This window comes from Chamaea fasciata, unplaced genomic scaffold (genome assembly GCF_029207755.1).
Source record: "Chamaea fasciata isolate MVZ Bird 193981 ecotype frontalis unplaced genomic scaffold, bChaFas1.0.hap1 SCAF_1, whole genome shotgun sequence".
Classification (NCBI taxonomy): domain Eukaryota; kingdom Metazoa; phylum Chordata; class Aves; order Passeriformes; family Sylviidae; genus Chamaea; species Chamaea fasciata.
The window spans coordinates 66,031,442-66,262,511 of NW_027094086.1; the positions used below are offsets into that span (position 1 = coordinate 66,031,442).

At 40.6% G+C, this 231,070-nt stretch overlaps 2 protein-coding genes across 3 annotated transcripts; both read left to right on the forward strand.

The window, feature by feature from the left end:
* Positions 1-21,660: 21,660 nt before the first annotated feature.
* Positions 21,661-187,609, forward strand: EPB41L4B (erythrocyte membrane protein band 4.1 like 4B). Of its 2 annotated transcripts, XM_066185305.1 has the most exons (25): positions 21,661-21,967; positions 72,957-73,061; positions 83,755-83,797; positions 86,017-86,095; positions 89,444-89,488; positions 90,178-90,230; positions 94,525-94,645; positions 95,252-95,339; positions 95,792-95,880; positions 96,109-96,178; positions 96,351-96,520; positions 96,624-96,733; positions 98,750-98,780; positions 99,263-99,296; positions 100,293-100,360; positions 118,091-118,272; positions 123,941-124,056; positions 133,395-133,520; positions 144,505-144,572; positions 157,440-157,544; positions 160,393-160,531; positions 160,956-161,033; positions 180,396-180,464; positions 184,362-184,525; positions 186,141-187,609. In XM_066185305.1, exons 1-25 carry the CDS (start codon positions 21,680-21,682, stop codon positions 186,208-186,210), a joined length of 2,511 nt encoding a protein of 836 aa, XP_066041402.1. In that variant the 5' UTR covers positions 21,661-21,679; the 3' UTR covers positions 186,211-187,609. The 2 variants fall into 2 exon arrangements, with proteins under 2 accessions (XP_066041402.1, XP_066041412.1); XM_066185315.1 differs by lacking the exons at positions 118,091-118,272; positions 123,941-124,056; positions 133,395-133,520; ... (5 more) ...; positions 184,362-184,525; positions 186,141-187,609 and adding an exon at positions 103,335-104,784.
* Positions 187,610-212,427: 24,818 nt separating this feature from the next.
* Positions 212,428-226,661, forward strand: FRRS1L (ferric chelate reductase 1 like). Its single transcript, XM_066185341.1, has 5 exons — positions 212,428-212,635; positions 214,342-214,426; positions 214,903-215,041; positions 218,139-218,385; positions 218,839-226,661. Exons 1-5 carry the CDS (start codon positions 212,428-212,430, stop codon positions 219,009-219,011), a joined length of 852 nt encoding a protein of 283 aa, XP_066041438.1. The 3' UTR covers positions 219,012-226,661.
* Positions 226,662-231,070: the final 4,409 nt, after the last annotated feature.

Genomic DNA, 231,070 nt, shown 5'->3' on the forward strand with positions numbered 1-231,070 from the left:
AACTCTGCATCCTAAAAGTTCAAGAGACATGTTACCAGGTACTCCAGGTTGAACTGTAAGGGCTCCAAGCAGCTCAGGAAGAGGGATCAGAAATGCAATTGATTCTCACCCACTGCTGTAAATTCATTGTTTCTCTCCTGTCAGTCACTGTCAGAGGTAGTGTAGGAGAATGACTGAGAAGCAGATGGCTCCATCTAATAAATTTTGCAGGCTCATTTTTAAACAAGTGAGGCAGTCAGCACTGACAGTGCTTCACAAAAACCCTTCTGCCTGTCCCAATGTCAGCAGCAGCACTGAAAATGGGCTGCATGTCCCTGCTGGTTAGTAGGCTGGTCCTGCTGGGACTGGCAATAGCCTGTTTCTCAGTTCCCTCAGCGGTGGCACAAGTTTCTGTCTCACTAGCAGACGTCTCCTGGGGGTGGGGAGCTGAGTAGAAACCTGGTGGATGGAAAGAAGTAAGAATATATTCTTATATAAGGAGGATGCTTTTTTACAACGATGCTGGTGAAACACTGGAACAGGTTGCCCAGAGAGGTTGTAGATAGCCCATCCCTGGAAACATTTAAGGCCAAGTTGTACCAGGCTCTGAGCAACTTGATTTGAAAGACCTTGCTCATTGAAGGGCGGTTGGACTAGGGACTTTTAAAGGTCTCTTCCAACCCAAACTATTGTATAATTCTGATGCTATGATTCTATGGCTCTTCAAAGTATCAGCTTGCACCTATTTTGATGCTCACTGATACAATGGTGTGTAGGATTGTCAAGTCCTCTTAAGTATGCATGAGCAAGGAGGACTAATTGGTAGATGGTGCTGCTGGTGGTTTTGCTATTCTCAGTGGGACTCCTTTTCACTCCTTTTCACTTCCTCACACCTCCAGCAGCTATTCACAGCATTAGGTCAGCTTGGCCCAAGCTAAATGCTTAGCTCCAGTAGCTCTTCCAAGCAATGGTACTTTAGCATGTGTATACACTCACATATGCATTATCTGTATAGGTAAAATTATTAGGCAGACTCTCTTTGCAGCTGTGCCAAGCACCTTTTCTCTGAGGAGAATGCAGCAAATCAATTCCTGTTGCCAGTAGAATCCGGGGTGGGGGGGGAAATCGGTCTTTATGGATTCCTGTAAGTGAAATATTTAACATATTCTGAAACCATAAGTTAGTTTTCTCACATTTCTCCCATTTTGCAGAGAAAGTAGTAGTGCATGCATATTCATGAGTATATGAAATTGATGGGGAATAATTATGCTATTCCGGGTAGTAGTAAAAATGGTTACATTTTAGTCACTTTTAGCCTGAGAACCTCTGTGGAAATAGTTGCTCAAATATTTAGAAAATAGATTCCTAAAGAATAGAGGATTCCCGAAGTTTCTGTGTGTCAAAACAGTCTCCCCTTTAAGAAGGTCAGCAGAAAGTGGATTCAGTTGTCTATATATGTTTGATTTTAAAGAGAATCTAGAATTTACACTCAATAATATAGACAGCACGTTTAATTATATAATAGATCTTACATACATATAATAGTTCACATTTTTCTGACAATACTTGCACTGAAGCAGATAAATTATTATTACACTTGTTTTGCCTCAGGTCAGAAAGTCCTAAGCAGTTCTGTGTTTTGGGCTACTAAAGATGTGTTGCAGTACACTTGCCAGAATAACAAGGCAGCTGTCTTGCAGGACTTCACAGTTATTCATGGGGAAAAGGAAACATTTCAAAGAACTGCTAACCAAGAAAACTGCTGCAGAGAGAAATCAGTTCAAGATTTCTTCTTCAGTTCACATTGCAATTACATGAAAATTTTGACTGATATTTAAGCAATAGCTTTCTGACTAAATCTAAAATGTTCTTGGTTTGGTCTCTGTGTATATTCTTGTAAAAAAGCAAACCATTTGGCTGAGCATTCTTAAAAAGCTATTTTTGGTATGTATAACTAACCATAACTTGCAAATCTTACATATAAAAAAGCACCTCAGCATTTCAAACATCATTTGAATACAATCCAACATATAATCACTTCCAGGTTGCAGAATTCTTTCATCAATGATAAAGGCTTTAAACAGAGAAACTTTACTGTAAAAAACATGGCTATTGGACACCTCTTTGAAAAGCTCCCTGCTCAAAGACAGAATTCAATTGGCAATTCACAGGCAGACAAAGCAACACCCTTTGTACAAATGTGGCATTTCTCATTTGCTTAGAGAAGCCTAGACTGGTGTCAGATGTAATTGCTATAGACATAATTAATGCAAATTATGCATTGCTGTCAGAAGACAGAGTTTCTAGACCATGTGTTCATTGTTGACCTCTGCTTCTTCATGCCGCATTTATTTGGGGAAATATTAAGAATCTACTAAAAATGTCCTTTATACCATGTCATTTGTTTCTGAGCTTTCCTGTTAAAGATCAAAGGCAGATGATACCTCTCACTATCCAATAGGGATGAAATAGATGGCAATTTCAGGACATGGAAAGGGAAGAGACAAAAAACACCTTTCTCACTCTTCATGTTTTGGAACCTATTATAGTGGACTGGACACTATTATGGTGTCACAGAGGTTGTTTTGTGATAGATATCTCGACTGATAACTGACTCCCCATGCACTCTTTTCCTCACACTGAGGAAGAGATTCTATTACTTCAATGATCAAAACTGCCTAATACATCCTACATGCCCCGGAACTCTGGAGTTACAGGTATAAGCACTTTCTTATGTACATCTTCTTTCCTAACTAAAAATATTTCACCACAGATATGAAAATAATGTATAATCAAAATAATAATTTAAATAAAATAGCAGTGGGGTTCAAACCATTCCGTGTTCTTTTATAAGAAGTGCAAAATGCCTCAGTTTTTGTGGAGACACAATTAAGATATGCTACTGTTTATTCTGCTTTCTCTCAATATACATCTTATGGACTAAGAGTTCACTTCATTACTGGTTATGGAACAAACCTCTGGGAACTGGAACATTTCTAGCCTTACCCCAAGCAGAGGGTGCAGGGGTCTTCCTGTTTCTTTTGGGTATTTTTCCTACAGCAGGTATTTGGTCATGTGAAAATAGAGCAGGCATGAAAGCAGGCATGTAGGCCTTCTTGCAGATTCAAAAAATTGGGTCTATTATTGTGATTTCAGCACATGGAGAATATTTGGTTATGCTCACAAAAATTCAGATACTCAATCCTGGCTCCAGGAGAAATATGCTTCAAGGTCCTGATTCAATTTATGGATGTGGGAAATTTTATCCTTGCAGATAATTCTATTGAAATAAGGGAAAGTTCTCTGCTGATGCATTTTCTAGCAGATGGAGATGTGCTTCTTGGATTTGAGCCCTTGAATATTATTTGAAACATGTTGTGATGCATTGACTTGTGGTCATTATAAATTATTCTGTAATTATACATTACTCTGCAATTATACATTGCTCTGCATGGACTCCCACTGACTTCAAGGAGTCTGCTCACAGTGCCAGGACACACTAGAAAGTCAAAACCTGGTCTTAGGCAAAACATGTATCAAGTCATCAAAAATTCATTTTGAGCTCTGTTTGGGGAAAGCCCTGTGCACCTCAGTGGGTGACAGCCACCAGTGTGCTTGGTGCTGCTTTCTAGGTATCCTTGATGCAGGAGAGAGAAAACTCATCAACTTTTCCTCTGAGGCTACATGAATCACCAAGAGCTCTGGCACAGCATTTCTCACAAGTCACTACATTTACCTCTTAGGGTTGCAGACTTTGGGGTTCCTGCCAGCATGTCACCCTGCCCTTTTATGAGCTTTAATGACCTTATTTCTGTACTTTCAGTTCATTTTGGGCTCTGGAACGAGATGCCAGGGACAGCAGGATGAACCTTCTAGCACAAATAAGATCCTCACAGCTAAATTTAGGGGAAACAAAATGATAGGATTGCATGTCCCATTTACCAGGATGTCATTCCTAAACATCAAAGGCCTGCTTTTAAAAGGACACAGGTTCCCCTTGACCATTTTGTCCAAAGAGGGTATGTGCAGAAAACCAGGTAAGAACTTCTGTACCAAATTTCAGTGAAATACTAGTGATTATATGGGTGGTTCACTGCAGAACTCTGAACACTAAACAATGATTCTGTGTTTACAAATGCAGGAACTTCATCCAGAAGTTATTTCTCAACTTCTGTCAAAGTATAGACAGGTATTTTTCACATCAGACACTTTCACAATGAAATCAGGTGAGTGTTCAAAACAAAGATAGCAGAAACTGACCCTGTTTTACACCGCAAAGACACAGATTCCAAGATTCGGAAGGCTGAAAATGATTCCTTTATTCTTGGGAATGTGTCTCCCTTTTATACTATTCCACACAGACCAATTTGATTGGTGAAACAAGGGCAAACCTCTTCAATCACATTGGTCAGACCAGAGGGACATCAAGAAGAAGTCCCTCCTAGGAAAAGGTATGAATAACAAAGTCACAGTTACAAAAACATCTCTCCTGTTTACAGAAAATTCCCTGGGAAAAGAATTTCAGAAAACCAAAACACCTCAGGCATGGAACCAGGGCTACAAGAAACCAATCAAAATCTTTCTGTTGGTGAGGGGGGAGACAAAAAAGAGCATAAGAATAAGACCCTCTTATTGCATCTTACTCATCTTGGTGAGAAATGAAAGAGTGCAGCCTAAGACTGAGTTATAAATAATTGTGGCTTTCGGCCTTGAGTGAAACAGACCATATGTCTACACTGCAGCCACCGCAGGTCGCATGAGTAAACCTGAGTTAGGCTCGAGCTCTCTCCCAGGCCTTCCTTGGCAGCAGGGACATCAGTGCAAATCCACCTCTCCCATCAGCCAGCTCCTTTGGCAGCATCACCGTGGCACCTATGGTCTAAGCCGTGCCTAAGCCAGCTCATGGCTTTGTATCTCTGATCCCCAACTAGGTGTAGAAACAGTGAAAACAGGGATAAAAAAGAGGGGGTGGGGGAAAGGAACAGTGAGAGTTACAAAAGTCAATATTCTCCAGAACAATTCATGACAGCTGCTCTGCATTAACCATTGAGCCACAGTTCAGGAGTGACTCCCTCTGCTTCTCAGGGATCTCAGTCCTTTGGTACAATCAGCCTTCCCTGCTTCATTTCTCCCTTCAAGCATGGCAGAGCTGGCTGCCCTGTCTGCTGTCCTCCTGCTGATGCAGTGCAGATCAGCTGAAACCTGAGAGGGAGAGGAAAGATAGCAACAGCAACAAGGAACTCACGAGGGAGGAGTAAGCAGAGCAAGGTCCTGGATGACTCAGGCTGGCGTATCAGTGCTCACCAGGAAAAGTGGCCGCAGGTTACTACGCTTTCATTTGCAGTCTGAGGTGTAGGAGGCATGGACCTCAATATGCATGAGCAAATGGCAGAGTCTGAAGGCTGAACCACTACAGCTTTAGCATCGTATCCCTCTGTATTTCATCCCATGGGAAGGATCCTTCATTTACTTCCTGTCAGAAGATACCAGTTGCAGAATATGCTGGCATCAATTTTGGCACACCCCCTTATCAGTTACATCCAGCTCCTCACTCTGTTGTCCATGGATCTCTGGGACACTCCATTTCGGAGCTCTGTCAACACTACATTTCTGTTGGTTGCCAGACAAAGGAATACTCCATATCCATGGAGTAAGTCTGTCTGGGAGGTGGGTGAAGTAACTCCTGCCCACTGAACAAAGTAAACACAGCAGAATATTTCACAGCTATGCCATGCACAGTTACAGGCACAACCAGATAAATGTTAGGCTTACTCCAACACAGGATTATGGTGTGGTTTGTCACAACAAAGCCAAATGAGAGCCATGTTACCTCGCTCATTTGCATGGCACACATGGTTCCTGGCTTTTGTGTATGTATAATTACTGAGAAGTGATTCAGGTGAAGTTTAGATCCTGCACTACGCATTTTTCTTCCCCCTTCCCCCAAGTCAGGGAAGTAAATATAGAAATAATTTCACAGGAAAATTTGAGTATTATGTTTCTATAAAAGAATTTCAAGAAAGTAACAGGTGACTAATATTACTGATGTAACAAGAACATAATAGGTGAATTTCAGCAGTAAATCTCAATCATGTTACCTATGCCTTAGGGTATTAAGATGTAATGCAGACTTAAGAACTTTAGAGACCTCTGACCTGTGTTCCATTACAGGGACATAAAGACGCTGTCTCACAAAAACAAGGGGGGGGAAATGAAATAACACTGGCGTTTTTTAAAAAGTTGGTGCATTCCGTCACATTAAAAAAAAGATATATTTTTATTATATTTCTGATGTAATTATGAGCCTTCAACTTGAGATCTTGACAGAGTTCTACTGCACTAAAATTCATACTGAAAAATTTCCATGGTCTCTTCTTTTAAATTTTAATTTAATTTAATTTAATTTTTTTTTCAGCAGAACTTTAAACAAAGGAAAAAAATTCTGGAAGTAGCCACAGGTGAAACAACACACTTCTTTCTAGGACACCAGTCCAACTGGTTCAAACTGGATATAAGGAAAAACAAATCATCAGGAGGAAAATTAGGCATTAGAGCAGGTTGCCCAGGGTCATTGTGCAATCTCCATCCTTGGAGATTTTCAAGACACAACTGGATAAAACACTGAGTATCCTGGTCTGATTTCAGTGCTAACCCTGCTTTGAGCAAGAAGTGGGACTAGAGACATCCTGAGGTGCCTTTTGATCCAAATGTTTTATGCTTAGCTAGTGATTCTGCTTTGTGGTGAAGCATTTTTTTTAATATGTAGAATGGGGGTTTTCCTTTCTTATTAGGAAAAATAAAGCCTTCTGAATATTTACATGAAAATAGAAGGTGTAGGAGTGCCAGCTGCACGCATCTGAGCCTTCTGGCTAGGGTGGTGGCTCAAAAGGTGGAAGACCCAGCTTCACATCTCTGCTGCATGACTCAGAGTAGAAGTTTGCCCCCTGCACCACTCCGGATGGGTTGCCAATGTCACACCATTTGGATCTGTGTTTGCCTCAACTTGCTCGTAGACGTCCTTGATATGTTTGTGGTCACCACTATGTTTTTGGCTCAACAAGGCAGCATGATTTGGGGATTAAGTCCTGAGCCCTCTGGAATCCAGCAGCGGTCAAAGGTGGTACAGTGCCTGCTGTGGCTTGGCCCAGCCTCAGACTTCTCTAAGTTGTTTGTGGCCCCTCTTTGTTCACAGAGCAGCTCTCTGAGACTCCACAATAGCCCAAGAAAGGTCATGGTGCTGATTTTCTCCTTCTTAGCTCATGCCTGTCACGGCCCAGTTCTGCAAGGTGAGTTTGGGATACCAAATGCCAGCACCCAGATCCCAGACCAGTCTCCTTTGTCACCTTACAGACACTACACAGAGATTGCAAAGGAGCCCTAGGGGGAGCCTGGTATTTTCAGCATCTCTGAGAGCCCATTCAGTGCCCTCGGACGCTGGCTGTGCCGCACAGAGCGTAAAGTTCCCAATCCTGCCCCTAAAACTGTCTCCTCCTGTGCCCTCAAGCACAGCATCTCACCTCTCTGTTGCAATTTTTTCATCTGTAAAACTGGGATAATGACATTTTACTAACCCGCAGGACTGCTGTGAACTTTAATTAAGGTATGTTTTGTAAAGTGCTGTAATGAGGGAAAGCACTAAGAACAAGTAAATTTTTTTAGTTCAGCTGGCTGATGTTGTGCTGCCAGACTTGCCTGAATAACTCAGGATCTGTATGTACACACTGGAGATTGCTAATCTGTACACCTTCAAAGACAACCATTGCAGGGCTTGATACTTGGGCAGGCAGGATTCATTTTGGGAGTGCCTCTTCCTAAGAATGGTGGGCAGCACTTGCCGAGAGTGACAGAATGGGTCAGGTTGCAAGGGCCAGAGTGGGTCATCTGGCCCAACCTCCCTGCTCAAGCAGGGTCATCCTAGAGCACATGGCATAGGACTGTCCAGATGGGTTTTCAATATCTTCAGTGAGAGAGACTCCGCAGCCTCTCTGAAGAATCTGTTCCAATGCTTGGTCACCCACACACGAAAGAGGTTCCTCATGTTCAGGTGGAACTCCCTCTGTTCCAGTGTCTTCCTGTTACCTCTTCTCCTATTGCTCAGCACCATTGAGAAGAGCCTGGATCCATCCCCATTACACCCTCCCTTCAGATAATCAGAGACATTGATGAAATCCCCTTACATTCACTTCCCACCTTCTTTTTCTTTATTCTGCAGATGGCGAACAACTTTGTTTTACCAAGATCCACCTTAAAATGGAGTACAAACCCAGATGGTAGGATAGTCTGTGATACCAAGAATTGAATGCACAATATCCTTTCTAATGCCCTCTTTCTGTGTTTAGGGATAGCCACAGGTATGTACAGATTAAAGGTAGGAAGCCGAAGAATTCCTGTACTGCAGTGGCAGTATTATAAGGTGACAGCATTGCATCCAAATGCCTTTTCCTTAGCGTGTGAACTGGAGTTTTGTGATGGAGTTGCTCTGTTTTGCTGACACCAGGGTCTGCTACCACAGACCCTCCTCTGCCATGGGCTATAGCTTGCATAAGGTGGCTGAGGCAGAGTTTCTTGGAGGGAAGCAAGCGGTGTGTCCACAGTGTGCTGCAGGGAGATAGAAGGGATTGTCCTGCCTGCTCACACACTCACACTTCGTGTTACTATTTTCTCTACACTGGATATCCAGACAGCAAGGCCTGGGGCATCTGGCAGCACTCAGCAGAGGGGTTACTATCACATAAACCCATGCAATCACAGTGTCTCACAGGTATGTGTCCATCTGGACAATCTCCTTCATTTTGCACCTTACAGCATGCAGCAGGTGATGACCGTCATCTTCACATCATTCTTCCTTTGCTACTTCCTGGGCCAGGAAAGAATTAACTGCTGTGAGCTACACTGAACAACCGAGCAAGTGAATGGAGAAAGGCAGCACCGAGACAGGGAGCACTGTGACCCAAGCTGTACCTCTGGTCTGTCAGAGAGCAGGAGTCAGGCAGTCAAAGGGACAATGTGGGGACATTGTGCCTCTCTGTGGGGATCTTTCACTGTCCTCCTTCTACACCTGTAGAGGTAGGTGTCACCACAGCCCTGCCCAAGGAACATGGCCCTGCTCACATGCTGCCTGGATGCATCCCTTGCATGAGAAACGACCAGTCCCTCCAGTCAATTTATTTGGAGCAGAGGTGAGCTCTGGGACTCCATATTCTTCTCTGAGGAAGATTTAATCTGTCTGGCTCTTAATACCACCCTGTTGCTCTTTGATTAAAGATTATTTAAGCTATTATTGAAATATTGTGCTTAGACTTCAGTTATGGCTGGTATTCACAGAAACAATGCTCCTCACTAGCTGAGCAAATAAGGTCGAGCTGTTTGTTTTAGACAGAATTCCACATATTCACTTTATGTTACTTTCACACTGCTGGTCATGAACAATGACACTTGTCCGGGGCTACAAATAATTACTGGGAATCATATTTCAGCAACACTTCCAGCAAGCTTCTACAGTGAAAATTCATTTGCAGCAGTTCCAATCCCTAGGCATCTCTTTAAGTAACAGACATCTCATTGGCTTTGGGGTTTTTTATTCTGATTAGTGCCAGACTTCCTCACTGTGTTTCCAGTCTTTACATTTTAACCATGTTGGCAAAATGTCAAACATCCAAATCACTTTGTCTTTTGTCAGACATGGAAGATTATTGTCTGTAATGACAATAGCAGCCACTAACCTGGCTGAATCCATGCTGTTTGTTTGCTACTTCTATTATGGACACCTGGGCTCCCAGGTATTCTCAAACTTGAGCATTAGCACGGTATCTTTTTTACTGCAAGATTTTTTAGAGTAGCAAATACAGAGTCGGAGCAATGACCACAGACCAACACTAAATGTTTGATGTTGCTGCTCAGTTTAGATACCTGACATGGCATAAACGGATATGTATTTTCAAGGCAGAGTTACTTAGTCCAACCTCAAAAGTCAAGCTACTGATGTGAGCTACAGATCAGGCTGAGGAGATTAGTAGTTGCTATTGACAATCCTGGAACTTTGCCAAAAAAGTTCCTGTCAAGGTTTTTTTTGGTTGTTGTTGCTTCAATTTGTTTTTTGTTTTTTGTTTTTTTTTTTTTCAAGTGCTCCTGAGAATCATAGAACCATCATAGAATCATAGGATGGTTTGGGTGTGAAGGGACCTTAAAGATCATCTAGAACAATCCCCCTGCCATGGCAGGGACACCTTTCACTACAACAGGTGGTGGCTCAAAGCCCCATCCAAGCTGGCCTTGAACATTTTCAGAGAGGGGACACCCTGCTCCTCATTTTGGTTTGTTTGTTTTTAATAACAATTTCATAAAGTTGTTTCCATGCTATATTTTGGAACAATTAGTGCACTTCAACTGCTGCCCCACTTAACTGAGAGAATTTGCATTGTTGAGATTCATCATGCATTTGAAAACTGTTGTATGGCAAGTCTAATAATCCAAATTATTGTTTGCTAATCCAATTAGGCATTTTAATTAAACTGTGCAAAGTTCAGTGCTTCTGTGAGGTTTTATATCTGCCTCTTGGTTCATTTTATTTTTTAATTTTTAGGTGTTATCAGATGACAGAGCTCTAGCTCAGAAAAACAAAGGTGAGGTGTCTGCATATTGGCATACTGAGTGGGTAGCTCTCAAACACTCTCGTCGCTCTTTCCTGAACAGTAAAGTCAGATAAAATTGCAGATCCCATCATTAGCAAAGCCATCCAGCCCATTCCTCTGCCACTGGCTCACTCCTGGCTGTATATTTCCCTCTGTTTCCTTGTGACCATCACCTGGACTTCAAATCTGCTCAGAATACTCTTATGAGATCTAGGCCCAAACCGATGTGAAAGATTTGTTACATAAACTAGCAAAGCCTAGAAATAGACTGAGGGAGTGCACACGAACTCTGTTAATTCCACCTAAAAAAGGCAAACTGAAGTATACCTAAGCTGGAGTTGCTGTGTACTCGACAAAAGAACTCTACTGTTTAAGCACACCCTTCACTCCACAACAGGTCTTGTTACATCTATTCTCATTCTTCTGGAACAGAAGGAAGAGGAGAATGCTAACTCCTCTGTGGCCAGATATGGGGATCGTTTCCCTTCATATGAGAAAGAGTGACCCACACAATGTTCTTTTCTTCCTAAGCAAAGCTGGAGGGAGGCAGAAAACCAACCTTCCCAAGTGGAGAGGTCTGATGAGCTGTTACATCCCCGTGTGCTGCTTTCAGGGTCAGCATGAGCTTTGAGCTAGCAACCAACTCTGTAATCTTTCCTTTTCCCTATGCACAAATAGTGCTGATTCTGAACCAAAAAAAAGTACTGACCATCCTCTTAGGCAAGCAATATGACCATGACTGCTCCTCTGCCTGTAGATGGGAGATCAGATCTTTCCTCCACTGGGTGGATGGAAACAAAAGCAGTGCAACTCACTACAAGCACAGGAGTAGGACAGGCACTAATCTTTCCTGACACTTCTCAGGAGGAAGACTAGCAGAGCTTTAACTCTGCTCCATGCTTCTACAACAACACCAGTTGGACAAGAAAAAGAATAGAAAAGCAGCTCTGTATTTCTTTAATTTTATTACATGAAGCTTTATTCTTTTCTTTGCCAAGATCATATTGTCAGAATATTTTATTTTATTTTTAATTATTTTAAACATAAATTCTTTTATTCTGATTTTTTTTTTCAGCTTGAATGATCTTATACCTCCAAAAGTCCCCTACAAATCTGTTTCAGGAAGACTAGAAAGGGCCATTTTTCTGCTGTGATGTGCGATGTTAGACAACCCTGCTGCTTGATGGGTGAAGAGCTAGGTTCCATGATGGAAATGGGCTTCTCATCAACTGCTGATTGAGATTTGTAAAATTATACATTAGCTGACAGCCGAGATCTGTAATTGTGCTATTAAAATTGTGACTGCCAAAGGAGGCAGTAGGAAGATTCCAGGCACAAGATTCCAGCAGGCCACCACTCTTGTTAGGATGATCATTAGCTTTGTCCTGCATCAGCATTTAGGATGTGCTTTACCTGGGGCTGGACTTCAAGGCCACTAACAGCCACCAGCAGCCCAGCTGCCCGTCTGTCACCATGTATTCCTGCTGTGGAAAGGCTGGTGTTCGTGCAGCACAGGTTGCAGTGTCTACTTAGTCAGTAGCTTCACTTCTGGAGACTGGCTGTCTCCCTGCTCACCCTTTCCCCCCACCTCCAGCAGAAGCAGCCAGGAAGCTCTTCTCACCCTTTCTGATGCATCCTCTGAATCTCAGAATTGGAGGCACTATCCCTGTACAGCTCCCAGCTCTCCCAGTTGGCTAGGCAAAACTCCAGTTTGGGATTCAGTTTGGGATTGCAGCCAGGCTTATCTTATCTGCAGGGGTTTTTGCCTGAAACCAGGCCTGAAGGGTTTTCAGTCCACATAAGCGAGGGGGATTTTTTTGTCTGACTTTTACCAGAGAAGGCTGCACTGTTCTGGGTTTCATTCTTTTTAGGTAAACAACTTTCTAGTCTGTGTAGATGTGCCTCCAGGGCAGTACAGATACATTTTAGGAACTGAATAAATACCTCAGCTACACATTTGATCTTGGCAAGCAGGAAGCGAGTTATTTCACCATGCAGGATGAAGTTGGCCCTCGTAACATAGGTAGTTAAGAGGTAACTTTCCAGAGATACACCTCTGTTCTAACTTGTACATGGAAGTGTTCCTTTCTGGGCTATCTGAAGCCTCTAAAGTAATTTCTTTCTATCCAATGTGCTTTAAAAATTCATAGTTTTCACCCTTAAAAAAACCCCCAAATTTTCATGATTGGGTCAGAGAAAGCATAAAATGCATGCTTCGTTTCTGAGTTTGGGGAAAGGGTGGTAAGCATGACAGTTAGAGAAAGCACAGGGTGACACTAGGCGTGGCTGGGTACAGTTCCATTTCTTCTGTTGCTCTTGGAAAATAAAACGGGATTACCCTTCTCCCTACGACTAAGTGGGTGTTTCACAGAAACTGTCTGACTGGCTGAGGGGGGCGGCCACATGCATCCAAAACACAATTTTCTGAGAAGTTGGTCTTTGAAAGAACGTGTGCATCAAGTAAACACTTTCTCCATCCTACCTTTTTTTTTTTTTTTTTTTTTTTTTTTTTTTTTTTTAACCTGGGAGGTGAGTCCTTTTCCCACAGGGAAAGAACCCTTGGTAAATTCCAGCTTGGGAGCGCAGCCGCTCCTAATATTAGCTTGCACCATTATGCAAATGCAGCCCTGGTGTTCCCACAGTCTGGGGAGCGACCCAATCCCAGCTTCCCACAGCATCCAGCAGCTGCCTACAGCCTGGGCTCTGCCCCCATTGAAGACTGCAGCATTTGTCTGCACTTCCCTTCCGACTTGGGTTTTGCCAGCTTCTGTCACTGGATGTACCTGTTGCAGCTCTGTGCTCGAGAGTCTCCCTCTGCTCTAGTTTTCAAATGCAATAAAACATTAACTGCTGAAAATACACAACTGCAGCTGCTAACATTTAAGAAAGATGGTGAAAGCAAGATTTCAAGCATAATGCTTTATCTCAATGCTTACATGTAAACCTAATCCAGTAACTTTCTGTTCATCTTTGCTGGATAACTGTATAAACCTGCTCAGCACTTTCAAAAGACGTTGAAAAACCACAAAACCCTGGGGTTTTTTCTCATTTTTAAATTTAATCTCCTAGCAAAGCCTGAGAAAACATTAGCCTTCCTGACAAAAAGTAAGCAGTCCGTTTCTTCGCACTGAAGAGCTATTCCAGTAGTGCACTGAGATGCTTTTTCACTCAGGTCAAACAAACTATATTGACTCCATTTCTCCACTAAATAGTATTCTAGCCTGGACACAATGGACCTTGAATGTTACGGGGCTCCAAGCTGATAGCTGCAAGTGTTTGGCTCAATTGTTCTATGATAAGTTTCAGGCCCTGGCTGAGATGGCAGCACGTTGGTATGCCCCTGTGAAGAACCAGGTCCAGAAGAGTTGAAATCTCTTTTCTTCCAACCCTCTTCAAAAGGCCCCCTCACCTCCCCGGAGCACAGGATGGGAGCAGTCAGTACCCCTCACCCTACCACTGATCCTCTTGCATCATGCAAAGCAACCTCAATGAACAAATGTTTACAGCCCAGTCTATTCTCCCATTTAATTTTGCTCATCTATGATGGTGAGAATACTTAAATATCCAAACAGAGAATACTTATGGTTGCCTGCCTGTTAGCACAATTTTTTTTACGCCTGCCTCTAAAACTGTAAACATGGGAATCAAACATCTGTTGTGCTTTCAGCAGGAAAAGAGATTACAGTGAGGTACAACTACTAACATTCTTTATTTCTGGCTCAGATTTTTTTTTAATTGCTACAAGTTTTAACACAATGATCTTATACACAGCATAAAGGAACTTCCATTTAAATAGGCTTACAATTATTTTCACTACATCTTAATAATTTGAATGACACATGCCTTACTCTTTTATGAGTTGCCAGGGTAAAAAAATCCCATCTAGCCCAGCAAAATTCTCTCTGCATGGCTTCACACCAGTGAACAGGAAAGGAACACTCCACGAATCTCCAGCCTTCACCTAAAGTTGCCCAGTGACTTTCAAGTCTGGAAGCAGTCCTATTGTCAGGGTGCAAGACAAATATTTTCTGTGCTACAAATGTTGGAAGAGTTCATACATTCAAACTTGTAAAGGAGTCAGAATCATGCCATTGCTTTTGAAAGAAATCTGCATCCAGTCAACTGAGTTCAGGTGTGGCTGAAGGCACAGCAAGCATTTTGGAGAAAATAACTATGGGAATTTTTGTTCACATAAATATGATGCTATGTAAATTTATTTGTTCATTTCAGGCAGAACTCTCTGTATTAGTCTTTTTTTTTTTTTTTTTTTTTTTTTAGAACTACTTGATTTTTAGACAGATTTCTTCTGCGCTGTAACTTGGACTACACTTATGGGAAAAAGACCTAAACAAACAAATAGTTGTTTCCATCTCCTCGGCAATGTGTTGTAATATTGCCAAAGTTACCAAACTTTCTTATGAAAATATAAAACCATTTCTTTATAATTAAGCCTTAGGATACTGAAAAGGAAACTTACTATTTTAATAATTTCTATTTTTTTTAACTTCTCTGGCTCAAGATGCAGTAGCCAGCACTTTGCTGCGTGTTACTATGCAGCCCTGTCTTCTGAGCAGAATAGTCCTTCATGTTTGTATTTTAGAGGAAACGTATCATTCTGTATCCCTGACTTTAGAAAGATAAGCAAAATAAATTTATGTCTCTGCTTGCTTGGGATTCATTGTGTTTCCTCGTGATAAATCTGAAGGATACAAATTTCCTCCCAGTGATATAAGGAGGATCTTATTTTTCTGCATACTACAGCCAGTCTACATGACTTGACTTTTGTTTCTGGGAAAGGGCTTCTGAAAACCTGCCAGAGGTCCTTCCCAGTGTTTCCAGCTGGTAAATTGCCATAGGCATGGGAATATCTCACAACAAGGATGAAATGAACCCCCTTTTCTACCCTTCAGCAGCATCACAACCCTTTCTGTGGTCTAAGCGTCTCTCCACCTTACACTGCCATCATCTGACAGAGGATGCAGAGAGACTAAAAATACTGATAAATAAAAGTGTGTTTATGTGACAAGAGAGAGAAAACAGACTCAGAAGAACGTTGGAGTGTTCTGATGCCATCACTGCAAGATGGCATAGGACAGTGTGTGCACAGCACAGTGCCTGGCAATAAAAAGAGGAAAATGCTGGGCAAGAAGGAGCCTCAGATGACAGTACACGTACATCATTAATATTTGATGGAGGAATGAAAGGAGAGGAGAAAGATTCAGAATAGATTTCCTTCAGCTGGTGCTGTAGTTCTTGTGAAATGAAAACCCCATAAACTCAGTAGGAAAGTAGCAGGTAAGGAAACTCAAGCAATCGAGTAGATATTAAGTAACAAAATCTCTTAAAGATTTTCCCCTCCAGGTCACATATTATGAAGAGATATTGCTTTCCTATCCTATCATATGCTTTAGTTTCTTTTTACTGGGATAAATTCGCATTTGTGCCTGACAATCTATCTAGGAAGCTAAAGTCCATATACACAAAAGAGAGTTCATGAGGAAGTAGATGGTGTTATTTCATTCAATACCCATGTTATCAGTCACATATAGATAACATTATAATTAGTATTTATTTTACATCTTAGAATGAGCTGTTTGCTGTTCAGGAAAATGCAGTTTCTAAAAAACAATAGTTACAGAACATTACTACTTTATGAAACAACTTCATAGTATGTCAACAAATTGGGTGCTCATCCATCAGGTTTCAGTAAAACCTGTGCTAGATAATTAAGATTAGAAATAAAAATAGAATTTTTTTTCCAAAAATTATTTTTATTTAAACAATTGGCACTGATGGCTCAGTCTTTCAGTTTGGATTTTTCCTTCCTATTTTCTTGCTACTGGTAGGCACAGGACAAATAAACTGATTCAGCAGCTTTAACAGTGGCTTCATCTTTTTCTTTTTTGTTGCTTTTCCATTTTTGCTCCCTCAGAAATACTTACTTTTATTGACTCATCTCTTCATTCACTGACTAGTTTGCCTCCAACAAGTTCCTCCTCCTGAAGTACAGTGCCCTGACTGCATCCTGTCCCTCGTTCTCTCAAAGAGTTGAAGAGGTGAAGAGCTGAAGTCTCCAAACAAGGAGGGGATCTCCTTTCTGCCACCAGTGTAACATCCAGGCAGTGGAGTACCCAGAGTATCCGACTTGACTTCTTTTAATTAATCAAGTCTAACGCGATGCTTGTTCATAATAACCCTCACCTTTATTTTATTATTCAGTTGATTTTTTAATACATATTGAAGGTTTCCAGCAGTTCTCATAAGTGGTTCGTTGCCCATGAGACCTATATGAGGTATCATTCAGTGCTGCAGTGCCAGTCAAAGGGATTTTTGTTGCCAATTTTTTGCCTTACTAATACATGCACAGCAAAAGATGCTATGGATAACTATTTACAGTGAAGATATAATTAAAAGATGCATAATGATGGTTAGAAAATATTTCTAGAAAACTTTTTCAGCATGTGATGTCTGCTTTTAGGTAACGTTCTAAGGAGTCTTCTAGGCTCACCAAAGATTAATATCAAAACAGTCCACCAGTGGAAAGATTGCTCAATTTTTCAGCTGAGCATCTGTTATCTTTGCAATTTAACAAAGCATAACAACTTTTTCATTAATGCTGTAAACCTAATCATAATTTTGAATATAAATAATATTCAATATTATTTCTATGCATTGAAGTCAGTACAAACCTGATAAAATTCTCACTAAAGATAAGAACATACGATCAAGTCATATTAAACGTGGTTACTAGATGGATGGGAGTCATTGTAAAGTGTTCACTCACCAAGAAACATTTTCTTTCTGTAGGTTTTCTAATGGAAAGGTTTTTGTTCTTACATGTTTATGAACAAACCTCTCTGGCTATACAAGAACAGCTCTTTGAGTGGACAAATTTATTCTTCAGTGAGGTACTATTTTCTTTATTCTGATAAAAAAGGGATTTTTTTTTTCTGTATATATGGATTAACATGAACAGCAATAGCTGCCAAAATTCATGCCTACTAAAACACTGATATTCTAAGTGGAGAAGTATTAATTTTTTTTCTTAATGGAGGACTTTTGAAACACTTGGAGCAGAACATGACAAAGGAAAATCCTGACTACCTATGATCATGTGGTACCTTTTGCAGGAATTCATCCACCAGCTCCAGCATCATGGCCCTATGGTTTGAGTAACTTTCGGCCTATTCAAACACATACTTCCATTGCAACTGTATGAGAGAGGTTCTTAGTATTTTTAGTATTAGTATTTTTCTTAGTATTTTTCTCTGCTGTTAAACAGCTGCTGCCTTTCAGTGTTGGTTAAATAGTTCTACATATAGTTTTCCTTTTTTTAAATGGAAGTGCTTTGGGATCTCTCTAGCTGAGAGATGGACTAGAAATGCAAATTATCCTTAGCCACATAACTCAGAATTACCTTTGTATTTTATTCTAAATCGGTATCTGGGTATATAAAAATCCTGAAAACCGGTAACATTAGACCTGCTCATATAAGCAACATGCTTTTGTGGAAAATAAACAAATAGAACTGCCAGCTGCTGCACGAATGCTGTAATGGAATGAGTGCTAATGTTGAAAAGTATCTCCTTTAATAAAAATTTTAATATAAAAATTTAATTTCATTTATGTGCTTAGGAAAAAAAAAAGCCCCAGAAAATTAATATCCAAATGCTTGAGTGAATTTATGTCACAACTTCTCAAGTTTCTTTTTCTGCCCAGTTTCATTAACATAGACATTTGGTTTGCACTGATACTTGCTCTTTGAATCTGTTTATGTGAGTTTCCTCCAAGTAATGACTGTAACAAAACATACCCTGGCAGAATCTTGCAAAATATAAGCCTGTTTAAGTTACTCAGTAAAGACAACATTTCTTCAAAAATGCAGAAAAAGAAACTCTAGCTGCATGTAAATTAAATTTAGAACACTCCTTTGCATAGAGTGAAAGTCTGGCAGGCCAGGAAAAATCCATAAATGTAATTGCAGTGACAGAAAGCAAAACAAGAAAGAGGTCTCTGATGTCCAGGCAGCACATGCATGCCCTGTGCAAGAGAAGTCTCTTCACAGAACTGTCAATGGCTTTGCTCCCCCATCCCTATGACGTGGTTGCCTCCATTTCCAAGCTTTCCAAAAGCTTCCAGAAAAGATTTGAACAAAACCAAAATGCTGAAGGAAAGAGCGAGAATAAAGTGCCTATCAAACTTTTATGTAATTATTCAGCGACAAGCAGCAACAGGGGCTCCAATGTTTAGAGATTCCCCATCTTGCTGCTGCTTTACCAGTGTCAGGAAGGATTTTGGTAAATGCCCATTCACATACTGCTCAGCACCATGGCAAAGTCATGGGTAAGACTGGTTACTTGCACGGATTGCCACCAGAACTTCAATATGGGTTAGGAAAACTGGTTTGCCTAGGTCACCACCTTTCCTAATCAAATCATGGCAGTAATCAAATCATGGCTTCCAGCGGAGACTGGAGTACTCCTTGGGAGGTCAATGTTGCAGTGGAAGGCTATTTTGATAAAGATTTAAAGAAAATGCCCTTAACTACAGCACAGATGAGGACCATGGCAGTTTCAGCTTGTGTCTCTCATTGGAAAGCAAGCAAGTAGCAGGCACTCTGAGGAGGGACTGCAGGACAGGTACCAGCAAATCAACCCCCCCCAGGGCCTGTCCATCTGAAAATGGAGAGAGGACGTAGATGGGTGAAACATATATCAAAAATCTGAACATAAATGCTAGTTTAAATACTTCTCAAGGCATCCTCAGTACCACTGTTGCTCAAGGTTTTTGTTTCACAGCTAAAGATAGCTCTGCTGGTAACATGAGACAAAATAACGGTGGAATTGTTTTACTCCAAGAGAGGCTGGGTACTAAGGAACCAGCTTTATTTCCTCCCACCAGCAGCTCCTTCTAAAAGATCCTTTACTGTGAGCATTGCCTTGTATTTCTTAACATGAGCCTTAATGGGACCTCAGCATCTCTGTGGCAGTTCTGTACATGCAGGACTGCCTCTGGTGTATGGCCACTGGCCTGTATCAGGTGTGCTACTAATGTAAGTCAAACAAGCCCACATTTATGCATTTTAAAATACCAGGCTTCTGTTTCCATGACAGAAGTTGAAAGAAACAAAGGGCTGAAGTCTCACAGCTTCAGAGTAAAAAAGATTTTTAGCATGGCAAAAGATTTGCTCAGTTTTTTCCCAGTCCAGTCCCAAGTGATGCAAGACCTCTCTTCCATCCCACTCTCCTTTGCCCCAGAATTGCTGTAGCTCCCTCAAGAGAAAGGAGTATTTCTGGTGAATTTCCAACACTTAAGATAATTTGTGCTGCTTGTGGTATGCAAATGAGCTTGATAGGACTGAGATATCATCACACTGTTCAAAGCAGCGAAAGAACCCCAAGGTATACTGCACCGTTCAGGATCTGAAAGAAAATTGAAAATCTGCTCCTAATTCAAGGGAAACCCCCCCCCCCCCCCAAAAAAAAAAAACAAACCCAAAAAACCTGGAAGAAACCCCCATAATCTGTAATAAGTGTCTACTTTTGATTGTGAACATTAGCAGGCAGAGATTAGCACCTTTCCACTCTGTTTCTATAAAAGCTCTTTCATGCAGCCACAAAGTGCAGAAGGGCTGCGGGTAGATCTCTGCCAAAGATCATGCAGATTTAGTGACGGTCTTGGCTGATGAGACACTTCAAGACCTGATCCAGGGCATTGAAGGAACATGGAAAAGGATGCAGAAGCAGCAGGCGGTTACCTAATACTATCAAGTCTCAATAAAAAAATGACAAGCTGAGACATTTTGGCAGGCTTTCTGAATACCAAATAGGACAATGCTTGTGTAAACGGGCCTGGAAGTGAGGTTAAGAGAAATAAATTCGCAGCAGAAAAAAAATTCCCAAACCCACACTTTAGAAGCAGCAAATTATTACAGTTCAAAGCTCTTCAGATCACATCTGACCATAGGGGGACAGAATTAGCCTCACTGATTGTTTCTGCAAGACATGATTCTTAAGTCCAATATTTTATACGTAGCAATCCAGCAAAAACGCTCCCACCCGAGCCAGAATACATAAATATTTAACTTTTTGGCAGAGCGACCCTGACAGCATTTGTACCTATGCATTTGCCGTGACAGATAAACAAACCCGTAGCCCTTCCTCACAGCTATAGAAGCTAAAGAGATTAAAACACCAGGACGGTGGGGAGGGTCTGGTTTTTCCACGTGGCCAAGTTCTCACAGCGGTTTCCTTAAACCACCAGACCGCGCTGATCGCAAAGGCAAATGCGGGGGCATTCCCACGCACCGGGCAGACGTGTCTGTGCACGGGGATGTAGGCGGCGGCGGGAGAGGCGGTGCGGTGCCCTCCTCCTCCTCCTCCTCCTCCTCCTCCTCCCGGCGGGATCCGCCGCTTCGGCCACCTCCACCACAGGCGAGACCCGTCCGTCTGCCTGCGCCCAGTTCTCCATTCCCCCCCCCTTGTCTTTTTTTTATTTCCAAATAACGTCCCCCGTCCCTCTCCCGCCCGTCCGAAGGGGCGGAAGCGGCAGACGGACGCGGGAGGGACACGGGGCGGGGGCAGCGCGGAGAGCTCGGCGCGAAGCAGGGGCCGCCCGGCCGGGGAAAGAGGCTCCGCGCCCCCGCCGCTTCTCTCCCCTCCCCGGCACGCGGGCGGTGGCGAGGGGCTGCCGTCGCGCAGACACCGTCCCAGCGCCCGCCGAGCCGGGGCAGTTTCTGCAGGAGAGGAGCAGGGGGGCTCGGCACGCTCGCCCCGACCTCCCCCGCAGGTGGCGACGCGCCGCCCGCCTCAGCAGCTCCCCCTGCCCGCCGCGCCGCTCGCACAGCCCGGTGCGCGGCGGCGGGAGGGGCCGCGTCCCGCCCCGCCCCGCCGTGCCGCTGCCGGGCGGCGCTGCAGAGGGCGGAGCGGGCGGCGGGGCGGCGCGGCCGGCGCCCGGCGCGGGCTGGCTCCCGGCGGGCGGCGCTGCTGCGTTGCTCTGGGAGGCGCCGCGGGGCCGGGCGCGGAGCTGCGGGCTCGGGGGTGTGAGCGGCCGGGCAGGGCGCCCCCAGGATGCTGCGGTTCCTGCGCAGGACCTTTGGCCGGCGGTCGATGCAGCGCTACGGGCGAGGAGCCGGGCGAGGTGGGCTCGGCGGCGAGGGGGACGAGCGGGACGGGGGGCTGCGAGGAGCGACCGCCGCCGCCGTCGGCTCGGGAGGCTTCCCCTCCTCGCCGCTCCCCGGAGGGGTCGTGCACAGCGCCGGAGCGCCCGTCCACATCCCGGCGGCCGGCGGCAGCAAGCCGGTGCTGCAGTGCCGCGTCCTTCTCCTGGACGGGACCGAAGTCAACGTGGAGCTGCCGGTGAGTAGCGTGCGCTTATCTCCGCCGCCTGCAAAACGGCGCCTGCAGCTACCCTCTCCCCTCCTCCGCATCGTCCCCCACTCCCTGGCGACGGGCACCTGCGAGTGCCCCCCCCCGGCTGCACAACAGGCGCCGTTCGCCGGGAGAGCCTCGCTAGTTTCGTCCTTCCCTCCGCGGGCGCCCTCGCCGCCGTCCCCGCCTGCATGCACCTGCTGCCAGGTGCGCGGCGCGCCTCCCCGCCATGACCGCCGCCCGCCCCCGTCCTGCCGGCTGGAGCCGTCTGCGCCCTTCTTCCCTCTCCCCGGAGCCTGCGGGGAGGTGGGCACCCGCTCTCCTCCTCCCCTGCGCAGCAGAAAACAGCCCCTTGCAGTGCTGCCTTCCGCGGCGCCTCTCCCGCCGGGAGGGGCCGACCCGCGGTGCGGGCGCTACCTGTGCCTTTCCCCGGCTGGTGCGGGGGGACTGCCCGCTGAGCCCGCCCGACGGCACCGCCGGCTATGGGGGGCATCGCGGTGTGCCAGGCGGGGGAGAATGGAGCCTCTGCGAAGCAGCGGTGCCTTTGGCCTCGCTGCCCCGCGGCTGGCAGCCCCCGGCCCCGCAGCACCTGTGGCGCCGCGGGGAGAGCGAGGCGCGGCCGCGCTGCCCCCGCCGCTCGGGGTCTCCGGGGGTCGCCGCCTCCTTCTTCTTAGTTCTTGTTTCCCACCGCCCCCGCTGCCGGGGCGGGCGGAAGGGCCCTCCGGGATGCCCGAGGCACTCTCCCCGTCCCGTGGCGGCCGGGTGCGGGGCCGGGGTCGGGGTGAGCCCGGGCGGCTCCGGGGGTGCAGCCCGACCCGGGCCGCGGGTGCGGTGCCGGCGCTGAACTTTCTCCCCTCCCGCCGCTGTGCAGGAGGAATGAGGAAGGGACGGTGCTGGCCTGCGGGGCTGTGCGTGTGTTGTTTGTGCCTGCTCACTGAGGTTGGGCCGCATTTGTAGGTGTTTCAGCGTCCCCGAAGCCCGTTGTGTGTCCTTTTATCTCTCGCAAAGGCAGCTGCATGGTGTGTATCCGTAATTTGCAGTTTTGTTTTTTTTTTTTCATTCCTCACAGCTGCGAAATACTCACTGCCCATCCTTTTTTGCTGACCTTTTACTTCCCTCTTGAAACTCAAGTTTCCCATGAAATAGTATGGAAGCTTATCATGTTTGAAGAACACTTAATCTTCTTTACATTTCAACCTAAACAGTCACCAGCCATTAAGCTTGGTCTCCAAAAACAGGTGGGAGAACTTAGTAACAGGAAATGTAACAACCTGAGAAATTGTGTACTGCTTTAATCTCCAGCAGTATAAAAGAGAGGTTTTTTTCAGAGTAGACTCTTGTTAGGTGCCTTTCATATTAACTTTCATTTGTATGTATTGGCATCATTTCACTAAAACAGGGAATTTGGCAACCCTATTGTTTCTGCTTAAAAGAAACAGAAGAGATTGAGTAAGACTCTTACAAGTGAATACAGAAGTATGTGAACGGAGCCACCTAGAGATACTTGCTGCAGCATTTTCAGGCCTCCCTTGCCTACAGACTACATCGCACATTTCCAGATATTTGAAATGCTAATAGATTTCCTCTCCTCACGTCTCCCTCACAACTTGCTGCGCTCCTCCTAGCATCTCAGCACAAATCTTTTATAAAGTAGACTTGATGATTGTTATCAGTGTGCTAAGGGTTTACTTACAGAGGTCTATGTCAATAAGCTTGGTGAATATTTTGTTTAAAGTTATACTCTGATTTATCAAAGGTCAGATTTTGCTGTAGAGCCTGTTTAAGATGGTCTGAGGATTTGTAGGATCGGAAAGTGAGGTAATGACACTCTTAGTCCTTGAGTGCTGAAAACATGGACATATCTGCTTGGCCCAGTAGAGAAGCTGTGGAGCATTCTTGCTTGAACTGACCTCCAGATTAAGCTTAGACTTGCCAGGGCTCTCTGAACATGAGCTGCACATGTGGTGGTTGTAGCTCAGCTGTCCAAAGACTGAGTAAGAAGTTGAATTTGTTTTTTTTTCTTTTCATGTAAATCCCTAGACTGATGGAGGACTTTGGAGCATGTAATTCCTGTCAGTGTTTTGAGGATTAAAAACTGTTCTGTTGAATTACATATCTGTTCCTCATGGTTTTTTTTTTTTTTTTCCTTTCTTTCAGAGAAAGTAACGCCCACACTGAGAGTTAGAAAAATTGAGAGGCATTGCACCATTTATAGAAGTTGATCAGTAAAGTTTCTCTGAGCTTTGCAGGTCTAGATTTTATGGGAATAGGGCGTGAAACAGAATATGCTTTAATACTCAGATGTTGAGGTACGGGACTGGTTAAGCTGAATGAATTGAGTAGCATTTCTTAAAAAAGTGTATGGTGCTTTCTTTCATTTCAGCTCAAATTTTATCAAAAGGAGGGAGTGTGGGCTTCATCACCAATGAGCAGCTTACTCATGAAGTCAAGTACAGAGATGATTGCAGAGGATTTCACTGTGCTGCTGATTGTGTTTGCAAGCACTTATTTCAGGAGATACTGGCATCTCTAAAATGTGTTCTTCATGCTGACATTGCACCCCTCTTGCCTTTGTAGCTGAAAAAGAAACGTGTTGATATTAGAAGACAATACTCTTGCAACTACAACTTTTTAGGCTATCTCTAAGACTTTGTTTGGAAGTAATTGAAAGGTTTATTGGATTTCAAAGACTACGGGGTCTCTTTGCTTGTGTGGAGGAATCACAGAAAAGACATGACTGGAGGAAAACTAGCAATATACACAGAAAAAAAGGTTCAGGGTTTGTTTTTTTTTGTAAGTTATTGTTTCATTTTTTAATATTCCAATAAAACTGAAACCCTGAAACTTTTGCCCAAGTTAAGCGTATCATGTTCTGCCACAGTGCTTTCTTATAGGTGAGGGCTGTTGGAAAAATAAATCCTACATTAGTAAGTTGATAACTGTCTTTGTGGTTAGTGTTACAATTTGTGTGATTGTGTCTGTATCAGAAAGTACATGTCTTGTAAACTCTTGTCAGTTTATGGTGGTAACAGAAGCAGAGAACTACCCTGATCTCCAAGTTCTTCCTTAGCTCCTTCTTCTCAAGGCTGTATAGCAGTAGGGAACTAGAATTCTCTTTCTTCTTTATCTGTGCTTCCACACCCTCTTTCTACTGGGGCATTTGCACTTTATTCTTTTTACTGTATGTGCTCTGCCCTTGGACTACCCCATCTGCTAGCCTGCCCTTCTGCATGCTGTGTACTCTTTCATTTGTAGGTGTTCTCTGGCTTTCACAAACTTGTTTCATACCCAGCTGCCCCCACACAAATGTCAACATAAGATTATTCTGAGCACTGCAGATACCCCTGGATAATGGTTTCTATACTCAGCTTCTCGCATGAAATTTCAAGGATTGTTTAATGATGCTGGCTTTTTTTTCTTCATTCTTAAGGCAAGAATCACGTACTTTAAAAGTATTCTTTCTAAACAGAATAATGCACTGGATGGCTTTTTAAACCCACGAGTTCCTCAGGGCCCTGTATTGAATGTGAAATGCTATTAAGGTTGGATCTGTTATACAGGAGTGAGTGGCAGTTGACCAGTTCTGTTGCTGTGGGGTGATTTCCCATGGGAAGGGGAACATAAATGGTGTCATTACTTCTTCTTGACCTGACACCACGTGTCTGCACATCTGAAATCCAGTGATGAAAATTGATGCAAGGAGAAAAACACTTCCATTAGAAACAATCCCTCCTCCCTCACACATAGCTCTATGTGTATTTCTTTTAACCACTGGGAACCTGTGTAGTATCTTTTGTGTTGCACTCTCACGTACACAGGAGGCTATGACCTGGTCAGAGTTTGCAGCTTGGTTGTAGGTAGATGGAAGGCCACTTGCTCACTGTTGCCAAAACAATCCTGCCTCTGTTTTTCTGGAGGACTCCTGACTTTAATGAAAGAAAAACTGGTTGCAGGTGATGCTGTGTTCTTACAGAAGGAGTGCAAGGAGAGCGCATTGACATTTAGGCAGCAGTGATTGTGCCTGCTAGTTAATACATAGATGGCTCTCAGCTAAAGCCAAAAAGGCAAATTTTTCTTAACTCTAAGGTATGAATGCTGACATTTCTAAAAACTGAGCCTTTGATTTTTAATTAGGTGCATCTTATGAAAGCTTAAAGGGCAGGTATGAAAGATGGCTATTCAGTGGGACTGTCCAGAGTAGCAGAAATTAATATCACTTACTGCTGTTGGAAACGGTATTTTCTGATAAATTGTGGGAGGGCAGGAGGAGAATGAACATTTGTAGAGTGTTCTTGGCTTTCTGTAGTCTTAAGTGGGATAAAAAGAGAAGCAAACGATAAGCTTCCTCCACTATGAAAATCCTCATCCTGCAAAGCAGATCTAAGATACCTTACATTTTCTGTGATGTGAATCCACAGCAGTCAACATGTTGTCTGTTATAAATACTTCTTTCTAAAAATCTTCTTGCTCTGATAAATTCCTCTGCTGCTGCGAACACCATTATAAAGACTTGTGTGATGTATTAGAAAGTATGTAATGTTTAAGGATTAAATTAATCAAGAACTCAAATATAATGCTTCAAATCTGTGAATTATTTTCACAGATGAATGGCTTTTGCTTTATTTCTTTGCCTTCTTTTTTGGTGTATCTGTTTTAATAATTGTTTTGGCTGCTATGGAAACACTTCAGGATAGGAATAGTAAATGTTCTTCAATACTGTTTTCTAATCTCTGATCTTCTATGTGTTGTGTTCTTTTCTTATTGGGGTAACATGAACAGAGCAAAAATTGCTGCATGGCCTCTATGCTTACATCAAATGTAAGTGTAACATTAACTCTTGAGCAGCCATCTCAGTTTTATTGATTAGTGTGTTTGACTTGATATAGTTATAAATATCAGGAGGGAAGTGCAACTCATTTTTTCTTTCTTTCTTTCATATCACACATGACTTCCAAATAATGTTTCATGAATATTAACTCTAGAGAAATGCACTAATATGCATGTAGACACTTGGATTCAGGTCATGCTCTGGAGTTTCCTAACTAAGGAGTTACACACACACATTCACCCCCCTCCAACAGATATATTACATCACACAGGTAATGGGATTTTTAATAAATTCTTTAAAGCTTTTATCACTTATAAAATTGGTAATATGCCTTCTTTATGCAGAAGTTACATTTGAACAATATAAAATTAGAGTACTTGCTGAAAAATGCTAAAAGCATCTTCACAACACTGGCAAGGGAAAGGCCTCTCATGTTCATGAGCTCCTGTGAGCACCAGCACTAGTGATTTCCTTCATAAACTGATCAGACTCTGTTGGTGGAAAAGGCTGGATATTATTGCTTCTCCAGTTCACGTTGAAATGCCTTTTGAGTACCTTACAGCTCTGATTAAGCAGCTGCAGCTAGAACTCAATGTGTTGTCTGCAGGTAATAACCTTTAATTATGTTATCCCTGCTCCAGATGCCTTGATGCATTGCTGCAGCGTGTACTGAAGGTGTGTGAAAGGCATTCACAGTACAGTCACATACAGAATCAGGAACATGCACAGCCCCAGAGAGAGAGAAATGAGATGGGGTGTGCATACGTGGCTGCAGCCATGCTTCAGAAATGCACGATGTCAGGCTCTTGAGAGAGAAGAGGAAATTTTGGCCCTTGATGTGCTTGCCCCAGTAAATCTACAGCAGATAAAAGAAACATTGTAGAAAAGGGAGTACCTAGTAGAAAAAGGAGACAAAAGCAGCGTTTTGTTTTCGCATAGGTAAGAGAAATTCTGCTTGTGAGTTCCATTAGTTATTAATGAAAACCAGTACAATTTTTCAGTGTAATACAGATAGACAGGATGACAGGAGTGCTGCTGCAAAGAGTTGACAACCAGGGAGGGGGAGAAAGCTGATAATGAGAGCAGTGTAATGCAAAAGCAAGAGCAGAGCACCTGGTACTGATTCTCTGATGGAGAGCTTATGTGTTTGGAGAGATGGGGTGAAGATAAGGTTGTTGTATGCATTCCTTCAGAAGCCTTTCTGCAGCGGACTGGAAGACAGCTATGCTTAGGAGAGTGACCGTGTGAAATGTCAGTGCGGCTCTCGTTTATTAGCACCAAAATGCATTTCATAGCAGGTGTTTGCACTGGGCTTACCTGTCCAATAGCAAACCTTGGGGAAACTTTGAAGACCACCGTGAATTTGAGGGGACAGGGTCTATAAGAAGGAAGCTTATGGAACAGTTTGACAGTAAAGGAACTTTTTTGTTAGCAGTGTACATATAATATGTTCTGTGGTTTTATTCCAGTGGTTCTGTTCTAGCCTGTAGTGCTGAGTGGCAAGCCTGTAGCTTCAGGCTCTTAGTAGGAGTCCTGAAGAGGAAAAAGAACATCTGGCCGTGTAAAAAGTTCCTGTGAGGCGAGAAATAGGAGCAGAGAGACTTTGGAAGTGCCGTACATGTGTAAGAGCAAGCAGAGGACTAGTTTTGTTTGGATTGCAGAAGATGGTACAGGAAGGAAAAAGGCGAAGAGACTATATATATAAAACTATATAGAAAGTAAGGGATGTATTGTTCATCTGTTTCTTTTCTGAAACAGAAAGGGGACAGCTATCTCTACTCCTGCTTCTCTGCACATGCTTGGTCTTCATGCACTTCCTTGTGCTCCTATTTGTATTTCCTCTGCAAATACCTTTTTTATGTAACTTTCTCTGAGAGGCTGGCTTTGTTTAGTGTCTCACCTTCTTCAAGTATAAGTCCATTTTGCAATTCAGGGCTTCTGTTGTTAAATTCCCAACCATTTCAACTCTCCTTTTTCATTTGCAGTCTCCTCCTTGTGCAGTTATCTGTACTTTTTCTGTATGGATATTGTCTGTATTAATAGCACGATACCTATTAAATTTTCTTTTTAATAAGAGCAGGTTTCTTTTAGTTTTGTGGGTTTTCCTTTACTTGACTTTGTTTTCCCAGTCTGTAAAAGTAGTTTTATTTTCCTCCTAGGAGCAGCTAGCTACACAAGCTGTGAGGGATCACTTCTGGGAGGCACTTTAAAGAGCTTTAGAGGTCTGCTTCCTTCTAGTTTGGGGCTTGAGCATAGTTCTCTGTCCTATTCCCTTCTGTTAGTTTAGAAAATTTCTGTCGTTTTCCACAGTTGTCAGAAATTTGAAATGCTCCTCAGTCCTGCTCCTCCCCCAGGAAAATTAAATTTTCCAGCTGTGGCCATGAGTCTGTGACTGGCTGGGCAGCTCATTCAGCCAGCTTGACCCGCCTAGGTGCCCTGTCTACCAGGGCACAAATGGTGCAGGTGGAGGAGAGCTTGTTGTGAATATCTGTAGAGCCGACATGAGGGAAACACTGGGAGCTGTCGGTGAAATAATTAATTCCAAGGTTAAACCTCTGTACTTTAAAAACGTATGGTTTCACATGAGACAATAAAAATGGACCGGAAAACTCAAATGATGTGGACAGGAGGTGGAGTGAAGAAGGGAGAGCAAACACATCATTGAATTTGTAGGCTCTTTGCAAAGTAAATAGAAGGATAAGGATAAGTACAAATAATTTCTTTTTTTGCTAGAAGGATGAACTCAACAGCTGCTAGCAGTATGTACGGTGTTTCTGGGTTAGTATTTTAAATACTTGAGAAAGAGAGGGAGTTTATTACTTGTTTAGTACAATGTAGACTATGGTAAATGTTCTTTTATTTTTTCTACATTAGAAATAAAAGGGTTGGAGGGTAATGAAGTGTTTGGAGTGACCATCTGCTCTTCATTTGACTTACTATTTCCATTTATTTCTGTGCATCAATTTAAATGTGTCCTGGACCATTAGCTATATTGTGATGAGATTATTTTGAAATATTTATTGAAGCTACAGACTCAGACTCTGGCTATGAAGCATGAAAAATATTAAGAGTTAATTTATGTTGACTGTTTGGTTTTGATCTGTACTGATTCAGATTGTTTCCCTTCCTTGTTGTTATGGAACCGCAGATAGTTTATCCAAACAAATACCAAATGCTGTCTTTTTTTTCCCCTTCCCTTTTTTCTTTAGGTATGCTAACAAACACATTGGATTTTTTCTGTATTTCATGGTCTTAATACATGCGGTACAGTTTGTATGATAAGAGACTGGAAATGCTAATAGAAGAACCAGTTTAATGTTTGTGAAATATTACAAATAACTACAGAAATACGTGGAGAATGTTGGTTCTTTCTTTTGAAGAACTTCACTTTATGTGAATTTAGTGGTATCAAATATACAGTTAGAAAAGCAGTTCTTTTCTACGATCATTTATGAGGATTCATTCTTTTGTGACTGTTTGAAAATAATGCTTTTCTCAGTAGTTCTTCGTAGCACTAGTAATTGATTGTATTATTTGTATTGGTGTGTTATGTATGTGTATATATATATATATATATATATATATGTATCTAGAATAAATGTAGGCTTGAGAGGATTTTTGTAATGTAGCAGTCTTGACAGGGAAAGCACCTGTTTCTTTTTTGTCCTCAACTGAGACTAAACAAGGATATTGCTTCCCATTTTTAAGTTTAAAGTTTCCTGTTGTGTGTATTTCACTATGTGAGGTCTTGTAGGTTATGTATTGGATGATAAACAATTTCAGGTTTCTTTGCTAAGCTTTAAAATTATCCCAGGTTCTGAACAAATTCTCACTTTAATTTTGATAAATAATTAACAGGCTAACTGCATCACATCTCACTTGTTGGTATGAGGTCCAAATGTTACCTGCTTTAACTGTTCAAGTGAATATTTTCCAAATTTTCTGAGAAAAGAAGCAGTCCTATGAAACTTTTTCCTCCTTCTCCCTTGTTTCCATCCAGAACTGGTCAAGGCTGCTTTGTGTCATTTAAACAAATCTTTTTCATACCTCGTTAGTGGTTCCTGGATCTATGATAATGGTATGATTTTAAATTAAGAGCTTACATTTATGTAAAAAAGACCAAACTCAAGAACTTGTGAGCAGGTCTGAGCACACCAGTGTTCAGTGCAATCATTGTATTGCAATAAAGATCACTATTCAGCAGAGATGCTTATTCTCAGTGTGGAGGTTTTATATTCAAGCTACTTACTGAGTAGAAATTCTTCCCGAATAATGAAGCTTCCATGAGTGCTTTGCTTTGAGAGATGATGAATGATGAGTCTGTTATCTCTTTGAATTAAGCAAAAAAGTGAAGAGCAGTGGTATTCTTCAAAGTAGGTTGTATTGCTAGGAAGGGCAGCACCCTGCAAGTGTAAAGTCCAGTGGGCAGCATCCACTTTTCTCTCATTTTTCTGTCTTCGGATGCCGATAGAAATTGATCTGAATTCAGACATCTGCTGTAGCTCTGTGGAGGAAGGAGCCGGTTTAATAGTGTAACAATATAACTTTGTTGTGCAAAAGACTTAATTTCTTTTCCTCCCTCTTCCTGCCTTTTCACGTTCCTGGGTTTGATTTAGTTTCTTTCCCTGCTGTTCAGCAGTGGAGAGAGGGCGGCAGGAAATGCTTCTCTTTGTGGCTGCCATGGTCTTTCCCTGAGGAGGAGCATTTGCAGCCCTGCTCTAAGTGTCTCAAATGCCAAGGGCACGCAGTCAGCTGGGGCCGGGAACACCCAGCTGCAGGGCGGCTCCACGTGTGCCCAGCATCCCTCTGGCACTATTCATTCTGCATGCAGCTCTCAGCAGCGCGCTGGAGTTTTGTTCTTGACTTCCAGTTAATTAGAAGATATTAATTTTGATGGGTTTCTTTTTAATGGGGAAACTTGCTTACTAAGACAGCAGAGACCACTGATTCCTTTTACAGAGGCCAGTGAAGACATTAAATGTTGACTGTAGCACTTTTCCCTTTCTCCTTTAAGCTGATTGCTTTAGCTGTTATCAGCCTGTATGTGTGCTCTGTCTCCCTTCATTCTCTTTTCATACAACAATATTTCACGTTTGGCTTTTCTCTGTTCAATGAACTGTTTCAAAACTTAAAAAATCAAACCCCTTGTTTTCAGGTGTGAAAATCTGTGTGCCTTTGGGGCATCAAAACTCAAATTGTGGTAAACTGTTGGCACTTGGAGAGGAATTTTTCTTTTAATTAAAGGGGTTTAGTTTGTGAAAGGTGTATAGTATATTTCGGGAGGTCAATCTATGAGGAAATAATGTCACCCACAAATATTTTATACAGTATTCTTAAACTTAGAATGGAAAACAAGATGCAGTTATTTACCCACTGCCTTCATCTTTTCCCTTGAATTCTCTGAGCCATCCCCTCTTTTGTTGATATTACTTACAATTGGGTATTTTTTTTTTCCTGTGTAGCATGTTGATGCATTATATGCATTAATATTTATCCTTTAGTAAAGCTTTTCTGATGTGTCATTTCTGGCTTTAGAAAATAAAGGTGTTTACTTTAAAGATGGAAAAAAATGAGGAAGGAGTTGGAGCATTTGTCTGTATATTAGCAAAAAAATAGGCCTAAGTTGATGACTGCATTTCTCAGAAGGGAGTGGGAATAGAAAAATTCAGTGCTGTGAAACAAAAACAAGTGGGTTTTGTTTGCTGCTATTGAAATTTGCCAGCAGATATTCTCATTTTACAGTTCATGTGCTTGGATTTTGATGTACATTCACATTAAATACCCAGCATATTTTGATCTGTGGTTTGATCATAAAATGTATTTTCTTAAAAAGAAAGTTCATCTGTCTCAGCAAACATTTTGCTTTAACAACATTGTTATGGTCAGGAAAGTGTACCATGAATTCAATCCCCCTACATGTTATTATATTAGCTACTGATAGAATGGTTTGTTCTTGAAGAATTTCATCTCACTTTGAAAAAGCAAAACAGATCATCTGCTAGCATTTCCAGTATGATCAGACTCTTGAAAAAATGTCAAACAAAGCAGAAAGATATGCTCTTCATAAATAGAAAATACTGTTCATCCAAATTCTGTTTCAGAAAGCAGATTTTTCTCTGTAAAAGCTGCCAGTTTCTCAGCATTTGTGTAATGCCAGGAGGGGAGAACTTTCCCAGCTGTTTCAGTAAGCTGCATGCTGGAAGCTTTCTAGGAAGAGAAAATAGTTTGAAGAACCTCTGTGTGACACCTCTGTGTGAGCTTGCTGTGACTTTGAAAAGCTGTTGAGAGTGGGAAAGCTGCAGTGCAAGTGCTGGCTTGAAGGATAGCCCGCAAAATGAACTTTGTTTCTTTTGCATTCTGTAAGGCACCTTATTGTTTACTGAAATCAAAAGTTACTTCTTAATTTAGGGCAGATAGAGCTTTTACATAATACCAAAATCTTCAGTGTTTGGAAAAGTTGTTTCTTGCAAGCTACAGGGCAAACAACTGGTTAGGTTGTGAGAGAGATAGGGAAACATTTAAAGAATATGAATTCCTCCTTATTGCATGTGCACTAACCTCATTAACAACATAAGGCTGTCAAGACTGGTGCAGCATTAAATGACTTGTAGTAGCCAGCAAATATAGATCTTGTGAAAAGCCTCAGGCCTGTGGAGCTCTCCCTTCAGACAGCAGCTCACTGAGCTGTGCTGCCTGCTTTCCTTGCACAAGTTTTGGATTAGACTCCAAGACCCTGTATATGGGAAGGAAGCTTTTCTCCCAGTTTTCCTTTTGAGTCTTAGAAACTATTTTTTTTTTTTTTTGTACTGGTTTCTTAAATGGTGCAGTCATCTGTCTGCATTGCAGAGCTGATACAGGTGAGGTGGAGGACGAAGTTCTCTTGTTTCTTGTTTTGTGCATGATGTGAAAGTGCTCACTGGAAACAGCAGATAGTTGACTGACCCTGTGCGTTCCAACTCCAGTTTGTGGTGCTGAAAAAGTGACTCTGAAAGCAAAACATGAATTCAGTGCAGTTCCAGAGGGACAAAATGTGACCACTTCCTCTGCTTCTGAGATTGTTGTCTGCTTTGCTTGGAAAGTATCTTCCGTGAAATGCCAAGCTTGGGTAACATCTGCCTCTGCACAGATGGCAGTGGAAGCTCCCTGAGGGGTGGACCAGGGCGCTGTGGGCTGGGTGTAGGTAGGGATGATGTTCTAGGAGATTCAGGGAGACCTTACTGCTCTATAGCTGCCTGAAAGGAGGGTGTGGACAGGTGGGGGTCAGTCTCTTCTTCCAGGTAACAAGTGATAGGACAAGAGGAAATGGCCTCAGGTTGTGCCAGGAGATGTTTAGGTTTGATGTTAGGAAACCTTTATTCGCAGAAAGGGCTGTCAGCATTGTAATGGGCTGCCTGGGGAGGTGTTGGAATCACCATCCCAGGAAGTGTTCAAAAAATATGTAGATGTGATGCCTAGATATGTGTGCTAGTGGTGGACCTGGCAATGCTAGATTAGTGTTGGGACTTGATCTTAGTGGTCTTTTCCAACCTTTATGATGCTGTGGTTCTACAATGAAAAGAAATGCTTTGGAGTATACTTCTGTTTCTGTCTTGTACATGAACATAACCCGCAGTACTAATAAACTTGGGGTGTTTTTACTGCTAAAGGTTGGGTTATAAAAGCAGAAATGGAACCATAGACAAGCCTGCAGCTTTGGTTTCAGATCTAAATGAATTTAGAGTGTTACTTACAGCACCTTTTGTATCTCAAAAGCCATTGTGAGGCTGCTGGTTCCTGGTGGCAGTAAGAAATGGAATTTATGTTTGAGGTAGCTAGGATTTATGATGCACATTTTCCTTTTGTGCTGGAATAGGGAGGGAGACTGTTCTAAAGGCCTGACTAAAAGATAACAAACTTACGCCTACTAACAGAACTCCTTGTTTTTACAAATAATCATTTTTCAAAGGGATTTATTAGAAGCAAATATGTACAGAAAATCACAGATTATTGTTGCCTGCTTTTATTTTCACCCCATTCACCCCGAAAAACCTGTTTACTTCACCACCACTTCTGGCCAAGCTGCTGCATTTGCTAAGAAAACTTACTTTGCATTAGTGGTTAGCAGATGTTCCAACTGACTCTGTTCCCATTTTTTCCTCCTCTTAACATCTTTTGTTAAGGCTGTTAGGATGATATTAAATGGAAGTCAACTGTCAATTCTCCTAGACATCATTTCTTCTATCACTCTTTATATTGGAGAGAGTCATGTGAATGGTTGTAAATAAATAGGATCTGAACTGTAGACTTGTTTCAGGTCAGAAAGGGCCATTGTGAACACTGAATCTGTTCCCCTTCCCTAACAGTCTCTAGAACTTCTTCCAAGACTGTGTTTTAAGCCTGTCACTTTTTTACCATGAGTACTCTCCTTGGATCTCATTAGCTTATCTGTCTTTGAGTCTTTAATGAGAAGCAGTTAATTATTTATGTTGCGTGTGGACTTGTCAGTATAATAATTGGTCTTTTATTGTATCTGATATTTTTATGGTCCCTGTTATCTCCTGTCTTGGTACTTGAGCAGGCAGGCAACAAAAAGTCATGGAACTATGGAGAAAAATATTCTCCACATGCAGGTATGTGAAATTCATACACATGCCACCTCTTAGTCTTGTCTGTGTCTAAGTAGATAAAAACAAAATTTATTTACAGATGCTTTTTAGGCTCAGAAATACTGTTTATAGCTTTTTTCTGACTTTGTGAATACTGTGCAGATGTTTGAGCTGAGCACAGCAATGTTGTATTGTGAAGTAGTATTGCTTCTTACCTAATGTTCCCTGGTTTGTTTTCTTGGCTGTAACTTTACACTGAGAGGTTACAGTCCATTGTTTTTCTGTTGTTATACCAAGGTTCTTGCAGTGCTGCTGAAAGTCAGGGCACTGTCTTTGACCTAGCGAGTGTGAGTGTAACTCACGTTCCTCTCTATGTGACCTGTGATTTCACTGAATTCAGCTACAGTGTGTTGATGCAGTTCTGCATCCCCAGGATTTGCAAATCAGTATGTACAACCAGCAAGACCCATCATCTCCTGCTACTGTGCCAGTTTTGTTCAGTAAGAGTAATTTTATTAGTTCCCTCCCAGGGAAAACTGGTGACTGTGAGCAGAACACTTCAGGGTTGCACTGACAGTGCTTCTTGCTGGCTGCCTTCCTCCTTTCCATTCGTGATTAATTTTTTTAAAACAATCTGCCTCTTTTGAACTACACACATCTATTTTAGGAGTGCTTATGCTTGCTTCTGTCAGACTCATCAGCTGTGTTTTGAGAGTGTGGGTGCTTTGTGGTCAGTTTAATTTGAAACAGTTCTTGGCTTCTCATCCCATCATGGTGCGTAGACAGACATCTGCCCTTTCAGCTGTTTGTGGGGCTGTGCTGAAAGCCAGGTCAGGGATCAGACCCAGGGATGTTTCATCGTGGGGAAAAAAAAAAAAGGCATTTGCAGCATTGAATGTCAGAAATTTGTTAAAAGTATGGCATAAGTAAAGGGCCAAGCGGTAGACAGGAGGGCACAGGAGCTCTTTAAAGTGAAAGTTCTGCAACAGCCTGTGTTGCTGAGTTGGGCCATGAGGCTCTACATAATCACTTTAGGAATGGATTGATTCATGTACTTGGTGCTATCATAGCTTGGTCATGTGAGTGCTTCTGGTTTGCCCCACCAAAGTAAGACAGGTTAGTGTGAAGGGGAGAAAAAATAAGTGCTCGGTTGCTTCTGCTGCAGTCATGTTATTTTGTGGCAAAGAGCTCAAGCTAGATCTGCAAGAGCTCATCTGCTCCGAAGTCAGATCTTGCAGAAAATTATCTGAGGTTTCTTATTGCTGTAATCAAATAACAGTGTAGTTTTATGGAGGAAGAAGTTAAACTTTTTTTATGAGACAATTTTCTTGAGATCATGATGAGTGGTATAATTTATGCTGCTGTTATCTAATCCATTGCTGACTGGACCCAGCTGTCTCTAGTTTTTATTTTCAGGGAGCTAGAGTTGATAAGAATAACAAAGCTGATACTGAATTTAGAAAGACACTAGGAATTTCAGAGAAAGTCACCTTTGTCTAGGCTTCACCAGTGGAGTTTCAAATGGAAACAGGACTGAAAAGATGGTCTTAGGGTCGTTACTCGATCTGGATATCCTGTGATGCATCCCTTATCCCTTTAAGGCTAGCTGCAGGTGAGGTGGAAGGAAATTACGCTGTTTAGGAAGAACGACTGCTGCATTGAGCAGAGCCTGGATTCATAATCTATCAGGGATCCATAAAATTCAAGTGGTCTGAGTTTAATTGTAGATCTCTATTTGTAGATATTCCAGAAATGGGTCTTGCTACTACAAATTCAGTAGTTCTTAATTGTGAATAAATGTCAATTAAATTTTATCTTTCCATTTCTAATACCTCAATTATTTTTAATTTAGTCTCTCACTTGGAAAATAAGACTATGGATGAATTTGACTTCCTGTTACATTTTCTAAATTAACCTTTTAAGCTTTACTATTAAATTACTGCATTTATGGAAGGAAGCTTTGTTTAAGAGCATGATCTAAATCAATGCTTTTTAAGAAGCAAGTGGAAGATTATTTGTCTTGAAAGAACAAATTGATGGCTCTGAATCATGCTGAAAGTGCTCCAATGGAAAATATGCTTTTACTTCCAAGTACACAAGTTACATTAGAACAGGTTTGTACTAGAATGACAACTATTTTAAATGTTTGAATAAACATTCTTTTTTTTTTTAATTGGGGAAAAAAACAGAAAAAAAAGTTTTGCTTCAGGATTTTCTTTCTTATGACTAAGTAGATGTGTTCTTTTGATGGCTTGTGGGATAAATCCTGTTTTCAAAATGCTAAAGAAAACAGAGTTCCCAGGCCATCTGGTGCTTCTTTGTGTACATGCATGCCTGCATCCATTTGCAGTCAGGGCTGTTGTGCTGCAGCTTTGGGGTGGGAGATCAGCTTGGATCTGGGAAACTTAAAAGTTCATGCTGACCAGAGCTGGGAAGTGTTGGTTTTAGTGTCCATGGGGGAAGGTTTCCAATTTAATATCTGATTTTTAAAAACTATTATTTGTTTACTTTAAGGTGCAGGCACTTGCTACTCCTCTTGTGATACTCCCAAAGCATCTTTGGAGGTGTTATGCTGTCTGGCTACTAAGGTGACAATGTCTGTTATCCCCATCTGGACAGGAGACTTGAGGCTCTGATAAACTGCTGCAGAAAAGATTACCAGAGATTGCCTTTAGCTGTCTCGCTGTGTGACTAAACTGACAGAAGGGTCTGCTGAATAACCAGATATGAGTTTAAACCATGAGAGACACTGAGCTGCAGTGACTGAGGTAAAGGTGTATGTGTGGTGTTGTGCAGGAAGTGGTGACCTCTAGCAGAGTCATGGGAGTATGTGGGTTTGATAGAGTACCAATGTATTAAACAGCTTCTGTAAGGCTGCCCTGTCAGGCTTCTTGGTACAGTTCTGGATTGTTCCTTCTGCACCCACAGTATTCCTCTGTGCAGATTTTTGTCTGGAAAGCCCCTGCAAACTATTGCCACTGTATTTTGGGAGTAAATGTTTGAGTTCTATACTGGCCAAAAGAGGATCTGAAACACTGCTGGAGAGAGAAATTAGATTGTTAAAGTCTGGATACTTAAGACATATTCTGTGGATGCAAAGCCCCTTGACTGTGTGAGACTGAGGAAACAAGTTTAGCTGTAGTGCCTCTTTATCTGGACTTTGTTCTAGAAGCAGAATTTCACCTTACACAAATACTGGGAGCTGACTAAAGGTATTGCAGTGTTACAGTACAAAGTTCTTTTTGCTTTGACATTCTTTATTGAATTGAGGTGACTGTCTTGTGATAACCTTGAAGGGTAGAAGATAGGAGCTTTACTTGTGGAACAACCAGTAAGTCTAAATTAAAAGCACCTCTTTTTGCATGAAACTGACAGCACAGAATTTGGTTAAGAACAGTGATAAAGCATAGACAAAGGTGATAATTTGCTAAAATACAAATCTGTCTGTGCTGCAGCAAATCTAGACATGTTCAGGTATTATAGTTACTTATTAGTGACTTGTTACGCACTTGAAATCACAGAAAAACAAATATTTTTCATGAACTTTTCAAATTGCTGGATAAAATCTGTTTTGAAGTTCCTCCATCCCAAGTACTTTAGATTAACAGGGTGGAAGAGGGAGGTTGGGGAGGCAGTTTCAAATTTATGGAGTTAAGACCTCTGATTTTTTTAAGACTTTTGTTAAACATGTCTGCTGATTCAGAGAGGGAGAGAGAACAAATTTGCCTGGTAAAAATGTATCAGAATAGAACTTGAGACTTTGAACCTGTTGCCTGTTAGACTTCTATTCTTTTCTTATATTAGTTTATGACTTGTCTAAGCACACAGGTTACTAGTTCACTGTCAGTGTAAAACAAATCAAGACCAGCTAAGTTTAAATATGATATTCTTACGTTGTGCATCATCTCAAATGCTCTAATATACTTTCTTCATAGTTTTGCCAGTCACAATGAAATAGGTGTGTGCTTGTAAATTGGCAGACTTCTGTTAAATTGTTTTCACTCTGAACTGCTAGATTTATGGTTGTCTTACTGTTGTCTCTAGTTTGGTGTTTTTTTTTTTTTTTTTTTTCCCTTGTGTGTTCCTGATCAGTACTTAAAAGATGTGGATGTTCTACTCTTTCGATATGTAAATACCTAAGAATCTGCCTGGTGATCTTTCTCCCAAGAAAAGGTGATCTTTCTCCTGCAGCTTTCTCCCAACTTCATGCTGCTGGTAGCAAAGTCATCTATTTTACCATGATAATCCTTTCCCATCTCATTCAACTGCCTTGGCCAATGTATCAAAGATTCTACATGAATGTGGCTGGTGCTATAGCTGAATTTTGGTATTACTGTGCCTTTAACTGAAATCACCTGTCTCCCCCAAGGATCGTCCTTCTCAGGCCATTTCTGTGCACTTTGTTTCATCCTCTGACTCTGAAATACTCTGTTCTGGTGTGCCAGGCTTATAGCATATTGTTTTCCATCCTGGTGGACAGCATGTATACTTCATAAATGCTGTGGGTCATGAGTTAGTCAAGAGGTAATTATCTTCCCACATCTGCAGGAGCCTTCTCTTTTCTCTTGATGTTTTGTTTTGAACTTCATCTTTTGTTAGAAATGTTTCAAGGCTAGAACTTGTTTATTATGATGTGGAGTGTGGTTTTGGTGCTTGATGAGAGTGTGTTGAAGTCTTTACCACCTGTGTCTTAACTTTATCTAGATTTTGAGCAGTCTGCCTCCTTCAAAAAGTAAACCAGTGGTGGAAATCTCATTTCTTTGGAAGGCATACCTGGTGGCTGTCATCTGTAAAAGTGTCTCTAAAGAATAAGGCAGGAAAGTGATGCTTGCCAACCTCAGACTGCTAATGTCATTTTAGACAATAAGTGAAGTAGGACTGTTGTATTTGTTTTGATTAGGTGAGGAGGAATATTGTAAACTGGCTTTTGGAGACTTTGTAAAGGAAATATTCCTCAGACAGTCAGAGACCTTTATGAAGCTCTGGAGTTTGCTGCTTCAGTGGGCAGAATTTCTTTAACCTGTGGGAGAAGATTTGACAAGTTGTTCTGCTTAGGCCTTCTAGTGAATAAGACCATGTCTTGTAGCTCAGTAAAAAAAAATCACAGTCAAAAGATGGGTTAAACTGGTTATTATAACCTTAGTGATATTTGGATTTAGTTAAATGGAATGTTAAGCATTAACACATGAAAAGATTATTGGCAAAATACTGAAGTTAGAAACTGAAGAGCTTATAGCAGTCCATTCAATTTGCATTTTTCTAAACAGTGATGAACTCTTATATTTTTGTGTTAAAGGAGAAATTGCATTAACTGTTGCAAGTCTGTGTAATTTATCATGATTTGTTTATAATAGGAAGAAAGAATGTAACAAGCCATGCAACTCAGCATAATCATTATTCTTTTTGATGTGCTGAATTTGCATGCTCACGTAACAGTTTTGACAAAAATAATGGATCTTCAGTTTGCTGCACATTTTTAAGGAAAAAAATCAACCAGAGCTAGTCAATATGGGGTTTTCCTCACCTTTATTAATTTGAAAGTGTTTGCTAATTTGCATAGAAATAGGTGCAAATATGAGATGATATGAGTTGAGATAGGACTGGGGGTTTTTATACCAGTACACTTGATATATTTGAACAAAATCTACTGCATTGCTCAGTGATCTTAAGCTCATAGAATGAAGTAACTTCGTGGTTTTGCTTTAATAATGCTAAAGTGCACCTGGTTGTTCAAGAAAACTTCATTATGTATGCTTTGTGACTCTAATGATCTTTGTTTTGAGTAACTGTGACTCATCCGGGGATGGGCTATGGTGACAAACCAAACTCATGACACTCAACAATTTTTGGGTTTTGCTTCCTGAAGCTGTTATGCTCTTCACATGAATTTTTGATGATTGTTGCCTGAATTCCCATCTTGATTGTATGTTGGTTCACTCTGCACTTGCTTTGGGCAAAGGAAACTCAAAGTACAGCTCTGGGACCCAAAGATTTAGCGAGTGATAAAACCTTATAAATCAGTAGATAAATTAACTGGCAACAGTACTTGGCACAGTGCTGGGAAAAGTTGATGTAAAAGCAAACCTGAACTTGGGAAGATAAATAATGAGTTTATCAAAAAAAACCCCAAAAAAACCTGTTGCCTTTGTTCTTCCAGCATTGAGGATGTACTTGTTTAGTTTAAGGAGAGAAGTGGAGGAAGAAAGAAGAGGTTTGTTGCCTTTGTTCTTCCAGCGTTGAGGATGTACTTGTTTAGTTTAAGGAGAGAAGTGGAGGAAGAAAGAAGAGGTTTGTGGGTAAAGTCAGACTTGTATTCCAAAAGAAAATGGTTCTTTGATAAAATAGGGGGAAACCTGTATGTTGTCATTAGGATAATAATCTTCTATGGTCAAGTAGTAGTCAAATGATTTCTGGTTATTACAGCATTTCTGTTGTAGAGAATCAAACGATCTGTACTTTGTATAAATTAGGTTGAACTGTCATGCTTGCATTTTCTAGTGTTGGATTTTTTTTCCTTAAAATTTTTATGCTGACATAGTTTTTAAAATCAGGGTTAACATAAGGTTTCTGGAAACTAATGAGACTAAAGCTGCTGCTGGGGAAGGTGTGGTGTAAAGGTTGAGAACCTTGTGTTAATGTGAAAAGTCACATGAATAAAAGAGCAGTAGAATTGAGGGGAAGGGCAAAGGCAGTAAGAATGTGACTTTGTTGCTGGCTGCGTCATGTGCACACCTTGAACTGCTCCAGATCACAAGCTCTTTTTGTTGATAGTCATCACCTCTCCATGTCAGCCAGTGTCACAGAATGGAGTAGGACTCCTGCTTCCTGCCTAAACACACTGAATGTGCATGCACTTTGCTAATAACAAATGTAGGCAAGGTACACATCTGTAACATACTCCAATCCTACTTCTTGCTTCCTCCCTCCTGCCCTTAATGTTATTTAGTAATAAATGCTTTGCAAGCCCTTTGTGCAATTTAAAGTTCTAGCAAAGATAAAGTAAAGATTATGATGTTATTTTGTTGAGAAACTGAGATGACTGTGCCATCTTTCTTCTCAAATTAAGAATTCTGGCAGCCTGAAATGAGCAAGAATTATTCAGTAGGGTGCAATATCTGAAAAAAGATCATTACTTTAAAAATACGGTTCTCCTAGAGTAATTTGGAAAAGTAGAGGAGCTTATCCAGCAAATAGCAATCACTAAATGCTGTTATTTATGTTGGATGCCAATTTTCAGATAAAGGAAGTTGATGGGAATAGATTCAGGTCAACAGAGTTGGTATTATTCCTGATGTTTAAGGGATTATGTTCTTTTAGTTCATGTTATTAAAAGCTTTTTGCCAGAAAAATACATGAAAGATGAAATGAATCAACAGTATGAACTCTATTCAGTAGCTAAAACACCCTTGGCCACAATATTTATGTGTTAAAGTTGAATGCTTGTCTACTTTGCACAGGTCTTCCAAGGTAATTAACATGTATATATTGCTACATAGTAATTTAAACAACAGTCATGTAAAGGGGCTCATTAAACCTAAAAACTGCCAGGCTTGAGGAAGCCATGTGTATGTGTGGTTGCTGGAGCAATTTGTCATTTGAATTGAGAATGAAGCCCCTATTGAAAGCAAATGAACTAGGAAAGAACTGATCCAGCTGTATTGTAAATGAGCCTTAGAAATGAATATAAGGCCAGTGTTCATTCATACTGAAAATTGTAAGATAGCTGCCTGTGACACTGGAAGGATATTTAACTGTTTCAGAATGATTTTATTTTCCCTATGGGTGTGATATAAGGCGGTGGGAGGCAGGGGGAGAGAAAAAAGCACTGAAGGAAAAGTTGTAGTGTATCCCCTTAATTAAGGGCTCTAAGCAAGATGATACGGTGACATACTATCAGTCTTGGTACTAAATGTGAACTGTCTTGGTACTTACTTAAATAGAGGCTTGTGCTAAAAGTATGTCGCTGCTAATGTCAGTGAAATGTAGTAATTTGTAACTGGGTGTTTTACCTGCCTGGATCCATTTTTTTATGATGTACACTTCAGGCATACTGAGATTGTATTCTTTTTGTTCAGTAGCATCACAGATATAGCCTATATACCCTTGCATTTCCCTCCTTGAAGCCGTGTTTCAGGTCATATTTCATTCCAGATCTTTGTCCCAGGGAGCCATTTGACTCCACAACAGTACTCGAAACTCAGGAAGGCACAACTGCAGCTTTTTGGAAAGAACCAGAGTAAGATGAGTATTTTTCAGTTTATTATAGTGCTAACAAGCTGGGACCTGCTTATTCCAGTGCTCCACCCTTGTCAGGAGACAAGGAAGCAGTGCAAACAGTGATATCTCAATAGGCCTTTCACCTGCCCAGAACAAACATTGATCTGGTAGACCCTCTTGGCAGATGATATGTAGCCAGCTATGATGAATTCATCCTTCATAGTTCAGATTTGGTGCAGATCCGTTTTTCTATACAGAAAATATCATCCTTTGAAGCAGGTGTCAAGCTTCAGACTGCCTTTTTTTTCCTCTGTATTCTCTATGCTTGCTTCTTTTTAAGTATGGTTTGTGGGGTGGGGATTTCAGAAAGCAGAGGGCCAGTGCAAATCTAGCAGTCAACAGCGTTTAGATACCCTTCAGATTCGCTGTCTTCCATTTAAGAAACTGGTTTTTATTTAAGAAAATAGGACTGGTCCATCATGTACCAGAAACCTTTTGCAAGACTGCATTATTGATAAAAGTAGGTGGTTTTCAGCTGAGCTAATGTCTTACATTTCATTATTAAAAAATTCTAGTGGTGTATTTTATGTTAGCCCTAGTTCCTGTGTCTTCAGCAATTTTGCTTTTCCAGTGTTACAGCCTATATCATAAGCCATTTTTGAGCCCTGCTGATGTACTGTCTTCAGATGCTCATTCTTGAAGCTTACTCCCTGGAACACATCAGTCTGAATACCGAGACCAGCCCAGCTCTGTCTGCTTTAGTTAACTTGAGCTGAGGTGCTGCTGTGGTCCTCCTACATACTTTTCCTATTCCAGTTTCTTAGCACATTGGGTTTTTTTCACTTAAACCGGAGTATTAATTCTACTCACTTTTACACCTGGAAGATCTTTAGGTCCATTAGTTTTGCTTGTGGGGAAAAAATGAGGACTTCGTTCCTGGTTTGCCCAAGGAGACCTCTAGCTAATAGAAATGCTCTTTTCCACTTCAAAAAGAAGTCCTGGCAGCTTCTGTCTGTGTGAAGTATTTGTGTATTGGATGTCTGTAGGGCTGCTGCGTCATCCTGGGTGTTCCTTTCCCCAAAATAATTCAGCAGGAGCCCAGTTCTTTTGTTCTTATTTAGGTGGCTAAAGGTAGCTAGGACTCAGATTCTTATCTTGCAGATTTTGAGGATTTACTTTTTTGTTGCCACAAGTGGGATGGGAGCAGGCAGAATGTGAGGGGATGAGGGAGCAGATCTTACACAACCTGTGGTTGTTCAGATTCTGCAAACCCGTGGTTAGGAGTCTTACTTGACTTGCATTCCTCCTCAGCCCCCATCGTTGATGATGATGATGAGACATTAGGCAGGAAAGTGGGACAGCAGAGCCTAAGCTGACTTTCTATAGAAACTGCACACATCTGGGGTTATTGGGAAGTTCTGGAGTCTACGCTCTGCGCAGGTGAGCAGTCTCCATGCACTGTGCCAGCTGATACACTCTGAACTCTGAGCTGCTTGCCTGGGAGATCTGGAATCCACAGGGATATGTTTTCTTTATAGAGACCCAGTTACTGAATCACAGAACCATTTAGGTTCGAAAAGAGCTTTAAAGAGAAGTAATGCCGGAGACTCTTTCCTTGTGCAAACTAGAACCATATTCTAGCCTTCCCAAGAGTGAGAGAGGGCTGAGCAGAAGCTCAGAACAGAGGAATGTTTCTGGGCACTGAAATGAAAATGAGGGTTTCATTCCCTTGTCTCCTGCCTGCCTTCTGATACACATAGAAATTGCAGCTAAATTTCACAGTTCTAACCTTTGGTATAAGGCTTTTCTTGTTGTATTGTAATCTGCTATTGTATGATAATTAGCCATCCAGAAGATAAGAGAAGCACATAATGATTTTTATGCTAATTCTCCTGTAGGCTTAATTTTATTTTCAGGTTAACTGTATAGTTACAGTACCTGTATAACATGCCGTGAACAATATCTCCTAGGAAGAGGAAAAGAAAAAAATCAACAGCACTGTCCACACAAATTGCTATGTTGATTGTAGATATCTTTACAACCCTCCCTGGTCATCACAAAAGACCTTTGGCAAGAACTTTTATATTTGCCCAGTTACCATGCTTGCCTGTGATACCAGGATAGGGTTTCAGAACCTGCATGTGTACTTCAGGGAAGATTTTGCTCTTTTTCAAACTAAGGCACAGATTTCTAGTAGTGTTCTACTTCTCTTATACTCTGACAAAGCTCCTGTATGTTTGCAGTGCACTTGTACTGTGATCTACTTAAAGAAGCTAAACATTTCTGTGCCTTTTTAATCTATTGCCATGTAAAGAAAATTTTGCTGAAAGCACTCAAAAATGTTTTTGTTTCCTTTTGTGAGTGCATGCCTCAATCTTGTTGTGTATAGCAGGTATGTATACCTTGTTCAGTTGCTGAATGAAAAGGTAGCAGAATTAAATTCCCTTGGAGAGATAATCAGTTTTCTTGGAGTAGCTGCTTAAATAACAGTGTCTTACCCCTTTTCCCCTCAAAAAAGGGCTGAATTAACAGATGTTTTCGAAGCAGCCTTTAGGTATTCTGAATCTTAATTTGAACATGAATGAGGCTGGAATGTTGTTTGTTCTTGTATGTGTTTGAAACTTGGAAAAGACATTTATGCTACAGCTTTTACTAGTGACATCTGTTTTGATGGTTCTCTTTTTCTAGTCTTAAATGACATACATGTCAAGAGGAATTGCTTATTTTTTTTACATAACTGCAAAGAAAACCCAAATTTGGTTAATTTCTTGTTGTACTTCTCCTCCTAGTTGTTAAGGAGATACACCCGTAGAATAAGGGACCCTTAATCCTATCTGCAGAAACCTTTACATGTTGTCAGTTGATTTTCTGAAGATAGTAAATATTTCCCTGAAAGCTGATAACATTTAAAAAAATAAATAAAACCTAAGGTCTTTTGGCTGGGTTTTTTAATTTGCTTTTTTTGCTGGGTTTTTTTTTTTTTGTTGGTTGGTTGGTTGGTTGGTTTTTTGTTTGTTTTTTTTGTGGATTTTTTATTTGTTTTGTTGTGTTTTGGTTTTTGGGGTTTTTTGGGGTTGGTTTGGTTTTTTTTTTTTTTGCTTTCATATAGGAAAATGGATTAATGAGACAATTAGAGCTGTAGGAACAATGGCATTAAATATGTTTTCCCAAAAACACACTGTGAGGGCATGGAACACTTTTCTGCCAGTAAAATGTGAAAATCCCAGATAGAAGAGAATTTCAAAGTTTCAGTAAATTAAAACATTTTGAGTATGTAGAAACCAGCCTAATTGCTTGCAGTAAAGCAGCAGTTCTTCAGGTAAAAGCTGAACCTGCGTTTTTGGATTATCTGATGTGTGTTATCAAGAAGTGTTCCTCATATGTTGGAGGATATATGAACTCAGTGCTATTAAATCGCCTGGAATAAAGCAAGCTTCTACCAGTCATAGCTTGCTTGTTGCAGAGTGTAATACAGAGGAGAAACTTGTGTAGAAAGAATCATTACAAACCATCTCTCCATCTGAGTTTTGGGTGTCGAAACAGCTGACTGGTAACTGAGAGTTTGCTTCTCTACTTGGAAGCAGAGAGAAATGGACAATGACCCTCGGTAAAGAACACTCTTGCTAGCAATATTATTGGAAACAAAATCAGCTTTTTATAAACTATGTTTCCAATGAAATTACTTGGACTTTGTGCAGGCTTAATTAAAAGTAATATCATCCTCTGCACATTGTTTACATCTCAAAACTTCATAGACATCTGTTTAACAAATTGGAAAAACAAGAGACTCAAGCAATAACAAAATCTAGGGAAGTCTGCCTCCCAGCGCTGAGTTATTTCTGTTGGTTACTGCCTTGATTGTTGGGGTTTTTTGTTGTTTTTTTTAATTTACTTGTTCTTTATTTGAAGCTGAAGTATAGCTGAAGGTTATGTGCCTTGGAGGGTGGTGCTGTGTGCCTGAATTTCACTTCATTTTACTTGGGTGCACACTCCTTTGGGCTGCTTTGTAAATACAAACCTCTGTGTATGTGTGTTTCTCCTTAATCTTGATGGCATTTGTTTTGTTCTGTTTGATCTTGGCATGCATATATATTAGCCCCTGGTAGAGATGAGTCACATCTGAGACACGGTACATGTGCAGTGCTGTTTATCAAGCAGTAATTTCAGATTTCATTTAAATGTGTTTCCTTTAGCTTGAAGGTGTGTGTGCCTTGAAGAACAGGCTTGACAAGGTCTTAAAGTGTAAGTAGTAGCAAGGCAAATGTGATCTGTGTGGAGTTTATAGCTCTGAATAGATGCTGAAATGTTGCAGGAAGATTTGGTAGAAGATGGAGAAATATGGAAGAATATAGGGTATAGAGAGAGTATAAAATAAGACAGTTGGGAAGCAGGTTGCTTGTATCAGTCTTGAAGGGAAGAATATAAAGTCTTACTTTTCCATTCCTGTCCCTTAGCAAAGGTAAGTGCCAAGTGCTGCACCAAGGGAGGAGTAAACCCAGGCACCAGCAGACACTGGTTGGAGGAAAGCTGCTGGAAAGCAGCTTTGCACAGAAAGGCCCTGGGGGTCCTGGTGGACAGCAAGTGGAGCCTGAGCCAGCAGTGTGCCCTTGCCATAAAGGAGGCAAGTGGCATCCCGGACCAGGCTAGATGGAGTGTAGCCAGCAGGCCAAGGGTGCTGATCCTTCCCTTCTGCTCTGCTCTAGTGATGCCACACTTGGAGTGCTGGGCCCAGTTCTGAGCTCCCCAGTACAAAAGAGTCATGGAGAGAGCTGAATGAAGGGCTGCTAAAGTGATTAAGAGACTGGAGCTTTTCATAGGAAGAAAGGCTGAGAGAGCTGTGACTGTTTAGCCTGTACAAGAGAAATCTCATGGTGGGTGAGGGGACACATAGATGATACACGTAACTTACCAGTGTGTTTAAATACCTGAAGGGTGAGTGCAAAGATGGAGACGAGCTCTCTTCAGTGGCACCCAGTGGCAGGACCAGGTGTAATGGGCACAAACTGAAACACAGGAGGCTCCATCTGAACATCAGGAGAAGTTTTTTTTACTGTAAAAATGACCAAGCGTTGGAATAAGTTGTTCAGAAAGGTCATGGAGTCTCCATCCATGGAGGGAGAAGCAGTTTGGACACAGTCCAGGACAGAGTTCTATAGCTCGCCCTGTTTGAGCAGGATAGCTGAACTAGACCTTCAGAGGTCACTTCCCACCTCAACTGTTCCAATTTCCATTTCTAACATTGGCAGTTGTTAAATTAAAGAACAGATTTACTCTGAAGATACCGTGGACCTAGTACAGCAATATTTTGTACCACAGAAATGCAAGTGATATTGTTCCTTTGCCCAGGATACTGGGGCGAAATCAAGTCTCTGGAGTATTTGTCAGTCTAGTTCTTGCAAATCATCAAAGGCAAGAGATCCCACAACATCCTTGGGTATCTTGCTCCTTTTAGTGTTTTAATGTTCTAACTATTAAAACTTTTTTCTAATCCAAATAAGCTCAGCTGCAATTTGAAATTTTCTTGTTCCATATAGAACATCACTGATTGCTGTCCTCTTCATAAACCACTTGGGTGTATTGAAGGAATGAATATGGAGACTCTTGTGGTTGGGGTGTGTTCTTAGATGGTAGCATTTTTGAAACAAACATCCAAGCAACCTTGTTTTGTTCTATATAAGCCACATTTGCTAAAACTATTGTCCTTGCAGTTCTCTCTTGGATGCTTTCTTCTCCTTCTGTCAGCAGTTTTAAATATGGTGCTGCAAACTGAGTATGGGATTCCAGTTATGTTTTTTTATTAGCACCAAGGAACTGTGACTGCTTTCCAGAGACCTCACTGTTAACACTTCTAGGAGGAAAACACTCCTGCTAGAAATTGGACCTGCTTCTTTGGGCAACAGTCTAGTACTGACTGCATGAAGCTTTTAATCCACTGTGACCACCCCATTCTCTCTGCTCTAGTGCTTTCTTGATTTTATCTTCTTTGTATGGTAACTTATGTCTAATGGATTTTATTTTTTTAATGTTGAAACCTCTTTTGGTTGATGCTTTCTTTACTAGTGCTGCTTTGATTTTCTTGATTTAATCTTTAAAAAAAAATCTTGGTACAGTATTGTTTATTTTGGACACTTTGACCTAAGTTATTTGACCTGTGTCTTGATAACGTCTATAAATTTTAAAAGCATACCTGTTCTGTCATCCAAGCCAAGAATTAAAACTGTTGGAAAGAATCACATCCAGGAAATAATTTAAAATGTCCATCTCCTGGTTATTTAGCTGCTGTCTTGTGAGTGCAGTTGATCAAGGATATGAGTCCCCACATCGTTGTACTTTAGATTACATTTCTCTAACTTGTTTAAGAGTATACTTAGGAAAATTAATGTTTTGAGAGCACATTTAAATAGGCTAATACTTCGCCTGTGGTTTTCCTTTCAATCTTTGGGTTAATTGCTCTGCTGGAATAGAATGGGGGAAGTTTGCCATTACATAACATCTGTCTTAGTCCTCCTCTCAGATACGTCTTCTGTACTTCGATTTTTAAGTGGGAGACCTGGGTCCCTGTGGAAACCTTGAAAGTAAAATGTCCTGTGAAAATACTTGAAATGCCCTTGTCTGAGGGAAAGAAAAAAACGACAAAGTATCACAGCATCTCATACAAACTTCTCCCATGAAGAGAAGCCAAGTATTTTACATTGAAACCTGAAATACTGAGAATTTGCAAAACCAGCACGTTCTAACTGGAGAAAGAGGGCAGTCCTCTCCTATTCTGATAGAGGCCACAAGCTGGGGAAAGTAGCACAAGAGTATTTGGCTTTTTATTTAAGTAAGTAGCATTGAAGAAATAGTATATAAATAGGGTCCTAACTTGTAAATGCATTTGACTTTATACTATTTGCTATACCATTTTCTGGAGAATTCAGCCACCCTCTAAGGTATACTGAGAAAAAACCCATAAATTTTAAAAAATATTTCTCTGGGACCTTTGTTCTAAGTGAATGTGGTACCTGAATTGTGTATCAGAAGGATTTTTTTCTTGTGGTTTTTTAATGTGAATTTGCTTGCTAGTAATTAGTAGAGATAGAATCTAATTGTGTGGAAGAGCTTACTTAAACTGCTTTCTTGGAGTGGACTGTTTTATATTTTGGGAGTTTTTTACTTTGTATTTATCTCACGGAGGTGCCTCTGTGTTGTTATGAGGATTTATTTTGGATATTGCTCTTTTCCACTTCAGTGGTAACTTTTCTCATATAATGATTGGTTATGAAAGCAGCTTTGCTCTTCTGGTATCATATATTGACAAAAGAAAATAAATAGTTGACTTTTTCCTTTTAAAAGTAGAATATTGGGGGAAAAAAAGGGCACATGGAAAATTGGTTGGGATCAGCAGTGCAAAGCTTCTTTCTGACTGCAGCCTGCTTGGTAGTGGGGCTGTGCAGGTTCAGGGTCCCAGACCAATCTGCACCCCTGTGAGGAGAAAGACAGCTGGCATTTTTTGAGGCTTGTGTTCCTGAGGTATAGTTATACCTCAGCATGTAGATCCCTCCATTTGTAATAGAGCAGAAAGATTCCTACCTTGGCCCCTTCAGGACAGAAGTACAGACACAGTAAAACTAATGCTTCATGGCCTGTCTGCAAATCAAGACACCTCGTGAGTTGTTCGGTGTTATTTTGAAATCAGTTATTCCAGCCTTCTGCAGAAAAGGCTGTTTCTTCTTTCCACTAGAAAATGCCATCTACCACAGAGATCTCTGACCATCGTTCTATTGACTGCTGGTCAGTGCAGTATTTTTATTAGCCTTTCTACTCTTGTAAGAAAGGATCAGGAACTGAAAGAGCGCTCCCCCCTCTCTTACGGGTGGAGAGATACTGTGGTCTGTGTTCTTCTGTGTATTGTGTTGCAACATATTGACTGTTGCTTCTGTACTTTTCAATACAGAAGAACTTTCAAAATGTTGGAAATACCTTCAAATGCTTTCTTCTATCAGTAAATATAGATATTAATTCTGATTTTTTCATAGAAAAGCCTTGGAGTATCTTAATGTTGAGGGGTGTTTTCTTCCTTCTTTGAATTCAGTTTCTTTTCTTTGGTGACATGTTGCGTTTAGAGGCCATAATGAATTGTCAGAAGGTGATACTTGGTAAAGTACTGAACTGTAAAAGCCTGAAGTTATAAAACCAATTGGAATACTCCAGTGGAAGAAAAAATGATGTGGTATATAAAGAGGGAAAGTTGCTGTCCAAACCTTGTGTTTTTATAGGAACTTGAACAGAAAAATTCTTAAAACTAGAGGATATTCTTGTTGTTAGAGACCCTTCTAGATGCTTTTAGTTCACAGTCATGTGGGTTGTTCCAAGCACTTACTCAAAGCAGAGTCAAAACTGAATTTAGACTTTTTTTTAAATTCAGACTGAGGGTATCATCTCATCTTGAAAACAGTGATGAACCTGCTACAACTCCTCTGGGAAACCCTAAGGAAAAAGGTTTTTAGGACATCTAATTGGAACCTTTTCTGTTTCGATTTGTGTCTTGTTCTCTCACCATGCATCGCAGTGGAGACTCTGGCTCTGTCTTTGCAGTTACTTCTGCTTAGCTATCAGACTGCTCTTCTGTTCTCCGAACCTTCTTTCCTCTGGGCTAAACAATCCCAGCTACTTCAGCTGTTCTTCATGGGGAAGGTGCTGCCCTTTGCAGAACCTGCTCCAGTTACCAATATCATTCTCGTACTTGTCCTAAAACTGGCTGCCTTCTCCTGGATGTGATATAAGAAGCATGGAGTAAAAAGGATTAGTGAGTTCACTCAGTCTACTTGTAATGCTCCTGTTGCTACAGTCCAGTGTGTTTGTTGCCTTCCTCATTACCAGGGCATACTCCTGGTTTGCCTCGGAGTGTCAGGTCCTCTCCAGCAGAGCTGCTCCCGGCTAATTAGAGGCCAGCCTGTACCACTGCAGCGGCTTAGTCTGTCCCAAGCACAGAACTTAGTATTTGCCCATGTTTGAATTTCATGAGAAATGTTCCTCTTGGCTGTTCTGCCAGCCAAGAGGTTACTCCAAGTGGCTGCCCTGCACTTGAGTGTGACTAGACCCCTCAGCTCCCTGTGTTCCAAATCTCAGTGAGGATGCATTTTGGTTGAGGAGCTCTACTTGTAACAGCTCTCCAGGTATAGTTTGGACTGATAACCACTGCCTTTTGAGCCAAATGATCCAGCTAGTGTTTCATCCACCCAGAGTCTTGATGTGCTAATTATCAATACACCAACCTGTATTCAAGGGTGCTGTCAGACATGATGTTGAAAGTTCTTTAGTCAAAGTGAGCAACTTTGCTGCCTTTTCATTCACAGATTTAGTCACTCCATCATAGTGGTCAATTGCGTTGATCAAGCAGATTTATCCTTGGTAAATACATTCTAGTGTTTTCCTCCATCATCTGCTTTGTATGCCCTGTAATACTGTGATTAATGCTTTCTGAAAACAACTAGAAGTCTCCTGCCCATTGCCATCACAGAGGCTTTCAGCCATCCAGTCGTCTGCTAAGAAGGCCTCAAAACTGTGGGCAGATGTTGTTGGAGGTTCCTAGAAGTTGTAACTCATGAATTCCTAGCAGATGGGGCTAATGCTCTGTTTGCCCTACAGCAAAGATGAAAGAGTCTGGTGGATCTTGAGTGATCATGAGTTCAGGATTTGGAGGAAGCTGGGCAGTAAAATTCACCTGTGGACTGAGCTATTGAGTATCTGAGAATTTGTTAAAGTAGAATCCCTGGGAGAGGTGTTTAGTAAAGGACTTAGAAAAGGAAATTTAAAAATCTGAGCTGTTGGACAGCTCAAGAAAACACCATCTCAGTTTCCAGGAATATCAGGACTTTGAACAGAAAAGCTCACTTGACTGAACAAGAGACTTCTTTATGAACAAAAAATCACAGAAAAAGGACGTTTAAGAAGTGGAAACATGGACAAGCAGCAAGAGTATGAAAGCACTACTCAGATATTTAAGAATGAAAAATGGAAGGCCAAAGCCCAGCAGAGTTAGGGCTAATGAAGATTAACAGGAAGGGTTTCTACATGTATAGCACTAGATAAGGGGAAAATTACGGGAAAAGGCTAATCATATGCTCATCTGCAAAAAAACTACAGCAAAACTCTGAAAGTAATAGGCTAGTCAGCCTTATTTCCATGCCCGGGAGGATCATGGCTTGTTTCCACACCAGTTAAGTTTGTGAATACATGGTCAAGAATTTACTACTTAGTAGTGTGCATTTAATGGGAGTGTGCTTACTCAATTGTCTTCTGTGGCAAAAGGTCTGTCTGTATGAAGGACAGAAGTGTCACCTTCTGAAGTTATTAAGATTTTGAATAATGCCACCAACTGCATTCACATTTAGAAGTCTAAAGAAGTATGGGCTGGATGAACAAGCTGCTTAATGGGTTGAAAATCAGCTGGACTATTATCAATAGCTCAGCATCCAGCTGGCAGCTGACTGAGTGAAGTACACCAAGGATTGGTTCTGGGGTCTATATTTTTCAATATGTAGTGATTTGGATGATGACATATATTTGCAAATTGCACTAAATCAGTGGGAGTGGCTGACATGACATATGGCAAAACATAAATTCCAGAGGATCCTCAGAGACTTAAGGCTTGGGCCCTCAAAAGCTTCATGAAGTAGAAGAACACAAAGTGCAAAGTTGTGTACCTGATGCATAACAGTACCGTGAATCAGTACAGCTGGGAACTGATGGTCCAAGTGGCAGCTCTGCTCAAGAGAACCGGGGATCATTGTTGAAAGCAAGTTAAATATGAACCAGTAGTGTGCCATCATTGTCAGTAAATCTGGTGCTATGCTGCATTAGGAGTGTAGCCAGCAGATTATGGGAAATCATTGTTTCTCGGTCCTTGGCACTGAGGATCCTCTACTAAGAATGTTCCTTTTGGGCCACTAGAAAAGTAAATATCAGGAAACTGCAGATGTTACAGTGGATGGTTGTCAGGATGGTCTGCAATGACCCGCAAGGGGAGGCTGAGGGGAGGGGGTCTTGTCTGGTGTAGAGCAAGTTAATAACAGTCGGCAGCTATTTGAAGGGCATTTATGCTGGAGCCAAGCTTGTCTTGGTAGTGACAGATGATGTAACAAGACCAAAGACCTATTTTCAGCTTGAGAGGCTTACACTGAACATTATGAAAAATCATGCCACTGGGAAGGTAGCATAGCACTAGCGCAGGTTATCCAGAGAAGCCATGAGGTCTCTCCCCATAAAGGTTTTCAAGAGCTGGGTGGATGGATATCCATCTGTCTGCCTTATTTTGTTTAAATATGCAAGGCAAAGGATATGCTGAAGCCTCATGCCCTTTGATAGTTTTACATTATCTCACTTTGTTTTATTTTTCTTGGGAGTGTGTAGGTATAGATGTGAAATCTCTCTGAATTCAGTGGAGATGCTTTAACATGCCCTAGCAGCAAGTTTTGCAGTTAAGGAATGTACCTCCAGTGTGTAGGGAAAGAGATGGGAAAAGAAAGAACCACAGTTGTGTCCCTTTAAACAAGAATGCTTTGTTCAGCTTTGGCACCAACAGTCTCTTGGGCTTTGTCCTAGGGAAATGTGGTAACATTTCAGACTTCAAGATTGCCGTCTGGCTTTTTTTCTATCAAGGGAGGGGAAGTCTAGGCGGAGTTCTACTAGGCAAGTTTTGTTGGTTTTTATTTTTATCTTTGCCATAATGATGAGACATTCCCTCCTAGTAATGGAATTCTAATTCTTTTGGAGAACCATTAGTGTCCTTGTAGGCTTCGTTGATTCCATTCAGCCTCTTGAAGTGGGGCTAAGAAAGTGGGATCTTAAGTGTGCCTGGGTGTCTTCCCATGTGTGCCCATGCACACATTTGACTGCTCTAGGGAGTTGGGAGTTTCTCAGAAGCAGTTTGCTCTTGAGCTCCTTGTACTTCACTAAATCAACATCTCTTCCACGAGGGCTTTCTCTGTCACTGGTAGATGGCAATTCAAGTTCAGCATAGTAGGAAGCAAGAAACGAAAGCAGTAGAGAGAGCTTGAGAATTTAGATATGTTTATTAATCCCTATGTGTGTCTTCAAGAGTTAGTAAAGACTAGGTGTATTCACATCAAAAGACTGAGTTTACTCTGTGAGAATAAACATTGACTTGCTGCAGCAACATAGTCTTAAGTCTGTGCCTGATATGTTTAGTGTGAAATAGTCCTCTGTTCTCACTAGGACAACACTGATTATCCACCTACCTTCATCATAGTTGCTGCTTAATTGTTACCTTTCAGAAGTAGGATGCCATTCCACTTCACTTGATATTGTTTTCTGGAACTGAAAGTAATTTTGTAATAATCTTTAAGTCTAGCTCCTCTGTAGTGGGCAGGTGTGGTCAACTGGAGGCATAATATCTGAGTGAGTTGCTCAGGAGTTTGTGTTTGAAAGCTGTAGCATGGCAGTGGGTTGTGTGAAGCTGTGTTTCCTTTCTCCTAATTTGAGGCACTGGCACTTCGGAGTTTGTTGCACAATTTTCTGGAGCTGTTTGGCTTGAGCAATCCTAGGCTGTTGATGCAGAGCCTTCTATCAACTGATTACCCAATTCTTGCATTGCAGTCAGTTCTCCAGTACAATTATTTACGCATGCAGTAATTTTGTTGGTTTTAGAAAAATTGTTTGTAAATATCTTTTCTGCTTAATTTTTCTAATGACATTGACTTCCCCCTCTGGGCCCTCCAGTTTCAATTTTTACATTTGTTTTTGCAGTTGAAGAAGTTTATAAATTCTCTAAGTTCTTAGTTTGAACTTAAAATAGCTGTGTTGGGTAAAAAGTAAACCAAAGGTCTCCTTACAAGTCTTGTAGCTGTGCAAGTCCTAAAGATGAACATCCAGATCTTGTTAATGGTGTCCAACCAGGCATAATTAAGGCTGGGTTGTGCTGGCCATTGCAGGATCACGCAGCAAGATAAATTTATGACCTTAAACTGGTCTTGTAAGGCTCAGTATGTATATCATCTAAAAGAGAATGGTGTTTGTTGTTGTATTAATGCTGGTAATCTCTAGAGGTTCCAGGCTAGTAGACGACCACTGGCTGGTCTCCTGCCCTTTTGCACATTGTCTCTTTTCGAGGTTGAATTTTTTACCTCATATATTTCAAAATCTGCTTCTGTGGTTCTTGTTCCCTTCTTTTTCATTTTATTGCTGTCTTCTCTTGACTCCTCAATGCTGCACATAGTTGCAGCCTTCCCTTTTTTCAGTCCAACTTTTTCTCCTCTGCTTCACTGCAATGACTGTGATCCTTTGGTTTCTGGATCAGTAGCGTACGAGGTGTTAGATGTGCACTCCTGGTATTGGATGCTTTCTTTGTCAGCTAGCTGATCTGCCTACCATCTTTAATACAGAAAAAAGCACTCCTTTTGTGTTAATACTGTGATATTATATGAACAAAATATTACTTGACTCCACTAACTCCTACCCTGTCTGAAAAAAATCAAAATAAGATTTCATCTGTTTATAAAGATGCTGCAAGAAGAATACAGGATCTATAGCTAGGCTGCTGTGAAGTACAACAATACAGATGCCATCTAAAGCTGTTGAGAAAAATTAAGATGTGATTTTAGTGCGTGATAAAAAGTATAGTATGTCTGTTCCATTACGTAGTGTTACATGTGCACCAGCTTGTTCTGACATGTAAATAAGGCCGTTCTGGTTTCCTTGTGAAGTTCTGTAAATAGTGCAGCATACCTGCTGATATCTTCCAAAGGGAGGAAGATGTTTGCAATTTTTGTAAATCCTCGTGTCAAAGTATGATGCAAATGAGTGAAAAACACTGCTGAGTACATACTGCACTGAGTTCTTATTCATCTTGCTGGATTAAGTTCAGAACTACTTGTAGTTGTTTGGGGGGTTTTTAAGGGGCTTTTGTTGTCGTTGTTATTTTTTGTTTGTTTGTTGTTTTTTTTTCCCAAGCAATGTCTTTGGTTTGTCCTTTAAGCCCTTTTTAGTCTTTGCTGACTCAGTCTCACTATGCAGTGGAAAATGATATGTGTTTAACCTAGTTTTTAGTATTAAGACTTAACACCATAAGCAACTTAGCCATAGTAGTTCTAGCAGAGTTGTTCTCCTGTGGTTACCATGCAGACTTCCTTTTCTGAAATGGGTGCTGAGCTTACTGAAGTGCAGAAGTTGCGCCAGAACAAATTGCTTGTGGCACAACCTCTCCATGAGGGAAGTGGAGTGTTAAGTTACCTTACTGACCATGAAAGCATCCACCTGTATCTGGAGGGTAAACAAGCTGTAACTCATTCCTTCATCTGTGTATCCCTTCCAGGGTCTTGAAGACAACTGGTGACCCTCTGGAAGATGATGTTTTAATAAGTATTGACTGTGTTGGTTTAAAGCAAATTGGTTAGACATGTATATTTCTTAAAATTGTTGTTTGATCTTGTGTCCTGGGAACCAGATGTATTATGCCAATGGATTTTTTTTTTTTTAATGCTTGTTTTGAGTAGTTAGGCTTCCATTTTTCATGCAGTTACACTTGACTAAGGCTTCAGAGGAGAATAACAAAGATAATTGTTTGAGTTAGACGTCTACCCTTGTGCATCAGCAAATCTTACAATTTAGTACTGACCCTAGATCATGGTTTATCCTGAAAATTCAAAACAACCAGCAGCTTTAACTGTGATAAAACTGGAAGACAAATGGAACATAACTTGAGAAAATGCTTTGCTTCTTAATGCTTCATGTAAACAAAATGGCATTAATTCAGTATGTGTTACACACAACTTCAGGAAAGGCTTCTTACCAACAAACTGTCAATCTTATGTCTGTTCATTTGCAGGAAACTTAAATTAGGGGGTGAGGGAAAGTGGGAACATTTATGACTCACATGAATTGGGAGATAATAAATCTAAACCTATGTTTATATTTAAAATAACATAAAGCTTTAAAAGAGTTTCAAACTGTTGAATATTTGTAATATTGTAGTTTGTAAATTTTGCGTCTTCATGATTCACTGGGGAAAATGAATTCACTGAGAGTGAGAGAGTAGCACAGGCTGAAGAAGTGTTTCCAACACATGAGATTTCACAGCCCCTGGATGTTGTGAAAATGAAGCTGGAAAGGATTTGGTATTGCTTGCAGGCAGGTGTATGCTCCCTGCTGATTCCCTGTGGCCCATGGAGTCTTGGCACTTCTCTTTGCATGGAATGTCTGAGCAGAAAGGAGAGAGTGCTCTCACACTGAAATAAGCTGTATTTTGTTGGTCGTTTGTGTTTGTGTCAGTAAATATATTACATCTGTTAAAAGGTTGGCTTTTAATTCAGTGCCCAGAGTTATTGAATTACAAGTGTGGAATCATTTCCTCCTCTGAAAGTTGGGAGTGAGGAGGGAACATGAGAGACAGACAAAAGAGACAGCCTAGTTCTCAGAGACTGAAAGAGTTTTTATCCCTTGTTGAAGATGTTAATTCAGTGATTTTTGTCAGCAGAGAGAGTATTTCAGTAATGATGAGTATGGCAGATCAAAGATAACCTTGTCCTGAGCTAGTACAGCAAGACTCTTCCCTCCCCCTGAACCCTGGCTATTTTGAATTTCATACTGATGGCCCAGTAATCTGTATGTGATGTATGAGAAGCCTGTATACCAAGGTCAAGACAGTGGAGCAAAAGAGGGTAAACATATGTATTGGATTTGTATGGCAGGGTTTGGTATCAGGGAGGCTGCAGGGATGGCTTCTGTGAAAAGAGGCAGAAGCTGGCCTCATGTCAGATGGAGTCAGTTCCAGCAAGATTCAAGGTGAAGTTGCCACTGGCCAAATCTGAGTCCGTCAGCAGTGTTGGAGCACCTCTGTGATAACATATTTGAGAAGGTGAGAAAAGCTCTACACGGCAGCTGTGAGAGGAGTGAGAAAACTGTGAAAGGAACACCCCTGCAGACACCAAGGTCACTGGAGGAGGAGGTGCTTCAGCCACTGGAGCACAAATTCCCCTGCAGCCTGTAGTGAAGAGCAGGTTGAGGTAGGCCCATGGCCCTCTTTCAGCCCATGGAGGCCCACGGGGGAGCAGAGATCCACCTTCAGTCTATGGAGGACACAAAGCAGGAGCAGATGGATATCCAAAGGAGACTGTGCCCCTATGGAGAGAGAAGCCCATGCTGGAGCAGTCTGTTCCTGAAAGACTCTGCTCTATGGAATGATCCCGTGCTGGAGCCAGTCCTGAAGAACTGTAGACCATGAGAAGAAAGACTCTGCTCTATGGAATGATCCCGTGCTGGAGCCAGTCCTGAAGAACTGTAGACCATGAGAAGACACTACTCATTTTCTACCCATTTTCCCCAATGCTACTCAGTGAGAGAGGAGGACTGTGAGAAGAGTCTGGGGTAAAGTTTAGCCTAGGAAGAAAGTGTAGGGGAAAGTGTGTTTAGTTCTGATTTTGTGTCTCACTATCCTGCTCTTATTAAGTGGCAGTGAGCTAAATTAGTCTTCTCCAAGTTGAGTTTGTTTTGTCCATTACAGTAGTGATCTTTCTGTACTTTTGTCAGCCTGATAGGATTTATGATCCAGCCTCGTAACACTGTTGTAGCTCTTTCCTGACCTCTGGCCTGTCAGTGTCCTTGTGTACTGACTTCACGCAGTTCACCTGTACACTCCAACTTGGTGTCTTCTGTAAAGTGATGTGTTCCATCTCTTCCTCCATGTGGTAGATGCAGGTGTTGAACAAGTTAGGTTCTAGGATAGATGCCTAAGGGAATTCTCATTACAGCATGTCTCCAGGTAGTGTTCAAACCACTACTCACTCCCCTTTGAGGCCAGTGGTCTAGACATCAGTAATCGACCTATCTAGAGTGTAGTGCCCCAGTCCGGATGTGGGGATGCTGTGGGAGACCATGTTGACATCCTAACAATCAAGATAAACAACTTTGGTTGGTCTTTTCGTCCTAGATGATAAAAAGGCATAATTAACAATCATCACTGTGTGTGATTGGTGAGTGAGTATTCAGCTTATCACTCTCTTCATGTAAATTGCTTGTTTTCCCCCAACATATGGTATTTTCTACCATATGTTGATGGTAGAAAATGGGAGATGAAAGACGAGTCTCTCTTAGTCTACAGACTCTCTGGCTGTATCAACAGTCATATGTGCTTTGTTGCTCAGCCTGAATAAACTTCTCAACATGCTGTCTCTTTTAGAATTGGCACAGCTGAGCAAGTGAGTTGACACTTGTTCTTCCTGCATCATCGGTGTGGTGGTGTATTTGGTTGCACTTAAAAGCTCTGCTGGCTACATGCATACATATGACTTTGAAGTTACCTGAGTTGCTGGTGTCATCTAAAAGCTGTCAGGCAGCAAAATTGCCCCTACAGCCAGAGTTTGGCTTGCAGAACTTTGCTCGAACAGAAGAGCTTGCTCTTGACTCTGTCCAAGTCTGTAAGTCTGGCAATGAGAAACGTTGTTCATATTAATAATGTCTCCAGGATAGCGAAGGATTCCCCAGCATTGGACACTTTAAAGATTGACCTGGATGGGTGCTGGGCCATCTTGTCTAGACTGTGCTTTTGCCAAGTGGGGTTGGACTAGATGACCCTTGAGATCCCTTCCAAGCTGGTATGCTATGATTTTGTGATTAGTGGTAGAAAACAGAATTAGGGCAGCAAAGTATGATCCTCCAATGAATTAGTAACTTTTTAGACTGTCAGAGTGCTTGATATTAATGCTGGTAGTTTAAGTTCTGTTGGATATTTAATTGAAGTATTGCAAGTTTGTAGGAGTTCTCTGCTCTTGCTTTCACTTTCATTGTGAAATAAAATACTTCTGAGATAAAGGGACTTACCCATTTTGTTTGCTTTATAAATGAAGATTTTTGTTAATGTCTGCAAAGAACTGATGGTACAGTCTTTGCTGGAGCCATCAAAGAGTGGTTTCATTTTTAAGTAGTTCATTATCCCTCCAACTAAAACCTATTCTGTGAAGTGGCTTTGTGTTGCAGGGACTTTTGGATAAGTATTCATACTATGAGTAAGGCCTTAGTGACCATTTTTTCCCCTGAAATAAAAAAAAATATTAAAAGTTTCACTTTAAAAAAATCAAGTTGTTATTTTAAAAAACTGAGGTGGTAGCTGTTCAGCCATGTGTGACTGGCCAATTTGGAGTGTTAGGTCTGATCTGTCTTGAGATTCAGACTCTAAGAAATAAAATTTTTGCAAAACTTCTGTTGAGGTAAAATGCCCAGGTGACAAGAACAGCCACAAGGAATGCCCCATTAGCCTGGCACAGTAAACTGGGAGTGTCACTTGTTTAATGAGTTCTACTGAATCTCTGGCAGTCAGTACGGCAATGGCAAAGTTTCTGTGTTTGTGTGGTGGTCTGAATTAAACATGCAAGCTCCTATTGAGATGTTGTTAATACACATTTATCATAAGCCAGCTGAAAAGCTGATACTATATTTTTTTACTCCTTTATGGTGCTTGGGTTTAATTTCCATTAGAGTTTTTTGATTCTATTTCCCCTTGACGTGCAAATGTCCAGAATCCATTTCATAGCATGGCGCAGGCGGGGTAGCCAACCCTCAACGTGAAGACAAAACTCAAATCTTCTAAATGACTAAAAGCTGGAGCTTGCTGCAAATGGATTTTCAAATCAAACCGTATGTGGGGCAGCTTTCTAGCTATTGCAAGTCTGTTTATACTCTCTGGAATGTATGTACTTGTACCTTTGACCACATGTTTTCATCTGTGTTTTTGCCTTAAAATTTCTGAAGGCTGTCTTTAAAGTACATCCAGAGGAAGTGCTGGTACACGACACTCCCTCCAAGTAGGCAGCAAAAACTGCAGCATGCAGGGAACCTGACAGGGAAGGAGCCTGACATTTGTGCAGATTAGTGGTTCTTCTTTTCTCTCTTCTTTGATAACATCACTTTTCCAGATTCTGATGAATACTGTCCTTTTCTTCATACTGACTCTGGGGTCAGAGGTTTTGTTAATAATGAGAGCTTTTATCTTCTCAGCCTCTTTACCTAACAGGATTGGATGATCTGTTGGTAGGCATGAATTATTAACAAATCATTTTTGGCTAAAACCCAGTGTTTCTTCTCCTCATATTAACACTCAGAACTCCTAAGTTTATTCAGTAAAAATACCCAGACATGAGTCCTTGTTCATCTTTTAGAAAGAAGATAAACAGGACATTGTGCTGCCATGCCTATTTCAGTACAATAAGGTGGTCACTTGTCCTTCAGATCTGAATATTTATAAGAGAGCAAGAAGTTAAATACTTCTCTGCATGATGAGAATTTATCTTCTCTTGTAATTCCTTTGCAGCAATGAGAAGATTAGAGTGCTAAACTTCGTTAAAATAAACCTAGGTCTGCCATTGGTTTTAACTGAGCAGTAGCATCATCTGAGAGGTGCTTTCTATTAGCTTGAACTGCTGTTTATTCTTTTTTATAATTGTTCTAATGAAGTTTTTTTTTAATAAAAACCACATGGCTTTTCTTCTTGGATATTCTGTCTTCCTTGAGAGAAATGTAGTTTGTACTGATTGTCTTTAATTGCATATACTTGTCTAATTTTGCTTGTGTTTAAAAATAATCACATCTTCCTGGCTGTCCACTAAATTAAGTACTTTTACTGACAAACTTCCCTGCTCTTCCTTTGTTTTTAAATCTGCTGATTATAAACTTGCAGTTTAAGAGGGTTTACTGATTTTTCTGAGTCTCTGGATTTCTGGTTTTCTTCAGAGAAAAGCAGATAATTGGGGTTGATTCTTTGGAGAGGTCCTATCCTATGACTTAGTGCATGAAAGAACAGAGTGAAGAGTACTGAAGTCAGTTGGCTGTCTGAATAAATAACTTCAAAAATAGTTTCTTTGCATTTTTAAATCCACAGAACTTCTGAGGAAAAGACCGCATTAGAGCTTCATCCTCTAGTTCCAAACTCCTTTTTGGTCACTGCTTCTGTTTCACATCTTTGAACTTCTATTAGTGGCTGTAACTGTCAGAGTGATTAATAATAAATATAATCTATATGGAAGGTTTAGCACATTATAAGGTAGTTATTATAGGTAATTAATGCTAATGCTGGCATGCATGTAGAATTAATTTTGTGCAATGAAAAGTGCTACAAATAGTATATGTTATTTAAGTTTAAAAAAAAAACCAACATAGAAATAATTGTCTGTGAACTATGTGGCATTAACAGCGTGCAATTTTATGCTGGAGGAGAAGAGTGGTTCTAAGGAACTTTTGGTTTTATCCAGGCATAAATAAAAGTAAATTAATGCAGCATACACGGTGCAATACTGCTAAAGGGATCTGCACTTTTTTGCTTTAATGGGTCTGAAGATGGTGGTGGGGATTCTATTCTATGCCCCCAAAAGCGACGCTCTCTAAGGCGTTGTGTATAATACCAGTTCCTAGAGCAGCTCTTCTAGCTTTTGCCTTCCAGCCACAGCACAGCTTCGTGGCCTCCTCCTTGCCTGGATACCAGTGTTAGGAAGCAACTTTTGGCCTACCAGGCCCATGCCAGGCTGTGCTGTGTGGTCAGTTTGTGTGGGGAGGGGGTTTGAAAGCCCTGTTAGCTTGAATTAGTAGTGATGTTTAAGTGATGTAACTTCCCCCTGTAGCCAGTTCTTTGCAAGGCCTTCAGCTGCCCTGACAAACCTCTTGGGTAGGAGTCAGGAAGGGAAGCTGTGACTTCTCTGGCTGGGAGAGCGGGAACCCTGCAGCCTTAATTTATGTCAAGTACAACTACGTGTGTTGCTTGTGTGTCTGACTGCTGGTCTGAGCTACATTTATGCTGAAGCAAGGTTGCCACGAAAGCCTTATTGATGAACTGCTTTTTTGTAGACAGGCATAAAGGTGTCCTATTTAAAAACAAGTTAAAAAAAATTGGAAATAGTTGAGTCAGGCACCCATACACGTGAATTGTATATGAAGGATGTGTCTATATGGAAAATTCTGTTTGTACAATTGCACCTGTTTAAAACTGTTTCTACTCCTGAAGCATTCAAATGCAGGTGTATAAGAAAGCAAAGATGTCATTTAAAACTTTGGTGCTGCATTAGCATAAGAAAGAGCTAAGTCTTTGCTAAACTCTCCCGGGATTCTCTTCTGATAGCACTTGCCTATTTCTCCTTGCTCTGTTTAATGTCATCCTTTGCCGGTGTTCCATGTTACTTCTCAAATGCAGTTTAAATTCATGACCTAGAATTTTCTCTAGCTCTCCAGTAAATTGGCACCTCTATCCCATCATGATTTGTGCAGGAGGGCAATGGGCAAAGGAAGCCTAGAGCATCATGTTGTATTTGATGGTATCATCTCAAAGAGGTGGCTTCCACTTCAATGCTCATACCTTAGCTTTGCCAAACAATACCTCTTCCTCTGGGAATACAGAACTGTAAATTATATTTTGAGTGAAATCATGTAGGTTAAGGAATCTCAGCATAGGTTTTCGTTCTCCTCATCCTAGCTACTTTGTGTTTCCTCCACTTTGTGTTTGAGGGACATGCAATATTTCAAGTGGGTCAGGAGAGGGAGCTGGCATTCTAGGGGTGAAAAAGAATCTTCTTTACATACAAGTAACCCTTTTTTTTAATTGTGCCTCTGAGTGTGTAATTGTGATGGGGTAACCTGTCCCTAAAATAACAGGAGTCCAGACCGACTTCCAGAATATAAAGTTGCAAGGAAGGGTTTTTTTGGTGTTTTTTTTTTTTTTTACTGCTTTGTTCTGTGGCTGATGGTTGCTTTTATCTGTTGCCTGAGGATCTCATTTAGAAGTGCTGACAGTGCTTTTCTCTTGGGAAGAGGTCTGTGTTGCCAGTAGTATGTGTAGGTGATAGGGACAATGAGCAGAACCTCACCTTCATCTGAGTCCAATAACATAAAAATGTCGCTGCTGGTAATAATGTTGACAATAATAATTGCACGTACAGGGCACCCACGATGGTAGTACTTGCCTGCCCTTCATGTGACTTTTGGAGAGATTAGAGGCTTTTCAAAGACAGCATGCCCTTTAGACGACTGATGGAAATACGAAATTGCCCTCCATAAGGGTTTCCCCACTGCAGTGGGTTAGCCTTAGCCATCAGCCAGACTCCTACCCAGCCCCCTCATTCAGTCTGCAGGATGGGCATAGAAAATATGGAGAAAAAATAGGAATTAAAAAGTTCATGGGTCAAGACAAAGGTGACTCTTTCCCTAACTCAAATCCACTCCTTCACTTGTGACTTCTGTACCCATGTCCTGCTCCCCACTGCCAGTGGTCAGTGGGTCTGCTGTGGAGATTACTGAAACCAGCTGTGTCCAGCCTGGGACAATCCCATCTTCTCAAAGAAAAAAAAAAAAAACAAACTCAAGCAAATGGTGAAATTATCCCTTCCAGATAATGCAGCTCTTGAGACATAGTATTTTCTTGCTCATTTTTTAAGCAACAAAACAGGCTTCTGAGCCTCTGGATATGATACTATAATCTGTTTTTGAATGGCTGTACTGTAAAACTCAGCTAGTGAAAGTGCCTATTTCAAAAACAACTGCGCAAAACCAACTTTCAGAAAAAGTTAGCATTGTTCAGATCATTTTATAAGTTTGGTTCACTTGTCCAGTTGAGAAAGAGACAGAATGTGATTGAGAGGTGGGGGAGAAAGTGACTGGAAGCAGGGGTGCGTGGAGTGGCAAAGGAAACCTTATACTCTCCCTTCAAATCTCACCTGACTTTCCTGGAGCTGCTTTATGTTTGTGTTACTGTACATAGGAATCTCTCCAATGGGTTACTTGGCATGGCTTTGGACTCTTTGGAGATTGTTTCCATCTAAGGTAATTTCCTCTCTGCTCTATTGTCTGTGTATTCTCTATAATGCTGTGCTGCCAATTCATTCTTTGATTCATCTTAATGAGTTTGTACTTTGTGAATAATGAAAAATCTTTTCTTCACTCCTATTGCAGAGCTTGAAAATAGTGTATTATCCTTCCCCACCCTTAGTTCTTAGTAGTTTAGGTTTCTTGGTTTTGTTTGCTTTATTTGTTTTAATTGTTACTTTTTTATTGTTGAGCCATTTTTTAATTTGTTTGTTTTTAATTGACAAGTGACTGCCCTTATATAACAGGCAGAAAGCATAAGCCAGTGCAAGAGACTTTTTCAATGTCACACTAGCATGGTAAATGTACTATGACCTGACTAGAAGCCCAGTGCCATTTGGGTTTATGTAGAGACTTGGTACATAAAAAATATGGTGATCTATTTATTTGTCCTTGTTCAGGCTTCTCCTCCAGCGAACACTGAATCTTCTTGCCAGTAGCTGGTAGAGAGATGAAAGTCTGGATGCTGGTAAAAAATGCTGCTGTGCAGCAATACTATACCCACTGTTAGGGGATTCCCTTTTTCTTCTTAATGACTGTCTGCAAATTCTCGCTGGCATCTTGGATGCAGGAACCCAGCTTGCTTGCACTGTCAAGCCAGTCTGCCCACAGAGAGAATATTCTTAAGTGGTTATGTGCTTATCTGAGGTTCCCTCTGTCCCCCTGTTGGATATGACTTGTGAGAGTTCTATTTTTTGAGACTTTTATCATAGGCTTAGAGACTAATTTGAAGGAAGCAGCTTGGTTTGTTGGTTTGGTTTATTATTTGTGGGAGTTTTGGGTTCTTTTTCTTTGGTGTTTTGTCATTTTTTGAGGGGTTCTTTAACTTTGCTTCTAAGCCACTTCTGCTCAGGAAATAGCAATTTTTGTTTGGTGTCTTGACAGAAATGACTGTGAGCAAAATGTGTGCTCTTTCAAGGTTATAAGTAAATACCATTCACGGGATGCTTTTGTCTGCTGATGAAGGGCTGAGGGCTTGGTGGTGTGTGTATGCATTTGGGATTTTTTTTTGGTTTGAGTTTTTTATGCCAGGGGAAGTTAAGGGGATTTTGATTCTTATTTTCAGCTAATTTCTCAAAGGAACTAAAATGAATTTTGTTCTTCTTCAGATAAAAGTTCACATGCATCATCACTTGCGTTTTCTGCTGGGCACATTCAGCAAAGCTGCTTGTTTCTATGGTCTGTACTACATTTAAACATCGTTTGCATGCAGTAGCAGGCACTGGTGCTATTGCCATGACAGGGTGAGAGGCTTAATGGTTATTTGAACAGTGTCACGTTTGCAAGTGAGCTTGTAGCCAGAATTGAAAATTTAAGGCAATGGTTGGCTGGTAAGAAAATAACCTGACATCTTCACTGCAGCTTGAGCAAGTTAGCCAGCCTCATGGAAGTATGATGTGCTAGTAAATAACTTGCTTTTCTTCACTTAGCACTGATTTTATGAAAATAAAGTAACATTTGCATGATTTCAAGCACAAAAAATGCAACTCTTTCCCCACTCTTACGAATCTACTCGTTAGGCCCCCAGAGGAGGGTGGGGCAGGAACCAAGGCCATGGCTGGTTTGCAGTTTGTCCTCTTCCAGGGTGTCCTCTCTGGATGGCAGGGTGCAAATGGGAATTTGAAAATGAGCTGCCAGCTTTGACAATACTCTCTACTGCTGGAATGGATAAACATAGTTTTCAGTGCAGCTTCTGCAAGCCCAGCCATGGCCTCCAACGTGCACTTGGCTGAAGCTGTTAGATACCCTTGATTTATAAGAATGTAGAAGAGTTCCATTTTTTGTGCTTAAAATTATGGAAATACTGCTTGCTTTCAGTACAGCTGAGTGTGCTTGAGCAACTGAGGGCTTGAGTATCCAGAAGAAAGCAAGTTAAAGGACAGATGATAACTGAGCACCAGGAGTCAGAGCTAATTAAAGCACAGATGGCTTTAATGCATGTTTAGCCTGTCTGAAACACTTGGAGACTGCACTGCCATTGACTGCTAAAAGGCAAAGTGAATTCTCACTGCTAAGCAGTATGGCCAACAGATAAAGCCTTAGGTTTGAAAATGAGCTTTAAGTTTGAAAATTGAGTTAATAACAGCTCAGATGTAAGAGCACTGAGAGGAGCATACTGAGCTTCTCTGTTTTCAGGAGATGCCAAGGAGAGGAAATGCTGGTGCCACCAGAGCAGGGCAGTATCAGGCCTGTAGAGGTGAGACTTGCTAGCTACAAAGGCTCCTTTAAGAATTTACTAGAAGCTCAGACCTGAAGTCAGTGACCATGAGACCACAGCAGCCCACTCTACAAGAACATTCAACATATTGCAGAATATATCATCTCGCGTTTTCTTTCAAAACAGGAACCAAGTCTGCCCTACCTACCCATTGCTGTTGTTACTCACTGTTCAGTTTGGGATGCATTGCCTTTGACTGGAAATTTAATTGGCTTTGAATTTTCTCTTGGCAATAACTTATTTTCCTTAATTTTGTTTGTCATTTTGTCAGCTGGCAGACTATTTCATGTACCTCTTGGCCTATTTGACAGGTTGTTTTCCCAAGCAGTGCTTCAACTATTTCTGAAATCTGTTAATTGTTTGTAGCCCTGTAGTCTGAGCTCTCTAATATGACTCAAGAATTTCAGCCTCTCCACTTAGGTTCAAGTAACTGCACTTGAGTTTGGGGAAGGTGTCGGCAGAAGCTCTCCAGCTTTGCTTGTATGTGCTCTGAGAGTGGTCAATGACATCCTTGCAGTGTATCTGCACTAAAATGGGACTTTTCCGGCTTGTATGCCCACTTTTCATGCCCTTTGGCAAAAACCTTTTAAAGAGCTCTGGAATAGGTAAAACCAACACTAAACAGCTTGTTCAGACAGGGCCAGTTGGTGTAAAATGTCCCTGGCTGATCAATTTTCTCTTTCCTTCATGTCTACCAGAAGCACATTAAAACCTCTTGCCTATTTCTCTGTCAAGTCTGGAAGAGTTTCTAATTAGAGAGTTTAATCTTTGTTTTGTCATGTTTCAGTTGACAAGAATTTCCATAGGTTCCCTGAAACTGGGAACTCTCTGGCAGCCAAAAATGTAGCCTACTTGAAATGTGGGCTGTGCAGCTGTCACTGTGGCTGTGCAAGGTGCTTTATACCCATCCCAATCGGAGTCCTTGTAGGATTTGCAGTGAGTCCTCGTTTAACATGAGAATTCTCTCTGAATGTGATTCATGATCCCAAGGAAGATGATATGGGGGTTTATTTGAGAATGGTTTTAATGAAACAGAGTGGACAAAACTGGTAACTGTTAGGTGGAACAGGGATGACTGACGGGAGAAACTTCTTTTTTTTTTCCTTCCTCTCAGTGATTGGTCATTATCAGGGAGGTTCCCAGTCTGCAAGTGTAATTCAGTCTTTGTGTTTCATCAAGTGCCTGCCTCATGCTAACATTCAGTTTTGCCTTAGGTTGAAGCTGTAGTTTTGTTTGTAAGCTGAACATTTCATGCCCACCCTCTCAGTGCTTGCCCGTGAGGTTTCACGGTGCTCACACAAGTTCTCCTGAGTTCAAAGGAACACTCCACCAGAAACTGGCTGAGCTTTACTGGATGTTTCCAAACAAAACAAAAAACCCCAAAAAAACCTCACAAACAAAAAAAAAAAAAAAAAAAAAAAACAAAAAAAAACAAAACAACCCCTACCAAAACAAAGCAAAGACAAAAAAAAAAAAAAAAAAAAAAAAAAAAAGAACAAAACCAAACAAAAAACCCAAGCCAACACAAGATTTTGCAACTTCTCTTACATCACTGCTCCCAGTTAGAGCAGGTTCCATACCAACAAAATAGTAACTCTATGTAATAGTATATATAGAGATATAAGTTATGCAGGCCATTCACATCTAATACTTCTAAACCATCTGTCTAGCAAGATATGACAGTAAAATATTTTTAGTTTATGGTTGAGATTTTTAGTTGTATCTTCAGAAAATAAGCACCAGTAGAATATCTCTAGAGAGAGTTTGATTTATTAAATTCCAGATGATTAGATCTACTATGAAAATGTTACTGTACAAAATCATTTTCTTGTCTTTATGTGGTACCAGATTTTGAAAGGGGAAGCATGTTTATTAGCTACTGTTTTGTCTAGAAGGAGGGGAGAAGAAAAGGACGTTGAAAATCGAAAGTTTATTGTAATACAGACATTTTTTGCTCTACAGACCACAATCATGCGTATGCAATGCCTAAGGAAAAAGCCTTCTATTTTGCCTATTCCACCTAGTTCATTCAGTGCACATTAATTTATCAGTCCACAATCTGACCCCTGGGCTGTCAGTCAGTGATGAGGCAGAATAAAGAAGAACAGGTCATCCTTTACTGTTAGTAGAGGAAAGGAATTAGTTGCTTCTATCCTCCCCTGTAGTGCAACATCTCAAAGAAAAGTTTTTTGTCAGCAATTTGCTGGCTGCAGCAGCTTTATGGTTTGAGTGATACAAGTTGCTGGGAAAGCTCATTTAGTGACAAGTTAAATGTTACAATCTCCTGTAAGCTATGTATGTAATACTGCGTTTTATGGTCTAGCCGTGCAGAGCTATTCTGCGTGTAACACATGTTAAACATTAACTGCTGCTTGGGTACAGAAGGTGGAGTGTGCTCTCTCTGGTTTCTATTGGGTGTGTGGCAGTGGAAGATAAACATAGACTCGTAGTTAATGCCATAAAGCAAGCAACCCTGAGCAGAGTAGGGTATCAAGTGCATTTTTCCTACGTTTTGAATTTTTCATGTTCTGATCTTTCTCTTTTTATTGCTTTTGAGGGTTTTCTCCTCCCTCACTTAAGCAAATTCTGTTTAAATTTTGTTGTGCTTTGGTTTGGCTTCTTGTAACAAGTGCTGATTTTACTCCAAATGAGAAAATATGTTCTTTTACTTTTTGTTCAATTTATAACAATTATTGTACAAGTAAAGATGATTTCTTAGCAATGTACTGTGTTAAGAAGTCATTGTATTCTTATCTGCCTTTAATAGAATGTGTAACTTTGGTTAAGAATGTCTATTATCCACCTCTAGCCCCCCTCAAAATAATGAAACAGTGTTTTATAATGACAATTTAATGCTGGTATTAAGCTTTTATGTGGCTTGTTTTAGTAGAGCTTCTAATTCCACTCTTGAAATTTGATATGATTCGCTTTCTGTTCTTTTGTTTTGTTAGTTAAAAAAACCCGAAAAGTACAACTTAAATAAAATTTAAACTTAAATAAATAAAATTCCAACTTAAATAAATTTACCTGAGCTTGCTTGACCTTCTTGGAAAAACAGAGGTGTAACTTGTCATTTTGTTTATTGCTGAAAAAAACTGATTTTAGACAGATTAGAACCCTGAACAGGAGTTGTGCATGTTATGATTGAGGCTGCCTTTGTGCAGAAGATCAGACTAGAGGAACTGAATGCTTAACTCTGTGAATTCTGCTACATTTTGGGGTAAAGTGGAAATGCCTAGTATGTTAGTTTTAAAAAATAAAAAATTAAAAAAAAAAAAAAATCCTTAAAGTTGTAAGAGAGACAGCAGTCACAAAGTGGATCCTGATTAGTACTTCCCTGTATAAAGTACAGCTGTAGCTTCAGTATCTTACTCAGATTTATGATCGTCTCATGTATTCTTGGCCAAGGGATGTTTTTGCTCAAGAACTTGAAAACTTTCTTCCCCAAGTAACTCAACATGTTTTGCATGAAAAATTGGTTTGTTTTTGCCTCTTCCTCCGACCCACCTGTAATCTTCAAACTTTGATTTTCTAGTGTTGAAGATTATCTAAATTCCTGCCTTAACCTCAAAACAAGTACCCAGGCCAATGCAGCCTACATTTAATATCTGCTAAGTTTTCTACCCTTACCTGTATTCCATAGTTGGGGTTTTAGTTGTAAAGTTTTGTTTCCATGCTGGCACGTTTCAGATGGCATCTGAAGTAAGATTTACAGCTTTTTTGGCCCTTTTTTGTTTCTTCACTTGAAGGCTGTAAATATGATGGCAATTTGCAACATAAATTAAAGATTCTTATCAAATACCATTAATTTTCTTCACAGTGGTCTTTGAGTATTCAGGCTGTCCACAATTTATTTTGCAGCTTCACTGGTGGTGTGGCACTGCATGGCTGTTGATAGCCAGCAGATTTCAGGCAGTGTGTTAAGCAGTCTTTTCCTGGAGAACCTGATTTCCTAGGGTACAAAATGATGGCTTTGTGACTCAGGACACTTGCAGGGCATAAGCCTTCCCTTTCCTTTGTACATTTTTAGTTTTGATGAACTTCGAATGTTTTCTTTGAGAGTGAAATGTTACGCTGTTGGAATAGCTGCAGACAAGAACAGCATGTCACTCTCTATTTCCTGAGGAAAATAAAAATATATGTCAATGCAATTCTTCAGAATAAATAGAATTGCTATTTTGGTATTTTCCTTTGTATATCTCTTCTCACACATTTTAACTTCAAAAGAAACACACCCAAACAAACCCACACTGACCAGTTTAAAAAAAAAAGGTGTTTTCTTTTCTGTTACAGAAAAATGCAAAGGGACAGGAGTTGTTTGACCAGATTGTGTATCATTTGGACCTTGTAGAAACGGATTACTTTGGCCTGCAATTCATGGATGCTTCCCAGATTACAGTGAGTATAACTGAAGTTGATTTTTATGCTTTGCAGTAGTTTGTGTTGCCTATCATAAATGTATTGCTGGTGCGGTTCCATGGAGAGATGCTGGCACCGCGGGATGCACTGCTGTAGCAAGTGATGTCAAGTCTGGTTCTTGCACATGAAGCTACACTCTCTGAATGAATCCTGTGTCATTTTATATGACATGCATGTGACTTGATTGCACACAAGTTAGAAAAAAATGAATGTGGGTAAAGAAAAATTTACTTTATGGTTAGCAGACTCATGGTATTCAAAATGTTTTGCAGGCAAGGATTTCTTGTAAATTCTCTCTCTTTGCTGTTTCACGCACTCATTGTGTTGCTTTGTAGGTTTAGGTTCATTTGCAAGAGCGAAAGGTCTTAGCTAAAAGTTCTTCTTTTCTTCCTTATATAAGGACTTCCAGTATCTACAGGTAAAATAATTCTAAAAAGAAAAAAATTACAGATCTACTGTATTAATAGGATAGGGTTAAAAGACTACAGCATCGTGGTTACACTGTATTGACATATATTTAATCTTTTCCTTTGTCTGTTCACTCTCTGTGAACAGGAAGTTTGAGAGAAGCCTGCACACAGAAAATATGCATATTTGGAAAATAAGTGTTTCCTTTAGTGCTCTCTGATCAGTTTGTAACTGTTTTTGCATGAAGCAATAGAAGATGTCTTCTCTGGGATTAGATTAAAATAATGGGATAATGTAGCTGCAATATTGTGTAGGTTCAAAGTTTATCATCCCAGAATTCTCAGCTTTATTCTCTTACAAGCTTGGGTCAAAGAATGGGTCAGTGTTTTAAGCTGCTGCATTATCTTCTGTGTTTTACCAGTCACTTTAAATAACAAACAAGAAACCTATCCTGGTACTGTAATGATTTGATACTGGAAGAAGGGCTTTTGTGTGTTTGAGAGGTGGTATTAATCTTTTTAAACATTATCCTGATGTCTAAATTAATTTAATATCACTGAAAACTGATGTTTTGAATGAAGTATGTCCATAATGGGTTTGGGATTTTTAGGTGGTTTAATGTGTGTGTGCTCTTGATAAAATTTCTAATATGTAAATTGTGTTTACTTTTATGATGGATCTGATTAAAAGGACACAGCTAATAGTGCAGAGCCTGCTTATAATGGGAAAAAAACATTATATTGTCACCGATTGTCAAATCATCTGGGATCAGCTGCGAATTTGATAGCTAGGAATAGTTACCTAGCAAGGAGTTCCATAATGTTTTGAAAGAAGGGAAGCAAAAAGGGAGAGTGAAATATCCTTTCTCAGCAAGAAGCCAGGCTGAGGATGCTGGGAAGACTCATTTTCTTGTATGTTTGCAAAACTGAAGGGCTCTTTTGACTGGTAAGAAGGATGCAGATATGAGTAGCTATGTCTTCTGTATGTACCTCTCTCACTGGTGTTGAGGGCAAAATGTGCCTATACATGCAGGTGTTATAGATTTGTTTGCGTGCTATTTCTTTTTTCTATTAAGGAAGGAAGTACATGATGCATCTAAAGTTACAAGAGGGATGAGAGCTGTGAACTGCTGCTAGGGGGGCTCTGAAAAAAGCCAACTCTGGTTGCAAGGCTTTGGTGCTAGAGTTGGAATGTCCTGAATTAAGAGGAGTGTTGATGACAAAGTTCTTTACCTTCACTGAAGTGCAAGACCAAAAGCTCTTACTTGGCTCTTGGGTTTTTTTTTGGTCTGGCTCGAGATGGGCAGAGAGTAGAGCTTAGAGTACTTCAAGGCACAAGCTTTTATCTTGCCCAGCACCCTGTGCCAAAAGGTTCCATGCTTTAACAACCTTCCTTAGTCTATTTTGAACTTGTGACCTGCTCTTTTCCTTTGCACAGCAATTAATGCATAGCCATCTTGGGGCTTCTGCTTAGTGCCAGCCCAGACACACAATGGCAAGTGGGGAACTAGAGATTAAAGTTGTGTAAACCCCTTTGAGGTTCTAAGCCTTTGTCTTTAGTATATATTGTTAAGGGCTAAACATCTTTAAGCCACCATTACAAGTAAGAGAGCACAAAATAGTCTTTGAATAGCAGAGATTGCTTCTGTGTGCTCCAAGGCCAGCTGCTTTTGAGTGCACTGTGTTTCCTGAAGTCATGAAACTTTGCCAGAGTTGGGACAAGCAGTGTTGATAGCTGCGATTTAGAAAACAAAATCGTGATTAGGGTTTATCTGCTTTGAAAGAGAAAAAAACTTTAATTGTTTCAACAGCTTATTTTTAATACAAATCCCCCCCCATAAAGCTGTAAAAAGCAAGATGTCAGCAGTAATGCAGAAAATACTGAAATGCCTGTTCAGTAAACTCTGCATTAGTTTGTATCTTGTGCTCTTTGAAGATATCCATCAGAAGAATGTAGAAGGATGCAGAATGATAAAAGGATGTAGATAATCATCTAATAATTTATTCAAAAACAAATCTTAGTGCACTGTTGTATTTTGACTTACTTGCTATTAACTCTAGTAGAAATATTGTAATACAATAAAACAATTTCTTATTCAAGCTGTTACAGAACTTCAACAGTGTAGTTGTGCTTGGGGTGATTGAAGGGTGTCACTTTGATGTAGGAGATCTCTGCAGTGGTTTAGAGAACACGCAAAGCTCACTGGGTTCTTAGTTTCTTTTACTACAGTCTGTGTTTTCTAGAAAAGCAGGAGGCCTTGAAAGTTTTAGCTGATGTTGGGAATAGCAATAATAAAATCTTGGGAGACCATACTACTGAAGTTCAGTTGCCATGAGGAAGTATTTCATTGATCTTTGTAGAAACTGGTTGCATGCAACGTATTCTATGGTTGATTTGGATGTTTGACACTTATTTTTGGCTGTTGGTAGCTAATGTTTATTCATTTTCTATCCAGGAGTGTCATTTTTTTTGTCTCTTATTTTAAATTATTTTAATTTTAAAAAGGCTTTCTGTGGTTAATACCTCCTTGTGAGCTCTGTATTTTTTAGGGTTTCTCAAGATTTAGGTATCTCCATTTTTACAATTGCATTCTTTGTTTCAATTTTCTGTCCTATGATGCCAAAACATGGATATCCTCCCAGCCCCTCCTGTGTTTCATAAGAATTCGTAACTGAAGGATTGGCCCAGATTATTAGCTTGGAATTTGCTTGCTTCCATCGTGATTTTGTTTCTGTTCGCACAAACAATTACAGAGTAATTGAAAGGGAAGAATTTTTAAGATAAATCTTTGTGGTTTTGGTGGGGTTTTTTTGGAGTTTTTTATTGCAGATAAATTGCTGTCATCCCTGGGAATAGATGGAAGCAAAAGAATGAAAATGTCCCTTTTCTCATACGTGTCTCTTTCTGTGATCCTCTAAGTAATTTAAGTCCTTTATGTCTGATCTCTAATGTCACAAAGACCCCTTAGCTTAAAGAAGGTCCGTATGGATCACCCATTCCCAGCTGTGCTCTGCAGCCAGTTGAACCATTCTGAGGATGCGTGGTTGCACCCAGTGTATCTGGCATGTTGGGAAGCACTGGATTTACAGTGTGTATACAGCAAGACTGATGTGTGAGGACTCCCTGTGCCTCCTGCAGGCTATGTGGGGACCAGGGTTCCATGGAAAGATGAGTGCCAGGACTAACCTGCAGTGAATTGTCCTGGTTAATCATGTTTTTCATCTGGACTTCTCAGTATTGACCAATTTCTTATATTGGGTTTTGATGCAAGAGGTGAGAAGACAGTGGAGGGAGGACAAGGAGAAGATTGTGCAGAAGTGAAATAGGCTTTCATGGAAACAATTGCTCCAAGTACAAAGACAGGAGGGGAAAAAACATGGCCAGAACTGTGTTGCCCAGAGTGGGCCTGACCAGCAGTGTGTCAGGATGCACTGATTCTGACACTGAGATCCTCACCTCTACAAAAGGCAGCCATCTGGCCAGGTTGTTCTGGGAGAGTCAGGATTATGTATGACTCACGACAAAGGATTTCAGTAGTGCTGGGGGGCGGGTAGGAAGCAAGCTGAACAATTTCCTCTACACATCAAGAACTAGATTCCTGGATGTTTCAGCAGGTATTGGGTCAGGGACTTGTAGTGCCTTGGTTCATTATGACTGCCTCTGCTGTATCTATCTGAATTTTCTTTTAAGGGCTCATTGATCAGTTTTTTTTTCAGCTGCTGCTTTTGATATTACTGCCATGACTTCTTAAGATGCGAGGGATGTGGAAAAATGAGCAGTTCAAACCAGTCAATTAGCCTCATAGTGTGATGTCTGAGAGTCTTTTTTCCGTTTGTACTTCTTAATACTTTAACAAGTGTTCATGAAAAAGAAAATAGGACCTTATTTTCAATACACTGGATGTGGAAAAGAAGGGAGACTGGTAAATATTTTGATAATGCTAAGTGTTTCCTTTTCTGCTACTGTTAGAAACATACTATTATCCCCATGAATAGCTATGACATTTCCTCTGTGACTCAGTTTCCCCTCCCTGAATCTTTCTTATTCCTCTGGATGATGAGCACTTTGAACAATGAACAACATTGAAGATGTTTGACGTTGTTGTTTGATGAACAACAACACTGTGGTTGTTGCAGGATGGGTGTCTGTTGAGTGTAGCCAAGAGCAAAAAATACCAGTCACAGCTGGAGGATCCCAAAAGCTATAGAACATCCTTGGAACACTTGATGCTTCAGTTTCTAATAGTGGAAGTGATAGGAATGCCAGTGCAGTAACTGGACAAAGGCAGTGTGGCTGACTCACCAGTGATGCAGAACACCTGATGAATGTGGAACACTTCCAGCTGTAGCTGTCCAAGTCTGTATTGTGGTTTGTGAACACCTGGTGGAAGACTCCAAAACACTAGCAAATTCCAGTCTTTAGTCTTCCAGTAGCACCTGCTGTTTTGGGAGGACATTTTTCTGACACAGATTTGAGAAGCAGGCATACAGGGCAGGTGGTTGTGATGCTGTCTGTCAGTGATGTTTCTGCACCTCTCTTCTGAGTGTTAAGAATTCTCTCCAGGACAGCAAACAGTTTGTGCTGGTTTCTTTTGTCTTTGTGTGTGGCTGGAGCATAAGCTGAAGTGGTTTTCTCAGTTTTCTTCCACAGATTTAGTCAGGTTTGTTGCCTACTTGTTACAAATCCCTTCAGTTTGTTTTTAAACATTTGCATATAGGCATCAAAATTAAAGGTAAATTGCTAGAATTGATCTGGAGTGGTATCAGCTTTCATTGTGAAGTAAATCGAATGAGAAATATTCTAGACCAGGCAAATTTTTAAATAATTTTTGTGTGATTCTGTGTTTCTGTCGCATCAAATCTGCAAACCAAAATGTTCTTTTGGTATTACTGCCATGACTTCTTAAGATGTGAGGGATGTGGATATGAATTAGGGTAGGCTAATGGTCTTGAAGGATGTCCCTATATCTCTCTATTATTCTTGGTTAGTTTATCTGGTCTGCAGTTAAGCCACACCGTTTATCAGGATGCTTCTGAGATGGCTCTGTGCTGACTGGCTGGGACAGGCCAGACTTCCATGAATGCCACACGGTATGTGAAGGTCTCAGGGCTGGTAAAGACCCATTAAGGCCTACCAGTGCCCTCATGGCTCTGGAGTGGCCTTGTACTGCTGGACAGCATTACTTGCTGCAGTGCACCCTGCAGTGCCTGCACTGTCACAGTGTGTGTCTGACTTGGGGAAGATGGCAGCCCTGCTTCACAGGGCGGGAGGGAACTTGGCATAGGAACTGCGGAATGGTGTCAGTTCAAGAGGGCAGCTAGTCTGACTTGTTCAGGCCAGTGAGAAGATAGAAATCAGGCTGGTCCTTGCACCTCCAGCAGTGTTGATGTGGTACTGTACCACTGTGCCAGGGCCCTGTTCAACAGGATACTGACAGCAGTATCCAAAGAGAGTCTAAATCAAAACTGGCCAGCTGAGACTGAAACTCCTGTAAGATCCTGCCGTATTCTGTGAAAAGCTGGTCTCATCTGAGCCCAGACACAAGCTGTTCACCTCATTAATCCCAGCTTGGTTTTATAATGCTATTTGAGTGGAAGTGCATTCCTTTTTTATTTTCTTTCAAATTGGGTAGGTGAGATTGTAGCACGGCGTCCTGAAAGATGATTGCAGGTCTTGTCTGTTGAAAGGGGTATCTCTATCCAAGCTCCTCACAGCAGCTTCAGTTGTTTCTGGTTTCTTGGGGCTTTGTTCAGTCATGTTTGATACTCAAGGATGGTGGCTCCACAATCCTGGGCATCTGTGCTTTATCTGAACAGCCTCATGGTGACAGTGTTTGTCTAGCTGGGGTTTCTCCTGAGTCTGGTGCCACTCATCCTTCTGCCATGGAATATCTCTGAGAAGTGTTGATCGTCTTCTCTGCAGCCCTTTAGTAGGCAGCTGAAGTCATCAGTCAGGTGAGCCTTCATTTTTGAGAGGAACATAACTTTCTAGGAGGGATTAGAGAAACATGAGAACAATAGCTCATTGTTTTAAGTTGTGAAATCTTGGGAGATTATCCTGTTTCTAAGTATATGTTTGTGTACTTCCTGAGTTTCTACATGACTCCAGTTCTCATTTGGTTTTCTGTAATAGTGTTGAAAGGTGACCTGCAAAAGAAAAGAAAACTTTTGCGCCTTTGCTTTCTTTTAAATCAGTAACTGTAGAGAAATCCCCAAACTATAGTTTGGTGGGTAGAATTTTTATTGGCTTGATTTTTTTGGCGATTCCTTCCTCCGTGTGATACATACATTTTTAACCTCTCTGCTTTAGAAGGCTGTGTGAGTAATGGCAGGCAGCTTGGTAGAATTCAGGTGCCTAGGAAACCAGAAAGCAAGAAGACAGTTGAAGGGATAATTGACTTTTGGTTTTAAAGGTGCTGGCTTTTGTTTAGCCCACCTTCTTTTCTGGACTTAATCATTGAGCATGATTCTTTCTTGTACCTCCAGGCATGACTTGAGAAAGCATTAAACTGATACCTTTCAGAGGGCAAATAAAACTTTCAGTAAAAATGGTCTTTTTTGTACTGATAGTTAAATATATAAATAAGCATAAGGGAGAACAGTCTATTCAAGATGTTCTTCATGCATTTTAAACTAGCAAAGAAAGCCAACCAAAAAGGGTCAAATGCAAATTTTTTTCTTTTCAGGTCACCTTTGAGGGCTGTATAAATCAAGACAAGGAATTTTCATTCTTTTAGAAAGCAAGTAGAGTGGCGGTGGAATTTGCAAAGCTCAGGTGTGTGATGGGATTGTGTCAGCCTGTGGAAATTCTCCTTTCAGTCTTCATTTGGCACTCACATGGTCTTTATAAGTTGACTGCTTTAGCAGCTATAGTTTATCTGCTGTATCTTGACACAAATGTATCTTTGCTGTGTATCTGTTTTGAGAAAATATTGGCTGCTACCATTAGGAAATGTTGAGGTACTTATTTTTTCCTCTTCACTTCAATAAAGCAAGTGATCAACAGACCATGCTGAGATAAATACATGCTTCCGGTATTTTAAGAAATTATTTTTTTAAGTTGTGCTTCTTTCGTATGGAATTGATTGGTGTTTGTTTTCAACACATGAATCCCAGTCAATAGCTACTGTGTTATGTCAGTTAATACCATAGGAAGCATTATTCATTTGATAGAGCAAATAAATTTTGTTGAGATTAAAGAGGAATTAATGTAGCATTTGACCTTCCTGTTTACCTGACAAAATTAAGGAAGGAACCACAGTGGTCTCTGCAGCTGATGATGGGAAAAGGAGGTGCTGAGCTCTCCTCCTTGGTATTCAGTGAAAGAATGCATGGGAGTGGTTCAAAGCTGCATCAGGGGAGGTTCAGACTGGACATTGGGAAGAAGAAATGCTTCCTTCTAGAGGGCTGTCAAACACTGGAACAGACTTCCTGGAGGGGTAATCGATGTCCCCAGACTCAATCTTAAGAGATGTTCAGGCAATGCCCTTAACATGAAGTGGTCAGGCAGTAGGACTAGATGGTCGTTGTAGGTCCCTTCCAGCTGAACTACTTGTTCTGTTCTAGCATAATCATTAAATTCTGATTACCTGCAGTTTGCTCAGGTTTGGGGTTTTCTTCCCTTACTACGGGTAAAGGAGCTTAGACACTGTCTAAGCTATCATAACACAGTCGTAAAGCAATTAATCCCTTTCCTTGTTCTCCTCCTCCTTGTTCTCCACTGGTATTTCCAAGTCAAAACAGGATACAGGGTTGAAATACGGTGATTGAAATGAATCTGGTCAGTTTTGGTTGTACACTGTGAGATCCATAGTTAAGTTTCTTTGCCGAGTCTGGATCCTGAAATGGTGTATGGTTGCTTAGCCAGAACATAAGAAAGGCAGAGCTACAGATTTAGGTGCTGAGAGAGCAAGTCTCTTCTGGTTTTATTCAGCTTCCTAGTGAGACTTCAGAATTCATTGCTTTCACTTCCCTCTAACTGAGTCAGCAAGCAGTGTCTAGCCAAGCCCAAACCTATTTTAGGCTTTTGCTAGAGTGCTTTGATGTTTTTTTCTGCTCAGAGGGACATTTGGAAAGCTGGTGTAGTACACAGTGTGAAGAAGCCCTCTGACATTATCTGAGGCAAAGGAGTGTTTAAATTCAGCCTGATTTTCACAGAAATTGCACGAAATATCTGACTTTGAAATTGGAGTTGGTTCATAAATCTGCATGAAACCTTCCAGGCCTGGGAGCTCTGGGCCAGTAATACTGTCAGTCCATGCCCTACCTCTGTCTTCGTGTTTATAATCCGTGTGGTGGCACATCACACACTTGATGTGTAGTGTAGCATGGGGGTAAAGCAGCAGCTCACTGCTGCTTCTGAAGAGAGGTGACCTTAATGCTTGCTGTGCTTTATCTCCTGGAGCTGTCTGCCTCCGGCTGCTTAGGTACAGAGAGTGATGATAGTTTCCTGTCTAAAATATAGTCTCTGTTAATGGTCTGCACAAGCAGTTCCTGGAGTCTTGTTAGGTATTTTTTAGCCATTATCTGAAGTATTTGCAGTTGCAAATAATCAGTTTGAAACTTACCCTTATTTGAGCTTTAATGTACCTTAAAGACCACATGCCAAGAAAGGGACGATCAGCTGTTTTTTCATTGGGAATAATTATAGTTCAGGTTGTGCAGTGCTTGTTCCAGAACATGTACTAACAGGAGATTTTGGCATGTATTATGGATGTTTTTTACATGAAGCTAAACTTTTCTTTTAATGCATTCATTATATTTGTCTTTGAGGGGCTTTTCTTTAGCCAAAATAAATATAGAATAGAAAGACATTTTCATAGCTAGGTATTTGAAGAATAAAAAATTAATGTGCCCTGGAGCTGTGAAAGTAACAGACTTACATAATTTCAGTTAAAAAAAAAAAAAAGACAAAGTTTCAGTGTTGATATTTTTTTCCTTATCAAAAAATTTGAGATTTCACAAAGCTGTTATTTTTCATAACAGAGCAAAGTAGATACAAAGTAAATTACTTACAACTCTAAGGAATATAGTCATATGAGCTGCTGTAATGTTTTATTTCCATTCTGGTAGACATTTCTACCAGATTAGGGAGTGTAAGAATGGGTTTCTTGGCAGCCTCACCTAAGGGAGTCTTGCAGATCTCCTGCAAGTAAAATCACCTTCAGAATCATTGTTCCATTTGTCTTTCTACCTCTTGTGAGATTTATTTACTGTAAGGGTCATAAGCTGTCAGACTTTGGATCTGTACACCTCTATACCTGTGATAAATTTTTGCCTTTGTTTAGAACATACTTACTAAATAAATGCCAGTATTACTAGACAACAAATAATTTCACACATTTATTAAGCCATAGTATCATGGTGTTGGTGTAACGATGAGTAGTCATTGAGAGATCATCCTTTTTCTGAAAACATTGATGCTTTAGGAAAGAAGGAAGAGGGTTTTTTCTTCCCCTAAGGTTTTTTGTTTCATAGTACCTAGTTAAATAATTTTAAATAATTTTAAAATGTATATAAAGATAGAAAAACATTTATTTCAAGGAAATCCTTAACTCTTATCACTTTTTATGACAGAAACATTTACATGGAGTTGCTTCCAATAAGATTGCAGCCTTCTGTAGGACATGGAGCAGAGACTGTGAAAGATTTAAGCTAAATTTATACCAGATTGTGTTTATTGCTGCCTTTCTGTAGAGGCAACTTACACTGACAAGAGTGTGTAAACTTTGCTAGGAATCATATGTTTTTGTCATCATTGTTGCACTATTCCAGATCTTCTGCCTTAGTTTAAACAGAAAGGGGTGGGGTATACATCAGATGTTTCCCAAATGCTTTTAGTGGGGTTAAGTCTCCATCCTTACCTTGAAAAAACTTGGCTATGATGCAGTGGAAGACAGGATAATACAGGATCTGGAGGGTCTCCATCAAACAGAGGTTTAAAGGAGGCTGAAACTCAGGGGTTTGGGGCAAAAGGGTGCCTTTCCTTACACACCACTGCTTTGTGGCCTTGGATTTTGAAGAGTGGCTTCCCTGCCAGTACTGATGAACTTAAAAATCAAGCTTTCCCATGGGGAAGATGGGAAGGTATGTGAAGAATGTGCCAATAAACACTTCAATCAATGCGCAGAAGTTTAGAAAAGAAATATGACAATATTTCCTTATAAGAGATTTTTATCTGTTAAATTTTACTGTAATGAGTTTGTTATGGAGTCAACAAAATCTTGAAATGGAACTTCTTTTAAGTGTGGATTTTCTTTTTTTAGCACTGGTTGGACCATTCAAAATTCATTAAGAAGCAAATAAAAAGTAAGTACTATGTCTCTGCCTGTTTATTTCGTTACTTTGTAAAGAATTTGAATTTAGTCTATTAGAACATTTTAGAGAATGTTTAAATATGGCCTTCAATGAAATAAATATTTCTTAGGAAATAGTTTTAATTTACTGGGTAATTGGCTAACTGTATTATGTCTAAATGCAAGACCACTTGAGCAGAAGCCCAGCCTGCAGAAGCCCTTGTTAAACCTGTGCTGTTTGTCTGAGGCAGAGTAGGTTGCCAGGTAATTTCAGTCTGATCTGTGAAATTAGGTTGCCTGGACACAGATCGCAGTTCCTGTCACTGCTGCTGATCCAGAACAGATATCCTGCAATTTCTTTCAGAGAGTGAATGGAAAATACTTCACTGTGTAATGATTAATTCTTAATTTTTTTTTCCAGATTATTATCTTAGTTTATCTTAGAAGTAAAACTAACAGAAATTCCTGCTCTTTTGTCAAACATAGTTTTGAAATAGCTGCTGTTTTATCAAAGGTAGTTTTGGATGGAGGGGTTGGGTTGGGCCACTGAGTTTTCTGTGAAAATTGTCTAAGCCATGGAAGCAATTCCAGGATTTTTGATAATCAGAATGCAGGCTAGGGTACAGTGCAGCACTGGCATTAACATGTTTTATTACAATACTGCAGTTGGCAACAGTCATGGACCATGAAGACATGGCTTCTGTGAGATTAAAAGTGTTTTTCAAGGAAATATTTGACCCCCTTGCAGGGCCTCACAAAGATAGGTTCTGATTGCTTCAGTGGTGCTTTGCCTTTCTTTTTGATAAGTACCCAAATATCTAGATGATTTTTGTAAATGATGGGGTCCTTCAAAGGCCTTTAGGGTAGTTTGCTGTCACCTCATGGTATGTGGGTGTCAGCCTGCTAAAATCCATGGTGAAGATAGCTGCAATGGAAAAGGTTTTTTGCTGTTTGGTTTTCTCTCCCCTTTTCATCATGTCACAGACTGCTTTACCTTAAGTGACTAACTGATTTGCTGCTGCACTTTCTCTAATAGCTTTGTCCTTTTCTCCTGGAAAATCAGTGATTCTGTTAACACCTTCACCCAGTTTAGTTGCATGTTTTTGTCTTTTTAATCTGTGAAAGGCCTGTTTTGAACAGAATTTGGTCGATCATGGCTCTGAGGAATGCTGAAGAGTGAAGCAATTTGGTGGGTGTTGTAAAGGTCTCTCTCACAACAGGTTACTTTCCTTTACCTTGCATTCAGCAGCTGCCTTGTGAAGCGTTTCTCTTTCATGATGGATGTTGCTCACTGCTGTCTTTTCCAATTCATTAGCTCACCTATGCAGACCTCACCAGTTGTGCCACACTGTGAGCTCAGGATGCTATAACCTGACTTATAGGAGCTGTACATGGAGACAGAATCAAAGCTTTAATTATTTGACTTTTAGCTGCTTATCATTAAGTGATAAGCATGATAATGATATTATTTAATGATTAGAAGAATCATTAATAGGCACATGTTTACATGTTGATGTGGTGTTACAGCAGACATTAGAAAAGTGAAGAAAAGTAATTTTTTTGTCAATGAAAACATCAGCAGGCAGTTGGTCGGAAGATAAGGGTTAGGCAGATAAGGATGCACTGGTCACAGTTTCATGGTAGCTGGATAACTTCCTATTATCTGGGTCACATGGAAAGTCCGATGTACCATTCACCTTCTGACATTAGAAAATACAGTTCTTGCAATCCCATGGAATTTTTTGGCTTCTCCAGCACTTTTCAGCCTATTTATCTTACCTTTTCTTATTCATGTGTTTCAATTGAAAGCTGATCTCTTGGGCAGGGGTTTTGTTTTGGAGTACTGTTTGTGCCTGGTAAGAAGGAGCATCACCATCGCCTTCCCTCTTCCTTCCATTTTCCCCTGGGCCCAGCAACAGGCAGTATACCTGGAACTTGCTGTCATTCACAGCATGCTGTGAGGCACCCCTCTTTGGACAAAAATGTGTTTGCCGAATGGACTATAGCCTTGATAAACTTGAATAAATGAGTATCATAAAGTATGGCAATAGTCTAGCTTTTTGGTTTATTGCATGTATTTTTAAATTAAAAAAACCCTGAAATATTGTCTTTGAGGAATTTGAAAAATGTAATTAATTTTGGGTTGTGGGGTGGTGTGGTGACTGTTCTGCCTTAGCAAGATTGCAACAAGTATAAACCTTTTTCCCCCATTTCAAATCTCTGCCTGTGCAGTTGGACCCCCGTACACGTTGCATTTTCGGATTAAGTACTACTCGTCAGAGCCAAACAACCTTCATGAAGAGTTTACAAGGTAAAGTTTACGTGCATGGCTGATAGGGGAATTAAAACATACTGTAAGCAGGTGATTCGAGCTTTCTTGTTAAGAGTGGTAATTTTGTCTGCCTTCTTAGGTGTTTTCCTACATCAGGGAAACATCATGTTTTTTGTGTGCTGCCAGAAAGCATTCCCTCTTGGGCCTCTCCAAGAGTGTTAGTGTGTAGGAGATGCTGTGATTTGGTGCTTTGAAGTTGGCAGTGTTGGGTGGGGAGAGCTGCAACTGGGAGATACCTGCTATTGATTCCTGCCATCCTCTGAGAGGGCTTTCCATTATGTCCTGCCAGTGGCCTGCTTTGTTCCTTAAAAGGGTGATTTAGTAATGGTACCAAGGGTAGAGAATTGTAGGAATAGCCATCTTGAGCTGTGGGTTAACAGTTGATTGAATTGTTTCTGCTTCCCCGTGGTTCTCTGTGAAGCAAAAGGCTGCATTGTATAAAGTCATTCTACAAATATTTTTGTATTCTGCAAAGTCTTTAGTTTCAGTCTGCTGGGCTGTTTTCTATGGATCTGTACCTTGCTGGGTACATAGCACCTTGGTTCAGAGGATATTCTGAAAGCTGGGAAAGGGGCAGCTGTAGGAAAGGGTTTACTTATCTTTTGTATCTGCTTACTTTGTGTCTTCTCTGTATAGTAGTCATCTATCTAAACGTTATTTTATCTTTTCTTTTGTTCTGCCTCTCACCGTAGGGCACTTTCTGTGTCTTCTAATTTGCTTGGCAATAATCAGTGTACTCCTAATCAGCCTAAGGTGTTTAAAGATGGTTGATTGTTGTAGTTCATGTGCATGTGATGTTTACATTAAACTTATGCCTGCAGGCAAATGATTACTGTCTCCTTTGCTGTCTGCTGTGCCAGCCATGGATGTTTTCTCTGCCTGAGACAAGATTAAAGGGCTAATTGTCACCACCTCATGATATAGACATAGGGTCTTTAATATCCGTTATCAATTTAGTCCAGCAGTGATAATTCAATAAAAGGGCATATTACTATAGAATGTATAATTAACTTATAAAAATCCCTGCCACTTATGTAGCTGAGTATCAGATCTTAAGAGAATCCAAAAATCTGGATGATTCATGGACATCTTTAATGAGAAAATGCAGTTAAATTAGTAGGAATAATATGTTTTCTGGAAATTGATGTAAGTCTTCATGCATCAGGGTACATGTCTGACAAGTATTACATTTCCCCTGTGGTCAAATTATTGCATTACTGTCTACCATAAGATTTCTTGCTTAATGCTCTGAAGCATGTGGTCCTAGTCACTGTGAGATTGGGTTTCTGAGCTATGTGATCATTGCTGTGATCGAGTAAGACATTTTGTCTGAAAGTGTTAACCTCTGATGCCTTGTGATCTAATTATTGCTGAAAGGTGACATTTCAGAAGACTGTTTTAATTAGAAAAACACTTTAGTCAGCTAAATATTCAGTGTTGTGAACAATTCCTTTTGATTATAAGCTTGACAGAAGAGCGTTTGACAGAAGACCACTGTGAAACTGTATAAGAAAAATTTGGATGCCATCATGCCATTATTTTTCTTTTAATTTTTTTGAATTTAAAAATTTTATAGTTCTTAAAATTTTAATTCTTTTAATTTATGGATTTTTTTTTAAGAATCTTTATGCTAGTTGGATCGTATTTTCCATGTAGCACATTGAGTGAAAAGTGAAGAATAATAACTGTATGTTCAAAGTCATTTCAAGTAGAAGAAAAATCATCATTAACAATAACTATGTATTTTTCAGGTAGGGGTTGTTCGAAATTCCTTCTGGAGATCTGCTTCCTAGTTGACTCCAATTTCTAGTGAAGCTACAAGCATCATATTCTCATAATTAACACAGTATTGGGAAGCATTAAAACCCTTCACGTGCTCTGTCATTTTTTTCAGTTTAAAAACACAGTTGAAATACAGTGCATTTTGGAAGACATTTTCTGTCACTTGTGTGTGACCTGATTAGTTAATTTAGTTAGACACAGCAGAGGAACATGTCTGTGTTGTGGAGAATTTTTTAAGGTATTTTGCTGAAGTAGCAACAATTGTGATGCCGGTGTTTGTCAGCCTGTGCGCAGAAAAGGAGCAAGGGTAAGCCATACCCACAAGAGTGGGGCTGCAGCGCTGCACGAGCCACCTGACACTGATAGGAGCACTGCCCAGAGTCGTCTTGCGAATTCAGAACAGTTCATGGGATTGTGAATCATCTGGGCTATCAATGAGAACAGGAATTATACTTGTCTGCCCTTAATCTACACATGCTAATACCCAGATTTGATTGGCAAGTCAGGTATTAGCCAAGTATGTGAATCAGAGATGGAATGGAACTAACCTGGACAAATCTGATTCTGCTCTAGTGTTATCATGAGAAATATTAGTCTTCCTTTTCATTTCTGTTTCCCTGTCTAATTCCAACTATTTGTCCTTCACCACGTTCACTGCACATCCTCTGTGATGAAAAAAACCCACTTTGTCTTTCTAGCATCCTTTGTAAAGACAGGAGAGGTTTATATTTGCATTTACTGGGCTCTCAGAAGTGCTTCATGCTTTCTTCTCTTGAGTCACTCATCTTTGCAAGCCTCACTTGTGGTGTCCAGAGCAGTGCAGAGCCTGCTGTGCCTTCCTGTCCTCTGCTCACCCCTTGCATGACCCAGGGCACTTGTGCATGCCTCAGATCCCGGCTCTGAGTGATGTCAGTGAAGCATGCCTAGAACTGAAGACTAGCAAAGCAACAGCTTAAAATACTACGGCAGTTTGAAGGCTGTAAATTCCTACTTGGCTTATTAAATAAATGTGTGAGCTCTATGGAATTTTTTTATTCAGAACTTCTCTACTATTTTTAAGTGACATTTTGGCATGAACCTTTCCTTTTCCCCAATTTAGACTTTTTCCACATTCTGAATTTGTGTTTGAGAAGGCAGCCCTGAAGCCTACGTGCCTTTATCTGTGTTTTGTTTCTAGATACTGTAGTTCAATTCCTGCCTGAATTAGGTAAGACCGAAGTTTAGGAGAACACTGGAGTGTTAGTATCATTTAGGTTGCTGTAGTGTATGCTCAGATAGAGCACTTCCTAAACAGCAAGACTTTGGACGATGTCCTGAACACAACCAGTGGACAAAAAATGTTCTTCTCTTTGATTTTAGTGAAAGCTGTGGGAGCTTTGAAGCTGTCAGGGTGTATCTGTGTGATCCCAAAGGCCCTTTTTTTTGTAAAGAGCAAGGTATTCAAATTGCTGTTACTACTCAATGAATTGGGGTATTCTTCCAGCCAGTTGAACTTGAAGGATGCCACTGTAATTACTTTTGACTTTCTGAATTTTTATTTGTCAGGTACCTGTTTGTATTACAGCTCCGGCAAGACATTCTTTCAGGGAAGTAAGTACCTTTTTACACTTGCAGCTGTAATTTCATCTCCTAGGGCATTTTGTTTTTCTTTAGAAATCAGACATATAGGACTTTGTGTGCATCATAACTATATTATTGACAAATAGAATGGGTTAAGATTTTGATGGACTGTTCAGGTGATGGAAATGTTTAAAGAGAGCAAAAACTGTCCTGGGTTTTATGACTTGAAAATGTAGCATGGGCTTGCCATGTTCATTATGGTGGGTGAAATAGACGATGAGAAAGTTGAAGTGCAACACGTTTTGTTCAGGTCAACTCTGCAAAAATATTTTGTGTCTTTATAATCTTACTTAGTCAATATTCATTGACACCTGCACTATTTTTTTTTTTTTTATTACAGAAGCAGAAATCCTCAAACCCATATATTCTAAAATACAGTGTTAAAGTGAAAATGGTTCCTTAGTTGATTCAGTGTTTTCTGTGTTTGTTCAAACTTGGTTTATGGTGAAGTGTATCATGTTTAATGCTAATCAGAATGTGCCAATGTAGGAAATAATCATATAAAGGTAAAAATTAATTGTAGATGTTTCATAACAATAGTAGTTTGTGGAAGTTAATGTTTCTTGTTTTTATATCAGGCTTCTTTTTAGCTTTATTGCAAAAGGAATTCACTGACAAAACATGATTTTTATAGTTTCGTGTTTTGTTTTGTTTTTAAGACTGAAATGCCCATACGAAACCGCTGTTGAACTCGCAGCTCTGTGTCTTCAAGGTATGCAATCTTTTAAAAGTGGTTTGTCCTAATTTATTGAAAACCTACTGGTTTCTTTTCCTTTGTTACTAGTGCATTCTCACTGGTCATATATAAACGCCATTCTTTTACCCAAGGAGAATTTTGGGGAGATCCTTTTCTTGACTTGCCTCCATTCATAACTTCTGAACTGCATTAGCCAATATCAGCACACTTGCTGTGGGGAGGGAGAGACTAAAGTGTGGCTAGACAAAAGTTTCATGGAAACGCAGAGCTGATCAGGGAAGAAGGACCCAAAATAGCTCCCTACTGAGGAAGAAGCTGTGGTGCATGTACAAGTGTTACCACTTGAGCCTAAAGAGCCAGCTGGCCCTTCACACAGTTTGTGGGAGGTGAAATTTGGGCTTCCTGCTGCCTGACAGTGCCTGGGAGAGGAAGCCTCCACAGTGGGTGACTCAGGAGATGGTTATAGGGCGGGAGGGAGGGAGTGGCAGGTACCAGAGAAGAGAGAATTGCATGGGAGAGTGAGAACTAAGATCACTTCTGTGGCAGGAGCAAGGATTTTGCTACGTAAAAGCAATTCCAGTACCCTGGGTTTCATTACATTAGTGTAGGACAATGTGCTTTTTTTGTTGCCACAAGCATGTTAATACAAATGTTTGTTCTATTTTGAGCAATTTGTTTTGCAGGTGGGGAGGAAATTTTTGTGATGAAGCTCATATCAAGTTCATTTTCTTCTAAAAGAAAGTGCAGTGAGCTGGACCATTCTAAGCATATGAGAAGCAAAATTAGTTGAAATGAAAAATTCTCTTCCTGTTTCACTGGTGATTGGGCCATGGCATGCAGAGAGCTTTGGCAGAGTCACTTAGTTAAATACGGCAGTGGAAGTAACTCAGTGGTTCTAGATGGACTTGACAGGCAAAACTGGGAATTCAGTTCCAAGCAGCAGCAGGTGTAAATCTAAAGGCAGTGGATTGTTTCAGGGCACTGGCTGGCACAATTGTGATTATCAGGTGTACAAAGAACTGCTGCAGGCAGACTCCATTTGTGTTTTTGAGGGGGAGGAAATGCGGAGCCCACATTTGATTTGTTGCTTACGTTTCCACAGATAAAAACTCCTGTAACCTCACATCTGGTCCAAGCAAGGAGGACCAAGCAAAGAATAATAGTTGATGCCTCAACATTTTGGGTAGTAACTGACACCTGTGATTACTGTGTAAATGCAAAACAAGAACTGTCCATCATGTTTATGATGTGTCCAGCTATCTACCAAAACTAATACTCTTTGATGCTATCTGTGGGAACACACTTTTATACTTTCTTGCTGTCTTTTTTTTTTTTTTTTTGAATTTCAGTTTTCCGCTATTTTGACATCATTACAATAAGCTTGTCCAAAATTACTTCATTATTGCAACTAATTCATCCTCTTTGCTGACATACGTAATAATAAGCATTTTTGGTGTAAAGTTTGCTACATTTTATTGACATTGGAAACATAATTAAGCAGAGAAGTGTAAAGAAATGTCAGTTATTCCCTCCTCAGTGGGTTACATTTTCTCTGTAAAATGCAGTCTTGCTCCTTAGTGTGCTTTTCCTAAGAGTGAGGGAAAAGGTATGAATTGCTATTTAGGCATCTGTAGTCTGAGCCTGCTGAAGGAAAAATCTTTTCAGACATAAGCTTTAAATTTCATACTTGTATTTTTTTTTTTTTTAATCAAGGGAGTTTTCTGTAACAGTAATTCTTGGTTTCCAATAGCAGTTTCCAAGGTTGGTTTTTTTCTGTGAATTAACTTTCAAACATAAAGTGTTGATTTATTGCCAGTCCCGTGAAGGAAATTCTGTAGCCAGGAAAATTGATTTGTAGTATGGGGTAACTTATGAAGCTGAGACATAATATTATGCTTCATTTAGGGATTTTCTGTGGAAACTTGGTCATCAAATGTGAGTTCTTACTGTTGCAGTTAGTTTTTAAAGTGCCTCATTAGTGTTGTATGGTCTTAGCATTTAACTTTGGATATAACTGGATATAACTTTGAAGCTGCTAATTAAATTGAAAAGGAAAACGTTTTCTCTCATCTCCAGTTTTCAGTTCTAATCATAAGACATCTTGATGGGATACTGCAAACTATTTTTTCCCCTCAGTATAAAAGAATCAGCCATATATTTAAAAATAAATACATTTTTTGAGTTTTCAAAAACTTTCTAGAAAATGTCTTTTTGAAAATGTTCCCCCCAGTTATTTTTTAAAGAACACAAATACTGTATATACATGTATTATATAGCACCTGCCCCCCCTTCCACCCCCCCACCCCCCCCCCCAAAAAAAAAAAAAAAAAAGAGCAGAAAAGAGGCATGCTAAAGCACATCATGAAGACACAAGTGAAGAGATGGGTCCTCTGCTGGACCTTGTGTTGCAAAATATTAGTGCTGCATTCAGGGAGTGCAGTTCCACCCCAGCAGCGACAGCGTCCTCATGGAGAGTCTGTGACAGCCCCTTCTTCCTCTGCCCTCCAACCATGTGCAGGGAGCTGGCAGGTCTCTTACTGACTCCTATAGTTTGAAGTCCTATTTCTCAGGGATCGAAAAGATAACATCGTTTGTTCACCTGAAAGTGAATAAACAGTGAGTGCAGCTATGGAGAAACAAGGATATTTTTTTCCTACCTAATACTACTGCCATAGCTTCTCTGTGTATCTTCTGTCCTACATGCTCGTGATTTTTCTCATCCCTACACAACCACTTTATAGCACTTCTCTCTCTCCCACCTTCTCTCTCAGTTAAGTAATAGAGAAGTCTCCTATGTTTCTTCTAGATGGCTGGCAACACATCAAACTTCATATCCTTACCTTTTTCTCTCCCCTTGAAGTTCTCCTTGCTAATGTGTTTGCTGTGGCTCCCTCTTGTATAGCAGAGACTGGACTGCCAGGATTCTTAATATTATGTGTTAAATAGGCTTTCAGCTTGGGTGAAACAGCCACAGAGCTGAGATATCTGTATGTCTTTCTTTAACAAAGATAAGAATACTATAACTCACTATGGAAGATTACTGTTGGGAGAAAAAAATGACAGTAATTAAAAATGAAGACAAATCAACTCAATCTGTTTAATATCCTCAGGACTGCTAAATATTTCAGCAAAGCTCAAGTTCTCAAAACCACCTAGTAGGTGTTATCAGCCAACAGATTGGATTTTGGATATAACTTCCTATCTACTGATGGATCCTGCTAAGTATTTTTGAAGTCTGGCTATGAATAAATTTTTTGCAGCTGTTAAGTGTAAAAGCGCCCTGAAGGAATAAAACTGTTTTCTTCAAGGGATTTAGTTTCCCTCTGTGCTATTTTTATTTTTATTTTGGTAGTAGTAGTAAGAGTAGTAAACAGTTAAGAAATGCTGACTGACGGAGGCCCGGTTGGGAATCACATCATATGTCAGGTGACACAGGGTATTGCTGAAGAGTGTATTTTCCACTGATGTTTGCCACACAGTCCTGAGGCAGTGACGCTGCAGCCTCTTAGTACAGCTGAGAGGCTCCAGGAGCAAAGCTGTCACAGACACAAGGCAGCTAGGAGTGTCAGTCACTGAAATGCTTGGCACTAGCATCTCCTGCTGAGCTCAGTGGAGTTGGAAAGTGTTCTGCTCCTAGGAAAGAAAACAACAGAGCCTAAGTATATAAGTGGAAGGTGACACCTTAATTATGTTAATGTTTCAGCGTTTTTTTTCCTTAAAAATTACTTAATCTGAACATTGCACCACCGCTGTGATTTAAAAAACTTCACAGCTTTATCAGTGGTTTCATGAGACTAGGTCTTCCCTTCGTGTTTTGACATGAACAGAAACATAACTCCTAAATTTGTCCTAAACCAGGACAAATAACAAAGCATGCAATACAATGGGAGTGTTAGGGAATGAAAAGTATGCAATGAGAGGAAGTTTCAATGTAGCCTCTTCTAAAACAGAAGATGCATTGATGATTGTTTTAATAGAAACTTTCTTTTCTATAAGTTCTTTAAAATCCAGACCAGCAGCTTTAGTTGAGCTGGTTCAGTCAAAACATTCCTGAATGTCAGAATTCTGTACCACAACCTTACACTGCTCCTGCAAATGCATTTATCGGACTTCTGCTGTAAAATCTGGTTTGAATTTACTGGGGCTAGGAGTGAGGAAATGGGGTGTTAATGCAAAACATTGACACAAGTGCATTCTGCAACATGCTTAGGAACTTGGAAACTATCCTTGTCTTTGCAGGCATAATGGAATTAAATGCTTCTGGTCATCCCACGATCTTTATATATTTTAATTTCTCGATTTATTTCAGCTGAGTTGGGAGAGTGTGAGCACCCTGAGCACACACCAGAGCTCGTGTCTGAATTCAGGTTTGCACCAAACCAGACCGAAGCAATGGAATTTGACATTTTTCAGAAATGGAAAGAGTGCAGGTAGAGTACCTGTGTGGCAGCGGGGTCACTAGCAACAGGTTTTCTTCTCTTCCAAAGTCAAAACCTTTCAACAGGCATGAAATGGGGATTATGTTTGTGAGTGGAGAAGTATTGTAGAAAGGCTTTGAGTCCTCCCCCTTCCCTAGAAATGCGGTAATTTAGGGAAGGTTGGTGGGGGTGAGTTTTAATTTTTATTGTTTTTTCTTTAGATTATTTTGTAATAATTTAAGGTGGTGAGTCTTTTTCCTGTTTATGTTGGAAATTACTCCCTCTCTTTCTCTCTTTCTTTCATTCAGATATCAGCTATGTGTTCAGGGGGGTAGCAAACTCATTTTCCTGTCTTTTGTTAATAAATATGGTGCATTTCAGTGATGCTTTGTTACCTGAGCTTTCATCCTTGTTGGCAATTTTAAACCTTTTTGCATTTTCAGTCCTCTGTTTTATTTTCATTTGGAGGGAAGAGGGTAGAAACATAAACTAATCTTGAAATACCATTTAGTGTCATTAAGATTGAGGACACAAAGAAAAGGGTTAGGGGAATAAATTCGAAAGCATTTGGAGCGGACAAAAATTTTTTACCATGAAGTTTGAATTTTATGTTCATAGGGGAAAGAGCCCAGCGCAGGCTGAATTGTGCTACTTGAACAAAGCTAAATGGCTAGAAATGTATGGTGTAGACATGCATGTAGTTAAGGTAAGATCTGTGTGATGTTTTATTTAATCAGTGTGAGGTCCCTGCCCTGGTGTGGGTCAGTCTCTGAGGAGTGTCCTGATTAGGGTCTGGGTTGTCCTGTGGGCCATGGTCCCTCAGAAGTAATTCCCACCTGCAGCACTCCTCCCAAGGGTGCTTCTCTGTGCTCCTACAGTATCCCTTTCCACGTCCCTTTTCCTGTGTCCCTTAGTTTCTTCCTGTTGTGTCTTTTTCCCCTGGCAGGAGCTGCCTGCTCTTAAACAGGTGAGGTGAGGTGTGGGCAATATGCCACTTTGCACCCAATACAGAGGCATGTTCTTCTGCTCTGTAATGTTAAAAAAATATGGCAACCTAAAATATGGTTTAGTTTAAGACCTATGGATTTTGCAATACTACTGTTCTAAGATTCACACTGCTCATGGCAGATTGATTATTTATTCTGTACTTGCTCGTAGGGAAGAGATGGCTGTGAATATGCTCTTGGACTGACACCAACAGGCATATTGATCTTTGAAGGAGCCAACAAAATAGGCTTATTCTTTTGGTAATATGCTTTTGTGTTACATTCCTTTTTGTTAAAATGCTGAAATGTTTCTCCTTTGCATAATGGGATCTTGACTGTATTTTGTAATTTTTAATTGTATCTACAGAGTTTAAAATCTGAAGGCAGATTGGCCTGGTTAGAAGTAGCACTCTCAAATGTGAACTAGTTGTTGAAATTAAATTCTTTTAATATTCTTCTAATTCTGTTCTTTTTGATTCTTGTGTTTAGGCCTAAAATCACAAAAATGGACTTTAAAAAGAGCAAACTAACGCTCGTGGTTGTAGAAGATGATGAACAGGTAACTTCTTTCCCTTACTTGGGCCTGATCCAACAAAGTGTGGTGTGTGCTCCGGCTGGTAAGAACACAAAGGAGGCTCAGCACACTGTTGGCCCAGGCTGTGTTCCTCCTACCAAGGACAATAACTAATATCATGCATGCCAACTTCCAAAGCTTTTGTTTCTGCATTTAGGGCAGAGAGCAAGAGCACACATTTGTTTTCCGGTTAGACAGTGCCAAAACGTGCAAACATTTGTGGAAGTGTGCGGTGGAGCACCACGCTTTCTTCAGATTGCGAGCCCCAGCAAATAGTAAATCTAGTAGATCCGACTTCATAAGGCTGGGATCACGCTTCAGATTCAGGTATTTAGTGAAGTAACAGCAATATATTTATCTTTATCCAAAGAAGCAGGTACAGCTTCCTGCAGAAGGCAGTAGTTTACTTTGTTCATTTCTGTATTTTAAGTGGGAGGACAGAATATCAAGCAACACACGGGACAAGATTACGCAGAACTAGTACATTTGAAAGAAGGCCCAGCAAGAGATACCCTTCTCGGAGGCATTCCACTTATAAGGGTGAGTGTTCCTTACACATTTGTTCACTGAATCGGTCATGCAGGTGCCCTGTTAAATCCTATAACTGTTGAATTACAATCATGACATCTGTACCACATTATAAAAGGAAAAATACATCAGATCACATAAAAAAATCAAAATGTGCATGGGGCTTTTTTTCGCTAGAGTTCGTTGTTTCCATCTTCTGTTTTTATTCTCTATCTACAATTAATTCTTCCACCCCCATCTCTGGAGGAGGTACCTATGATTTCTTTTGTTGCTCTGCTGAGGAGGAAAGAAAAGTTGCAAAAGAAAACCCACTAAGGGAAAGCATGTTTTTTTAAGAGTTGCTTATATCATGTGGGGTTGAGCAGTGTCCAAAAGCCTCACTGACTTGCTTACCTAGCCAGACAATTTTAGGGTTATTGAGCAGTCTCATTATGCAGTTGTTGTGGTTTTCCAGACTGTAATGACGTGTTATTCACCAATCCAGACTCTGACCTTAACTAGCTTGCCTTGGGAATCGGGATATGCTGAATCTAAATGGAATGACAAGGAATTGATTTCCCTTACGGTTTTGTAATTTGTCCGTAAAAACTTGAGCTTTTTGTTCCATGTAGAAAAGCCTAGGAAGGAGCACTGCAAGATAACCCTTTCCAAATTCTGTATTACTTGTGCCTGCAGGTATAGTTGCTGTACAGAGCAGGGTGAGATGACATTCCCTTAGAATGTCTTTGCACTCATTTGCATTCCCAGAATATAAACCACAGTTCCATGAACAGCCCTCATGGTATTATGGGGACATTTTTAGGTCTCATTTACAGTGGGGGTAGAAAGGGTAACAAGCATATAGGCTGTCTAGAGGCTGTAACTCTTTTTCCTGCTTCCTTCCTTAGTACCTGGAAGGAGTTTGTTTAACTGAAATGCAAATATAATAAATCTGTGACATGCTGTTATGTGAGACATGAGAGTCAACTATATAGTGCAGGTTATTTTATTAGTGGAAGAATGAATTCTTTAAATTTTATCCTTGCCGTAACAGGACCTGACAGATCTGCAGGTTGTGCCTTGAGTCTCAGTGCTTCTGTACTTCTGTCTGTGAGACAGGCGGAAGAGAGAAAGTGTGGCTTATGCTTAATTATGTTCTCTGTCCACTGCAGCCAGTCAGAACTTCTTTCAAACCCAAGTGATCCCCTTCTAGAGAGCTCAACAGCATGTTTGTTACGTTAATGCTAAAACTCTCTGTAGGTTATCTTTCATGAGTCTTTTGGCCATGAAGACCTGCGCCTAAATGCTGCCCACAAGGGTTGGGTTCTCTCCTAGCTCTCTCACTTTTGAGACTTCTGCAGTATGCCATTAACCTCCCGCATTCGGCAGTCAGTTGGATTTTCACTTCATCACTGAGCAGTTTTTCAGTTCTCTTGAAACACACACAGTAATGAAACAGGGATGATACCCCTCAGTTACTTGGCTGCCACCTTCACCATTCTTTCCAGCCTGTCCAAAGCACAGGCCAAGACCTTGTTGATCAAGATTACTCACTGCCTCCCAGTATTCCCATCTCGTGGGCTGTTTTGGCTACCATTGTTCCCTGTAATAAGACACAGGCCATTACCAGCTTTGTGAATACTCTGGTTTCTATAAGATTGTGAAAATTTCTGCAAGGGGTAGTTTCTGATTTCCAAGGGACATGATGGCGTTGACATGGTACACAGTAAGGTGAGATAAATAAAAGCGTTCTGCTTGTGCAGGACATACTCTGCCAAAAGTCCTTTTGTGGCATTTGGGAAGAATATGCATGTCTGCTGTCATCTCTAAAGGGCTTTCACTCTTGCAAGACCAGAGGAAGGTTTATGTCTGCCTCATACTTTATGAGTATACAGGATTGCTAGAAAGCACAGGGCTGCACTTGAAATTCAGACGCTTCTGTGCAAATATGTCTGTATAAGGATTCACGTTAGCCTTAGTGTAACAGCCCAACAACAGCATGGCTGATATTTCACTTGTCTTAAGGTTTTGTGTTTGTTTCTTTTTAAGCAAACAATCCTGTGAAAGCAGCACAACTGTGGTAAGTGACTGCCTAAGTTCTCTCTACCTCTCAGTCGCTGTTCTTGGGCTAAAAGGATTCTGAAGACAATCGCTGCATTAGGATTAGTAGAAACGATTCTGTGGTGTGGGATGAATTGCTTTGGCATGTCTCATTACGCATCCCCAGATTCTTCTTGGGGACTGCCTGCTTTCATTGTTTATTCTATTTTTTTAAATTGTTTTTATATATGAAATCAGACTAAAGTAAAACATACTTCTTGTTTTCTCACTGCTCTTATGCTAGTTTATCAAGCCTAATTTGTTCATGTTTTTTAAATGTAAGGCAAAGAAGACAGTTTTACACCCCTCTTCCACATGTTAACTGCTCTTGTGTGTATCTTGAATAAAATAATTATGTCCTTAGGAATATGAATTTTACTTTTCTGTCTTACTTCCCTGAATTAAAAGACATTATGATGTAGATGTATTAATTACATAAAAGCAATTTCTTTTCTCTCTTAGTGCTAAAAATACTCCTGAAGTCCATAACTACCAGGTAAGAGCATACCAGTTACAGAGGAAAAAGTTGTCATTTTCGTATTTTGTGGTAAATATTTTTGCTCTTTATAATTTGTACAGCTGTTTTGCTCCCCTTTCCTTACTCTGGGATGAAATTTTCTGATGTGTCAGAAATAAGTAGCACTGCATTGGGAGAAGGTGGAGGGACTCTTTTCTCCTCTGTGTTCTTGAAAGCTCTGCAAGCTGAGTATACTCAATTTGCCATCTTTTTTCCCTTCCCTTTCCTTTCTGTGAAAGTTAAAGCCTTTGGGACTGTGAATGTGATGGGCCCCAGGAGAGTGCTCTATGAGCAAGCTTTTGTCTAGAGCAGCCTCTCACAGTGGATGATTGTGACAATTTCAAAGTTGCAATTACCTCCCTCATCACAACACTTACAGAGTTGCCGGTCAAATGCTTGTTGGGGTTTTTTTAATATATGCTCCAGGGAAAACATTACCTGGTTTTCATCTGTGCTACTGACAGTCAGTGGGTACTTAGAAAAAGCAAGCTTCCAAACTCTGTATGTGCATGAGAACTTAATCTTAACACTTTTTATTAAAACTCTCACCGGTGATTTTCTTTTACTGTTTCTCTTCAAGATCTTGTGGATATGAGAGGGAAGTGCTGTCATCAAAGATAGGTGACCTTCTGCAGCCTGCTCTTATAATAGTAACCTTTATTATTCTTCCACCTTTGATCAAGTTGACACTTTTTTGATGTCCTTTCTACAAGAAGCACTAGATGTGCCAGGTTGTCTGTCAAACAGGAGAGCAATTTTCTTTGCCTTTTCCCATGAGTGTGTGTCCTAATGAGCAGACTCATCAGCGAGAGGCTTCATGTATGTGCTCAATGACGTGGGAGAAGGTCTGAAGCATTAGGGTTTGCAGGGTTCACCAGGAACGTATTCCTCATGACCCCAGGAGAATTGAAGTTGAAAGTTAATAGGGAGCTTTTATATGATTTCGTTAACTAGGTTCAACCTTTCCATTTGCAGCCACAGTATCATCCTAATATACATCCTGCTCAGCCACACTGGCATCCACACACACCTGTGAATGTAAGGTAAGCAATCTTCCCTTTGGGAAAAAAATATTACTTCTTTCTTTATGTTAGTCGGTATGAAGCTTTGGTGGCTGTGTTGGGCAGTTCTCTGCACATGTAAAGCAAACAGAAGTTAGAAGTATGGGCTGTAGAGACAGTATTAAATAACTTCTAAGTTTTGCTTTGGAATATGATTTTTTTTTCTAATTGATTTCTACTTCAAAATAGAATGTTGGTGATTTCCTGTAGAGAATATGCTGGATAGGGAGCTGCTTTGTAGCTTAATTGCAAATTGATCAGTATTTGTTTGCATTTAATTTCCTAAGACAGAGAAGAAACTCAATTTAGTGTAAACTTAAGTTATTAGGAATTATATTCTTGCAGTGGAGCATTGTTTTCATCTTTTGCAGAAATGTATATGGAAAAATGACAAGTACATGCAACAATTTATCAAGAACTTTACAGATAATGAGTAAAATTTTAGCACTGAGTTTTTGAGAACTGTTTCACAAAATACTCCTGCATGTGCTGTTATGCTATCTTCTCGCATACTTTTTTGTTTGTAACTAGTGATGAGAGACATTGAGTGAAAAGAAATTTTTGTAGAAATTCAGTCCAATTAAAACCCGCTTGGTGGAATTCACGATGAGGCATGCACCTGCTGGTGGATAGATGTCTCTATGTGTACACATCGTAAAACCCAGCCACTTTTCTTTTCCTAATAAAAAGTAACCTTTTTAGATTACTCAGTTTTTTTGACAAATAATTAATGTCTTCAGTGAAAAATACCAATACCCTAATCTTTGTTTCTCCTTATCTAACATTTATATTCTTATATCACAATAGGTAGACTTTGGTTTTAATGTGGGCAGGCTCTGGGGATGAGGCTGAGCTTAAAATGAATGAAAAGACAATTTGGTGTGAGTTTGAGTCTGAGAATGCAGGAAAAAGGCAAGTACATTAGAAATACTAAGCAGAGAGGCAGACAGGCATTGTCATCTCAAAATTCCTAGCACACAGCAGTAAAGAAGATAGACAATTTGTTAGAAGCAGGAGACTTCAACTTGTGTAATGAACTTTGCCTGTATTTCAGGCTCGGGAGTCTTCCTGGTTTTAAGGTTTCTTTATCCAGTTTATTATGAGCACTTTAAAGTGTACAGTTTCACATTATGAAAGAGTGGTTGCCAAGAGAGCCTAATGATTTTATAAATCATTTGAGGTTTGCTGAAATTTTTCTAAAGATTTCATCACTTACAATACCAGTCTGTGACATTTTAAAACCAAATAGTTCACCCTGGAGCAGAGTGATATTGAAATGAGCACAATAATGTATTGTAGTGTGTGTAGACAACCTCCCCCTTCAGCGCCTCCACTGCCTGGGCAAAGACTAAGGTCAATGAAAAATGAACAATGGCTTTTTTATAGCAAGGGTTGTAAGGCTAAAAAAGAAACCAACCCAAACTTAAAAGCTCAGTCATAGAAGCTTGGTAGAAAAGGTGCTCAGAATTTTTGTCCCATTAAGATAGAAGCTTTTAAATGTGCAGTTAAAGTGGAAGTTTCAAGTTATTCTAACTTGGAGTCAAAGTGAAAGAATTGAACATTTAAGATCTTGGATAGCTTGATTTGAAAAAGCTTATTCCATTCGACTGTGGACTTGAGATCACAGCTACAGATGCATACAATTCTTTCTGCTGGGCATGAAAGTCTGGAACGGGCCTAAGCTGAAATGAAATGACCTGTGTAGTACGTGTTATATATGGAGCTTTTGTTGAATAATTTGTGAAATAGTATGTGGAATTGTGTTTCAGTTTTCTTAGTAAGATTCTTTCACTGAAATTGTTTGCAGATTCTTTCAGTGGAATTGTTTGCAGTTAGTTTAATATTTAACCTTCTGAAAAAAAGATTCCAATTAACAGCTGTCATTATATAACTTTAGAATATATATTTTTTTAAAAAAAAGGTAAAATCTAAACCTTGCATGTGTTTCTGCTACTGAAAAAAGTTACCAGAATCATAGAATGTCTTGGGTTGGAAGAGACCTTAAAGATCATCTGGTTCCAACCCCCTGCCATGGCCAGGGACACCTTCCACTAGAGCAGGTGGCCCAAAGCCCCATCCAACCTGGCTTTGAACACTTCCAGGGATGGAGCATCCACAGCTTCTCTGTGCAACCTGTTTCAGTGCCTCACCACCCTCACAGAAAAGAATTTCTTCCGTATATATAATAATTGCAGCTTCAATTTGGTAATCAGGTAATGTTAAATGTTGTGGTTTCCTACATAGTGTTCAAAATTGTTGTTTTATTTATTCCCCACTCCGCTGCAATGATTCAGGGGACGCTAGGAATGATTGAAGTTAGTATCTCTAAGCAGCAATAATTATTGAAAAAGTAAGGAAAAAGATTTTTCCTTGTAGTACTTTTGCAAGTCTTAGAGAATTACCTGTACTAACTGGAGACTGGGGGTGTTCTTAAGAAAATGTAACTCTGTAAATTGCAGGCTGCTTTAGTTTTAATTAACTGCACCCATGCCAAAAGAATGGCAACAACTACAGAAGAGCATTTTCATTCATAATAGGATTGCCTTTCTTAACCCTTTGCACTTTAAGGATGTACTTTCATGAGCTCAGCATTTTGCATGATATGTTTTATTTTACTTGTTTGTTACACAAATTTAGTTTTCCTGTAGCCTCCTCCTCCTTCCCCACCACCCCTTTGGAATTCTGGAGCGTTGATGCCCTATGCTTGTCTATAACATTGCAGACAGAGGGTGTTTTTAATGTTTGAGCTCTGATTGAAAGCCTTTTGAAATCAGCTAAAAGATTCCCAGTTGCTTTAGCAGCTTCAGCATCAGACCTATAGGTCTGTCCCCATTTCCTTCCCATGCTGTAGCTCCATGTGCATGCTTAACACTTGCGGGATGAGCTCATGTTACTGTGTAGCACTCTTAAGTTGACTTCCATTCTTCACTAACCAATAACTGTGCAAATGGTACAGGCCACCCTATCATGATGACAGGCCCTATTGGAAAACCCCCACAAGTGGAGAGGACAGCAATTTACGGTATATCCAGGAACAGAACCAGAAGAATTTAGGAGGAGTCCAAAGCATGGTGTACCAAGATAAACTCATGACGACTCTCTGAAAAAGAGCCATCTTCATTTCATCTGCCATCTTAGACATCATTGCATTCCATGGTCCTTGTCTGTCTGCAGTATGTTCAAAGTGTATTGTGCATAAAGTGTGTGTCTTTGTATGTGCATCCATCCTTGTGTAGTGTTCGTGGACATTCTTGGGAAAAGTGTTTTCCATATCTTCGTTAAAAAAAAAAAAAAATCTTGAAAAACCTTTTTTGAATTCTGGTAAGAATTTTCAGTGCCCCGAGACCAGAAATATTGCTAGGGGTTTTCATTCTACCCTAGTTTCAAATCTGTGACCCTCTGCCTGCTGTTGAAGATCAGACACTTGTGCCTTAGTTATTTTTATTACCTTGTTTCTTTTGAGTCAAATTAATAGATGAAGTTTGAGAACCTTATTTTTTAGTTGGCATGCAAATAGGAGGATGGAGGGAGGAAAAACCAGAATTCATACTGGCAATCAAATTGCTTTCTGGGTCACCAACAAAGGAAGCCTACTGATGCTGTCCTAGGTTTGGATGTCATTTGTTTCTAATTTTTGTGTTCTGCAGAAGAAAATAGAGGTGCTTACCTAACTTTGAAAACAAGTATAGGGAAAAAACACTGTAATAAATTTCACAGAGTACATATATATATATATATATTTTTTTTTTTTTTTTTTACTTACTGATTATATTGATAGCATTCCCCAAAACCATACCTGCTGCTATAAAGGCAAGAATGTTAAAAATTAATCCTTGCTAAAAGGGTGCTGCTGTTGTCTTATTTTTAATGTGATTATGGAATTGAATTTTATTATTACATGAAGCTACCTACTGATAACTTTTCTCTGACTGGGTTCAAAAACACAACATGTAATCAGTACCTTAAAAAATAAGGACATTCCAGTGGAATAGCTGTATTCTTTTAAAGTTAGACATTTGTGAAGTTGAATGTATATTTTACAGACCTAGGACTTTGAATTGGACTGGCTGGTATTTTGATCGCTTGCAGACTTTTTTGTTATCTTTAAACCAAAAATCACAGTGCCATCTTCACTTGTGCATTTGTTTTAGTTAGACCTTACATCTGTGGTCCTTCTGAGGTTGTTGCAATGAATGAATCTTCGTTTGGGATGTTTTCAAAATGAAGTAGTTTTTAACTTGATTTTGATAAATACACATTTATAAATGGCTATAAAGATTTTTTCAGAGCAAATTTGATCGTTTATAACTTTTTGTGAAATACATTTGTTTACAAATGCTATCTTTTATTATTTGTTTTGATCTTTCTTGTATGTGCTAAGTACAAATAAAAAAAATGACAATCTTGTTGATCTGGTCATGATGCATTATTTATTTTTGAAAGCTTTTTGGGGAGGGTGGGTAGATATTCTTGTACCTGATTTCCCCTGTAGTTACTAATGTTGTGGTGGATCAATATTTCCAGTACAGTCTGTAGAGAGGGGAAAACAATAAAACAGTTGTGCACTGAGATGTGAAAATGCCAGGGTAAGCCTAAGGTGTGTAATCACAGAGGCTGACTTTGGTTTCCCCAGACTAGTCTTCCTCTATTTCAGCAGCATTTTATTTAAGAAAGGAAGAAAGAGAAACTTCGCTGGAGCCACTGGAACAAATGTTTAGTTTAGCTGCTGCTCTGAAAGCACTCTGGAGGAGGGTTTTTTGAATACTCACAATAGAGTGTGGGGCAATGATGCTTTATTATTTACACACCTACATTCATAATACAGTATCATTCTTGTCATATAACTTTGTCAGCTTCCATGTGGTTTGTTGCCAGTGTTCCACCTCATCCTGTGTTGTTATGTGTGGTTTCGTTTGTTGCTGAAGGTGCACTGAAGGAGGGATCCATTCCCTGACAGACTGCAAGAAAAGACAGTACAAGGCCCAGCTGGTCCTGTAAGTGTTAAAAAGCCTCAGGCACATTGGTGAAGAACCTGTGGGTCTTGTGTGTTCTGCAGTTTGTGTGTGTTGCCTCGAGGGAAGCACTTGTCATTCTGCTTCTCTGGAGAAGGAGCCCACACACTCTGCACTCCCTTTTCACTTGTTCAGCCCTCATCCTTCCTGCTGTCTGCAGAAATCTGAACCAGCCAAGTCACGGAGTGAGCAGCTAGGTAAGAAGAGATCTGTCCTTCCTCTAGACATAGCTGGCTTCCTGTAGCAAATGGGCTAGGATGTAGTTGGGAAAAGGGAGCATATCTGCCTCTTTCCTCTCTGGCCCCAGTACTGCTCTCACCTGTGCAGCTTACACCACCTGAACAAAGGTGGATATGGGTGGTATCTGTCTGAACAGGATAGTATAAAAGAGTTGTTTTAAATATTAAAAAGCATATTGGTGTTTGGTTTTGTTTGGTTTTTTTTACCTAAAATTAGCACAGTCGTAACTCAGAGCAGTTTGTTTTTAACAAGTAATAGAAGTCTTGTGATGTTGGGATTACAGTTTTTGGTTTGAAGCAACACAAAACACTGCAGCTGAAACCAGATCACGTGTAGAGGGGAGAGAGAAGTGGAAAATGGTCAAGTCTGTTGTTAAACGCAGCAGAAATTTTTATTTAAAATATTGGGAAAGGTCTGTCAAAGAAAATCAATGATACATCTTAAATTTGTGCTGCTACAGGAATCTTCTGGTAGTTTATAGGCACAAACTCAATACAGGAACTTGATGGCCCTGGTATATGAATGTTTATACGCTGAATGACTGAATTACTTTACCTAAGAGTTCCTCATGAGGAAATGCTGCACAGTTTTTACCTAAGAGCATGTTATTCAGTCATTCTGAGTCAACACATTTTAAATGTGTTCTAAATATACACAGAGAAGTTCATTTTAGAAAAAGCCTTGAAAATTTCTTAAAGGAGGTAACACCTTAATCCAAATGAAACGTGTTCTCAGGGGTACTCATTGAACTGCATGTGCAAACTTTTTTCACCTTGTTCTGAAGTGTGTTTGTTGTCTGAAACCTTCTTTTTACAAGTCCAGCATACACTTAGAAACTTCTGTAATCTGATTACAGGTGCTAAACACTATCATTGCATCAATTTGGTGGGGGGGATGAAGGGGAAGTCTGAGTACAGTGATAGACGTTGGAGAAATACACTGCTCTGAAGTCCAACATGGAATCGCTTCTTCCATGTGCTGAGGAATTAATTGCTACAATCTGGCTGAGGGTATCTTTCGATCATCTCTCTGCACACCTTCCTCCAGTGCTTAATAAAGCTGGAAATCAGGTGTTCCCTAGAAGGGCTCAGGCCTGGCTCTACACTCTGTGTATTTGGATTTGCAGGGGGATTACTTTTGCCTTGCAACGAGTGTAATCCTGTGTCCTGTCGCCCAGGAACTGGTGGGGTAATTGAAAAGCTGATGACACTGTGACACCACATCTCTAACACCATCTGAAATACATCGCTTTTCAGCCCCAGCCAGGACCTGGCATGCAAACTAATGACTAACATTGAATACTGAAATATGATACCTGAAATACAATACTGAAAGTGTTGTCACTTTGAATATGTTGTTTTAGTGTGGGCTTTTTCTTCAAACTTTCATTTTCTGCTATTTTTTCTCTAGTTGATGTGAGTCACAGGCAAAGTGAACAAAGGGATCAGGTTTTGTAATGCATTTCTAAAGCTGGCAGTCAGGGGTTTGCATACTTAAAGGAAAGAATTAAGTCTTTCTGGACCCTCTTATCATTGAACCCAGGTGCAAACTGACCAAGAGGAGGATGTTTTCTCACATTGTGGATGGCAACAAAGCATATATTATGGCCTGGTAAAATGTGATTTTCTGTTGCTCTGGATGAGTGCTGCAGAAGGCGTTTCTTCAGCCTGCAAGAGTGTTGGAGTTTTCAAGTAATTTTGAAAATGGAACTTAAAGTGCTGGGGAACATCAAAGATGGCAGGGGAAAAATGAAACCGAGTATATCACCTGCTTCTCAGGCATCAAAGTTGGCGAGATGAGGCTCTCTGAGAGAGAAGACAGTTCAGCACTGCAATCATCTCTTTGCAGAGGAGGAATCTTTTCAGTTTGTGTATCAAGCAGGCAGGCTTCTTCTACCTACCTCAGAGGAGAGAAGTTTTGATGCACATCCATCTAACCTGACACTGCATATCTCTGGAAAGACTGTTGGCAATGAGAGGTTTTTCTATTACTCTACGACAGAGAACCAAGGAAAACAGACTTCTAGGGGTAATGCTGTCATTGCAGCATTGCTAATGGCAGCTAAAGAGACTGCTGCTGCCAGGGCTGCTGCAGACCAGCATTAATGGACATAAATTAGGAAATTTTTTTTAAATTGACCTCAGACTCTCTGTATTGTGCTTTGAAGGGGCACTGGTCCACCAGGACCCTGGCTGCTTCTGTTAAGACAGAAATTTCATGTGCTAGCCATGAAACCTTGGGATCCAGCTTGAAATAACACTCTGCACCCTAACCAAGCTTTTGCTACATTGTGAGGATGGAGATTTTGAACTGTTTCAGAATAAATAGAGATTTTTTTCCTACATTACAGTCAAACTGCAAATGCTTGGAAAAAAATCACAGTGTTCTTATGCTGCTCCCAAGTTTTAGTGTCAAAGAGCCTGCAGGAAAATCAGCCCTCCTTCCTCAGCAGGCATGTAGAAGGATGCAGCTTTTGGAAAAAAAACAATCCTAGTCAAATCAGATCAGAAAAAAACATATGGAGAGGTGTGCCACACTTTTCTGTCTACTTCCTGCAGTACATGGTCTACAGTGTGTGGTGATCATGAAGACATTGTTTCCCTTTCCTTGTTTTCTACCTACTGTTGTACCTTGAAGTGACTGGCCAAAGAGTTTTCCTTCCTCAGTCTATGTGCTGTTGCCCTTGTTGCCACTGGATCACCAAAAGAAACCACAACAAAGAAAGAACCCCCCCCCCCCAAAAAAAAACCCCAACAGATAATTCAGTTGGAGTTCTTCCATTGATATGAATCATTTCCAGTAATAAAGCTGCAGAGTATATGCTGTTCTCAAGCACTTACTAATGACTGTTTCATGACTGTACTTTAAAGCAAAACAACTTACTTTCACAGAGCTGATTTCATGAGTGTTAATCTGAATTTAATTGTAAAGTTCACGTGTCAGGCCTCTCTGCACTGTCCCCTGCAGATATGAATATCTTGCTACAGAAAGTACAAGCATGTCTGTAATAGCTTGCATATTGCTTTAAATTTGTGCATGTAATATACTTCCAGTTTTGAACAGGAAGAAGAGATTAAAAAAAAAAAAAAAACAACTTCATCTTCCTTCCAGCTTTTTTTAAGATGATTTTTTTCCCCTTCAGTTACAATCTTGGCAGACTTGGCACACAGATTGGAGGGGATAAGAAGTTCCACCACCCTACCCCAATGTTACTTCGCTGGTTTTTTTGTATAACAGCTTTCTAATGACTCTGGGATACTCCTTAGGGTTTGGTGGCACCTTATCTTCTATGATCTGTTGCCTGTATCTCTTCAAAAGAAATCTAGTTTCTCACTAGAAGAAGAAGAATTCATGATGACTGCCTTAATCATCACACCCTCTCAGAACTGAGGAATCTGCCAATTTAAAATTAAGATAAATGTTGAGCTGTGGCTATGGGAACCAGTGGAAGTGCCCCTAGGGTTCTGTTTTCAAATTGCCACCACAATATTTCCACTATGAATCTACTATCTTTGTAATGTGCTTGGGCTTTTTTCTTTTCCATTTTCATCTTTCTTTTCCTCTTTCCTTTCCTCTTCCTTTTCCTTTCATAGCACTGATAGTATGACCTTTATCAAACAGTGAAATCTGCAGCTCGTTGTACAAAAGATGTTGTTTTGGATTACACAAGAACAGATGTTTCATACAGGAACAGTTTGGAAAACCTCTAGTTCCTGGCTTACCAATGTCTTATGTTGATGGATTAGAAAAAACACTTTCTTTTTTTTTTAACTGAGGCAATGAAAAACATCTTCTGCTTTCTGAGCCACAATGAAAATGAAAGAATTAGCCACACCTAATTAGAAGTAGGAAGTACTGATCTAATGCAATTAAACTCCGGATAAGAAGCTAATCATTTATAAGTTACTTTTTCCTCGCTAAACCTGTAACACTCTGTGCTGGAGTTATAATCACAGTAGCTTACCTGCCATTCCCAATTTCTGCAATTCTGTCTTCCTTAGAGGAGTATAAATACAAATCATTAATGAATCTCCAGTGCTCTCTGAATTGTGTAATTGCATGGTAATGATCTCAGTACCTAAACAGATGACAGAGTGGCTGTTTCTTTTCATCTCCGGGGGCCAAGGCCCTGAATATTAAGGCCTTGCTGGCAAGCAGCAGAGCAACATCACGGTGCCTCCGAGGCCAGACTTTCTCATCAGTAGGAATATAGGAGTCAAACAGGAAGGAAGAGCTCAGGAAAAAAATAGGTCAGGCAAACAAAAAGCTCGAGTGGAGGGTTTAAGAGAAGCAGAGTTTTACAGTGTTATGTGCAAAAGAAAGGAACTAGAAAATGAAAAGCAGTGGATTCTGCTGGAAACTCTTGAGAATGTGAAAGAAGAATGAAAGCGGCAAGGGACCTTTGTGATTTCAGCATCTGTGTCTTCAGTACCTGGGGCTCTCTGAATCAGTAGCAAGGCCGATTTGAAGTAAAATTTAAGGAACATGAATGTAAAATTGGATGCTGCTTCTGTATCCAAATTTTGAACCCAGGAGGCCTTTGTTTGTTATTACTCATTTTCAGTTTCAATGGTTGCATTTAAAGTGTCTCATTCTCAATTTCTGATTTAAAAAAAAAACAACCGTGAAAATGTCTTTAAAGGTAAAATGAACAGTTTCCTGCTGTAAGTTAGGTGAGTTGCCCAAGTATTGAAATGAGAACCTGCTCAGAGATAAGGCAGAGGTTGCAAGTATATAATTAAGAAAGGCCTTGCTGTGCTGAGTGATTGACTTTGTACTACTTTTACCTGTTAATACTGTCTTTTAAAAAAGGGGAAAAATCTATAACCTAAAAAGAAGTCACTTGTGTGGCAATGGAGTAGGTTGTGTTCATGCTGGACTTCAAAGTTATGGCAAATTACTGAAAATTCACAAGATAGCGTATTTTTTGTAAAGCATTAGCAGAATTCAGAATAATTTAGAAGCATGAAAATTACACAGTTTGGTTAATTTCTTTTAAAACAAGTTTTTTTTTCCCAAGGAATTTCAGCTTAGTAAGGACAGAGACAGAGAGGAGATTTTGTAAGATGGGAGCACATTGTTAAGGAAAGCCAAATCCAGCGGATTGGCTTCAAGGCTAAAGGGGTTACACTTTTCTAATCTGCTAGATGCAAGGCTGCTGTAGTTCCTGGCTTCACAGCCTGGGATGAGATGCTGAGCATTCATTCCAGAAATGTAAATGCTCACCGAGCACCCACTCATCCAGCCTTTCTGAGGAGCAGAGGAGGTGAAGGGCAGCACCTTGAGCAGCATCTGCATATTTAAACAGCACTCACAAATGTGGGGCAGCACAGAGAACTCCATCCTCGATGCATACACCTCCACAGAAAATAGGACTACAGTTGAGAAGATGTCCTGGACTGTGGTGACCGGAGCTTGACCAGCCAAGGTGACTGACCAGCAGCTTGCTTGCATGGGGCTGGTCACTTTTTTCACCTTTCTCTTGTGCGTCCTAAATGAAATTCATCCTGCACACGAATTCACCTCTTTCCTTTCTCTTGTCTCCTCATGGTTACACCTGCTTTTTCCTTGCATTGCTCCTGGTTTTGCTAAATCCATGCTCAAATATCCCAAGGCTACCACAGTACTTTGGACCTTACACGGAGTTACTGATACAGTTTTCTAGACAGTGCTGGCTTTGCAAGGTTGTTCTCACCCAAGAGACTGTGATACTCTCCCTTCAGAGATCTGTGATGTTTGGCCATCGCTCATGTATCCCTACCATAAATACCTGTGAATTCCAGCAATCCATCTGGGCATGTTCTATAGCATTTTTAGTTGCATCTGCCTTTATCTTTTATGTCCAGCAACTTCTGTCGCGTCCTGTGATTTCTTGTGTTCTCCTCTCTTAGCTAAGCCTCAGGCCTGTGCCTGCTTCTCTCTGCATCCTTTGGCAGCAATGTGATACTGAGCTCAGTAGAGATGAGACAGGGATGCACTTAGCTCACAGGACCTGAGTTATTTAATGGGTTAAGTGGTGGGAAAAGCTGCACCATGGCTAGCAATCTGAGATCAGCTGCAGCCTACTTCAGAGGCCACATTTCCTTGCTTGGCTTTGCTCCTGTTTTAATCTGAGCTAGCTTGCTTGGTTTAGACACCCCAAGTTGTTTTATTTCCTAAAGACAAGAATACATTGCCTCTGTCTGAAAGGGAAGGCAGCAGACTTGAGGAAGGATCTTGTTGGTCTTAGAAAATTTTATGTCTGCTTTTCAGAGTTTTCCCATCTACAAGGACATCTGGGACAATGAATTTTTTTGACAGGTGATTAAATATCATTAGCTATTGTTAGTGTTAATTAAAAGCATTTGTAAATGGAGAAAAGCAAGCTTAGTTTCCCAGTGGGCATATTTTGCATGACAGTTTTGCAAGACAGTATTTTTTAATGATCTTTATGCAGATAAGGTGAAATCTATGAGGACAATGTCTTTATCGAGTCAAGATTTGTTCCTCGGTATATTATTAGAACATGCTTTGCTGCAGGCTTTATTCTTGTGGAGAATTCCAGATTAGTCTTGCTTCAAAACTTAGTTCAGCATCTTGTATCCTACAGCAGGCTTCCATCACCATTTATATATATATATATATATATATATATATATATATATATATATATTTTCCCTATTACAATTTTCTCTTTAATTTCAAGGTTGTCTGGGAGAAGCTGCTGGCTGCCTGCTCTGCTTTCTAAGGTGTCCGCAGGAGTTGATGGGGACTGTGGATCGTCCTTGGCAGCAGGGAAAGGAAGGAACACAATTTTCCATGCTTTCCCTGAAGGAAGCAAATGGGCCAGTTGTGATGTCCTGGTGTCAGAGCAGAGTATGGAAGTGTAACTGCACTGCTAGCTTTAGTTACACTTCACACAGCTCAGGAAGCCAGTTCTGGCCAGCAGAGAGATCTTGGTTACATGGCGCAGGGAAAAAAAAAACCTACATGGGTTTGGTTTTAGTGATCCCAGTTTTCCTTTACTTAGGAATACTCGTTGTTTTTATATGCCCCAGTCCTTGGCTGCAAAATGAAAGTTTACTCTCTCGTTATTGCAGTCATCTTGCTGTGGTCGTGTTCCCTTCTCATGTAATGCTGGGTCAAGTCTTTTGCTTCAGTCCAATAGCCCTGGCCATCAAGTGATACTCATATGTACTGCCTTCTTCCTATCCTCTCAATTCCTCTTCTTTCCTCTCCACAGGGACATTTTCAGAGAATGCAAAATTCCTTCTCTCTGTGCCACTTGCCATGCTTTAGTGAAGCAAGTGATATGTGAGATTCTAAATATGATTAAAGGAAGTTTAGCTAAAAGTTCATTTTGGTTTATTTGTTGGTTTTGGTTTTTTTTAACTGCTTTTGAATCATGGGCAGGGAATTAACCCAGAGTCTACCCTCCTTCCTCCCAATAAAGGGAGATACTAAACCCAAAAACGGATGTTTGGCTTATCATAGCTGTTAAGTCTCCTACCCTGGACTGCCACACTGCAGTTGGAAATGCAATGGCTGCTTCTATTACATACACATTAATACACATAAATATTAATAGGCACTGCAACACTTCCCCTGGCTGCCATCTGGGGGCACATCTTAAGCCCATTTTGATGTTGGAGAGAAGGTATTGTAATGATACGGCGATGGGTGATACATCTCCCAGCACATTCAGTACAATGCCAGCAGTGTGAATTTTTGATGCCAAAACCTGTGCAAATCACCAGCAAGCTTGTTCTGAGCTAAAGATGAGGGTGGATTGAGAGCAGTTCTAAAGATGTTTGTGGAAAGTTTGAGGTTTTTTAAATACTGGAAAATTGCGGTGGTTTGGTGCAGGAGGAATGTTCAAAGCAAATAGAGGTAGGTGTGGTAATTGTTGAAGGTTACTTATCACAACCAGACTTAGAAGCCTGGGATTTTTTTAAAACCACTGTTCAGTTATAGTAGGGAAGGTCTAAACTCTTAGAGTAGCCACAGGGCACGATAGTTTGAGCCTGCTTTCTGCTATTGCCCCAACAGCCTCTCCATGGCAAGGAGAGAAGAAAGGCCCACCATTTGCTCTCCAAGTGTAACTTCAGACAGGTGGAAGATGCCTAGAGGAAGAGTGGGGAAAGAGGGACATGGGCAGGGTGCAGGAGTAAGCCTGCTCTGGGACACAGGTGGAAGATGTTTCTGCAGGGTTACACAGTTATGTTCTATAGGAGGCTGAGGATGGCAGCTGGGAGGATGGCATGAAGAGGCAGTTATGTTTTTTAAAAAAAACCCTTCTCACTCATGGATTACAACATAATGGGAGTCCTTGCATACCGGGCCTGTCATGGATGAGAGAAAAGTCCTGATCAGGTATTGATCTTAGTACATCAGAAATATTAGGACACAGCCCAGGAGGAATTTTTATGCTGTTAGGTAGGAGTAATGTGTCACAGCTGAGATTGTGGGGCTGGAAACCTGGCCAGTTTAGGAAAGGATCTGATGTTCTTGAGGATCACCAGTTAAACGTGAATCAACAATCCCAGGCTATGTAGAAAAATGTCATGTTCCAGTGTATAAACAGGAGTAGGTCCCATAGGACATGGGAAGCAACCCTTCCTCTTTGAAACATGTCTGCAAGGCCTCACCTGGAATGGGGTGTCCAGTTCTTAGCACCACGTGTTGGAAGCAGAGCAGGGGGCAGCTGGGTGGACAGGGATGGCAAGATGTCACAGAGCTGTTGGGAATGTGCAACCTGTGAGGGGCAACTGAGGAATTCAGAGCTCTTCAGATCCTAAGTGGAGATGTAAAGGGCCGTTTTCAAAAACACAGGCTTCTGTAGCAAGAAATAACCTTCTCACTGTGTCTGTGATGGATGGGAGATAAAATAGTGGCTTAAATTGCAGTAAAGGAGACAAAATAGACAAATAAGTGTAGACATGCTGAGACGCTGAAATTGATTGCACAGGAGGGTCATGGAGTCTCTGCTAGTGATGATGTTGGAGGTTCAGTTAAGGTAACACTGGCCCACGTACTTTGGTTTAGAAGGCTTTCAAAAATTTTTCTTCTCCCCATTTTCCTGTGTCCTCTTAACACTGTTGTTGTGTGTGTAAATTGTACACTGCATAGTTTCGTAAAGCAGTGGGTGACTGGAGCACATGAAATCTAAGAATGTCAACTGAAAATAGCTTTTTGGGTAAAGTGTGAGGACCATAAAACTGAGATGGACTAGTAATGTAAATGAAAATTGTAAAATAAAAAAGGAAATTAGTGATAGGTGTTATTTGCCTTGTTCCTCAATGTGCTGCCTTTTTGGTCAGAAGGAAGTAACTAATGTGAATTTGAGGGTAAAGGCAGTACTAACCTTCTTGCGAACACTGAGTGCCTTTTTTGAAGGTTCAGCCTCCAGAAACTGAATCCTCAGGAGTGTTTTTTCCTGAATGAGGGAAAAAGAAGAAAGAAATGTTTGCTCTCTTTGCACACTTGCCTGTAGGGCCCTGCCTCATTTTCCTTGAAGGACAGGAGCTGTCTGTATAGGAAACAGCTGGAGCTTGTTGAGAAAGCCACACGGGTAAATAACAGCAGAGAAAGAGAAAACCTGCATGACAGCCAATTGATGTTTAAAAAGTAAACTGAAGGTGTGACATTGCCATAATAAGATGGCCAGAAGGCTGGTACATAGGAAAGGATGAAAACTACAGCCTGTCCACATAATGCACATAGTCTGAGAGCATTACTTGATGTCTGGGGAGCAAGTGTGAATTCCTGGAGGTCAGGAGTATGAATACTTTAGAATATGGTCAAAAAGTTGGTTCACTAAAAGTAGTGATTTATTTACACCCACAGATTGGGAATGATACATGAGCATATTTTCTATTCAGGTAAACCAGGCAGAAGCAACCAATAGAAAGCAAAGCTAGCAACAAAAGGATGCATTGAGTGGAAAAGTGTCAAGCCTCTATATTTAAGACAGTGGAAGAACAGAAAAATGAAAAAGATGTGATATAATAATAATGATGTCACCTTGTAGAAGCTACAGTAAGATACCTAATATGCCTCTAAAATATATATGAGAGAGTACACAGAAAAAGGATTTGTATTATTTATGATATTTTTGTTTGGGTACTGTCAGCTTTTCCAGTTTTCAGGCTTTGGGACTCCTGCAAGGCCTGTTGTTTCTGATTGTTTAGTAACTCCTTGGTAGTGAGGGTATCTGTGCAGATGTCCAACCTCAAATGCACAGAAGTGCAAGAGTTGGCAGAACCTAAGATGAGTTTGCCTTGACATCTGTCAGTTGCTGTCAGCCCTGGAAGAGTACAGCTTTTGCATGGGCAGGCAGTTTGAACATGGGATTTCACATTGGAGTGTGCTGCCTGGGTAGTGACACCCCGTCTGGAGCTCTGTGACCTGAGTCCTCAAGGATTTCAGTGCATAGCTGAGCATCAGCTTTGCTGGGATACCTCTTTACTTCTTTGATGTAAAGGTCCCCTGCATTTTACATTTTACGGCTACTCTCCTCCCTGGACAATCAAGAAATACATCTAGAGAATTTGGTGCACATTTGCCTTCATGCCAGAGGTCAGTTCAGTTTGCTCGTTCGGTTGCTCAGGTCCTTTTCATTTCAGCATGGAAGATACCTTGGGCCCATAGCAGTATGAGGAGTCCTGAAACAATTTGGTGTGATTAATTTTGGAAAGACCAATTAAAAATCCGTTAAACCAGCCTGCCAGTGGGTGAAATGAAACTCCCACACATAGGGTTTTGTCTCTTGAAAAAAAAATTGAATCAGATGGGAAAAAAAAAGATGAGGCTCCAGCCCCAAACTTATTTCCCAGCAGAGTTTTAACCATGTGACCAAAACCACCTATCCTCAGTCAAAAAATGTCACACCAATCCAAGGCCCTTGAAGGGAACATACAGGAGAGCTGCTGCAATTAGTGTGCAATCTCATTAGGCTGTACCATTTCCCCCTTGTATACACTTGCTTGATTTGATTATAGCAGTGAAGATATAGTGCTATTTGAAAAGACAGACCAGACCTGGGTTATCTGAGCTCACAAAAGCTGTCCCCTGTGGATCAGACATCTATTTGTATTGTTTCCTTAAAGCAAAAAAGGCATCAGAAGGACCTTTATTGGCAGTGGTTGCCTCATGCCAGGAACCTGCCAAGATTAATATACACAACATACCCCTCCCCGCCTTCTGCTTTCAAAAAGTAACCAGCATAAAAGCATGATTCAATTAGAGCCCATTCAGAAACCTCATGTTGTCTGAAGTTGTTACCAAGAAGACAGTGGTTATTAATGATGTACCAAGCTGTGTGTTTCAGTATAACTTTGGAAATGATACAGATGTGTTTATTTGCAGATGACTGGTTAATTTTGCTTTGAATCACTAAGTAATCTGCAGAGAACATATGTAGCGAGTATCTTAGGTATAATTTACTCATTGTTCCTTTAATTATTCGGTTTGCCTTCATTTCATGTTGTCAGGTTTTTGGCTGCTGTTATTAATAAAAGCAAACTGAAAACCCATGCAGCTGAAGATATAATTTCTTTAGCATATTTCAAATAGGCAGGGGATTCATCTTTTGTTGAAATGAATTGATTTACTGCAACTACTGTCTAATGCACTACTATAGAATAAGTTAAAACCTTACAAAAATTTTAACCACTCCTCTGAGGAACACACATTCAAGTAATTTGCATTATCTCTGTAGAATTACCTCAATCTTGTTTGGTTGCTGGAATGGAGAGAAAATATCACTTCTGGAAAGTCATCATAATTTCAAACAATAAACTGAAACAGCATCAGTTAAAGCTAATGAAGAAAAGCAGCAGTGTCATTTGTCACCTCTCAGAGATGATGAGTTAAAATGTCAATGTGTCCCCGTTTGCCAGCTATTGCAGACTGACGATAGTTAATCTCATAACTAAATGCCTCCCCCAAAAACCCAAACTAGTTGTACCAGCGCAGGTACAATTCCTTTTTGACCAAGTGCTATTTTGTACGTTGTTATCTGTAAAATGTTTTGTTTCTCAATTTTTTCCCTGAATCAGAGGGTTTTTATATAGCTATTTTGCACCATAAATTTAGAGACCTGAGCATTCTCAGGAATGTAGTTTTAACTCTGAGACTGTTCCTTGGTCTGCTCTTTGGACAATTTCACTTCCTAGGAGTTATTGTTTTCTGCTTGATGACTTTCCTATCCCAGAAAAGATTCTAGCAGAGATTGTGTAGTGTGTAAAATCAAAAATAGTTCTGATCTTGAAGTCATACCAACAAGCAGAGGCATCCTTTTTCCTCATGAGATAAATCTTGCAGAGATGGAAAACTGTAAAGATTTCGATATACCTCATTAAAATTTTTATTTACGAAAAATCTGTGCATTTTTTCCCAAGAAAGTTTTCACTCTGTCTCTTCAAAAGTACAATTGGTGCTATGGTTTACTGCTCTAATTTGAACTGAATTTATTTTGTAGCTATCCGTTGAACAACAGCGATCTGCATCCATTCAACATCGAGGAGAATGGTGGAACTCCATATACCACAAAAATGGCTGCAAGGCACCACCACCACCATCGGCATCACCACCACCACGCCAATTATGGTGCCCTTGCTCCAGAAAGCAAGGACATTGTTTCTGCAGTTCCAAACCCAACCAGTAAGTCCACTGCAGTGATTGTTTTATCAGTGACTGTGCTGCTTTCAGGTTTGTCTTGGAAGCAAAGGAAGGAAGCAAAGGAAAGGAAAACTGTGGATTTTGGTTTTCCTCCTTGAAGAATGTGCTTCCTGTTATTATTTGCTAGCTTTGTAGCATGTGCAAATGAGACAAGATTTGCAATTTCCTTGGTTTTCTACAGGGTTGTGGGATTTGGTGTTAGGTGGGTGTTCCATAGCTGAACAAATACCCCATTAGTCACAGATACTGACTCTCTAACCACTTGGCACAGCCTCCTTTTTTGTTGTTACTGTTTGTTTGTATAGTTTCAAAAACCTACTCTCATCTGCTATTTTCTTTTGCTGATCTGTCCAGCTGGCCCTCAGCCCTCATTGTTTGGATCTTGTTTTCATATCTGGGCACAGGCAGCAGAAATTTTGGAGCACTGGACATACAGCATCTTGCTCTCAGTTTGGGTAGCTGGAACAATTAAAAGCTTTAGCTACCAAGACTGGAATATTCTTGCTTCCTTAGTGGAGAAATTCTTGGCTTGTAGAAAGCAATGAGGAGAGAAGCCTATCCATTCCTGATGCAGTCTTGGGGAGTTTGCGTCGAAGTCTCTGCTGCTGAACGTGTACAGGGATTTTTAAGGGTATGGAGCTTGGCCAAATATTTGTAGGTTTACATAGGAACTGGAAGAGAAACATCCTTGTCATTGAGCAGTCCTACTTCCTGCTCTCCAGATTTACAATCTCTGCACTCTGCAATGTGTCAGATGCTGAAGATGTATAAGAATGTCAGATGATGGGCAAAACAAGACATGATCTATTATATTCCATGTCTGTAGGAAACGATGAGTTCTTCCCTTGCACAGTTTTTGCCTTCATAACTGTAAATGACTCTGAGATTGCTATCCATTATGGAATCTTTCACCCTGGTCAGTTAATCTGACAATTTTCAAATTCCTGAAACCAGGGTCTTGGACTGTACTAGGTGACCCTGACTGTAAGCTGTCCCACCTCAGCAGTATTGCACAGACATCTGTCTGGACTAGAACTTTAATCAGACTTTGTTTCAGAAGATCAGAAACATTCTCTTTAATTTTCTTTCCCCAGGAGAGTGCAATAGTTTTTAGGAGAGAAGCTCAAGAAATAAAATGGAAAGCGTTGTAGACATTTAAGGAAGGAATCCTATGCAGCAATATGACTTGCTTGCTGGGGCTTTTAATGAAGCTGACTCCCATAGATGGAATCTTCAGAAGATGTGTTGTTTTCCACTGACTGTACACTGCACTCCAGTGTACCTTCATGCTGGGAAGCACATGGGGCTGACGTGGAGCATGGCCACCCCTGCCTGGCACAGCCTTTTAGACTTAGAGCAGGCTGCTGGATGCTCCTGTGCCACTGACAGGTATTTGTGTCTCATCCCTGCCCTGCAGCGGCCGGCACCATGCAGGAGGGGGGCGCAGGCTGTCCCGCTGTGGGGTTTGGGGCGCGGCTCCCCTGGGCCTGCACCTGCGGGGCCTGCCCTATCAGTCCCAGGGCCACCCTGGGTGCCGGGCTGGCGCAGGTGTGGGGGCATGCTGGCAGGGCTGTGCTGGAAAACCTCTCCCGGCTGCCAGCCTGGCACAGTGGGAGGCGGTGACCTTTCTGGGGGGTGTGCCAGCCCATATTTTCCTTTCCCAAATTAGAGCTAAAGCATGCCAGGAAATTCATTCAGAGCCAACTATGCGGCTGCTGAGTGTCCTGACCCAGAGGGCACTGCTGGCCCTGCTTCCCCCAGCCCCCTCCTCAGGGCTCCCCCCATCCAGCCCACAGCTCCGCATCAGACTCCCGGTGCCCCAGCTCCAGCCCCAGCACTGCTGCTGGTCTCCAGATCCCCACAGCCCTGCCATGGGTCCACCTGCAGGACAGGAGGTAACTGAAAAAACAGCAAAAACCACACAGCACAGGGTGTTTATTCCAGCACTCTGTCTCCTCTCAGGTCACACATCTTTCCTGCTTCTCCTTATTGCAGAAATAACCTTAGAAAAAGCCTGTAAGAGCACAAGGGCAAATATCAGGAGCAGTTCTCTTTGTGCCCAGTGAGTGTTACCTGTGAGATGAAACAGGGGCCCAGGAGGCTCCGTGTCCTCCCCTGGACATGGGGAGAGTGAGCCCTCTCCCCCAAACCTGGCCCTGGTGGTGGGGAGCAGCTCCCTGGCCTGTCTGGCAGCTGCCATGCTCTGAAGGGGACTTGAGAAGCCAAGGCGTGTATGGTGCCTGTTGCTGGAGACAGATTTACCTTTCTTTTCACTTTGTCTGCTGAAGACTGGTCAACACTAACTATTTGATGCAGAAGAAGAGAATCAGTGCTGGTTCCTGCGCAATGCCAGTAGCACTGAATGCCAATTTCCAGTTTCTTTAAGGGAGTGGAAAGGGATGGGACACCTCCAAGGGGAGGCTGTGGTGCAGCTCCCAGCTGAGCTATTTAGGCAGCTGTGCATGCCATGTGCTGGTTGTCTTAATGCTGCCATGCTGCCCCACTGCAACCTATTGCTGATCCTCTGAGGCACGTGCTGGTGCATCCAGCTGGAGGTGCAAAGCTGATTTCCCTTGAGAAGCCAGTCCATGATTATATCTGGAATGTTTATGCTCTGAGAGCAGTGGCAGTCTGGGTAGGAGCACTCCCCTTAAAACTGAATCAGATTTACTCATTTGCAGCTTGGGGTGACGGGTCTAAGTGCCTTTTCAAGGTTGGTGCTCAGGGGACGAGGGCTGGTTTGTTTTTAATGGTTTCATTAAAATGCTGCTCAGGCTATTTCAGCTGGCTGAACTCTTGTAGAGAGCCTGTGGGAAAGGTTCACATTGCATGTACTGAAATGGTTAGGAGCGTGCTGGCCATTGGCCATTTATCGGGGACATGGCACAGTGTGTGGGACAAGAAAAAATCAGGCAGAGAGGAAACACTATCAGCAGTCTGCCTCAGGAACGTGAGGACATGGGGGACTGATGTCTGGCTCCAGGCTGTGTGGAAAGGCCTGTGCTGGGAAAGTGTTTCTAGGAAGTAAGTGGTCACTAAACTGGGGACGCTCTCAGGAAAGAGGGAGCTTGTGACCAAAATATCTCAAGTGGAAATGCCTGAAGAGCAAAAAGGTCTCATGGGGCAAATATGCTACCCTAGCAGAAACTTCCCCATAAGGCTGACAGAGGTGACACCAGCACTTAACCTACCTTGTGCTTTTCTGTGGGACCACAGGTGTTTTGTGACTTGTTCCAGTTGCTATGGACTAGGCTCATCACTGAGCTCTGAGATGGTTTTGAATTCATCTGAAGTGGAACATGGAGTGACCCACTGATATGTACCCACCATCAGGCTGAGAGAGGGAGAAAGAATCTGCCTTTCTTCCACTTACATCTATTCTGAGAAATGCCAAAATTCCAGTGCAATTACTGGGACATGGGCAGGAGAAAGGGAAACAACAACGTGCCCATCCAGGGTTCCTTTAAATACTAGTTCTTGTTTCCCAGCAAACACATAGCACAGAACTTTGTTACAGAAACAAACAGAAAACAAACCCGGGCCAGACCTGCCTGATTTTTCACATTCCAAGTAATTTGTCTGCTTCAATTACTGGAGGAAGTGAAATTCAGTGAAACAAATCTGATGTGTGTGTTTATGAAGGCGGCTCAGCAGAAGATGTTTTCCTGCATTCGGCCTGATTCTTCTACTTGCGAAACCACTCTTTACCTCAAAGCTAATGAACACAGATCACATCTTGTGGTGCAGCACACCTTCCCCCAGCATATCCCAGAACCCCAGTCCCACTCTCTGCAACAGCAGTTGGCCTTACAGGAAAGAGAGGGTGAGCCACTTCCTGAGCCTAACTGGCATGGCAAGATCGTGCATGGATTACCAGGTGCACATGTGCAGATTCACCGGCAGCAGCTGGGGCCATCACTGGGAGCAGATGCCAACATGTATGCAGTGCAGCTCACAGAATTTTTATGACAGAAAACGAGGAATGGGAGGAGGGGACCCAGGTTGCCTCTTGAACTGTGGGCTGAGCTTGCAGGTTATCAGTAAAAAAAAAAAAAAAAAAAAAAAAAAAAAAAAAAAAAAAAAAAAAGGCGCACCCTTTATTCCTGAGCAGCTCACTGCAAAAGACCTTGCATAACCCTGAGCAGAGAATGGTCTAACACAGACGGAGTTTCAGGCTGAAAACAGTGCTTAGAAAAACTACGGTGCTGCCAGATCCTTTCTTGGAATGAAAACTAGGGTTTGCCAAGACTTAATGCTGACTCAAGAAATTTATGCCTTTTGTAGGAATTGAGTTTTTTGCCTTTTGTTTTGTTTGTTTTTGAAGTTGAGTAAAAAGCCTAAACTGGCCTGCTTGTCTTCCAGAGCTCTCCCTTTAAACAACCAAAAAAACCCACCCCAGCTTAAAAATCAGTTTTAAATAATAGCAAACTTGAATAATTTAAATAAGGCACTTTCCCCCGACTTTATTTTCTTTCTTAGGATGAAAGTAGAATGATTGTCTTTCTTCAAAAAACTCCCCATCATCATGTCTGATTTTATGGCTGTGGTAATTTATTCCCAGGGTATCAGGCAGTTTCACAGTCTCATATGCACAGAAGCAGCTGTGATGTGAGAAATGCTGAACTCTGGCAACACTAACCTGTGATGAGAGACCACCAAGAGGAGGTCAATGCTGATATTGTAACCCTTTCTAGGATATTATTACCTCAGGGTCTGATAATGTTTCATGAATGCCAAAACCAGCTTTTTGCTTATATCCCTACAAGCTGGTTTTAGCAATTTGTCGATAGTCAGCAAAGCCCTTAATGTATATTTAAACAGCTGTAGAGTTAGATCTTGAGTGAGTAATATTTAATATTCTTAGGACAGCTTAAGAACCTGATCCAAACCAAACTGCAGTCAGTGCAAGGTTTTTATTGATTTCAGTAGGCTTTGAATCAGACTCCACAGAACTGGATTGTTCCCAACTGTTATTATCTAGAATCCATGGCTAAAAGAAATAGGAGAGGACACAGAGATTTGTTAAATCATCACATGACGAAGTTTATTTTTCTCAGAGTACTTGCAAAAATGTTTATATATGCCACACCACCCCCAAGACGATGATGGAGACCTTTCAGGGCTGTCTGAAAAAGTCTTTTCCCTTTACTTTCTGTGTCAGTGGCTTGCTCAAAATCTCTGTTGACAAAGCACAGCAAATTCCTGACAACAGTCTTAAAGAGGCTGGCATATAAATAAAGATGTCTGAGAGAAGCCAAAAGCTATACTCTGATCTCTTTACACATCACATGTTTTGAGAGTGGCACCTTGGCTGCATAAATAATCCCTCTGGTGTCAACCAAGTTTTAGAATATAGAGGAGGTAGAGGCGGTGGGGAGGTAAGGAGAAATATCTAGCCCAAAGCTGGCAAATGCTCTGCTGCAATGAAAGGATGGGTGAGAAGGAGGAGGGGGAGGAATTGTTTGCTAAATAGAAAAAGACAAAATGACCCAACAGGCATAATTATGAAACATTTTAAAGGGTCTTACAGAGAAGATGCTTTGCCGACCGTTGTCTCTTCAAATGCAGTTGAGTGTCTTGCTCTGCAGTTCTTCTGTAGCCTCCCTTCAGATGGTGTTTTTTTCTTTCTTTCTTTTGGGCATCCTTTTAGAACTGAGCTCAGGACTTCCCCTTCTTTATGATGAAACTTCTCATCTGAAGAAAATAGAAACGGAGAATGTGAAGGTAGTTGGACCATGGCCAGCCCTGCACGTCAGCATGAACAAGGTATAGCATATACTTTTACATATACATGCCAGAGCACCTTTGTCACTTCATATTCAAAAGCTTTTGCTTTTTCACCTCCAATTCAAATCAATATTCATCTTCAACTGGCTTGCTTTTTAATCACCTCTCACCATCTTCTTATGGGGCTGGGATTTGGTTTTTAGATTTAGCATTTCAATCAGCTTTGCCTTATAAAATTTCAGAAGCTGCTGCAAAAACGTTATGATATAGTTTTAGTTTAGTTGTGAAGAGTTAGTCATCTAGGCAGCCCAGAGCTGTAAAAAAATAACAACACTTTAAGTGATAAAAAAAATCTTGTTTTTCTACATGAGGAGTCCGTGTTATGCCATAAACTCCCCCTGGCATCTGATGTTAGTGGGTGTTTTATGAGACAGTTTTTGCAGGGGTGGCCAAACAGCCATGTCCTGCTGTTTCTGCCAGAGATCAGCAAGTCGGTGGCTCCTTGTATCCATGTGAGGCTAAATGCACTGTCCCTCAACTGTGGGATTCCTTGATTTGAACCTGGACCAGGATCTCTGGTTTGCAACCACACAGGTCTTGAGCTGGACCCTGTGAAGTCAATGAGAACATTGCCACTGTCTTCAAAAGAGGTGGATCTGGGCCCCCAGTGACTCTGTTAAAAGAAAAGTGGTGTTTTGAGAGTTTTTTGTCAGCTCAAGGAAGAACTCAACTAAATTACTTTACCTTGGTTTTACAAACAATCTTTTGTTATTGATATTACTTCAAAAAGTGTTAGGGAAATCAAAATCCAAGGAGACATGACCAAGTGTACAAAAAAATACAAGCACAAAGGGACTATATATCTCTATAGCAGAATCTTTCTCTTCTCTGGATGAGAGATTCTAGGAGATGGAAGTCAAGGCTAAAAATCATTGAGCCGGGTGCTTCTAATGAGAAACTTTAATATTGGAATTTTTTTTCAACATTACAATTAATTGAATTTATTCCATAACACAGTGGATTTACTATCATTAAGATTTCCTTGAACCATGTTCAGTGTTTGTCATAGGATTGTGGTGTAGTTCAGATATGGACTGCAGTCCTTATGCCTTATTAATGTAGTCATGAGGTAATGACCTGTGTCATGATTTTTGGAGATTTCTCAATGAACAGAGGAAGATGGAATATTTTGGACTTTCTCCCAAATCTATTTGGTTTTCACCTCTGAGAAGTTCTAATTTTGTCTAGCTCAAGTGGGAATTAGAAAGATAAATCATAAAGTCAACAAACTGGGGTGAAAGGGGAAAGAAGTCACCTTTTATTCCTATGTACATTTCTCAAGTTCATCTTCTAGAAATTCTCATCTGGTAATAAGTACAGCTTTTCATAGGCAAAGCTTTTTAAGCACTGATATAGTTTGCCAAAGGAAAATTCTCCATCTCAAGACTCATCCAATGAACACCCGGGTCTTGTGAGAGGACTCGTGCAGTTCAGATGTGATTACTGATACTCTATCTGAACCCCAGCAGAGAACATTTGCTCAGGTGCAATGTCCAAAACATGCTTTAAAGGACTGTCCTACACTATTGAGCTCGCTGCTGGCTGAGTTTGCCATATTTAAAGGGCCAAAGTGAAGTGAGAGAACTCCCTCCCCACTGACCACAGTGCAGAATTGGGTAAACCAATCTGACCGGTGTTGCAGAAAAGATTCAAAGATGTGACCTTAATGGCCCCCCTGTGATTTCAAAATGAGTAGATTTACGTTGTCTTCTTTCTTAAACCAAAAGCTTAAAACACTTTGGTCCTGTATTGCACCACAGTGTGCAAGTAATCCAAATATTGTACCTGCAACTTCTGCCTGATCTCTGCTCCTCTTGCTCGTTCGTATTCACTGCGGGTCTGTGGAGGGAGGACTCAGCTCTTCTATAACTAAAGGTTTTCTTTGGCTTGTCCTGACAGCTCTAGAATCTTGTCCACAGTCAGATGGATTATTTATTTAAGGACTAATTAGCACAACCCAGTATCATAACAAGTCAGAGCTTCACAATAAATGCAGCTGCACAGTAAATGCAGCCTGTGTCTGCTGTGATGAGTCTGCCATCAGTCAAAGTTTAGCTGATGAAAAAGTCTTGTAATGAGCACCAAGAGCTGCTAAATGCTTCTGTTTCTGGCAGATGCTCAGCAGAAGGCAAGGCTAGAGACATGGGCTGTCTAATGAAAACCCTCCCCTGGCAGTCATAGAGGGTTTGGGTTTAAGAACTGGGCAGCATTCCCATGAACAGCAGCTACCATGTGAATGCAAAAGAGGCCAATCCTCCAAAATTTATTAAAATTACTGGTTTTAGCAATCTGAAAATTGTACATACTCTTGAAACTGGCCCAGAGTCACCACTGGAAAGTGTTTCAGTCATCCAGCCCTTACATTACAGTTTATGGGTTGTGACCAACAAATTGTTCTGAAGTTCTTTTGGCCTTTGGCTTGTGGTTTCTTCAAGCACCATTGTCTGACCTAGATCCTGGTGTACACAGAGCTCATAAAACTAAAACAAACAAACCAGGTCTCTGAGCTCTGAGCAGAGCCTGGAGTTGCTTCATCAGATGACTTCTCCAGTGAAAGAGAGGGACATGCTGCAAATATTGGGCTAACCCTGGGCTGAAATGCCATAGAGCACTGCCCAGCAGAAAGGCAACAAGGCAGGTTAGACTGGATTGAACAAACTGTGACAAGAATTTTTGACAGAAAGTGGTGCCTTTAAAGTTCCTTTGGCTAGGGTAGTTAAGTAGCTACTCAGTCCAGCTGCAAACAGATTTTAATCAGTGTTCAACATATCTAGTTTCTGGCAAAAAAATGAAGAATTAACTCCTTTTCTGCACCACTCCATTGATTTCTGGTCTACTAAGTGCTTTTTGTGCCCTACTCTTGCATCCTCCAAAATATTATGCTTAAATAAAACCAGTGAAGCTTTTACAAAGCTGTTTAATTTACTCTATTTCTGATTTTTTAAAAAAAGCAACCATATCCACATCTGTTGTGGAGTCCTAGTTTTCACTCCCCCCCTTCCTGTTGCTAATTGTTATTTTTTTCAAGCAAAGTGCTTTCAGGCTAGAATTTGTCAGGCTTAATAATCGACCCATAGGAGAATTAGCAAGAAATTGGGTAAATTAGATTCTGCAGTTAATTAATTTGATTGTCTGCTACAGCAAACTTCGTCTCATGGGAATGATGAATGGATGTGTCCAACCTCTTTTCCAGAGCTGTTTGGTATGGTGTACGTGTCTGTCCACCTACTGAATGATGAAAGTCTGTTTCAACTTGTGTTTCATGCCCTTTGGTACTAGCAGACTCCTTAATCTCCAAGACAGACAATCCTAAGTGTTGTAGCTGTGAATGTATTTCTGATTTTCTTCTTGGGAGCCTTTCATTAGAAAAATGTTCTCCCATCCCCCGTTGCTTTGTGTGTGTGTGTGGATATAATATAAGGCCAAGAATGTATTGTTAGCATTTTTGAAATCTTGGGAGTCTAGTAATTACTAGCCCAGCTGTAATTATTGCATAAAAAGAATGAATAATAATGCATTTCAAATTGTTTCTACCTCTTTTCCTGGTGTTATGCTCACCCTTTCCCTACACCTCTGGGTCCTAAGATTGGTGATTTCATTCTGGTGGGTTCAGAGGGGAAATTATGATGGTCATAGAATCATGGAATCATTTAGATTGGAAAAGACCTTTCAAACCATCATGTCCAACTGTTAAGCCAGCAGTGCCAAGTCCAGCACTAAACCTTGCCCCTGACTGCCACATCTATAGGTCTTTTAAATACCTCCAGGGATGGTGACTCAACCACTTCCCTGGGCAGCCTGTTCCAGTGTTCTATCCAGCCATGTTCATGTTTTCTTCTTTCTCCTCACTCTACAATATACTTTGGGTCCTTTTGTATGTTTTCAAATAAGCCCTTACATCTTGTCCTTTCTTAATTGATCTACATCTTTGCATTATACCCAAATTTACTGTAAGTGGTAGCTTTCACATATATATGCTATATATTATATCTTCACTTTCTTTATTGCCCCTAAACCCAATTTTGTCCAGGTTCAGGTCTGCATTTTAACTGGCCAATGGTGAGCTGTTTATAGCCATGGGTCCCCAGTGCCAGACTGTGCCCTTTGCACTATCACTCCATATCAGTGCTCTTCTACACTGTGTCCTATATCTTCCCTTCTCAAGGCCCCTGTTTTCATATCAGTCTTTAAACTACATGTCTGTGTTAGAGTCATAAATACCTTATTCTACAAAGAATACTGGTGTTATTGTTTTCTATGTAAAATTATTGCTGCTACAGCTGAACTTAGTAGGACAAAGCTGCAGAAAGATTGAGAAAGGTTCAGAGAGAACCAGCTTGATGAGCCTCAACATCTTTGCAAACTGCTCAGAACTTATGGCATTTTGTTAGCAGGGCAAAACTGTCTTTTAGGACTGCCTTGTTACACAGATTGCCTGCTTCCAAGTGATAACAGCTCCCTGCATAGCAGCAATGCCCAAAGCCACTGGGGTTCCAGAAATAATTTGTAGTTTAATAAAATCCACAAAACGAACTCAACTTGTTGATGTACCTGAGACCCTTCTGTGTGAAACACGGATCAGAGGGTATATCCCAGGAAACACGGCTACCATGGTCTGCTAAGACTATCATGAAGCTTGCAGTGACAGAGGTAGGATTTAGTAATACTGAGCAATAGCATTTTATAAAATAAATTTGATACCAAGAATTAGAGGTTTTCTCCGAGAATATAAGCACAACAAGATTTATTAGGGGTTATATCTTTCATTAGACCAACTAATAGCTAACCTGAGGAAAATATTCTGTGTCTGACAATTTAATGAGCAGTTTGTTTGTTTGTTTGTTTTTCAGTTGCACTTTTTTTCTAATAAAGAAGATGCAATTTCTGCTTGTAAACTTTGCCTCAAATAAGAATAACACATAATTGTACAGGTCTTATCATTGTGGTATCTGTTCGTAATTGGTGTTAGCTGTCACATGGTTAAAAGCAATAAATTCCCTGGTGAAAAAGGGGCAAAAGAGTCTGTAGATTTCCATGCACATTTGCAGATGTAGTTGAGTCCCAGGAAACCTCACTTAGCTAATGGGCTTTCAGAACCTATATACTTTTGTTGTCTTTGTTAAAATTTTACCTCCCACTAGAAGGGATAACTTGTGACAAAAATAGACCTACATTCCTAAAGAAAATATTAATTCTATTCTTCTATTAACTCCTGTCAAATACATGTTTTAAACATGCTGTTTGGCTAAGAAGAGGCTATCAATAAATTCACAGAGGTACAAGATCATGAATCTTACTCTTGGTACAAAGTTTGATGTGGAACAAAGCATGAACCTTTTAAAGCAGAGCTTGGAAATGTTATGTACAGGAGTGGTATTGCTGTGTTTCATGCAACTATTTTTTATATTCTGTATGTGTGCTGAATATTCACTTAGCTTTACAACCAAAGTCAGTGTCATCATTATCTAACACTCTACAAATCTGTCTTCAGTTCTAGTATCAGCAAATGTTATTGAATTTAAAGTAAATGTTTGGGAGAAGAAAAAGCAAATGTAAGACCTCAGTTACAAAAAGAAAAAAATGCCTTCAATTTTATATGTGTATATATCTGAACTTGTTTGACTTTTTTTCATTTAAATGCAATTCTCCAGTGTTCTCCTTCTATGGAAAAATAATATTCTGCATTAACAGTGAAAAAAATGTAAACTCATTGCTATTATTGAAATCAGCAGAATTGGACATGGAAGACTGAAGTGTTATCAGGTATCCTAATGGGTTTTTTTCTTCATTTCTAAACCTTTTAGGAGAAGTTTAAATTGCAATTCTAAGCAAGAATATTATCTCTTTCAAATGCAAGTTTGACTCTAGGATTTTCACTTGAAAGGAGCATCTAAGATTCTTTTGAATTTCATCATAAAAAGTGATAAAATAAGAAGTTTCATTAGCATCCTACCATGTTTAGCATTCTAATCATATCCAAATAGAATACTCTGAGTTTATAAATTAAAACAAAATGTTAATAACTGGCAACTTGGCTCAACAGATGAATACCTAGCTGCTGTCCTTATGCTGAGAGCAGTGAGGATTCTGGAAATAAAAGATTTTCTTTATTATACAGCAAAATAAAGTAGAATACAGCTTTCATTCTTGTAGCGATAGTATGTGGAGATTCCTAATGCAGAAAGGTTTTAGATCTTTGATTTTCTTATACACTAGTAAAATGAACCACAGAAGATTCTGCATGTGCTTTTGTAGCCCTGAAATATTTTCTTTTGCATTTTTTATGACAGTTATACTTTAGGAGTTAAATTGGGGGATGAATGAGCTTGTGTGTAAAGATTAGTGGCATTAAGGAAAAATAGGAACTTACGTAGATGCTTAGAAGTGCTAATAGTCTGCAATAAGGAGGTATGGCTTTGTTCTGTGATTAAAGTTTACTTTTCGTCTGGATCCACAGTGCCACTGACTCTGTGTGTAATAGTCTCAGCTAATCAGCAGTGGGAGAGCGAATTCAGCAATGATTCAGGATTTGCTGCTCTGCAGCAGGAACGACTGTCGCTGCTAGAGGCAGGCTGGCAAAGAAGCCTCTGACATACTTTCAGAAGCTAAAGAAGGCCTGAGTCAGGCTGAGCACTCCCAAGCCCCATGTGTGGTTTGTGTGCAGTCGACATTTCCACAGGAACAGGGGGATGTGGTGGCCTTTGGCTGTAGGCTCAGCAGCTGCTGAGCAGGACGAGGCTGAGCAGCAATTGCAGCAATGCCTGCTCTTCATGTGTGACCAGTCACTAAAGGTGCTGCTGTTCCTGTGGCAGTGCAAGCAAAGCAAGTGCTGCTTGCTTGAAGGTGAAACTCTTGAAGTGTCAGCCAAACAAGGACTAAAGCAGAACTGAGTACCCAGGACTGGCTTCTAACAGCAGCTTTCTCTTCCAGCTAGGTCAGCCACCATCAGTATTTGGACCTCTCAAGAATCTCAGTGTGAGACTTGCACATCAGCTCTCACACTGGGGATCTCCGTTAAATGAAGTCATCTGCACAATACTGAATGCAGCAGGAGATTTAGATCTTTTGAGGATTCCTCACCATAGGGCAGCCCTGGCAGCTTTTATTTTCCTCTTGGTCAATGTGGGAAAAGTGGAAGAAGAACAGGAGAACTGAAAAATACCTATACCCATCTGAATAACTGAACGATGGGACTTGGGAACATTTCTTGTTATGAAACAAGCTTTTCTCCTAAACAAGCCTTGATTGTCTTGCTGTAGCAAGTAAAATATAATTGTTTTATTTTGCTTGACTGAAAAGTTGTTTAATTAGTATACAGTGTTAAAACCAAAACAAAGGTGGGATTTGGCATGACCTTTAGAAATATCACTGCTTAGTGTGTTGTTTTTTTCTGCTGTTAGAAATCAACACACATGAAAGTTGGCAGTAATAACAGCCCTCTTAAAACGTGTTCACTTTGTCTACCAAGAATATCGGTGAAATAAAAGCTGTGGTTTCTTTACAAGTAATTTTGTCCTTTTGATTATCTCCACTTCTCAGCTTCATGAATATCCCAGAAAAGACACCACTGGCAATCAAATAGTTAATGTTTGTGTTTGGTGGTTTGGTGGGGTTTTTTTTCACATACTTGCCTAACTGCTATTATATTCAAGATTGAATAGATGACTACAGTTCCATGAGTTGCTCTAGCTAGACACTGCCACTTTTCATTTTATGTATTTTCTTTTTCCCTTAGGAGGAGACTGGGGAGAATGGGAAGTCCAAATATATCTTCCTCCAAAAGTTAAAAGTAAATGTAACTTGACAAATAAACATGCGAGAATTATTAGAAATTTGGCAAGAAAAAAAATCTCATGATGAGCAGTCTTTAAACAGACAGTTGTTCAAAATCATACCTGGCAGCTATGGCATTTTGGATGAAGAGGGCTGCTAGACCAACTTTGCTTACACATAAATATCTTGCGGTCTCAACAGAGTTCTGCTAGGATCTGGCTCTTTCCCTCCCCAGTGTTTGCTGAACAGTTTCCTCAGGCAACACAACTGCTTTTGTGACTTGCTCCACTTGCAGAAAGTGTCCCCCAAGTCTTGATATTCTCATTTGTCTGTGCTTGCTCAAGGACCTGAGAAAAGACTCAGTAAGACTGTAGTTACCATCAGGCAGTGGGATGCCATGAGGGAGGGCAGAAGGAAGGATAAAGGAGACAGATTTTGAAGTTAAAGGGCTAATCATATGGTAATTTCAGTGGCAAAAAATGATTGGTTCTGTCTTAAATACTTGAGAGTGGTGAACCTCAGGGATCACTGGACCTGGTGTACTGATGCACTGTACCTGTTTTGGCTAAAATCTGAATGACAGCATTAGCATTACATATCTGCTCTGTCTGGGTGTATACAACCACTCACCCTTCTCAGCCATGAGTGTGGAAAATGAATGCACAGTATAGGCTGTTGCTCATCTGTAATTCAGATGTCACTTCCAGAGAAGTTTGCAATGGCTGCTGTGCTATTGCCCAATTATTCTCTAAAAATATGTGACATATTACAATTTGACTGTTTAAGAGTTCATGTTTACAATCCTGGTCTCATCATAATCTCTTTGTTGATACATTAGTATTACATTTTCTTTCTTTTTGTTATCCTTTTCTGCACGGGAAGTTTGTTAACGTGGCACTTCTGCTGGATATGGTTTGTTCAAGGCACGAAACCTTTAGGTCATGTTTGACCAGGGCACTACACTAGCTGTCCTGAGGCCAAAATGTCTAATTCAGATCACTGTGTAGGCAAAGGATTGATATCAAGTGGAAACAGTGATGTTTAAAATTCCTTGATTTTTCTTTTCCTTCAGATGAAGGAGATTTTGCTTGTCTTGCAATTAAGTGGAGATTCCTTCACATTTCTCTGGTTAAACTGGCAAAGCTTTGCATTTTAAGAGTGGTGTAAAAAGCCAGCATTCACTATAGTTGTGCTGTTTGCTCTTCTGCTTTCTGTGGGATATTTTGAGACAATCTTTTGTTTCCTCAGTGTGATCACAGGTTTAAGCAACCGCTCCAGGGCCTGGCTGGGCTTTTTGAATATATCTTCATTCCACATCATTTTCTTGCTTCTATTACTCAGGCTTCCCTGGGGCTATTCTTGTCTTGAACACAGTACCAAGTCATTAAGTATTTTGAAATCTTCTAAGATGTATCTATCAGGGTATGAATATGGAAATTTTAGCCAGCATTGCTGAATCAAGTTATTACAAGTGAAAATTTAACTTTTGATAATTTTATGTTTTATCTTTCTAATGTGTGTCACTGCTTTTTTAATAAATACAGCCTGAAGAAAAGAAGGTACCAGAAAAGACTCTTCATGCCCCTGTGTCACCTTCATCTGTACCTGACCATTTGAAGTGCAACATCCTCAAAGCTCAAGTGGAAGCTGCTTTTAGAGTAGGTGCCCAGGTAACCTGTGTTTAATACTCTCCTTTTTAAGTTTTGGCATAGCTTTCACCAGTTTTCCAAAATCCCATCATTCCTCCTGAGGAAGTACCTCATTTTTAGTCAAGTATGTACATTGACACAGCATTCTCTAGCTGCTCTGCAGTTTCTTCAGGTAACTCAAAATGATTGATATGGTGGAAGTAGGAAATTTATCCTAACTAACATGATTAATACAGACAAGAGGGGCTGAGAAAATAGAAAAGATGGCCGCAGGAAATCTCTGTTTTGTCGCTGTAGTTTTTGCTTACTTTGTAGCTTAGGAAGAGTAACCTCTGGAGTTTTCTGAGGCAACCTCCTATTGATGAAAACCGGGGTTAAGATTGTTCTAATGATAATATCTATATATCCAAATTCAGCCTTTATTTCAGGGGATTAGCTTTAGATGTCTGAGTGTGAAATATTAGCTAGTCTTTTGTTTTCTTACTTGTTCATGTACTTTTAACTCATTTTAAAGCTTCTATTTTCACTGTTTGGTTAATGTTTTTATTAGATACATCCTGTTTAAAAATACTCTTTTAATGATGCCATACAACTGAAAACTGATGCTAAATAGCATGACTGTAAAAAGTTGTTTTCCCAGTCAGAGGTTGAAACCTAAAATGTGAAATTTGTGGACAAAAGATAATGCCATCGGTGCCAAAAAATAAAGCCAAATACAAAGTTTTAGGAACAAAAAGAGAGGTGGAAAGATTGTTATAATGTAATCCCAAGTTCCTGTGGTATCCTTGAGCACACTATTCTCTTTGAATACAAATTATGTTGGTATTTCCATTGCTTTGGGTTTTTTTCACAGTAACATACCAGGTCAACTCACCCTGCAAAGGACTTTGTTAACTATCAGCTTCGTGTATTTGTTGTTCCCTGGCAGATCTTTGATTTGAGAGCTATATTACATCTGGTCTAGCTAGATCTTAGGAAACATCAAAATTTGGTTATTTTGACTGCCTTAGGTTTCAATAGCAGAAACCATAAATCTGGCAGCATAGGGAGGAAGGAGTTGTTTGGGTGATTTTTTTCTTTTAGTTTTTGCTTAAAGCAGTTCTCTCACCTCTCTGAACTCTGTTTTATATCAACTATGTTTTATGCAGCATATTTCTGCCCTTGGGTTTACCTTCTGTTTTTCCTGTGTGTCTTTTCTACAGGATGTCATGGTATACTTCTCATATTTGTATTTTCTCCTGAATATGTTTAATGGTCATGTTTGACTGGTGTGTGCTGCTGCATTCAGAATACAACATTATTAAGGCAAGATAGGAAATGTACCTAATGTATGCATCTCTCAGTTGACCTGTTCTGCCTTAATTTTTTAGTCTGAGGCTTTCCAAGAGAAAACATCCTTGGGTTTTTTTCTGCCATAACCATATTCTTTAGCTGCTGCTGTATTGTAAATAATTTTAAGAGTAAACTGAACATTCCTCTTTTCTTTCTTGCCTGTGTTGTTTTGCACAAGTCTTTAAAAGTCACCTTGGATCAAGTAGATGTCTGTGGACTTGGACTCAATGAGCAAAATCTTAATATTTCAGGGGAAGGAAGGTAAAGAAGACTGTTGCAGTGTATCATATATTGTGGAAAAATAATGGCATAAGATTCAGTTTGAAATCCTTGAAACTTTCACTGCTAACAAAGTATGGCTTTAGATTTATGGCCAGTAAATTAGGAAGTCACCTTAATCCTAGAAATCCTCATTCAACTACCTGCTTAGCCACAAAATTGCCTGTCCAACTAGAGATGAGTTCTGCACTTGAGCTCCCCTCCTGTTAATTATGAAAGATCACTCTTTGCAGAAACATTGAAAAAATAAGCAGGCAGAGACCAGCCAATGATCAGCTGTTACAGTAAGAAGCTGTTGCTACACAAGCACTGAAAAGGGTAGAAAAAATGGTCCTGGCAAAGGACTCAGTGGAAACACAACATTTATAATCTAGAAGGTGGAGAAGGGAGGGCAGCTGCAGGAGTACCTGATAAACCACTGTATGAGATACCATAAACCCACCCAGTTTTCTTCTCTACCTGCCCCCAGCCTCCCAGACAACTAGCCGAATACCAATAGCTAAGCCATTTCCCAGTAACAGTTCAGTCATCCTCTGGGAAAATGAGCTGGGATGGAATTACACTGCTGAAAGACAAAGCATCCTTTCCAGGGAGCAGATAAGGAGTAATTTTGTTCATGGAAGACAACTGTTTAACTCTGTGTATTCCCCCAGGGCAATCCCCAATGATCCTGCCCCTCTTTGACCCCATCTAACATATCTTGCTGCTCAGTATATCTGCAGGACTATGACATTGTCCTCTGCCCAATTCAATCTTTTGATGCCAGTTCTATATTATATCCCTGAGAAGTCTTGCCTTCTGGCCTTACTCATAACACTCCAATTTCTCATCTCTTCTTTTTTGTACTGTCATATTTCAATTTACTAGGCAGCCAGAGCAAGAGCTATATCTAGGGTCTGTAAGGCACAGCCTATCTTCCTCAAGGTTTAAAGCAAGGCAGCCTTGCTTTTCCTCATGTAGAGCACAGTTATTCCCGTATTTTTTGACAGCACAAAAAAATAAAAAAGAAGAAGGAAAAAAAATAGTTTGCTCCTTTAGTTTGTAAAAGGAGGAAGAAAGAAACACTCTGTGTTATGCACATTCATGTTTGAAAGAAAATGTTCCTCTAAGGACCCCAAAAATTCTATGCTCTGATTTGTTCTTTTTGAAACTTCATGGGGCATCTTCACTATATGGTTAGGTTTAAAAGTATGAGAAAAATGTTGGTGCGCTGTAGGATCGCATCCAAAATTAACAAACTGTTGCTTGAAGTATTTGTAACAGCTCTCCCTTCAAGCAGTAGGAATATTTTCAATACCATATGCTACTAACATCAGGATGTGACAAGTTTATGAAAGCACCTCCTGCATGTAGTAGAAGAAGAAACTGTTCCTTGTTAATTCAGAGAATGGAGTAAATGTTTGCAAATGGAAAATATAAACTGGGACAGAAATTTTTTGTAGTTTACTTTGTTTTTTATGGCATATAGCTAGGCATCAACACAAGAGAGAGCCTCAGCAATGAATGATTCCAGTCCTTACGATTTAAAATATGAAACCAGGGGAAATGTTGCTAGATGTTTGAAAATATATCCTGAAATATGCTCTCTGTGCTTCTTCATTTCAGAATTGTGCTGAAGAGCAGTTTTTCACATTCTTAGGGGACAATTCTCACAGTTATAGCCCTGACTTTGAGACCAAAAATTTGTAAGGTTATGGTGTTGATCACTTAGCCCTGCTTGTGGTTTGGAGTCACAGAGCAGCAGAAAATTAACATGAGAGAGGGTTATTTTTTTTTTTTTAATTTGGTGAAGACGGGAATATTTATGTGCTACTCATCTAAATGTAGAATCAAACTGCAGTGTGCATGGGGATGCTGGAAGCTGGGTCTAGGAGCTCACCGCCATGGACACCAGAGGTGAGAAGCGTGAGGAACCCACAGGCAGCTGTGGGAACCCGTGGTTCGCACAGGGCATGCCACACACTTACCTCCAGGGCGAGAGCAAATGAGTAATGTTTCCCAACACACCTCTCAAACAGTGCCACAGGGATCTGCCACCTTTTAGCTGACAGACTACATGTCACAGTTTCCACATAATTAAGCTCCAGGAGAGCCCTAAACACTGTGAAGCAACTGACATATCTTTTTTTTTTTCTTTTTCATATATTCCAAGCGCTTCATTTGAGAGGTACTCCTCTGAAGCAGCAGTAAGGAGCTGTCAGAATACAAAAGACCAGCTCTCCCTAGCATTTAAAACCCCTTTGCAGCTTGCATGAGTCAGTGCTGATGTGCTGTGATTGAGCAGACATGACTTGTTAGTATCACAAAGAGTCCCTTTTGCCAAAAAGTTCATGGCTCAAGTGATGAAGGAAAGATACTTGCAGGTTTCCGTTGCTATTTATATCCATTTTGGCTTTGGACAAATCCTAATTATCCTTAAAATTATGCACAGGGTCCTGAGCAAATGTACAGCTATCTCAGCAGGCCTTTTTATTTTGGCAGGCAGTGTGTGCTGAGTGGTAGCAATTTGTCATCCACAAGTGGTGTCTGTATTCTGCACCTGTTACCCAGGCTTCCCTAAATCCCTGGGTTGATGTGTGTCTAGCAGGTTAGCACAGGGAAGGATCCCGTTTCTCACAGATTTCTACTGCAGCTGATTTTTGCGTCACTCACATCTTCCCCTTTTCTGCAGACAAGGGAAGGCCAAGCTCATTCTGCAGGTGCATTTTTGCAGTGCAGTTTATAGAAGACAATTAGAGGTTACATTACTACTGAGCTATATTATGATTTGTTTGCTGAGAAAAAAAAAAAAAAAGTGGTGAGAAAAGATGGTTTGGAGCTGCAGGGTCCTTGCAAATGAACACACAAAATCCCATTTGTTTCTCCCTTTTCAACCCCAATGGAAACTCTTGGCCACGGAGAGGTATCTTCAATCAGCCAGGTTTGGGCTCTCCAGCCATTGATTCCCCTGCCTTGGTTCTCAGTAAACAAAGGGACTTTTAGGCTGAACAAAGGGATGTTCAGTCCTCTAACTCCTTTCACACAGTAACTTTCTTGACAAGCCTATACACATGTAAATTTTTAGGCCAAGCTGATAGCCATCTCTCTCTTTTTTCTCCCTTTCCTAGAAGCAAGTAAAGGCCGAATATATTTGCCTTAATTATTGCAAATATGTGAGTAAGTGCAGGTTGCCTCTGCTGTTTAGAGTTGTCTTGAGGAAGGGACTGGTCCCTGGTACAGAAAATATCTCAGGTCATGCATGATACTGGTGCCATCCTGTGCTCTCTAACTAGATGCAAGCCATGGCTGCAATGTAAATGAGACTGGCATCTATGCATTATTTATGGTAGTAAAGGTGCCTAAGTGAGGTGATCCACAGCACTAGTCTGTCATGGCTACATTTTTTGATAACTCTTTGTCTCTTTTAGTGCTCTGCCTCCTTTAAGGAAAGATTCAAGTGTAAGGACTTGTCATCTTCAAAGTCCAGACGGTTTTGCCATGTATTTCTAGAAAATATTCACTGTCTTTATGTAAGCTGGGTATTTGGAGCTTTATTCACTTAAGGAGATCTGGATTCAAACCCTAATCAGGTCATGAATGAAAATAGAGTAGGTGAGGGGAAGACACTTGAGGATTTATAATCATATGCAATCTTTCTTATAATAGGACTTAAACAAATCCTTCTGGAAACCCAGAGGAATTCTCAGCTTTCACTAGATGTTGACTTAAGTGCCTTGAAAGGATCAGCTTTTCCAACATTTCTGGCTCCTTCCATCATGAATTAGTTGCTGTTTGCTTCCCTCTCCTTTCCTCCCTCCCTCCATCCATCCTTATTCACAGCACTGAGCTACTGCACAATTTGACAGTCTTTGCACAGAGATCAGAACTGAAATTATGTGAGCATAACAGGTCGCAGCTGAGGTGTTCAGGCTGTGGGGGAAGCTTCCACAGCTCCTTATGTACACTGTGCCTTCCTTGCTAAAGCTGTTGCTGTTAGTCACCCACTTGGATGAGCAATAACCTCACTGTCAAGTTTCAGGCTTAGGTAGAAAGAAGCAACTGCACTGGGACTCTCAACTGGAACAGCAGCAAGTGCAACATCGCATCGGTTATAATTGTTCATAACAATGGAATTTAAAAATGGCTCAGCTTCAAATTCTCTGTGTTCAGTTGCTATGTGGAAACAGGTTTGCTCAACTTAAAAAGTGAGGCTACAGGAATCTGATGGCTCCACAGGTATAAAAATGCAAGATTTTGATTGTGTGTGATGAATATACGATATATGGCAGCTCATTAGAAGTGTGTCAGTAATGATACCTCAAAATCAGGGAGGGAACTGAGGAAATGATGTGGCAGCTTTGCTGGAGGTACAGGAGGGGAGTGAAGATTTACATAAACAGAATGTGGGAACTGATGAGATCTTCAATTTATTCTCTGGGATAATGGGGGCAAATGTGGCAGTGGTGTCACAAGACTCCAAGAGCTGTGGGTATGTCAGCTCTGTCTCCTCTCTGGAATGTGTCTAAGCGTCAGGACATGATGAGACAAGTACTGTTAATTGCCTTGATGTGTAACAGCCCTGCTGCAGCCCATAGTGCCCGGCCTCATTCAAGGGAAAAAACAGAATAGTCTGTTCCCAAGAGACATAAACATCATCCTTTTCTGCCTGAAAAGTTACATTTGGCATATTAAATTACCAAGGTAAGTTTACCTTGGCAGAACATTCTTCCTGATGACATGTTCCTTAGCCTGTATTATCTAATGAGATCAGCCAGCATTTGGCATGGCTGACAAAAGATAAAAGTGTTGATAAAGAGCTGAAAAATCAAATATGATTCAGGTCTCCTTACCATCATTACAGATTCAGAAAGAGCCAAGATAGAGAAGTATTTCCAGGCCACTGCAGTGAGAGTCATTCCTTCCTTACCTTTAAAGATCTCCAAACATGTGGAAGCTGTGTTGCTTTCCCTTCCTTTCTGCAAGTGAGAACTTCGTGAAATTGCTAAATAAGAGCCATCATATGCTTCCTATGAGCCTTCTAGACCCTTGTCTTTCTCAGATGAGAACCTGACACTCCCCCTTGGCTGCAATGATCTGATTCTTCATGCAGATTTTTTTGCTTATCCAAGGTACCCCTATTTTGGATCAGTAGAGGTGAGAGCTGCAGCAGTGCCCCTTATGGAGGAGATGATGGAGGAGAGACACAGATGGCACAGATGCACCCAAAGTTCTGTCTTTACTGTATTTTCTCTCTTGGTACATGCTTGGTGCAACCAATTCCCATTTTAAACTTGTGTCCTCCATTATCCTGGGGTTAACTCTTTCTTCAGAAGAAAATCGAGGGAGCTGCTGTTTACTAGGCAAATCCAGCCACCAGGACTCATGAATTTATGCATGGGATTGCTCTCAATGGCCAGAAAGTATTCCCACCCCCTCTAGAAAGCTCAGCCCAGTCTGGTGTAGCATCCCTGGAGTATCCACCCCCTCTCTAAGGCTCCAAAGGACCTGGCTGCCAAGACAGCAGCAGGGATTAGCAATGCTTAGCAGTTGACTGAAAAGCAGCCTGAGAGCTCCCAGGCTGCCCATAGGTAGATGGCTTAGAAAGCTGTGGGCAAAATTTGATATTACTTAGATACTTTTCTCCTCTTTTCATCTTTTGGTGGAAGTATTTCTTAGCAATCATCTGTCAAGAGAGCTTGTACAATGACATTGCTGCCCCGTCATGTTTCTTGTTCCTAAATAGTATAAAGTAATGCTAAAAATGATAAAGTAATTCTTTGTTTCTAACATCATCCAGAAAGTTAATGGCATATGAAATCAGAACATTAATGATTTTCCTTTTCCTCTGGGCCTGATGCAGATTTTTAAAAAAAAGAGAATGGCATTGTGTGGATGGATTATATGGATCTACTTTTAATTTCGTTTGCAGCCTGGTAGCCAGAAGAGTAGCTTGTTTCTCTTTGGGTAATTATTAAATGAATATGCTCCTGTACAAATTGTGCTTCCGGGTCTGCTATGCCCTGAAATCTCTCCCTCAGAGCAGCAACCTCTGTGGAAGGGGGGAATCTGCCTTAGTTAAGATCTAAGCAAATCTATGCTTTGCTCCTGCCTCTGTCATTCTTACATAACTCAGTGCTGGTCTTTCAGAGGGTGAGAGCCACTGCCCAGTTTTCTGTGTACATTTCCTGACAGACACCTCCTGCTACCCTTGCCTGAACCCTCTTGCTCCATTGCTGGAAGGCACCTTGCAACGGAAACCCAAATCCTGGCCCCAGCAGGTGCACTTGTTTACAAATGAAGGCAAACCAACTGGGAATTATATTGTAAGGGTTGTCTACAAGCATAACCCTTGTTCTAAAGTCGTGTCTTTTCAGTAAGGCTGAGAAAGTCCTTCTGTGATTGGTGAATGTGATTTGCAGTGTTAAGAAAAAAATAAAAGCAACAGGCTGCCAGTTGATGACTTAGTGACCTCTTTCTGAAACAGACAAACAACCAAAAGCCAATAAGCCCTCAAGTGAAGCAAGGATGGTACACTTTGGGATGGCTGAAGCCCTTTGCAGAAGGGTTTGCAAGTATAACATTTTCCTGTGTCTGTTCATCCACAGGTAGGGAGGAGAGGTATAAGATGAGAAGAATGAGCCCATCCTTGCTAATCTGTAGCTGCCAATGCACACCCTATGGCACCCTGAGGGCATGCCTCATCACCTGAGGCTGTTCAGGCATCCTCATTTCTTTGCATGCTCCCTCTCTTTCCTTACAATTTAGAGTGGGTTTACTTGCTCAGTGGTCTGCAGTGCTTCCTTGTGGGTACAGGATTCTTTTCTGATCTCTAAAACATGAGTAATAACAGAGAAATATTAGTACCAAGAGAAATTCCTCATTGATGGAGACTGCTGGTCATGCTGTGTAGGAATATATGACTTCTTCAGATGCAGGCTTAGCCTTCCAATGCAGAGAAGACAAAAGAGAGAAATAATGTAGTCACAGAGCTGAGAAGCAACCAAGGGTCTAACACAGTGAACTCTCAGCTGGCTAACGAGATCCATGGCTTATAGCATTTAAGTAGATGGAATTTTAATAATTTCATTACTGGTCACAACCACTGCATTTCATTCTTGATCTCTGAAATCTCTTTCTATTGTTGTGTTCAAGTGCATCTTAAAATGCAGATCAAATAATTTGGTGAAAATTGGAATGAACTAAAATTTATAGTTTTAAAAAGTAACCAATTTGACACATAATAAGCAGCCAACTTGACAGGCTTAACAATAAAATGCTGCTAAGACATCAGTGTGGAAGAAGAGATTTCGCATTAGGTTTCTGACAGCTGGATTCATGTTTACAGATTTCAGAAACCAAACAGCTTTTTAAAATGCATTATAATTTCTGTAGAACAAAGAAATATTCCTTCCACTGCTCATCTATGCCAACAAAGAATGATTTTCAATGCTCTCTCAAGTCCTTAAAAAAATTTTCTTTCCTTTCAAGAAAGCAATTGATTTTGAATAAACATTATGCTAGACACAGCTACTAGAAGACCAGTAAAACAAGTTTTTAAAGCTGAGCTGAATTTCTTAAAGCTACGAATTTATTAAAATTTTAAAAATTGCACTCCTGATCCCCAAATGTCTTATGACGTGACACTAATTCACTGAAAACCTGAGCAGCAAAACATTTTGTGGCTGAGTTACAGTGATGGTGGTGTTGTGATTATGTCCCACATTTATCTGGTTCCTTAATTTCTGGAGTACTTGTGCAGGAATTTGTTAGGAAACCTCTGCCTGAGGGAGATTAAACCCAAATATGTAAGGGCACTACATTGGAGTGGGGCTTGTCCAGTAGCTACTGCTGATCCTGTTCTCCTCCAAGTAACCTAGCTGTAAACCAGCTTCCTCTGTGTAAACTAGCCCCCTAGGAGAGGGATAAACCTGCTGAAGGTCAGAGAGTCCCCTCTCTGAGCTGGTGGGTTTGGTATCAATGTACAAGGTTCAACAATTCTAATAGGAAGGGATGAACTTCCTACAAAAGGACTTGTCTCAAAATGCCCTCTAACCCATCACCTCAGGTACTTGGCTGGGCTGGAGAAGACTCAAAACAGAGTTCACTTTCTGTCAGTCTCCCAGTGGCTCCAGTTCAATTGCCTATACAATTAATTGTGTGTACAAGCTGGAACAGTCGCTTCCCACCATGGCTGATGTTCTGGTAAAGAACAATCTGAGAAGTGGCAATGAAGGTCCTGTTCCCTCTAGCGCAAGGGGAAAACAAACCCCAAACTATCACAGCTTGGGCAATTTCCCCAAGCACTGAGTATCCCTACTGATATTTTTATTTTAGTTCATCACTAAGTTATAGAAGAAACTCAGCTTTGATTTTGTTTCCTCTTCTTATGAGTACCCTCAAATGGAATATATCAATTTTTATTGAATGGAAGATCTTATGTAACAATACAATATTTTTATATGTCTGTAAAATCCTTTGATTTGGATTTGATGGATTTGAAGAAATCTGTTTCATCCTTTTTTAAGAGGATTAGACTGACACATTTAATTTAATTTGATCTGGACCTATGGGCTCAAATTACTGTGGTTCAGATACTGAACACTGAAAAATCACTCTTGTGGGACTATTTCAGTCCCCTTCTGTTCGTGTAGCAGGGTGCAAATGTCACAATCTGAGAAGTCCCTGACTAATTTGGAGATGCTCATATCTCTGTAGTCATTTTCTGTGGTGGGGGGCAGTGTTGTCCTCACACTGGCATTTACACATGAATTGTGGAATACTGCATCTCAGATGTATATCAACACCTGCCTGGATTGGGCATTTCCTAGGTGATAGAGCAAATTTTCATCTAAGTTGTTTTGCAATACTAGCATTTTCAACTCGACAGACAAATGGCATGTGAGAGACAGGACTCTGTAATTTAGCAGAGAGCAGTAGTGGGTGAGATTTTCTGTGAATTGTGCATACAGTGTGAATGTATGTAGGGGATCACATTTTTCAGTTAGATTTTCAAAGACTGAATGAAAAGTTGGCATCATTATTTCAGTTAGGCTACATAAATATTTATTCTACTCCAATTGAAAGGACAGCTCAACTACAGTATGTTTGTCTGCGTAGATTTTGTATGATTTCTTCTCAAGTGCTCTCTGGAGGAACCACAAATGACAGTGTTCCTTTCTTCGTCCTCTCTTCCTTACACTATTGCCCTGCACTTTGTACATTGCTGCTCATCACAGTGAATCTCAGCTGTAGGAGATGAAAACCCAAAAAGATCATGTCTTTTAAATCTGGACAGAGTAGGCATTTTGGGTACTGCAGTTTTCTGAAGTGCTTACAGGAATATCTTTTTAATAAACAGTTTTATTATCCTAAGTGCATGGACATTGTACTAAACTTTGGCTCCTTCTTTTAACAGGCTGTGAAAGAAGAGACCTCTTTTGTAAATCCCAGTAAGACCTCCAGTCTGCAGGACCCTAATGTAAGGTCTGTTGCTTCTTGTCTGTAGGGGAAGCATAAAATTAATGTATGATGTAATGAGGCATTTCCCAAACATTATATCAACCTGTTGTTACAGTTCAATTTGCTCATCTCCAGGTTGCTGTGTAAAGTTCACCATGCAATGACCTGAGGAGAAGGTGGCTGTCAGAACAGTGCTTATTTTATACATATATATCAGATTCAGTTTAAGAATTGATAAAAGCTTAGCTTTAAAGATCAGACTGAGTGTATCTATTTGAATAAATGACAAAAGCTTTGGGTAAGAAATAAGGTCTGGTGAGAATCTTAGTAAAGCTTATATATAAATAAGTCATTTTTCATAACTTTTCTACTGGAAGCATGCTAGGTGTCCAAACTGGAATATCCCTGTGTCTGCATTTTCCTGATTTGTGCAAGGTCTTCTCTTCACAGAAGAAGAGGAATTTGGTACACAGACTTCAGAAAAATGGCTCATTTACAGACAGTAGTGACTACTTTTGATTGTACTTTTCTTCTGTTGATAGAGGATAATAGTCTTTATTGGAGTGGCCATTTTGAAGAGGCATATTAATTGCAAACATTGTTTGAGTGGCACAGTATACTGTCTTCCAGCAGGTGATTAGAGAGGAGGTTACAGCAGGAGCATTTGGAAATTACCTGCCTCTGTGTGTGTGGTAATGCCATCACTCTGGACATCTTTGGTGTTGAAATCTGAGGAGAGAGTTTGAGGGAAAAATATTACAGATTTACAGCATGGCTGTTAATCAGCTAATTACACCACTGTATCTGTTTTTTATATGTGTTCATGTCTATGTAATATACTAAGGTACTGGAGCACTAGTCATCTCATGAATTTATTTTGTAACTTTTGGGTGATTCTGGCAACAGAAAGCAGACATTTAATCCCCTTATAGAAAAGTCTGGTTGAGGGGGGTAATTAATTATATTTGAAAAATTAAGTAATTCTGAACTCAAGAATACCACTTACAGTTGGGAAAATTTGTCAACCTTTATTTCAAATGTGTATCTTTCCTACAATATGATAAATCTGCCCTAGCCTTCAAAAACCACTTCATTCAGAAATTCGTTTCTGACCAGATTGGACTAGCAGAGTTGCTGAAATGAAAGCAGCTCCCTAAAGAAGAATGCTGGGAGTGGTTGGTGCTGCTGAGACAGGAGGAGACACAAGAGGTGATGCTATTGCCTCCCATGGAAGTGCCTGGCTTGCTTTCAGTGCAACTGTGATTCCCAGTTTCCCAGTCTCTTATCTCAGGATACCCTGTGGAGCTGAAATGGCTCACCAGATAGGCCATGATTTTCTCATTTGTTTATCCAAGAAGCTGTAAAGTCTGTTTGATATAGAATCATCCATTTTTCTTCTGTGCCATTGCTCTTCTTAGACGTCCACAAAACTTTCTTAAGAAAATTCTTTTCTTTCTTAAGAAAATTCATCACATACATTGCACAGTGACCTATTTCTTTGTTTAATTGAAACAAATGGGTTTCATGTTGTCTCTGCCACCACACCCTTTGTTGGTTTGCTGTCACTTCCAGAAGCAGTTCAGAAGGACCTAATTTGTATACCCCTGTGTGACAGGGATTGTGGCTAGAGACGTGTTTTCTTTAATCACTTCTGCTGAACTTCTGCATAACATCTGTAGAAAAGCCTTTTTACTCCACATTTTGGAACAGGTTCTCTCCTGCTGCATCATGTTGAACTGTAAATGAGCAGTGTGCTTTGTGATGTAAAGTACTATTCAGCGGGAGGTAAGGTTGCTAACCTGGCTGCAAAGCAAATTTTACTGCTTTCTTTTGCACACATCCAAGCTTAAAAAATTGTAAAAGTCACTTTGGAGTTCTTGGTATGCAGTGTTCTGGCATGTATTTGTCTAATATTTATTTTTTCTCTCTTAGGTCAAGCATCATTTCCTCTACAGTGAGGAAATGTGCCAAATGAAATGGCACAACTTTTATTGCTCTATCCTGAAGGTGCACATTTACAAGTAATCAATGCTCAGGATAGACGAGTTTTAAGGGATAGACCAATTTTAACAGCCTGCATTCAAAACTCAGAGAAAAATGCAAAATAAATCCAGCATCTAACCATTCTCTTTTTCCTTCAAGCAGCTAGCCTTTCTGCAGGGATATATGCACCTTTTTAGCCAGCCAGCATGTGACCTATTTGCCAATAACCACCTCTGTAACCTCTATCTTGTTGGAATTTGATGGACATAAATGAGCCTTTGCTCTGCTAGGAATTGCATCTGAGTAGAGCCAAGAGTTAGTTCATACTGGGAGACAAATTGTCTGGGAGCTTTTCTCTTCTCTTTAGCAGAGACAAGTAAAAGAACCCTTGGTAAAAAAACCTTTCTACATGGAATATATATTTTTTTTCCCTGCAAGTACCCATGCAGACATTTCTGTGAACAACACCTCTGTGAATCTTTGAGGACTCTTTGTTGGCTGAAATATCTTGATGGTTGAAACCAGTTGCTGTCACAGCTTTTTAACAATACTCCACTCTTTTCATGTGAGGGATTTATAGCAGAGAAAATGACTTTGTGTATTTTTCACACTGATGACTGTACAAAACACTACAAAATGCTTTGTTTTTTCCTAACTCAAGACGGAGGGAAATTCATTCAGGCCAGCTAGTAAGAAAACATATGCAGCTTTGAGCAGTAACTGAAGCATGAATTGCTCATATAAATAGGGAACTAGAGGATGACAGAGGAGGGCAGTAGTGCTTGTTTGATTAAAAAAACTGTGCTCTCTTTGCTACCATTTTGTCTGGTCTTCCATTGCCATCCTGAATATTGCACTTCTAATGAATTAACTGCTTGGATATGGCCTGTAATCTCCCTGAGCAATTATTTTAGCATCTGCCATGACAGACTCAATTTGGCTAACAATTGCTACAGCTCTTTGTAGAATTAGTTCTGGTTCAACTGGTAATTACTCATATGTACGTGTGGTATAGCCACTTTTCCTACAAGTAGGTCTCCAGTCATTTTCTTGGGCATGGCCTCGGGGCAATGTTGTTCTTATGCAAAATTGTCATGTATCAGGCAGTTTATCCACCTGTTTTCTGTGTCTTCTGGCAAACTCCGAACACTTCTTATGTAAGTAATTTTACATATGAAGAAGGGGGAATCAGAGCTGAAGTTTAAATAGCACTAATTTGTCAGCTTTCAGGAGGGGAAACCTTGTTAAATTTGCTCTGTCATTTGTCATACACAGGCTGGAAGTGCAAGGTTGTCTCCTGATCTTGCTGCTAGTAGGTAACCTGTACACACCAGATTAAACTGCAGAAAGACGTGGGATCACAGCAGACTACAGTCCCCTCTCACTCCCTGCTTTCAGAGGGCAGTCCTGCATGTTTCTATAGGTTTTCCTCCTCTGGATACGATTTTTTTCCTCCCAGACTGTTTCAAGTGCTGGTTCCAACATTAAATGAGGAAAAAGTTCATAACTCAGTAACCCAAGACGTGCTGCAGTGTTCTAGCTTACATCCTCTTTAATCCTCAATGAGACTAATAGAGTGCACTATGAATTGGGACACAGTTGTGCATTCCCCTTGCTGATCCTGCTGCTTTGCTGATAACCTGTAACAGAGCTGCAGATCTGGACAGTGGCTACAGGGAATTTGGGTGGTAGCCTCAGCTGAATCCACCCGGGCTGCATGTGAAAGCTCTCAGCTGAACAAAGTCAAATGAGAGCAGATAACAGGAGGGGAATTTCTCTAGCAGGTTAAATAGGAGAGCCATGAGTTACCTTGATAAGACACAGGAATACCCTGAAGAAGAGTCAGACCTTTCTTTGTTACAGCTCTGTTGTAACAGGTCTAAAAGCACACACATTTTCCTCAGCAACAAAGTAATATGCACTCTATACCTATATACTAGTAACTATATAGCTGGGCTGTATGCATTTTGGACAAGGCAAAAGAGAACATTGGTTTTTGGAAGAAGAAACACCTGGGGGAAAAAAAAGTTATTTATGTATTTGCACTGCTCTTTTTTTTTTTTTTTTTTTTTTTTTAATATCATCTGTGTTGAATCAAGAAGAGATACAGTTAGTTTGGAGTTACCACTTCACATGGTGAGGCATGCTTTGTTAAGGCATGTAGTAAAAATGTGTTTGTGTCAATACTGGGTTAGTTTGGAATTTTTCATGGTAGTCATCTTGCAAAGATTTTTAATGGTACTTCTTTTGGGATGTAGACCCCAAGTGTACAAGAAGTGATCGTGTCAGTCCTTTTAAAGACCAACAAGAGGAATTCATCTTACAATAGAGCCAGAAAAGCCTTTCTAACAGATCAGTTTCTTCTTTAGTATGGTAAAAGAACCTGTCATGGTATCCAATGATCCAGAAGGGATTATGAGAAAGAAGCAGAGGTATCTTCCCATCTATTAGAGAATTCCTTAACTCAGGTATCTGTCAAGATGGAAGTGTTGAGGGAGAAGTGTTGTGGGAGAATTTTCTGATTAGATATCTAATGTAATTCAGGTTTGAGATTACTGAATGTTCTTAAGTATAGTTTTTTAAGGCTCTCATCCCCTGCCTCCACCAACTAGGGCTTTTTTGCGTTTGATTCTTTTAGCTTTGAGAGATCAGGGTTCCAGCTGTCTGCCAGAAACAATGAAGGAAGTAAAGTGTTGGGCAAAATAGAAAAAATGAAAAATCTAGTCAGTCAGCAGCTTTCCTATCACCTCTGGTCACACTTTCCTCTTGATTAGGGGCGTGTCCCATCTGCTGATTTGGGACGTGGAGGTTTCTCTCCTGCAGCATATCAAGGCAATGTGAATCCCAGAGTCACCTTTTCACCTATTTATAAACCTCGCCCATTTCTCAGTAAATGGATGGATGCTAGAAAGATAAACTCGTGAACTTTCTTTGCAGAAAAATATTGCTTAATTGCCAGCCTGCTTAATTTATTAAATGTAAGGAATATATGGCTAACCACAGAACCCCATCAAGAGAATTTGTTTTCTTATTCAAAGTTTTGCCAGACAGAAGCACCATCTGTATAATCTCCCAGTGCCTATACATGAATTTCTCCTGAAAATTCTTTGAAGTATCAATTCTTTCTGGCTATGACCACCTGGACAAGCCTATAGCATGGATACCTGTGTGCATATGCATGCAGGTTCACACATACAGATTTGGACTGTATTTAATATAAAGGTCTGCACTTTTTAAAATTTTATTGCTTCTTCAAACACTCCTGAATTCAAGCCCAGGTGTAATTCTGCTGTACTGGCTTAAGGAATTCCAGAGTTAAGAATTACGCCAAAATAGTCCAGAGGTTAGGAATTGCTGTTACTTAGGACAAAGCTAAATACTGGCTGTCTTTGGGCATAGCCTGTTTGCCTAACTAAATTTTAATCTTGGGATAAGTCCAACAGTAGAAATGTTGGTAAAAATGCCCGAAGTTAAACAAGTTGGGTAAGGAACTGAACTAAAATTTGTAAGACAGGAATTACCTAGCAACGGGATTTGCTGATAATATACACTTTTCTTCAAGTTCTTGTGCTGCTCGGGAAAGCTTAGATATGATATGTTTGGTACATGTAAACACTAATACCTTCTTTATTTCTTACATGTTAGTCTTCATTTTATGAGGGCTCAAGGCAGGACTGTCATCAACAGTAGATCAAGACAGCCATGGCTTTGTCTACCTGAATTTTGAAAACCTCCAAATACAGGATGGAGATTAGACAACCTCTTACTAAAATAGTGGTCAAAAGTGTAAACATAAGTTCAGTTGTCAGTCAGGAGCCCTCCTCAGCTGAAGCCCTCAAGCTGGCTGGTCAGTTATTACTGTTCTTTTTGCTGTTGCCACTTGCTGTCATGCACCATGTGGTGCATTTATGCACTGCAATATTTATTTCCCTTAAAATATGCTTTTGGATTACTGCCAGCTTTGGCAGGCTTTATATCCCACATGGTTCAGGATTTGTCTGTGGATTTCTTTCTGTTTAGACCAACTGCTGCATCACCCTTTGTTGATCCTTGTTATCCAAATTATCTCATCTTTCATAGGATTGCAAATAGCAATATTCTTCTTATGTGGGAGTAGGTATAAGCACCAGCTGGTGCTTTGTGCATTCATTTATTCTAATTTTCTTTGTAAATCTTCCCATCCAAAACCAAATTACGCCATTACATTGATTCTAATTGCATTAGTAGCTGCTCAACATGTAATGTAAAATTAAATGTTATCTCATAGAGCTTGATGATGCTGCACACCAGAAAAGAAGGGTGGAAAACATTAAATTATATCAAGTTTTACGGGGTGCAGACGATTCAGGAGAAGTAATCTCAGGCGCTCTTCTGGATGCTCACTGCAGAATAAGCTTAGCTCATACAGATTGTCAGAATGTGATTAACCTGCTGTGGCTTGTGCCTCTGAGGTGCACTGGGCTTTGAGTCTGGCTTCCTTTCAATTTATTGGAAAATGTCTGACAGCTTTTGCAATCAAAGTGATGCTTCCAAAATATAACTTCCATGTAAAATCAAGGAAGAAGTGTCTCTCAAAGTAATGTGTGCACTCTTGTGCTTTTCCCTCTCTGTTCCTACCTGCACAAACTGTATTAACATTTAAATTGTCATCTTTTGCTCTCTGAGCTAACGTCCTGCTGACATACCGCTGCAGTCTGAATCTGAACCGTGTTTTTCAGAGAATTCTGGCTCTCTGCAGGTCATCTCAAAATATGACTATATAAGCAAGGTGCAAAGTGTAGTGATGTTTGCTTAATCTGCACACAATTTGATATGAAATTAGCACGTCAGTATCTGTTTTTATACATATACTTCCAGTGAATGTCAGGGTAGCTTTCATGCTACCTGATATGTCATCACCTGGATGATCATGGGCAGCTTGTTTCCTCAAGTTGAAGACTTCAGTTCCTTAGAAAACTAGATAGATTCAAAAGAACCTTCAGGAAATTCAGAAGTGAAGCTGATCAAAAATTATGTGCTTAGTATTACCTGGCATGAACTTCAGTGAATTCAAACATGATGCTTTTTCTTAAACTCAGAATGGAGCTAACTTTGTGAGGCAGAGTCTGAAATATTGCATTTAAATATCTCCTTCTAAATATATTGTAAAATATTCTAGGTAAACTAAAATCATTATCTATGCTGGCCTCTTCCTAAGAAATTTGAATTGCTTTTAAAAAACTCCTTTTCTCATCTAGTGTTTACCTTAAAGAAATGAGAATAAAGAATCTATCTCCAACTGAAAAATTTCAACCAGCATTTCAAAAAATAAAGCAAATATCTAAATACACTTCACCCTGGCCCCAGTACATGGATAGGTTAATGCATCTACTGCTCAAGCTTTTCTTTTTTCAGGAACTTCCCACAGTAATTTCTGCAATCAAGTCATAACTTCAAGCTGAACTCTTGAATAGCCTTTGCATGTCAGTCTGCATTAATGATTGTAGATAGCACACCTAGGTATGTTCTTTGACTTCATACTGAGTCTTAAAGACCTCTTTGACCTGCTGCCTGAAGCCAAATGCTGATGAATTGTTTGTAATTTTATTCTTAACCTCCAAACTACAGAGAAAGGACCTGTACTCAGACCTTTCAGATGAGGTTAAGCTGATGAAATACCCCACTCGAGGTGCATTTCTTTGGCTCTGTCCTGTATCCCCTAAACTGTACCTAGGCTCCTTGGAAAGCCTAGAATTTGTAATGGCTGTCCTGGTTGCTGTGAGGAGAGGTAGGATTTGTAGCTCAGTTTGACCTTATATACCAGGTGTTGACCTCCTACATTACCCCAAGCTCTGGGAGAAGAGCAGTTGCTGTATCATCATTATCTATCTGTTGGACCACAGGAGCACCGTACTTTTGTCTAGACTGCACATGCATTTTCATTTTAAGGGCAATGGACCGGGAGATTTTTTTCCTTTACTAGGAACAGAACTCAATTTGTAAGTAAGAAAAGCACAGAAACTGTAGCAAGGATCTTTGTTACACATCTGCAATCTATAGGGAGGGGGGTATGGGAGGTAAAAAGAAAAAACTCTATTCAGAAATTTTGATATGGGCAGTAGCTTTAAAATGTCCAAGCAATGTTTTGTAGAGCTAACCTGTCTTCTGAGAAAAGCTACCTTATCAAAGTGAAAAAGAACATACTGTTTCTTAACTTCAGATGACCTTTGGAAAACAAATGTGTGAAATCCCTAGAGCACAGGCTTAGGAAAGATTTGACTGTTTGTCTGTTTGCTTAGCTTGTTAGGCTATGTCTTTGATATACAAGAGAATGCATCTATCAAAAAGGTTTTTTTCCTTTTCCTTGCTTTTTGCTTATCCTTCCCAAGTTTTCACTATCATGTTCCCACTCAAAGGGAATTCTGAAGCCAAACTCAGCCTCCAGGGCTTTTTTTTCCTTTTCCATGAGTCAGCACCTGAAAGCAGGTCAACTTTTCGTGCAGCTGGCTGTATCCTCGTAAATCATGGGGCTTTTATTATCTATCTCTTGGCATCAGTTTGGGAAGACACAGGGAGAGGGATTGTTCCAGATGACAAAATAGGCACAAACAGAAGCAAAGAGGATAAAATCTGTTAAAGACAAATGCAGGAAGTGTGTTTCCCCAGCAGACTTTGGTGGTTTTAAAATCCTGAACTGGACCCTTACGCAAGGTAAGAGAAGTTAATTAATGCTGTTCAGTTTATTGAGTGCACAGTCATTTGATCCCACATGGCCCAATTGCCACGTTTCAAACAAGCACGGAGGTCTGCCCAGAGCCACCTAAGCAGGGGACAAGGAACCACGGCACACAAAGGGGTGGTGCAGGAGCAGTGCAGCCTCAGCCCTGCAAACTGAACCAAGGTGGGGTGGGACACCATGAGTCCCTCAGCATGAGCACCTGCATTCCTCCCCCAAGGAAGGTTCAAGCTAAACCAGTGTACATCTGGCTGCTAGTCTGAGAACAAAACAGATTCCTTGGCTTTGGGGGGGGGAATCTCTCTCTGCGTTGTGTTTGTGTTGCTGTGCAGGCTTGTGAAACAGGCCGAAGCTAGTTCAGGAGAGTGTGCTGGCTGTGGCTCAGGAGTGTGCTGGGGCTCTCAGTGCACAGGCAGTTTCTGATGACCTGCCACTGCATGCTGACATTCGTGGTTGTTATTGTCATTCTCACCAGGAAGTGACAGATTTTTATGTAAGGTGCCAGGTCATTAAGTAACTCTGCCTCGGTTCAATACCTTCATTTGTATGCAGTAGTGGTTGGGTACTGTTACAGAAAAAAGGTTTCTTATGAATTAATGACATTGAAAAAGAGCCTTCTAAAGGAACTGTAATACACTGTACATTTTCTTTTTCATTTTAATTCTGAGTCCCACTGATCCTTTAACACTTTCAGTTTTCCTCAAGCTATACACTTCGTACAGGACTAAAGTACTTTATACAGCTGTGCAATTTATATAGGACTATAAACTTGAAATGGTGATATCTGCATGTAATCACTCTATTTAAATAATTGAAATAATTACAGGGCTTCTCTTCAAAAATCATATCTTTCCATGTAAGAATTCTGGCTGTAGAAATCAAAGGATAATAACAGAAGTTATTCTGCTACTTTTTCTGGAATAACAATGAGGGGTTTTTTTAAGAGTTTCTGTGATATTAAAAGCCTGCCATTTCTAAAACACAGATCAGGCACTGGGTTGATCAAGCGGAGCACTTCTTGCATCTAGTTGCTGTTGAGAGAGTAGCAACAGTTTTGAGCAGGTTCAGACTGAGGAAGAGTGTTTGGAGATGAAACAGGAGCTGTCATGGAATTTTTAGTCTAGTGTGGAAAGAGGTAGCCTATCAAGGTTTTAATGAGGGCAAAAATCCAGCTCTGCAGTTGGTAGGACTAGTCTAACATTTCATCTTGTGCTGATGGCCTCTTTGGGTAGAGGCATTACCACAGCTCCTTTTCATTCAGGGGTAACTTCAATTTACATCCTAGCTAACCTGCAGCTTCTCAAAATGTGCAATAAATGATGCTTGTGTTTCCCCAGAGGCCTGATAAATATCAGGGGAAAGGTAGTTGCTGCTGCCAGCCTCTACAAAAATTATGGCAAAACTTTATCATAATGGGAAAGAAGATTTTGCTTTTAAAATGGTATTGATTTTGCAATGTGAATGGAATACTTTACTGGTGTCATACAAAACATAAGTAAACTTTATCTGAGAAATTACAGTGACTGAAAATGGAGTAGGTGTGTCTAATGTTTACTTGACTTTTTTTTTTCCTACTTGAAAATCTGCAGCATTCAAAGGAAAATAATAAGTTTTTCATCTTTTTATTGGATTAGAGAGTAGGTGCTGTTTGTCTCTCAAATATTTTATTTACAGTTGAGTGAAATTTTTCATGTTAAACTTTTTTTCAGCATTAATTCAGACTTAGAATTTTAATTTTTTTCGTATGTATGAGTTTTATAACTTGCTTTGAAAGCATTGTAAAGTGCTTCAGTTACAAAATTGCACTGCATCTTTTCAAACGACAATTTGATTGTGACAATTGAAATAACTGCTTCAAAAGCCCCACCTCTTCCTCTTTTTTCCTTTAAATTACAAGCCATGGTATTCCAAAGGAGATACACAGGCTTTGTAAAATCAAACCTAATAAAAGAGCTGAAATTATCACTCCAAATCTTCCTTTGTTTGAAAGTATCTGACTTACATCACAGGTTATAATTTTGTCCTGAGAAATTTGAAGCGCCATGAACTGGAAGTAGATTTGTAACCAGCTTTCCTGTTCTACACTTTGCTGTTTCTTGAACCCCTTCATAGCATTAGTGCATCACTTGCTGTCATTTTGAGGAAATGTTATTCAGCTCATGTAGTTTATACCACTATTTTTATTTTCACTCTCACTGAGTTGATGAAAAGGTTTAAAAATTGTAAGGTACCCTCTTACAAAACTTTTGGAAAGTTGGGAGGACCACTCATACAGAACAAGAATGTCAGCTAATGTATTTGAGCTGAAAATAGTGACATAATATTTAGATTCATTTACACCTCTTCAGAATTTGACTATCCATTTTTTAATGTGTCTTAACATGTTTATCCTGCTTATGTCACACTTCAATAGGAACTCATTTTGCGTAAATTGAACTAGTAATTTTTTTCAGTAGCCAAAAGCTACCTTTGCTTCAGCAAAAGAAGAGCTAGTGTTGTCTTCCAATCTGAAGTCTGACTTGATCAAAACAATCTTGGGAGCTTCCATAATGATGTTGATTCACAGATTTTCAGATCAGATATATTGAACTCCAGACTAAAACAGATGATTTGACCTTTTCTTTTTGTTTTTTCCTTTTCTTTTACTTATCTTCCCCTTATTTGCCAGCCTAATAGCCTAACTCAGTAAAAGGTCTTCAGATCTGGCTGTCTTGTTCTGCATCAATGCCATTGAGAAATCTGTGACATAAATGACTGACACTGAAATTTGAACTGGGGAAAAGAAATATATCTGATATAGATATTTTGCTGCTATCTATACTAACTTCTTGAAATTAATGGGAACAAGTAGCAGGTAAATAATTGACAAAAGTTGTTTCATGAGAAGTGGAACTAGTAGTCAGGTTTATGATTTATTTGTGTCCTTTGTACTTTATTACTTTCCATTGTTCCATCTTATGCTCTGTGACCTCTCCAAAAACTAAAAAACATTTAGGAAAACTAAATATATAACCTGAAGGCTGTGCCATCTCAGCAGGTTCTGTTGTAGCTTGACATCAAGTTCAGAAGTTATCAAAGAGAGTTAACGAAGCTTAAAACACACAGGGGCATCAGAGGGATCTGCAACTGTGAAGATTAAACATGTGTATCTTAGTAAGGCTTTGGAAAGCTAATACAGTGCAAGCAGACTAGAAAAACTTTTGCCATTTGTGGAATGTACCTCAGTGCATGAGCAGTCCCATCAGCAATCAGTAGGGCTGCTCAAGTTATTAATTTAGAATCTGACTTCAGATTAGATGGCAGAATACTATTTCAGAGACTGTTAATCAGGGCTTTCAAATTATTTTTTTAATCTTTGATATATTTATTATGTCTATAGCGCACATATATTGTATTTAATCATAACCTGTTGCTTAAATAAAAGCAGTATTTAAGATGTTTCATGTGTCTTCATGCCCCTCACGCTCATGGTCAAAATTGTTTCCTTCCAAGGTCATGAGGATCTTTTATTTAATATTTATGATTTTTTTTATTAAAGTCTGAGTTAATTCTACTGATAAATGGTTAAGAAGAGTCTTTCATGTGGACCTCCACATTGCCGTCTCTGTCCTTTTCTGGAGTTCTGCAGGTGTATTTCACATTAATGAGCATCTGAAACATGTCTGAGTTTTGTTTTTTTCTAAAATTTAGAAAAACTTTTATCATTTTTCTTGGATCAAATCCATTAGTTCATTTCCCTTGACCTGCTTTTTCAGCTGTGGAAGGATAATGTTTAATTTCAAATAAAAAACTATTTTAAGCAGAACAGGTATCACAATTCATAAAATAGTTTTTGTTAAACATATGTTTTGTAAAAATACATCTGATGTGACTGAACTGCTGGTCTGTTATTAAAATACAGTATTTCGGAGGCAGTGACTTTTCCACATGGTCTTTCACATAGGCTCTGTGTTTGTAACCAGTGGCTGCTTCTATAAATGGTATGTCCAGCAGAGGAGGGTGAGTTCACACATCTTTTTCTGTACACACACACACACTGGTCTGTGAACTATAAATGGAACAAAAGGATGAACTTCAATGGGCACTTGCCACTTTGCAAGATAAATAAGTGTTGATGAGTTAGAACTTTGGTGATATGTCTGAAGTAGTTTAAATAGAGCCTGTATGACATATGTTTTTCTTGCTATTTTTAGAAGTCCAGCTCCAGTGAGACCTGAAACTACACCAACAACGGTCCCTACAGAAAAGCAGGAGGTTAAACCTCCTCGTGTGAGGAAGTTAACGAGGCAGTACAGTTTGTGAGTAACATACAGCACTATCTTTGTGGTTTTGCCTACTACAGCTGAAAATGAAAGGGGATGCTAATTATTGCTCTAGCTATGCCTTCTGAAAGGCATGAGTGCAATTACCTGATAATGATCTTATACCAATAGAATTCCTTTCATCACTGAGAATCTTCATGCTTTTAATACAAAATGAACTTGTCTTTCCTATGCAGTGGCTCACCCTTTGAATTGCAGGCCATCCACCTTTTCCCAAGTTTATGGGTTAGGAATTAAAAACCTCTTTACCACATGAAATGTCAAAGACCTGGTGTGAGCTCGAGCAAGCTGCTCTGTTGGCTTCATTACAACCCCATTTGCAAAATGAGGAAAACAGTCTTTAGTTGTTTGGGCATCAAGCTGTGCTGTGAGCCATTCCCTCTCAGAGAACTCACTGCTGAGCCTGCTAGAGCTACAGCCAGCAGAACTAATTCTCTTAGATCTGGAAAGAGGGATCTGTGCCTACAGGCCTTTGGCATCCCATTTACACGTAATTCATTCCACTTGAAAGTCTCTAGTGATGTGAGGTACTGAGCAGAAGTGAAAGTCAGTGTTGATTTGTCCTCCCATGAAAAGACAGACAAGGCCACCAGAAATTAAGGGAAAAAAGGGATAATGTCAGCATATTAGTACAAGAATACCAATGCCCAAATAAAGAAAAAATATGTATGTTTGCTGTGTGGAATGACAACTGTTAGTCAGTCTGTCCAGGATTTCAACATTTTAATGTCAGTAAATATGTATCAGCATTAGAAAAACTCTTCTCTCTCTTCTAGGATTCTAAATAAATATCAGGATTCTAATAAATATCAATACATTGCTATTTCTTGTTTCAGTGTTAAGAACATTGTCTTTTCAACAATCTGCATTACCAAAACTGAAATATTATTTAGGACAAGAAAGAGAAGAACTAGTCGAATTGAAGCTTGGAGGAAAATGAGCTATTATCCAAATTGATATTTGTCCAAGAGGCCAAGAATTGCATGTGAAAACACACAATCAATTTTGATCGATGAGGTTTTGAGAAACAGTTTTGAGCATGTCTTGCTCCCATATGGATTTTAAGTTGTCCAGTATTGGATGTGAGGAACAGCAGATGAACATATCTTACCACAGGTGTCACCTATGCTGTGGCCATGTGTAGGGCCAAAGACTCCCTAGTTAAAAATATGGGCTGCAATTTTTTTTTCTTTTTTGTGAACTCAAATTCTGTTCAATTTAAATTATCTTGTATCTGGAATGCAAATATGGTAAATGTGAAGAAACAGCGGAGGATAATCGTGAAAGTAATACAGTGAAGGCCAATTCTCAGTGTTACAGCTAGTGTGCTGATGGTTTGATGGCTGATAAATTGACCCTAACTCTTATTTTTCCACTTCCTTGTATACACCAGAGTAGCTTTACCCAGCAAGGATGGGGAGCGTGCCAGTGAATAACTGCTGAGTGTGGGGAGCAAGGGCTGGGAAAATATCAGCTATGTGTCTCTGAAAGAGAGATTAACTAGGTCAACAGTACAATCTGGGCTTTATTATTACATTAATAAAACGTCTATTCAACAGGTCCAAAAGATTTCACATTTTCTTTCCAGTATAAAACCTGTGTACTGTGTATGGTGTGGTGCTGAATTCTGTCCTACCCAGAAGAAATAAAAAATGAGGTTTTAAAAAGATAATATTAATCACCAAAATTTTATATCACAATTAAAAAACATTGCTAGGCAACCCAGGATAAGGTTGTGTAACCTGTATGCCATGTAGTTTTGAAGTTTGTTGTTTTGCCCAGGCATGCTGCCTTCAAGTGGCACTAAATCAAGTGTAGTTCTGTTCTGGAAGTATCTGTCAAGCTGGCATGGCAGGCTTCTGTGCACTGTAAGTACCTAATTGGTAGTCAAAATTAGTGCTGTTTTTTGAGCAGAAGTAATTTTTCTCATTATTTTTCGCTGTGCATTAAACTGTCAATCTGTAGCCTTTCCTTTTCACACATCATTCCCAGTAATAAGGCTTCCGTAGGCCAAATTATGACTCTGTTTACCTCCATCCAATTCCAATTAACAATTGGAAACATCCTGACTCAGGGCTGACTGATGCCAGTGATCTGTAGTCAATGGGGTTCTGCAAAAGTAAATGAATGTATAACATTCTTTACTGGCTTTCATTTAGTAATGACAGTAGGTGAGATGGAAAGAGTTCAGCTTGATGGCGTAAAGCCCAGGGGAAGTGTGCAACCTCATCTTAAATAAAATATCTTCTCTGTAAATGGAATAAATGGGACAAGAAAAAGATACCCTCACAAGAATGTCTTTAAAGAGATTGTTTTGGAGTCAATCAAATTCCTTTAAAAATAGTTTGAAAATAGCAACATAGACTAGCTCCATAATGGGTGTCAAATCTACCGTTGTTTGAAGCCAATGAAGCATTAATTTCCATGGATGGATGTCACCATATCTGTTCTTATCAATGCTGCCAGTCTCCATAGAAAAGAATAAACATTAAACTGGAGTAATATCTAGTCAGTTCATTTATGCATATATATATATATAATCCATAGGAACGCTGCTTGCACCTAAACACCATGAGATTTCCATTTACAGATGAGGAGTACCTAGCCAACCTATTTTTATGGAATCTTTAAAGGTAAAAAAAAAAAAAATAAATCTAATTTATTTGAAAAGGTAGTTGTATTTCAGAGGGAAGAGTAAATGGAGCTTCACTTCAAAGTACTACAGCAGACATACAGGTTACCAATGCCTCCTCTGACACAAGTGCAGTCAAAAGTCCGGTGGCATTTTCTAATGAGAAAATCTGTCTGTTTTTATCAACGGCAGTGATGAAGATGACCTTCCTCCAGCACTGGCAGCAGCAGCAGCAGCATCAACACCTGTGTCTTCAGCATCTCCTGGGTCGCAGAAAACGTGTACGCCACAGACATCGGAAGGACAAACACAGGTTTCGCCTGGTGGCAAGGTAACACACAAAGAGATGATCTTATGTCAAATGGGAGAGGGCTCAGGAAGGGTGGGAGGGAGCTGTGAGTGAAAGGTTTTCCCTAGATGGAGTAATTCGACATTTAAGTTTTTAATGCAGAGTTATAGTAATATGTTTAACTTGTTGTGCAAGGAAATATTTAGAGCCTTCTCCAAGACCCAGCTAAAATCCGCAACAGTTTTTCATCAGCATTAGTGGGCAGTGGATCAGGATTACTGACTTAGATTTTAAAGGTGTATAATTACGTTCTTTATCTTTCCTGAGTAGCCATACCTGAAAAACATAGTGTGACATTTTGAATCCATTTGGCAATCTGTGCTTTAAGGAATTAAAAAATTAACAACAAAATTACAGAAATTAAATGGTTCTTTATTCCAATGCTGGGCTTCTTTTTTGCCTTTAGAGTTCCACAGACGCTGGCAGTACATTTGCTTTGGAGCCAGGTGACCTCCTAATGGATTTCACAGAGGCCACACCAATGGTAAACAATTTTAGTTTGTAACCAGGAAAATGTAGAAGTCTTCAATTATCTGTCTGCAGCTAAAATGAATGGGATACTATGCAGTGTGTTAGAGAGTGCACAAGAATAAAGTAAATTTCCTTGATATTCAGTGATCCTGAGCCTCCATCAAACTCAGCTCAGAATTTCTGAAAATCAGTCTACATCAACAAGTGCTACGGCTGATCTGAATGTATTTATTGTTGTATGACTACCTATTTCTCTCTCCTGTCTTTACACGTTGCTGCACTGGTTTCACAAGCTTCTTTGTCCCTTTAACACAGATTCCAAATGTGATCATAGCTTTGCTTTTGGGAGCTGTCTGAAAAGTCATTTCTTTTTGCCACAGTTTTGTTCAGAGCTTACCCAATAGCCAATCCCAAGATGTGTACCTGCACTTTCATGTTTCATTAGCAGAGTTCTCTTCCTCACTTTAGACAAAATTGCCTAAAATATGTTGATTGTGAACTTATTTTTCTGGAGCTACATGATTTTATTTTTGCTTAAAAGCCAGGGAGAGATGCCAGTCCCACTGAAATCAAAATGCCTCTTGACTTCAGTGATGTCAACATTTTCATCTCAGATTCTCAGCAGATTTCTTGCATAATCATAATACAATCCTTAACGTCCTCCAGGTCATCCTGCATTGCAAATAACTCTAATGCCAGATAGAGTCCTCTGCTGTCCAAAGGCGTTTTTGCTGTGTTCCAGAAACCACAGTTAAAGCATATAGAATGCATGACAAGGACAGCACAACATTTTGGGCATAAATGTTTTTGTATTAAGGTAATTCTGTCTTGAGCATTGCTTTCACTACATGGTTAGGTCCTAGTTTACAGTATTGGAAAGGTGCCTTTTGCTTCTGAGACTGTTGTAGTTCTCTGTAAATAACTGCTTGTGTCCTGTTACCACTGGATGAGAGCTGTGGGGCCTGGCAACACACAGGCAGACTGAAACCAAAACTACCAGAAAGGAGGTTGTATCGAGGTAAAGGTAGGTATCAGTCTCTTTCCAAGTCAGAAGTGACAGGACAAGAAGAAATGGCCTCAAATTGCTCCTTAAATTGCATATTAGTAACAGTTTGTTCATTGAAAGGTTTATAAAGCATTGGGACAGGCTGCCCAGGGAAGTGGTTGAGTTGACAGCCCTGGAGGTATTTTAAAGACTTGGGGATGTTGCACTGGGGGACATGGTTTAAGAGGGGACATGGCAGTGCTGGGTTGTGGTTGGACTTGATGATCTGAAGGGCCTTTTCCAATACAAGTGAATCCATGATTCTGTCTAGGTTAGATAGTCTTTTTCTATTTTAGTTGCACATTTGTGGCTAAATTGTAGTTATCTGACGGAGTTTACAAATAGATTTCTTATTCTGAAAACATATGATGTCTTACTGTGTTAATCAGAATTTTAAAAAATGAGTCATGGAGACTTCAGCAACTGACCTGCTCTAGATAACATAGGTTTGGGGGGTTTTTTTCCCATTTAGCAGAAGTCAGCATATCACACTTTTTCCTTTTCCAGCTAGGGATACAGGCATTTTGCCCTAAATATTTTACCAAATCGGGCTTTCCCCTTCCCTACCCCACCACACACTGACATAATTTAGCACACTGTATGTTCATGAACTAACCTTCCATTGACTTTCTTGGTTTTAATATTTTGGAGAGCAGGTACTGCCCAGCATCAATCAACCCTTTTTGTTTTGTTTAACATCTATAAAGGTCAGCTTGTTCTCTACAGAGCAGGTATTGTTTACAGACCTTTCTCTGCAGTTTCACTGACTACAGGCTGCTCGCAGTTGAGGTTTGAATGAAAAGTTTACTCTTCAGGGAGAGAGGCTCCAAGCAAAGACAAACTAAGGGCAAATGTGTAGGTTTGAGACAGTCTGATTATTTAATAGCTCTGTTGTGATAGAATGTGCTGTCTGTTATTTAAGGGTCAAGGTAATGTACAGCTTAGCATCATGTTACTGTCAAATCTGTGGTCCTGTGCTGGTTTTGCATGCTGTGACCTGGCCTTTGGGAATTTGTTTGTCAATTGCACCCATTTTTCTCACATTCAGTGACAGGTACAGTATCTGAAGGGGTCATTCATGTTGTCTTATTTGGGGTATTTGCCTGAGGTGATAGAGATGGAAGTTGAGGTTCCTATGTAGTCAAGGTTTTCCTGCAGAGGGTGTTTCAAACAGTTGTCTTGTCTTTGTTGTCTGGACTAGAAAGACAAAGGCACCTGAAACATTGGTCATCCAAAATTAGGCCTTGTAATTTGTTTTGGTCATGATATATGCTGCCAAACTTCCCCAGTTCACTGGAGAGCTGTTAATTTGTAGCAGCTTCAGATATCCTCCCTTCTTTTTGTAACAGTACTGGTAGAGAGTGATTAATAGTCACTGACTGAACAGCATGATCTTCGTTGTTCAGTGTCTAACCGTTGATGCTTCCTGATCACCTTGGGTTTTGTCCATGTTTTGCTGCTGTTTCCAGCAAAACAGTGGAAGATACCAAATACAGTGGAATACATGCTGAGAATTACACTTTGAAGTGGGGCTCAGAAAACCAAATTAACTTGTAAAAATGTAAAGATTACTGAATGGATTGAATTAATAGAAATCATCAAGGCTGTCATGCAGGGATGAGAGCAATCAAATTTGTCTACTCGGTCAGCCTGGAGGAGGTATTGTGATATATACAAGAACCAGCTGAGCTCTAGTGGTCACTTAGTCATCAATACTTAGACTGCCAGTAACAGCAGGGCAATTATGAGGCAGACCGATTTCAGGAAATCATTTTGCAGGAAAAATAATGTACATTTACTGATGCAGATTGCCTAGAGGGAAAGGTATCCTTTTGTGCTCTGCAGTCCTAAAACCCTGTGGTTTATGCACACTTCTATTCATTTTTCAATTAGATCCTACAATTAGATCCTGCAACACATTACATGATGTTCTGAGAATAACTATAACATGAGCAGAAGAAAATCTTTATCTTTCTTTGCCACTCTATTGTGTGGCAATATTCATTTAGCTTGTATGTAAACAAGATTCAGTCCCGCCTGCTTTTGCGTTTTGGATAAAGCAAATGGATTAAAAAAATGCAGCATCACATGTGAAGAATTATATTATCACATTAAGAGCATCCTTAATAAGGTATATTAGAATAAGTTTTGTCAGTGTAGTAGGCTCTTTCTTCTCCTGCACTTCCTCTTTGTGTTTCCAACTTTTCTGGAACAGGAAATCAAAGTGTGAGCTTTAAGCTATTCTGTTGCGGTTTATAATCTGTGTGATTTCTGGCATGTGTATGAATGCAGAGCTTTTCTTGTTTAGTTACAGAAAGCTCAGTCTTAAGACCCTGAATGAATGTAACAGCTGCTACACCACACTAACAATACCTTCTCAACCAAGAGAGAAAGCCGGTGTGCACAAACTTCAGTTTGACTTAATGGAGTAGGACAAAAGAAATAAGAGTTTTACATACGACATGGAGCTATTCCTAAACTTAGACTAAGGTTTGTAATGCAAGGTGGATGGGCTAGGACTAAGTCATGATCACATCTAAAGAGGTGTCAGAGAGCGGTAATTTACAGCTGGCTATGTGCTTTCAAATTATAAGTTATCTCATGCTGTAGCAAGTGAATAATTTTCTAGAGCTTAACCTGCCATCTATTGGTGGAAAACAGAAAGTAAAAAATTATTTGCCTATTTAAAGCTTGAGATATAACATTAACAGATATATAACAGAGATATAACAGTAAGATAGTTTAAAATTTTAAAACAAATTCTCTCAGTGCAATACAAGATATTTTACTTAGGATTAGTTGGAAACAAGTGTGTCTATTTTAGTGATAGCATTACTAGGGTATGTAATCCTGTTCATCCAAAGGGATCTCGCTTAGTCTGAAAGTGAACAAAATTTGGTGCATTAGCATCCACTGTTTTGGAGATAAAATGAAGCTAACCAGGTCAACAGTGAGTCAGCTCAGGTGGAAACTGGAAGAAGTTTTTGTATCCTGATGGAGGTGATAAAACATCCCTGCAAACTCTCAGTAGATAGTAGATAGTGAGCAAGAAGTAGTGAATAGAGCAAAATAAGTAATGTATCTTTTCATTCTACCCTCCTTTAATGTTTGTTATATTAATAAAGAAGAGTTAATTTAATTTTTAATCGCTAAATTTTTATGGCAATTTTGCAAGGTTCCAATAAACCAAATAACAGAGTGGAAAGTGAGTTTGGTACTTCTTGCCTTCATTTTGAAGACCTTTTCACTTTCTGTGCAAAGCAATTTTTCAGTGGAAGACAGGCAAACATATCCAACTCTAATACCTCCATAACCAGTCCTTTTGGCATTGAATTCTACACAAGAGTGACTGTAATGTAATTCAAGACTGATATTTGATAAGAACATTAGCATGTACCTACTATCTAACTGGCTGAAAGTATAGATCAAGTATCTCTGCATGCCCCCAAGATCTTTAAAACAGCTCAGTCAGAGATAAAGGTAGAAATGCTTTACTTATGGTGAACTGCATACTGAAGAAAAAATTGGACTCTTGGAGACTGGGTCGTATATTTTAGAATTAGAAGCTTTCTACTTTTACAGCTTCATCACAAAAACAACAACAACAACAAACTTCTTAGTATAAGATGAATTGGATGCAATAACTATGCAATGGATTCAAAGGGGGATATTAAAAATGCTATTTCCCAAGCCAGCTTCTCAATTAACAGTATTTGCACACTCAAACTTACATGCAATGGCCAATTATGAGCAAAGAATTTTGAAAAGAAACAGTTTGTCTGTTACGCATAGAAATAAGAAGGAAATGCAGCAAGCAGGATGTCAAATGCACATTTATTCCCAGTTTCAAGTTCATGCCCTTTAACTCCATATTAAACTAAGAAAAAGAAAAGAACAGCAATTGCTAAAGCAAAAAACTTCAATACAAAAAACTTGCAGCAACAGGCAATAAATCTAGTTCCCTGTGAGCTCAAGGAATACTCGAAATTTACTCATATTGCAAAAGACCGTTCTTTTCTGCTGCAAGAAAAGGGCCTCAGCTGGATGAGAACACATTGCAAAGGGGTGCACCATAAGGCTCAGTCAAACTGAGCACGACACATTTCACTGGGGATTTACAGGAAGTGCCATGGGACCCATGCAGCGTAAGGCTCCTGGGAGCACACAGCTGGAATCGAGCAAATGCAGGTTACCTGAGCGTCATTTAGGTTATATAAGGCATGTCAGTAACTAGGGATGGGAATTAGAACATTTTAGAATCATAGTCTTTGGGCAACCAGATAAATGGATGAATACATAAAGCATTATAAATAGGACTTGTGACTAATATGTAGCTCTGCAAAGTACAGGGCTTTATTGTTGGATGCCACTTTCATAAGCAGTCTGTTGAATTACTAACAGGCAAGATAACTGAGTGTCAGGCTCAGAGACAGCCCCTTGAATCTTAGTTTAAAATTCACTAAAATGCCTAAAACTTTGACTTCTACTTAGCTATTTAGGGATTTTCTCCTATTCATCCATTAAAGAATTAGTCAGTGAAGTAAAAAAAGAGACAGTTCTAAAAGATGAACTGTAAGTTTCTACATTTACTTTTTATTTTTCTTCTGTTTTAAGTGATTTAAATTCATTGACTCCAAATATTTTCCCCCATTATCTGTATGCTGAGCAGAACAACTTGGTGCACTCTGTAGATATATGACAGATGATTCAACACTTCTCTATTTCTTTAACTAATTGAAAGTGAATTCTCCAAAAAATAAAAAGATCCACAAAGGGAAATCCATTGCTGACTTTGCACCTGTGGACCTCATGATAAATTGGGTATGGTGTGTATATGAGTCAGAAAAGCTTCCAAAAATAGGGAAATATTAAACAGAAAAAACTTCAGGCATGTATCATCTAATTCAGTGCTTTTAAATAATCAATGGCCCACAGGCTAACATTTCATAAAACTTGAGAGAAGGTAAGATGCAATGTCAGAAGATAGTTTGGATCAAGAGGGCAGAAGCTTTTCCTTGAAGACATGACAAATTCTTCCACGTACAATTATTTTTTGTCATCTTTTGTGCTTTTTAAGATGCTGTCCTGACCATTCTCTGGCATTCCCTGTGCCTGCTTCATGGTTGTAGAAGTTATAAAATGTGCAAATGCCTATCAGTAAATCTGGTTTCTGCCAGATCTTGCAAGCAGAGCTGGTCCTGGAACTTAAGACTTTGGCTGAACTCCATAGGAGGCCTGAGCAGATGGGATCTCATTTGAGAAGATATTTACTCCAGACAACTGGAGGATCCTGTACAACCTGTGTGCCTGCAGAGAGATAGAATCAGAAAAATGCTCTGTAGCTAATGACTGTGAGATTGTTGCACAGTGGTGGGATGTTTGCTGTGCCTGTATGATGGGTGGTTCAGTGGCCATTTCCAGACTTGCCTATGAAGCTGGTTGTGGTGTCACAGCTGCACATGTAACTCCTGTAGATGGGTGCTGGATAGTTTAATCTGTCCCAGCTTCCTTAGTGGGGCTGAACACTAACCCTACAAACAAAATTACTTAGCTTTAGGTCAGATCATCCATGCAACCCTGTGGTTTCACAGATGGCTCTCCTGAGGACTGTAGGAGTCATCAAGTACATTTGCAAGCAGTGTAGTTTCTGGAGTAGTACTCCAAAAGGAAGTACTGCGGTTGTTGAAATTACTTTAAAGTTTGATCAGTTTATGGGAGGGGGCATAGGATGTGCTTGACTGCTGTAAGGTGACTTGAGGCCAACTGACAGGCAAGGTCCCGGGGAGTCTCCTCCCTGATGATGGAGAGCATCTGCCAAACACCACAGACAAAGCAGTGCAAGACTGCGTGCTTCTCCTTTTGTGCAATTAGCGCAGTAATCATTTTTAGTCCGGAGCTTTTCTCAGGACCTCAAGTGATATAGATTGCCACCACTTCAGAAGTGTTTAGGAAGGTCAGAAAACTTGAGGGTCATAAACATTATTGAAGCTTTTTTTTTTTAAAAAAAAAAAAAAAAAAAAAAAGAAGAAGAAAATTACCTAAAATGCCTTTCTCCTGCCTCTTCAGAAAAAAGAAAAAGGGATCATTCCATGGCAGTAGCAGCTTTTGCTTTTGCTTCAAATCAACAACAGAGTAAGTGAAAGGAATCAAGTAAATGCAAGCAAACAGATTTTAAACCAGCTAGCATCTACCTCCTACAGCAAGCAGAGAAGGAAAATCTTCAGCAAAGCTTTTACAACCTGTGTATTGTTGTAAATCAGGTCTGATATGTTCAATCATACTTTTCCTCAGTGTGTTTTTTATTTAAGATTATTGCTTTACTTTTCAAGCAAATATGTTCCATGTTCTGAGCAGCAATAAGCAGGTGTAATATCTGCCTAAGAAGAATAAAAGTGAACAATACATAGACAGGGCTTTTCAGACATAGAGCATAAAGCATCATCTTTTTGTACTGGCTGACTCTCCTTTTACACTCTACAATAATTAATGTGATACAAAAATGCTCAGCTTCTGTGCGAAGACTGAAACCAGGTATGTCTTTTTACATTTGCTCTCAATGAGACAAGTACAGTGATGAAGCTATTATGTCACAAAGATTTTGAAAGAGGCATAGTGATCACCTTTCTTTTGGCCCAAGAAGTACATTATTACTTTTGTCTCAGCAGCTGCTAAGTTCCTAATTTCTCTTCTTCACTGTGATTAGTGACAATTGCATTTAGATTTCAGTGAGTAACTATTGTGTGTTTGTTTTCTTTCCAGCCATCTAATGAATTGATATATGTGTAATTCTAATTCACGTTTTTCCAGTGTGATAACAAGTGTGATACTAACAGCTTGGCTGCTCTGTGGAATTTCAATTGAATGTCTCCAAGCTTCAGCAGAAAATGGAAATATCTGCTTTCTGAACTGTTTTTTGACTGGCTGGGTGACTCAACTTGTAAACCAGCAAAAAGATCAAGTAAATTTTCTTTTTATTTGCCACACAATTGAATAATCAGAACTGATAGGAAATTTTTTTTTTCTTCTTTGATTAAAGTAAAATCTGGTTGTCTACATTTTCCTTTCAAAAGCCTGTATTTTGGAAAATATCCTGAAATGAATGTCAGAGAGTAGTAAGAGGGGTAGATAGAAAGATCAGGCCAATTTGAAATTAAATAGTGGTTCATTTTCAAATAATGTTGGGTTATTAATTTCAATAAACTCATGTTTCCAACCAAAATGTCATTTCTGAATTAAGCACTAAAAACTGCACTGAAAAAGTGCTGACTGAAACCTTTTAAAATTTACTTTGTAAGTATAGAGAAAATTGAATCAGCATCGTTTCTTTTGCAACACATTCAGTTTGAATAATTAGACATTTTCTGATGAGAATTCCTAAGCAGTAGCAGTCCTTTTTTAGGATGAACCATAAGTGGTACATAAATGACCAGAGATTTTATCTTCTGGCCTATTCTGCTTTTTGCTGTTGTTCACAAAAGTGGGTAAGTGCTTCTACTGAAGCATAATTTATATTTAATTTTCTGTAGTCTGTCTACTAGCAAGCAAAACCAAAACAGAAATACAATCATTGCCTTGTGAGATTTACATTCAGACAGATCTTTTGCTATGACTTTATACAGAGCTTAGTACAAGTCTTATAACTCAGAGGAATGGCAATAGTAGAATAAACAGTAAGTCAAACTGATAAAACTGAAGTTTGCATAAACCTCAGGACAGCTATGGTAATTCCATGGTTCTGTGCCTTGTTCCAGACATTGTGTATCATAGAAGAAAATTGTAATTTAGTTGTGGGAGGAAGAAAACAGGAGTTCCCTAATTCTAGCTTATTAGCTATCATGGTAACTGGATTGCAAATCAATGAACCTTTTAGGAAGGGGTCCCTTCTGTTCATTATCCCTTATATGACCCTTTGAAAAAAAAAAAAAAAGCTAAATTATTTTAAGCTGAGGAAGAAAAATTCTACAGAGGTAGATATTCCATACAACCATTTTAAGCCTGATTAATAGAAAGCAGTTCTTGCATACTTCTCAGAATTATTCCCTGGAACTTGTCCACAAAACCATCACTATGGAAGAACTATGAATTTATGGCTTGCTTTATGGTATGGCATTCTTCTCATTTTCAGCAAGCCAAGACCAAATGCCCCTACCCTCTAGGAGATACAGCTGGTGAGTTCAGGAAAGTGAACCTCTATGAAACTTATTTAGGAAGTTAATCTCATTTATTGGTTCTTTGTCAAAAGTTTGACTATAATTTTGCAAGTGCTTCAGTGCGATGGAATGTCACGTGGCCTCTTCTGGCGAAGTATCAGATATTGCCAGGATGGATTGTGATGAAGGAGCTGGCCCTGCTATCTGGCATACGCACCCAGCCATGTGCACATGCTCTGCTGAGAGCCCTGTTGGCAGTGCTGGAGATGGGAAGTCATGTGCCAAGCACAGTGGGCTTCCCACCACCTGAATTTGTGCACGATTTGGCACTCGTTTCATGCTGCATCCAAGTTGAGCAAACTGTCAAAATTTATAACCATGAAGCTCAAGTGCTCACATACAGATAGGATCCATGTGTTTGCATTAGTGGCTGAGCTGCCCAGACTTCGGACAAATCTTGTTCTCTTCAAAATATCTGTGGTCAGGAGAGCCCATGTTTGTGTGCCTCTAAAGCAATTTTGGCCTTCAGATCTCTCCAGTCTTGCTGCTACTGATTTGAAGTAAGGGTTGAAGAAACTGTGATTTCTCTTTTCTTCCTCACCAAGAGCAGGGGTGGTGAGGCAGTGTGGATAAAGGGTTTTCTTTACATCTGTAGTGTAGCTCAAGTTGGGCATATTCCTGCACCAGAAACAGTTCCCAAGCTCATAGAGAGCGCACTCAAAAAGCACCAGGCATAGAAAGGCTGGCAAAAGAAACCCTAAAACAAATCAGAACAACACCCTGCTCTCACTCTTCTGCAAGAAAAGAGTGTATCCTGGGTCTTAGCCTGCAGCTATCCCAGGGCTCTTGGGAAGAAATGTAAAAGTAAATGCTGTAAGCCCCCTCATTGTTCTCCAGTTATGAAGTTGACTGGACCAGGTTTTGCTCCTCTTACATTTTAGAAGACTTTCAATTCTTTCTGAATTGAAAGATTTAGCTATAATCTTCCCAGGGACCACCAGAAATTGTCAGACAATTATATTTTGACCTCCTCCATCACCACGTGGTGCTGGGAAGGGGTCTTTGAGACAGTGATGTTGGAAACATACCTCACAGGAAATCTCCAGCCCCAGTTTGGTTTGCCTGTGAGCTCCTGTTAGGATGGGCAGGAAGTCAGTGACTGGGGACCAGGATCTGCCTGTGACAAGTCATTCATAGTGTATTTCTTCCCTTGAAGAGATACCACAGGTGGACCTCTGGGGAGAGGACTGTCATTATTTGGCCTCTCTCTCATTTCTGTTTTATTTTTCCTGATCCCTGGAACATTTTAATGTTCTTCAGTTGCCTTCATAGAGATGTCTTTAATAATGAATCCTCTGAATCTTTTGCTCAATAAACAAAATACAGGGAAGTAAAGCCCTGCTCAAATGATCGAACAGCCTTCTGGCATTGAAACTGCTGTCGTTCATGGGCCAAGCAGAAGAATTCTGTACTTATGCTCTTGATCCAAAGGAGAGATTTATTTTGTAATTAAGGATGGGCAAGAGTGAGTTATGTGCTAATAGCCCTAATTGATTTGGATTATCCCTTGGCTGGCACTATTCTCTTTAGACATGGGACATACCTGAGTGCAGTCTCAGACTGGGAGACTGGCTTTTAGGGTAACATCCTGCAGACACAGAGACAACTGCTGTGATCCATGGCACTGAATTGGCAAAGTGTTACAATGCAGGTGTTTGAATCTGTATATGCCTAATGAGCTCTTTTGTTTGAACACAACTAGATTTTACTTGCAGTCAAGTATCTTTGTGTTTATTTAATGCTTGATGTCTGGCAATATGAATGATTCATAGTCAAGGGTGTGACATTATGAATAAATAGGTTTTTATTTATAATGTTTATCACAAAAGATTTACTAAACATGGGATTGAATTTGCTCATGCACAGATCTTAAACCATGCCACACATTGCTCCTTATAGACTTTCAGCTTCTGCTCCAGCTGGTCTTGTTGATAGGATCAAATAGTTTTGTATCTACTACATTTAAAGAAGCAATGCTCCGCTTCCTTGATACATGTTGGAAAAGGTGGCATATACTGATGGGAAATTACTATTGTCTTTTAGAAGCTTAATTCACTCAAAAGAGTAGACTTTTAGAGTAGTGAGACAGCTGCAGCACAGCACATCTGTCAGCACTCTTATGCGTACTTGAGATCATATTTTGTGAGAGGTCACTGAAATTTGTAGGCACGTGCATAGATTAGGGCTGCAGTAGTCCCTGGGACTGGTCACGTGCTGAAGTTGAAAATACACTCAAGTGTCCCTCTGTGTAGATATATAAATAGTGCACCAGTTTGTGATTTTAACACTTTTTCTGCAGCTCCACTGACTTTAATCTACCTGTGCTATTCTTTTCCTTTATAATAATGAACTGTATAAACTCCTGGGGATTTTATCAGAGCTCAATAGCCCAGAAAACTAGGACAGAAAATTAGTGCAAAGTATTTCTTACTACCCTGACATTCAAGGAGACTGTGATGAGTTGAGTTTCTGGACGCTTAAGGACTTTCAGCCAGCTTTTGCTCTTACACAAGTAGACATTGATTACAGTAGAGAGACAAACTGTTTGTGTTGGACTAAGGTCAAGTAGTACACTGTTTGTGCCAATCTATCATAACTTCTCAAGAGAGGAATGTGATCCTGAGGGTTCTAAAAAAGGGCAGGTGTGTTACATGGTTATTAATCAGCCTTTGAGGGAATGCTCCTGGGTTCGAAGTCTCCGTGTTAATAAGGAGAACTAACAGTGGTGAACTAACAGTTATTGGGTGATGAGCCATCACTTTCTATACTTAGAAATAATCAGGTGTGGTGGGGGATGAGATTTTCCATCTGGTACAGAATACAGTCTGCTTTCTGGCAGTGAAATTGGGAAGTGTATGGTTTACCTGGGGCACTCTCAGCCAGCAGGAATCACAATGCTCATTTCCTCCTCTTCATGTTATCCATCTTTAGTGACTTTCTTCTGTGAAAACAGCCTCCATCTGCAGAGATGCCACTTGATTTTGTTGGCTGTGCACGTGGTGCAGGCACCTGCCACTGGATCACCATTGATTTCATTGGTAAAAGCCGAGGGACAGCAAAGGTAACTTTGCATTAGCTCTCCCAGAAATGCAACTAATGCCGCAACTGTTGGAGAGCTACCATATACAGTGGATACCTACTGCTTTCTGTTTGCTTCATTTCTGTGTTTTAAGCAAAGACCAAGCATATGCTGCAATCTTTACTCTTCATTTTAGCCAACACACCAAGACTCTGACATCACTTGGCCTTGCCACGTTTTCCTCAGGGGCTGGTGACTGGGCTAACAGCCCATTCTGTGGTTATGTTCTGCTTCAGCTTGCTCGCCGTCACAACACCAGTGAAAAAGTACTGAAAATCCTGAAGATTGTGAGAGCATGGACACTGTATTGTTTTGTCACATCTGATTTATTCTTATTCTGTATTCTTTTGAAGAATGTCTTCTCAAAAATATTTACAAGGCACAGTTATGTTGTAAAAATGATCCAAGACATGCATTTTCTTCCAGTGTGCTGTAGAGATGTTGGACTGATTTAATAACATTATTACCATCGTCCCTCATGCTCTTCCAATACCTCTGGAATCCCTTTGCTAGCAACCCATAATTACAATCCTTAGAGTGAAAATCTAGAGTACTGGAGCCCTCAAGGCAGCATAAAAAAGACACTAGCACCAACAAAGTTTGTAGGGCTGTCCTTGCAAATTGTTACAGAAGTTGACATGAAGATTCAGGATTATATCCAGGGCATCTTAACTACTGTGATTTAGGTAGATCTGCTTGCAAATAGTGTATAGGTTATACTGCAGCAACACACTACTATGCATAAAGTATCTGTGAAATGTTATAACTCCAGCAAATCCAAGCTTTAGCAGAGACTGAACCTTCTACATCTTCTACTCCCATGAACTCCCTTGATATCTGTTTGGGAGACAGAAGTCATTGGAGCACAGTCAAGGAGCCATGTAGCTACCTCCTGACAATGCCTCTGTTTAGGAAAGATTGCACAAAGTCCCTCTAAGAGGGAGGAAAATACATGATGGAGAGGAAAGTACAAGCAGCTGGAAAGATATCAAGAAAGATGTGTATGCTGCCAGGTCATGTTCCAGGACCAGTGGACTCCGCCTGCAGCAAGATTCAAAGAAGGGCTGGTGTGCATCAGTGAGCAGAGGAATGGCAAGTTCACCATCTGAGGGGGATCCAAGAGAACTTGTCTCACCAAAGAAACTGTGAGATTGACACGGAGCTTTCAAAGTCAAGCTTTTTCATTTTACCAGAAGGAATTGAGACGTACCTGTGGGGAGGGGGACTTGGATTCAAAGACTTGGATTCACTTATGTTGATTCTTAGGAATCAACAAATATTCTTGAAAGTATTTTCTTGAACTCCAGACTCCCCTAATTTTTTGCAAGATGAGTAAGGGAGACCCAAATACCAGATGGAACGATGAGGGAGATTTTCCAATGTTGTCTCCTTAGAGAGAGTGACAGGGCAGGGAGGTTCTGAACATGTAGCTTCTTCCTCCCTTGCTAAGTGGCTTGTGCAGAAACCCGTCCTCTTAAGAAACTTCTCATTTGGTGCCTCAGGGCGTTTTCAATAGTACATTTCTGCAGAAGCGCCCTCTTTAATTAGTGTGAACAAAATCTATCTGCTGACACCAACACATGGATATCAATTCAAAAACTAGAACAAATCCTGCATCCCATGAAAAGAAGGTGGCCTGTGATGCAATGCGTGTGGGATTTGCACCAGATATGGTTCATCAGGGCATTTAGTTCACACAGCTTTTTCCAAGACTAATTAGTCAATGGTATTGCTGATTTATGTTTCTATCCTGTTGCAAATTTGCTGCACTGTTTTGGTCTGATTTTCACCCTGTGCATCCTGGCAGTGATTATGCCTGTCATTCTGGTTATGTTGCCACATGAGAAGGACATGAACGGGGGTTGAAATAATCCTAGTTTTTGATCATTTGAGTCTGGAACTGCTCCCATACAAAAGAATTTGTTTGTCCACGTAGATATTGCATGTGAAAAATACCAGAAACTCTTTGGGTTTACGTTTTCTGCCTCAGTATTCATTTCAGCCACTGAAATGGTATGACAGCAGACAAGGAGCTTTACTGAAAAATTGTGGAGTCTAGAATCTTCACACTGGTTTTGGAAACCTGGCTGAATGGTTAACTGGTATTTTTAAAGTCATATCACATGACAGGACTGGGAAACGCAAGTGCAATATCCTCTAGACATTTTAGCTGATGTCCTTTTCTAATTTGATGAGTAGAAACAAGTCTCTGTGCTGTATAGATATGATGGTATTTAACTTACATTGTATATTTTGAAATAAAGCGCAACAGAATACTCCCCTGGCTCTATGTGTCTCCTGAGGGCCTTATTTATGATGCTGCTTCAGATGTTAGCAGCTCTGCCTCTTCTTGCTGCAATGCATGGGAATCCAGTGAAGTGTTTGGCCTGAAGTCTGTCTTCCATTTGGTCAGTATATAGAGTGACAGTGCAAACCCACTGAGCTCACATATCTTCACCATAATGTTACAAATGCCTCCAGTCAAGGTGCAGGGGACAGCAGTGAAGCAAAGTGTCAATGAAAATGTTACTGGACCTTTGTGGAAGGATACTTGTGCCGGCAAAGTGAATATATTATTCCAAGGGCAAGGGAGCATATCCAAATGATGCCCACTTCTCTCAAAAGTAGTATTTTTTTGCCAGAGCGAGGACATTTGTAATATTTCATTCTGATAGAAATACCAAAATAGCTGATTTTCTATCAATTAACTCAACAAAGTACTCTTTCTTTATCTCCTTCCACTTCCATTTGTTTTTATGAGAAAGTTACTTTTTTTTTTCTCCTAACTCATCTAAAAGGTGTTTCAGGAATGTGGAATTGTTTTTACTGAGATTTGAAATTTCATCCAGAAGAACTCTTTGCCTAAATGCAAACAAAAGGGGAAGATTCTTGTACTTTTGTCCTTTTTCTTCCTTCACTCTTCTTCACTCTCCCTTGCTGTATAAATATCAAGGAAAATCAGTGCTGTTAATTCTTTCTGGTTGTGGCAAAAATTCCTCCAAAATATGTTACTCTGATGGACATCAATAATGCAAAAAGAATCTTTGAGTACTAGCAGAAAATTATCCACAGAGGAATAAATTTTTGCCTTTTTTCCTCCACAAAAAGCAATGTGACTGTTGTATCTGACTGGTTTTCAGGTTTTTCACCTTAAAGATTACTCAGCCACTAGACTTCGAGAGAGACTATGCTGAGCTGCCTCTTTTTTTTTTTTTTCTTCTTTTTCTTTTTTCTTTTTTCTTTTTTCTTTTTTTTTGAGTCAACTGCATTTTTAAGTTTAGTAAATTCTCAGCTTGCCAAGCTAAATATTCCAGACAAGGAGCTACTTGTCCTATGTAGTTCTGCTATGGTAATGCACCCTGACCTTCCAAGCAAGGGGCATTTCAGGTTATGAAACAAGCCCTCAGCATGTGAGATGCTGCTGGAATGCCAACCTTCTTCACTCCCCTTTTGAGTGTCCCGGCGACCTGACAGTTACTCATGGGGCCTGCCTTAAAGGTTATTTTATGGCTGTGACTGTAGCTGCAAGACTGTTAGCACTCCTGCAGAGAGAGCAAGTGTGCTTGAAATCAAGTTCTGTACTTAAAAGCCTGTCTGTGCTGTTAAGGAGAACACAGCTCTAACCTCTTGTTGCTCATGATATTTCTGTAGCCCCTGTGACACCAGTTAGGCCCTTTTGCTCTCATGGAAGAGCCTGGCTGTACCAGAAAATGCCCATCTGAGCAATGTGGATGAGATTGCTGCTCCATCTGCCACAACAGGAATTGTGCCCAGCTGTAGACTTTAAAGATGTTACTTGTTTTGTTTCATACCAAAACAGACAGAAAAGCTCCCTCTGGTCTATAGGCAATCCACGCACCGGCAGCTACTGTGTTTTACTTCTCTGAGCAGCTAGAGTTCAGCTTCATGATATCAACCTGCCCATGGAACTGGCCACTTCCTCTTCCCTCTTCCTTTTCCCTTCATGTGTGTCACCCCAGGTAAAGCCTGGAAGCTGCTGAGAGTCTCCAGATGCTTGAGGACCTGCAGCTTTGAAGTAGATTGTAGAGAAGGCTCTGCCCTTCCTCCGTTCTCAGTTCCCGGGTGGCATCTTTCAACTGATGCTGCCATGACTGGGAGAAGAAAGCACCCTAGAAAATTTAAGAATCTGCTTCTTCCATGTGAGTTAGGAGATCATTAAAGGTATGGTATGCCTTCTTCCTAGGGCAGGGATAGAGGCTGTGTGGGGAAGTCATAACATTTAGCTCTGGTCCAGGAGTTTTGCTTTCTGAGCTACTCTGAAATTTTTGACTTCACGCAATAAACTCAACTCCAGTGCAAGGGTAAGGAAGAGACTCACCCATGATTCTGCTTTCATTGTTTGGTAGGGTGGGAATCACAGGTTTTTCTTCCTCCTTCCAGGTCCTGGCAACTGCTACTGCTGGCCATGGTGAACATGCAGGACAGTTAGGTCAGAGTAGGTGAAATATATATTCCTGGCTGAAGAGACCTTTCAAATTTCCAAATCAAGTTTCACATAAACCAATTTTTAAACTTACGCTTTCCACACTGCTGTCTCCCCATCCTGCATATCTCTGTCTGAACAGTATTCTTGAATATATTTTTCCTGCTTTTGTATGGATTAGGATGTTGTACCAACTTCCTACTCAGAGGAGCCAAGCCTTTAATAGCTGAAAACTTCTTGCCAATGCTGAAGAGGCAACAACAGTGTTGTCTCTCTGCCTTGACTATGGAAGCTAGCAGCAATAATTTAATTAATCAAGGTCTGAACCAAACTAATAAACTTTGTTGTGCCTTTTGAGTAACAGTGGCCTGTTCTCAGAGACAAAAAATATGGGGAAAGAAAGAGTAAATGCTAAAGGCTAAGCAGGATGGTTTCTGTTTGTCACTCTAAAATTGAACACAAGTGTGGGGTTTTTTCTCTGTTCCCTATTTTCTCTTTCCACTTTGTTTAAAGGGCCAGAAATTGAGGGAGGTTATAATCCAGAGAGCCTTTAATTTGTTGACATTGTCTAATTCTCAAGATTTTAAAAGTACAGCTCCTCAAGAAAGGGACTCACACTGATAACTAAACCAGGTTAACCGTTTCTTGCCCTGTTTTGATACATAGGTTGGCCTTACACACATCCACAGACTGAAATGCTGGTTTTGCAAGAGGGTATTCTGCATGGCTGTGGGTCACAGCATGTGATCAGGCTGACTCCTGTTATGAGCCTTGGCTCCCAAATCTCAGTGGACTCTCCAGTATTCTGCATAATTTTTCTTTCCTGCGTTCAGTAACTGTGCTTCATTTCCTTAATGAGACCATCCAGCAAAATTGGAGAGATTTTAGCTGTGGGATATCAAACTCATACCACACACAAGTAACCTGCTTCCCATCCCTGTTTTGTAACTGAGCACACTTGTACTTTGTACTGTAACATCATATTGTAAACCCTTCCTAACCTGAGAATGTCAGCTCACGGGCATTTGCTGTCTCTCAGAAGAGTGAGTCATGCTACAGCTGTCCAGGTTTGGCTCTGGGTATAATGTAACACAACCAACTTGTGAGGAGCTATTGTGTCAGTCTAATGAGTTAGGTTCAATCAGCAATGCAGCAATACTTTGCTAGCAGACATGAGTATAGGACTGTGAAAATTCCTTTAATAAGTTTGCATAGAAAATTGTGATTTGAAATAATTTCTCCTTCACAGAGTTGTTGGTTCATTTACGCCTATGTAATTGATTTACAAACACCTTTACTCTGTTAAAAAGTTATTTACATGCTTGACAGTATCTTTGCTATCCATACTCCTCATGTGTAAGAAGCCTGACAATTAATGCTAAGCTTAATTCCACATGTTTGCAGAAGCAAGCCCACAGATAGCTGTTAATTTCCCTTGGTACCTTATAAGCCAATATGTTTCTGCTATTTTATTTGCAAAATAAACACTGTACATTTACTTAATTATATTTGATGTCATAATTCCAGGTTTTTCTTTGGCCTGCAGGGGCTCAGGGCCCTCAAGGTAGCTTTCCTCATTATTAAACAACAGTTGTATAGCTGTAGTTAGTAAATTATGATTGAAGACATGCATAACAAACCAATGCACAGCAGTTTCTGTGATAAAGTGATAAACACACCTTTACAGTGAAAAAATGTAATTTTCCAAAGGGAAAGCATGAAGTGCAGTTCAAAACTCAAATGTTTATTTGCTATTTTGTTCTCTCTGAATGAATGAATAATAATGTCTGCATTCTAAAAAGGAAAGTAATGAGAAAGAGAATTCACAATGAAGTGGGACAGAGATTGTTGCTGCTTTTAATATTTTTTTAATTTCAGCCAATATTTGAAACTACTTTAAGGGCAGAAGTGACTTCCAGGAGGGTCTGCTCACACCAGTGACTATATCCTCATGGACCAAGCCCTCTCAGCAGATGGATATGTTGGTCTCCTCCTTGTCTCCATGCACTTTTCAAAAAAACCTCCAAGGGTCATCCTTTATCCCCAGTCCTCCACTCAACACAGGGCTTCCTAGCTGCCTGAAACAAACAGTTGTCCCTGTGTTTTATTAATACATGATTTTCTTTTGATCCCACCTTGCGTAATTGTTTGTCTTGGGTAGCAACTGTGTAAGTGAAAATTTGGAAGTCTAAAATATTTAAAGCACAAGTTCTTTAGCCAAAGTTCCTGTACAGCAAAATTTGCTCCTGCACTTCATATTGCAATCTTAAAATGTAGTGCTGGCTGAAAGAATCACATAATAACACCGATGACAGAATTGGAAGATACATTGTATGCAACCAGCTCTGTATTTGCTCAACATATTTAATTACATGGTAAAATTAATTTATTGAGTTTTCATATTTATGCTTTTACTATTCATCATCAGGTTTCTGTATGCATTTTTGGAAGCGTCTTTTTTGGGTGTGGTCCAAGCACTGCTGAACTGCTCTGATTTGTTGGATATGTCACTGTAGTTGCAATGCTTTGCTGCTTTTTTTTTTCTTTCGCATTTTTATGCTCTGAAAGTAACATCTTTTTCTTTATCTTTTTTAAAGATAAAGACATTCCCTGCTGATACATCTAATCCTTTTTTCGATCCCTTTACAACAGTACCACAGTTTTCTGTAAGTAGAACGTGCAACTAAAAAACTGTGTTTTAACACAATTCCAACTGATTTTTTTAAGTGTCAGAAATCTATGCACTAAGCAGTCCTCAAAAAAAAAATTTCCAAGTAGAAATTATGAGTACAAAGCAGTTAAATATTCCCATTATACAAAATGTTGCCTGCCTTGAGACATTGCTGCTTACTAGACAGAGGGCTAAAAGTTAAAGGTCAAGGTTCACCACTAATGAAGTTGATCCCAAAATGTTCATTTCAGGACTGTAGAGGACACTTGAGAAGCTCCATAACATCTTTACAGGGAGCAGTAAGGGAATGGGAAGACTTAGTCCTCTGTCTAGCAATTGCATGGCCTCCTGCCTGAAACCGCCTGCTGTGCCATCACAAAGAGGGCCCTGATTTTCAGTGAATTTACAGCTGAATTTTAAAGAATTATAGTTAGTGTATGAATGACTACAATGGTATCCTTGTACAAACTCCCATGTTTACCCACAAACTTGAATCCAATATTGAACTTCATTTCTTGTTAAATTTTTACAGAAGATGTGACTTAGGGATTTTGGTGAGGTAAATTAAATACAAACAGAAAACCGTTACCAGACAATTTAAAAAGTAAGTATGATTGAAATCTTGCTTTGGTGGCAGAGGCATTATGTAATAAGTATGACAAAAAAACTCTGACAAAATTAACTACTCTTTAAGAAACACTCTGCTTATAAACACCATGTAAAATGACTTGAAATTTTAAAGTTACATTTGCAAAATGAAGCATTTCAGACTTTGACATTAAATTTTACTGGTTGCAGTAATCTATGTCTGGCATATAATCCAAGATAAGTAACTTCACTCACTATTGAGTCATGTGAAGGTTCTGTCTGTATTTAATAATTTAAAGAAAGAGGCTTTTCTTTCTCAATAAACCTGATCATGGGCTTTTATGTAAATGTGTTTTTTTCTCCAAATAGGTACTTAAAAGCCAGTGTGAGTTAGCCTGCCCAAGCTGTTTAAGTGCCACGGCTGAGTTCAAAATGCATTTGAAAGTACAAAGAAATGCCACAGCAATGTTTCATTATGTCAGCCAAATCCAGGTGGTACAATTGTGATAAAAGCTAACCCAAAGTTACAGTGCTTGTGTCTTTCACAGTACTCCTTTATCTTAGCAAAACGATGTGCCCTCCAAAATAGCTTTCCTACTAATTAGCATTGATTGTCAGATGTTATTTTCCTGTCTCTGACAGTTAGGATGAAAGCAAAATTTAGGAGGGCCATATAACATACATTTTCATAACTAGGGAGTCAGAAGTCTAAAATACAAACAGAATGTATGCCTATATACTTACCACAGAAATTTCCATATTGCAGAAAATGGCTATTGCATGGCAAATTCAAATTCCATTCAAATTCAAATTCGAAATTTTTTTATGTTCTGTCAGGAGAAAAGAAGCAAAGCAGATTTCAAACTAATCTTTCTGAAATTCCATCTTCGCCCAATAGATTTCCATTTTTCTGGGCAGGGTGCAGGGCAAGATCGAGACCACAAATATTTAAAATACCATTGCAATAAAAAACTAATAGTGTATGATCCATCACATGATCCCGTACATTCCTTTTAGTGAGTTATGTACAAATATCTGTGGCAAGCAAGCAGCTACCTACAAGACTGCACAGAGAGGGGAAAACAAATAGGAGGGTTAGGTGGCTTTGGTCCTATGTTTCATGGCCCTGTGTCCCAGCCCAAAGGGAGGTGTCTCTCCACAATAGCATTTCAGACCATCCTGATGCACTGCTGAGGGCTTGAAGAGAGCTGCACCTCAGGCAGGATCTGTAAGGGAAGGGTAGCTAGGACTTGCAGGCAGATCTAACTCTGAATGGTCTCCAGTCACACATAGACCCAGATGGTAATGTTTGTTAATTGTTTTCTTTTGATGTTGTTGTTTCCTTTCCTTGCTTGTCCTTCCCCTTCACTTTTTTTTTTCTTGGAAGAAAACATTGAAATGTTATTAAGCAGGAAAAGGATTATAAATAGTGATTTTGAGAAAGCTTTGACTTTCAGCTTCAAATTTGGTGCTGTATATGCAGTTGTGTTGATTTGATATGATGAAAAATTAGATGACTTACCTGGAATGTTTAAATATGAGCTTCAAGCCCAGAACCATCTGAATTTCAGAGATTTCCACAGAAAAATGGCAGGCATGATGGCCATATTCTTGGCAGGTGTAAGCCACAAAGATTTAAATTAATGAAATTATGTCTGTTTAGACCAGTTAAATATTTGGCTTAAGCATACCGTGCAATCAGACATATATACAAAAAGACACTTTGGATATCTACTGAAAAATAATCATCCAGAGCAAACACACTATGGAATTGAAGGCAATTTTTTAGCAAGTGTAGTTTGTCATCACTCTGCTGATTTCAGTGCGGCTGGGAGAATTTATATGAGGATTTATATGAGTTTCAGAGTGATGTCTTCTTCTCAAGCCATAGAGTAAGATCTGGCAGTCCTCGAAGCACAGGGACCCTGTATAAGGAACCCCAAATTTCATACCCCTGCAGTTTGTAAGGTTGAGCTTTAAAAGTTGAATGACAGAGAATTTTGAACAGATTCTATGAGCCATTATTTACACACAGGAGAGTTTCTTTAGTTTTACATTTTACAATGTAAAAATTTTACGATTTTACATTCTTCCATTTTACTAATTTTGTGGAATTAATGAAATTTCTTTTGCTTCAGAGGTTATTTTGGATCATTAGAGATGTGTTTAGGCATGTTAAAAAGTGACAGTAAGCAAGCAAACCTAACACAGCCAGTCTTTCTTGAGCTCAAATAGTTTTCCCCTGAGTTTGTGAATCACTTGCAGAGGCTTGCAGAATTTGAGAAATAATTAGAGGAAATAAAAAAAATAATAATAAAAGAAGGTTGCTCTTGAAATAGCTGCTTTCTTATGATGGTGACTTTTCTTCCTCCCTGCCTTAGAGTCTGAACCAGGTTCAGAAGAAATAGTCATCAAGGAAGAAAGGTAGCTGATACCAGTAGGAGCGTGTTTTAATGATCCTGATGCACTGACAACTGCAGTTGCTCTGTACTCTTCCCAGATCAGGGTCAGACATGCACCACAGGCACTAGCTGTTGTGGTTTGGCATGAGAAATAGCCCATGCCAAAAAGCAAGACAAGGATGTTTGATTTTTAGGGATCCCCCCGCTCTGGTTGTAAAAATAGCCCAGTCTTTGCTATAATATTGTGCTGAAATACCTCACCTAAAAGGCAGGAGATGGTTGCTTGCTGTTTGTCTTAAATCTGCACTTCCAATATTACTTTAACATTGCCTTTCACTGGATACTGCAAGAATATCTCTCTTGGGGCATGTTCCAGTTAGCAAAAGTGGGAAAGATTTTGAAACCTGGACTCCTAAAATCCCAGACTCCCAGCTGTTAACAAAACACAGAGTAGTTAGAAGACCCACCAGAAAATTGTACAGCATTACTGAAGAATATTCCAGAAATCTCATGTTGTCAACATTCGGCATAGTTTTTTAGGGAAAATGCAATAATGATAAGTGTAATTTTCCAAACGGATCATGTTTTTTTAACTGAATGCTGCCAGTCTCATAGGTGCAGTATCATCTCACCTGGTGCATGTTGCAATCAGGCTTGTCCCCCAGGCATCAAAAGAGGTGGCTGTCCAGCATCTGCAGAAGCTCCACTGAGAGGTTATAGCCACAGCCTCCCATTTGTTCTCATTCTTAGTTGCTGTTGCTGGGTGTTTGGCAATTAATTGAATAGCGAAGGATGGTGAGACCAGTAGAAGCTAATCTACAATTTTTTTCTTTCTGTGTGTGTAAACTTTTTTTTTTTTTTTTTTTTTTTTTTTTTTTTTTTTTTTTTTTTTTTTTTTGTAGGCAGAATTTGCAGACAGCAAGTTACAGTGCTGTGGGGTGCAGTCATCTCCTAAGATCACGCTGGTGTCTCCATCACCCGTCCTGAGGTCTCTGGCAGAGACTATACCGACCCCAACTGTCCAGACAGTATATACGTCGCATAAGCCCATTTCGCTGGCAGACAGGTACTGTGCAGTTCTTTCACAGAAATACTATGATGCTTTCTGCATTAAAGGAATCAGCTTGATTTCTGTTTTTCTGACATAAATACCATAAAGTGTCATTTTCTCTTATACTGAAAGATTATTGCTTGACTACTAATTAGGTGGGTTATGTAAAGAAATATCTGTAACTCATACTCTCATGCTCTGAGATTAAAAAAAAAAGCCTACTTTAATTAACTGCTGCAGCCAGCAGTGTACCACTTCTGTGGCCAATGGCCTGGAGAGAAAGGGTTGTGCAGACTTTCCTCAGGCAAGTAATTTTGTCTGAACCACAAAGGTTTTGTTTTAATAATTGCTGTTACAATTTGGTTTTTGAAATTAGATGTCCATGGGGGAAAGCTGAGGTTGAGAAATGTCTGTTCTTCTAAATGAAAAACAGGCATTGGTTTTCTTTCTTGTTCCTCTTTCTTTTTTTTTTTTATTTTTTTTTCCTTTTTTTTTCTTTTCCTTTTCTATTAATGTCAAGCTACAGTGGTCTTGTAATTTCTCAGAGAAACAATAAGCTGTACCACCTTTCCACAGGCAGACTCTTTTCAGATTTCTATTCTTTCATCCTACTGGTTTTGCATGCTGGCTTCTTATTCTGTAATTTAATCAAAGATGAACTTCCCAAGCTGATAATTTACTGAATATAAATGTAGCAGTGGATATACTCAGTACTTCTGGAGCACAAATAGTCCAAGGCTTATGAAAAGTATATCTTTGGCATAGTAATGAATTAGTCTGTTTTACTTTTGGATTCATAGTCAATTCCCATTTTTGGTCGTTAATTATTTTTTGCAGATGTTGGTTAATTGCACCTGCACACTTGTTCAACATTGCTAACTCATCTAAAAATTTATCATTCCAGTGAAAATGTAATTCTGAAGCTGTAGTGCTGAACTCAGCTTCTGTAAGATGTCTCAAACACAAGTGGCTGATTCCACCCCTGCTTGTCCCTCGAATGGGCTGCAAGGTTTCTGCAATTCAGTTTAATCTCCAAACTGTGTTACAAGTGTGTGATACATAATTTTCAGAAAAGCATGGTTAACAGTTTCAGAAATGGAATCACTAACCCAGGGCATTCCCAGTGTTATAAAGCCTCTGGGCTCTGGAGTGAATTGGTGAGAGCAAGGACCTCAGGCTCTGATTATGGCATCCTGATATGTGCAAGACTGTGGTAAATTCAGAATATCTATATGTCTACATATATAGATATCCCTCAATATCAGATTACACCAAGGAGCTCAGGCTGTAACAGTGCTCTTTCATGATGGCATTTGCTGTAGCTGCTCCATTTTTAGAGTCCTTGTCCAGCTTCCTTTGAAATCAGTAGCCTTTAATGGGGTTAGATGAAATTATAAACTGTTTTGCCATGTGGATCTTTTTTTATCCTTCTTCTTGCCTCTGTTTGCTCTTCAGAAATATCAAATGATACTTGTTTTTGAATCAGCCATCAGCTATCAGTTTTTACACTGAATTGAGTCTGACCTTTTTTTCCCCTCCTTTGGTATTTTGAAAATGTTAATTATTTTAAATTGAAATCTGAGACTTATTGTTGTTCCCATAATTGGCTGTTTGTGCATTAATTACACAGTGCTGAGACTCTGAGGCGTGAACTTGAGAGAGAGAAAATGATGAAAAGACTCTTGATGACAGAATTATGAAATTCGCACTTCCGTCAGATGAAGAATGGATTGGGGCCTTTCATGTGCCTTCTGTCTGTTTACATTCCTCTGCTTCTGTGTACTCAACATAATGCATTGGGAAATGTGTGATATTCCTGGCTCGCCTGGATTCACCACGGTTGGTTAAAATTACATCTCGGCTAGACTTTGAAGGAGTTTCTTTATTCATTTGCTGCTGGGAAATAAACCTTCAATCCTTTATCTCTCCTGAGATTTTATACTATTAACACAATTAATTTCTGGTTTGGTTTTGGTAAATCTAGGGCAAAGAGGATCAGCAAGGAGCATACTGATTTCTATTGGGAAACACTGTTCTGTACATATGTTAATAAGTGCACAGAAATTAATGTTATGCAGACTATTTTGATAGTAACATAGAAAATATGTCATTTTGTACAACTGAAAATTGCAATGAGCTACTGCTATTTGTTAAGAGAACCATTTTTAAAGCAGAAGAATGATTATTACATCCTAACCCCAGGACTGTTAGTCTCCACAGAATAAACGGCTGTCTTATTAAATTCCTAACCTTAACCTCCACTCAGAGATATAAATAGCTGCAAGGGGGAGAGATACCCCACCACAGAGATATACACACCCAATACTCCCTATAGGTTGTCACCTTGACCTAAACCTTCAACTAAATCTTACCGTGTTTCCATTAATGGATGAAAAAAATTCCATTGTTTAAAGTAATTTGCTACTGACTTTCTAGCTTGATACTGACTTTTTTAAAGTGAGGAGTTTTACCTTCTCCAGTTTGCCTAGGCTTTAAGGCTAGCCCACGCTCAGACATCTTCTGCCCCAGCAGTGAAGGTTGTAGAGCCTCAGCGGTGTGGACATAGCTCACGTAAGAAGAATTTTTTCCTTCCTGGGTAAATAAACCACCTTCCTGACTGACATGAATTGATTGGTCCCTTTCAAGAACAAGAACAATTATAGTTTTATGGCATAGCTGTGCCTATACCCATATTTTTAACTCCACTAATCAGCAAGTATATCCTGGCGAACCTGTGGAGGATGCACCTGGCTATAAATCACGTCCACCTTCAACATCCAAGCAGCCTCTACATCCAGTGGAGCTATCTCAGGCATGAGGTGGGGTGGGTGGTCCAGCACTAGCAGAGCCACAGGAAGGGAATTAATGGTATACAGGTAATGCTACCAACTATCTCCTAAGGAAAAAAAAGGGTTTCTGTTTCCCCTTGTTCAGTAGTGCAGGGTCATCTAGAAAACTAACAACATCTGACTGTCAGCTACAAGGTACTCTTTCAACAGGAAAGCTTTTGTGCGTTTTGTATGGCTGAAGATGTATATTTTTCTGTTACTCTGTACACTATGTTCTCTTATTTGTATGAAGATAAAAGATTGCCCTTCATTTGGCACTGATTACAATGGCTTTATCTCAGCTTAAGCAGTTTGTTTGTGTGGAGGCTGGGAAGTGATTGCTGTGAGACTGGGTTTCCTTCAGAGTTAGCTTCTGCTGTTTTTCTAAAATGAGAGTTCTGGAGAGCTTCGTAAGACTGTGGATGGCAGTGTGAAGGTATAAAATGACTTGCCTATTTTATATTTGCTGGGACAAAAAATTAGCATTAGGCTTCCCATTTAAATCCACCAAACCCAAAACTTTCTGGTTGCCATAAATGGGGTCAAAATACACAGCACCACTGATAGGTAGAAAATCACATTATAAAATTTAATCAAGTGGCTCAACATGAGCAGTGAGCACAAGGAGCCACAAAACCACACCTGGTCTGTAGCCTTAAGAGCATTCCAGTGACTGTTCTGGGTAATCAGACGTGACTTGTATGCTGTCCACCCTCTAGTTGCAGTGCCAGGACACTTCTGTTCCTTATGTTTTAATGCCCCACTCAATCAATCCAGGGTTCTTAAAAATTGATTAGGAACATTAAATCCCTGTGAGAAAATCAGAAAGGAGGGGAAAATGCACAGACACAAAAGACTGCAATTTCCTGTTATTCTTTTCTCACCATTTCCCAGAAGGTATTGGTGAGGGAGAAGCAGCAGCACATTTTGCCTGTGTCCAAGTGAGAGTGAGCGTTTTGAAGAGCAAATAAAAGAAAATTGTAGCTAGAAATGCTGGTTTGGGAGAGGAAAATGAAGTAAGGTTGAGAATGGCACAGTGCTGTCTAGCTGAATCTGGTTTTCTGCCTGTTAGGTAACTGGCAAGAGTTTCACAAAGTCATTTTCAAGGGAAACCCAGAAAAAAAGAAAAAAAAAAAAAAAGAAAAAAAACACCCCCACAGAAAACAAAAACAAACCAGAAAAAAATCTGAACACACCCTTCAGTCATACTGATTGCCATGGAGTGGAATTTAGGAACCCCAGAGTATGCCTTCAGGTTTGGGGGCAAAACAGATCCACGTTAGGACAATCTGATGACTTAAGCAAAAGCCTTTATCAAAACTGAATGCCTGACTCAGACTAGCCCATAAGATGCTCTGGCTCATAAACAGTCTATTAGTTTATTGTTTTTAATGCATCATTTTTGCTCCCATTGTATAGTTTTTTCAGCTGAAATAGTCAGAACCGGAAAACAAGTAACATGAAGCAAGGTTACTTTTATATGGCCAAGTCTTTATGGCTGAGGCAAGCTCTGGGATAGCTGAAGAAGGGCAGAGATTCCTCCTTCTTTGGTTCCCATCAGGAGAAGAGGGAAAGGCTCATGTGGCTGCTTAGTTTCTGTGGGACATTTTCTACAGAACAACTCCAAGTATGTTGCCTTGTTGTGTTTTAGTGTCTTATCCACTGGCTGCCACTGATTCCTATTCTGCAGTCTAACGGAGCTTTATTAAAACTGTTTTACTGATATCAAACTAAACTTTTAACTGTGGAATGTCATCATCTTGTTCTTTATTACTACGTACCTTCTTCAGCCATGCTTCAGCATCTCAGTTTTCACATTCTCTGAAGAAACACTTCTGCCTCACCTCTGGTTGGGAATGACAGTGTTAGGACACCTGTTACCCAAAACTACTGTGAACAAGACAATGTCAACATGAACATATTTCAGAGGGGCAGATATTGCAGATTTGCCCCTATAATTTAACTTTACAGGTGTTAAAGGATACTCTGCCTGAAGGTATGTCTGTATAATAGTGCAGAAGTATCTGAGCTAGCTTTAAGCTTGCATATCTAGTTGTGGCAGCATGAAGCCCAGCACAGGCTATCATCATCATGTACATTGACATGTGTAAAGATAAAGCATTTGAACAGCAGCCTTCTAAAGCATGGTCTCCAGAATTGGTGACAGGAAAGGGTGGCTGAAAGGATTTTGTCTCTTCAGCTCCCCTGGGAAAGGGTTCATCTCATCTAGCATTAAAATGCCCAGCTCTCACTTGATGAGAGATCAAAGGAACAGTCTTCCGGAGGTGCCTCTGACTTAAGTGTCTACCTTTATATTGATGAAAGTTATGTGAGATGAATCCTGCTTTCTGTCCCTCTGGCTAGGTCTACATTGCAAACCCTTGCTGACTCAGCTGCATCATCCAGGGTTCAGCTTTGAGGTACGATTTGTGGTCGGTGTAGCTCTGCCAGCGAAAGCCTTGCACATTAGGTGTAAATAAAATGCCAGGACTATCCTTTTGTCAGAACAGCTTTTATCCCTTGTGGGAGAACAGAGAGCTGGGATAACAACTTACAGTGACATAAGCACAGAGGCTTCACTATAGTCGTGCTCCATCTGGAAGTAGCTGGTTGATGAAACCTCCTGCTACAGCCACGCTGGCAAAGCTAATCAGGGGTGGCCCCAGCTTTTGGCAGTGCCCCGAGTGATGCTCTGACCCCGTCAGCAGATCCCAGCTTTTTGGCGTGAAGTCTCTAAGCAGCGGAATGCAATGTTGTCATGTTTGGGTGATTCCAGCAAAATTTATTGGCCATTTTAATAGCTATGCAAGGAGTTAAATATTTTCTCATTTTGCAGTCTCTTATGGAAGCCAACCAATTGTGCTTTGTTTTTGTGTGGCTCAGCTGTTTCCACTATTTTGTTTTAAAGGGAATAACTGGGTTTTCTTTAGAAATGTTGGTTGAGATTCCACACGTCTCTCAGATCCCACCGTGTATGCAGACTTTTCATGTTTCATAGACCCGGGAAGTGCAAAATTTGAAAATTAACTCCTCCAAAGTTTCAGTTCATGGCTTCACTCTCTTGCAACAAGATGCCTATGTGCCCATTTGAAACAGAGCTGGCAATGCAGTGAAATGTTTCATTGGAGGCAGCATCATGTTTTGTTTGAATTGTTTACAAATAGCCTTTGCTTTTATTTATTTATTTTTCTCTGAATACATTTCTGGTTCATTTGCTACAAAAAACCTACTTGTAATTATGCAATGGAATATTTTTTCTTTTTTTTTTTTTCCTTTTTTTTTTTTTTAATGTCCTGATGTTCAAGGAGTTTGCAATAAATATACTGAGACTGATCTGTAATTGCATGTAAGATTAGCCTCACAACTGTGTTTTGTAAAGTTAAGTGCCGTAAAAGAAGCTGTAGATGACATGCAGAAGGAGGGAAGATAGAGAGCAGTGGAGGAGAAGGCTTCCTTGGCAGCTGCAGCATTGAGTGGTGGGTAGCAGCTTTAAAGCAAGACTGCTCACACCATTTTGCTTCACCTGAGTAGCAGCATGTATCTTCAGACAGTGTATGATGGCATTTTGTTGAAAACATGCCTAAAGAGAAACTTTTACGGCTCAGCTGTTTACCTGTTCCTGTATTCATGCCTGCAATAAAAGAGGTGAAAAATAAATCACAGAGTCTGAGCAATTTGTAGTCAAACCAGTCATTTAGGAGGCAAGGGGCGACATGCCAATTAAAGGAAATATATGCTTGCTAAGAAAGTAGATCTACCATCATAAAAAAATTTACAACACAAAGAAAAAATGGAGGCATAATTTCTTCATAAAGCCTCCAGCTTTAGGGTTTCCAGGGTTTCCTCCAGCTTAAAGTTATATTGTAGTGTTGTAAGGTGCCAACCATCTGCGGGGTCATTAGGTGGGGCACACTTTGCTGAATACCAGAGCCAGAAAAACACTGGCAGGACCAAGGTAGACAAACAGAAAACTTGGCAGGTTTTTGGGCTTTCATCTAGGGGTCAAAAGGCAGCAAAAACTATTACTGGAGTGGAAGGAGTGGGGAGGGATGTTCCACACAGGGCTGAGAGACACCAGGTTGTTAAACTGCTCCATCAAGGAAAATTTAAAGACATACCCACCAAACACCCCCAAACAAACAAAGCCTGTTCACTGTAATTTTTTTCAAAAACAATTAAAATATTTCACTCAGATTTTCACCCTTGATTTTGTCTTTCTTTCAACGTCTAAATAAACAGTTGCTTCAGAATGAAATATTTCCATTTCCTTCAAAGACCTCTAAATCAGGACATTAACTTTCCCAGTGCACTTATGAAATTAAATCCCAGCAATGTTCACCCCATTTTCTGAGGTTGCCAAGATTCTGTATTCAGGAGGAATCTGATCTCAATCTGATTTCTCCATCTGGATCTTCTATTTTTATTCTCTGTGCAGGGAAATCAGAGGAGCAACAGATCAGCATTCTTCCAACTCTACTCAATTTATACCAAGAAAATTGATTATCCAGACAGCAAACCTAGTTAATTAATTCTCCTTAATACAGATCTTTGCTAAAGAACAGTGTTCTGAGGTGCAGTGTAATGAGAAGCTGTGCACTAAAAGGTTGGCAAATAGTCTTGTGGAATTTGGCTGCAATGGAGAAGCATGGGGACTTCTGAGATGTAAATCTGAACAATCTTTTGGTTCGTTATCAGATGACTGATCTATGAGACTGAGTGTGAAGTCATTAATTCTGTGTCTCTGGGGACAAGCTTTCTCAAGCAGAAAACAAACTTTGCATACAGGCACTGTGAAGTTGGGGCAGGGAGACAATAAGGCAATGGCTTCAGCCTGGCTCTGATGCAAAAATCCTGTGGCTGCAAGGGGGTAGGAAGGCACCCACCGGGGTGCAGACACAGGCAAGTGGAGGGAACCACAAGCCTCATGAAAGACAATGGCCATGCCTTTGCCAAGCACAGTGAAGCCTTTGGGGCCGGTCAGCGCTGGGATCCCTGTGCCCGAGTGCAACTTGACCAGAAGGGCAACCCTGTAGCAAACCCAGAGTCAGGTCTGATTGTGACCAGATGTGCAGGAGAATACATCAGGGAATGAGGGAAATAAAAGGTCAACTATTGTCCTTTCCCAGCCACCCCAAGACAGGTTCATGGGAGCATCCCAGCTTCTGGTGTCAGATGAGGAGAGCAGGCTTGCCCCTTTTCTGAGAAGCTGGAAACAGGAATGGTTTAGCTGAGGCATCAGATGTGTTTGACAACCCTGACCATTACAACTACATCTTACATGCTGCCATTAGCACATATGGTCTGTGAGGTGTCTCCTCACCAGTCTTTAGGGTCTATGTTGGTCATGAGAATAGGGGAAAACAACAGCAAAAAAGAGAGCAGAAAACAACCCAACCTGTCACCTGCTGGGCAGCCTGATGGCAAAGTACTGCCTGCAACATTATTTGCCTTTTTGCTTTATTTTAAAATTACAAATTTAAAATTGCCTCATTACATAAGGAATATGCAATTGATACTAATTGTGTTATTTTTTAATGAGTATTTCTACAGTGTGTGTGTTTGCTATATAATACCAGTGAGTGCTCAGCTGTGTCATCAGAGTGGCATAAAAGCCACATGAATCTTCATTGTTTCATGCAGTGATTATTCAGTTCTTCAAGCAGGGAGCAAGTTAAGCCTCCTGCATTGTTCTTTCTCTGCCTTTTATTAGCAAACTCTTCTGGAAATCCAAGAAAACTACAGCAAAAATTATGTTCTTAAAAGATATCTGGTCAGTCAACTTAGCATCCCAGGGTCTCCACGATGTGAAGAACTCAAGTATCTTATTTTTTTTAAATTATTTGCCTTGCTGCTCTCAAAAACAACAAAAAGACATGATTTCTGTGCTAATTGTCTCATGCTCTGCTCTGGCTGCCGGTCCCCTTCCATCAATGCCAGGCTTGGCAAGGGCACAAGGTGGTTTGGCATGAGACAGCAAAGATTGGGTGCGGCTCTTTTGGAGGGAGGAGTGCTAATAGCACCCAGCACTTCTGTCCTTCTTGGGGGTACATTTCTTGCTGTGGCTGACTTAACCTCTTCATTCTCCAAGGTGGGATGTGCACTCCTTGCTGGAAGCTGGGATATTTGCAGCTCCATGTCCACCCAGTGAGGGTTTGGGGCTGTTGAGGCTGAGAGCTGTGGTGCTTGTGTATGTAAGAGGCACCCCTAAGAGCTGAGGCTCTGAAGTTTAGGAGGCTACCTTGTATCCATGTTGAGAGGCCATGAGTAGATGCCTGAGGTTCTGGGGAGAAAGGTCAGTGTAAGCTGCCCTTTACTTGAGTGTGCAAAACTAGGGATTTAGTGGTAGCAGCATCACTGTGAGACTGATTACTCCCCCCTCCTGCAAAGACATTTCAAACCTGTGCCCTCCAAAGCTGACTAAACCCCAGAGGACCAATCTTTGCTCAAGAAACAGAGCAAGGTCTGCAGTAGAGCTGCAGCTGGTGCCTTTGGCAGTACACGTGCTTGCTCCGAATGAGAATGGCAGTGCCCTTGTCACACTGGCTCACGACTACTTTGTGGCAACACGAGGATGACAGCCCCTAAGAAGCACCTCTGCCAAGGCTGCAGCCTATGAAGACAGGGATGGGAAGTGCTAGAGCTGACTTAGCTCTGCAGCCCAAGAGGATTCTCATTTTCCCACTTCCTGCTCAACATGCCAAGGTTCAGTGTGGGTTCCTGACAATTTGCCCTGGTCGTTGTGAGCCACCAGGAACACGAGGTACCTCCTCTAATGACCTGCCTCGCAGTCCCTTAGTGCCTTTCTATGCCACCCTGCCAATCCTCCTCCCTCCTTGTCACTCACTCACAGACTGGTTCATGGGTGCCTGCTTCCTTTACCCTTGTGAACACCCATCCCACAGACGCTCCTCTGGCTTTGTTGACTTTCCAGTTGAAAATCTTTTGCCTTTTTGAAGGCCCTTGACAGCTCTTGCTTTCCTTGACCTCAAAAGGTGCTCCTCCATCTGCACTTTTCTACCTTTCCTCTGTGTCTCACTCATTTCTCATCTCCCTTTCTGCTGTCTCGGGTCCAGTGTCTAACAGGCATTACAGCACAAGAGGTTTTCTTGCCAACCAGGAAACACCTATGAGATGATCTCTCATTAGAGACCAGCTGGCTAGTGAGGTTCTGCCGTCATTCAGGGCTGCAGGAACTCCCATCAAGTCCAGGAAATATCTGTGGGTTCATTACTCAGTCTCAGAGACCCTCCTGCCTATTCCATGGCACTAGAGAAGGACATAGAGGAGTAGTGTTGAAGAGAGGATATTATCATTTTCCCTACTCTTGAAGTGAGTGATTTTGCTCTTGTATTTTGGATGGTTAACCTCCATCTTATCAGTGAGGCTTTAGTGAATGGAGGCACCCCAAAGAAGTTTGACAAACGTCACCTTCCTTCCCTAGCTCCCTCCCTCCCTCCCTCCCTCCCTCCCTCCCTCCCTCCCTCCCACACTTCCTCCCTCCCTCCCACACTTCCTCCCTTTTTCTCTCCTTTCTTTCCTCTTGCTTCAGACAGGGTATTTTTGCAGCCTCCCTGTCCTCACCATAATCCTACATGGCAGCAATGACCACTCTTTTATCCCTTCCTACCACTGAGGTCTTTGGCTATGCTGCTCCATTTTGCTGTGCTTAACTTTGAAGCACTGGAAAGAAATGGAGGATGTAGTGGAAGAGGGAGACCCTTGTGGGATTTTTATCTCCCATCCTTCCCCAGCAAGATGATTCAGGTTCCTTCTCTGGAAAGACTGGATTAGTGCAGTGACCTGAATCCCTGCACTGCCAGTCCTGTGGCCCATCCTTGGTGCCTTGAAGCCTCTTCCCACACATGAGTGGTCCCCAGCACAGCTGTGTCGTGGCCTGCCCAGCCCAGCAGACCCAGACACTGAACCTGCACTGCACCCGATAGATCCCATCACAGACTGTGGGGAGCTGAGCAATGAGTTTGGCAGAGAAGACCGTGCCATGGTGGGTCTCAGCAGCCTGCTCCTCAGAGGTGACACATCTAGCTGTGTGCATTACCTACAAATTCAATGGCAAAAGGGCCCGGCTCCACTTTCTAGGGACACCTTTCTCCTGCATGAAATCTTTGTGCAGTACTGAGGGGTCTCACCTGGTGTCCAAGGGCCACCTCTGCCAATCCCAAACCACTGTTCCCACCAGCCTGTCCACCCCTGCTTGCACAGCCCTGGCTGCACTGTGGTCTCTCCTTGAACAAAGCTCCTGCAGGACAGCTTTGCTTGCTTGAAAACCCTTCCAAGAACACTGTATCCAAGCCTCAGAGAGGAACTTTAGGACATGCAAGACTTGTTCCCTGCAAGTGTGGGTCAGCTCAGGGCAGCTTCTATCTCCCTCAGTGGCCCTTGGGCACCCCTGTTCTGGGGCTGCTCTCTCCAGTGGGGACAGCCTGGAACAGCTCTTGGTCTCCTTTGTCACATCTACTCCTAAAGTCCAATGAGTGTTGTTTATGCTCATATTGTAGCTGAAAGAAAAAAAACCGTGATGCTTCAGTAGGTCAAAGGGTGTGAAGAGATAAATGTAATTGCAATAAATGTAATTGCAGTAAATTCAATATCTTGAAAGATGTTGCCATTTAATTAAAAGTATATGAATTATGCATGTATCTCTTCCACAGCCTTACTGTGTGGGCTTGAGCAGTAGCTGAGCACATTCAGCTCTAGCTGCCACATGAAACCCACAGCTGCTTAATTTCTCCCTCACATACCTAACACTGCCAGCTGAACTTTTGCTAGGAGTAAACAATGACATACATGGGGATTATGTGGAGTCACCTTTACCTTTCCATACTCTTGGGCACCTAAGAAGGGACATAGATCTTACCCCATCAGTTTCCCCCCGAGAGGTTGGAGATTGCCTTTTGGGGAAATTTTACAGTATCATGTTTAAAAGTCACATTATTTAAGGATGCAGAATGGCCGTGAAGGAAAGCAATGTATTGGGCTACCCATACCTGTCTGCTGTGAGGCTATGCAGTAGCATCCTGCAGTCCTGGGGCATAAAATGTGGGGCCCATGAGCTCCAGCAGCCTGGCAAGGATGGGGCAGGAGAACAGGGCTTGGTGGCGGAAAAATTGCAGCGCTTGCAGCTCCCCAGAGCATCCCATAGCTGGCACTGCCACCTCCACCCTCAGGTGCTTAATGTCACCATCAGGTGCCTGGTGCTCAGCTTAGCTATACACCCACTTAGTGCAAACCATTTCATTAATATGGAAGGGTGACTTTTTATAAAAGCTATGCTGTCATTCTGGGTACAGAAAACCTTCCCCATCAGGGTAGACCTGCCCTTTGCAGCCCTGTCAAGTCCATCCTGGCAGTCTGTGCCCAGGGCTGAGCCAACAATCTTCTGCTAGAGGCTGCTACCTTGTTATATCTTTGATTATCTAAGGAGATGGATTGAAATCTCATGAGGGGAAAGATCCCACTAGTGTTTGTGGAAATTTCAAACTGGCTATTATGAAATTAAAACAGGAAACAAAGTGATTGGGGGAGGAGGGAGACACTTCTCTCTAATCACTTAATAGAGGCCCATACTCCTCCTTAGAGCTTGCAATAAATCATGCCTCATTTTAACCAGATGTGCAAGTTAATAAAATCTGAATCCAAATGTTCATGTCTAGTTAATTCACTGTAGATTTGTTCCTCATTTCATGCCTTATGGAAATGAGAGTAAAGATTTTTGTTGTTGTTGTTGATTTTCATGGTTATACAAGCTCTGCCGTTTTTCTTCTAGGGAAATTTTGGCCTTGGTTCAGCAAGACACTCATACATGACCAGCTTCAGGGTAAGCCTGGTCCCCCTTGCCTCCCTCCAAAACAGCCAGGAAAATTCAAACAGTTGCAGCAGAAGCACTCGCCTGTGCTGTGCGCTGTGCCAAGGCTTTAAACCACAAGATATTCTTACCAGGCACATTTGATAAGCTAGGCTTGGCTGTTTTCCTGCATGCTTTTTGGCTGATGACAAGAGTAATACATAACAAAGGCATGAAGCTGCAGCCTGCTCCGAAAAAGATAGCAGAGTTATTTTCTTCTCTGTGCCTGGCATGATCAGGGTTTAAGAGATCCTCAGGGCTGAGCTTTTGCCTTGCAGTGACTCAGGAATTGCACAGACCTCATCCGCTATGCCAGGGACCTGGAGACAGGATGTGGGGCAGAAGTCCTGGGTAAGAGGTTTGTCAAGCAACATGGGGAAGGACAGCTCAGCTAGAAGACAAAAGAAGAAGAGTCCAGTGCTGTGGACAGGCCTAGGGATGGAGGGATGGATGGGGGACTTGGGTGTCTTCAGGGATCAGGCTTCAGGAGAAGGAAGAGCCAAAAGCAGCTAAAGCCCAAAAGATATTGTCTTCACGTTGACCTTTTGCAAGGGTGTGCTATGGGATGTGTGCCCTGTTCTCTGTACTTGAAGGCAGACAAAGCTGCAGAAAGGCAGAGAAGGACTGGAGGCTGTGATGGAGCTGCTGTTCTTATTTGGTGGTGTCCCTGTCCTGGTTATATCTGTGTCTGGTGTGCCAGTACCAGACTGGGCCCACTGTGAGTTCTGGCCCTTCTAAGTTTGAGGCTGCCTGCAGGTTGCATCTGGACCTGGATACATGGCAAGAGGTTTTTAAGGATAGTGTGGGACATCTTCTTTGAGCATTAAATAGATAATCAAGATCAAGGTTGGATCTTCCTCATGTGAGGAAGAGGAGACATGGAGAGAAGTCTGAGTATGGGGTGCATTACACAAACTGAATCTGTGGGTTCTTCCCATGCAAACATGAGCCTCTTGAAAATGTATCTGTGGCTCCTGGCCTGCAGAAACTGGGGTGATCCAGCTGTTTTCATTCTCTTTCCTCCTTGGAGCAGGAGTTATAGCATGGCAGCTATGTTTGCTTTCCACCAAGGGAACAGTGGGGTATGGTTGAGTGGGGAGTGGTTGAGAGCTGTCTTGAAATATCTCAAGGAGACTTGAGCTACTAAAATTGAGCATTTCTGAGTGGCAATAAGAGAGTAAAATGAAACCCTCAGAAATGGCTGAGCAAAGCCCCACAGTCAGGGCAGCCCTACTGAATGGGCCTCCCTTGCCTTTGGGCTCTTGAGAGGCAGGCAGAGGGCTCACCACTGAAAACACTCCCAAATAAAGAGGAACTCTTGGTAGCATGGGCAACTGCATAGGAACCTACCATCTCTGGGGGGCTGAGCTATCTCAGCTGAAAGGCTCCAGGGGCATGGAGACCAATGATGGCGTATCTTGAATAATGAGGGAGACTCCACAGCCTCTCTGGACAACCTATTCCGCTGCATGGTCACCTGCACAGTAAAGAAGTTCTTATATTCAGGGGGAACTTCCTGTGCATCAGTTTCTGCCCATTGCCTCTTGTCCTATTGCTTTGCACCACCAGGAAGAGCCTGGATCCATCCTCTTGGCACCCTTCCCTTTGGATACTCAGAGACATTAATGAGGTTCTCTGTCAGTTATCTTTTCTCCAGGCTAAATAACAAGACCCAGAAAAGAGTTAGTGAGAAGGCAGGAAGGCCTTGCTATAGCTTGAGTAGTTTCCTTGCTCTGTGAAGGATGAAGTGATGGTGGTGATGGAATCTTGGATCTTAAAATCCATTCTGATTCAAAAGTGGTGTTTGAGGAAATGCAGTTTTTAATGACACCAAGGCCTCTCTGTTTTAGCACTGGTTTAGGTGCCAGCTAGGCCATAGGTTAGTGGAGAAAGAAAGTGGCTGATGCTCATTACTGAAGTGCTACAGCTCATTTCTTACCACCTTCTATAACAAAGAAATTCAAAAAACCCTTTAATCTGCTTTTTAAAAACTGTAAAAAAAGCCGTTTTTCCTGTTTTGTTTTGCTTTGGGGTTTTTTTTGTTGTTTTTGTTGGTTTTTTTTTCCGTTGGGTTTGTTTGTTTGTTTGTTTGTTTTTGTGAAAGCCCAGAAGTATTTATTGCCTCTAAACATATACTCAGAGAAAGGGAAGCAATGTGTTGGTGGAATGGCTGCCCCACTGTGATCTGTGACAGTTTCAGGCATCCTGGAGGAAGGGTGAAGAAGCCAAGGGCATCCTTCAGGCTGTCCTGGCTAGCAAGGAGACAAACCGAGGCTGCTGATGCACACTGGATGACAACTGCCTGCCTCTGCTTGGTTTAAGTCAAGAAAGCTCACAGACATGGGCCATGGTAAGCTTAAAGGCACCAGCACAAGGCTGAAGGGCAGAGCTGCATCTGGACAGTAGACACAGTCCCCAGGAGGTGAGCAAGAAGAATGGGTGTCTTGGACACACAGACAGGACAGGCCTTTTCACCAGGCAAGGATTTTTTTCATCTTGTCTTCTCAATGCACTTGGAAAGGACTATAATAAAATAAAAATGGGACCAGAAAAGGTAGTTGGAAGAAAATAGATTAATTTAGGAGAGATAATCTTTTTTTAGGGCATTTAGACGATTCTGAGTACCAGCTGGCTGAACCCAAATGATTTAATACTGTTTTTTCACAGCATCATCTGATCAGGTCATGTGCAGCATTTCATTTGGCACTGGTAAAAAAAGAACACAGATTCTAACATGCTCATATTTTGTTCTGAAAATCAGCACCACAAACAGCTCTCGGTTTCTAGTTCTGTTCCTTTTGAGTCCATTATAACCATGATAAATGGTGCACAGCCATTTGTGTGAACCTTGACAGGGGAGGGGGGTGACTCACAGCAATTTTATGCCACAATGCCATATCACAGAAACAGAATTGGATGAGTAATCTCAGATCTTGCCTACAGGCAGCTTACTGGCTTATCTCACAAATCTCACTGCAACAAAATGTCAATGTTTTAATACCTTTGACATTTCTTTAGGTTCAAGAGACAATAATGAATCTTTCTTGGTTACTTACTAAGAGGAGATTATATCAGCGAAAGCAGCTAATTCCTCTTATCCGAAGAGACAATATTGGAAATAATCTCCTTTTTTTTCACTAAATGTAAGAGTAACCAGCATTAAATAAGAGTCTTTTAATTAACTAAAGTCATCAAACAGCCCTCAAATAGATTTAGTTTCAATCAGTGAGTAAATAGATTTAATGCCTTGGAACCCTCCATGCACCTCAGGTGGATCCTGCCTTTTCTGTTGCTCCAGACATGCACACTCAAGGAAAGGCTGCCTGTAATGCACAAGGCAGAGCATGGCAGTGCTCAGGGCTTGGTAAGCAAGTCTTACCACAGCTGATGCCTGCTGCCATAAGCTGGCACAGCTCTATTCAGCTTGTGGCCTGCCCAGACACCTTCTAAGGAACAGGAACAAATACAGCCTGGTGGAAATTAGCATATTTCTTCAAGTTTCTGAAGGGTGAAGGTAGAGAACTAAGCTGCCATGGAAAGAGAGGTGATATCTGTGATTTAGATCTGCTTGGAAAAGATGATCTGAAGTTTATATTATAAATAGCTATGGTGATGCAGATGCGCCTTACTTGTAAAAAGGTAGATACTGCTCTGAGCACATACAGATCTATAGGACAAAATTCACGTACCTAATATTTTTAGTGAAGGGAGATCTTGATCTTTGAAGAGCACTGTCAGGGAGGAATCTCATATGGTAGTTGCTATTCAGCATATGTTCTCTGGCTCAGGCAGGGCACCTGCACCAGGGCTGTACAGATGGGTGCTTGCCTGGGGATGTTCCACCTCATCAAGCAGATGCTTGGTAGGTGCATTATGAAGCAGCTTCAGAGTTTCCAGTTCAGGTAAGGAGATGTTTGATCACTTTCAATACCATGAGAGGGTGAGATGCACCTTGAAATGACGCTGCTCAAGACACCATGTAGAACACAGGGCATTTTCAAATTTATTTTCAGGTTTTGCAAAACAAAAAAAAAAAAAAAAAAAGGCTTTTTGCAGAAGCTGGCCAGCCAGGTTCAGGGGATTAAAAAATGGAGCTGGGTTAGCACACAGCTGTGCTATAAACCAGAGGTAGCACTGAGTTGATGCATATGATATATTGTGATATATGTGCCTTCTGGATCTTCCAGTTTAGTCAGTATCAGTTTGAAATAAAGAAGGATTCACAGCAAAGGCATTTTCTAAAAGTCTGAGGAGCGAAAGCAATAGAAGGAGTATGACAAGCAAAGAACCCTGCAACATCTTTGGGCCTAGTAAGATCAACAGGACACATCCTCAGATTCACCACAGCTGCACCACTGAACAGCTTCTCAGCTTGTGAGAAATGCTGCTTCACACTGGCAAAGCTCTGTCAGATGGTGATATTTTCCCTGCCCAAGATTGGGTTCTTAGCTAGCTGGCTTAGCACTGCGTGGGAGGCTCAGGGAGGTTTCACGCATGTCCCATATGCTGCTCTTCCTCTGTAAGCACTCAGGTCTGTATCTCTGCCTGAAAACAAAGTGAACAACAACCCTTGTCCTGCTAAGGACTGCCTGTTTCCATTCAGATGCCATGCTTCTGTGTGAAGCACCCCTGCTGTGGCTGCTTTGTGAAAGTTTCTCTTGTCCTATTAATTTTTCTCCTATTCTTCATCATTGTGAGCTAAATAGTCAACAGCCATCTTACAGGGAAGAAGGGATTCCCCCAGCAGACAGGACTTAGAGCTCCTAAATTAGGAAAGGAGAAAGGTGCATTGGTAGCACTCTGTAACTCCTGAAGCATCATCTTTCCTTTCTGGAGCTCACTTACAAGCCTTGCTGAATACTGGTGCATGGTACTATTTTGTCTGCTTTGCCTTCTGCAAAGTAGGTAGGCTTCTTTTAATGTGGTTTACTTCCAAATGCACAAAAAATTAAAAAACCACAAACAAACAAACAAAAAAAAAGTGTGCTTTCTACATGAGCTGGCATTGTTTTCTACAGCATCTTTTGAGATATCAGGAAATATGTGAAAAGAAAAATTTTCCTTTTAAGTTGTCTCACTATTGCTTATGGTCAGAAGATTAAACACTTGGAAAGTAAAAATGTAGGCTTTCTACCTTTTTTGTTGAAAATTGAGTGCAACAGTTCACTGCTAAAATACGAACAACAGAATAGATTAAATGAATTTTCTCTCAAAGATAATTTTAATGACAATGTGATTCCCTGCAAGGAAAAATTTTTTGCTGTTCTTTTACAAGGGATTCAAATAGAAAAATAAATTACATTTTTTATCACTTTCCCTTTAAGGTGATTGAATAGGGGATGTTTTTAATTACGACAAAAATCTCCATGTTAATAGTCTTGATTAAAGGGGCTTTTAAATAGCTTATCTGCCTGGCTATGTTTCATCCTAAAGCTCTGCAGAGGAAGATGTCTTTCATGTTGAACTTAAATGCTTATTATCCCTTTGAACTCTGTCAGTCCACTTATTTGAAGTTCTATTCTTCCCTTCCAGCCTGTGGAGTCAGCTCACCAAGAGATTTTGGTAATGTCAGTCTCTGGGGAAATGTGCTGGTTAATTTGAACCTTGAGGTAGCATCTGGGGCTGATATTTCAAAGCTTGCTGTGACCTGTTGCCTCGTTTCAGGGCCAGCCCTACAGCAGGGACCTACAACATCTTTAAGGATCCATCAGGTGAAGCAATGAAGCCTTGATGTCACCTGTGGGCCTCCTATGACAATAACCACTGATAGCTAACGAACAGAGGTCTCAGTTAAGGACTGCTTTACCCCTGTGGTACCTACTGAGCAGAAATCCATGGGAGGGGAAAAGGAGGCAAGATGGGCAGGTCCCTGAAAAACCACACTTAGATGTGAATGTGAATAATATCTGGAGAAGAGATTTTCTATAAAGGTGCCCACTCTTTTTCCCACTGATAACTACTGTAATATTGTCTTCATTTTCTGCTTTCTTTTGCCTCACACCAAAAGCAGAGCAGTGTGCAGTGCAGCTGGAGTCACTGCACATGGCTGCATCCAGAAATGCTTTCCTTTTTACTCACCTGCAACACAGTTCAGGCATCTGACAAGGTCAGGTTAGGGGAGCATCTTCCCTGAAGGATACACAGCTGTACAAATAGGAACTGCAGGTGCTTGCGCATGTTAGGAAATGATCCAGACAGCTCAGCCCTCATGCCTGGGAAAACAATGACTCTGGTCATGGATAAGGAATGACACAGTCCCCTGTGGCCAATCGCTCCTCTACTACCTGGTCATGGAGGTTTGAGGAGCTACTCTGTAAAAAGCAGATGTAAGCAGATGGGAACCATTGTTCCAGAGCACACAAAGCCAAAGGTTTGGCCCCCTGCACAGTCCCTGAGTGGACATCCTATTTGCTCCTCCTGGTAAGTGGAGAAGTGGAAGCACATGACAAATGGATTGAAATAGTTGAGCTCTTGTCTGTGCAAGCATCATACCTAGCAAAGGTTTCACTGTAGGTTTCTCATATTGGAAGGGAATGCACTATGCTATTTCTACTGGCCGAGCACACCTGATGAGCTGGAGCTGGCAGACGAGTGTGCTGCTGCGTGTCATGGTTGTGCACACACAGAGGAAGTTCTTCTGTTTGCAAATGTCTAGTGGAAGTGGGTGGGTTTCCAGGGGAGGAGCAGCCAGGACTGCAGAGGAAAGTTTGGGGTATGAGAAGGTTCTGAGGGTTTATATCTATTCAGGTTTTCTGCCAGCCCCTTCTTTGGTCAGGTACCTGTCAAACACTCCCAGTATGGGAACAGATAGGAGAAAAACAGCACAAGGAAATGAGACTCCTGGTGATAGAGGACAACCACTGAAGAAAAGGGAAAATGCTGTGAGCACCAATTGTTTTAACAAGGAACAAGGAAGCACAAGAAATGTTTATTTTTGCAGTTGTGCCAACATACTTGTTAAGCTAGTGCTGGTTGATACAGCTTGCATTGTCCGTGTGAACATCCCTCAGGCCCATGGCCAGCTGTCTCACTAAATGTTTTACACGCAATACCTGGAATAGTATTCCTGTGTGGAATGGGGCAGGATGACTCTCTCTATTAAAACTGCAGTGCTGTGGAGGTGCTGGAAGAGCTCCATTTTCCCCCCAAAGATTAAATGTTCCCTTATAAGAAACGCAAAATGCTGCTGGGTCTCCTCTTTAATCAGAAAAGTAAAGTAAAATAGTCTCCTACTAGGAAATTGTGACCTTACTTAGCTGTAGTTCTGAAGGTCAATTTAATAAGCACGGGGATGCAACTGGAAGGACGCATGCAAGTCTTTAAAAGTAAGTGGTTAAATATGCTTTTGACAGTTGTCCCCAAAGCAGAGCTCAAATAGAAAAGAGAAGATAAAAATAAACATTGCTCAACCCTTTCATTCATTACAGGCTGTCAAATGGGACAGGTGCTGTGGAAAAACCCCTGTGTGACTGTATCATTAGAAGTTGAGTCATCATGCGAGGGCAGGGAGAGGGGTGGAGGGGCTGGGGTGACTGCAGCAACCTGAACTTAACATGGACTGATCTTTAGAGAACAGCTGGTCAGAAGCAGAAGTTTCTTGTGTTTTGACAACTTTCTTCAAACTGAGAACCAAAGGTAAAACTTTCCCGTGGATAAACATTAATCAAAGTATCTGAATTCCCTCTTCTGATGCTGTTAAACACTTTGTGGCACACAAAATAAATATGAATACAATAAGAAACAGTATGATGTCATGCATTTGAACAAAATGGTAGAACAAAGAACTCTGATTCCCAAAAAAGATTTGAAAACTAAAGTCTTGTTCTTGACTTTCACTTTGAAAATACTGTCAAATACTTCACTACTGATGAGAGTTCTGATGAGTCTGAGGTTTTTTCTTTCTGTTGTTTTAGCAAATGTGAATACTTCTAAATATACTCCAACTAAATGCTGAAACATTTCATGAGAAAAAGCATGGTTTACAATGGATGGAAAAAAGCTGTGCTGTTTTGCAATCCCTAGTGCCACACACCATTAACTCTGTCCTTGAGGGATGCCCAGAGCTGGGACTACAACCGCACCTGGCCCTGCCTGACAGTTAGCATTTTGCCAGGAGCCTGCACAGTTAAATTACATCACCTCCTCAGCCAAACCACCTGCAATGTCTTCCTTCAATGTGTGGCCAGGGCACAAAAAGCCTAAGGGAGTGAAAAAACTAATTTCTCATGCTCCAAAAGAATACTCAGAGGGCAGATTTTACTGTCTATATCACACAGTAAATACTGTTCAACTGCTCTTTCTATGTCTAGGTTCAGGGTTTGTGCTCATCAACTCTTACGGAGAAAAATGTTGTTGTCCCAGCGTGACCTGAACTTGGTAAAGCTGTTGGGTGTCAACTCAGCAGCACTGTGACTGCCTGTGAGGAGTGGCAAGAAAGCCTCTGTTTAGTGCTCTTTTGCTCTCCACTGCTACGTTTTTGGCTGGTTGACATATGTGAATATTTCACAATGGCAGAGAGAGGGCTCCTGTACATGTGGGAGAACCGGCTGCCAGAACAGGGGAGCTTGTGTTTCTCTTCAAGTACCAGATTGATGTCTGGATTTTTTCCCCATTTTCTTTTTTTCCAATTGATGAGCAATGTTTTCAGTAAATGCTTAGAGACTGTTTTCCTGTCTCAAATTGGCATAGCAACAGCATCAGAACAAAACTCAAAAGCATCAGCTTAATGACATACTGAAATGGTTTCAGAATTCATAACATGCTCTCATTTTTTTGAAGTGTAAGGGAAGGGACTATTGCACAGCATGGGGAAGGGGCTACTGCACAGCATGGGCTGCTGGAAACCTTTCCTCCAGGCAGGTATTGAATGCCAAATGAAGAAAAGCCAGTTAAATACTTGTTTTTAATTAGTTTTCTCCTTGTAAACATCTGTATAAAAAACACTGAATTAACCCTAGGATATATTACATACCTGCACAGTAGAAACAAGAAAACAAGTTCAGTATTCTTTATGGCTTGGGTCGCATGAGGATCTTAACTAGAAAATCCCAACCACCTATCAATGCTACAATTTTTTCAGTTAGTAGAAAAAAGAGGTGTAAGAGTTGCTAGAGATCCCCAACTTCACGTCAAACAACCATCAAATACAATGTTTTTATCCCCACACTAAATGGTATATGTTTCTTGATCTTGTCTTTTGCAAAATGTTTTGCTCTCTTCAATAACACTGTTTCCTTAATATTCCCATATTCTAGAATGTCTGGATAAATAAACCACGCTGAACTTTCAGTTCATTGATTTCGTGAGGAGTAAACCTGACTTTGCTAATTTAAATATTAGTAGCAACTTACATAAATAACAATGTTAACAATGTTTCTCTTTTAAACAGAATTTAGGAGCAATTCAAAACAATATATCCAGACTCTCCAAAGTTGCTTGTTGTTATACCACTAGCTGATGTATGGGATCTTTTCTACATCAGAGTAACTTGTTCTATGTTTAGTTTGTCCCTGCATCCGTGGTTCAAAGGCTCCTATGCACCTTGTGGATGTTACCAAAGCCTGAAGTGAGGTTTTTGAGAGATATAATTCTTCTCCATTAGTGTGGACTTCTTTGGTACCGAAAGCCTTCGATATAGCAAATTTCCCCTTGTTTTTATGTGAACAAAAGAACAGATTTTTTTTTTTAGTCAGTGAAGACATTTATGCACTGGACCGGCTTTGCTATCTAAGGACATGCATGTAGATAGTGACATGCAAGGAGGAAAGCTTGAGACAAAAGCTGGAATTCGGGCTGGAATTTCCCTTCCTCGCTGTGTAACTCACCCTACCGCTCCAGAAACGTTTTCCTTGCTATTGCTTAAGAACTGAGGAGTCTGGCTTGCAGTCCCACTAGTTTTCCAGTCGTTTGCGTGAGCGCCTTGTTCAGGACGATCAGCAGGGATGATCCCGGCTGCCCTCAAGCTCCCCTGTCCTGCTCTAAGGGGCACCTCGGGCAGCGTCCCCTCCATCCCCCTCCTGCTGGCAGAGAGGGAAAAGCCTCGTTTCCCGTCTTGCCGCCTTGATGGGGGTGTTTTTCGGGGGGCTGGGCGTGCCTCGGTGCCTTGGTGCCGCTCGGCGGCGGGCGGGTGCCATTGCCAGCCCTGGTTCTGCCGGGCTCGGCCGGGGCGCAGCTCGGCTCCGGGGGAGATGTCCCGGCACAGCGGGCAGCTGGCGGCCCCGGGAGCGCCTGGCGTCATCTCTGCCGGCCGCATCGTCCCCAGCGTACACCGGCTGTCCCCTGGGGATGCTCGTATCTGTCTCCTCGATTTCTTCTCTCTCGTCTGCCCCCTCCTTCCCCCTTTCCCCGAAAACAACCCAAAGCTGTACTTGCGGCTGTAATGTAACGCGTTATTGCACTGGGGGGGGGGGGGGGGGGGGGGGGAGAGAGAGAGAGAGAAAGCAGCTGTCCTGCAGCCCAAGCCCAAAAATTAGTGTAGAGAGCACTGGGTGTATTTGGGCAGGAGGTCAGCAGCACCAGGAGCAGAAGGGAGTGACCGGGATGCTCCATCCCTAAGTCAGACTTGGAGCATGTTCCTGGAGCCTGGGGGCTGATCTTCACCTGCACTCGACTCCAAGAGAATGAGAAAACTGTCTTAATCCCGGAATTTATCGATGGGTTATTCAAAACAAAGCATACCCTCCAGCAGCCCGTACCAAGGAGGGGCCAAGGCCAATGTCCCTCAGATTCCTGGCTTGAAGATGCCTCGCACTGCAGAGGAGTGAGCCAAAAGGAGCTCCTCTGCTGCTTTCTCTCATCCACTTATATTCACCTTGAAGACAAGGGTATTACTATTATTATTATTATTATTGTTGTTATTATTATTATTATTGTTATTATTTTGACTCAGAGATACCTGTATTTGGACCAGGGAAAGGCTGTTTTAAATGGTTATTTTCCAACAGGCAAACTTACAGGACTTTTATTGTAACTCTTCAGATGAAGTCTCATGAGAGAACAGAGTTTCTCTTTTTTTTTTTTTTCCCCCACCTGATTTCTGAATTTTTAAATAATTAGGATAAAATGACATTGTCACATGTGGAATTAATTGAATTAATGCTGCTTAAACTCTTTAAAACATTCCTACCTAAATGAATTCTTTGCTAATACAAGCTGAATTTTTCTGGTCTCCAGGCCAACTTTTGCACAGTGAGTAAGTGGTATTTATGCACAGGGAGGCCTCTGTGTAATGCCCTTTATTGCAAGTTCTAATAAAAGGCTGCTCTGTTTTGGCTCTTTATTAGAATAACACTATAAATAACCTCTTTGTAATGAGGACTTTTTTAAAAAAAAAATGTGAAACATTTTGCTCCAGAACCTCCTGGTGCAGATTGTGCCACCATCTGGTAGATCTGGCTTTCAGGGTCGATATACCTCCCAGAACTGCATTACAGCTGGGGTAGCAAAGAGTGCCAGAAGGTAAAAAAATTCAGTCTTGGAAGAAAAGTTACAAACTATTTGATGTAAACCAACACACACACACACAAACACCCAAGCAAACAGACAAACAAAAAACCCTGCAATTTTAATATACCTTGGGAAGGGTCCACATTGCTTACTGAAGCAAAACTCAGGCTCATTTAGTTCTGGACTTAGTCTTTAGATTGGTGTATGTTATGCTTGTGGAGAAGATCTTGGAGGCATCGTTTTTTCCTACATTAGATTAATTTTACAGAAAGACCGTTGTTGTGGGCAGTAATAGCTGCAAAGGCACGATCACTCTTGAAGTAAGATACATAACTCAGTACAGCAGAAAATGAAAAATTCACCAGTGCTGAGAAAAATGTGATCTAAGGATCAAATGCAGTTTTTATTTGGATGATAGTATATTTAGAGTTTATATTTTCTCACCTTTCTCCAGAAGATCTGAAGCAATACCAGGCCTCCAAAGAGCTCACTCATCTCTTTTGTGAGCTGCTTTCAGAAATAGCACACGTCTTTTTCCTATGTAATGCTTTGGTTTTTCTAAGGCAGTCACTTAGTTTTCACTTTTCTCATAGGAGATGTACTTCATCTGTTGACATTTGACATATTTTCCATCATCATTCTGTTTTTTATGCTCTGAAAAAGCTCTTGCTTGCAAGAAATTCCTAACATTTTTTCTCCCATGTCTTAGTCTGAGTAGCTAACACCACAGGCATGCTTCTGTAAAGTCCCAGGTGGTTAACTAGAGCACGGGATAAATGACTACTAGTGAAAACTTATGATTCAACAATTTCTCAATTTATTGCTGTTTAATAAAGGAAAGCCCAAGATAAATTACTTGTAGAGTAGATACATTCCCCACATTGAACAAGAGCATTGTTAAGAGCTTGAAAAAACTGCATATGAATTACAAACTCTGGTTCAGGTTACTACAGATTTATTGTAAGGAAACTGCTGCCTCAGGAGTTGTTTTCTCAGTCAGCACTGATGGATCCATACTAATTTTTCAGTATGTGGTGATTGAATGGAAATGACTAGGAGAACTAAACAAGATTTTTTTTTTTCTGAATGTCTGTTATATAAACCATGACTTATCCCTGAAACTCAAATTTCTGGTTCAAAGGCCCCAAAAAGCATGAGCCTCCAGGGGAAAGGTATACTTTGAATGACAAAAACAGACAAGAAAGAAGGCAGGGTGGGTCTCAAGAATAGGCTGGAGATAAATCCAGTCTCCAGTCCTGGAAAAACACCCACAGACTGAGTGCTAGCACCGCATAATTGCCCAGCTAGAGCAATTAATCATCCAAAGAATTTGACTGCTAGATTCCCCTGAGGCAGGAGGCGATGGGGGTGCAAGAAGTGGTGGAAATGCTCACATCTCTAATTCAGCAAAAGCAAGAGGACTCCTGCTGCCAGAGGATGGCAATGCCTTCCAACCTGAGTGGTTCTCACACTGCTTGTTTGTGTCTCCTCTAAGAAAGGTGTTACAAGCACGTGCAAGCTGAGAAATATGGCGTTCAGAGGGTTCAGGCATTTGAGGGTTAAGGCTGCTCATGTAGTTGCAGTTTGGGCTCTTTCTGCTAATGCTTTTTTTGATGACAACCTCAATTACTTAATCAGATAAGGATCTTTCCTGCAATTCTGCTGGCAGTGCTGTTAGTTGCAGCGTGGACCCTTCTGTCTGGTGAAAACTGAAGGTGTTCATTAGAGCTCCACCTGTCTCAATGAGATGTTGCTTCCCATGAGCAACCCATTTTTGAGATAGGGACAACCTTCAGACAGGCACAAGAGGTTCTACCAAGCAACAAAAAAATCAGGAGTATTTTAATTTTTAAAGATTTTATAGGAGGAAGGTCAGTCTCTCAGCCATAGCTTCACTTTAGAAAACCAGTGCAGCTCCACTGTAATCACAGACAGTTATCTCAGCTGCCAGATTTAAAATGATAGGTGTCATGTAGGCACAAACAATACATGACAAATATCCTAAGTGTTTACGATAACTGTGAAGCATTGCCCATATCACAGTGTGCTAAAGCCTGTTCCCAGGGAGGAAAAACCAGCATGTAGCTGACAGCTGCTCCCTCGTTGAGCAAATGCTTCTTCACAGGCACCACAACCCTCGGCTAGCTATTTCAAAAAGGGAGATGGGGGGCCTTCATCAGAGTTAATTATTGCCAGAAAGAATAAGCTGCAGCCTTACTTTCCTGTTAGCCTGATTTATAAGGGCTTTTCTATTGTCATTTGTTTGCTTGTTTTCCACTAGCCTGCTAAAGTTTGCTAAACTCAGTGAGGTAGGAAGAAGGGACTCAATATTTTGCAGCTGAGCTTCCTGTTGCTTTCCTATAGCTTTTTCCATATGCTACTGTGGAACGTGTTGAATTGGCATGCAACTGGTATTATTTTCGCAACTTAATTTTTTCCTCTGTGTGGCTATTCCTCTGTTTGCAGTGAGAAACAGCATGCTACTCCACCAGATTAAACCATGGAGATGTGAATTAACATCCTCCACTTGATACAGCTGAGCACACTCCGGTATGGCAAGCAACCACTCAGTTCAAGGGAATGAACTTATCCCTAAAGCAGCTAAGGTCTTGGGCAGTCTCAGTGCCCCAGTAAAAGATAACTCAGTACAGTCATTGATACTAAAAAAAGAAAATATTTAAATTGAGGGTTATTTTAATTTCCAGAAGACTACTGACCGCTGTGTCTTCTTCTTTCTCCCTCCCGCTCCCCTGATGTTTTGCTGCATTTTATTCCAGACTGTCAGAGAAGGAAGTGCGACCATGCATAATAATATAAAAACGAAATTATAGGTATAACCAAAAGACAGCAATCCAAACCCAAGAAAAAAAAGCCACTTTTACATATGCAAGGGATGAAAGGCCATGGTTCCTCCATCAACTTGCAGCTGTACGCTTAATGCCTAGTTACAAGTCCAGCATCAGATACCAGAGCCCAAGACAATGTTGGGGGCAACCTGGGATTTCCTCCAGTCCGGCCAGGTTTGGAGTATATTGGTCTTTCTGCGGTTACATTGTATAAAATACAAAGCAAGAACATGCAATCAGATAGCAAACGCTCACTGCCATGGGGTTTTACCTGAAAAGAATGTTAAGTCGCGCTGTGCCTCCAGTCCCATCCCAGAAGTCATTAAAAATAATAATAATAATAATAAAAATAAAATAAAATAAAAATAGGACAATAGCTAAGTTTGCACTGCAATTACTGAGGAGGATTTACCACGTCCTCTTGAAGCACATGCCAAGAGGCTTCAGTGAATCGAGGCCACGGGGGCAGCCAGGGATGGCTGGGTACTGCCCCTCGACAGCTGTGCCCGGGCGGTGGGAGACGTCCCCGCGCCGGGGGTTCTGCTGGGTGGGGCGCGCTGTGGGATGCGGAAAATCACTGATCCAGGGAAGGCCACCGCGCAACCCTTCGGCAGCGGTCCCTGCGGGAAGGCTCGGTGTTGCCAAGGCTGTGCTTGTGACCGCCCGCGCATCCCTCTCCCGGCGCATCCCGCTCCCGGCTCATCGCGCTCCGGCGCATCCCGCTCCCGCGCACGCCGCTCCCCCGCGCATCCCCGCGCACACGCCGCCCCGACACCTTTTCCCCCCAACACCCTCCCACGCCGTCCCTTCGCCCGACCCCGGGGTCCCTCCGGCACCGCCCGTCCCCGGGGCTGGATCCCCCCGGCCGCCGCCCCCGCTCCCCCGCGGAGCCGCGCTCGGGCGCCGCCGCCTCCCCGCCCCGCCGCCGCCGCCGCCATGGCGGAGCGGAGCCGCGGCTCTAGGCGGCGGCTGCTGCTGCTGCTGTTGCTCCTGGCCGGCTCCGCCGCCAGCCCGGCGGAGGAGGGCGGCGGGCGGCGGGAGGCGGGCGGCGGGGAGCACGGCGAGGAGGCGGCGCGGCACCACGACTCCTCGTACGGCACCTTCGCCAGCGAGTTCTACGACCTGCGCTACCTCTCCGAGGAGGGTGCGGCGGCGGCCGGGACGGGCGGCGGGGCCGGGCGGGGCGCGGCGGGCTCGGGGCCCGGCCCGGCCGGGGCGGGAGGGAGCGCCGGGCCGGGCCGGGCCGGGCCGGGCGGGCTCTGGGGCGCGGGCGGGAGGCTGTGGCAGCGTTGTTCAGCACGAAGGCCAGCGCCCGCCGCCATCTTCCGCCGGCCGGGCGGCCTCAGCCGGCGCTGCCGCTCCGGGCCGGGGCCGCAGGGGGGCCCGGTGCCCTGCCCCGCTCTCCGCAGAGCCGCCGCCTCGCTCCACCGGCGTCCCCCGACACACACAGGCATCCTCCCGGCCGGGAGCTCGGGCCGGGGGCCGTCGCCTTCCCGCAAAGCGGGGCCGGCTGGCGGTGCCTCCCCTTCCACTCTTGTAGAGCTTTCCGGGCTGGTAGCGTAAAAAGGACTCCTGGGATGTGTGGGCTTCGAAAGGAGGTGTGATGCCCTAAAGTGTCAAGAAACAGCGTGGTCGTGGGTTTTGGTGTTGGGGTTTTTTTGAATTTACGAATGGCAGAATGTTAAAACTCCACTTTTGCGGCTAGGCTGCATTGAAAACCGTTTGTTTTCAATGGCTTTGAAAATAAGTAAGGAGTGAGAAAATTGCATGTCCTGTGACCTGTGTTTCAGTAATGCGCTGCTACGTGCTGCTGCGAAATTCTGCAAACTTACTTATGCAGGGTAGTTTACCCGGCCCTTGATACAGTTAGTGCAACTGTGATTTGCAGCTTACAGCATACTTTCTCCTTTGCCATTGTCAGAAGTCTAGGGAAGTGAATCGGGGCTCCCAAATGCGCAGAGTTGTGTAGGTCAAAAGTTTGTGTGCTGGTGCTGTAACTAACTGCAGTCTTCATTTCCTACTCAGTGAAGCACTTTTCCTACTCAATGAAGCATTTTCAGAGGACTTTCTAGTTCCACAGCTAGCCCTTTGGTTTTCATCTGGCCAAGTAAAAACCTTCCTATTAGAATATCTGTGCTTATGCAACAGACACCAGCTCCCACAGGCCAAGACTGAATAGGTCTGCTAGTAAATGTTCTCACTTTCTCTTTGGTACTATAGTCCAGCAGACAGGATTGCTTGGAATCATAACTCTCACTGTCTGGTTCTTCTGGGTCTGCCTTCACAAGTGATTGCAGGCCATAATTGCAGGCAATTCCCTGTCCTGATACTCTCTAACCTTTTACTGCGATGTGTGTTTTATTTTACTTCATAAAGGAGGATGTATTATAAGGTCCTTTCAGTATCAATTCCTACAGCTCTGCATCTGGTGCCCTGCCAGCATTTATACCTAACACTATCATTTATGGCTAAGGAGTCAGTTCCCTTGTGGATTTCCTGAAGGGACTACAAGTGCACAAAGAGAGAGCTGAGCAGAGATCTCTAATTGTTCGTTGACTGCAATAGTCCATGGTCCTGGTGCCTTACATTTAAATTTTGCCCTCCAGCATCCTTCTCCCTCCTTGATGAATGTAGGAAACCTTAGAAAAGTTTTGCTTTCAGTTATTCATGTTACTTTGGTACCTGGATCCAGGACCATCTGAGCAGTGGATTGTGTACGTAACAAAGTAGTCACTCATCTGAACAGTTCAGTTATCAGCAAAGTAAATGCTACTGGAACACCTTCTCCTTAGTATTATTGATTTTTAGTTCTTGTATTTTATTTAGTAATTATTTGTTCTGATTATACAGGTTACCCTTTCCCTACTGCTCCTCCTGTGGACCCATTCGCAAAGATCAGAGTGGATGACTGCGGAAAAACCAAGGGATGCTTCAGGTCAGTCTGAGATAAGAGTGCAGATACCTTTATGTTTATACATGCTGACTGATGATGTTGGAGACTTTGGTTAGTGTTTCATAGTCATTTTAATAAATGTTTGTTATCTAAGAACGTACTTTGTAGTACAAGCTATATTATTTGAGGGCACTCGTTTATTTAAGAATACATGTCATAGTTATGGACCTACAGTTCTTTGTTGTGTTTTCATGAAGCACTTAAAACAACAGAGCAAAGAAGGTCAACCGAGTAATATTTTGTGTTACTGTTTGCTTTACTGTTTGAATACTATACATTGTTACACTAAAAGAGTAACAATTGCAAACAATTAATGCTACTTTATGTCTAGCAGAATATATGCTTTACTGCCATTTTACCAAAATACATTCTTTTAGTTTTTTCTTGCAAAACCTTAATTAAGTTTCATAGCAGGAAATTTCAAGGAAAAAGTTACATGTATTTCCGATTCCATTTAGGTATGGTAAACCTGGATGCAATGCAGAGACCTGTGACTACTTTCTAAGTTACCGTAGAATAGGAGCTGATGTCGAATTTGAGTTGAGTGCCGACACAGATGGCTGGGTGGCAGTGGGATTTTCCTCAGACAAGAAAATGGTGAGATATGTACAGTTTTTCATGTTGGCAATATACACACTTCCACATGCTAGGATATGAATGGTTTATATACATTTATATATTTGGTCGGTGAGGAACAGAGCATATAAGGTAAAACTGACTTGCTGAAAACAAAGCACCATTGAGTAGCCCCCCTGGGAGCACTGCCTCACAGAAAACTGCTTCATTCTTTCTAACATCTCCTTTCCCTTCTTCTCTGAGAACTACAACACTATTTCAGTTCAGCTCTGAATGTCTGAATGTCACTAGCTTTTTGCCTTTTTATTAGAAAAGCCCTCAGGGATAAGCCAATTCAGATGGAAATGTCCTGTTGTGCTTTATGTCAGTGTAATTTGGGCAAAAGACACATCATAAACTGAATAGCAAATAATTTTATTCTTCAGAAAATCAGCTGACTTTCAGCAGTATAAATTTTTATTGCACTGTTTGACTTGCGAAATTTTTACGTTTCTTTCATACCTATGTGTTGTTCCAGGGAAGCCACAAATGTGTGAGAAAATGACTCCTGCTAATTTAAACATTTATACTCAAGAAGGTAGTCTTGTTAAAATTTCTTCTCTCTGTTCTGGATTTTTTTATTGGGTTCTGTTTTATGCTTATTCCTGTCCTTACTTTTTCATTCAAAAGCTCTACTTTTCATTGAGTTGCAGTGAACAAAACAGAAGCATATAATGTGTGGACTTAAAAAAACCCTGTGCAATAGGTGACTTATGCAAAGATATTTTGTTTGTGATCCTTGGTAAAATGTTTTGGATAAAAATGCAGTTTATAATATAGGTGTTCATGTACAGAAACTGTCCTGAGTATACAGAACAAAACTGGACCTATGTCCTAAATCAAAAGCCAAAGAAAGGACTGTTTCTTGTAGTGTTGAAAGCAGCAGTCTGAAAAAATACAGGAATTAGATGTCATGGGCTAGGCCCCACAAAAAATGAATTGGGAGACTTGCTCTGACTTAACAGCATTTTTACTAGACTCAAAATGAGAAATAAAAAGAAAATGTGAGGACAAGTGCTTCTCAGTCATTGCTACGTCTGTTTTAATATTTAATTTTAATATAAATAATATAACACTGTAAATAAACACAATGACAATAGAAGGTTTTTGTGTAATAAAGAACAGTTCATGTCACGTGAAACAGTTTGTGGTTTTGATGTAAAGAACAGCTTTAGAGTCAAATTTTGGGAAGAGTTTAGAAGCTTGCCAATGCAGGTACTTAGCAGGCTTTTCAAAGCAGCTCAGTGCCTTTAAGTATTTGTCCCCAAGCTGACAGATTGTGTTACCGGTTCGTAGCTCTGAGGTACCTGCAGTGGACCCCAGGGTCCCACTGCCCTCCTCTCATCAGCCACTTGGAAAGCAAGCACAGCAAGTAGCAGGTTAAGGCTGAGCTTCTGGTAAAAAGAATAAAGGAAGTGTAAAATAAAAGGTTTTGCTTCCAAACTTGCTCTGCATATCTTGTAATACCCATAAGTCAGCTGGGCTAAACCACCTAGCATCTCTTTTCCTCTCTGGCTCCCCTGCTGACTTCATCTTTTTTGTAACTTCGAGGATGTTTTGGTGTCCTGGGATGCACAGGCTTTGATGATGAAATGGCTCGGGGTCAAAACAGCTTAGCTGTGAGAAATGGGCTGTGCTTTGGAGGCCCTAATCAAAATGGTGTGGCCTGGATAGCTGCAGAAGTTAAGGAAAAAAACCTACTTTGTGTCCTCAATAGATTTTTTTAAAGTCCTATGACCTATTTCTTTGTCTGAAATGACATTATGCTTTTCCACTTTCAGGCTTTTGTGCCTTGGCAGGATTTTGAAACGTCATTCCGTTAACTGAGATTCAAAATGCTTTTTTCCTTCAGTGTAATAACACCTTTATTTTGTCTCTTTGTACTTAAGAATGAGGGCTTTGTGCTTAGATGTATAAAAGTTAAACTTGGGAAGTAAGTTTGGGATATAAGTTTTATGGAGAGCAATGATAGTCTCAAGACAGAGGCTGGAAAGGCAGTCTGCATCAGCACCGAGGTGCAGAAACTGTTCAAGCGTGTGTTTTACCTAGTTGTCCCCTCTTTTCCCTCAGTTCTGGCACATCTTTTACAAATGCACATTTGAAATACACCCTTTTCCTCTCTTTTCCCAGTAATAAAGAACTGAGGGATGATCACACTAGCAAGCATCACATCTTTCATCAGTAAGATGCATCAGAAAGAGAAGTGTAGGAGGAGTAGGGCCTGTGTTCAATAGAACAATGATAGCTGTGGCACTCATCCAGCTTGGATAGTGTTCTAATGGCTCTTGTGTGTGTGCTAAGGCTTCTGTGAGATCGTACTCCTGAAGGTAATGTCCAACCCTGTGCTCTACCACTCTGTCAGTCACCTTGAGTAACTATTCCAGCAATTGCTTTCGTATTTCAATGAACAACGTCTACAAATAAGTGGCTCCTTCTTCCTTCTGTCTGTTGGTTCTTTGGGGACTTTATGCTAAGTGAAGAAGAACAGATTGGTTACCTTTTTTTCTTTGTATCTTGTGGTATACTGTATTCTGTTATTACATGCTGAACATTTCTTATAAGAAATAAAAGAGATATGAGAAATGATGTTCCCTTAAGTGAACATGAGAAGAGATTAGAAAAGACTTACTGTAATTGATGCTATTATTTTCTCACACGTAGTAGGTTTATTTCCTCTGTCTCACTCAAGTGTATTGGTTTTCTGTCCATGATTTGATGCAGTGGATTTTAAACACATCAGGGATTCAAGACTGCCACATTTTATGAAGCAGTATGCCAGAACTTCACAAATGACAAAAGAAAACAGCCTTCCAGAGATCAATTAATTATGTGATGTCAGAATGGTATAAAAATACATGTTAAAGTAAAATAACTCTCAGGAAGATCCAAAAGAGAATTCGGAGATAGTAAGGGTATGTAATTACTGCTACCCACTTAATGTGCTTTTCAATCTTACTGAAGACACCTTGTTGGGGAAGATCTTTATCAGTTTTGAATAATTAAAATTATATACATAAATGAGAAAGTGTTTTATGACCCTTTTGTTTTCCATCTTCCAATATTTTCTTTGACCTTGTAGGGAGGAGATGATGTCATGGCTTGTGTTCATGATGACAATGGAAGAGTCCGAATACAGCACTTTTATAATGTTGGTCAGTGGGCTAAAGAAATCCAGAGAAATCCTGCTAGAGATGAGGAAGGGGTGTTTGAAAACAACCGTGTGACGTGTCGATTCAAGCGCCCTGTGTATGTTCCCCGAGAAGAAACCATCGTAGATTTGCACTTGAGTTGGTATTACCTGTTTGCTTGGGGCCCAGCAATCCAGGGTAAGTAAATCTCTGTGCCAAAATTGATAAATGTCTTTCAATTACATGATGCTTACTAGACATGCCCTCTCCCCCACTCTCCCCATTATTTTTTTAACGAACTAAAATTCTGGCAGCATGAGGTTTAAAAATGGATAAAAAGAAAGATGGGAGTCCAACAGGTCTTGTTTTCTTGGCTATATATCTACTATCTCCACTTCCCAAAGCTGAATTTAGAAGAACTTCATAACCTGAAGCTCTTAAGTCCTTTGAAATGTGCTTGTTGTTTACTTGAATTTATTTTATTCAGAAGTTCAATTTCAGAAAGCCAAGAAATGAGCCTACCCCCTGACAGTGTACTATTGCATGCATCTGTAGATTTGAAAGTTACCTGTCTGCTTGCCTGTTTCTTCAGTAGAGTTACAGAAAAAAGTTGCATCTGACATTATTTCTTTCTGCCCTTCCACACTGAAGGTTCCATAACTCGTCATGATATAGACTCTCCACCCGTGTCTGAGCGCGTTGTCAGTATTTACAAGTACGAAGATATTTTCATGCCTTCGGCTGCCTATCAGACCTTCTCTTCTCCATTCTGCTTGCTCCTCATTGTTGCACTGACCTTCTATTTATTGATGGGAACCCCATGACCAGTGGAAAATAGCAAGAATTTGGCAGTGGAAGCTTCTCAGGATGGACGGCTATATGGATGGACAATGCATTTTTCTATTGGAATTTATATCACATCACCATCCTCATCTAGCTGCTTTTGAACATAGTTAGCTTCTCAGAAGAGTGAAATAACCATCTCCCTTGAGTGGCAGAGTGGTGACAAATCATTTAAGAATAATCAGTGAACACATAGGAGAATATTTTCAGTGTTGTGATTACTTGCTTAAGGAAAATGAGACTTTTGTAAAATCAATGTGTGTGTGTGTTTTGTGTGTTTGGGAGGGGTGCTTGTATGCGTGTTTAGATGAATTTAGTGATGGACATCTTATCAAATAACAAAATTGCCTTCCAAATGGCTACAAAAAAGCAAATTTGAGAAAACACTGCAATGCTGTTTGGTACTTCTAGAGCAGAAAGCACAATTTGAAGTGCAGTTTCTGATCTTAAGATCTGGAAGCCAAAACAGCAGTATAAAACCTGCCCTTCAATAGCGGACAGTTCTCCCAGTGTCTTTTTTTTTTTAATATTTATCAAAGTGTACTTGCTGTGGTACTTTCCAAAACTAAACTTGCATATTCAAGCACTAGCATGATTTTTTTTTCCAACAGAAAGAGGTGATGAATGTCTTTATTGTGTTTTGAGAGCCTATTTGAAAGAAATGGCCACTTCTTTTAAGAGTGAGATAGAAAGTAATTTAAACAAGGGGACGGGAGAATACAGCAATATAAATTCTCCATACACAGGAAAACCAGGTGTAAAACATGCAGAATATAAAAGTTCCCAACAAGCCATAGGATGTCCTTCTAATAGATTAAATCAATTTTTCTCTTTTTATGAAAAAAACCCAGCAATTTTGCTGACATGTAAATAGATTTTTAAGTATTTGTGCAGTAGTATGAAGTAATCTCTTTTTCTGTGTTGTATGCCACTAAATCCTGTTCATGTTAAGGGTGACTGTGGGCAGCTAGTGTTATCTTACAAAGAAATATAAATGAGATTACTTGTAAGGGAAGACAGGGATTAATAAGAACAGCAGTATCTTTTGTTCATCAAACCACTGCTAAAACATAGGTATTGTGGAAAAATATGAGCTAAAAAGGAAACACATTAGCTGTTTTTATCACCAATAAATAGTAGAAGAAGAATGCTAAATATTACTGAGATTAAAAGTGTCAAAATGCATTTATGAGCCACAGAATATTATAAAAACTTTGAGTGGAGAATTTCTGTTCTTCACGTAATAGAAAGTGTATGACAAGTTTACATGTAGCAGTCAAATGTGCTTAGGTAAGGCTACTCATTCACTCTCCAACTTACAGTAAGATTCTACTTAAGTAGAATTAAAATATAAATAGTGCCAAAGTTTTATCTAATGTGCTACACTTGAGGACTCTCTAACATAGAATTTGGTAAGGTATATGTAATGCAACTCCTTTCTATTCTCATTACTGCATGGAGTATAAAATGATTAACTAGTTTGGCTAGGTTTGCATCATTATTCACAGATTAATGTTTGTAGACTAAGATTTTTTAGGCTCAGAATTCTTCAAGCCTGTTCTTAAGGTATATGAATTAGATTGAAGATTAATTTGTCTTCATAACACTTTATCCCTATTTCAAAAGATTGTTTAATATTTTATATTTTCACTGATGTCTTTAAGGATTTGTTCACTTAAAATTACTGGACTAGAGTTCAGGAGAGGGAAGAGAAATTCAGAAGTGAACTTTTAAAGTACACACAGTAGCTTTATTTAGTATAAATTACTTCTCTCAGGTTGGTTAACTTACTCATCTTCTGATCAAGTAGAGACCACCTACTAAGGTCTGCTTTGGCCCACAACAGCTGTGTAATTTAGCCTTAAGATTGGCTGGAGCAGATAAGCAGAAGCCTGGATAATGAGCTTTACATTCAGCAAACAGGTGAAGTGAAGAAATCATTAGGGTAAATTCTTTCTCCTTTGAGCTAATTTATAGGCAGCTGAGATATTACAGTTCTTTCTCAGAGCCTGAGGGTTGCTTTATTTTATGGCTTGGTTTTTACTGTTTCAGCCATTTACTTGATTACCCACTAAAGGGCTAATTTAATAATTTAAAGGTACTGAACTTGGATAGAAACCCAGTTTGGCTCCTCTTTTCTTCTTTACTAGAGCTCTGGATTTAGGACAGCCTGGTGGGACCTGAGCACACAGGTATGTTATAGATGATTATAATAGTACCAAGGTAAAAATGTGTGACAACTATCAATGTGCTTTGGAGATATATGGAGTCGGATGTGGTTAAAGTTCAGGATTTGAAGCAAGAGCAAAGTATTTCACATTATTTTTTATTCCTTTTTCAGATTATTTGTCAGTGTACTGTGTTTTGTCATCATATTTTTTCTCTTGTTGAAGTACTAGCAGAAATGTGCACTTCTAAAAGGTATTTCACCTAAGCTTCACAGTACTCAATTAGCCTAATAAAGTGTTTCTAATCAAAAGGGAGGAAATAAAAGGCCACAGGAAGCAGCAAAACAATCTATTATCTGGCATTTAAATGGGTGGTTGAGTTTAGCACTGAGTTTATCTAAGAGTTCCTCTTCACAGTGGGAAAATCAGGACTATGGAATTCAAGTTGACAAACAAAGAAGGTATGAGTATCGAGAAATTGATATCTGGGATGAAATCTGAGGAGAAAAAGGTTATAAGGGAAATGTGGTGTGTAAGTTTGTGTGATACTTGGTAAGACCTAACATTTGAGTGGGCATAGTAACTTGTCATAGAGAGTATTTTGGTTTTCACATTTTGTCTTCTTGTTTTTCTTTTTAACATTCAAAAGCAGGATTTATCCCTGTTACGCAAAGTTACTATAAAGTAACACTTCAAAGTAAATTTTAACTGATTATGGCATTTCAAATTTGGTGTTTTTTTTGTTTTGTTTTGTTTGTTTGTTTTGTTTGTTTGTTTTCTTTTGTTTTGTTTTTTTTGTTTTGTTTTGTTTTTTTTCCTAGTTGGCTGGTACCAACACAAACTAGAAGAAAATGCCTGCTTTGAAAAAGGAGGCAAATATTTCCCTCTCCAAATAATTTTTTGTTACTTTAGGGTGATTACTACCAAACAGCTGTTAAAACAACACATTTCCTAAGTGCTTTAATTTTAAGGATTTCTTGCTGCAGAGTGACTTAATACAGAGGCATTGAATTTAGAGAGGGCATATTTAGAATATGGTGTTGTTTGGAAATTTGACTGTGGTTACTAATTAGAAAGATTTTTTTGCCTTTTTTTTTTTTTTTTCTTCATTGCTGGTACCAAATAACTGGGGTTTTTTTAGGTCTAGGTGAGATGCTAATTGATTTCCCCCCTCAAAAAAAAAAAAAAGCACCTAGATGATTTGGTAATGTAATTGGATAATGGTGATGCTGTCTTCTGTTATTACAAGGGAAATATTCTGGTTTTGAAAGAGAATGTATCGATGAGAAAAGTTAAAGTCCCCCTGTGCCCTTCTTGTTTGTCTCGGGGGGTTTTTCAATACTTGGATAGTAGGAAAATAAACACTTGTGGCCTCCCAGATCTGAAGAAACCCCCAGTTTGGGTTAAATGATGTTGAAGCTGTGTTTGGCACTGACTTTCCCAATCTTCAGCACAGGGATCAGATAATGTGTGTGGTGTACATGAACATGGCACCCAGGCAGTGGTCTTGAAGCTCGCTTGGGGCACCGTATCCTGGGTCTGAACCAAAAAAAGAGCACTGCAACTGCCTCTGTGTACTAAATAGCTATGCAGTTATCTCTTAGTTACTGCTATAACTAATATAACTGCTATAAATTTAAGGAAAGACACAGGTCTTCTTTTTTTTTTTTTTTTACAAAAAAGAAAATTATTCCAGTTTTAGAGAACAGACCCTCTGGTCTTTCAGGTCTTTTCTGGGTCCATTGGAGCTTTGCACCCTCCAGTTCTCCAGAGGCAGAATTAAAGTTTATATGCAGATTATGTAACTTTAATAGCATTTAAATGGCATTTTGTGACTCTGTGGTTTCGTTGGTTTGGCACTGTTGTGTAGCAGGTGTACTTCCTCCCACCCTCCTCTTGTTTTAACATCTTCAAATAATTTCCCTGAAGTGAAGTATTTGGTAATAGACCTAACGAGAAGGAAATATGTATTTCAGAGGATTACAAAAGGTCTAATACCAGTTATTTTCAGAAGTAACTATTGTGTTAGTGTTTTATACAAAAAATTACTTTGCCTTGGATTTATGATAGAATTAGAAATACTTTTAAATATAACAGTGTTTCAGTGGTTCATGGAGCTGTGGATATGCATAACTTACGTGAATTGATATGATCCTTTTCAACCCCATGTAATGAAACTGGCAAAGCAGTTTGCTTGAATGCTGCAGAGTGAGGCATTGGTGACTCCAAACCGCTTGGAACAGAAGAATGGAGAGACTGGTAGTAAGGACAAATGACAAGGAAGGGCTAATGGTTTTGGTAAACTTTCTATTTTTGTATAAATTTACATGTGGCAGTGCCCATCTGGCGCTCTTTATCCAAGCAAATATTACTTGATGCAGGGTTGGGAAGGAATACAGTCTGACTTGAAAGAGATTTTGGCTTTTAGGCAGGTCCCAGCTGTTCAAGGCATGATGTGGGTGGGTATCAGGTCAGACCGTGCCACGAGATGTCCTCTGTTGTCAAGCTTCAAGTAAGATCTGGCCTTTAGAGGTACAAAAACCCAGCAAGACCCCGGAGGCAACAGCAGCAGTCGGCTGCAGCAGGGAGTACCTGCTCAGTTTGTAGAATGGCCAGTGAGCAGGTACTCCCTGCTGGCTGCAGTCTGAGTACCAAAAAATGGGGGCTCTAAATCTTAACAGCTTTGTACATTAGCTCCTCTAATTAAAATTTCATTATCACTATTTCTCTAGCAGTTTGGGCAGCTCTTCCTCAACCTGCCCAGGACAGATAAGGATCTAACTGGGAGATTTTAAAGAAAATGTCAAGTCCCTATGTACAAAAATTATTAAAATAGAAAATAATTTTTTTAACCATGTGCCAGCTTGAAGCATTCTTTTTCTTATCTAGTTATTTATATGCAATTTGTATATCAAGGTGTCTGATTTTTGCAAATACAGAGTAAGATCTAGGTAAGCCTTCCTTTTCTAAACATTTTTTATTAATATGAAATAATCACTTTGGTAACTGCTTTTTTTTCTATTTTCACTGTAGGTTTGATAAAGTTATATATGCTTAAACGTGGTTATTTAACTTACCTAATTTGGGCTCAGATAGTGAGGCAAAAGCAGTGCAATTTTGAAATGTCAGAGAGGATGTGTGCAGCTTGTGGAGTTGATAGGTGTGAAAATGTAGACTTAAAAGACATTACTCGCTTTAAAAATCTGTGCTATGACTTGGCAATAGCAATGAATCTGCTGTAGTGAAAAGGACAGATTTTTTTTTTCCCTTGGATTACTAAGTATTTTGAATAGAACTCATATCTCAGGTTGGAAGGGACCCATAAGGGTTCCATAATGATCTTAGAGTACTACAAACACGGTGCTCCTCACAGGACTGCCTAAAACTAACCCATAGGAATCAGAGCATTGTCCAGAATCTCCGTGAACTTCCCTGCAATGCATGTTCCAGTGATTGGGGCCCCCTCGTAGAGAAGAACCTTTTCCTAAGGTCCCATCTGAACTTCCCCTGGCATGGTTCCATAGTCATTCACAACTGTTGCTTTCGCCCACTTTCTGTGTTTCTTAGCTAAGTAGGAATGTTCTTCCAAACCAATGTGACGTTGGGACTTCACAACCTGTCTCTTAGAACAGCTGCTGCTCCACACAGGCTCATTCTGATCTGCAGTTGGAGGCTAATTAGGAATGTCCTGACAAGATGAACTTTCATGTGGCATTCTTAAGACATTTTCTGTAAAGGTGTTGTACTCTTTATGGACTAAGGCATTACAGAATTACCAGTACTTTTCATATTTGCATTTTTGAAGAAGCAACTGGATTTTTCAGAAGTGCTGAGCAGCTGGAAATCTGCTATGGCTTCAATGCTTACTCAGGGAAGCAAAAATTTTATGGTAGCTCATTATTTAACCTAATCTCTCTTAGTTTTTATGTCATTCAGTTCAATTTCCTATGGTGGTATTGGTAAAAGACTAAATAAATGAAAAATTCACTTAGATTTTGTGCTAAGGAATAAAAATATTCCTGCTGATTTTTCACAACAGTGATCTGTAAGGTTTAGACAATGAAAAGTATTCTTCATAGAATTAGTGTTTAGGCAAAGTGATTTAGCTGAAGGTATTTGTGTGTGCATGTAAAGTCTGAGAATTATACAAGATTATAAAAGAGAGTCTAAAAACAAAAGGCTAAATTCTGCTCTGGAGACAAGACAAAATGCAGAATCTTATGTGTTCCCTGTCTCCTAGCTGATTTTGGGGAGACAGAATGTTCTGTGAGGAAAAGAATATGTGAGCCTGAGATACTACTTATGTGGGGATTACGTTTGCAGTTCTTATACACACATCTTCTTTCTTCAGTACAAAAAATAGCCTCACGGTCTTAGATGTATTACAGTGTTATTTTCACTTCTCTTTTTTTTTTGCCATCCAAGCTGAAACAAGAGTAAGTTCAGTAAGAGTCAAAAGAATGTTGTCATATAGAGTATTAGGGTAATAGGAAAGGAAGCACAGATGCCACAGTTAAACCTAGGAGGAAAAAAATTCTTGGTATTTAACTTTGGAATATGGTGTGTGCTTTTGAAATACTTGACTGCTCGCATAGAAAGCAGTGGGTTCTTTTTCAGTTTTTTACCCTTGGTGATATGAAATGAATGATAATATTGAAACATAAATAACTACCACAATAGAATTTTTAAAGCTGGAATTATCATTCAAGTCTTGACAAAGAGATTCAAAGATGAAATTTCAAACCTATTAACTCATTAGAAAAATGAATTAGTGGGACCTTGACATTTGTGTGTGATGTCCCCAGGTTTTATTTAGGCAGATATTTTTTATTAGCATGTTGAGTTCTGTTTAGGTTATAACAGATGCCTGGTATGTCTTGGTATTTTTGATTTATATATCCTGAGGTCTGGTTTGCTTTAACCTCTTTGCAAATAGAAGGCTGTCATAACTGTGTGAACTCTTGCCACTTGTTTCGTATTACATGAAGTGTAATGGTTGAACCTGAAATGTCATCTCTACCTTTGGACTTTATTCAGCGTTGTCAAGACTGATATACAGATAAAACATACAAATAAGAAACTTGTAACTATAGTGTTAAGTGGTGTTCTCCATTCTCTATGCCAGGCTTCATTCTGTATGCCAATACCCAGCAGCCATGTGAAGTCAAATGAGCATTTGGTTGGAGTGCAGAATGGAGGTTTTGTAGTCCAGAAGAATTTGCCAAACTTCTTTGTATTTGTGCTCTAGTCTTTTCAGCAAAAATAACACTGAGTGAATAGAAAATGAAATTACAGTGACCTACGGGAGTACTTTACAATCAGTGCATGCCCTAAAGTATTGCTTTGTAACATCTGTTTTATACTAAATGTTGGTGTTCAAGTGAGCCTTGTTAGCTATTTGACAGTGACAGACAATGATATTTATAATACTGTTGCAATAAATGCCTTTTTAGTCTAAGAAAATGTGTGGTATGGCATTCATAAAGGGGGAAAAAGTCTCCATGAGGTTGAGGAAGTCTCTGCTGCTGCTTATATTAATAATTAATTCCTTTGCCATAGTCTTGAATTTATTAGCCTGACTAATTCCATTTTAGCCAGTGAGGCTGTTCACATTAGCAAATTAACAGATGTGAGAAGGCTACCTTTTTTTTTCCCACTATGTGAATCACAATGAAGCTGTAAGTAAATGTGATCATCTCTATTTTAGCCAAGTATTAACCACGTTGTCAATTGCTGTAAGTGTGTAGAATTTAGAGGTCCCTGTGGTGATCTCTGTGCTGTGATTTTGTAACCTATTTGATACAAATATGATCAAGTTGCAATATTACAAATGTGGGTGTTCTTTATCTACTGTCACCACTGCCTTGTTCTTTGGCCAGAATGGCTTCTGAAGTAGCCAGAACAGGCTTTTGCAGATAAGAAGAAAATAAAACTATATTAAAAATTGGCAACAGAGAGGAGGAAGTGCCATGATACTCAGCAAGCAAAAGCAGCTGTAGAAGTCTCTCAAACAGGGATGCTTCAGTTTCTGCGATCTCTCAGGTTTGAGCAGGTATTTTAGCTCCTTACTGGTGGACTGGGAAGAAGAGTTGGCTCAGGGCAACAAGAAATTTATTGCTCTTACACTGTGTGGTCTGTTTGTTGTGTTTTGTAGTATTATTGCGAGCCTGTAGCTGCAGGCTGCAAGGAAGGATGGGTCTTGTGTGTCAGCTACTTGTGCACTGTCCAAGTTATCATGATCGGTAGAGATATTACATATACCAGATAGATTTGAATAGATTTAAATTATATTCTGTTTGTCTTGCAGTACATGACTGCTGATGGACTGGGAAGGAATTGGTCACAAACCTGATGAATCCCAAACATTCTTTTGTTACTCAGGTCTCTGTATATCCAGCTCCTGTTCTGTGCACACAGCTATCATGGGGGATAACCCTGCAAGACAGTACTCTGGATTTTGTCCATCCACAGGTCCTACTGGTGCTGTTTTGCATGCTTTTTCCAGTGATTGAACATTTTTGTGTCGATGCTCTTGACTGCTCTGCCTTACAACCGTGCACTTAATTCCCCTTGTTAATTGAAAAAGATTCACAGCCTTCTGTGTGAATCATTCAAGCTTCACTCTGCTGATAATTTTGTACACCTTAACTGAGACATTGAACAAAGTTGTTTCTGCAGTAAAGTCAGGCCATAATCACTGGGTGCAATCAGATATGGTGCTCCCAAGGATTCGTTTTCATTTTATTTTCACCAATATTTTGTAAATTACATTTAATTTGGAGTCTTCTCATCTTAGCAGTTGAGATGCATAAAAGAATGATTTTTTTTTTGTTAGCCCAAAATGAAAGGTATATGCAGATGACCTAAAGATGTCAAGTTTACATCTTAAATCATTAACTTTTTTTCTTTGCTTCTGGTACTAGTGAAACTATAATAGTTAACACTGAGTATTTTCATTGATTTGAAGATGGTATTACATTAAACTGAGGTGAATTTATGAAGTGAAATTAACCTCAACTGAATGTTCACAAATGTTCAGTAACACAAGTTAAAACAAAGTCTCTCAGGCAGGAATAGTTATTTTCTAAATACACAGGCCAGTGCTGACACCTTGTGGCTTTGTTCCTGACTTATTTCATAGCTCCATGTGGTTATTTTGATTGTAAATAATGATTAACTTGCAGTTGCTGGCATTGTTTATCTCCTCTGCTTTGTGACTGCCTCAGTGTCCAGTATTTCAGTATCATGTGTAGGACATCTTGGAACTTTGGTCTGTATTGACTGCACATTGAGTGAAAAAGGAGCTAGGGGTGTCTCTGAGCTCTTGAAATGGACTCAAAAGGCATCAGTAGAGCGCAAAATCATGGGTGCTAGCCAGAAGCAGACAGAAGTTACAAGTTTCTCTTTTACTAAATAATACCTGATTTTATACTTTCCTCTACGTAGGAGACCACCCAAGACTGTTAGTACTTATCACATGTACTTTTAGGTGCATACATATTTTCTCCCCTGAAGTAAAAGCATTCCTTTGCTGCCCTCTTCAACCTTGAAGAATTCCTAATAGGAAAAATACAAAGAGACTGTTGTACAATTTCTGGCAGTATAGGAGCCTGAGGTGTGCTACTTATATTTGACCACAAAAATGCCTAAATCAAATGCATCAGTGCAAGTTATACCTAAATGGGCATCTAATCTAAAATCTCTTACCATTTCAAATCTTAGACAAAACCAGCTGTTAAGTTGCAATTTGAAATCTGTTCTGGAATTAAGCTTTAGAGGCTGGGGTGTGTCTTGTGGAGATCACACATCCTCCCTCAGCTGTCAAAGAGATTGAGAGATTGTTTTCTGACATTTATGGGTCATGTCCCTGTTCTTAAGTGATCCTGTTGTGGCGATACATGAATTAGAAATTTCCTTTTATTGCATTGCTGGGGTTTTTTCCCCTTTCTAATATGTTTAGTTGTTCATAATGGATAGTGAAAAACATCATTGGAAAGAAAAGGTCTTAAACAGTAGGGACCAGATCCTTGGCTTATGTAAATCAGTATTTATAGCTTCACTCAGGTCAAGGAGGTGACATTAATTTCTGTTCCTGCAGAACATGGCTGACTGAGTCTGTTAAGAAAAATCAAAGGAATAAGGATGTGCCTATGAAGATTTGATTTGCTGGCATCTCCATTTAGCTAACAGAAGGATTAGAACTCTCCACTCTCCCCCTGTGTAAATCTTAATTGACGCTTGCTAATTGAACTTTAATGCACTAAAGGTATTGTAATTAGCCATTACAGTTTGGCCTCTGAGCTAAAGAGAAAAGTTCAGGTAACGATGCATTCTTGTTACCTACTGCAGCAGCCTGCCAGGAGGCAGATCTATCTGATCAAAGAGCTGTGAGTGACAGTATCAGTTTAAGGTTCAATAAAAGCTTCTTGTATGGACAACTGCTTGTAATGCCTCATCGTCATCAGGATCAAACAGAGTGCCTGTAGGCTTGTAAGTGCTTTCACGACATAAAATTAAAGTACTTTGTTGAACCTACATGTGATCTATTCAGCAGAGGGAAAACAAGGAGCTGCAGGAGCACAGATGAACCTTTAAAAGTGTAAGCTTCTGTGTAACCGGCGGGAAAGGCTTTGCAGAGACAAGTCAGGACTGCAGTGCCAAACCTCAAAAACTGGCTTGGGCCCAGCCCCACCTACAGCTTCAGGCTGAAACACAGTCACAGGAAGTGTGTGGAAAAACCTCTACCTTTCACCCTTGGTATTAAGGATAGGTCTCATCTAGCCATTGCCTTGGTATTCCTCTGCATTTAAAAGCTAAGTATGAATAGGTGTATTCCCACTTCACAAGTTAAAGACAATCGACAACTCAGGATAATTACAGCTTTTTAACATCTCCATCATGCAAGAAATGCTCCACTAAAGTCCTCCTGGACTCCAATCTAACAGGAAGTTACATAGGGTTAAACTTGCATGTAAATTCTAAAAAATACAGGAATTTGATTATTTTCCTCCTTTTATATATGTATGTATCTGTGCACTTTTTATATGTTCAGTGGTATGTGACTTAGAGGATATGCTCTACCTCCTTGAAAAGAAAGAGGAAGATCCCTCTCAGGGTTTTATGGCAGCATTACCAATAGCTTTAGTACCTGCTGAAGGGTTGTCTTAAACCATGGAAGGAAAATGTCACGGATTTCAGCCCTTGCAAAACTTGCTTTAGACCAAGTGCGTTTATTACAGATGCATTTAGACCACCTGTAAAATGTTATCGGCTGCCTTCATGCCTGGGCTCGGGTTTGGTGTATGCCAGCTGCAGGAAATTAGCTCCTCTCTAGATTATATGCAAATAGCATTTGATGCTACGCAGTGTCATAAATGTCAGGTCTAAAAAACCAGATGGAACAACTACTTATTCAGTGGGCCTGAGTTCCAGTAAAAGAGCAGATGCTTCCTTCCTTGTTAAATAATTTGTTGCCAGAACACGTTCAGACAAGACAAAATCCTCCAGCTGGTCTAACCAGTCTTGCTCTCCACCATGCAGTGACACTCCAAATCTCCGAATTTGTTCCGCTCCCCGAGACTTGAGCAGCAGTAGGGAGAGGAGAGTGTTCAGCGAAGCAGGACGGGACTGCGCTTCTGGGCTGGGGATGAGGTTGCTGGGCTCTTCCCTGCTCCAGCCTTTTGGCCGCCGCCTTTAGCGAAGGCCATGCAGGCGCTGGGCAGCCTCGGCCCGCGCTCGGCGGGCACCGGGCGGGGTCAGGGTCCCCTCACAATCCCTCAGGTCCTGCCGGAGAGCGGGAGGAGGAAAGCGCACCCGCCGCTCTCCCGGAGCAGAACTACATTTCCCATCTCGCTTCCCGGCCGGCACCGCCC

Coding starts and splice junctions, on each gene's coding strand:
- FRRS1L (XM_066185341.1), top strand. CDS start 212,428: ATGGCGGAGCGGAGCCGCGGCTCTAGGCGGCGGCTGCTGCTGCTGCTG. Junction 214,427..214,902: donor AAAACCAAGGGATGCTTCAG/GTCAGTCTGAGA, acceptor GATTCCATTTAG/GTATGGTAAACCTGGATGCA. Junction 215,042..218,138: donor TTTCCTCAGACAAGAAAATG/GTGAGATATGTA, acceptor TTGACCTTGTAG/GGAGGAGATGATGTCATGGC.
- EPB41L4B (XM_066185305.1), top strand. CDS start 21,680: ATGCTGCGGTTCCTGCGCAGGACCTTTGGCCGGCGGTCGATGCAGCGC. Junction 83,798..86,016: donor CATTAAGAAGCAAATAAAAA/GTAAGTACTATG, acceptor CTGCCTGTGCAG/TTGGACCCCCGTACACGTTG. Junction 96,521..96,623: donor GGATCACGCTTCAGATTCAG/GTATTTAGTGAA, acceptor CTGTATTTTAAG/TGGGAGGACAGAATATCAAG.